Source organism: Leopardus geoffroyi, chromosome B1 (genome assembly GCF_018350155.1).
Source record: "Leopardus geoffroyi isolate Oge1 chromosome B1, O.geoffroyi_Oge1_pat1.0, whole genome shotgun sequence".
Classification (NCBI taxonomy): domain Eukaryota; kingdom Metazoa; phylum Chordata; class Mammalia; order Carnivora; family Felidae; genus Leopardus; species Leopardus geoffroyi.
In genome coordinates, this window is record NC_059327.1 from 164,825,915 (window position 1) to 165,085,608 (window position 259,694).

General features: G+C 41.0%; 3 protein-coding genes, 1 long non-coding RNA gene and 1 pseudogene across 6 annotated transcripts; 3 read left to right on the forward strand and 2 right to left on the reverse strand.

The window, feature by feature from the left end:
* Nucleotides 1–33,482: 33,482 nt before the first annotated feature.
* On the reverse strand, nt 33,483–53,867 carry LOC123596017. Of its 2 annotated transcripts, none has more exons than XR_006711488.1 (3): nt 53,744–53,867; nt 48,735–48,876; nt 33,483–33,532 (listed from the first exon to the last, which is right to left on the reverse strand). It is a non-coding gene; the product is annotated as an uncharacterized LOC123596017 (long non-coding RNA). The 2 variants fall into 2 exon arrangements; XR_006711487.1 differs by lacking the exon at nt 33,483–33,532 and adding an exon at nt 37,012–37,286.
* A 22-nt stretch (nt 53,868–53,889) lies between these two features.
* Nucleotides 53,890–178,892, forward strand: TEC (tec protein tyrosine kinase). 2 transcript variants are annotated; one of them, XM_045474142.1, is made up of 18 exons: nt 53,890–53,978; nt 88,566–88,751; nt 142,711–142,815; nt 144,690–144,771; nt 145,428–145,556; nt 147,673–147,713; nt 148,666–148,841; nt 152,753–152,818; nt 158,231–158,285; nt 161,173–161,252; nt 162,435–162,568; nt 165,545–165,619; nt 166,381–166,552; nt 166,661–166,877; nt 172,896–172,960; nt 176,505–176,623; nt 176,710–176,867; nt 178,256–178,892. In XM_045474142.1, the coding sequence occupies exons 2-18, from the start codon at nt 88,614–88,616 to the stop codon at nt 178,337–178,339; spliced, it is 1,896 nt and encodes a 631-aa protein (XP_045330098.1). In that variant the 5' UTR covers nt 53,890–53,978; nt 88,566–88,613; the 3' UTR covers nt 178,340–178,892. The 2 variants fall into 2 exon arrangements, with proteins under 2 accessions (XP_045330098.1, XP_045330097.1); XM_045474141.1 differs by lacking the exon at nt 53,890–53,978 and having other exon boundaries at nt 145,482–145,556.
* LOC123596020 (eukaryotic translation initiation factor 1-like) lies at nt 107,126–107,842 on the forward strand. Its single transcript, XM_045474145.1, has one exon. The coding sequence runs from the start codon at nt 107,343–107,345 to the stop codon at nt 107,706–107,708; it is 366 nt and encodes a 121-aa protein (XP_045330101.1). The 5' UTR covers nt 107,126–107,342; the 3' UTR covers nt 107,709–107,842.
* An 11,972-nt stretch (nt 178,893–190,864) lies between the features above and the next one.
* LOC123596470 lies at nt 190,865–192,095 on the reverse strand (annotated as a pseudogene).
* Nucleotides 192,096–199,463: 7,368 nt separating this feature from the next.
* On the forward strand, nt 199,464–245,467 carry TXK (TXK tyrosine kinase). Its single transcript, XM_045474143.1, has 14 exons — nt 199,464–200,563; nt 201,579–201,681; nt 202,479–202,684; nt 205,350–205,415; nt 211,758–211,812; nt 221,460–221,539; nt 222,714–222,841; nt 227,582–227,656; nt 230,551–230,722; nt 233,774–233,990; nt 236,552–236,616; nt 239,326–239,444; nt 240,946–241,103; nt 244,094–245,467. The coding sequence occupies exons 1-14, from the start codon at nt 200,493–200,495 to the stop codon at nt 244,160–244,162; spliced, it is 1,584 nt and encodes a 527-aa protein (XP_045330099.1). The 5' UTR covers nt 199,464–200,492; the 3' UTR covers nt 244,163–245,467.
* Nucleotides 245,468–259,694: the final 14,227 nt, after the last annotated feature.

Here is a 259,694-nt window from a genome sequence, read left to right on the forward strand (position 1 = left end):
CTAAAGTAGATATGATTTTCTCTTGCATTAGAAATGGAAGAGGCAAGGGGACGAAGGAGTTACCTTTCTTAAATCTCAGAGACAGAAAGAGAAAGTGTTCACACTGAATTAGAGGGAAGGCTGTTTCTAATCTTTCATAAAGATTTAAAAGCCTGATTGTGTAGTTGACTTGAGGACTATCTTAATTTAGTAAATGCGTATTTACATTTCATTGCTATGCTAAGTTATCTATACTGTGAGTTAAACTGATTTAAACCCAGTTTTTTATGGTTTCATCATCTAAGACAGATGTACCAACCAGTGTAAGTGAAGAACTAATAAAATCATAGTTATATACAAACTACCACTCTTCGATCATTGAACAGAGAGAAATCATAGAATAAGATTATTCTGGTAGCAGCAAGCCTTGACTATTGGTTCATTTCCCAAAGTTATATGACTTTCTTTACCCAAGAATTCTGGGTAACCAGAATTTTAAATTCATATACACATATAATTTAAAAGTATCTGAAATGGTTAGGGGGAATTAAATGGGAACACTTATCTCCCTTAGTATTGCCTTCGATTTATTTTAAAGATAGTTATAAATGTTTGAAGTTTTGCTTTTATTCATACAATATCAAAATAGGTCACATTCCCTTAAGCAGGAAAAACATGAAACAATACCCACCTTGACCCTTTGACACAATCTGCTCTTTAAATAACAAAACAGAAAATTAAAAAAAGAGAAACCATTTTTAAAGAATTATTTCAAATGCATCATTGCCAGGAGTTTAAATTGTTCTCCTCCATACCAATTGTTGTGAAAACACAATATTGTTTTCAAAATATTCACTGCCTGTTAGAAAAAGATACCAATGTTTTTTCTCAAGAAAAATAGATCTAATGATAGAGGTTTTGTAAGATATAAATTTGTAATATTCCCTAAATTCATTTGTAAAAAGTGTTACACTTATTCCCTTAACCATTCTAAAAGCTACCATATTCCAGAGATGTATATATTGAGGATTCCATCATTTTTTTCTGTCTACCTCATCCTATTCCTGTTCCCCCACCCACCTGATTGGTGGGAGACATTTCTCCATGGATCTCTTGCATTTCTTCATAACCTGTGAGTGAGGTACTGGCTGCCCTTGTTCTGGGATGATCTTTTCAAGAATGTTTACACAGCAAGCAGCCTTGGAATAGAGAGATAATGTGTCTCTCTGGAGCAAAGAGCAGGTTTGTTTACTATCCAACACGATAAAGATGTTGTCTCCCCAGAGCCAAGGTCAGGCATGCATACTGCCCATTATAAAAAATTTGGCTCCCCTAAGCCAGGGTTTTTCACCTGTTATACAACCTGCTGGGTATGTAAGCATCACTTGGCTCTCTTCATGTCCCACCCTGTAGGAATCAGAGCTTGGAACCAGTGCAAATGCTGATACTCTGGACAATATTGTTGGTATAAATGACACATTGTTCTTTCTCTCTAATGCAAGAACCTTGTGTCTTTTGCCAGAATCTATGAAACAGCGGCAGGCTAACTTGGTAATTTGCTAATAGGGGAAAATCTGTAGGTTTCCTACATTACCCCAGTGTCTGCTTTGAGTTCTTTCCTAAGACACATCGGTACCTTTGCCCTCCAGCTTCCCGCGAGAACCCTGTGTCTGCACAATAAATCTCCCTTTTATTTAGGCTTAAATGGGCTCCCATTCCTTATAATCAAAACAGTCCTGATCCAGCCAAGAAAATGTTTCTTTCTGAAACTGAACAATAGGAGGAAATATTCAAGTAGTTTTCTAAGTGGTTCCATTCAGCTAATCTTTGTTGAGTTGCTACAACATTCCACATAGTGTGCTGGATGCTGGGGCTACAATAGTAAGCAACGTATTGTTCATAGTTCCAATCCTCATAAGAGGCGCAGCCCAGATATAAGCAAGCTGACACAACATCATTACAAATTGTGAAAAGTGCTATAAAGAAAACAAAACGGGACAAAGGCAGAGAGTAAAAAGGGAGGCTAACTCACAGAGAGTCATTGGAGAAGGTGACTTTGAGAGAGCATTGGTAAGCTGAAATGTGGCAGATAAGAAGGCAGAAGATAGTACAAACTCAAGAAACAATAAGTGCCTTGAGATGGGAAAAGCTTAGGAAATGTGAAAATTGAGAGAAAAACAAATGCAAATAAGCACAACAAGTAAGAGGAGTATGCCGGTGGTACGGGGATGGTGGGGGGGGTGGGCAGCGGGATTTAGGCAGGAACCAGATTGTTCAGGGCCCAACCATCCAACAAAAGGAGCTTGGATTTATTCTGTGTACAATGGGAAACTATTGAAGAGTTTTAAGCCCCGGAGTGACAGGACCCACGTTAACATTACAAAAATGACTTTTACGGGGTGTCTGGCTGGCTCAGTCAGAAGAGCCTATGACTCTTGATCTCGGGGTCGTGGATTTGAGCTACACGTTGGGTGTAGAGATTATTTTTAAAAAAATAAGCTTTAAAAAAAAGAAAAGTGAGAGTTTTTGCTGTTGTGTGGAGGATAGTTGGAGGAAAGCGAAAATGGAAATGGAGAGGCCGGTTAAGAGGTGGGTACTTGGTTCAGGAGAGAAAAGATGGTGGCCAAGACCAGGTTGTGGCAGTGGAGATAGGGACAGTGGATCCTGTGTCCTGAAGAGGCTGTGACACTGGACGTGGGTGGGAGTGGCAACCTGGGAGGGTGGTGGGGTGGGGGGAGATGAGGGGCTCTAGAAATCAAAAGTGCCATTCAGGGCAATGTTTAGTTTGATATGTGTGTGAAGTACCTAAGGGTAGATATCAAGTTGGCTATTGAAGATGGGAGCCTTGAGTTAGATGTCAGATCCAAGTTATATTGGGGAACATCAATATGTACACACTATTTGGTTCCAGGGTCCTAAGCTTTGAGTTTATTCTCTTTTTCAGGCCGTGGTGCCCACCTTCCCCAATTCAGGGTACGCAGGAACTTCTGAATCTCTGGCAAACCAGAGAACATGGAGTATCGTCATCTCCAGATTTCTCTCTACTGAATGTGCTACCATTACTATTTTTTTTCTGCTAGGGCTGTTCCATGTTGGTAAGGGTCTTCCAACAAGGTGGCCTCTTTCCAGAGACTGTGACTGAAAGGAAGCTTTGCTTTCAGTCTCCACCTTTACCTACCTGGAAGGTTTCAACTGACATAGTTTAATGGGCTAGGTTTCAGGGTCCTTTTTCAGGTTTATATTCTACCACATTCATGTCTATAAACTGAAATTATATGCCCTCCCTCCTTCTTCAAGCATACCTGTTTCTTCCATAAAAGACTATTTTTTTAGGGGCACCTGGGTGGTGCAGTAGGTTAAGTGTCTGACTCTTGAGTTTGGCTGGGATTAAGATCTTACACTTGTGAGATGGAGTCCTGCATGGGGTTCTGCACAGAGTATACAGCTTGTTTGAGATTCTCTCTCTCTCTTTTTTTCCTCTGCCCCTCTCCCCTGCTCTCTGTCTTTAAAAAAAAAAAAAAAAACAAAAAAAAAAAAGGAAAAAAAAGAAAAGAGACTGTTGGGGTGCCTGGGTGGCTCAGTCAGTTACCTGACTCTTGATTTTGGCTCAGGTCATGATCTCATGGTTCATGAAATGAAGCCCTCCATAAGGCTCTCTGCTGACAGTGTGGACCTTGCTTGGGATTTTCTCTCTCTCCCTCTCTCTCTGTCCCCGCACCATTGCTCACTCTCTCTCTCTCTCTCTCTCAAAATAAATAAATAAACATTAAAAAAAATTTTTTTTGAGACAGAGAGAGACAGAGTGTGAGTCGGGGAGGGGCAGAGAGCGAGGGAGACACAGAATCTGAAGCAGGCTCCAGGCTCTGAGCTGTCAGCACAGAGCCTGATGCGGGGCTGGAACCCATGAACTGCAAGATCATGACCTGAGCCGAAATCGGACACTTAACTGACTGAGCCACCCAGGCATCCCCAAAAGTCTGTTTTTTTAAAACAGCTTTTTTGACATATAAATTACATACCATAACATTCACCCATTTGCCCGTGATGAATTTTAGTAAATATACAAAATTGTGCAACCATCACCACCATTAAATTGTAGAATATTTCCATCATCCTCTAAACAACGTTTGTGCTCATCTGCAGTCACCCCTTGTTCCCTCCCCTGCAAATCTAGGTAACCACTAATCTGTTCTTGGCACTTTTTTTTGGCTTTTTCTAGATATTTCATGTAAATGAAATTACACAACGTGTGATATTTTGTTTGTGTCTGGCTCTTTTTACTGAGCTTAAAGTTTTTGAACTGCATCCAAGTTGTATCATATACTATCATTTCATTCCTTTTTTATTGCTGAATTTCCTTCCATTGTATGGATACACCACATTTTGTTTATTCATTCTCTCATTGATATCCATCTGGGTTGATTTTGGCTATTACGAACGTTGCGGAAATAATAGTTGTATTCACCCAAATCACTCAGATGTTGAAAGAACTACTTAATATTTTAAATTGAAGGTTAAGATGGTATAATTTGATTTTCCCTCTATTTTCCAAACTGTCAGAAATTTGGGTACACCGTGTACACAGTTTTAAACGTAGATTTCATTCATTTGACTTAAATTGTATCATGAAATAGTTCAATCATACACAAAGGCATAAGAAGTATAGTAACAGATACTCATGTATTTGTTGTGTATCCTACTGTTAATCCATATCATATCCAACAATACTGCAAGTATATTCTTGTACAGGTCTCCTTGTACACAGATGTAAGAGTTTTCTCTACGGTATATATCCTACAGGAGGAATTTCTGGCTCACATGGTATATGTATCTTCACGTTAACTAGATATTCCCAACTATTCTCCAAAATGGTTACATCATTTTACTTTCAAGGAATCAGTTTGTAAAAAAAATTCTGGGGGCGCCTGGGTGGCGCAGTCGGTTAAGCGTCCTACTTCAGCCAGGTCACGATCTCGCGGTCCGTGAGTTCGAGCCCCGCGTGGGGCTCTGGGCTGATGGCTCAGAGCCTGGAGCCTGTTTCCGATTCTGTGTCTCCCTCTCTCTCTGCCCCTCCCCCATTCATGCTCTGTTTCTCTCTGTCCCCCCCAAAAAATAAATAAACGTTAAAAAAAAAAAATTCTGCTGTCCATGATTACAATATATGAAATAACCAAACGTTACGAGAGGCTAAAGTGACAAGAAACGGAAGTAACACAGAACAGTAAAGTAACCCAAATCCGCCATTTACAACTTCTCTCTTTTAAATATATTCAGCAAACATGAAACAGCATTTCTCTACTCCCAACTTACCTTTCTCCTTTCCTTCTAAGCTGTAGTCAACACTCAGAACTCCCCTGAAAAGCATGAATGTGATATGTTATTTATAAATATTAAAATGCCTGAATTCTACAAGGGTGAATCATGTTAAGGCGGAGTTCCTTAATAATCCAGTATTTCACTGACCCTCTCTTCCTTAAATGTGACCATAGGTTTCTCCTCTACCAGCCTGCACCTTACTATATTATTTTTACTCACAACCATGGGGTATAAAAGAGTTGAAACTCTGTTTCAAATATAAATACAGATATAATATAGAGCTACAGATGTCAGATAAGTTCTTTCAGTGAAGAGCTATGACAAAGTTGTAAGAAGACAATAAGCTTGGTATAAGGAATGTTGGTGCCACTTGTTTGATAATTTAGAGGCATCTAACTTTAACCAAACCTAACACTGCATATGTAAATTAGGATTAAAAGACATATGAGCAAACTTTGGAAAATAAGTATTCCTTTTGAAATATTTGATCTTATGATTCCTTTCAAAAACTTTCCATTCACCGTTACTCTGCATTTAACATGGAATCAAATGCAGTTTGCTACTAAATTATGAGCACTATATATCTTCCTCTGCAGCTTGGAGGAACATCAAGGATTATGCCTTTCAGGTATAGAGAAGGGGTTGGGGTTGGTAGGGGTGGAGGATGGGAGGAGAGAGAGCCTTCAAAATATAAGCTCATGAAAAGAGAGACGGAGGGAGGGAGGGAGAGAGAGAGAAAGAAAATAAGAAACAGACTCTTTTTTTAAATTTTTAAAAAATGTATTACTTATTTTTGAGAGAGAGAGAGAGAAACAGAAGACAGAGCACAAACGGGGGGAGGGGCAGAGAGGGACAGATAGACACAGAATTCAAAGCAGGCTCCAGGCTCTGAGCCGTCAGCACAGAGCCCGAAGAGGGGCTTGAACCCAAGAACTGCAAGATCATGACCTGGGCTGAAGTCAGATGCTTACCTGACTGAGTGCCCTGAAACAGACTCTTAATTATAGAGAACAAACTGATAGTTACCAGAGGAGTGTGATGGGGGAAGGGGGAAGATTGGTGAACTAGGAGATGAGGATTAAAGAGGGAGGACACTTACCATGATGAGCACTGTAGTACTGTATGGAACTGTTGAATCACTGTATTGTACACCTGAAACTAATATAAACACTGTATGTTAAGTATACTGGAATTAAAATTAGAAACTTAATTAAAAAAATGAAAACAAAACAAAACATAAGCTCATGGAAGGTTGTAAACATTATACTTATTTTGTTCTCACCAGCAAGCCACCTTAATCCGTTTGTCTTGCCTCCTGGCCCCCTGGTTCTCCCTGAAGCTGTCTTACTCTCTCTTGTGCATTATTTTTTTTTTTCCATCAGTCTTTTTTTTTTTTTTTTTTTAAACAGGACTGGATTTACAATATGCAAAATATTCCCTTCTTTTGTCTTTCCTTTCACTCTCAGCCCTCATCCCTAAAGAAAATACACTCTTTCATCACATAGATGCTTCCTGCCCTTCCTGGTGGACAATTATACAGCAGGGATAGCAAATTCAAATGCTTGTAGGATCCAGAAAGAGAATCTGAGTGGGGAAGACTGGGGAGGGGTCATGGAGAACTGGAGTGATATTCCGTAAAAGGGGGGGAGCTGCTACCGAATTTCAGTTGACTCTTACAGTGGAAAAATGAGATCGTAATGTTGCCAGGTCTTTTGATTTTTCAGAAGACCTGGAAATCCAGGGGTTTTTTTGTTGTTGTTGAAAATTCTCCCACTGTTAAATGTGGGCCACGAACTCGATAAAGACAACAGCAACGCACTTGAACAACTTGAGCAACACTCTGAAACTAAGTTGTTGGAGGGCTGGTTGTGGCTTGGGGGCTGCCATTTTGCCACCTCTACTTTAAGGAGAATTTTGTCTTGGCCAGTTTCACTCCCAGAGTTTTTGCAGAGTTGATGACGCAGAATTGAGAAAATGAGTAGAGAGGTAAAAGGTCTAGGAGGTGAAATAAAATACAAAAGGACCAAAACAGACTAGGTAAGATGATCTAGCTAATAAAGATCCAGGAGAGACAGATGGTGAGAGGAAAAGAGGTCCCAGAGTTGGGCAGTCCGGAGGTGGAGAGGCAGGTGGGTTGGGAGTTTGAGGCTCCAGAGAAGCTCTAAGAAGGAGAACCCTCTCAGGGTGGAGGTGGGTGAGGAAAGAGCAGGAATAAGTGTGGGTGAATACAAATCAGAAATGGCATTCCTCTTAACGTTCTTCAGAGAAATTAGATACATATTGGCACTTTTTTTTAAAGGTCTTTTTGGATACAGGATTGGCCTTTTAAAATGTGACTCCATGTGGAGACTAGGTCACTTCAAGCCCTGGGGATTAGTTGGATCTACTGTCTTGCAGACAAAAGGAAAACAGCTCTGAATAATTTGAGCAAATTGATTGATTGGAAGCATATTAGGTGCATCAAAGAATTGGTAGGAACACTGACAAAGCAGGCTCAGAAAGTGAGCAGAAACCAGGGAGACTAGGCAGCCTGGAATACAGCTGGGTCATACCACCGGAACAGTCTGCTTATCTCGTTGCTACTGGACATTCACTGTGACTCTGCATCCCCTTACCTCTGCTCTCAATGCTGTCGCTCCACTGGACAGCAGATGCTGCCACCAGCAACAGAATTAACACTGTGATATGCCATTCTTACTTCTTTGTATCAAGACACAAAGTCCTGACGAGGGAGTTTCCAAATGGCTGACCTTGGGTCACATGCCTATTCCCTAGCTGTGAGGAACCTGGGAGAGCAAGTATTGGTTCTTTTTGGCTTCCTTGGTGAGAGGCAGAAACTGCCTCCTGCTCACAGTCATGCAATGATGGTTCCCAAGTAAGCAGTCTATTTGCATCATGAGATATGCAGCCTTACACGTACTATAGGATCTCACTAGCCGCAGTACCTTGTGGGAAGGATGATTAGGAGATGTCCATTGGATCAGTCAAAATAGGATTCATCATGCTGCAGTGACAAGTGACTACAAAATCTCAGTGGCTCACAGCAGCAAAGGTTTATTCCTCCCTCATGTCCACTGAAGATTGTTCATACTATCTTCACTTTAGGTCCCAAGTCGATGGGACTTGGAACAGTGCTGCTCTTACTGTGGCAGAGGTCGGGTGGGGACAGGGAGGAGAGCATAGCAAGCCACACTCTGACTCTCTAAGTTTGCCCTTGGAGGTGAAAAACACAACCTCTGCTCACATGTTATGGCCAAAGTGAATCGTGGAGCCAAGCCTGACCCAAGCAATATGATCCCAAGGAGGGGAAATTACTATTTTTGAAAATAAGGCGTATCCCAGCCATTATCAGGGAGGGGGAAAAGGTATGTTAGGTAGTGGGAATGAGCAAAGTACAGGCAAGAAAGAGAATGATGTTTGGGCAGTGACTATAAATAGTATGCTATTAATGAAGTACAAGGCTCAAGGCAGGAGACAGTAAAAGATGAAGCAATAGTGATGGGGGAATAGTCAAGACCCTTGTCTTCAGGGAAAAGAGCTTGATCCTTATTCAGTAGTCAATTAGGCATCCTTGAGGGTATTTACACAGGAAGATGGGATGGCTAGATTTATGCTTTAGATTGCTAGATGTGAAGGATGATTTGGGAGAGATCTGTTAGGAGGCTATTGCATTTGTTCGGGTGAAGAATGATGACAGCCTGTACCAGAGAAGCTAATGGGGTGAAGATATGGAGACACAGAGGAGGCAGAGTGACTGGCGGTGTTGATTGATCAGATGTGAAAGGAGAGAGGGGATGCTCTAAAATGTCCAGCCTGGGCAATTCAATGTTTTTTTTTTTTTTACCTCCCTACCAAATGATAAAGCTGAACATCCAGCACCATCAAAACACCTTACAATTTAGAATCTACTCTTTCCCTTGATGTGTACATAGGACAAGGCTAACAGCTCCCAGGAAAATCAGAATGACTACATCTCACCATCAAATCCTAGTGTAAAAGGATAGAGGTCAGGTGTGAACGTTCTTCCTCAAGTGACTACTTGATCTCTCTTTTCCATTTATCTTCCTTTTTTATCATCCTATCTTACTTCTTCTATGCTTTATGGTGCAGTGGTGTTGGAGTGAGAAGAGCACTCACTTTCCCACATGGCTGATGAAAGTGTACGATCCAGCAAGCTTTTTGGGAAACAAACCAGCAGTATGTTCCAAGAACTTAGCTATGTTCATAGACTTTGGCCAGATAATTCTACATCTGGTAATCTAACATAAGAAAAGAATTATCGATGGACAAAATTATGTACAAAAATGCTTATTCCAGCAATCTTCATGACTGTAAAACAACTGGAAACAACCTCAATGTAAAAATTCATGTATTGTTAGGATGCATCTATTTTTTCACTAATAATATTTTCAAAGGGTTTTAAGTGACCATGGAAGAATACCGATAGAATGTTTAGGAAAAACAAGATACAAAAGTGAATACCTATTGTAATACCAAGTTGTTTTATAAGAGCACAGAAAAAACTGGAAGAGATTACATCAGATAGTTGTGTGATTATGGATGGCTCTTGTTTTCCTGATTTTCTTTTCATCTTCCCCAAATTTTTGGAAAGGAATGATTTCTTTCATAATCAGAAGAAAAGGCATTTTTCCCAACCCTACCCCCCCCCCCCCCACCACCTCTTAGATCAACTCTGGGCTGATAAGGCAAGGTCAGTGACAATGTGAGATAGTTAAAAGGCAGGTGAGTCTACTCTACTCCTGGAGCAAATTCACAGAAAAGAGGGTGTGTCTCAAGCTCAGCTGCCCTTACCTACCCATAGAGGCTCAACGATTAGTTAGTAGCTGATGAATGTTGCATTACATACCTGCCAGAATTACAGAGAAGAGCTGAGCTTTCGAATTTTGCCCTTTAGAGGTTAGGATTGGAAGCTAGAAGATACCAAGCCACCAGTGGGGCTGAACTAATAGAGATGGCCTCTCACCTTCTGCCACTTCCTTCATCCTTCAAGCAGAGCAGCTCTGCCATCTGAGCTTTCCACCTACTGGGCCAGGGCCAAGGCTAAACTCCTCCCACCCAATGCCTGGCTCTGAATAATTATCAGGAAGAGCGCAAGCATGGCCTGGGAACATGTTGCTCCTAATGGCTAATAAGGCTTTTTTTTTTTTTAATGTTTATTTATTTATGAGAGAGAGAGACAGAGACAGAGCATGAGCATGAGCAGGGAAGGGGCAGAGACAGACGGAGACACAGAATCCAAAACAGGCTCCAGGCTCTGAGCTATCAGCACAAAGCCCGATGCCGGGCTTGAACTCCCGAGCCATGAGATCATGACCTGAGCCGAAGTCAGACTCTTTAATTGACTGAGCCCCCAGGTGCCACCTAATGGCTAATAAGGCTCTTAATAATTGGTCAGCAGCCAAAAAACATTAGAGGGGGAGGGAGAGGGAGAAAGAATCTACTAGCTCCCTCAGTTACATCAATGATTTGCTAGGCAGTTGGTACAATTTTCCCAGCTATCCATGGAAAGAGTTGACAGAAGGAGACAGATTCTGGAAATATTTAGGAGGCAGGATAATCAGGGCTTTGGGGTTGATCTTGGGTGCACAGTGAAGGGGTGGGAGGAATCACAAATGATCGGGGACTGTTTGGGGTCACAGGGACTAAATAGTGTAACTGGAAGGTATGGCAAAGATGGGACTGAGAAGGTGGCCTGTGGGTTTGGTCTGGTGGCATCAACCAAGGAGATGGAGGAGATGGTTCCCTTGATCTGGATATTGGTTACTTACAGGGAAAATCAGTGTATTATTGATGATGGGAGACACTGTTCTCATCATCGGAGAAGGAGTACAATATAGAAAGGGGAGGACTGGAATAAACTCTGTGGGATTGGACTGGATGTATAAACAACTATGTGAACTCATAGTTGTTTTGATGTATAGGTAGATGTAAATGTTGGACAGGCATAGAGCATTTCCTGGCTCTTTTAGCCAAGAGGCCTGAAACCAATGGCACTCTTACAGCAAAGAGCAACTTAGCACCCAGATCTTTGTTTCTAAACACCTTACTTAAAGGAAAGAAGGTTCATAAGTTGCCAATTCCATGGCTGTTCCAAGGAAAGCACAAGATGAGTCTGAAACATCAATCTGCTCCAGAAAATAAGGAAGCTCTCAAAAAATATTGAGAACATGTTAAAGGACACAGGATTCAATCTGGAGGGGCTCTCACCGGCCAAATATGAAACTGAGCATCAAAATAAATAACTGAGCATCAAAATAAATAATATTAGTAATGGATTATAAACTACTGAATAAAATAGGAATCCATAAGTTTACACTGATACAAAGAAATGAATAGAGTTCTACCTTATGGTAGAATGCCAACTAACTAATGCAGAATGAATGATGTAATTAGAAAATCAGCACATGGGGGCGCCTGGGTGGCGCAGTCGGTTAAGCGTCCGACTTCAGCCAGGTCACGATCTCGCGGTCCGTGAGTTCGAGCCCCGCGTCGGGCTCTGGGCTGATGGCTCAGAGCCTGGAGCCTGTTTCCGATTCTGTGTCTCCCTCTCTCTCTGCCCCTCCCCCGTTCATGCTCTGTCTCTCTCTGTCCTAAAAAGAAATAAAAACGTTGAAAAAAAAATTAAAAAAAAAAAAAAGAAAATCAGCACATGGTAACACCCTAGTAATTATTGATTCAGACAAAATAGTGGGTGAAAGTTTGATGAGAAAAAGGATATTTACATAGTCCCAAAGTATCTCCCCGTAAAATACTTAGAAATTTTTTTAGATTAATAACTAATTAATTAGCTTTGCGGTGGAAAAACACAGTAAGAAGAGTCCATATTACCTGTTGCAAGACAAATTGACATTGTATATCTCCAGATACGATGCACTAAGAACATAGCATCACATTTGTGATACTCCTGCCCCCCCAAACTATAACCTGAATCTAATCATGAGGAAACAATAGAAAAGTATAAACTGAAGGTTATACAAAATGTCTGGCCTTCAGAAATGTCAAGATCTTAAAGACAAGAAAAGCCCGATTGACGAATACGCAAGACCACTTAATGCTGTGCATGATTCTGGGTTGGGCCCTAGAACAAAAGGGAAAGGGGGAAATAGGCAGGTTTTAAAAAAATTATTTGTTTTGTTTTTTCCTTGTTTTGTTTTATGTTTGCTATCATGGACAGTGTTGGGGTAACTGATGAAATATGGATGAGGTCTGTGGGTTAGATAGTACTATATCAATGCTAATTTCCTGATTTTTTTTTTTAATTTTTTTTTTCAGCGTTTATTTATTTTTGGGACAGAGAGAGACAGAGCATGAACGGGGGAGGGGCAGAGAGAGAGGGAGACACAGAATCGGAAACAGGCTCCAGGCTCTGAGCCATCAGCCCAGAGCCTGACTCGGGGCTCGAACTCACGGGCCGCGAGATCGTGACCTGGCTGAAGTCGGACGCTTAACCGACTGCGCCACCCAGGCGCCCCGCTAATTTCCTGATTTTGATAGGTATGCTGTAATTTTGTAGAATGTGTCCTTGTTTAGAAAGCCAATGGTGCATCATGTCTGCAAGTTACTCTTGAATGGTTTAGAAAATTAAATATGATTATAGTTTATATATTACTATATGAGAGATAATGAGAGGGTGGAGGCAGGGGGAAGGAAGGGAGAAAGGGACAGGGAGAGAATGGTAGAATATTAATAAGTAGGGAACGTGGGTCCCGGGTGAAGAGTATCCAGGATTTCTTTGTATCCTTTTCTGTAACTTTGAAATGCTCTTAACATAGGGACTGTAGCTATTCCTATTATGGTCTTATTGCAAATAATAAGAACATATTGAAAAGACATATTCTTCAGAAAAATACTCTCGACACGGTATTAAAGGTAGATACTGCTAAGAAACTGAATAAAATAAGTGTCTTGGGGAGACAGCAAGTCTCAGTGATATGTCTCCAGGGCCAACATTGTGCAACAGCCAGAAAGCAGATATGGCTGATCTGGCTGCCTGGATCTAGATTACAACTGCTTGGTGAGACTCTAGTCTTTTCCTCCAGAGATCCACCAGAAGTAATAAGAGAAATGAAGCAACGTAATAGAAGACAAGGCAATCAACTACTCAAAAGCCAATAAGCACCATCTAGTGGCAGGAAGGTGATTTTCCCCCATGAGTAAAAGATTGTCATACTCAAAGGGCTTGGGCCAAACTGCACTCCTCCTACCAGTAGGATGTGATAATTCCCTTGGTTGCACATCTTCATCAAGCTTGCTAAGATCAGACTTTTCAAGCTTTATCATTTTAATGAGTATAGAATTGTATGTCCTGTAAACAAAGTTAGATTAAGAGATTTACTTTAGACACAGGTTTATTTGTTGAGGCAAGGCTTCTTCCCACATGATGGCTATATACTATCTATTGTATCACATTAAGAGGCACATAATGTCTGATTGGCAATCAGTTCAAATGTGGCCCACCTCAGCCATCAATACATGTAATAATAAGGTCCCTCATCAGCCTTTCACCTCATGGTTTTAGCAACCATTAATAATCATTGCTTAGATCCATCATTTCATAAAAGATTCAAAAATGGTAATCCAACTTTATCATTCCTTCTGCATTTATTAACTGCAATTCTATAAAGAACTTTCCCTTATCAATGAGTAGGTCCCTTGAAGTCCAGCCCATAAAGGAAAAGAGGTATATGGTTGATAATTTCCATTTATCAGTTTTTTTTTTTTATTTTTTTTTCAATGTTTATTTATTTTTGGGACAGAGAGAGACAGAGCATGAACGGGGGAGGGGCAGAGAGAGGGAGACACAGAATCGGAAACAGGCTCCAGGCTCTGAGCCATCAGCCCAGAGCCTGACGCGGGGCTCGAACTCACGGACCGCGAGATCGTGACCTGGCTGAAATCGGACGCTTAACCGCCTGCGCCACCCAGGCGCCCCTCCATTTATCAGTTTTTAAATAATGAGCTGGTAACCTAGGAATTTGATGACCAAAACCGTTTTTTTTTTTTTTTTTAAGGATTATTAAGGACTCCTGGATTTTTATATATTTGGCTTTTATCCATTGCCATGGTTATTTCTATAAAAACACATTATCTTGGGGCGCGTGGGTGGCTCAGTCAGTTGAGTGGCTGACTTTGGCTCAGGTCATGATCTCGCGGTCCATGAGTTCGAGCCCGGCGTCGGGCTCTGTGCTGACAGCTCAGAGCCTGGAGTCTGTTTCAGATTCTGTGTCTCCCTCTCTCTGACCCTCCCCTGTTCATGCTCTGTGTCTCCCTGTCTCAAAAATAAATAAAAACGTTAAAAAAATTTAAAAAAAAACACAGTATCTTTGGAGTGCTTGGGTGGCTCAGTTGGTTAAGCCTCCAACTCTTGATTTTGGCTCAGGTCATGATCTCACAGTTCATGAGTTTGAGCACTGAGTCAGGCTCTATGCTGACAGCTGGGAGCTGCTTGGGATTCTCTCTCTCTCTCTCTCTTTCTCTCTCTCTCTGCCCCTCCCACACTCATGCATGCTCGCTCTCTCAAAATAAATAAACATTAAAAAATACATTGCCTTTCAAGTATAACTCATACCAACAAAATTCACCCATTTAAAAAATACAATTGAATGAGTTTTGAAAAATGTATACACCCATTAACCACCACTACAATCAGGGTACAAAACATTTCCATCATCAAAACAGTTCCTTTGTGCCCCTTTATGTAGTCAGTCAGTCCTACCCCATCCCTGGCCCTAAGCAACCACTGATCTGCTTTCTGTCACTATGGATTTGGGTTGATTTTTCTAGAAATTCCTAAAATGAAATCATTTCTCTGAATCCCTTTGCTCGATTAGACCATATGGTGGATGTCTTATTATTCTTTCCGATGCTCACATTGTTGCCAATTTTAGCCAGTGGAGCTTCTTCAGTTTGGCTCTTTGGTCATTTTAACATAGCCCCTGTAGTGTTTGATGGCTTCCTGCTTTTCAGGCCCCAGATTCACCAGGATGTTTCCTATTCTAGATCTGAAATGATCTGGTCTATCTTTTTCTTTCTTTCTTTCTTTCTTTCTTTCTTTCTTTCTTTCTTTCTTTCTTTCTTCCTTCCTTTCTTTTTTAACATTTATTCATTTTTGAGAAACAGAGAGAGACAGAGCACGAGCAGGGGAGGACCAGAGAGAGAGGGAGACACAGAATCTGAAGGAGGCTCCAGGCTCTGAGCTGTCAGCACAGAGCCCGATGCGGGGCTTGAACTCACTGACTGCAAGATCATGACCTGAGCAGAAGCCGGATGCTTAACCAGCTAGGCCACCCAGGCACCCCTGAAATAAGCTATTTCAATAAAGAATTTGCTTCCTTGGTATTTTGAGACAACAATCTGGGCACTAGAATTGCTTATTGCATCCCTACCAAGTTATTAACTTATGAATAAGTAAAGTTATTACTTCCAGAACTTTCCAGTTGGCAGAACAAGGAAATAACCATTTTTTTTTAGAAAGAGAAAAGTAAATAATGAGTTCATACTGATATTTTCAATTTAAAGATAGAAATTTCACCTAATTTTTATTTTTATATTTTATCTCTGTTCTCTTAAGCTAACAATTCTGGTTTTATAACATTAGCATAAATATTTGCTTTCCTGGAGGATCAAAATATATGATTAAAACATACATGGTAGGAAAAAGCAAATACACGGTTAATTAATGTTTACATTAAGATATATGTATATATGTTCTTTTTTTTTAAAAAAAAATTTTTTTTTCAACGTTTATTTATTTTTGGGACAGAGAGAGACAGAGCATGAACGGGGGAGGGGCAGAGAGAGAGAGGGAGACACAGAATCAGAAACAGGCTCCAGGCTCTGAGCCATCAGCCCAGAGCCCGACGAGGGGCTCAAACTCACGGACCGTGAGATCGTGACCTGGCTGAAGTCGGACACTTATGCGCCACCCAGGCGCCCCTATATGTTCTTTTTTAAATGTTTTATTTATTTTTGAGACAGAGAGAGAGAAAGCAGGGGAGGGCCAGGAAGAAAGGGAGACACAGAATCCGAAGCAGGATCCAGGCTCTGAGCTGTCAGCACAGAGCCCGACGCAGGGCTCGAACTCATGAACCACAATCATGACCTGAGCTGAAGCTGGACACTTAACCGACTGAGCCACCCAGGCACCCCTGTGCATATGTATTTTAAAATAACAGTTTCAAAGAGCAATCATAGTATTTTAATTAACAATAAAACAACTAAATACAGGTTAAGATTTCTTTGTCATTCTTTTAGTCCTTAGAATACATCCCACAAAAAAATGTAGTCGAAATATCGCTTTCACAGTCACCTAAAATAGCTCTTCTCTGGTCGTGCCATCAACTTGATGTAGAACTCAGTTCAATTGTTTCAATCTGATTTGGAGTTTTAGGCATTGCTTTGTTCCTTTATTTTTTTTTTTAAGTTAATGTTATGTTTTTAAGTCATTTTATAACCACATCTGCGTGGTTCCAGATCAAAACCATCCTGACAAATTTCATTCCGAAAGGTTTATTTCCATCTCTTATTTAATAGATTTTATCTTTTGAAGGCAATTTTAGGTTTACAGAAAAATGGACAGAAAGAACAGAGTTCCCATATACTCCCCACCCCCCCCCCACGCTTTTCCCTTTATTGATGTCTTTTTTTTTTTTAATGTGTTTAAGTTTATTTATTTATTTTGAGAGAGACAGAGACAGCATGAACAGGGGAGGGGCAGAGGGAAGGGAGAGAGAGAACCCCAAGCAGGCTCCACACTGTCAGCACAGAGCTGGACGGGGGCTCAAACACATGAAATCATGAGATCATGATCTGAGCCAAAAACAGAGTCAGACATTTAACTGACTGAACCACCCAGGTTCCCCTCTGCTTTATTAACATCTTGCATTAGTGTGGCATGTTTGTTACAATTGATGAGCCAAAATTGATACGTTATTATTAACTAAAGACTGTGTTTTATGTTAAGGTTCATTCTTTGTGTTGTACATTCTATAGGGTTTGATACACATATGATAATATGTATCCCCCATTACAATAGGATACCGAGTAGTTTCATAACCCTAAAAATCCCCTATGCTCCATTTATTCATCCCTCCCTTCTTTCATCCCTCCTCCCTCAGAACTCCTGGAGATCACTGGTCTCTCTACTGTCTCCATAGTGTTTTTTCCCCCCTTTTCCAGAATGTCATATAGTTGGAATCATACAGTATATAGCCTTTCCATATTTGCTTCTTTCACTTAGCAATATGCATTTAAGATTCCTCTGTGTCTTTTTGCCCTCTGATAGCTCACTTCTTTTTATGGAACTGAATAATACTCCACTGTCTGGATGGACCACAGCTGTTTATCCGTTCACCTACTGAAGGACATCTTGCTGCTTCAAAGTTTTAACAATTATGAATAAAGCTGCTATAAATGTCCATGTGCAGATACGTTTTCAACTCATGTGGGTAAGTACTAGGGGGTGTGATTCCTGGATCATATGGTAAAAAAAATACGTTTAGTTTTGTAAGAAACTGCCAAACCGTTTTCCAAAGTGGCTTGCACCATTTTGTATTTCTATGAGAAATGAAGGAGAGTTCTTGTTATACCACATCCTTGCCAATATTGGGTACTATCAGCGTTTTGGATTTTAGCCATTCTAATGTGTATGTAGTGGCAACCCATTGTTTTTAATTTGCAATTCCCTAATGACACATAATGTTGAGCACCTTTTCATAAGTTTATTTGACATCTGCTTTCTGTTTTTTTCCTTCTACTATCGGTAACCATTTTATATTGGCTTTTGGTTTATCCTTCTATTGTTACTTTAAAAAATAACACACACATATTCATAGTCCCTCTTTCTTTTTTTTTCTTTTTAAAAAAAAATTTTTTTTTTCAACGTTTATTTATTTTTGGGACAGAGAGAGACAGAGCATGAACGGGGGAGGGGCAGAGAGAGAGGGAGACACAGAATTGGAAACAGGCTCCAGGCTCTGAGCCATCAGCCCAGAGCCCGACGCGGGGCTCGAACTCATGGACCGCGAGATCGTGACCTGGCTGAAGTCGGACGCTTAACCGACTGTGCCACCCAGGCGCCCCATCATAGTCCCTCTTTCTTACACAGAGGCTAGCATACTGTACATATTCCATAGCATTTTATAGAGTTTTTTTTTTTTTTTTAACCTGGGTATAGGATCTCATTATATGGATGTACCATTATTTATTTATTTATTTATTTATTTATTTTTAATGTTTATTTCTGAAAGAGAGAGAGACAGAGAGCAAGCAGGGGAGGTGCAGAGAAAGAGGGAGACACAGAATCCGAAGCAGGCTCCAGGCTCTGAGCTGCCGGCACAGAGCCCGACATGGGGCTCAAACCCACAGACCGCGAGATCATGACCTGAACTGAAATCAGACGCTTAACCAACTGAGCCACAGGTGCCCCTGGATGTGCCATTATTTCTTAAACCAATCCCTTATTAATCGACATTAGATGGTTTAGAAACTTTGGCTATGGTAAAAATACTACTATAATGAATAACCTTATGCATACATCATTTCATATTTCCGCCTATATATCTTTGAGATACAGTTATAGTTATATGCTGTTTAATGTTAAATGCATATGTAATTTTGCTAGATATTGTTAAATTCTCATACCATTTCTGCACTCCCACCAGCAATGTATGAAAATGCCTATTTCCCTGCAGACTTGCCAATAAGATTTTATCAAACTTAAGGATTTTGCCAACAGGATAGATGAAAAACTGTCATGTTCTAAATTTTAGTTGGATGGTGGGTACATGGAATTTTGTTCTATTCTTAATTATACATTTCACGCATCTAACATACTTCATAAAATAAGCTACCACATAAATTTCTTTTAAAGAAAATATGTTTTTGGGGCACCTGGGTGGTTCAGTTGGTTAAGCATGTGACTTCGGCTCAGGTCATGATCTCATGGTTTGTGGATCTGAGCCGCCCCCCACCCCATCAGGCTCACAGTCCAGGAGTTCCAGCCCCGTGTTGGGCTCTGTGCTGACAGTTCAGAGCCTGGACCCTACTTCTGATTCTCTGTCTTCCTCTCTCTTTGCCCATCCCCTGATTGCACTCTGTTTCTCTCTCTCTCTCAAAAATAAATAAACATTAAAAAAAAATAAAGAAAATAGGTTTTCTATTTTGATCTTAGAAGAAATACACCACTTAAAAATTTTTTAATGTTTGTTTGTTTTTAAGAGAGAGAGAGAGACAAAGTGTGAGTGGGCAAGGGGTAAAGGGAAAGGGAGATACAGAATCTGAAGCAGACTCCAGGCTCTGAGCTGTCAGCACAGAGCCCAACATGGGGCTCGAACTCATGAACTGTGGGATCATGACCTGAGCCGAAGTTGGACACTTAACCAACTGAGCCACCCAGGCACCCCAGAAATATACCACTTTAACTAAAGAATTGGAATAATCCACAACCATAACTGGGAAGAATCTCAGAGGCAAGAAATTTCTGATCGGATCATTTAGCAAACGAAAGCTCTTAAGTCAAGTAATTAACTTCAAGTCACGTGATGGATGAAAAATCAGCTCACTTTTTTGTCGTTATTTATTTTTGAGAGACAGAGCCCAAGTGGGGGAGGGGCTGAGAGAGAGAGGGAGAGACAGAATCTGAAGCAGGCTCCAGGCTCTGAGCTGTCAGCACAGAACCCGACGTGGGGCTCCAACTCATGAACTGTGGGATCACGACCTGAACGGAGGTCGGATGCTTAATTCACTGAGCCACCCAGGTGCCCCTGCTTGATTTCTTTTTTTTTTTTTTTTTCAACTTAAATAGGCTCCATGCCCAATGTGGGGCTTGAACTCAGAAGGGTTTGAACTCACGACCCTGAGATCAAGAGTTGGCTCTCCCAACTGAGCCAGCCAGACACCCCTAAGCTCACTTTTAACTAAAGCTAAAAATCCACTTCATATATTACAATCAATATACAAAAACTATGAAGAACACTATCCAAGAAACTGGGATGCATAGCACACGTCTTCATAACAATTCCACCATGTTTAAATGATACAGGAAGTGGAAATCATTGCATCAAAGCCAAGGCACTGGACTGACTGCTGCTGTGTTTCTATGTGCAGCTGAAAGCAGCTGTGAAATCCAATGTCATTTGGTTCTGACAGCCTCATTCATTATCTTTCTCTGTTTTCAACTTCACAGAATAGATCAACTAGTGGGCTTCCTGCCAGTAGCCCCCAAATTTATGATTTGGAAACTGTAGATAAGCTCTATAAATATTAGAAATTTCTGTCAATCTTACTTTGACGGATTTGTTTGTAATTCTTTTTTTAGATGTTTATTTATTTCGAGAGAGAGGGAGAGCACATGTGCACATGCACACACACACACGCTCATATATATATATGTGTGTATATATACATATATATATATATATATATATATATATATATATATATGAGTGAGTGGGGGAGGGGAAGTGCGAGAGAAGAGAGAATCCCAAGCAGGATCCTCCTTGTCATCAAAGAGCCCAATATGGGTCTCGATCTCATGAACCTTGAGATCATGACCTGAGCCGAATTCAAGAGTCAGATGCTTAACTGACTGAGCCACCCAGGTGCCTGTTTGTAATTCTTGAGCACAGAGTATGGAGAACTACTTTAAAAAAAATTTTTTTTTAAATGTTTATTTATTTTTGAGAGACAGGGCATGAGTGGGGGAGGGGCAGAGAGAGAGGGAGACACAGAGTCAGAAGGGAGCTCCAGGCTCTGAGCTGTCAGCACAGAACCCGATGCGGGGCTCGAACTCACAAACCGTGAGATCATGACCTGAGCCAAAGTTGGATGCTCAACTGACTGAGCCACCCAGGAGCCCCTGGAGAACTATCCTTTTGAGTTGGATCATTCTTATGGAGTGGCAAGATGTGACTGCAATGGTTTTACAGTTCTATTCTTATTATATGGTGCAGATACTTAAAGTATTTTATATTAAATTTGCATCCTGAGGCTTCTTAACAAAAGCAACAAGATGGAACAAATTATTCAAAATCACCAACTCTCCAACAGTACATTCAGAGCAAAAGAAAAATAATTTTTTGGTCCAGGATCCTGTGCAATCTGGGATTTCATACTGCGTTAAGTTGCCACATTACTTGGTTTTTCTTTCATCTGAATAATTCCTCAGACTTGTGTGTGTGTGTGTGTGTGTGTGTGTGTGTGACTTTGACATTTTTGGAGCACCAGGCTGGTTGCTTCACAGAATGTCCCTCAATTTGTATTTGTCTGATGGTCCCTCATCCTTAGACTCAGGTCATGTGTTTGGAGCAGGAAAAAAATAGAAATGATGTTCTCAATGCATCCTGTCACATATGTTGATGTGTCCCAGCAGTCATTATGTTAACTGCAGCTCTTGTGTTGAGGAAATGTCTGCATGGTTTCTCCACTGTAAAGTTACTGTATTTTTTCTTCGTAATTAAAAAGTAATTTGTGGGGAGATATTTTGAGATCGTATCTTGTTTCTCATCAAACTTTCATTTACCCAGTCATCCATTGATGATTATTTTTTTTATAATTTTTTTTTGTTTTATTTACTTTTGAGAGAGAGACAGAATGCGAGTGTGGGAGGAGCAAAGAGAGAGGGAGACACAGAATCTGAAGCAGGCTCCAGGCTCTGAGCTGTCAGCACAGAGCCCGACGCGGGGCTTGAACTCATGGGCTGTGAGATCATGACCTGAGCCAAAGTCGGACGCTTAACCAACTGAGCCACCCAGGCGCCCCATCCATTCATGATTCTTGACTGAACCAATATCACTGTGATGGTTACAAAGATATTTTTTAGTTTGGATTTCTTTAAAATATATTTGTTTACATGTTTATAAAATGTATACAATGCCAGAGAAAATCACACAGCTCAAATCAGCAATCCAAAGAGGCTGTGAAGTGGCAAAGACAAATAAAAATTTGTACAAATAACAAACACTGATGAGAAGTAAGAATAAGCAAGTCTCGCATTGCCTAAACCTGTCTTTTGATCAGTAACCGTAAGGTGAAAGTACTTGAGAAACCCTTTAAATTTTGTCAGACATGTCTTGGGACATAATGAAAAGGGTCTCCCCACCCAATGTAAACTTGAAAAAGGATGTTTGTGGGCTTAACTGGAAATTACTGTCCCATCAAGAACTTATCACAGGGATGAAATTAACTCTACTTATGAATTCAAGCCTTAAAAGACTGCTTCCATATGGCTTGCTTTTGTATTTGTCCAAATAAATTTGAGTGTTTTCCTTATTGATAACTTAAGCAAAATTATTTAATTACTGAATATTTAAAACATACAGGAAATAATATTACAAACAACCATTTACTCATCACTCTCAATTTAAATATTTATATTTTGCCATCTTTGCTTAAGAATGCTTTTTCTTTAAATAAAAAAAGTCATATTATAATAAATATACATACCTAACATTGTTTTCTGCATGTTACATTATATGCAAGTTGTATCATATTTTTTTTTTAATTTTTTTTTTTCAATGTTTATTTTATTTTTGGGACAGAGAGAGACAGAGCATGAACCGGGGAGGGGCAGAGAGAGAGGGAGACACAGAATCGGAAACAGGCTCCAGGCTCTGAGCCATCAGCCCAGAGCCCGACGCGGGGCTCGAACTCACGGACCGCGAGATCGTGACCTGGCTGAAGTCGGACGCTTAACCGACTGCGCCACCCAGGCGCCCCAAGTTGTATCATATTAAATATATCCTATCACTATTTACTTTCATTTTTACTTAAAATAATATTTTTGAAATTTATCTACCTTAATACACGTAGATATGATTTACTTCTTTTAACTACTTATGGAAAGCTACTGTGTGAATAATAACATATTTTTTATTCATTTCCCAGCTGATAACTAGACTGTTTTTATTTTTTTTTTTTACTTCTTGCTGTTTCAAAAGGTGTAATAAATATCCTTATATGTTCTTTGTGTATACGTTGGGCAAGTTTCTCTGTAGTAAACAAACAAACAAACAAATAGCCCTGAGTCATGGTGCAACCACATCTTGAGTTTTACTAGATATTGCCAAATGGGTTTCCAAATGGCTGTACCAATTTAAACTCTTATCAGCAACTCACATCCTTTCCTACACTTGTGTTGTCAGATTTTATACTTTGTTTCCAACTGGAAGGATAAGAATGATCACTTTATAACTTAAATTTGCATTCCCTTGTTTAATTGAAGTATAGTTGACATACAATGTTTTATTAGTTTCAGGTCTACAACATAGTGATTTGACAATTCTATACATTATTCTAGCTCACTGTAAGTACAATTACCACCTGTCACCATACAATGTTATGACAATATTGATAACATTCTCTATGTTGTACTTTTCATCCCAGTGATTTATTTATTGTACCTCTTAATCTCTGCCATCTATTCCAGCCATCCTCCTAACCCCTTCCCCTCTGACAACCACCAATTTGTTCTCTGCATTTATGATTCTATGTTTTTTAATTGTTTGTTTTTTAGATTTCACATATAAGGGAAAGCATATGATATCCATCTTTCTTTGACTTATTTCACTTAGCATAATATCCTCTAGATCCACCCATTTTGTTGCAAATGTCAAGATCTTATTCTTTTCTATGGCTGAGTAACATTCCATCTTCTTTATCCATTCACCAGCCAGTGGACACTTGGGTTACTTCCATACCTTGGCTATTGTAAATAATGCTACAAAAAAACAGAGGTGCGTATATCTTTTCAAATTAATGTTTTCATTTTCCTTGGGTAAATACGTAGTATTGGAATTACTGGATCGTATAGTATTTCTATTTCCAATTTTTGGAAGGAACTCCATACTGTTTTCCACAGTGGTTGCACCATTTACATCTCTTAATTTGTGGTGGAAGAGCTTCTTTTTCATGTTTTTTGCTATTGGGTCTTCTTTCTCTGTAATATACCTGTTTATATCTTTGCTCGTTTTCGTTTGGGTTGTCATATTCTTTGTAAGAGTTCTTTATTTATTATGGAGTTTAATCTTTGTTCTATGCCTTGCAAACACTTTCTCCCTCCTTTAAAATTTGTCACTTTGGGGCGCCTGGGTGGCTCAGTCGGTTAAGCGTCCGACTTCAGCTCAGGTCACGATCTTGCGGTCCGTGAGTTCGAGCCCCGCGTCTGGCTCTGGGCTGATGGCTCAGAGCCTGGAGCCTGCTTCCGATTCTGTGTCTCCCTCTCTCTCTGCCCCTTTCCCATTCATGCTCTGTCTCTCTCTGTCTCAAAAATAAATAAACGTTAAAAAAAAAAATTAAAATTGGTCACTTTGTTTATAAGGTTCTAGATAAATAGAGATTTTAAGTTTAATGTGGCTACAATTATTAATCATATAATTTCTCTTGTTTTGTGTCTTAAAAACCAGACAATTGCCGGCGCGTGGGTGGCTCAGTCGGTTAAGCGTCCGACTTTGGCTCAGGTCATGATCTCGCAGTCCATGGGTTCGAGCCCTGCATCAGGCTCTGCACTGAGAGCTCAGAGCCTGGAGCCTGCTTCGGACTGTGTCTCCCTCTCTCTCTGCATCTCCCTCACTCACACTGTCTCTCTCTCTCAAAAATAAACAAACATTAAAGAAACAACAACAACAGACAATTAGCATAGTACTTACAGAATTTACCTGGATGAGACCTGTTTGTCTGTTTTATACATTCCCTGGTTCTATATCCCTTAAATGTTTATGGAAATAGAAGAAACTGAGAAAAATTCTTAGAATTTGAAGATAGTAATCTTTATTTTTTTTAATGTGTATTTATTTTTGAGAAAGCTCAAGTAGGGGAGGGGCAGAGAGAGGGGGACAGAGGATCCAAAGTGGGCTCTGCCCTGACAGCAGCTAGCCTAATGTGGGGCTTGAACTCACGAACCACGAGATCATGACCTTAGCTGAAGGTGGATGCTCAACCAACTAAACCACCTAGGTGCCCCAGAGCTAGTTGGTAATCTTAAGACTGGCCATGAGAAGCTGCACTTTAGGCAAATGTCTTCCCTGGGCTAAATGAAGTTGGTTCTCACCAACTCAGTTTTAGTACACATCGTAACTGAACTAATGAGAGTTTTCTCCTTGGTGAGTCACAGATAGAAACTAAACCAGGTGGAGATATCAAAGGAAATTTATTTGCAGCAAATTAAGGAGATCACGGGGAGTAACTTCCAAAGCTGTGACTCCCAAGCAAGGGTGAATGGGTTATTTTTATTTATGGTTAGGATAAATATTTAGAATGGAGAGTCTTGTCATTGCATGTAGAGGCGGGCATAAGGTTGCACATACGCCTTCAGGAAACATGCCTATACATACATTGTATGTTATGTAAATGAGGCCTGTGCTTCTCCTCGGGTGGAGATTTTAGTATTATAATGAGGTAAAGGTGGGGCACCTGGGTGGCTCAGCCGGTTAAGCATCTGATTTTGGTTCAGGTCATGATCTCGCAGTTTGCTGAGTTTGAGCCCTGCATTGGGCTCTGTGCTGACAGTGTGGAGCCTGGAGTCTGCTTTGAGTTCTGTGTCTCCCTTCCTCTCTGCCCCTCTCTCTATCTCTCTAAAAAATAGACAAACAGTTAAAAAAAAAATCTGTAAAAAATTATGAGGCAAAGGTACTGTTCGTCATTTCATGGGTAACTCCATGGTCCATCTGTGCAGGTGTGAGTCAGGAGTTAAGCTCAAACTGGTCTGGGTGGTCTGGGCTGCTGGAGCTCTTCATCTGGGCAGTTATTACTGTTTGAGGAGTATTTTTGGTTTCCATCATGGGAAAACCATCTATCTTACTCTTGCCTGAGTAAGAGATAAAGCTGGAAAAAAGAGCTTAAGGAAAAATGTGGGACAAAGGTCAGTGGGTTTAAGCAAGTGAGTAGTAACGGTCAGGTCTTGGGGTCTCCTTGGTAACAGTACCAGCTTTTGTTTTGTTTTGGGGAGGGCGGGAGCTGAACCAGATAGATGGGCTTTCGTTCTCTAACAATGATTATCATTCACATTATTCCTAAAAAAATATTTTTGATGCAAATGGGGAGTATTAATAATCTGGAATATGATACTCCTTATTTTCTTTATTAAAAAAAACTTTTTAAGTGTTTATTTATCGTTTGAGAGATAGATAGAGCATGAGCAGGGAAGAGGCAGAGAGAGAGACACAGAATTGAAGGCAGGCTCCAGGCTCCATGCTGTCAGCACAGAGCCTGAGGTGGGGCTCAGAACTCACGAACTGCAAGATCATGCCCTGAGTTGAAGTTGGATGCTTAACCCACTGAGCCACCCAGGCACCCTGGAATATGATACTCTTTAAAAAAGTAAAATTTAACAAAGAAATATGAGGTCGTTAGTCGCATTACTGCATGGGAGTTGCCAATATCTCTCTCATAGTGAGGTACTAGTTCTGTGGATGACAGTTGGGATTTTGTAACACCTGATGTCTAATGCTACACCATTTGTTAAGAAAATCTCTTTCCTGGAAGGATTAGATGAGTAGCTACTTTTCCTATCCATAATGAAACTCCACTCATCCCCAACTCTGTCTTGCTGAATGCTTGAATAGTAGGATGTATATACAAAGATGATACACTGCCTCTCTTTTTTCCACCAGGGAGAAAAACGTAGCATAGCTTCCTTTTTACTGACTGTGAGAACTAGAAAAGTTGCTTTCTCCCCAAGACTAGTTGTGTGAATCAAACCAAGTTTTAAAAGCTTCAGTGAATTTTCCTCATTATATAAACTGTTTTAAAGCAAAATTAAAGAACAACCTATTAATCATCACCAATACTAAAAATTATACCCTTACTTCACTGATTCTCCACAGATATTTAACTCCCAGAGAGGCGGGTCTGAGAGGATCACTACTTTACAATGCTTTCTTTCACGTTTATAAGTGATGCTTTCCTCATTTTTTACAATAATCTGTCTAGCCTGTACTAAGGACTGTTTTTATTCTTAAACGATTGAGGTTTTATTTTATTTTTTTGTAAAATCATTACTTTAAATTCAGTAAAAGAGTTAACAAGGATAGTTTTTAAAAAAATAACTTTGAAAAGCTGATCATAGAAAGGATACATACTAATCGTAGAACATGGAAAAAATACCAAAAAAAGAATATAAAAATCTACAAGCATAGCAGCCAGAGATAACAACTATTAATATTTTATATCATAATTTCAGTCTTTTTTCTATGCATATATCTGTACATTTTAACCAAAGATGAGATCATCAAGTCCATCTGTTTTATAGATTCATTTTTCCCTATTCTTTTTTGGTTTAACATTTTACTATATTACTAAATATTCTTCTAAAATATTATCATATTTAAAACATTCTTATATTTATATGCATATAAAATATGAAAAATATTCTATCATAGGGTTGGGTCATAATATATGTAAATATACCCAATCATTTATTTTTATGTTATGGGTTTTAAGAATGATGATGCAGCTCTTTTTTTTTTTTTAATTTTTTTTTCAACGTTTATTTATTTTTGGGACAGAGAGAGACAGAGCATGAACGGGGGAGAGGCAGAGAGAGAGGGAGACACAGAATCGGAAACAGGCTCCAGGCTCCGAGCCATCAGCCCAGAGCCCGACGCGGGGCTCGAACTCACGGACCGCGAGATCGTGACCTGGCTGAAGTCGGACGCTTAACCGACTGTGCCACCCAGGCGCCCCTCATTTTTTTTTTTTTTTTATAAAATTTTTTAACGTTTATTTATTATTGAGAGACAGAGAGACACAGAGTGTGAGCAGGGGAGGGGGCAGAGAGAGAGGGGGAGACACAGAATCCGAAGCAGGCTCCAGGCTCTGAGCTGTCAGCACAGAGTCCGACGCAGGGTTCGAACTCACAAACGGCAAGATCATGACCTGAGCCGAAGTCAGTCGCCTAACCAACTGAGCCACGCAGGTGCCCCTGATGCAGCTCATTTTTAATAACTGTTTTTAAAGTTTATTTACTTTGAGAAAGAGCTAGAGCATGTGTGAGTGGGGGAGGAGCAGAGAGAGAGGGAGAGAATCCCATGCGGGCTGATGGGGGAGCATAAGGCAAACTAATTAATACCCTGCAAACAGCGCACCCCCTCTCCCACACCCTTTCCCCCCCTCCCCTTTCCCCAGGTGGGATATGTATGATATTCCTCAGGCACTTCTAGCTGCCCAAGAACAAAGGAAAGGAAAGAAAATAAGTGGTTAACTGATAGAGATCACAGTTGTGCAGGACATGAGTCTCCATCAGTTTACATAGATCTTGGTAAATTACAAGAAAAAGGCAATCTTGTCAATAGCCAAATCTCGAGAAATGTATAGACTCAGTTTCCTGGAGCCCCAACATCACCTTCCCTGCATAGTGATGTGAAGGACAAAGGCAAGAAGGAAATGGCAGGTAAAATTAAATCTACAACCTGCAGCCCACTGATAAATACTTGAGGCAAATACAGAACATAACATTTCTCCAGGAACCCCATACTGTCATAATGTTAATGACTTACTTGAGGGAAAACACCTTTAGGGAGGCTTCTGACATCCTTTGAGTCTTCTTTAGCACATCAAAGTCCTTCTGGAGACCTCCCTTCTGCCTTTACCTCCCCCAACTCCATAGTATATAACCAGTCACTCCTCACAACCCCAGTGCAGCTCTTACTGCCCACAGGTCCTTTCCCTGTGCCTTAATAAAATCACCTTTTTTTGCACCAAAGATGGCTCAAGGATTCTTTCTTGGCCATCAGCTCCGAACCTGCATCACTACAAAACCCCATCACAGAGCCTGATGGAAGTCTTGAACCCATGAAACGTGAGATCATGACCTGAACCGAAATGAAGAGTTGGAGGCTTAACTGACTGAACCACCCAGGCGCCCCTCATTCTTAATAACTTTCAACGCAGGTCCATGAATATTTCTTTAAGTTAGCCCCACAATGGAATTGCTCAATCAAATGGTACACAAATTTTTAGGGCTTTTCATATTCACTCTAAAATTTCCCCTGTTAAAACTTACGTAATTTATGCATTTCGAAGTATTTTAACCCTTATTTTTTACTTTCTTACAGGTAAGTTTTTTTTTTTTTTTTTTTTAATGTTGGTTTATTTTTGAGAGAGAGAGAGAGAAACAGAGTGCGAGCAGGGGAGGAGCAGAAAGAGGGGGACTCAAAATCCAAAGCAGGTTCCAGGCCCTGAGCGGTCAGCACAGAGCCCGATGTGGGCTCGAACTCACAAACCACGAGATCATGACCTGAGCTGAAGTCAGATGCTTAACTGACTGAGCCCCCCAGGAGCCCCATAGGTATGTCTCTTTTTAAATGTTTATTTTGAGCGAGAGAGAGCGAGAGTGAGCGAGAGTGAGCACGAGGGAGCAAGCCTGCCTGTGGGGGAAGGGCAGAGAGAGGGAGAGACAGAAGAATCCCAAGCAGGCCCTGTGTTCTCAGTGCAGAGAGGGCCGCAACCCAGATCCACAAGGTCATGACCTGAGCTAAAATCAAGGGTTGGAGGCTTAACCGACTGGGCCACCCAGGCTCCCGGGGCATGTCTCTTTTTAGAATGCGTTAGGAAGGTTGACCCATCTACCTGCTGACCCTTCTACCTGGAATGCCTGCTTGCTCCAGGTGATACCACTGATGCTTCTCAGGGCCTTTTGCCTGGAAATATTTAAGTAAACATTTTCAAGGCCTGTGAAAATCTTGGGTCCAACAGGTTTGCCCCATCCCCTCCCTTAAACTCTCAAAATGAAACTCCTTCTCTTAAGTTTCTCATAAATTCCTCCGTGTCTGGGTGGAACTAGCAGAATTCCAGGCAGGATCTTTAAGTCTCCTTGTACGTTACTCTAGGTCTTAAATTTCCCTGGGAGGGAGCTCCATTGCCAATATTTGTTCCCTACATGCAACACACACAGGAGCTGGAATATGAGTGAGGGAGGTTGACCAACTTCTAAGCTCCATGGGCTCTCCTATACTTTTTCTGCACCCTCTCTAGGTTTGATGAGTGTTTCTATGCTGGATTTTGGTGATGGGGAAGGAACTGGCTTCTCTGAATGCATTTGCTTTCTAATTCACTTTTTGGGTGGGGTAGTGGGGAGCTCACATCTGGACATTCCTTTTAAACGTAGAAAGCTATAATTTAGCATCTTTATTCTCACATCCAGAACTGACCACTGCTTTGACACTTTCCAGAAGGTGGCTCTTGTCTTGCAGCCCTTGGAAGAGAGAGATCGTAGGTAATGGTGTGGGGAATAAAACACATAGACTAACACCTCACAGAATCATCCCACCACAGAGCTCATGAATATTACGTTTTGCAGGATGAAATGGTTATGTTGTAATAAGTGAAAATAATAGGAAAATGTATTTTCCCCATGACTAAAGCTATATGAAATTACAATGTCTGTATAGGAAATAAGACAAGATGAGGAATACTAAATTGCTAATCTTGGTTACCTCTAGAGCTCTGGGATTATGCATGAGATTTTATCTCTATATTGGCCAAAATGCTTGTAATCACTTTGATAAATAGGAAAAAATAAATTTACCAAAACAAATAGAGAAATGTCTTTCATTGCTTGCTGGTACATTTCCTTGAATGGACCTTGCATGATCAAGAAATAACCTACATTTATACATAAAGATCCCATCCTCCTGTGGTAAGCTACTGTAGTGTTTTAATAATCTTCTTGGTTAGAAGTCTTCCTTCTATCTGTCATTGAATGTCTTCTGCTACATTATTATAATTATTATTATAGTCTCTCTGGCTAAAATAAAGTTGGGAGTTTGTTGTTTAGCTAATGTTACCACCATGGTTAACCACAAAAGAAAAGTGTCTTTATGTATTATATATAACAATATGTTGGTTAAACTATTCGTTGTTTATTGAAAGCATTACAAACTGTGTAAACTTCTGTCATAATGTATCATAATATAGTGGAATAAATGTGAGCAGGAAAGAAATCACTTATCTGTGTGTTCGCAGCATCTACCAGACTTACAGCACGTAAGAGGGACTCCCAACAAAGGATTGTTAAATCAACGGATTAAATTAAAAAAAAATTAAATTATGATCATTTCCTCAGAATATAAATGATTGGGGGTGGGGGCACCTGGGTGGCTCAGTCGGTTAGGCGTCCGACTTCAGCTCAGGTCATAATCTCACAGTTGGTGGGTTCCAGCCCCGCCTCGGGCTCTGTGCTGACAGCTCAGAGCCTGGAGCCTGCTTCGGATTCTGTGTCTCCTCCTCTCTCTGCCCCTCCCATGTTCATGCTCTGTCTCTCTCTGTCTCTCAATAATAAATAAACATTAAAAATATATATATATAAATAATCAGAAATACCTTGATTTTTGAAAAATCTCTGGAAAAATCCAGATCAAGACTTTCATTAGATATTTTTGAAGAAAATTATCCTCAACTACAATAGAAGGGGTTTTGCCTGGACGGCCTCTAACTCTTTCACCGTCTATTAAAGTGTATAATTCTCCAATTTTATGACTCATTGGACTATAAATGCCAAAATATTCAAAACTAGTTATTTTTCATTTTTAAATATTGTTTCCTTTATTTTAAGAAAAACATAAAGAACTGGCATAGTTAGGCCAGACCTATATTTTCTTTTTTTTTTTTAATTTTTTTTTTTAACATTTATTTATTTTTGAGACAGAGAGAGACAGAGCATGAACGGGGGAGGGTCAGAGAGAGAGGGAGACACAGAATCTGAAACAGGCTCCAGGCTCTGAGCGGTCAGCACAGAGCCCGATGCGGGGCTCGAACTCACGGACCGCGAGATCATGACCTGAGCCAAAGTCGGACACTTAACCGACTGAGCCACCCAGGCGCCCCCAGACCTATATTTTCAATGGGAACAGAGCTGAGCAGATTCAGACAGCAGAGTTGTGTGACTAAACAATCCTCGCTCAACATGACAGAATGGAGTCTATTTTTACATGTAGAAAGGATAATTTTTTAAAAAACAGCTTTATGCTTTAAACAGTCTTTTCACACTCCATATTGACTGTGCACATGGCTTGAAATAAAATAGAATTAGAGTATGGTAGAAATACTACAGGGCAGCTCATTGACAATCAATAACTTTGAAATCTTGGATTGTAAAATCACAGAATTTACCTGGAGAAGGAGGAAAAAATAAAATCCATTATCAAGCAAAGTGCTTTTCAGCCTCTAGTCCAGAATTTTGTGTAGTTTCAAGCAATGGCCCAAAGAAGTAGCAATTCAGACCAAAGTGAACCCCACCAGGTCTGTTCCAATTTGAAGTCTCCGTTTTAAAGTGGGGGTAATCAACCCCTAGTCTGGAGTTCCTGAAATATCCCTGAGCAGGTTGTGGGTAGTTTTAGGGTCAACTACGGAATCTCATTCAGTCTAAGATGACTAAAGTTCCCTTAATATTATGAGCTCAGGTTGTGGAAAATTCAATGGCAGTATTTCCCAAAGTGTAATGGCTAGTGTATTTAAAGGAATGCCATTTTCCCTGCCCACTTCTCTGTGAATGTACTACCATGGTATGCTCTGGTCCCATGCTGTCCGATATGTGGCCATTAAGTACATATGGCTACTGATTACCTGTAACTGGCTAATCCAAACTGGATGTTCTGTAAGTGTAAAATAAACACCGAATTTTGAAAGCTTAGTACAAAAAATAATGTTCATGGAAACCAGTTTGACAATAAATTTCATATTTAAAAAAAAACAAAAAATTGTGTAAAATATCTCACTAATACTTTTTTGTATAATTATATGCATAAATGACCATATTTTGGATAAACTCAGTTAAATAAGACACACATACACACAGGAATGTTACTCAGCCATAAAAAAAGAATGAGATATTGTCCTTTGTGACAACATGGGTGGACCTGGTATTATGCGAAGTGAAGTAAGTCAGGCAGAGAAAGAAGACATCGCATGATTTCACTTATATGTGGAATCTAAAAAACAGAACAAATGAATAAAGTGAAAAACAGAAATCCCTTAGAAACAGAAATCAAACTGGTGCTTGTCAAAGAGGAGATGGGGGGATGGGGAAAATAGAAAAAGGGAATTAAGAGGTACAAATTTCCAGTTATAAAATAAATAAGTCCTCAGAGATGAAAAGTACAGCACAAGAAATATAATCAGTAATACTGTAATAATGTCACATGGTGACAGATGGTATCTACATTTATGGTGAGTGAGCACTGGGTAATGTATAGACATGTTGAATCATTATGTTGTACACCTGAAACTTATATAACATTGTATATTAATTATACTTCAGTGAAGAAATGAGATGTGTTATTAACCTCAACTTTGCCTATTTCTTTTCACCGTCTTTCGATGAGGCTATTAAAACATTTTCCTTTATGTGTGGTCTACATTTGTGGTGTACATTATATTTCCACCTGACCGTGCTGCTCTGGACAGACAGCACCTGCAAAAGCTCCTGTCCATCCCAACTTTCCACTCCCATAGCATGCTGGGAGTTGTACCTGGGACCACTAGAGAAGGCTCTGGCTCAGGTAGAATGAAGAGAATTTATCTGATGGCCAACAGCAGGGGAAAGCCCAGTGCTGGGTGCTCTGGTTGAGTCTGGGGCTGAGAGCAGATGAAACAGAAGGAGAAAATAACACATCTTTGCACCTTGTTTCCTTAAGTAGATTTATCTCAGTGAGTAAATTAAAAAAAAAAAAAACAGGTCAGTACAATTAGGTCTGTGGATGTGTGTATATGGCCACTGAAGTTTGTTTTTTACATCAAGGTGACTGTTTACTTAAGATTCTTTGAATAAAACCATTGCTATATATATATATATATCAATATATATATATTGATATATATATAATATATATATATTGATATATATTATATATATTTTATATGATATATAATGATATATATAATATATATATTATTATTTGCTGGTTTTTATTGTGAATTCTTAACTTTTCTATTTCATACAGCATGGGGTTCATTATCTCCATCACATCAGGAGAAGCTAGCTTTGGGCCATTCAAGGAAGGAGAGGAGCTAGTTAACTAGGCTGTCCCACACTGTTTTTCTCTAACATTATCTACACAGCAGTCACATTCTCCGGTTGCATTCCTTGGATTCGTAATCAAAGTGCCTGCACTTAGGACCTGTGTGAAGAGTTGGTAATATGTAGGCCAAGCTGTACTTTTCAATGTTTCTATCAGCTCCTGAGGACTGATAATGCAACCCAGTTGCATTATTATGAAAGGTGTTTAAGAACTTCCTGTAGGGTACAAGAGGGGCACCGGGGTGGCTCAGTCAGTTAAGCGCCCAACTTCGGCTCAGGTTATGATCTCACTGTTCATGGGTTCAAGTCTTGCATCAGGCTCTGTGCTGACAGCTCAGAGCCTGGAACCTGCTTTGGATTCTGTGTCTTCCTCTCTCTGCCCCTCCCCCACTCACACTGTCTCTCTCTCTCTCTCTCTCTCTCTCAAGAATAACAAAACATTTAAAAAAATTAAAAAGGGTACAAGAATTCTACTAAAGATTTTTTTTTTTTTCTGTTAAAGTTCACAATGCAGGAAATTATAAAGGGCAGAAAAACAGCCTCAGAATGAAGGCACTTTTGAAAACAGCTGAGTTCATTAACCATCTTTTTCCACCAAGAGAAGTTTTTTATTCACTTGCTTGGCCATTTGCACCCAGCTAGGTGCAAATTGAAGGTATACAGTAGGTGCTAATCTTGCAAGCAGTTAAGAAGAAACCTTGGTATAATGTTATATGTTCATTATAACTTAATAAATAAGAAGAGGAAACGGGACAGCTTCTAGTATGTATCTGAAAATTTCAAAATGAAGAACCTCAAAATTAGCAAAGAAGGAAAGAAATTTCTCTTAAAGGAGAAAGATGTTTGTTTGTTTTTACCTCTTAGAAAAGATCAAGATCAAGAGGTCTGCTATCAATTCGAGCAGACTCCCTAATAAGTAACAACAATGTGCCTGCCTGGCCAAATTTTCCTATGGGCTTTGTTCCCGCTATTGTTTAGAAGCCAAGAATTAAGTTGAACTGAAAAAGCCTAGCTTGTTTTCAGTCATCATGTTGTGTTATCAATGTTATGAAATAACACACAATGTTAGAAAAACAAGTACAGTAAAAGGGAGTTCTTTATAACTGCTTTATTTCTGTATTTAAACCAGTTCTTGGGGAAAAGGGAACAGATGAGGCAAAAACGTTTCTCCTATTTTATTAATACGTGTAGTACAAAATCCTTTTAGTGTGGAACTCATTTGGCTGAGCACCTCTGAGAGGAAACCTCTGGGAGATGGTGTAGGACATGCCTTGATCTCAGTTTCTTATATAACCAGTTGCAGCTATTAGGGACCCCATGACACCAGGGCATAAGACATCATAGTCCTTATTTTTCTAAACCAAATGTCATCAGCTTTGAGCTCTCATCCATGTACCTAGCAGGAAATCAAATCTCAGCTACTGTTCAAGCCCTTGTCCTCCCTTCCACAGAATCATACAAGAATCACAGGCTAACACTGCCCCACTTTGAGAGGAAGCCTATACTTCAGTCCTTGGATATTGACTTCATTCCCACTGTCCATTCAAAGGATTGGAGGTTGAAAAATTCATATAGACATCAGATATTGTCCCCCATTTGTTGAGAGTTGCTTTATTAGTCTACTTGGGCTGACAAAAAATACTACAGACTGGGTGGCTTAAACAACAGAAATATATCTTCTCACAGTTCTGCAGGCTCGACGTCTAACATCAAGGTGAGAGTTAGCATGGTTTCTCCTGAGGCCTCTCTCCTTGGTTTATCCACAAGCACCTTCTCGCTGTGTCTTCATCTGGTCTCCTCTCTGTGCACACATGCTCCTGGTTTCTTCCTCTTCTTACAAGGACACCAGTCCCACTGGATTAAGACTACATTTATGGGGCGCCTGGGTGGCTCCATCGGTTGAGCGTCCGACTTCAGCTCAGGTGATAATCTCGCCATCCTCGAGTTCAATCCCTGCGTCGGGCTCTGGGCTGACAGCTCAGAGCCTGGAGCCTGCTTCTGATTCTGTGTCTCCCACTCTCTCTGCCCCTCCCCCACTCACACTCTGTCTCTCTCAGTCTCAAAAGTGAATAAATGTTAAAAAAAAAAAAAAAAAAAAAAAGACATTTATGACCAAAACTTAATTACTTTCTTATAGGCCCTAATTCCAAATACAGTCACATTGGGGGTTAGGACTCCAACCTATGAATTTGGGGGAGGAGGAAAAGACACAATTTAGTCCATAACAGTTGCCCTTGAAGGAGTTAACTGGAGCCCCAGGGGTTAGTGTAAAGGGATTGGGAATTCAGACTTGGATGAATTCAGAGGTGAGGAGGAAAGGGTGTGAACTGAGATCTGAGAGGTTTCTGCTTTCACCTTCTTCCTTCTTAATTCAAAGCTGGATCATATCTCTCCATCTAAAGCCAGCCAGGTTAATCCCTTTCAACCAGCCAGAAACACAGCCAATCTTCACTTTTCTCCCGAGTGATTCCGTGTTTTCTGTGTTTTTAAAGACCTTTTCCTTTCCCTTCTTTTCCCTTCTCACCCCCTCCCCCCCTCCCTTCCTCCCTTCCTCCTATCTTCCTTCTTTCCTTCCTCCCTCCCTCCCTTCCTCCCTTCCTTCCTTCCTTCCTTCCTTCCTTCCTTCCTTCCTTCCTGGGATGGGTGTCGTAGGATAGGGTGGATATTCATCAGACTGAAGACAAAGATTTTAGTGCCAATGGTTTATCTGGGAGGGGATTCCAGAAAGCACTCATAAAGAAAGAGGCATGGAAGTTTGCATGACTAAAGAGTTATCAGTGAGCAGATTATCACTGAGGGTAACTGGGCCTCAATCCTGTTGGGATCCATGGCGAACATGACCCAGAGTTGTCCCATCCAAGGGCAGGGGAACTGGGGTACTTTTTCCTCCACTTCTCATTCATCACTGGCTGGTGGCAGCTCCCTGAGGATGTTAACTGACCTGGCATTTCTGGCCTGCTCCCTATAGAAGAGCCAAGAAAAAGCTCTTAGGCAGAAGGTGCCTAACAGTGACCTTGTTCTGCTAGAGGAAAGGTCAGGGGATATATGAGGGACACTGACAGCTACTACAGTGGGGTGAGGCAGGGAAAGTAGAGGGACAGCAGGTAGTTTGTAAGAGGGACGAACTAAGTAATTCAGCAGAACTGGCCCAGAGAAAGATTTTATTTTTTAAAAAATCAATAAATATGCTGCAATATTAGCAGTACCTATCTCTATTTGCTTTGTTATAGTTACTTTAAAAATATTCTACAATTCAGGGGCACCTGGGTGGCTCAGTGGGTTAAGCATCTAACTTTGGCTCAGGTCACGATTTCAGTTTTGAGTTCAAGCCCCACATCAGGCTCTCTGCTGTCAGCACAGAGCCTGCTTTGGATCCTTTCTCTGCACCTCCCCTGCTCGCGCACTCTCTCTTTCAAAAATAAATAAACATTAAAAAAAAAAAAGAAAACAATATTCTACAATTCAAACATCACGTTAATTCTAATCATTCTTCTTTGTTAGGTTTAAATCAATGTAATTTTACTATATTTTCTCTCTTTCCATGGCTTTTTCATTTTGCAGGCACAGAGTAATGCTGTATGCCAGCCTCTAAAACTTAAATGTCTACAGGACCTGGTGGTAACATCCATGGGTGAAGTGAGCTGAGAGTAATAAAATGGAGTCTATTGAAAAGAGAGTAGGGGGCATTGTGATAAATGCACAACAATGCTCTGCCTGAAGGGGGCAGCAGCTACTGATCCTCAGGCAACTGTTGCAGAGTAGGAATGAGGATGTGATTTCAAGGAAAGCTGAGAAGCCGGAATATGCCAAGTTGCCTGATTATTAGCGTGGTGGTTAAGATCATAGACTCTGAAGGTGAATCACAGTCCTACCAGTTATGTAACTTTGGGCAAGTTATTCAACTATTCTTGAACCCTCAGTTGTTTCATCTCTTAAATGGGACTAAAGATTAAACTAAAACCAGAAATAGACAAGATTGCTTAACTCATGCTCTAATTGAAACCCATTGTTCTAAATTCTCATCACACTTTCTTGAGGCATTGAAGAGGTTTGGCAATGATTGGATCTTTCCAACCTCCAGGCCAAAAAAGTCCTGACACCAACGGAATGCTTTAGAAGACCACGCCCCCTTCCCTGTCCATGATCACTGCTGAACACATACCACCTCCCACCCATGATCACCTGTCTCTGTGTGTTCTTTTGCACGTACCCCTTCAACTTCTCCCTATAAAACTCTAGGTGTCCATCTTGCAGGCAGAGAGGTCAGTTGCTAAGGCTTGAATCTGCCACCTCCCTTGGCTGCTGGCACCCTAAATAAATTTCTCCCTTTCTCTTTTCCAAACCCTCATCTTTTGATTTATCTCTTGTGATGAGTTTATCCAAGTTTGTTCGGCAATAGTGTTGGCAAATCTAGCCAGGAGCTGTTTTCACCTTGTCCGGCTCCCTAGGGATTTCAGCAGGAGGTGGCATCAGTGGTCAGCGTGTCACGGTTTACCTCTCTCTTGAGATCAGTAATGTTTACAACACAGGGTTGTTGGCAGGATTAAATGGATCGAGTGCTTAGAACCATACTTAGCATCAAATGCTCAATAATTGTTGGCTACTGTCATTATCAGCTGTTAATTAAGATTTTAATTCAACATTTAATTTTGAGTTAATTATAGATTCACAGGTAGTTATGGGACAAAACTATAAAGAAATTTCATATTTCCCAGTTTCCTCCATTGGTAACATCTTGCAAAACTATATAGTAAAATATCACAAGCAGGATTCTGATGTTGATACAATCAATACAGTATTTCCATCTCCATGAGGATCCCTAGTATTGTCCCTTTATAGCCATATCTATGGTGTTCTGCCCATCTCCCTTATTAATACCTAGTAACCACTAATCCGCTCTCCATTTCTACCATTTTGTTATTTCTAGAATGTTATATAAATGGAATTATATACTATGTAATCATTTTTATTGGCTCTTTTCACTCCGCATAATTTTCTGGAGATTTATCCAGATTTTTGGGTGTATCAGTTGAGTGTATCATTGGTTTCTTTTTGTTGCTGTTAGTATGACGAACTACAGTTTAACTATTTTTACCCGCTGAAGGACATAGGGTTTTCCCAGGTTTTGACTATTATAAAGAAAGCTACTATAAACTTTCAGTATAGGTTTTTGTGTGAACTTAAGTTCTCATTTCTCTAGGACAAACGCCTAAGAACAATTGTTGGGTCATAGGATGGTTGAAGGTTTGATTTTTAAAGAAGCTGCCAGACCATTTTCCTGAATAGCTCTAACATTTTACATTCCCAATCACAGTGTATGAGTGATCAAATTTCTCTCCATCGTTACTTGCATTTGATGTTGTCATTATGTTTTATTTCAGCCATTCTGATAGTTGTTTAGTGATATCTCATTGTAATTTTTATTTGCATTTACCAAGCATTGAATCATGTTGAAGATCTTTTCATGTGTTTATTTGCTATCTGTATATGCTGTTCAGTGAAATATCTCTTCATGTCTTTTGCCCATTTTTTCTTTTTTAAGGAGAGACAGAGTACGAGCAGGGGAGGGGATCAGAGAAAGGGAGACACAGAATCTGAAGCAGGCTCCAGACTCTGAGCTGTTAGCATAGAGCCTGATGCAGGGCTTGAACTCATGAGCCATGACATCATGACCTGAGTAGAAGTTGGACGCTGAACCCACTGTGCCACCCAGGCGCCCCTCCATTTTTCTAACTGGATTGTTTATTTTGTTCTGCTGTTGAGTTTTGAGAGCTCTTTATATAGCCTAGATACTAGATACTAGTCTTTATCAGATACATAGTTTGTACATAATTTCTCTCAGTCTGCAGCCTGTCTTTTTATCCTCTTAACAGGGACTTTCACAAAGCAGAAGTTTTATTTAATTGAGACATAATTCACATAACTTAAAATTCACCATTTTAGGGGCGCCTGGGTGGCTCAGTCGGTTGAGCATCCGACTTCGGCTCAGGTCATGATCTCGCGGTCCGTGAGTTCCAGCCCCGCGTCGGATTCTGTGCTGACAGCTCGGAGCCTGGAGCCTGCTTCAGATTCTGTGTCTCCCTCTCTCTCTGCCCCTTCCCCATTCATGCTGTCTTTCCCTGTCTCAAAAATAAACATTAAAAAAAAAGAAAAGAAAAGAAAATTCACCATTTTAAACTGTAGACTTCAGGGTTCTTTAAAATTGTATACACTATTGTTGTATAACCATTACGACCATCTAATTCCCCAACATTTCCATCACCCCGAAAAGAAACCCCATTCCTATTAGCAGTTAGCCCTAAATTCCCTCCCTCCCTCTATCCCCTGGCAAGCACTAATCTCTTTTCTGTCTCTATCGGTTTCCCTATGCTGGACATTTCATATAAATGAAATGAGTACAGCATGTGGCCTTCTGTGCCTGGCTTCTTTCATTTAGCATCACGTTTTCAAGGTTCATCCATGTTGTAGTGTATATCAGTTCTTCATTTCTTTTAATGGTAGAATAATAATACACTGTGTGTATATATATATATATATATATATATATATATATATATATATGATATTTTGTTTATCTGTTTATCAGCTGATGGACATTTTGGTGGTGTTCATTTTTTGGCTATTTGAATAATACTGCAATGAGCATTTGTAGACATGTATTTGTTTGAGTACTTGTTCTCAATTCTTTGGGGTATACACCTAGGAGTGGAACTGCTGGCTCATATCTCAATTATATGTTCAACTTTTTAACTTTAAAATGTTTTGCACAGTACAAAATTTTTGCCCTTGTTTTTCAAATACTGAAGCAGTCTTACAGTTCTGGAACAAACCCCACTTGGTCATAGTGTATAATTCTTTTTAACTGAGTTCTATTTAATATTATTTTGCTAAAAATTTTAATGTCAGGGGTACCTGGTGGCTCAGTTGGTTGAGCATCAACTCTTGGCTCAGGTCATGGTCTCATGGTTCATGGGTTCAAGCCCCATGATGGGCTCTGTGCTGCAGTGTAGAGCCTGCTTGGGATTCTCTCTCCCTCTCTCTCCCTCTCTCCCTGTGTCTCTCTCATTCTCAAAATAAATTAAAAAAAAAATAAAAAAAAATTTTATGTCTATATTCATGAAGAATATTGGTCTGCAGTTTTCCTTTCTGGTACTGTTGTTCTCTGGTTTTGGCATTAGGGTAATACTAGCTTTATAAAATGAATTGGGAAGGGTCCTTTCTTCTTCTGTTTTCTGGTGGACATTGTGAAGAATTAAATGTTAATTCTTTAAACATTTGTTAGAATTTTCCAGCAAAACCATTTGGTCCGAAGAGTTCATTTGGAGGAGTTTTATTTTTAATTAATTAATTAACTTATTTTTGAGAGAGAGAGAGAGAGAGAGAGAGAGAGAGAGAGAGAGGGCGCAGTAAGTGAGGGTGAAGAGAGAAAGGGAGAGAGAGAGAGAATTCCCTGAGGGAGAGAGAGAGAGAGGGAGAGAGGGAGAGGGAGAGAAAAGCGGGGCTCACCCAAAGTGGGCTGGTGCTCAGGAACCTGAGATCATGACCTCAGCCAAAGTCAGATGTTTAAATGACTGAGGCACCCAGGTGTTTAGGGAGTTCTAAAATTATATCTTCAGGAGCGCCTGGGTGGCTCAGTCGGTTAAGCGGCCGACTTCGGCCCAGGTCATGATCTCGCGGTCCGTGAGTTCGAGCCCCGCGTCGGACTCTGTGCTGACAGCTCAGAGCCTGGAGCCTGTTTCAGATTCTGTGTCTCCCTCTCTCTGACCCTCCCCCGTTCATGCTTTGTCTCTCTCTGTCTCAAAAATAAATAAACATTAAAAAAACTTTTTTTTTAAATTACGTCTTCAGTCCTTAACAGTTACAGGTTTTCCCACTTATTTCATATTGGGTGAGTTGTAGTCATTTGTACTTTTTAAGGATTAGTCTATTTCAAATAAATTGTCAAATTTATGTGCGTTGAAAAAAATTTGTAATTATGTAATGGTTATGGATGTTAATTAGACTTTTTGTGGTGATAATTTTACAATATATACAAATACTGAGTCATTCTGTTGTGTACCTGCAACGAATATTCAATTATTTTTCAACTAAAAATTATACGTATAGATTTGTTTGTAATGTTCATTTATCATCATTTTTTAATTTTTAATTTTTTTGAAAACTTTGTGTTGAGAGAGAGAGACAGGGGAGAGGGGCAGAAGGAGAAGGAGAGGGAGACACACACACACACACACACACACACAGAGAGAGAGAGAGAGAGAGAGAGAGAGAATCCCAAGCAGGCTCCACACAGCATGGTGCCTGGCGTGGGGTACCATCTTTTTGATGTTGGAATGCTGTGTAATGATTCTGCCCTGTTTCATTCCTGATACTGGTAACTTCCATCTTTTCTATTTATCTTTGAGTTTTCCTAGGTGTTTGTCAATTTTATTAATCTTTCTAAAGAACCAGCTCTTTCATTGATTTTCTCCATTGGTTTTTGGTTTTCAATTGCATTGATTTCTACTTTTGTTTTTATTATTTGCTTCTGTTTGCTTTGGATTTATATTGCTCTTCTTTTTCTAGGTTCTTAAAATGGGAGCTTAGATTATTGATTTGAGAATTTTCCTATTTTCTAATGGATGCATTTACTGCTATAAATTTCTCTGCACTGTTTAGCTGTGTCCCACAAATTTTGAAATGTTGTTCCACAAATTTTGAAATGTTGTTTATTTTTATTCCGCTTAGATCATTTTTTTGTTTTCCCTTACGATTTCCTCTTTGATACATGAATTATTCACAAATGCATTGTTTAGTTTCCTGTTTGTTTGGAGATTTGCCTGGTATCTTTCTGATACTGATTTCTGGTTTAATTTTATAGTGATCAGAACATATTCTGTATGAATTCAATTATTTTGAATTTGTTGTGGTTTGTTTTATGGCCCAGGATATGATCTACCTTGGTACATGTTCCATGGACACTTGAAAAGGATGTGTATTCCACTATAGGGTGGAGAATCCTGCCAAGTGTCAATTAGATTCTGTAGGTTGATGGTGTTGTTGGGAATTTTTCTATATCCTTGCTGGTTTTCTGTCTGCTTGTTCTATCAATTGTTGAGAAAGAGGTGTCTTTACAATTCCAATTTAAATATAGTAATTTTGAGGGGCACCTAGCTGGCTCAGGTGGAGGAGCGTGTAACTCTTGATCTTGGGGTTCTGAGTTTGAGCCCCATGTTGGGTAGAGAGACTACTTAAATAAATAAAACTTTAAAAAAACCACCTATCATAAAACATTTAAAAAAATATAGTAATTTTGAGTATAAATTTCTTTGTATAGCTTTTTTTTTTAGTGGATGCTCTAGGTTTTACATTATATATATACATATATACATATATACATATACACATATATAGATGTGTGTGTGTGTATATATATATATATATATATATATACACACACACACATACCAGCTTCTACTGGTATCATTATGTTATCAGTTTGAATAAAATATAGAAACTTTATTTCCCTGGGATGCTGACTGTTCAATTGGTTAAGCACCTGACTCTTTATTTTGGCTCAGGTCATGATCTCAGTTTGCGAGTTCGAGCCCCATACCAGGCTCCATGCTGACAGTGCAGAGCCTGCTTGGGATTCTCTCTCCCTCTCTCTCTTCCCTACCCCCTCTCTCACACACATTCTCTCTCAAAATAAACATAAAAAAATAAACTTTAGCTCCCTTTACGTACATTTACCCTCTTTTATTTAAAATTGTCCTAAATATTTCTTTCATATACTTTTAGAACCATTTGGACAATGTTACAATTTTTGCTTCAACTATCCATTGTAATTTAGAAAAAGGAAGAGGAGAGGGAAAATCTATTGTCTTTACCAATATTTTTACTTACTGTGTTCTCTCTTCATCACTGATATTCCAAGATGTCTTCTTTCTCTGATTCCTTTTTGTTTGGAGAACTTCCATTAGCCCTTCTTTTAGGGTAAGTTGGCTGATGACAAGTTATCTTAATTTTCCACTATCTGAGAATGACTTGATTCACTTTTTTTAAAGTTTGTTTATTTATTTTTTAGTAATCTCTACACCCAACATGGGTTTCGATCTCACAACCCTGAGATCAAGAGTTGTATGCTCTTCCAACTGAGCCAGCCAGGCACCCCTCTCTTTCATTTTTGAAGGATATTTTTGGTGGGTATAGGATTGTAGTCTGGCTGGCCATTATTTTACTTTAACACTGAAAACTGTTGTGCTACTTCCTTCTACATGGTTTCTGTTAAGAAATCAGCTGCCATTTGAATTGTTTTCCTTCCATAGGTAAGATGTTATGACTCTCTGGTTTTAAGATTTTTTTTTTTTTGTCTTTAGTTTTAAGAAGTTTGACTACGATGTGTCTTAGCATGGATTTCTTTGCCTTTATCCTGTGTGAAGTTTGCTTAACTTCTCGATCTGTAGGTTTACAGATTTTGTAAAATATGGAAAGCTTTCAGCTATTATTTTTTCAGTGCTTTTTCAGCCCTGCTCTCTTTCTCCTCTACTAATACTCTGAAGACACAAGTGGAAGATCTTTTGTTATGGTCCCAGAGGATTGTTCATGGATTTGCTTTGTTTTGTTTTTGTTTGTTCAGACTGAGTAACTTTTTTTTTTGTTTAATTTTTTTTAACGTTTATTTATTTTTGAGATAGAGAGAGACAGAGCATGAACCGGGGAGGGTCACAGAGAGAGGGAGACACAGAATCGGAAACAGGCTCCAGGCTCTGAGCAGTCAGCACAGAGCCTGACATGGGGCACGGACCCACCGACCATGAGATCATGACCTGAGCCGAAGTCGGACGCTTAACCGACCGAGCCACCCAGACGCCCCAGACTGAGTAACTTCTATTGCTCTCTCCAGTTCACTGAATTCCTATATTTCATGCATCCTGCTGAAGTCTATCCATGGAGTTTTAAAACTTTAGGTTTTGTATTTTCAGTTCTAAAATTTCCATTTGGTGAATTTTTAGGTCTTCTACTTCTTTGCTGAGATTTTCTATATAAAAAAAATATTTGTTTCATGTGTGTGTGTAACTGCTCATTGAATCAGTTTTATGATGGTTGCTTTAAAATCATGGGGCGCCTGGGTGGCTCAGTCGGTTAAGCGGCCGACTTCGGCTCAGGTCATGATCTCACAGTCCGTGAGTTCGAGCTCCGCGTCGGGCTCTGTGCTGACAGCTCAGAGCCTGGAGCCTGTTTCAGATTCTGTGTCTCCCTCTCTCTGACCCTCCCCTGTTCATGCTCTGTCTCTCCCTGTCTCAAAAATAAATAAAACGTTAAAAAAAAATCTTTTTCACAAAATTCTAACTTCTCTGTAATCTTGGTGTTGGTGTCTATTAATTACCTTTTTTTAAAATTCAGTTTGAGATCTTGTTTCTTGATATAGTAAGTTATTTCAATTGAAACCAGGACATTTGGGGAATTATGTTATGAGATTCTGGATTGTATTTAAGCCTTTGTTTTATCTGGCTTCTTCTGACACTACTTTGGCAGAGGAAGATGGAGAGGCACTGTCTCTACCAGCTACCAGTTGGATTTAGAAGTTCGGGTTTCCCACTCTTCCTCCGTTGACAATCAAGGGAGGTGCTTCCCATTACTGCTAGGTGGGGTTGGAAGTTCCACTTCTCTCCTGGTTTTCAGTGACACCTCCCTGGCTGAGAGGGATAGGAATTTCCTGTTACTGCTCCCCACGTGACTTCCAGTGACACTACAGTGTGGGGATATGTGTGGTCTCAACAATTGGTTTTGTATTCTTGTTTGAATTTATTGTGTAAATCCATTTTGGTTTTAAATATGTATAAAATACTATATACATGAATAATGTATAACAAGTTTTATATTTACATATAGTTAAGTAAATTAGGATGAAAATGTTTTGTTTATAGTGACAAAGTGGGCAAAGACATGAACAGACATGTTTCTTTTTCTTTTATAAATGTTTTTATTTATTTTTGAGACACAGAGAGACAGAGCATGAATGGGGGAGGGGCAGATAGAGAGAGAGACACAGAATCGGAAGCAGGCTCCAGGCTCTGAGCTGTCAGCACAGAGCCTGACATGGGGCTCAAACCCACGAACTGTGAGATCATGACCTGAGCTTTAACCAACTGAGCCACCCAGGTGCCCCAACAGACGCTTTTCCATAGAAGACATCCAGATGGCTAACATTAAAGACTCTCAACATGAACAGATGCTCCACATCACTCATCATCAGGGAAATACAAATCAAAACCAAAATGAGATGTCACCTCACACCAGTCAGAATGGCGAAAATTAACAGATCAGGAAACAATAATGTTGGCAAGGATATGCAGAAAGGGGAACACTTTTGAACTGCTGGTGGGAATGCAAACTGGCGTAGTCACTCTGGAAAACAGTATGGAGATTCCTCAAAAAATTAATCCCCCGTTCATGCTCTGTCTCTCTCTGTCCCTAAAATAAATAAACGTTGAAAAAAAAAATTAAAAAAAAAAAAAGGGGCGCCTGGGTGGCGCAGTTGGTTAAGCGTCCGACTTCAGCCAGGTCACTATCTCGCGGTCCGTGAGTTCGAGCCCCGCGTCAGGCTCTGGGCTGATGGCTCAGAGCCTGGAGCCTGTTTCTGATTCTGTGTCTCCCTCTCTCTCTGCCCCTCCCCCGTTCATGCTCTGTCTCTCTCTGTCCCAAAAATAAATAAACGTTGAAAAAGAAAATTAAAAAAAAAAAAAATTAAAAATAGAGGACCCTACAACCCAACGATTGCACTACTAGGTATTTATCCAAGGATGCAAAAATGCTGATTCGAAGTGGCCCAGGCACCCCAATGTTTATAGCAGCACTATCAACAATAGGCAAATTATGGACAGAGCCCAAATGTCCATCAACTGATGAATAGATAAAGAAGATGTGGTATATATATATATACCTGAGTAATAATGAAATATTACTCAGAGATGAAAAAGAATGAAATCTTGCCATTTGCAACAACATGGATGGAACTAGAGTATATTATGCTAAGCGAAATAAGTCAGTCAGAGAAAGATAAATACCACATAATTTCACTCATATGTGGAATTTAAGAAACAAAACAGATGAACATAGGGGAAGGGAAGGAAAAATATGATAAAAAAAAAACAGAGAGGGAGGCAACCATAAGAGACTTTTGAATGCAGAGAACAAACTGAGGGTTTTTGGAGGGGAGGTGGGTGGGAGATGGGCAAAATGGGTGATGGGTACTAAGGAGGGCACTTGTTGTGATGAGCACTGGATGTTATATGTAAGTGATGAGTCACTAAATTCTACTCACGAAACCATTATTACCCTATATGTTAACTAACTTGGATTTATTTATTTATTTATTTATTTATTAACGTTTATTCATTTTTGAGAGACAGAGTGTGAATGGTGGAGGGGGCAGACAGAGAGGGAGACACAGAATCCAAAGCAGGCTGCAGGCTCTGAGCTGTCTGCACAGAGTCTGATGTGGGGGCTTGAACTCACGAACTCTGAGATCATGACCCGACCCCAAATCAGACGCTTAACTGACTGAGCCACACAGGTGCCCCAACTAACTTGGCCTTAAATAAAGTTAAAAAAAAAAATGTTTTGTTTATAAGGGCTTTCTACTTTACTCCAGTTTGAGAAACACTGACGTGGGTGATAACATGGCCTGATGCCCAAATCAGGAGTCTCTGGAGATATTCCTATTTCTGCCCAGGTTGTTTCACCTACATGAAAAGACAGAAGGAGCTGGGGCCCTGACACTATGGACATCATGCCAGTGTGACACTGACTTTTTATAGACAAGGGAAAAGTAAACTCCTACTAAGGGCTCTATTAGTTTCCTACTGCTGCTGGAACATATCATCACAAACTTACCGCTTTACAACAACACAAATGTGTTCTCGTACAGCTCTAGAGGTCAGCAGTCCGAAAGCAGTTTCACTGGGCTAACATCAAGTTGTCAGCAGGGCCGGTTCCCTCTGGAGGCTCTAGGGCAGAATCTGTTTCCTTGCCTTTGTCAGCTTCTCGAAGCTGCCTGCAATCCTTGGCTTGCAGTCCCTTCATCTTCAAAGCAAGCCGTGTAGCATCTTCCAACCTCTCCCTTGCTCTCTGTCCTCTGTTTCTCTCATCACGTCCCCTTTTCTGACTCTGAAGCTCCTGCTTCCCTCTTGTAGGACTCTTGTGAGTCCTACACTGGGCTCATCTGGATAGTCCACAATAATCTACCTATTTTAAGATCCTTCACTTACTCACATCTACAATGTTCCTTTTATCATACAGGTTAACAGATTCCTGGGTTCTGGGGATTTAAGATGTGGACATCTCTGGGGGTCGTTATTCACCTACCAAGAGGGGATGCTGTTAATTTGCAGTTAAAATTTTAAAACTAAAATTTTAAATGACTGACCTTTTCACCAGAATGTAAGCTCCACCATAACAGGGAGTTTGTCAGGACGGTTCACCAATGGTTTCTCGGCTTTCTGCTAACGCAGTGATGGTCACAGTTTCCCGGCTGTCACTGTTGAGGAGGCAGCTAGGTAGAGAGCATTCTAGGCAGAAGAAACAGCAAGTGCAAGACATCAGGGCATAGTATACTTTTTATTCATACTTATAATAACATAACGATAATGATATGACATAGCTCATTTTATCTCAATTCTCATGAACTATCAAGTCGTGGATATAGTGTACCCATTTTTTAATTAAAAATTTTTAAAAATGTTTATTTATTTTGAATTATTTTATGTTTATTTTTGAGAGAGAGAGAGAGAGAGAGAGAGAGAGAGAGAGACAGAGTGAGCAGGGGAGGGGCAGAGAGAGAGGGAGACACAGAATCTGAAGCAGGCCCCAGGCTCTGCAGGCTCTGAGGTGTCAGCACAGAGCCCGACGCAGGGCTCAAACTCATGAACCGTGAACTGAAGTTGGAGGCTTAACTGACTGAGCCACCCAGGTGCTCCTATACTGTACCCATTTGAAACACTATTTAGATCCTAATCCAAAACACAAACTGGTCAAACCCTGAGGGTTTCACTCCATATGTTTCTCATCTTTACCTTTGATTCTGTTTCTTCTGAATGTAAACTGGTTTTACATCTGTGCCTTCTTTTCTGACTCTGCAATTTAAAAAGTTTTTGCTCACTATTAAATCAACATAAAAACATTATACAAGGAATTGTTTTTTGTTTTAAAAAAAAATTTTTTTTCAACGTTTATTTATTTTTGGGACAGAGAGAGACAGAGCATGAATGGGGGAGGGGCAGAGAGAGAGGGAGACACAGAATCGGAAACAGGCTCCAGGCTCTGAGCCATCAGCCCAGAGCCTGACGCGGGGCTCGAACTCCCGGACCGCGAGATCGTGACCTGGCTGAAGTCGGACGCTTAACCGACTGCGCCACCCAGGCGCCCCTGTTTTTTGTTTTTAAACCCATGATCCATGATTAAACCTTTATTTTCTCTGGCACACTTGCATGGTTTCAGCGTGCAAAATCCAGAGTCCTACTGCTTTATATTCACATCCTAGCTTTGCCACTCACTAGCTGTGTGACTTTGGGCAAATTACTTAGATCTTCTCTGCTTCAGTCTCCTCATCCGTAAAGCAGAAATAACAACTGTACCTACCTCACACAGTTGTTGTGAAAATTAGATGAATTACTCTAATGTACTGAAAACAGAGCCTGGCACACAGGAACCCCTCGAAAACTATTAGTCACTTTTCTTATTTTCAACCCAACAATTTTCTATGCACATAATTTTTATTTAATTGCAATAATAAAACATAAAACAATCATAGGATACATAAAGCACTGTATTCTACTTTTTTCATTTAATGTTCATAAGTTTTCCTCTACATTCCTATATTAACTTAGATACTTAAAAAATTTTTTTTTATCCATTTATTTATTTTGAGAGAGAAAGAGGCAGCACAAGTGAGGGAGGGGAAGAGAGGGAGGGCAAGAGAGAATCCCAAGCAGGCTCTGCACTACCAGCACAGAGTCCGATGCGGGGCTTGATCCCACGAAGCCATGAGATCATGACCTGAGCCGAAACCAAGAGTTGGACACTTAACAGAGTGAGCCACCCAGGTGCCCCTAACCTAGATACTATTTTTAGTGACAGCCTGACATTCCATACTGTCGATAGTTTTGGCTTAAACATTTCCTTGTTGTTGGGCATTTAGTTATTGTATTATTTTTAGTTACGATCTCAAAATCATGCTTTGTATACGATGCTTTTTCTTTCTTTTGAATGATTCATTTAGCAACTGTTCCTAGGAGTATAATTCTTGATTTTGTGTCCAACATTTAAAACTCCATGGGGCGCCTGAGTGGCTCAGTTGGTTAAGTGTTCAACTCTTGATTTCAGCTCAGGTCATGATCTCATGGTTCGGCAGATGGAACCCCATGTTGGGCTCTGCACTGACAGCATGGAGCCTGCTTGGGATTCTCTCTCTCTCTCTCTCTCTCTCTCTGCCCCTATACCCCTCCCCCCCCATTAATAAATAAACTTAAAACTCCTTCTTACAGGAGGTGCCTCAATGGCTCAGTAGCTAGAGCATGCAACTCTTGATCTCAGGGTTCTGAGTTCAAGCTCCATGTTGGGTGTGGAGCATACTTAAATACAAAATACAAACAAACACCCGACAAAACTCTTTCTTTCCTTCTACATCGTTCCAAAGAAGCAACTACTTTCAGGACATGATGGAAAGAGAAGCAGACATATCATATTACCACAGTGAAGTCATTTTCATGTAGGAACAGACTCCTGATAAAGAACTGATAAGGTCTATAGTATTGTCATCGTTGTTTTCATCATTCATTCATTCAACAAACATGTGTTATTCATGTAGGGTGGGTCAGGTCCCTTGTGGGTAGGAAGAAAGTTATAAAAGAAAGCCAGAGACTTAAAAAAAAGTGTGATGAGCTCCAAATACAAACATTTTATTTATAAACCTTCCAGTTCAGTGTCTTTTAATGCACAATGTGGAATCTGTGCAAGTTAAGAAGAGGTATTTTCTTCTCTCAAGGAACTAAAATTATGTCAACCTGATACTGGTCATCCAAACATACAAATTTTATAGAAGTCATGGGGATATCTTGTAAGAAGGAAGTCCCTGTATGTAAGAAGTCTACATAAATGCCTTTGTTTTTTCTGTACCTCAGCATTATTTTAAAATAAAGAAGACAGTAATGATGCGGTTGGAATCTTCTCTTTGGAAACAGAAGGAGGAAGTCTGAGTTATATAGGCTTCAACTTTGTTTTCTGTTTTCTATTAAAACTACTGAACTTTTCACATAAGAAATAATAGAGATTAAACTTTTTTTTTTTTTTTTTTTTTAGCCCACCACATCCTGAGTTCAGTTTTACACCTTTTCATCAGTATAGCTAAAGTTCTATAAAAGCCTCTCTTGCTGTCTTTATCTCTGTTTCTCTTTTTATCAACACTCCACTGAAAACAACTGCCAGTACTCTATACTACATGCTTTGGGTATGATATACCTGTGGCAGCCACCTACCTAAATTGAGAACGTAATGAGTGTCTTCTTTAGGCAACAGCAAAACATTATGGAAACTACCCCAACTATTACTGATAATGAATTCTGTTACTGGGATATTCTGTTCACAGATCAGTTCTCCCTGGTTTTGAGAATTAAGACGGGTAATATAGACATTTTACTGTCCTTTTTATTTTTAAACTTTATGAAGGGGTAAGAAGGGTCTGGGTTTGTTGCCCTTTCAGTCAGACTTCATCAACTTTGAAAATCTCATTTCCATTAAGTCAGAAATAGGAGCCACCAGAGTCACCTGGCGAGCACAGGCAAAGTGATTTGGAAATCAGTTTGTTTGGTCACCATGACATCAGTTAACCCCTTAAGACAGTGGCTCTCCTACCTTTGGGCGTCAGTCCATTTGATGGCAGTGTTAAGTGTGTGTGTGTGTGTGTGTGTGTGTGTGTGTATGAGTTTTTATTGGAGAAAACCAACCTTATTACTATAACAAATAATTATAACTCTCTTTCCACACACACACACACACACACACACACACACAATTTTTTTGTTCTGTTTTGTTTTGCATACAATTTCAGAAGGTTCCTTACGTCTGCTCCCTCAAAGAACACCTGCTCTGGAGGAAATTATGTTGACTAGTCAACAGTAGTTTCTGAATGGGTAAGAGGCAGGAGAGATGGGGGCTGGGACGAAACAGTGGATCACAAAAGAGAAATTTTACTAGTCTCATTCTGAGTGCAGGTCATTATGCTCAAGGCCCCCACAAGAGGGAGGGAGGATTTGGAACCAGAAGGCCTTGTGCTCTCTTCCCATCCCTCCCTTTTCCTAACTAATGACTTAGCCGAGTTATTAAACTTCTCAACCTTTAGGTTTTTTTGTATTTTTTTTTCCCCTGTAAAATGAAATCTTGTCAGACTTCTTAGGGTTTATTGTATGCTTGAAGGAGAGTCCCAGATAAGCATGAGCTTGTAACTATTAATGTACTTGCCTTCCCTTAGCTTCATCTTCAGGGTTGACTGCCTGTCCCCTTGTTCAGCGCCCAGCTCCACTGTCACCTTCCCAGAGGAGTCTCCAGGCCGACCAGGTGGAAAGTAGCCTCCCTCTCCCCATCACTCTCAATGCCACCACCCTGCTGTATGACTATAGTCAACACATCTCATATGTGCATTGGTTTCACTTTGAACTTGCTTCTTGTCTTTTCTCCCCCCAAACTAGAATACAAGCTCCTTTGAGGGCAGAGCCCTCCTCTTGTTTTCCCCGGGCCTGTAACAGTTCCCTGCACACGGTGCACACTCAGATTCTGGTGTCAGGATGGCAGTGGTTTAGAGGGCAGACTCCAGAGGAGGACGATCTGGATTTAGATCCCAGCTTTTCAGCTTACTATGCTGAGCGACATGAGGTTGGTTATGTAACTTCTCTGCGCCTCACTTTCACCACATGTAAAATGGGGGATTCTGATATAGCATATACTTTATAGAAATGTTAATACATGTAAAGTACCAAAACAGAGCCTGGCACACCGTAAGTCTCACATAGGTGCTGTTTTCTACTTTTCAGTGAGTGAGGCAAGTGTTAATACATTAACAGTCAATGCACGTGACCTTGTAAGTGTATCAGATGTGCTCCGATGCCTCAGGTTTGACAGAAAAAGACTTACTCTTTTCATAAAACTCTTGCTTCGCTCCACTGCACCGTGCCATCCACCTGGCCCGCCACCGCTTAGCGGAAGGGGAGGTGCGGTTCCTAGTTCCGACAGAGTCCCCAGTCACCCACAGGTGGCACTGCTCGGGGTTCTCCCGGGGCCGGGGATGTCCCAAACCTCGCGGGGCGTTTCTCCCGGGGTAGGAAGTCTGGGCCTAGGGAAGCCCAGCGCCGCGCTGGGGACACAAGGGACGCTCCTCCGACTCACCTGAAACTCCAGCTGGGTCTCAGGAGCCGGGACGCACGTCCAACCCACTCCCGCCTCCAGTCTCAAAACCTCCCCAGGGCTCGTGGGAACCGGTTGCTGCGGGCAGAAGCGAGCGGGGGCGGAGCGAGCGGGGCGGGGCGGGGGTGGGGCCTGCGGGCTCCGGGCTCCGAACTCCGCGGCGCCAGCGGGACTTCACACTGTCGGCGGCTCCGCGCACCCCGCGGGCTCCAGCCAGGTAAGGACGCCGCGCGCGCGTGTTGGCCGGGCCGGCCGCGGGACTGCGGGGATCCGGGCAGGAAAGGGTCGGGACCGGCGCGAGGCGAGAGGTGGCTTCCACGAGCCCAAAGACTGGCCTTCCTGGGATGAGGAAGATTTTATCCCTAACGCGGCGTGGTGAGCGCGGGCCCGCCACGCCAGGTGAGGGACCCGGTCCCCTTGGGTCCGGGAAGAAGGGACAGGTGCGCGCTCCCGCGGAGTCGCACCTTCCCGGCGGCCCGCGCCTCCCGGCCTCTCGAGTTCAGGCGCTGGCCTCTCCGGAGGAGCCCCCGCCCCCTTTCTTTTCGGGTCCCAGGGCTCAGGCCGCCCCGCGGCAAGTTCAGCGTTGGGTTCGCTTCCCAGCTGCGCAGCCAGGTTGGTTCGTCCTCTCTGGGTGGCAGCACAGCCTCCATTGAAAGTTGGCACCATCGACAGAGACATTCCACAGTTGTACGTGTCCGAGTGCCTCACCCCACCAAATTCACTTTTATTTATTTATTTATTTTTTTAAATTTGGGAAATTGTTTGAATCTTGAAAACAGGGGTTCGGTGACTACAAGTATTGGAAAAACTAGGATCTTAACCTGGGAGTGTGCGCTTTTCTTGGATCCTAAATTTCCTTTTGATCTGAAATTTTTTTTCAAGGAAGAATAATAATGTGTTTCTGTGTACCAGGTTCAGAAACACTCTCATCTGTTGCCATTCTTTGGAAACTGGAATATTTGATTAGAAGAGTTGACCTCAGTGTCAACTGGGAACAGGATGGGCTGGTGGCTAAGTGAGTTTGAAGGTTATCCGAAATAGTTGAGCGTTTTGAGCATATACCCTGTATTTTTCCAGTGAGTGCCCATTTTCCTTTTAGGAAATTCTGAGAATTTAATCTCTTTGAGATGAGTCTCCCCTAAAGAGCTGAGGAGGAAAAAACAACCTCAACAAACCAGTGGGTTTCCCAATTAAGTTTAGGATGTAACAGGTTGGTTTGTAACCCTGGTAGTTCCTTAGTCGGCAAGAATCACATGGGGGATGGAATATCATGATTTATAGGGAGAAAAGAAAGTATGTTGTAATTTTCTCATCATGTACGGGAAAGTATTTTTTAGTTCAGTTACATTTTCAGGGTTTAGGAAAGACCTATACTTTCCCCATGCCTCAATCTGATCGATATATCACTATTCTTGGCAACTCATGATGCTTACTGCAGTGTATTTATGTTAGTGAGTTTGATTCTTCCCATAAGGGTGTGTATGTTTGCTTTTTGGAACTGTCTAGGGCAAGTGTTGGAAACACATGCAAATCAGTGCTGTGCTCTAGTTGGCAAAACCTTTGCTCCACATAGGTCTTTGAACTAAAATTTTCACAACTCCCCAAATAGAAACGAATATAGAGTACTCATGTATGCTCTAGCACGTTTAACCTGTTTACTTATTCTGTACTAAGCCAGTCATCATGTTATTTCAGGGGATGGTTACTCAAGGGCAGGAGCTATGTTTTATCAAATCATGGTCAAGCTCAGAGAATGGTAACCTTTGCTCTGTAAAGTTGACCCTTGACAGGGTGGTTGGAAGGGTTATGCTTGGGGAAGAATTGTTGGTCTCCCTGCCTTGCTCTGCATATCCAGAGTGCTAGGAACTGAACCTTGGGTCTCTAAGCACACCTCTGCTTACAGGTTCCTCCAGGTTGGCTGGGTTGGTGCCTCCTCTCCCTGCCTGGCTCTTCCGGTTTTATGCTTCCACCCCACTCCACCCCTCCCTGGATTCCTACCCTTAGGGAGAATTGCCTTATTGTTCAGGGCAGAGAGACTAGGTCCACATAGTTTGCACAGGGGTGTTGACCCTCAGCCTAGCGCAGGGTCCCCCGAGGATGTTTAGTAAATATCTGTTGAGGACAAGGTCACTTATTTTAGAGTCCTTATGCTCTCTTGTTATTTAGTCTACAGAGGTGAAAAGGAGTGAGACTGAACGCAGATCAATCATTTTAGGGGCCAGTTGCCTTGGCCAGATTACTGTAGTAAAGGGCACATTGGAGTCTGTTAGTGAAATTAGCTCATGGTTGTTGGCAATTGTAAGATTATCCTGTACTCTGTGATTATGCCATGAGAATAGCTTTGTTGAAAAGAATCCCAGAAGAGGGGGGCTTATTAGTTACCTCCACCTGGACTTGCCTTTTTGTCTCTGCCCTAGATCAACCACTCCTTCCTTGGTTCGATTATAACTATTACCTTTCCCACCGCATTTGGTTGCTCAGAGCTCAGATGACCACAGCTATTGTGGCCTAGATGTAGAAAATTACATTTTCTATTGTTTGGGAAAAACAAGGATGGCATTTTGCCAAATTCCATGTATATATATGGAATATATATGGAATATATACATATGTGTATGTATATATGTATATATACATATACATACATATACATATATACATACACATATACACATATACATATACATACATATGTACACACACATATACGTATATATATGTATACATGTATGTATACATGTGTACATATGTATGTATATGTATATATATGTATATACATTTAAGCTTTTTAAAAATGTTTATTAGTTTTGAGAGAGAGAGACAGAGAGATCGAGCAAGCATGAGTGGGGGAGGGGCAGAGAGAATCCCAAGCAGGTGCTATGCTGTCAGTGCAGAGCCTGATGCAGACTCAAACCACGAAGTGAGATCATGAGCTGAGCTGAAATCAAGAGTTGGATGCTTAACCGGACTGAGCCACCCAGGCACCCCAGTTTTAAACTTTTAATCTAAATTAGATTTCTCTCTTTCTAGAAACAACCACATGTAATTCTTTGAGCTGGTTATTTTGGTATTTGTTGCTTATAGTTGCTACTTCTTGAGTTTTGCAGTTTGAGGCTTTATCTGTTGACTTCCCACTATGGAAGAGGATGACGTGGCTCCCTTTTTTCCTCTTACCCCCCACCCCCACCCAACCACAGCTTCCTTAATTTTCCATCCTTGCAGTGGTTAAACAGTAATTTTGGTTAGATCAATATACATAGCTAAGCAGAGCACAGCTTTTTGTTTTCTTTGGAGTTCATCATTGCTTTGTTTGTTCATTTACTTAGTTTCTTACATCTTCATCGTTAATTCTCTGGCCAAGAAATCTCTTGGCCAGATTTCTGAAATTTGCCTCAGATGCATCAGGTATTCTGCCAATTTCATTTTCCTGAAGTTGTCCCTGAGTCTCCTGGCTTGCCCTAATACGGACCAGTTCACCTCTACACATGGGACACAGTTGTCACCCTGAGGACTTCCTTTCGTCATCATCCTGGGGATCCCCATCATTTCTCTCCTCTTAACCTGTAGTGCATGTCCTCTCTGTCTCGGTAGAGTCCTTTGTTTTGATAGAGCACATTCTCAAGGAGCTTCTTGGAAAAGATGGATGGATATGTATTTTTTCCTTGATGGTGAATGCCTCTAAATAGCTGTTTTCTACTGACAATTGATAGTTTAGAATTTTAGGATGGAAAATTTGAAAGCATTGTTTCATTGCCTTCTAGGTTGTGGTGTTGCTATTGAGAAATTCGGAACTGTTCTGATTCCTTAATTTTTGCTGTAATTTGCTGTACAGTTTACAAACCTACTGAGTCCTTCATGGAAGTTCATAGAATTTTCTCTTGGCCTCCATAATCCTGAAATTTCATGATGCTCCTCCTTAGCGTGGGTCTGCTTTCATCCATTGTGCTGGGCTCTTTGAATCCTGAAACTTATACCCTTCAATTTGGGAAGTTTTCTTGAATTAACTCATTGATAATTTCCTCCTCTCCATTTTCTGTGATGTGTCTTTCAAAAACTCTTATTGTTTATGTATTAGATATTTTGGACTAGGCCTCTAATTTTCTTTCCTAATATGTGTCTTTTAATTTCTTGGTTCTGCTTTTGGGGTGATTTTTTTTTTTTTCAATTTTATCATCTCATCCTTCCACTGAGTTTTTAATAAGTATAATCATATTTTTAATATTTTAAATTTTTTTTTTCCAACGTTTATTTATTTTTGGGACAGAGAGAGACTGAGCATGAACGGGGGAGGGGCAGAGAGAGAGGGAGACACAGAATCGGAAACAGGCTCCAGGCTCCGAGCCATCAGCCCAGAGCCTGACGCGGGGCTCGAACTCACGGACCGTGAGATCGTGACCTGGCTGAAGTCGGACGCTTAACCGACTGCGCCACCCTGGCGCCCCCATATTTTTAATATTTTAAATTAAAAGCTCTTTGTTTTCTGAGGGTGTGTGTGTGTGTGGTACATTGAAAGGAAGGAAAAATTCTTCTCTACCCTCAAGATCTTCTAGTTGGACTAAGAATTAAATTTAAATCAGACAGATTAACAAGAGAAAAAAAAACAGTTTTATTCCGTATGCACAGAGGTCCAATTATGAAATTGAGACCTGAAGAAATGATGAGGCAGGCAGGCAAGCAGGCAGGTTTTTTATATTTTTTAGACATAGAGACAATAAATCTTTGAGGAATTGACAGGACAAAGAAAATTTGGGAACTCCAATTAGTAAAGAATTCTAAACAGAATTTGGGCTGTGGTAGTAAATGAGTAAAAAGTAACCAGAGTTGTTTATAGAACCTTCTGGGCTCTAAATTTCCCATCTCTGGAATTAAGGTAGTCTTTTTACCTCCTGATGCAGGGAGAGTACCTTTCACTTGGGAGATTTATTTCCCACTTTCAAGGGACAGAGGAGGGTCTGGTGTTCTTGCTGCATAGGCTGTCTCCTAAGTAACTTTTATTTAAAATAATCAACATGCCAAAGTGGCATATTTGGAGGTGGCCTGCCTTTGGCCCCTTCCATATCTATTTCTTGCTTTTATTTTATGGTTTCAGTGTCTTATCTGTCTTATCTCTCTGCGGAATTTAATTTTTTTGAAAGTTTTTTCCTTCCTTCACAGACTCAGTTTCCCCATGTTGCCTTTGTCTGTTGATTTAAGTCTCTGTCTTTCCTGTTAGAGACTTTCCTCATGTTCCTCATACCCTGAGTGTTGTCTGCTCACATTTGAGTGGGGGATTAGGAGCTGAAGTTGTGTGTGGGCTTGTTGACTGGGAATTTCACTGTCAGGTGATCTGGCTGGGGTTTTATTTGGCGAAACTGATGTCATTACCTCTTGGGCCACTGAGAGTCCTCAGAAAAGGCTCTTCTACTCTTTTCCTGGACAGTGATGGAGAGCTTGGCTGCCAGTGATCTGGGAACTAGGTGGAGAAGAAGGCTGGAAGTCTCAGCATCCACATGTTCATATAACCCCTCCTTGGTGTTTCCAGAACATCTGAGCCATGCCTGATGCACCCCATTCCAGAGACCCTCTCTTTTACCGTCTCTGGGAGAGGAGGTGGGGAAGACACTCCAGGTGTTTTTGCAAGGGTAGGCAGGCGGAGATCACCTAACTGCTCAGAAAGGCTGAAGGGATATGGGACATCCAACTGCTTTTTAAAGTTCAGTTGTCTTTATTTTAGCCCACCTCTCTCCCCGCAGAGGGTCTAACTGCCTTGCATCATGTAGCATTTTGAAGATTCTGTCGTACATTCGGGTTGTTTCTTGACTTCCCTTCACCCCACCAAAATGTTTTATTATTTTCTCTTCTGTTCCCTCCATCTTTGTGGGTTTATGCATTAAAGAAAAAAAAATCTTTTTTTTTTTTTTTTGGTCATTTTATTGAGTTTTCAGGAGGGAGAGAAGGTGGAAGGTCTTGTTCAATCTGCCATTGGTGCCTTCACCAACCTCCACTGAGAGACCAGTGTGGTTCAGCCATGACGTTATGCTGCTGTTTTCCTGCCTTTACCAACAGTAAACGTTCCTTGACCAGTCCAGTTATATTCTTTCACTGAACCTCGTTTAGACCTCAGATTTCTTCTTCTGCCACTCTAAGCATCCACCACCAACTAATCACAGTTGTCACGGGAGGCAAAATCTCCCTCTAGACCTAGCTTGGGTGATATATAGTGTACTGGTCATAAAGCCCTTGTTTCCATTTCTCCAATTCACTTTGTTGAGAACTCATTCTATCCCCTTGGCCTCTGATTACCTTTCAGTGAAACTCCTCTTCAGATGTTTTAATCTGAAAGGCAGGCCTGGTGTCATTAGTGGCCATGTGGCCTCGATGGAAGTTATCATCATTTCCTTCTGGAGGCCAGTTTATCACACAGTTGCCTTACTAGCAGAAGCATCCTCACTTCCTCTTTCAAAGCTCATGTCTTTCTTGGAATGTGCCCCCAGTTCCTGTTTCTGGCAGGGCTGATCAGAGATGACTGATCTGTCCAGTGCCTCATGGATGGTCACAACTTCCCTAACCCCCTTTTACCAACTGAGTCATTCCTTAGGCTTTAATTCAGTGTGCAGCCTTCTGTCCCAGTAGCTTGACAGCATCAGCATGACTTTATGCTTAACACAGAGGAACGATGACGAGTCAACTTCCACTAAAGGAGGAAGAGCATCGTTCCCAGATCATCTTATCTGTGCAGAAAAAGCAAAGCTCTGTACTCCCAAGATGGCGTCTCTGCACTGGGAATACAGAAAACACCAGTGCTTGCAATTGCTAATTGGAGTGGGTACAGGAGTGATTTGCTCTCTGGGGGATGACAGTAAAGGATAAGATGGTTAGAAAACACCATTCACCTGGAGCCCACCAGGTACCATTGTGAATGAAAACTTGGCCAGTGGGAATAGCTACAGTGCTCATTCTTCCATCTGTGCTTCCACAGCCATCCTTCCCTTTTCTTTTTTTTTTTAATTTTTTTTTTTCAACGTTTATTTATTTTTGGGACAGAGAGAGACAGAGCATGAACGGGGGAGGGGCAGAGAGAGAGGGAGACACAGAATCGGAAACAGGCTCCAGGCTCTGAGCCATCAGCCCAGAGCCCGACGCGGGGCTCGAACTCACGGACCGTGAGATCGTGACCTGGCTGAAGTCGGACGCTTAACCGACTGCGCCACCCAGGCGCCCCATCCTTCCCTTTTCTAAGTAGAACCTTGGAAGCCATTGTAACCTCTCTTCCCGCGCAGTAGAGTTTTTCTCTAATGTGTTAAGTGCTTCTCTGAACTTCTTTTCGTCTTCTTAGCTAGTTTGTAAACTCTCCTAGGGAAGAGTACAATGCCTAACAAATACTTGATGAATGTACCAAATGAATTTTTTTCCAGATAATTGTGGACACGTGGCAGTTAGGGGAGAAAAAAAGATGTTTGGTCATAATTATTCAAGTTGGACCCAATAGCCTAAATTCATTAACTTAAAAAACATTTTTTTTAATATTTATTTATTTTTGAGAGACAGAGCATGAGTAGGGGAGGGGCAGAGAGGGAGACACAGAATCCAAAGCAGAATCCAAGCTCTTAGCTGTCAGCATAGAGCCCAGTGTGGGGCTGGAACCCATGAACTGTGAGATCATGACCTGGGCTGAAGTCAGACACTTAACCGACTGAGCCACTCAGACGCCCCATTAAATTCTTGATTAGACTCTCACTTCACTCTGTCTGTCTAGACTGAAACATAGAGCATTCCATTTAAGTTTCCCCAAGTGTATTGTTTTTTGTATTATTTAGAAATATTTCTCATTGGAAACATTTTTTAAAAATTTAAATGTTTATTTAATTTTGAGAGACACGTAACTACATGGCATTTGTTTTTGAAAGTTAAAGCTTTTTTTTTTTTTTTAAGTTTATTTATTTGTTTTGAGGGGGAGAGCAAGGGAGGGACAGAGAGAGAGAAAGAGAGAGAGAGAATCCCAAGAAGGCTCCACACTTGTCAGTACAGAACCTGACATGGAGCTCGAACTCACAAACCATGAGACTATGATCTGAGCCAAAATCAAGAGTCAGATGCTTAACTAACCGAACCACCCAGGTGCCCCTTGAAGGTTAAAAGCTTTTGAAATGATTAGCTATAGATTATCAAAGTGACAGACTTTAAATTGTCTTCTACTGTATGAGATACTTCTAATGAACTGTCAAATATCCTACTCCCTTTATCTTTAATTTTTGTGAAACCCTAGCCTGATTGCATAGGAAAAGATTTTATCTTCTTCTCTTTATCCTGAATAGAGTTCCAACAATGTCTTCCTGTTACTATTTCCTTGGAAACTCTATGTCCTCATGTATCCCCCAATATTATGTTTCAACCACAACATGTGGAATCTTCACATGACTGCCCCCAAAATGAAATTGTGGCTTTTCTTTTCCCTACAAAGGAGTGATTTAAACGTTTATTTTTCTGCAGATATAATTTAAGTGTGCAGTAAAGTTAGTTTTGACCATTGGGGTTATTTTGGGTCTAAAGAAGGCAGTTGGCTTTCTTTTTATTTTCCTGCCTTGACTGAATAAAACGCCTGATCCTTTAACCATGCAGATAAACAGAAATACAATTTAACTGAGTTATGAATGTTGTTAGGCATATAAATTTAAGTATGAATGCTTTTTAATTTTTTTAAAGATTGTCAACTTATTTGTCACATATTTAGATCAGTTATAGGAGTCTTGCATTAAAGAATTCTTATTCATAGGGTCTGGGGTTGTAGCTGAAAGAGCTTTTTGAGCTCAGCTGGTAATGTGTCCTCCTGCCTCACGTAGACTAAGGATAAATCTCTGGATGCCACAGGGATTCTTCAACTCCCAGTATGCTCTTTGGATTCTCCCTGCCATCATTAAACATTTTTTTTTTAAATAGAGTTTCATATATTCATTGTTAAAAAACATAAACAATGCTGAAGCTTATAAAGAAATTAAGAATGACCCCAAACCATTCCAGACAGAATCTTGGTGAACACCCCTTTGTCATCTCTATCATCATTTGACTTTTTAAAGATCTTCAGCAACTTTCTAGGAAATAATTAACTTAAGGAGCATTGTGTGCAACTGTTTATGTAACTCTAAATTCTGTAATTTTTATATATGTGTGTGTATGTATATACATATATACATACACGTACATACATGTATATACACACACATGTATATACATACAGACACATACATACAATTATTTATGAGGTTATAATTAGTTCAGGCATAAAGTTCTTTGGGTAACATTATTTCATATAGGTATTTTTGTAGGAATAATTATCATTTTTAATAAGTAGGTGATAGTCTGTCCTATGAATATACAATGGTATTTTGAAGCACTTCCCAATTGTACAATTGGGGTTGTTTTCTTTTTTTTCTAAGTAGTGTTGCTATACTATCCCCTTTTGGGGATTATTTTCTTGGCGAGTATTTCTTGAAATTTCACTCTGGGATTGAGGATTTCTAGCTTCTGTTAATCATTGTCAGAAGGACACAAAATAATAATGTGAAAAAGTTCACTAGCTGTATCAAGTTATCTAATGTTTCCATTATCCTGTATTTTGAAGTTTTAGATCAACAGCATCTACTTTGTGTGAAGACACAAGGTTTAGCTGGAGTTATTGAGGCCATGTTATGTACTAGGTTGTAGGTCAGATAACAAAGCCAGAGTAACCCAACGGGTCCATTTGCAGAGGCTGTGTTCTGGGTGGTAATGTCTATGGCCTCCTTTGATCTTGTTGGATGTGGTAGGAACAGTGTCTAGGGATCAGTAACAAAAGGTGGAGAGGTTGTTATGGTATCTGTGAAACAACATTTGTCCTCAGTACCTGGTCTAGGGTTCATGAACCTTTCTGTAAGCAGGGGAAGGCATTACACACCTATAAGGAGCTCCAACCCTCCCACCCATTTCCCCATTCTTGGACTGCAAGAGGAAGTAGGAGGGGCAGGGCAATGAGCAACATTAGGGAATTTTGCATTAATATCTTTTCTGGGTAAAGAACTCGGGGTAGAGGACAATCCTATTCAGATTTTTCCCTTGACATCTTCCTGTCTAATGTCTAAAGCCTGGGCTAGAATTGTAAGTCAGCTATTAACTGGCGTTATGTTCCCAGGCCTCAGGTTTTCCACCTATTAAGCAAAGCATAATGACACATAATTAACAGTCTACTTCAGAAAGATTCATGGCCCAATGCTTATAAAGGACTTTGAGCTTTTCAGAGTGTTTTATACACATTCATGTATGATGACATGGCTTGCTCTGTGTAGCAAAGGGCATCTATATTATGCCTGTTTTAAAGATGAGAAAAGTGAGCCTCGTAGAGAATAATAGCTTGCTGAGAATCGGAGGGTAAATTTAATGTACCTTCTACAGAATTTTTCTTGGATTTTGTGGAACTAGTGGAGTCTAAAATAAATTCTACATGAGCATGTATGTGTTGGAAAGTGGGTATTACAATTTTTAAGCAAATACAACCTTTGTGGGGGTAGGCATAGGCTACTCCTTTGTAAGGGGGAATTGTGTTTGACATTCAGTGGAGTTCTTGAAGAGCATGAAATAATTATGGAAGCTAGGGATAAACTGTGATTTTCAAAGTAATGTGGAAAAGTCTCCACACACAGTCTGTTAAATAAATTGACTCAGGGGGAGTTTGGGAGAAATGCTTTGTCCCCAAAACAGGTGGGGTCGGTAAAGACAGAATAAAGGCTTGGCGTAGATGAACATTTCCTAGAACGCAAATGTGAGTAAACTAGTCTATTATTTTTTTTAAAAAATAAATGATGTAGAAGAGGGAGTACACAGTGTAAACTCCAAATTTACAGTCAACATGAACATATTGGGACATTACAAGGCCGAACTGCTGGTCTCGGGTCTATGCAGTGGTGATGAGTGTGATGAGTGCATTTAGGTAAAATGAGTCCATGTGTATATGCAGATGGACATTCCAGTTTTTTTACTCAAGAAAGATTCAGAACTCAGGACCCCTGAGATCAGGAGTTGCATGCTGTTCCGACAGAGCCAGCCAGGTGCCCCTGTAAACTCTTAACTGAAGAGATTCACTAAGTGTACAACTTGGAACAGAAAAGCTAACTAAATCTTAGGTGTTGTTACAGATAATTCAGAAATGTCATTTTACCCATTTTCATGTTTCAGCATCTAAGATAGTTTCATCAGCATACCTTAAAGACATAAGACCTAGAGAAAAGCAAATGTATCTATCGGTGGCACGGACTATTGAGTAAAATATCCCCATTGATTTCTTCGGTCGAGAAAGATAAAAGCTGAGGAGATGTATGGACAAGGGTATGCCCTCTTATAGCTCGGTGATACAGGGAGGCCATTCATTTGCACCTTCTTTATTCCCAAATAATACCCCACCTGCCCCCAATAGTTAATGTTTTTGATCACAGATGATGTGCCAGGCTCCATGTGGAGCTCTTTACATGTCTTAGCTCATTTAACCCAGCCTACAACCCGATGAGTGGGCAAGGTCATTCCCAACATTCTTCAGATGAAGAGCCTGGAGCTCAGAGGTTCAGGGAGATGTGGTTTTAGCGGTGGAACCAGACATGAGAACAATGCAGTCTGACTCCAGAGGGTACTTTTATAGCTCTACTGAGTATACGCGCTGAGCTACGCTCCTCTCCTCTTGTTACTTTCTGTCCTGGTAAAGAGAAATGGACAACCTAGAAGAAACCATGAAGGCCTGCTTCAGACGAAATGAAAGCAACCAGTTCTTCTGGGTATCACTCCAAGCCCCTGAATCCTGAATATCCTAAGATGTCTTTGTAGCAGCGCCGTTGGATGGAAATATTCTGTGAGCCAGATAATTTGAAAGTTCCTGTTGGCTACATTAAACAAGCGAAACACACTAGGTGAAATTTATTTTAATAGTATATTTTATGTGGCCCAATCTATAAGAAACATTATAATTTCACCATGTAATCACATAATGATTGTTAATTTTTAATAAGGTACCAGAAATAACTCAGGAGCTTGATTAAGAGCAATAACGTGCAGGACGCTGCAATGCAATACAGTATCTTTTTTTTTTTTTAATTTTTAAAAAAAATATTTATTTATTTTTGAGAGAGACGGAGACAGAATGCAAGTGGGTTAGGGGCAGAGAGAGAAGAAGATACAGAATCCAAAGCAGGCTCCGGGCTCCGAGCTGTCAGCACAGAGCCTGACGTGGGGCTCGAACTCCTGAACCTGCGAGATCATGACCTGAGCCGAAGTCGGATGCTTAGCTGACTGAACCACCCAGGTGCCCCTGGGTGGAAGTAAAGTTTTTAAAGGCAGAGACACTTTTTCTTTTCATGCAAAGGCATTTTTGGGGTGGTGATTATAGTTCTGTTCCTTCTTAGCATTCTAACAGCTGGGCCCAGGCGTTGTTCTCTTGTATGCTCAGCGCCTTCCCAGTGCCCACACCCTGTTGCTGAAAGTAATGAAGCGGCTTCAGTCAACCTCTCCAGCCCCCAAATAATGCCACAAAGCTATCGTCACTCTTCACGGTAGTTTACCTTGGAGCTATATGTGCCTCATTCATGATTGTATCTGCCGTGCCTCGCTGCATGCAGCAGGTGCCCAAGACATTTATTGATTTAAACTGTTTACTCAGTGTTCACTTAGGCCCCTGTGTTGTGTCCTGAGTTGCCCTTAATGAACCTTGACCCAGGGCTGCTTTATCCAAGTGCTGACATGGCTCTCTCTTTCACCGAGTCACAGCTCACCATTCATGTGGTCATGTTCTAAGTAATAATAATTGTCATCATTGTTATTATTACTAATAAGCTACCATTTATTGATCACTTTGTGTCAAGCTTTGTGTCTAGCCGTTTATGTGCCTTATTTCATTTACCCTTTCCACACATCTCTAGGAGGTGGGTACTATCATTATCTCCATTTTATAAGGAGGAACTGAGGCACTGAGAAGTTAAGTAATTTGCCTGAGGTCACACAGCTAGTAAGTGTCCAAGCTGAAATTTAAAACCAGTTCTGGGGGCGCCTGGGTGGCTCAGTCGGTTGAGCGCCGACTTCGGCTCAGGTCACAATCTCGCGGTCCGTGAGTTCGAGCCCCGCGTCGGGCCCCTGTGCTGACAGCTCAGAGCCCGGAGCCTGTTTCAGATTCTGTGTCTCCCTCTCTCTGACCCTCCCCTGTTCATGCTCTGTCTCTCTCTGTCTCAAAAATAAATAAACGTTAAAAAAAAAAAATTAAGAAAAAAAATAAAACCAGTTCTGTCTGACTTCAAAGCCCTTCTATGCTGTAAGCATAGGGCTTCTCTTGGTACCTGGGGCCTGACAAGTGGCTACATTATAGTGGACTTACTACTTATTTGCCCAAATTTCCTTCCTTTGGGGAAGGAGGCTCGTGTGGTTTGGGTGGGATGGACACTAACCCCAGGGACGGTCATGTGACTTAGCTTTGGCCAATCTGAGAAGTGTCTCCACCTGACCAAGTGATTGGTTCAGAGCTTAACGCAGTTTGCCCTGACAGGCTCCTTTTCTGCTCCAGTTAGGAAAGGAGGCATTCTTGTCCCCTGGGACTTGTTTTTTTTTTTGTTCTGTTTTGTTTTGTTTTTTCCTCTGCTAGTGTAATGTAACCCGGAACTCCTGATGACCATCTTTTCCTGCTATATGGAGGAAGCTGTTTGAAGTAGGAGAGAATGAACGAGGCCAGCATGCTGAGACATAGCACTGAGCGGTGGTGGGAGCGCAGACAGCCCCATTTAAACCCCAGGATTCAGATGTGCCTGAAGCAGCCCAAGACTGTTTGGTTTTATGAGCCAGTCCATTCCTTTCGTTGTTGTTGTCAGCTTAAATCAAGTTATTTGCAGTTGAAAGAGCCCTGCCTGATATCCAGACTTTCCAGAAAGTGAATATTTTTGTTTTGGATTCCTCATTACCATTCTGTATCTACCCTTTGGATGAGTCCCCTACTTCTTGGGCCTTGGTGCCTACTGTTACCTGCATCTTGCCTGGAAACCTTTGCTCCCTGGAGACTCTGTACATATTCAGCTTGCTTGTTCTCTTTTAGGTCTCTGAGCCCTGCCCTTAGGAAGGGAGATGCCACACCCAACCCCTCCTCACCACTCGCCCCATCTCTTCCCCCATGGCAGAGCCCACACACAGGGATAAGTATTATGCTATGAGTACAGAATTGGAGAAATCTGTTCTTCGTAGACATTACAAAATTACTCATCAACCTACTTTTGAATGCTGATCAAAGATTGTTGAATGCTTAACTCATCTGGCCTCTGACACTATCTGGGATCTCAGCCAGCTTAGGCTTAGGCTTTGCCTGTTATCCCCAGTTTCTTGGCTCCTAGCCTTTCTGATCAGCTCTCTCCTAAATACTCTCAACTCCCCTATGATTCTGAACTTCCATTCTTCTGCTGGCTTCCTTCCCAATCTTTCCGGCGGTCCTCTGAGGGCATTGTTCCATTGTGAATCAACACTCCCACACCCCAGCCTCCTCACATGATGAGAACATTCCCTTCTCTGTAGCTCTCTTGGCTGTAGCCTTCTGGCTTCCCTTTGCTGTTTCCTCCTCTGGAGGTAAAGCCCTCCATGCAAATACCCTGCTGTCCTCTCCTTTTGCCACCAACCTCTTGGTCATTCCCCCTGATAGATTCAGCTGGTTCACCGTCTTCTCTCCAGACTTGCCACGTCTGCATTCGTATACACAACTAACTTGCTACATCTGCGATGAGTTATCCAATTGACTTGGGCTGGTTAAAGGGAGTAGCTAATTGTGGCAGGAGTAGAAAATAAGGGAGGCTTCATGAAAGATATGACCTGTGATCGGGACCTTAAAAAAGTTAATAGCATTTCAACAGGTGCTCTTTTAGGCAGAGAGAACGACTCAAGCCAAGGCGTGGAGATATGAAAAGGTGTATTTACTTTCTTAAGCACTTGGAAATAAATGGTAGGAAGGGAAGGGGGAACCCAGATTGGATCTTACATGATTATATTTACTTGAGATTAGGGAATGGCTTTAAAGAGAGTCCAGTGTAGAGAGTGTAAGAGAAGGAACAGCCTTGATTATAAAAGGAAGAAGAAGTATTTTGAAAAGTTGCAGGAGTGGTATGATACTATGAATTACCAGGCTGAGATGTTGGGCTGGTTGGGGAAAGGGAAGAGGAGTAATTAAAGCAGTTGAAGAAAGTTCATGAGAAGACTAGGGATGTAGAGAGAAGAGATAGTAGAAGAAAAACTGGAAGGATTTGCAGAGCAGACTGGTTATGAGGAGACAGGGAGCAGGGCAGAGAAACCACGCAAGACGTGTGCTGCATGACAGGACAGCGGAGGCCCTGCCTGGTGGTGCGAGATTTGAAGGTGGAGGGAAACAGCTCAGACCAGATATGAATCAAATTAGTTGGCCTTTCATTACACTAATGTGTAGAGAGTAAGAGAACTTGTCTCTTTTATGATGGTGAAAATGACTGAAATTATCTAAGCTTAACATGTTTCGCAACCTGTTTTATAGACTCCTCCAACTCTGGGAGATGTTAAGGTTTAAGGGACATAGAGTGAGGTCTATGATCAAATAAGGCTGGGAAGGCCAGCGTTCTGTATGATTCACAGAGCCTGTTCGTGTAGAAAGGGCTCTGAAGAACGCACATAAGAAACCAGTTTGATATTGTGTAATACAGTCTTTCCCAAATATATTCGTTCGTTCATTCATTCATTCATTCATTCAACAAGCCTGTGGTAAGCACGTCTTAAGATAGTACGTTCTGTTTTGTTTTTGGTTTAAATACATGTATTTTTATGTTTTATTTAACTAAAGTGTAGGCGACACACAGTGTTACATTAGTTTCAGGGGTACAATGCAGTGATTTGACAACTCTACATGTTATGCTCTGCTCACTACAGGTATAGCTATCATCTGTCACCATATGACACTGTTACCATTGACTATGTCCCCTGTGCTGTACCTTTCATCCCCGTGACTGATTCGTTCCATACCTGGAAGCCTGTACCTCCCACTCCCCTTCACCCATTTTGCCCATTTTCCCACCCTGTCCTATCTGACAACCACTAGTTTGTTCTCTGTATTTATGGATCTGTTTCTTTTTTTTTTTTTTAATTTTTTAAAATGTTTTATTTATTTTTGAGAGAGAGACTTGACAGAGAAAGAGAGAGACACAGAATCTGAAGCAGACTCAGATGTGGGGTTTGAACCCACAAACTGTGAGATCATGACCTGAGCCAAAGTCAGATGCTTAACCGACTGAGCCACCCAGTGCCCTATCTTCTCCTGTGTAAAAACATGATCTCAGAAAGGATCTGATCATTCATTTTTTTCTGTAAGTCAGATAGCATTCATCACATATTTAATGAGTACCTACTATGTGAAGGAATTGTCTTAGATGCTGAGAGTCCAGTAGTGAATACACAGACTAGGTTCCTGCTTGTATGGAACTTATAATCAGTGGGGAGAGCACACAATTTTAAAAAATCAAGAAAAGAATGTCATGTGGTGGTGTTTTATTTATTTTTTCACTCAGTCGTTCATTTGAGCACAGTCGACATGGTAAGAATCATTGAAATCATTAAAATAGAGACCTGAGAGTGACTGGTTATCTACTTTAGATTGAGTGGTCAAGGGAAGGCCTTTCTGCAAAAAGTGACATACAGGCTGAAATTGGAGTTATAAGACGTCGTTGACTAGGGAGAGAGTAACAGAGAACAGGTGGAATGATTTTCTAGGTAGAGGGAACATCATGTGCAAAGACCCCACCACACCATGATTTTGCTGTGTTTGAGGAACAGGAACAAAGCTCGTGTGGTTGAATAATAGTGGGTCAGGGGGAAGTGGTACCAGTGCAGTTGGACAAGTAGGTGGTAAGCTAGGTTAAAGAGATGGGTTTTTCGTTTAAGGGTGGGGAAGCCATTGGAGCGTTTTAAGTAGGACTGAGGACATGAACTGATTTACGTCTTTATTTTTTAATTTAATTTTTTATTATTTTTTAAAAGTTCGTGTGGATTGGTAAATGGAGAAAGGATTATAAGAAGATATGGAAGGAAGTAGGAGGATATTGCAGCACCCTTGACAAGGGGTGGTGGTGGCTGTATCGGTTATTGCCACAGTAACGCCATGTAACAAACATCCCATACACTCAGTGGCATACAGGAATACGGTTTTATTTTTGCTCATGAGGTGATTTGGATAGCTGGGTAGTTCTGATGTGGGTCAGGCTCAGCCGATCTGTGATCAGCTGAGTCACCTAGGCAACTCTGCAGTGTGACCTTGGTTCTCTGATGTGTTTGGAAGGGCCAGCTGACTGTCGATGGTCTGGGATGGCCTCAGCAGAGATGGCTGGAACAACTCTGCTCTCCCCTGTGTTCATATTATGTCCCTCTAGTTGGCTCGCCTGGGCTTATTCTCAGGCTGGCCCTGTCATAATCTCATAGTGGTTGCAAAGAAACGGAAGGGAGTAGAAACAAGCAAGCAGATTTTTATGCTTTAGATTGTGCCAAGTTTGTTACTGTCCCACTGGTCAGGGCAACTTCCACGGGTACACCCACAGTTAGTCTGGGAGGACATTGCCAAAGGGCAGGGATACAGAGGGGCATGAAAAGGTACAGAGAGGTATGAAAAATAGGGGCCATTAGTACAATAGATTGCGCCAATGAGAGAAGGGTAAAGACTTGAATATTCAGATTTAGGATATTTTGGAGGTACAGTCCAAAGAACATGGTTCTGGATTAATTTTGACGTATGAGACAGAGGAATGAATCAAAGATAACTCTTAGATTTTTGACTGAGCATCTGGGGAGATGGTGAAGCCATTTTCTTAGATAGTAACAACTATCTTGCTCTATTACTATTTTAGGTGGTAAAGACTAGGTAAAGAGTAAGTTTTAGGGGAGTATCTAGAGTTCTGTTTTAGTTATGTTATGTTTGAGACACCCGTGAGATATTCAAATAAAGACGTCAGGTTTGCAGTTGGCTAAGTAAGTCTGAGGTCCCTGGGGATAGGCTTGAAGATGTAGATTCTGGAGTTAGCAACACGTAGACCATCTTTCAGGTACGCAGCTGGATGAGGCCACCTCTGTTGAGAACGTATGGAGGGAGAAGGGAAAGCAAGCTCTGGTATATACCAGTGTCTAGAAGTAAAATGGAAAAATAGAAGCCAGCAAAGGATACTGAGAAGGTATAGCCTCTAAGATTGAGGAAAAAAGTCCAGGAAGCTTTGGCGTTACAGAGAACCAAGAGAAACTAAGCATTTCAAGGAGAGAATGGTCAGCTGTGTTGCACACTGCTGGGAGGTCAGATAAGAAGTGAGACGTGACCACTGGGTGTGGTAGCAAGGAGGTCCTTGGTGATCTTGACAAATGCAGTCTTAGTGGAATGATGGAGACAGAAGCCCAACTACAGTGGTTTGAGGTAAGTGCACGATGTGAGAGCAATCCTAATACCATCTTTCAAGAACTTCTGCTGTAAAGGGACTTAGAAGTGATGTGGTGGTTGGAGGTGAATGTGGGTCTTGGGAATGGCTTATGTTTGGGAACATAAATGATGCCACAGGGCCGAAGGGGGTGATCCACAGAGGGGATCAGGTTCACTGCAGAGACGGGTAACTGCAGCCCAGAAATGTTGAAGATGGCAAGAGAGGATGCGATTAAGAATTATAATAAACTTTAGTCCATGTGTTAAGCTTCTTCAGGGGTATTTGGGTTCTATATTTTATTTCTGATTTGGAATGGAAAGGTATATCTACTATTGGAAAAGTTTCAGCTATCAGCCAGGGTAGGGAAGTATGAGTTTTGTTGTTACCCCGGGCGGATCAAATACTTCTGTATTAGACTCACTCAGCTACCATTGTAGACGAGAGACCTCTTTGGAGTTATTCTGTCTCTGTAGGTGGTGCTCAGTGTTTCTTATAATGATGGTGAAGCTGATCAATTCACTTCCTTAGATTTTGAGATGGGTAGCAAGTTAAGCAGGTCCTGGGCAGAGCTAAGAAGGGAATGTGACTTAATGTGTCACTTCCTTGTCCAGGTTCTTCTACCAGTATGACTTGATGTTCTGATCAATATAAAGAACCATTTACACCCAGCCATATAGGTCTTACCATTTATGCATAAACCAGCAGACTTTAGGGCGATTGGCTAATGCAGTTCAGTTGATCATAGACAAGGCATGCATCCTGGAACCTAGCTGAATGATAGAAATTTTGTTTTTTATGCTTTTTAAGCCAGTGTAGTTTCAACTTTAAAGTGTAATGTAAAGCAAATGTACTAAATAAATGGCAATTTGAAATGTATTTTGTGTAAGTTCAAGACTACGTTTGGTGGTATTTAAGCAACTATTTTCAGCAGCAACAGAGTATGTGTTCTGTGTGTAGAGGGTGGGGATGGTGGTGTGAAAGAGAGCACTGCTCTGTCTTAGAGTGCTTTAACAGCTTTGGGAGACTTTTGTTCAGTTGCTTGAAACCTGCTTTGCTATTTCACTCATTTAAAATATTAGTATCAACTTGTGAAATTCATATTGTGAACTGCAAACCACATCTGTTGCCTCTCTGCCTTTTAGAGCTTTCTGACTTGGCAGAAATAGTGAAAAGGACACCTGCCAGGGTCTTAATAATTCTTATATATAGCAATCTGAGGAATGTTAGCGTTCACAGAAATATCCTGGAATCAAGAAGGAGCGCTTAAATCAGATACAGTTGGAATCTCAAAATGTAAATGAGCCCAGTGTGAAGCTATGTCTTTGGGACTGTTGGTATTTTCTGTTATAGTGAGTCATTCGGGACGGTACATCGGAAAATACTTGGCCTATCAGCAAGATATATATTAATCTTAAAAACATTTTACAACAAATATATTGTTTCTCTTCTATTCTATTCTTTTTTTTTTTTTTTTTTTAATTTTTTTTTCAACGTTTATTTATTTTTGGGACAGAGAGAGACAGAGCATGAACGGGGGAGGGGCAGAGAGAGAGGGAGACACAGAATCAGAAACAGGCTCCAGGCTCTGAGCCATCAGCCCAGAGCCCGACGCGGGGCTCGAACTCACGGACCGCGAGATCGTGACCTGGCCGAAGTCGGACGCTTAACCGACTGCGCCACCCAGGCGCCCCTCTTCTATTCTATTCTTGACATAATACTTGAATTCCTATCAGATAATAGAGAATAGATTTTAAACTGAACTTCATTCAACTTTTGCTAAAAATGAGCTGAAGATAATATTTAACAGATACGGACCAAGGGTCATATTACTTATTTACCTGTTTCTATACTTTATTTTTATTTCTTTTTTTTTTTCAACGTTTATTTATTTTTGGGACAGAGAGAGACAGAGCATGAACGGGGGAGGGGCAGAGACAGAGGGAGACACAGAATCGGAAACAGGCTCCAGGCTCTGAGCTGTTAGCACAGAGCCCGATGTAGGGCTTGAACTCTTGAACTGTGAGATCATGACCTGAGCTGAAGTGGGACGCTTAACCCACTGAGCCACCCAGGCACCCCTTTTCCTGCTTTTTTGTTTCTGATTTCTCCTTTTACTTTTAATTCTTATCTGTATATCATTTGCATGTTGTACATGTGTTTCTTCTTAAATTTCTTTTGTTAAGAATAAAATTCACCACATAAACCAGTTTTAAAGAGTACAACACAGCGGTTTTTAGTATATTTACAATGTTGTGCAACCATCACCGCAAATTCCAGAAGATTTCTGTCACTCTTAAAAGAAACTCCATATACCCAGTTGTCCCCTCATCCCATCCAAACAGTTCTCTACTTTGTGTCTGTATGGATTTGCCTATTCTGCACATTTTAGGTATATGGAATTAACACTACATGTGGCCTTTTGTATCTGGCTTCTTTTACTTAGTATAAAGTTTTCGAAGTTCATCCACAGTGTAGCATGTACCAGTACCTCATTCCCTTTTGTGGTGGAATAACATTCCATTGTATGGATATATGTATCCATTCATCAGTTGGTGGACATCTTGGTTATTTTCACTTTTTGGCTATAATGAGTAATACCACTGTGAGCATTCATGTGTGAGTTTTTGTGTGACTATGTGTTTTCAGATGTCTTGGGTATATACTTAGGAGTGGAAATGCTGGGTCATATGTCAACTTTTGAGTACCTGCCAAACTATTCTTCACAGTGGCTATACCACTTTATTTTATTTCATTTTAATTTTTTTTTAACATTTACTCATTTTTGAAAGAGAGAGAGAGAGACAGAGCGTGAATGGGGGAGGGGCAGAGAGAGAGGGAGACACAGAATCTGAAGCACGCTCCAGGCTCCAAGCTATCAGCACAGAGCCCGAGGTGGGGCTTGAACTCACAGACCGCAAGATCATGACCCGAGCCGAAGTCGGCCACCCAACCAACTGAGCCACCCACGCGCCCCTGGCTATACCATTTTACATTCCCACCAGCAATATATGAGGGTTATCATTTCTCCACATTCTTGCCAATACTTATTTTCCCTTTAAAAAAAAAATTCTAGCCATTCTAATATGTGTGAAGTGGTATCTCATGTGGTTTTGATTTACATTTTCCTAATGACTAATGATATTAAGCGTCTTTTCATGTGTTTATCGGCCATTTGTACATCTTCTTTGGAGAAATGTCTGTTTAAGTTCTTTCCCATTTTTAAATTGGATTATTTTTTGTTGTTCAGTTGTAAATGTTCTTTATGTATTCTGGATATTAGACCCTTACAAATATATCATTTGCAAATATTTTCTCCCATTCTGTGGGTTATCTGTTCACTTCTTTGATAGTGTCCTTTAACATACAAAGGTTTTTAAGTTGATGGAGTCCAACTTATCTGTTTTCTTTTGTTGTTTATGCTCTTGATGCCATATGTAAGAAACCATTCTCTAATCTAAGGTCACGAAAATTTACAGCTATGTTTCCTTCTAAGGGTTTTGCAATTTTAGTTCTTACATTAGGTCTTTGATCCATTTTGAGATCATTTTTGTGTATGGTGTGAAGTAGGGGTCCAAAATCATTCGTATCCAATTGTCCCAGCACCATTTGTTAAAAGGCTATTCTTTCCTCATTGAATGGTCTTGGCACCATTATCAAAAATCAACTGAGCATAGACATATGGGTTTATTCCTGGACTCTCAATTCTGTATTCTTGATCTATACGTCCACCCTTATGCAGCATCATGTTGGACTTACTGTAATATTGTAGTAAGTTTTGAAATTGGGAGTGTGAGTCCTCCAATTTTGTTCTTTTTTTTTTTTTTCAAGATTGATTTGGCTATTTATCATTACTGTATGAATTTTGGGATCAGCTTGTCCATTTCTACAGAAAAAAGTCAGTTGGGATTTTGATAGAGATTGTGTTGAATCTGTAGATCCATTTGGAAAAGATTGACATTTTAGCAATGCTAAATCTTTCAATCCATGAACATGGATATCTTTCTATCTGTTTAGGTCTTTAATTTCTTTCAACAATGTTTTGTAGTTTTCAATGCACAAATCTTACACTTTCTTGGGTAAATTTTGTTCATGTATTTTTTTATTGTAATATGTTTCAGTTTCTCTTTGGATGTGTACAAAGTACAATTATATATTGATAAAAATAATTAAAAATTTTTTAATGTTTATTTATTTATTTTGAGAGAGAGAGAGAGAGAGCAAGCAGAGGAGGGGCAAAGAGAGGGAGAGAGAGAATCCCAAGCGGGGTCTGCACTGTCAGCATGAAGCCTGAGGCAGGGCTTGAACTTATGAACTGTGAGATCATAACCTGAGCTGAAATCAGGAGTCATATGCTTAACCAACTGAGATACCTAGGCACCCCCCAAAAATGTTTTTAATGTAATTCTTCAGGTATTTAATGTAGCCTTACTTTTATTCCAGAAGTCTGGGAGTAAGGATATTAGATTTCTAGTCTCAAATGTATTATTATTGTTATTTTGGTTACATTCTCTTTGCTTTATTTACTCATTTCTAAAATGGTACCCACCAAGGGACCATATGCTCCTTCACATTTTAATTCCTTAGTGATTATTAGAGACACTCTGGAAATTAAAATAATAAGGCTGATAGCAAATACTTACATGCACTTATGTACCAGGTACTGTTCTGTGTGTTTTATGTTTATTAACTCATTTAGTAAAATTAAATACTGAGTGGGGCATAGTTTTAAAAGTTAAAGGATTGTGCGATTGTGTGTGTATGTGAAATCTTACCTTTTGAGTGACATTTGGGAGAAAAAAACATAATTTTCTTTTCTTTTATTATTTTATTCATTTATTAAAAAATTTTTTAATGTTTATTTATTTTTGAGAGAGAGACAGAGTGTGAGCAGGGGAGGGGCAGAGAGAGAGGGAGACACAGAATCCGAAGCAGGTTCCAGGCTGTCAGCACAGAGCCCAATGTGGGGCTTGAACCCACAAACGATGAGATCATGACCTGAGCTGAAGTCGGGCACATAACCAACTGAGCCATCCAGGCACCACCCCCCCCCCCAAAAAAAAACCATAATTTTAACCTATAGTTCTCAAAAAATAGCTACAGTGAACAGTTAATTTTTTAAAAATAAGATATTGATAATAGTATTAATGAACAAAGAGAGGGAGGTAATATTTGTCAAGTCAGTTTTTTTGGGCTTTAATTTTTCCATCTCTCAACCAAGAGGTTTGGAGCCAGTGATCTCTAATTGCTAGAGTGCCCAGCCCTCATTTTCTGTAATCACATTACCCGGATTCGATACATTCCCCTGTCCTCTGTGTGGTGGTTGGGAAGAAGCATGTTGCAGGGGAAGGTTCTTCAAGGCATCAGATCGAAACCCCACTGGAATGTACGCGTCATGAAGGCAGAGCCTGTGTTTTCTGTTGCACTGTTGTATCTCTGTCACAGTGCCTGGTATCGAGTAGATTATAAATAAACGGCTGAAAAATGAAAGAATGAGTAAACACAAGGCTGGAACTGAAGAATTTTGGTGTCTTAATTCTTTTTAATAGTGAAAATAGCATTCTCTCTTTTCAGAGTATGTGTGTGGATTTGGGTGGGTGTGGGAAAGAGGATGGATTAATGAAGTCACATACACTTAAGTTAATAGAAGCTGTTTTTACTGTTTGTCCTCAAATTCACCTTGCATTTTGTGAATGAGCCATTGGTCTGTGATGTGCCCTTGCCCCGCCATCTTCCATGGGTGACAACTACCTCAGCCTTTTAGCCCAACTCAGACATCATCTTCTGATTACTTTTCCATCTTCCGTCTCCTGGCAGAGTTGAAGCTTTATCCATATACGGTATAGGATTTATCACATGGTAATGAAATTGTTAGCTTGTGTCATATCTGCCCCTTCTCCTAGACTGAGAGCACCTTACTGGCTGCGTCTTATGCTTTATTCTGTGTCCCAGAGCCTGATAGCATATCTAGCACTTAGCAGATTCTCAGTTAACAGTTCTTGAATGCGTAAATGTGTATCAGCTCAGAACAAAGGTAGGGAACAACCAACTGACCAGCTGTTTCCTGAGTGTTTTCCATGTGTAGGAAATTTTATGTGCATTTTCTGATTTATGCTTCATGATACTCCTTTAAGGTTGCTATTATTGTCTTTATTTTACAGATAAAGAAGTAGTCTCAGGGAGTTAAGCACTTTGCATAACATTAAACAGCTAATAAATGGCAAAGCTACAGTTTAGAGCCAGGCCAGTCAGACTGTAGGTTCAGGTTCCTTCTGTTAAATCATGCTGCTTAACCAGGAGTTCCAATGTTAAGTAATTGGTGAAATAAGATCGTGGAGGTTGACATAGGGAAAGAAATCTTCAGGTTAATGTTGAAAGAACCGTGATTTATGTCTTTTGCAGCTCCGTCAGGAGACTACAGTTTTCGTAGTTTAATATATCAAAAGGTATGGGCCTGCTTTTTAAATGGTTGAATTTTCTGTTTTTCAGACAGTAATATGGGGAACAAGTGGGTTTCTAGAATGTGAAGCTACTAGAATTTTAGGGTTACAGGTTACGTTACAGATAGCAGCTTCAGTGTATTAATCTTACAGACAACGTTGCAGGGCCCTCAGTGTGTGAGGTTGATCACAGTTCCGTTTTTGGTTAGGGCAGAGAAACTTCCTCTACGCTATGAGGCTCACTCGTGTATTTTAATGGGATTCAGGATAGGGATGGACAAAGACCTGTCACGTGAAAGAGACGAGAGCAGGAGAGCTTGCTGGAAACACTGTCACTTCACGCATGACAGATGGATGAGACTCTGGCCTGGGCCTCCATGGTGTGTGAGCTCTAAGCTGTCAGCCCCTGCAGAAAAAAAAAAAGGACCTCTTGCATTGGGACAGAATTAATCCTCACGAGCGTCTCAGAGCAAAAAAGGATCCTGTTGGTTGTATGATGATTTGTGATTCTAAGACCCTGCTGATTTAAAAGGCAGATGAATGTACTTTTGATATAAGAGGTGTTTCTTTCAAGTCTATCCAGTGACAGTAAGGGCGACTAAAAACAGTGAAGGTCTGAAGTAGATCCTTTCATTGCCTTTGAGGTTTGGCTTCTGAAGTCTATACCATTAAGGCTTAAATTAAGTGAAATCATTAAGTCCTCTAATACATGTTGAATACGATACAATATGTGGTTGCTAGATCTTGCCAAATATTGTATTTTCTTGTGCTTGATTTGTGTAAGAGTATTCAGAGGGGAAAAAAAACTTGGAAATAGGTTTTTGAGAAATTTCTGTTAAACAGAATGATACATACGTATATACACCTTGTATGTACATACTTACACCTGCATGTTAGCTAGTTGTGTTGTGGGGCGATCTAAATGTCTGTATTGCTTATTGAAGAAAACCAGATTTGCAGAGTTTCATATAGCACTGGAAAAAAATCAGGCATTGATTTTTTTTTTTTCTATATAGGTTTGATCTCCCAAGAAATGGAATTTCCAGGCTCACTGAAATATACGATCATCTGTTGACAAAACATGATATTGAGATTAATTGCTAAGTATCACTCCTAAAGAAGTATCTAGCTTGAAAAACGTTGTGTGGTTAGGGGATGTTTATGAGTGAGAAACATTTCTTTGTTCTGGAGAATGTGATGGACAGTGTAGGATCATAGTGAAGTGAAATTTCTATAAAATACTAAATTTCAGTTTAAACCTCTGAGAAATACTGGAGGTTCTCTGAAACCATTCCTCAGTTCTCTAACACTTAGCATGGCCTGGATTCCAACATCATTCACTCTTTTCTTTCCAAAGGTTTGTACCATGTGTACTGAATAAATATTTTTTTCCCCATGGAAATGCTCTTTAATTGAATACAAATAGAAAAATAATTCTAGTTAAACTTTATTTTAATCTTTAAGCCATATATTTGGAATGCATCTGGTCTGTGAAGTGAAGAATATGTGTAATTAAAAGAGTCATTCCCGGGGCGCCTGGGTGGCGCAGTCGGTTAAGCGTCCGACTTCAGCCAGGTCACGATCTCGCGGTCCGTGAGTTCGAGCCCCGCGTCAGGCTCTGGGCTGATGGCTCAGAGCCTGGAGCCTGTTTCCGATTCTGTGTCTCCCTCTCTCTCTGCCCCTCCCCCATTCATGCTCTGTCTCTCTCTGTCCCCAAAAAAATAAACGTTGAAAAAAAAATTAAAAAAAAAAAATAAATAAAAGAGTCATTCCTTATTCATCCATTAAAAAGGATGAGATCCTGCCATTTGAGTTAACATGGATGGGCCTAGACGGTATTATACTAAGTGAAATAAGTCTGGCTGAGAAAGACAAATACCCTATGATTTCACTCATAAGTGGAGCCTAAAACAAAACAAAACAAAACACCCCAAAAAACCAATGTGGTAGCCTGGCTGGCTCAGTTGGTGGAACATATGACTCTTGATCTCAGGTTTGTGAGTTTGAGCCCCACACTGGATATTGAAATTAGTTTAAAAAAATAAAGCAAAATCCCTAAAAAATCATGGAAAGAGCCTAAATGTCCATCTGTTGACGAATGGATAAAGAAATTGTGGTTTATATACACAATGGAATACTATGTGGCAATGAGAAAGAATGAAATATGGCCCTTTGTAGCAACGTGGATGGAACTGGAGAGTGTTATGCTAAGTGAAATAAGTCATACAGAGAAAGACAGATACCATATGTTTTCACTCTTATGTGGATCCTGAGACACTTAACAGAAGACCGTGGGGGAGGGGAAGGAAAAAAAAAAGTTGGAGAGAGCCAAAGCATAAGAGACTCTTAAAAACTGAGAACAAACTGAGGGTTGATGGGGGTTGGGAGGGAGTGGAGGTGGTGATGGGCATTGAGGAGGGCACCTGTTGGGATGAGCACTGGGTGTTGTGTGGAAACCAATTTGACAACAAATTTCATATTAAAAAAATAAAAAAATAAAAAGCAGTGATAAATGTAAAAAAAAAATCAAAATCCCTAAAAAATAAAAAAAATGAATAAACAAGCAAAAAACAAATCAGACTTGTAAATACAGAGAACAATCTGATGGTTCCCAGAAGGGAGAGAAGTAGGGGGTTGGGCATACTGGGTGAAAGGGGGTGGGAGATACAGGCTTCTACTTATGGAGTGAATTAGTCACAGGAATAAAAGGCTCAGTGTAAGGAATATAATCAGTGATATTGTCATAGTGATGTATGGTGACAGATGGTAGCTATACTTATGGTGAATTTAGCATAATGTAGAAACTTGTCAAATCACTATGTTGTATATGTTGTATACCTGAAACTAATGTAACATTGTGTTCCAATTATACCCAGAAAGAAAGTCATTCTTCCATAACTAAGGCTATTTTCTGGTCTAACTTCTTTTTTACACTAATGAAATACTGAAAATTAAAACTCATGGTGGAGAGCCACTATAAAACTTGAAAATGACATATTGAACACATGCCATTTTTAACTTTTATTTTCTGTTTACAATTCTGATTAAAACCAAACAACTTAAAAAAAATTTTTTTTGAAGTAATCTCTACACCCAATATGGGGCTTGAACCTACAATCCCAAGATCGAGTCACCATGCTTTACTGACCGAGCAAGCCAGGTGCCCTTAATGTCAAGCAACTTTTAAGAAAGAATTTTCATATGCTTTATATGTGGAAGTCATTATAAATTTTGTTTTAATTTTTTTTTAGTGCTTATTTTTTAGAAAGAGAGAGACAGAGCATGAGTGTGGGAGGGGCAGAGAGAGAGGGAGACACAGAATCCGAAGCAGGCTCCAGGCTCTGAGCTGTCAGCACAGAGCCCGACGCGGGGCTCGAACTCACGGACCGTGAGATCATGATCTGAGCCGAAGTCGGACACTTAACCGACTGAGCCACCCAGGCGCCCCTATGTGGAAGTCATTATAAAGGCCAGAACATTAATACCAACTTTTATAAATATGTTGGTATATCTCTAAGCCATCTGTCAAATTCCATTCATATGTCATTTCTTCACTGAAGTAGTCCACAACAACTTTGAAGAGAGGTAATTATTTCCTCTTTAGTGGTCACATATTAGCAGTTTCTAGAGGCTATTAGTGTTCCAAAACACTTTGCCCATACCACTTTTATAGCCTCTTGATAGATTATATTGTGGCTCTTTGTTTTTAAGTTACTTGTTCCCATGCCTCCCTAGAGCAAAGATCGTATCCTTTTCATCTTTGTGATACACAGTTCCTCATACATTATGGCTGTGTAATAAATGTCAGAGCGCATTGTTACATGAATGTCTGAAGCTGTTCCTGTGGGCAAGTTAGCTCATGAACTGAAAATGGTGAAAAGATGGATGAGTGCAGAAGAGGAAACATTGAAGGGAAGGAAAAAAGGTTGGCAGAGATTAGAGATGAATGAAATGAAAAAGGGGTGGTCAAGAATGATAAAGTATTTTATATGTTCCAGTTACTATTGGTATGTAACAAACCACCTTAAATGTACAGACATTGGGTCCTCCTTAATCTCTCTCTGTTTTTGTTCTTGAAGCTTTTTTTGAAGAAACTTTCTCAGTCTGTAAAAAAAAAACCAAAACGAATGCAATGATGAATTGGATTCTTTATTCCTCTTTTAAAACAATAAAAAAAGAATATGTGGACCTAGATGAAGGCTTCATATTAAAAACAATTTAGAATACTGTAGCCTAGGAACACATATTGGTATTTGATTATTTTGTACATAATTTCCAAATTACTTTTTAAAAAATTCTCATGTTTTCTCCTAGCAAAAGAGGAGAAATCATTTACCCACTTGAGAAGCTTGTTATTCACGTCTTGTTTTCACTCGTTATTATTTCCCTCCGAAGGAGCAAGAAGCAGAAAGGGAAATACTTAATGGATATCAGCACATCCCTCGTGGGAGGAGAATTACTGCCAGAATATTATCACTTAAAGTGAATCTACTTACATTTCATAGTGAGTAGTGAAAGGAAAAAAAAAAAAAAAACAAACAAACCTGATTCAGACATTTTCCTGAAAAATAAAGTGAAAACATGTTTATTCTATCTCATATATAGCACCATTTAGATTATAATTGCTAACTCTTAAAGTATGAACCAAATATTAGTTGTTTCCTTGAGATCAGTTTTCTGATGAAAATGCATGGCAAAAAAATTGACTGCCTTTACTCTATATTTGAATTTGTTAGCACAGTTCTAAAGAGGGTCCCCCCCCCCCCCCCGCAAAAGCATTAGAAAGCTTTTATCAGTTTCTACAAAGGTGTATCTGTTTGGTAGGATAAAGGCTAAACCACTACAACACAGAAACCATTATATGAAGTTTCTAAAATAAAACAGAAGTATATTCCTCTCTCATCAAGTAGGAGGAGAGTCTAGGTTGGTGGGGCAGCTCTGTTCCATGAAGTCTTTCAGGGGCCATGGTGATACCTTGAATGCATAAGGAAAGTTGAGTCTGTTATGTGTACTTCCCAGCTGGTAGTAAGGTGGAAAATGCCCCAAATCCAGGGAAAGTAGCTTGTCTTTAAATTGAAGATGGTCCACATATCACTTCTTCACACATCCCTTTGGCTTTAACTTAGATGGCTGCGCCTAACTACAGGGAAGGCTGGGAAATATCTCTAGCTCATATGTCCAGGAAGAAGGATAGCATGATGGGGCAGGTCAGGGGGCAGGGAGGAAGCAAAAAACAGTCAGCCACAGTGTATCTTAGCATCTTAGTTGTAAATCGTGTTTTGATACTTCTGTTGGGTTATTTTATTGTTTTTACAAACTGCAAGTTCCTCATTTACCAGTGGCACTGAGTATGACTGAAGCAATTCTCCAACATTACTCTCATTCCTGACTTCTTGATGACCCTCATCTCTTGAATGTTTCATATTATTGACTGTTGCATCGCCTCGTTCAGCAATAGGGAATGACCAGCAAAGAAGCAGAACCCAGTAATGTGGAAGGAATATTTGATTGAGGCCTATGTGATCAGTGATTAATGAATATTTTCATGTTCCAACAACTTTTGCTTCTCTCTAGAACCACTGAACTATGAATGTCCTTATGAATCTCCCGGATAGTAATTAAATTTGTCAGTGCTTAGAGGTATTGCATATGGTTGGTTGCTTTTCTCAAAACTTTTCTCCATTCATTTCTCTTTCTCTCTCTCTCTCTCTTTAACCAGTGGGGAGACCCCACCCTCAATCACAGCCAAAGACCGCAGGGGGTCCTACAGTGTGACACCGAAACCTGTCTTAAAGAGTACATGTTAAATCAATGCATATAACTGTGTTCCATGGACAAACAGAAACAAGTGTCCTTAGTGCAGCCCTGCTCAGTCTATTTCTAGGTTCCCTTGCCCCCAGTCCAGTGCCTTAATCATCCACCATATGGCAGTGGGTTCCGATAGGGCGTACATGACCAGGAGAGATGAGGCAAGTCAGCTGGCCTCTGTAATTTTTGCCCTTTGACCCAGGAAGTCTTCTCTTCTTCCTTTCCCTTCCCTTCCCTCCCCTCCCCTTCCCTTCCCTTCCCTTCCCTTCCCTTCCCTTCCCTTCCCTCCTCTCCCCTCCCCTCCCCTCCCCTCCCCTCCCCTCCCCTCCCCTCCCCTTCCCTTCTCTTCCGATATTATTAGTGGTAAGTGATTATGGCTTTACTAGGTATCTTGATGATTGGATTCCTCATTGGTCCAGCTTCAATAGGTCAGCAGGAAAGTACTCAAAACTTAGAGTACCATTAGTCTGGTACTCAGATTTGCAACACTGGACAGAGAATGTAGCTTCTTAGTGGTTTGGGTTTCTCATTTGTGAAACAGTGACAGTTTCCGTTACCTACTTCAGAATATTGGTGTTCAAAGACTAATGTGTTAAGTTTTCCAAACTTTATTTATTTATTTATTTATTTATTTATTTATTTATTTATTTAAGTTTTTTTATTTTGAGATAGAGAGAGAACACAAGTGGGAGAGAGGCAGAGAGAGCATCCCAAGCAGGCTCTGCACTGCCAGCGTGGAGCCCGATGTGTGGCTCGAACCCATGAACCGTGAGATCATTGAGTTACATTCTATCTTCAGCTGGAAGTCTACGTGAGGAGAATTTTCCTTCGTTTGTATCTCTGTGGAACTTTAGTAGTTTTCTTTGGCCAAGCTTTCCCATTAACCAACGAATTATTGAAACAACAGAGAACTTTTAATTGTATCGTGTGGAATGGTGGAGGGAGCCCTTCACTTGGAGTCAGGATACTTCTAGTCTTGGCTTGTGTGCCTTTGGGCAAGTCATTAAACTTTTCTGAACCTCAGCTTCTTAATTTGTAAAATGAGTGAGATAGATGATGGCTAGCATTTCTTTCTTTCTTTCTTTTCTTTCTTTCTTTCTTTCTTTCTTTCTTTCTTTTTATATGAAATGTCAAATTGGTTTCCATACAACACCCAGTGGTCATCCCAACAGGTGCCCTCCTCAATGCCCATCACCCACTTTCCCTTCCCTCCCACCCCCGGCTAGCATTTATTTCAACTCAAATGGTATGTTTCTGTGTAAGGCTATTAATACCTCCCATAAATCATATAAATCTATAAAACATCTCCCTTATAAATCCTATAAAATGCATTTAAATAGTATATTTTCTACTGCCCCCCATGTTGAGGCCTTTTGTGTCTAGAACTACAGGTGAGCCACACCCTATTCATCCTTCTGGGCCCTCCAAAAATCTACCTTCCAGTCGGTAACTATGTTATTACTCACTAGCCTGGGAACTATACGTTTGCATATGGCCTGTTTTCCAGGGCATCGCCTGCTTTTCCCTTACAATCCATTGTTTAAGTTGTCATTTTCTTTTCTTTTTTTCACGTTTATTTATTTATTTTGAGAGAGCGTACGCGCATGTACGCTCATGACTGGGGGAAGGGCAGAGAGAGAGAGAATCTCAAGCAGGGTTCATGCTGTCAGTGCAGAACCCAACTTGGGGCTCAGTCTCACAAACTGTGAGGTCATGACCAGAGCCGAAATCAAGAGTTGGACACTTAACTGACTGAACCACCCAGGCACCCCTAAGTTGTCATTTTTACCCTGCATTGAAAATGTGTTGCACAACGATGAAGAGATGATTTCTGAAGAAGTGCTATTGACGTGTCAACAGTTTCTAAGGGAAAAAAACAAGAGCACTAAAATTTTACTTTAGAAGAAGGAGGACCAACTGAGATGCAAAAGGAGCAAGAGCTTTTTCTTTGACTTCTTAACTTAGAATAACTAATGGGTTAGTTGGATCCATCACCCAGCTATTTATTGAGAGGCTGCCATAAACACCAAGAGTGCTGTAGTTAGTGTGAGAGCCCAATCTCTTCCTTTAGGATAGTGACTCTCAAATCTACCTGCATGTTAAATCATGATGCCCTGGGCCCTACCTCAGACCAACTGAATAAAAATATTTGGGTGTAGGGCCCGGACATTTAAAAACATCTTCCTAGGCATTAAAAAAAAAAAAATGTTTATTATTTATTTTGAGGAAGGAGGAGGGGCAGAGAGAGAGGGAAAGAGAGAATCCCAGGCAGGTTCCATGCTGTCAGCACAGAGCCTGACTCAGGGCTCGAGCCCACAAACCATGAGATCATGACCTAAGCCGAAATCAAGAGTGGGACGCTTAACCAAATGAGCCATCCAGGCACCACCACCCCCCCCCCCCCAGGTGATTTTAATGTGTGCTTAAGGTTGAGAACTATTTCCTTAGGAGCTTGAAATCCAGGCGAAAGTTAAAAACTATACATTAATTGCTATAGAACACGGAAGTCTATGATGAGTGATATAGAGATCATGGGTGCATGAATTGGAAGGCATTTAATTAACTGGAGTCATCAGGGAGGCATTGAAGAGCTGAGTTTTGAGCCAGTGGAGTTTTCATACCAATTACTTTGACAGGGTGTGGACTATTTGAAGAGCAGTGGGAAGGACAGATTGGATGTTAGGTTGTAGCCAGGTTGTGATTGTCCAGTGTCCATATGGGGATTTTGACTTTATCCTGCAGGTGGTAGGAAGGCTTTTGAGGAGTCACTGAGGACTTCTGGTGGATAAAAAAGGTATGAGAACTTGGTGTCTTTGAAGATGGATCCGATGGCAGTGAGGGGTATGTCATTTGAACAAAGTGAGACAAGAGCCCGTGGAAAGAAAGACCAGTTGGAAAGCTGCTATCATGGTCCAGATTATAATGCTCTGAGCTAGGAAAAAGGCAGTGGAATTTAAAAAATAATGATAGTAAACATTTGTATGGAGTTTTCATAATCAGCAAGTTTGTTCTCACGTCTCATTAAAATTCACAATAACCTTGGTGTATTTTGTAAATATTTTGTAAATGGAGGAACTGGTATACAGAGGTTAAACTGTGGTAAAGTAACCTTACTGAAATGTGGGTCCTAACTGGATGACGACAGAGAAGTAATAGGGGGTTGCAAGGGCTCTTCCGGGGCATCATGTTGGATGTGGACGTAGTAGAATTCCTAGTGGCTAACTCAGTGTCAAGGCTCTGGCTGTGCTCTCAGGTACCTCCTTATGTTCTTCACATTGACTTCCGTTGCCTCTGTGGTTTGATGTGCAATGACTTCTTATAAATGTGTAGTGAAGGGAAGGGAATAAAAAAAGGCTGTTGTCCATTCAACTTCTATCAAATAAGAATTTTAATGTATTTTCTGAGTATTTTTGGTTTTCAGATAGTTAAATTTTATTGAATTTTAGAAGGCTTAGTCTAGGTGTGGGGGATCCACATACAGGGCTGACCTTATCCAGATGTAGGTTAGCTGTGACCAGGTAGATTTCCTTTTCTCTTGTGGTTGAGACAGGAGCCATAGGGAAGAGAACTGTGGGTCCTGGTGTAAACATTGGAGAACATCCTCACGGCTGGGGTAACTAGGATGTTTAATCAGGATTACATCCTTATCAGAGCTGGAGATTGACTCCTATCCATCACTGTGGTAATTCATTTTGTTCGCAAATCCACCAGAGAGCTGTGTACTCATCTGTTTTGTACACCAGGATCCTGAGGCAACTTAAATACCAGCCTAAATCATCCGTGCATGTGATGAAATGTACTTTTTCGTCTGAGATATTTGTTTCTCTGCAATCAGATAGCAGAAGAATGTGCCAGAAACCTATGGGATGCTGGGGAGGTACAAAAGGAATGAATCATCATCATGGCAAATCTTGATTAGATTTTCTTATGAAATGCTGGGAGGAGGCGGGGGAAGAAGAGGAGGTTGAGCTTTTGTGCCCTGGGTAGTTTCAGTCCAGGTGCATAGACTAACGTTCACCGGCTGCAGCTATGGTGAGGGTAAGTGCTATTTTGGTAATTTGGAATGAGAACATCTTTGGAAAATTAAGATGTCCCCTTTTATTTCAACTGTTTATCTTCTCATTTTAGAATCCTGGGATCTTCAATGGCAGGAGACAGAGTGATCAGAAGCCCGAGATGAATTTTAACACTATTCTAGAAGAGATTCTTATTAAAAGATCACAGCAGAAAAAGAAGACATCGCCCTTAAACTACAAAGAGAGACTTTTTGTGCTAACGAAGTCCATGTTAACCTACTATGAGGGTCGAGCAGAGGTAGGAGACAATAAAAATTCATTCTGCTTTCTGCATTGATAATATTTTATAATATTATTTCCCCCCACCCCAAAATCGTATGGAATACATTTTAGGTTAGTGAAGTTTAAGTAATAATTTTTTTATCATTTGGATCTGAATATAAAGTTTAGAATATGGTGAGAAAGTCTCTTAATTATGGTTTTGTGTATATGGATATACTTTTCATATCAGCCTACTGTATTAATCCTTTCAAGAAAACATTTCTACAATGCTTTTATAAAAATATTTTTAAGTTTATTTATTTATTTTGAGACAGAGAGAGAATGCATGCAAGCACATGTGCAGGGGAAGGGCAGGGAGAGAGGAAGAGAGAGAATCCCAAGCAGGCTCTGTGCTGTCAGTGTGGAGCCTGATGCGGAGCTTGATCCCACGTACTGTGAGATTGTGACCTGGAAATCAAGAGTTGGACGCTCAACCCACTCAAGCCACTCAGGTGCCCCACCACATTATTCCTTATGAAATCCATTAAATATATTGTATTCATGGATCCGTCCCATAACCTACTGTATTGTGTATCAAAATCTGCTTTAGCTCGTATACACCGTGTCTTTGCCCCTTGCTTTATATGAATAGTTCTTCGTTATTAAGTGGAAATTATTTAAAACTCGTTAGTGATTTCGTGGGTCCAGCATATTGCTGAAGTTGACCTAAAGCAGAACTGCTCAACTTTTTTTTTTTTGTGATAAGCAGCTACTGCAAAGTGCCTTTTATGGGAGGAAGGAGAAGTGGCTTGCTAAAAACCTAGTCAGTGAGCATGTGGCATAGTGAGGTCTTATCAGTTGCTTTAGCCTCTGGGTTTACCACCAGATGAGGCATGTGAGTGTATAGTTGCCTCTGGCCGACCATTTTTCTCCTGGCATCTTGGGAATGCGTTATCTAGTACTGCCAGTCCAGCCATGCTCCTCCAGTAGAAGCACTCTTGGATTCCAGGAAATGGATGGAGACCGTATTGCCCTTGTTGACCACATCTGTTATCTAGTTGGTTATAGTAGTTTGCTGGTGATCTTGTTGTTTGGTTTTATTTTATTTAATTCTTCTTTTTCACCTAGAGTGCCTCTCTTAGATGGATTGATTTACTGTTTTTGGTTGTTTGTCTTGTGTGTTTTTGTTTGTTTGTTTGTTTGTTTACTCCCACTGATGTCTCTGTGTTTTTGTTCCCCTAATTCAGAGAGAACGGCATTGTTTCTTACTGGTTGTCCTTAACTCTGTTAATTTCTGTTGTGGCTTGTCATGGCGACTTGTGGAATTCTGCAGGTTCATGTAATATAGGACTAAAGTCCTTTATCCACCTTCTTAAATCCCTGAAATGCTCAAGACCCAAACTTGAAAAACTCTTTTAGTGGTAAAAACTTGGCGTGAGATGAAGTTATTTTTAGTCTTTGTTTGTCCTAGTTAGTCAGTGTGATTTTTTTTTTTTGCATGTGTGTGTGCAGAAATATTAATGTTTTTATTTTTGTATGGTATATGTGCTATATTTCATTTATTAAATCTGAAAAATTTACAATTCCAAAGGGTTTCAAGTAAGACCAGAAATAAGAATTTTTATTTTATTTTATTTTATTTTATTTTATTTTATTTTATTTTTATATTTAAAGCTTATTTATTTATCTTGAGACAAAGAAAGTATGCACACACGCCCAAGCACAAGTGGGAGAGGGGCAGAGAGAGAGGAAGGAAGAATCCCAAGCAGCCTCTGTGCTGTCAGAGCAGAGCCTGATGCAGGCTCAAACTCATGAACAGTGAGATCATGACCTGAGCTGAAATCAAGAATCAGTCACTTTAACTGAGCCACCCAGGTGCCCTGAAAAAAAAAAAAAATGTATATGTATATATGTATGTATATATATATATATATATATATATATATATGTATATATATATAAAGTCTACAATAGATTTTTTAAATATACCTTTTTTAAAAGTTTATTTATATTGAGAGAGAGAGTGAGCAGAGGAGGGGCAGAGAGAGAGGGAGAGAGAGAAATCTAAGCAGGCCCTGCACTCTCAGTGCAGAGCCTGACACGGGGCTGGAACCCATGAACTGTGAGATCATGACCTGAGGTGAAATAGAGAGTTCCACCGCTTAACCGACTGAGCCACCCAGGTGCCCCTAAAATAGATTTTAAGGGAAAACAACAAATTTTTGCTGTATAGTAATTACTTGTTATAATTTGAACGTAATGTAATAAGTCTACAAAAAGAACAGAAATAGAACTGTGAGAGTGGTAAAACATGGTAGTTTCTTAAACAAAAAAAAAGCCTCAGAACCAGTATTATCTGCTTAGAAATATGGGCTGATACAATTGAAACCTGTTGCAATTATTAAGTCACTTTGAAGATGATAAATATACAAGGTTAAGAGTGCCCTAATTATTTTAGATTAAGTGGAGTAAAGAGAAGAGTGGAACCTTTTTATTTCAGAACCTGGCCCATGTCTTGTCTGGGAGCAGCCTCAGCCACTGTGAGAACCAGAAAGGACAGAATGAGGAGGTTGTCACAACACTTAAATACTCAGCTTTGGGCATTCAACATCAGGGTCCACCTCCTTTCTGGCTGCTAACTGGTCCAGGGAGCCTAGTCCTGCTTTAACCTCCACTCTGATGAGCTGGGCATGTTAATCCCTCCTGGATTCTTTTTCTCAGGGACAGACGTTCACTAGCATATGTAGGACTTTCAGCTTGAAACATGGTTGCAGATTTGTTTGCCTCTCACAGTTAAAAATAAATCATTGTCCATATTAAAAAGCTGGGAATTTTAAGAGAAGAATCTGAAATTTTGTAAAAATAAAAGTCTGACAATACCGGGCTGAGTTTCTGCATGACAACTCTCTGCCTGGTTTCTAGGTAAGCCCGAGAGTGCCCCACTTTTGTGTTTCTTCCCTGTTTCGGTTAATGTGCTCAGTTCTCTGTTTTCTATGGATAAATATTCCAGTTTCCATCTCCCCAGTCCTAGAAGCACTGATCGAAAAATGTCTGTGACTTGGGTAACTCATAAGAATCAATTGGTATTTTATATATAAATATATATATATATATATATATATGTATATATATGCACATATATATGTATATATATATGTATATGTATATATATATGTATATATATATATATACATATATATACACACACACACACACATATATATATATATATGTATGTATAGTCAAAATCTAAGACTAGAGGTGAATTAGAAAAACCATAGGGACCATTCAGGGGTTAGGATAAATAGCCCTAGAGATATTTATTTTAGTGGTTCATAATTCTGTTTTTAAAAGAAAAACAGTGGGTAGGCTTTTGATTGACCTAGTCACTATGATTCCTAGTGTCTTCATGGCAGTTAAAGGCTATTAATGTTTTATTAAAATCCTCAGTTAATCATAATGTGACTCAGATGTCCATCTTCCCCTGGGTCTGTGAACCCCAGCTCCTCCAACATGAAGGCAACAAGCTTTTCTTCCTATTAAATACAGTTTATTGTGCTTTTTGAAGTATGCTAAGAAATTCTGTTCTAGAATGATGAGAAATTCAGTCCTGCTGTTTCTTCCAAGTCTAATATTGGCAGAGTGGGATTTCAGTTTCTGCTGTGGGGTATTCCTTGGTTTGTCCTCCCTTGTTCTCATTGCCCTCAGTTAGCTCGTGTTTCTGTGCATTCTAGTGAACTGAGAAGAGATCTTCTTAGCAATTTATATTCTTTGCTCTTATTCATAATGACATAAAACATAGGTCCTTGGGGTTTTCATAAGTGATCTTGTTCTCTGGTCACGGAACCAAATGACACATGGGTTAGACCCCCTGACATGCCAGGGGAGTCTTCATGTGGAATTGAGATGGGATTCAAGGAAGAGCAGGGCTGGAGCTTAAACAGGAAAAAGGTCTCTGGTGAGAAAAGGAGAGGAGAGATCTCTAGATGTTGAGATTTGGAATAACAAGAAAAATTCAAGTAGTGTCTAAATCTACAGTTATCATTAGCTAAGACATCAGGAACTTGTTACAATTGGACCTTGGTACCAGGGTACTAATTTGGCTGGTTTGTTGTCTGTAATACTATTCCAGTATGGAAACTGGCAAATCGTTTATAAAGTCAAAGAGTAGGGTCACTGGTTGTGTCAGGGATCCCCAAGGCTGTCCCCAGGTTTGGTGATTCACTAGGAGAACACACAGTACTTGGCACATAGTTGTCCTTATGGCTATGATTTAAAAAAAAATTTTTTTTAATGTATGTATTTGAGAGAGAGAGACAGGGTGTGAGTGGGGGAGGGGCAGAGAGAGACCTACACAGCACGTGGCTCAGGCTCCAGGCTCTGAGCTGTCAGCACAGAGCCCGAGGTGGGGCTCTAACTCATGAGCTGTGAGATCATGATCTGAGTCAAAGTTGACACTTAATTCGCTGAGCCACCCAGGCACCGCTTTATGGCTATGATTTTTGACCGTGGAAGGAGACAGAGCTAAATTATCAAAGGGAAAAGACACTTGGGGCAAATCTATAGGAAACCAGGCACAAGTTTGCAAGAGTCTTTTCTCAGTGGAGTCTTCAAAGTGTGTGCATAATTCTTCTAGCACTCACTTGTGGCAATAATGAAATGTTGTCTACCAGGGAAGCACATTGGAGACTTAGCACCTTTTCATTGGAAGCTGGTTACATAGGCACCCTTTGTCTAGCGTGTACCAAAATTCCAGACTCCGCAAGGAAAGTAGGTGCTCAGCATTAAACCATGTTGTTTGTTCAAACAGTTTAGGCACAATGAGCTATTTTTATCAGTGCTGGGAATGGTAGGACCCTCTCAGAGTCCAGGTTCCCAGATGCCAGCCAAGGGCCAACCTGGTAAAGAGGCCTTTCTCTAAGCCGCTAGGTCTCTAGGACAATTGTGTTAACTCTTTTCTGCACATTAGTAGTAATAGTGATACAAATTATTGAGTACCGCATACAGACGAGGCACGGTGCTGGGTGCTTCACATACATTATTTCCTTTATTCCTCAAAATAGATGTTTTATTAGTTCCCCCTACTTAAAAAATGAGTGAGGCTTAGAAAGCTTAAAAACTTGTATGAGGTCATACACTAATGAGTTGCAGGGCTGTTTCTTTAAAGCCTATTTTTGAAAGAACCTTGATAGTCTGGGGAAAATTAGAAAAAAAATCTATTAAATCTCTCTGTAACACAGATGAAATTTTATGTTAAAGCTTTTTGACACTATTTTTGTTTACTACTTTCAGTTATGATTTTTTTTTTTTTTAAATCGTCTTTTTGGTAGAAGAAAGTCAGCACTAGTCAGGGTTTTTGTCCTGGCTCTGCCACTATCCAATTGGACTTCATGAAACAATATTCTTCAACCCATGTATCTCTTTACGCTCTCAACTCCTCTTTTGTCATCTCTATTTCTTTTTTTTTTTTTTTTAAATTTTTTTTTTTTTTTTCAATGTTTATTTATTTTTGGGACAGAGAGAGAGACAGAGCATGAACGGGGGAGGGGCAGAGAGAGAGGGAGACACAGAATCGGAAACAGGCTCCAGGCTCTGAGCCATCAGCCCAGAGCCCGACGCGGGGCTCGAACTCACAGACCGCGAGATCGTGACCTGGCTGAAGTCGGACGCTTAACCGACTGCGCCACCCAGGCGCCCCTGTCATCTCTATTTCAACCCAACGTGCATTTGATCTTTTACCAAATGCTATGAATTCTCCTTGCCTTCATCACAACCTTATTGCAGTTCCCACCTCCATTCTCTTGGTGGATTTACTGCCCTATTTGATTCTATGCTTGGTCCTTAATCTTTTATTTATGCGGCCATCATAGGGATATTTAAAACCTGTAGCTTTGTATCTTCTTTAGGATCAAGTAAAAACTCCCGAGCTTGGAATGCAAGGTCCTTGATGCCATTTTTCCTTGTCTTCCCTCTTTCCTCCTTCCACCTCCTGCTGAGTCTTCTACCTGCTCTTTCACATTATGCCTTTCTTAATTTTTTTCAGTCTCCTTGGCGTGATACGTTCCTCTGTCAGCCTGTGAGGATCCATCTGTCCATCCCGTCTTCTATATTATCCGTCAAAAATGTGTTGAGTGCCTAGCAAATGCTCATCTTTTCTGACTCACCCCAATGCCTACCTTCTCTGAAGCCTTCCCTGTATCCCTCCCACCAAAGGTAGAATCCCCCCCACCCCACCCCAGCCCTCTGTGCTCTGTGCATGTCTTTGTTGGTGGCACCTTGGTTACCCAGTTAACGGCATAAATGTGTCCCCCAGTGGACTTTAAGCTCTTTGAGGGCAGGGCTCATAGCTTTTCCATCTTTGTATTTCCAAAAGTCTAGTGCAGAGTTGAAGATTCAGTAATGTTGGATGGCTGCGTGGATCAAAGGAGAGATGGGCAGACCTCAAACTTCAGAAGCAGGCAGGACAGGTTTATCTTAAACATACATCATAAACAACCAGAGAGGTTGTCACACTGCTCATATGTAGAAGAGCCAGGATTTGAGTCCCTCCTATAATGCCACAGGTGCTTTCCTTATTTTATTCCAACATTCTTTGTAATGAGATGCTTGATATTATAATCTTTTACCCAGGTTAATTGTCAGGATGGTGAAGCAATCAGTTCTTAAGTATAATGGCGCATGTTTCTTGAATACTCTGGGTAACCTCCCATATTTCTCTAGGGTCTTCTGGGTCTTATAGGGTTGTTCTCTTGACCACCCCTGGGAACCTGGAGACTCTTAGTGATATAGACATAAGAGCCTATTAAGGTTCTGAGATGATGTGATGTTTGTGTTTTAGTTGTATCTTTAGACTAGGTAGACCTCCCAGTGGGAAGCATAGGTTCACAAGGCCCTGCTAATCACTACCTGAACACGTATAATTTTCAGCACTTGTTAGGATTCTGGGGAATGGATGTGGACTGGAAAAAACTGTTGCTTTTACAAGTCAATTGGAAGCATTTACATCAGACTCTAGAGGTTACCGTGTAGTTCACCAGCTTGTAAAAAGTAAGATAGTGAGACAGCTCTAAATACTCCACAGACAGAACAGTGGTTAGTGTCCTAGGGGTTTTATTTGTTTATTTTGCTCTGAGAGGTCTCAACTATGTTAACCCATGAAAACTCATTTTCTAGTTGGCAGTTGAGTTTCCTTGTTTTGGAAATTAGATTGTATCAGCTTTATGTCTTATGTCTCAGTTTCCTTTCTTGTGTCTCTTCTCCCACTTTTCATTCATATCTGTTTTCTTATTCTACTGTCCTGGATCTGACTTTCCTCATCATTAGTCACTTTAAAGGGCTAAGATCCGGGTCTGAAGTCCTACAATCTGATTTATTCCCTTAATTTGCCAAGTTAATCTATTTTCATTTAATGCTATTCATTTTTTTTTTTTTTTTCTCTAGGAAGCAAAAACCTATTTAAGACAGAAAAGGGGGAGAATACCATTCCTAAAATTTAGGGGGTAACTTTTTATTTTGCTGTAGTTTCAACTCACAGAAAAGTTGGAAGAATAGTACAAGGGATTCTCAAGTAACCTTTATTCAGATTCACAAATTGTCTCTAGTTGCCCCATTTGCTCTATAATTCTCTTGGTCGCTGTCTTTCTCTTTATTTTTTAATTTTATTTTATTTTTAATGTTTATTTATTTTTAAGGGGGGGGGGGCAGAGAGAGAGGGAGACATAATATCCAAAACAGGCGCCAGGCTCTGAGCTGTCAGTAGCCCAACGAGAGGCTCGAACTCATGGACCATGAGATCGTGGCCTGAGCCAAAGTTTGACGTTTAACTGACTGAGCCACCTGGTGTCCCTCTGTCTTTCTCTTTAAATGCATGTTATTCTCTGAACCATTTGAGAGAAAGTTGTAGACATTGCCCCTTTTACCACTTAAAAGGTCTTTGTGTATTGTCTAGGAACTAGGTCCATTCTGTTTTATAACCACAGCATAATGATCAAAGTCCAGACATTTAACACTGATACAATACTATCATCAAATCCAGAGTCCGTGGTCAAATTCACTCATCATGCCACGGATGACTTCATTGCTACTTCTCCACTTCCTCCTCTTGCCAAGTCCTGGATAGAATCCTGGGTTACATGTTGCATTTTGTTGGTCAAGATGTAAAGTTTTTATTTTTTTATTTTATTTATTTATTTATTTTTTCAACGTTTATTTATTTTTGGGACAGAGAGAGACAGAGCATGAATTGGGGAGGGGCAGAGAGAGAGGGAGACACAGAATCGGAAACAGGCTCCAGGCTCTGAGCCATCAGCCCAGAGCCCGACGCGGAGCTCGAACTCACGGACCGCGAGATCGTGACCTGGCTGAAGTCGGATGCTTAACTGACTGTGCCACCCAGGCGCCCCAAGATGTAAAGTTTTTAAATGTCCATGGTGAGAGGAGGAGAAATGTATAGAAGAGATGCTGTTTTGTTTTTTTTTTTGTTACAGCCCATAACATGCCAGCTATCATATGAATACTCAGTGATTGTGTGTGAATGCCTATAAACGTGAAATCAGATTTAAAAACCTTTGCAGTCTATTCCCTTTCTCTCATTCTCATGGTCATCATTAGGAGTGGGGAGAGCCCCCTCCTCCCAAAGAAATTATTGTAGCCTGGTCCACTAGGATGAGTAAAAATCACTTATTCCAGGGGCGCCTGGGTGGCGCAGTCGGTTAAGCATCCGACTTCGGCTCAGGTCATGATCTTGTGGTCCGCGAGTTCGAGCCCCGCGTCAGGCGCTGTGCTGACAGCTCAGAGCCTGGAGCCTGTTTCAGATTCTGTGTCTCCCTCTCTCTCTGACCCTCCCCTGTTCATGCTGTCTCTCCCTGCCTCAAAAATAAACGTTAAAAAAAAATTAAAAAATAAAAAAATTAAAAAAAAAAAATCACTTATTCCAGTTTCCATGTCCTCCCACCTTCAGTTTTAACTTTTATTCTCCCATGTTAAACAGTTGCTAAGGATCTGGCTATGATAGCTGTGGTTCATTCCCTTGAGTATTTGTATTACAATGAGACAAGAAGTATAAGGAAAATCAATATTTTTGTTCAGAAATGGTTACCCAGTTTATCTTATTCATAAGACTTAGCTCTCGGCAATTTTTAGCGATATCAAAAAGTCAAATTTCCCTCAAAGTTTTATTTAACAGTTTTTCCACTGAATATATTCAAAAGACTGTACCATAGGCACTGAAAGCAATTATGAAAGGAACAATCCCCACAATGTTTGGAAATGGCATTATAGTTGAAATAAATATAGTGTTTCTCCCCACCTCTCTTTTCCCACCTGCCTATCTTGAAAGAAACTTCTCTTAATTGGAAATGTGTGTAACTTGTTGCAGTTTTTTTTTTTTTTTTTAAAAGAACTGTGTTTGACAATCATGATTTTTGTAACATGAGTTTTATTTTTCCCTGTTGCATCATGACCTACTGGGTTGGGGATTCTTAGAAATCTTTGAAGCTCCTTTTGTAATTAGTAGTTTCTAGTAAGTGTTTGTTGATGAAGATAGGTATGATAGCGCTTATCCTGAGGGACTGTTAAAGAAGAGATCAAATTACATGAGCAGAGGAAGGTTTGGTGGCAAAAGTATAGATTCTGTGGATTTTAGGGGGTGGTGGAGGTTGGAGGGGTTGGAGACATCCACTTGGCCAAGGGTTGGAGTAGGAGCAACGTGGGTCAGGGAGTGCCCCTTCCGTACAGAGGGGACAGCACGTGCAGATACCATGGGCATGGAAGGGGGTTTGCTATATTTGTGGAACCGTTCTGTTCTAGACCTATATAGGCTTTTTAAAAAAAAATTTTTTTTTTTTTTTAATTTTGAGATGGGGGAGGGGCAGAGAGAGAAGAAGAGAGAGAGAAACCCACTCTCAGAGTGAAGCCCAACTCAGGGCTTGATCTCATGACCCTGAGATCATGACCTGAACCAAAATCAAGAGTTGGATGCCTAACCAACTAGACCTGTATAGATTTATATAACTGATAATTACCGGTACACGTGGATAATTGATTTGTTAGTAAGAAAGAATAATTATACAATTTTAGAGCTGGGAGGCATTTTTAAAAGTTTTATTTATTTATTTATTTATTTATTTATTTATTTATTTATTTATTTATGAGAGCATGGGTGGGTGAGGGTGAGGTGGGCAGAGACAGAGAGGGAGAGAGAATCCCACCATGTGCAGAGAGGGAGAGGGAGAGAGAGTGCGGAGCCCAGAGTGGGGCTTGAGCTCATCTGAAGCAGGGCTGGAACTCATGAACCGTGAGATCATGACCTGAGCCAAAGGTGGACGCTCAGCTGACTGGGCCACCCATGTGCCCCTAGAGGTGTTTTAAAGAATGACCCCCCAAGTTTTCACTTGTGGGAACTGAGGGTAAGGAAATGATCTGCTTGAGTTCTCCTAGTAAGCTAGTTGCTAAGCCTGGACCAAAACTCAGACCTGAATGTTCCTGTGTTAGCCTCTGATTGTATAATCTTAGTTCTGGGAAGGATGTAGTATTTGGGGTGCTCAGGTAGGTTGCTTGAGAGTACTTACGAGCTTGTACACAGAATGGGCACTATCTAGTGACTCTTAGGATACCTTTGCTTAAAAATACTAATCACTTCTCTGCCTTTGAAATTTTGCTTTTTTTGCACCTAATAGTTCCTTTCCTTTATCTCTAGTCCTCCCCTGCCCTCAAAGGTTATAAATGCCTTGCCCTTTTAAAATTACTGTTATTATAATAATAATCAGTAGTAGTATTATAGCCTTTTCCCTCACAAACTACATAATAATCTCCTTGAGGGCAAAGAAGAAACCTATCACACAATGCCTCACACCCATTAGGATCTCAAAAAAGGTTTTGTTGACAATAATTACCATGGTGATAGTGTTTTGGGGGGAGCAGAAAGGTCTTTAGAGACATTGTGGTAATTATTTCTCTTGCAATTTTGTTTCATTTTATTTTTTTAGGAGATACATTATTTAAGTTTAGAAACAAAGCTGCATTTCTCCAAACTAAAATGTGGACGTTATTTTCAACTACAGGAGTCTGAACTGTCAGAAGTCATACAGCAGTTTGAGAAAGTGAAACTCCATTTTGAGTTGTTTCTAGGTTGTTTAGGACATGCTGCATCTTAGCATGGTTGAAACTGGTCAGGCACACACAGGGAATTATCTATAAAAGGGAGCTTAGAAACACCTGTGTTGTTCAGCAATTCATTCTGTGACTCTTAGAACTCCTGCCATTAATGGCCTTTGAATTTTGTGAATATACTGTACTTCTGAGATAAAATATTGAACTTTGACGATTACTACTTCAGATAATTGAAAACGGTGTAGTCTTATTACTAAAGCTCATTTACCTTTTTAAGTTTTGAAAAAAAATGTTTTATGTTTATTTATTTTGGAGAGAGAGAGAGAGAGAGAGAACCAGCGTGCGACCAAGGGAGGGACAGAGAAGGGGAGACACAGGATCTGAAGCAGGCTCCAGGCTCTGAGCTGTCAGCACAGAGTCCAAGGTGGGGCTCAAACCCACAAACCACGAGATCATGACCTGAGCCGAAGTCGGACGCTTAACGGACTGAGCCACCCAGGTGCCTTTAAAATTTTTAATCATGGAGAATTGTCCATAATACTTGCACCCTTCCACATTACTGAACACCTAAAATGAAAAATTGCACCCAAAGTAGTTGTTTGTTTAATAAAACTAAATGAATAAGAGACTTAAATGAAATCTCTCAGTGATTTTTAATAGATTTTGGGAAGGGAATTCCCCCTTCCCCCAATTATCCTAGTCGTATGAGAAAACTTTTTTTCCATTCTATCTTTATTCCACATAATCACATAGGTATAGCTGTTCTTTAATTTTATTTGCCACAGCAAAAAGGAACATGAAAGTTATAATTCCCTGCTCGTGAGATTGTAACATGTGAATTTTTTTTCATTTTAGAGGAACACATATATTATATATAATTGTTTATTTATAAATGGTATATATAAAATTATATATTTATAAGTTATAGAATGTATAAATCTTAAAGTATTATATATATTTACTAAATCTATATTAATATGTTAATTTTCTGGCAGAAGAGAGGCCATAAGCCCTTACACTTAAAAAAAATTTTTTTTAATGTTTATTTATTTTTGAGAGAGAGAGACAGAGCACAAGCAGGGGAGGGGCAGAGAGAGAGGGAAACACAGAATCTGAAGCAGGCTCCAGGCTCCCAGCTGTCAGCACAGAGCCCGACGCGGGGCTAGAACCCACGGACCTCGAGGTCATGACCTGAGCCGAAGTTGGACACTCAGCCGCCTGAGCCACCCAGGCGCCCCAGTCCATACACTTTTATTTGTTACACGGGCCTCACGTCATTTGTCTCACTCATTATTTGAAGGATTTCGAGTACATACAGTGTGCTAGGCATGGAGGAATTAAAGGGTGCAGGACTCTGGCTCCGTTAAGCTTACAGGCTGCTAAAGTTATAGTTCTGCTTTCGCGGGCTCGTAATGACAGACTTTATTCCACTGCATCCACCGGGCTATGAAGCTGGAGTTCCCATCCTCACACCCCACTGTTTGCCCTCGCCTGTGTATTTCTGGAGTATCTGGGACTCTTACACTTCACTTGCCCTTGGGTTTCCAGGGGTGATAGGGGGTGGTTGCACAGACAGGATTTCAAGGTTTCCTTCTGTTGTTAAATTTTAGTTGGCTTAGATTTCACAAAAGTGCAAGTGTTTTGCATACATATTGCGATACTGTGTACTCGCTAGCATCTCCGTGAAGCGTATCTGCAGATAACCAACAAATGTTTGCACTATTTACTTTGCAAGTGAAGAAACTAGGGGACAAAGCCAGGTCACCTTCTCTGAATTGACATCCCATCTGACTAGATGAACCAAGATGTCTTATCTTTCTGGCTAATGTGCTGTCTGTTAAACCACATTGTGCTAATGACCGCAAAGGGGGCCTGACTTCCTTAAACGTAACTTCACTGACCACCTGTATACATAGTTTCCTTCCTCCTTCCCTGCTTTGGCTCTGTGTATCAGACCTTCAAAAGGCAGTTCTTTTAACCTTGATGGTTTGTGTTTCTTTTTTTCCTCACTGCCCCCCTGTGAGGTGGGAGTCCCATGCATACAAGTAAATTAGAGTTTGTGGAAGAGAGACCTACAGAGAGAAAAGATTTCAGTGAATGGTTGTGTGAAAGAGGTTGAAAAGGGTTATGCTTAGATGGTAACCCTTAAGAACTTTAAGGTGGGTTTGGTTAAATAGTTCATTTCATAACTACTTGATTCTTCATAGAAAAAACTCACAAGTAACTCAATTAAATGTGAATTTAATCACTCATAGTCAATCCCAACAGGAGAGAACAGTGTCACAGCTGGAAAGGACCCCCTATAAATCTACCATAATATATTAAGTTTGTTTAACATTTTTTATGAGTTAAGCAAATGGAGTTTTAGGTCGATTCAGTCCCGACTAGGATTGATTACAGTACAACATCAAAATAAATGGTACAGATTTGAATTGTCGTGGAAAAAGGTGAGTAGCTTTATGCTAAAGATCAAATATGTAATTCAGAATTTTTCTTTTTTTAAAGAAAATGTTTATTTCTGAGAGAGAAAGGGTTCCAAGCAGGCACCACACTGTCAGCACAGAGCCCAATGCAGGGCTTGATCTCGTGAGCCGTATGATCATGATCTGAGCTGCAATCATGAGTCAGACACTTAACCGACTGAGCCACCCAGGCACCCCAGAATTTTATTTTTAAGTTTTATTTATTTAAGTAATCTCTACACCCAACATGGGGCTTGAACTCATGACCCGAGATCAAGAGACGCATGCTCTTCTGACTGAGCCAGCCAGGTGCCCCGTTTTATTTTTATTTATTTTTTTTACTGGGTCATTTCTTTATTTTCAGATGTCCCATTTGATCACTTTTTTTTAAATTTTTTTTTATTTTTAACGTTTTGTTTTGTTTTGTTTTGTTATTTTTGAGACAGAGAGAGAGCATGAACGGGGGAGGGGCAGAGAGAGAGGGAGACACAGAATCGGAAGCAGGCTCCAGGCTCTGAGCCATCAGCCCAGAGCCCGACACAGGGCTCGCTCGAACTCACGGACCGTGAGATCGCGACCTGAGCCGAAGTCGGACGCCCAACCGACTGAGCCACCCAGGCGCCCCATTATTTGATCACTTTTTAAGCACGGATGTGATGACTGAAACATCTGTAGGAAACAAAACCCAAATCCACTGGATGAGATCGTGTATTTCATGAGGTTCTCGAATCAATTTATCAGCAGTTGTCTGCTCTCCCTTAATCATAGGGAACTGCAGTTGTGGTCTAAGGCTCATTTCCAAATTAATAGGGTTTCTGTGCATTAGAGAGTGAGAGATTAACACTGTGGACTCTGGAGCCAGATTACCTGGGTTCAGATCCTAAATTTGTTACTTTTTGCTGTGTGACCTTGGACAAGTTACTTAATCTCTACACCTCATTTTTTCATCTTCAAACTGGGGAGAAAGCAGGACTACCCTTCTAGGTTCTGGTAAGGCGTAAATGGGTCGCTGTATGTGAAGAGACCAGGGCAGTTCCTGGCATAGAGCAGGTACCATATAAGTACTGGCAGTTTCTGTTCTAGCTCTACACATGAGATATGTTGCACTCTCACCCACTTTTGTCTTTGTTATATATGTATTTCAAGGTTTTTGCTCTTGAGTCTGGCCTTTCTCAGATCTAGACGTTTTTGCGCTAAGCATAACTGGGTCATTCTCCTAGGATCGCAGGGGATCCACTCTTTGAATTCATCTCTGTTGCTTGCAGTCAGCTGCATTTGGGGGTTCTGGTAACCGGTGGAAATGCATGCCTCAGAGTAAGGCTAGTTCACATCCCGGCATCTCTGAGCCTGTGTTGGTAGAGCTCTCACTGGGACTGTCTGCTCTGAATGTTTTCCTCTGGATGTTTGTGAGTGGAGAGCGTGATGGGATCCTGGCTGTGATAAATGTGCTGCTTCAGTGTGACATTTTCATACACCAGAGGTGGGTCTGCCCTGAAGTTAAAGAAAAGCAAGCATTAGAGACTTTTTATTCCAGAGCCCTTTCTAAGGTTCCGGGAGGCACCCTAGCAGTTTTGTATTCATAATTTTGCACTTAAAAAAAAAAGTCTTCTTCTTAAAGCGTATAAGCTTCAGGCCACTCAAAACCTTGATCTGTTTCTACAGAGCATAAAGACTTTATTTGTCCTAATACCTGACACTATCTATAAATTCTGCCAGTGAAATACTCCCAAGCACCTCCATTGTAAACCATCGCATCTATAATTGGTTTCTGTCCTTAGAAGTCTTCCTTTCAAGAACAAAGCGTTATATGTCTACTTTAATCTGTTAAATTTATCTTTAATGCTTTCAGAGTTGTTTTTTAAAGTACCATACATTCTTTTTAAGTTTATTTATTTTGAGAGAGAGAGAGAGAGAAAATGTGCTAGTAGGGGAGGGGCAGAGGGAGAGAGAGAATCCCAAGTAGGCTCCTTGCTGTCAGTACAGAGCCTGACACGGGGCTCAAACTCACGAACCGTGGGATCATCACCTGAGCCAAAATCAAGAGTCAGATGCTTAACTGACTGAGCCATCCAAGTGCCCCGAAGTACCATACTTTTCTTGTTAAATGAATTCCTGAGCGTGTTATGGTTATAGTTACTCTTGTGAATAAGTTATTTTTCATTGTATGTTTGTTGTAATTAGGTGCTGTTAATATATAATCAAGCTCTTGATCATTATAAATCTATTTTGTAACTTACCAGTATACCATGCTGTTTCTAAATATTACATAGAGGCACAATTTTCTATACCAACTTTGCTATAAAAAGGATTATTTTCTATTAAATTTAATCCAAATAATGGATAAATTTGCTAATTTTTTAAAAGTTAGCAAAAATAAAAGCATTTTCAGTTCTAAGTAGGAATACTCAAAAGGGTAGGATTAAATATTTCTTTGCTGAGCAAATTTTAAACTGTGTGCTGGAGGGAAGTATTGATGGTGGAGGAATGTACATAACTAATAACAGCAAACTTTCTGAATTGACTGAAATACAAAATTTAAAAGCAGAGAAGTCTGAGTTTGTAATTCATAATCACTACCAATTTGTGGAGTAAGAAGATTCAAATGTAGGCCATTTGACTTAGACGTTCCCCAGACATCTCTACCTTAATTTTCTAGCCAAATAAGCAAACAAACAAAAACAAAAACAAAAACAAAAACAAAAACAAAAACAAAAAAAACATGCCTCTTTTTACTTGAATCAATTAAAAAATTACTACAGTCAATTATTTTGTGGTGGATAATGTTTCAAGCTCTGAGGACACAAAAACATATACAGAGCAAATGTCCTGCTGTCATGGAACTTAACATTCTAGAGGAGAAAGGCAGCATACAGATAAACCAATAAATATCTCCCACCTTGAAAAAAAGCAATGCAGGATGGGAGGGGTGGGGACTTGCATGCTTGTGGGTTTTCTTTCTTTTCTTTTCTTTCTTTCTGTTCTTTCTTTCTTTCTTTGGTCAGTGGTCAGGGAATAGAGATCTTAAGAAAAGACAGGCAGGGGGGAGGGGAAGTCCTTGGGGAGGGGAGCCGGGACTGCAAGGCGTCAGGAAAGGCAGGTGGTGCTTCCGTGCTCAGGGAACAGCAGAGAGGCTAAGGGGCTGAAATGGAATGGAGTGGGGTGTAATGGTGGAGGAGGCCAGAGATCTGTGGGGGCCATGGAGAAGACTTTGGATTTTTTGTTTTTTAATGTGATGGGAGATTTTGGAGGGTTATGAGTGGGGAGTGACAAAATTTGGCCCTTCTGTTCGTGTACTTCAAGGCACAGTGGAACATGAATTGGCAGAGAGAATTGGCTGTGCCAGTCAGTTTGACCCTGGGGAGGTCATTTACCCAGTCAGTGCCCCAGTTTCTACTCTAAAATGAAGAAATTGGATTATGTGAGTAATTCACTAGAATCGTTTTCATGGCCAATTATGATTCTCAGATCTTAAAATAGTTATTAAACATCCACATGTATTGGCAGCAGTTGTTGACTATGGGGAAGAGGAGACCCTCCCCTTCCCACTTTCTGCTCAGACTTTGGAACTTCCTTGTCTCCGCCCTGAGCCTTTCCCCTGAGCCTCACCCCTGCCTCTGAGTAGGTGTGTGTATAGTGGTGTTTCACTGTTTTCTCAACCTGCATTTCTCGAGTTACTACAGTAGACGAGCAAGTCTGTGTATTTACATTGTCCATTGGCATTTACTCTCTGTTGAAGTGCCTGTTTGGATATTTTTCCTTCTTTTCTCATTTAGAAAAATTTCTTACTTATTTTTAAAAGATACGTATATTCTGAATCAAACTCATTGTCCCTATATGCTTTGCAGATACTTGTTTGTACTTGGTGGCTTGTCTGTTTGTTTTTTGTTTTTTTTTTAATTATGGTGGTAAAATACATAGAAAATTTACCATTGTAACCATTTTAAATTGTACACATCAGTGGCAGTAAGTACATTCGTCATGTTGTGCAACAATTACCACTGTCTGGTTCCAAAGCTTTTCATCACCCCTAACAGGAACCTTGAGAAAGTTCTGTGTGCACTTAAGAAGAATGTGTATCCTGGTGCTTTTGGATGGAATGTTCTGTAAATATCTGTTAAGTTTATTTGGTCTATTTAAGGCTGATGTTCTCTTATTGATTTTCTGTCTGGATGCAGGTAGGGTATTAAAGACCCCTATTATTATTGTATTTCTGTATATTTCTACCTTTAGGTCTGTTCATGTTTGCTTTATATATTTAGGTGCCTCTATGTTGGGTGCATGAATATTTACAAATGTTATATCCTTTTGTTGGAATGACCCCTTTATCATGATGTAATGCCCTTTTTTGATTCTTATTATAGTCTTTGTTTTAAACTCTGTTTTTTCTGGGGCACCTGGGTGGCTCCATCGATTGAACAACTGACTTTGGCTCAGGTCATGATCTCACAGTTTTCGATTTCAGGCCCCCACATCAGGCTTGCTGCTATCAACACAGAGCCTGCTTCGGATCCTCTGTCCCCATCTCTCTGCCCTGCCCTGCTTGCACTCTCTCTCTCAAAAATAAATAAACACTTTAAAAAAGTCTATTTTTTCTGATGTGTGTATAGCTACCCCAACATTCTTTTGGTTTCCATTTGCATGGAAGATCTTTCTCTATTCCTTCACTTTTAGTCTGTTTGTGCCTTTTACATCTAAAGGAGTCTCAGGGCACCTGGGTAGTTGAGCATCTGACTCTTGATTTCTGTTCAGGTCATGATCTCATGGTTTGTGGGATCGAGCCCTGCATTGGGCTCTGCACTGACAGCAAGGAGCCTGCTTGGGATTCTCTCTCTCCCTCTCTCTCTGCCCCTCCCCTGTTCTCTCTCTCTTTCTCTCAAAATAAATAAATAAACAACAAAAAAATGAATCTTTTGGCCCTAGTCACTGACCCACCTCTGAGGACTCAGCAGCACCACCCTTGAGCCCCCTTGCTTCCCAGTGCTCTGTCCCGCGTGCCAACCTTCTCTCACCCCCACCTTCCGTGGGCCGTTTCCACCAAGGAAAAGGGATTGTATCTTATGTCTGCTATCTGGAATCTCCACTCTTTTGGCCCCTTTGCTGATGCAAGTAAGGTTGATAATCTGTTGCCTGCTAAAGATTATATCCATAAGCATTCATCGGAGAATAGCAGCAGAAAAATCCAGGGGAGTGCTGATGCTTATGATAAAAAGAAACTAGTGAAGGTCTTTAAGAAGAAATTTGCCTGTAATAGTACTATAATTGAGCATCCAGAACATGGAGAAGTAATTCAGCTACAGGGTGACCAGCACAAGGACGTATGCCAATTCATAGAGATTGGACTGGCTGAGGACGACCAGCTGAAGGTTCATGGCTGTAAGTGCTTTTGGCTCACTGAAGCTTTAGTGAGGATTTCCTCACAATGAGTAGAATTTGCCTTCTGTCCCTTGTCACCAGTTTAAAAATCTCACAGCTTATGTAATGTAACCATTTCGGATCCACTTTTAACGTGGACTAGTGTTACTCCTTCATGCAATGAACTGAAAAGAGCCAAAAAGAAAAAAAAAAAAAAAAAAAAAAAAGACTGAATCTCTTATAAGCAGCATATAAATGGGTCTTTTTTTTTTTTTTTTTCCTTATCCATATAGCCACTCTGGGTCTTTTGATTGGAGAGTTTAGTTCATTTATACATAAAGTAATCATTGATAGATACATACTTATTGCCATTTTGTTAATTGTTTTCTGGCTGTTTTTGTAGTTCCTTTCTGTTCCTTTTTTCTTCTCTTGCTCTTTGTGATTTGATGACTTTAATGGCATATTTACATTCTTTTCTCTTTATCTTTTATGTATTTACTATAGGTTTTTGCATTGTGATTATCATGAGGCTTACATGTTACAGCTTATAACAGCCTGTTTGAAGTTGATAACAACTTAAGTTTGATCACATTCTAAAACTCTACATTTTTACTCTCCCCCCATGCTTTATGTTTTTGATGTCACATTTTACTCTTGATCTTGTATATCCTTTACTAATAATTGTAATCGTAGTCACTTTCACTACTCTTGTCTTTTAATCTATACACCACCTTTGTTAAGTGATAAACCCACTACCTTTACTATATATTTTCCTTTCCAGTGAGATTTATTCTTTCATATGTTTTCTTGTTCCTAATTAGTGTCCTTTCTTTTCAGCTTAAAGAAGATCCTTTAACATTTCTAGGGCCAGTTAGTGGTGGTGAAATCCTTTGGCTTTTGCTTATCTGGAAAACTCTCTCTCTCCTTTAATTGTAAATGATAACTTTGTTGGCTAGAATATTCTTGGTTGGAAATTTTTTTTTCTTTCAGCTCTTTGATTTTATTGTGCCACTTCCTTATGGCCTGTAAAGTTTCTGCTGAAACAAAAAAATTTTTTTGCTGCTTTTAAGATTCTTTCCCTGTCTTTAACTTTTGATATTTTAATTATAATATGTCTTGGTGTTAGTCTCTTTGGATTCATCTTATTAAACTCTGGTCTTCCTGGCTCTGGATTTCTGTTTCACTTCCCATATTAGGGAAGTTTTCAGTCGTTATTTCTTTAAATAAGATTTCTGCCCCTTTTTCCCTTTCTTTTCCTTCTGGGATTCCTATAATGTGAATGATAGTCCGTTTGATGTTGTCCCATAAGTCCCTTGAGCTATCTTCACTTTTTTAAGATTCTTTTTTCATTTAGCTGCTCTGATAGGGTGACTTCCACGTTTTTGTCTTTGAATTCACTGATCTTTTCTTCTGCTTCATCTAGTCTGCTGTTGAACCCCTCCAGTGTATTTCTCAGTTCAGTTAACTGTATTCTTCAACTCTGTGACTTCCAGTTTCTTATTTCTTTGTTGAGGTTCTCACTGGGTTCATCCATTCTGTTCCCAGTTCAGTGAGCATCTTTATGACCATTACTCTGAACTCTTTACCAGGTAAATTACTTATCTCCATTTCATTAAGGCTTTTTTATTAGGTTTTATCTTGTTCTTCAATTGGGAACAAATTCCTCTGTTTCTTCATTTTTTTTGGCGTCTCTGTTTTGGTTTCTATGCAGTAGGTGAACCCCTCGGCCCCCAATTCTGAAGGAGTGGCCTCACATAGGACATGAACCTTGTCATTCAACCCTGCCCCAAATCTTGTTTGTGCTTCTCCAAGCAGCCTATTATATTTTTCATAGCTCCCAGTAGTTGAGATTATGCCAAGACCTATTAGTATCTCAAAGGGGGAGAAGATCTTAGCACCTAGATTCAGGCTGATTGGAAGCCAGACCCATAGACAACAACTTTTAAAAGTATGCAAATATATACAGTTCTTTTGGACCACAAGCATAAACCCCACTGGCCACCAGAGCCAGGCTATCTGGAGGCTTCCTTTGGGCAGAAGTTGCAAAAACTGGGGCTCCAGATGAGTATATAAGCTATTTTCTTGGAGAAGTTTTCTTCTGGGATAGATCATATGGTAGAAACAAGTCTGAATAAATTTAAGAGAATTAAAATTGTATCAAGCACCTTTTCTGACCACAGTGGTATGAAAGTAGTAATCAGTTATGTGAAGAAAATGGGAAAATTCACAAATATAAGGAGATTAAACAGCATGCTACTGGACATCCAATGATCCAATGGGTCAAAAGAGAAATTAAAAAACACCTTTAGACAAGTGAAAATAAAAATACAACAAATTCCAAAATCTGTGGAATGCAGCAAAAACAGTTCTGAGAGGGAATACATAGTGATAAATGCATACTTCAAGAAACAAGAAAGGTCTGAAATAAACAACCTAACTTTATACCTCAAAGAGCTAGAAAAAGAAGAACAAATGAAGCCCAAAGTTAGAAGAAGGAAGGAAGTAGCAAAGATTAAACCAGAAGTAAAAGAAATGGAAACTAAAAAACAATAGAAAAGATCAATGAAGTTAAGAGCTGTTTCTTTGAAAACATAAATGAAATCAGCAAAGCTTTAACTAAACTCATTAAGAAAAAAGAAGACTCAAATAAAATCAGAAATAAAAGGGCTGTTAAAACTGAGATCACAGAAATACAGGGGGTCATAAGAAATTACTATGAACAATTATCCACTAACAAATTGAGCAACTTAGAAGAAATTAATAAATTCTTAGAAGCATACAACCTACTAGGACTGAATCATGATGAAATAAAAAATCTGAACAGACCAATTACTAGCAAGAAGATTGAATTGGAACCAAAAACCTGCCAACAGGGGTGCCTGGTGGCTCAGTCGGTTGAGTGTCCGACTTCAGCTCAGGTCACGGTCTCGCAGTTCATGAGTTTGAGCCCCACATCGAGCTCTGTGCTAACAAACAACTCAGAGCCTGGAGCCTGCTTCGGATTCTGTGTCTCCCCCCCCCCCCCCCCCCCGCCCCGCGCCACCCCATCCTCTGCTCATGCTCTGTCTCTCTCTGTCTCTCAAAAGTAAACAAATGTTAAAAAAAAAATTAAAAACAAAAACAAAACAAACAAACAAACAAACAAACAAAAAAACCCTGCCAACAAACAAAAACCCAGGACCAGATGCCTTTAATGGTGAATTCTACCAGATGCTCAAAGAAGAATTAATACCAATCCTTCTCAAACTCTTACAAATATAGAAGAGGAAGGAATTCTTCCAAACTCATTTTGTGAGACCAGCATTACCCCGATACCAAAACCAGACAACAATGTCACAAGAGAAGAAAATTACAGGGCAATATCCCTATGAAAATAGATGCAAAAATCCTAAACAAAATATCAGTACACTGCATTTAATAATACATTAAATTTTTATACACCATGATCAAGTGGAATGTATTCTAGGGATTCAAAGATGGTTCAACATTTGAGAAGCAGTTGATGTGATATACTACATTAGCAAAATGATGGATAAAAATCATATGGTCATCTCAATATATACAGAAAAAACATTTGAAAGAATTCAACATCCATTTATGATAAAAACTTCTCAACAAAGCAAATATATGGGGAATGTACCTAACATAATAAAAGCTATATATGACAAGCCCACAGCTAACATCATACTCAATAGTGAAAAGCTGAAAGCTTTCCATCTAAGATCAGGAACAAGGGAAGGATGTCCACTCTCACCACTATTACATAGTATTGGAATTCCTAGCCCGATCAGTTAAGCAAGAAAAAGAAATAAAAGGCATGCAAATTGGAAAGGAAGAAATAAAACTCACTATTTGCAGATAACATGACATTGGATGTTAAAAACTCTAAAGAGACCATGAAAAAACTGTTAGAACTAATAAATGAATTCAGTAAAATTGTAGGACACAAAATCACACACACACACACACACACACACACACACACACACACACACACAATCTGTTGTATTTCTACAGACCAATAGCAAACTGTCAGAGACATTAAGAAAACAATCTCATTTAAATTACATCAAAAAGAATAAAATTCCTAGGAATCAATGTCACCAAGGAGGTAAAGGATCTGTAAAAGGTAAAGACCTTTGCTAAAAACTACAAGACATTAATGAAAGAAATTGAGGAAGACACAAATGGAAAGATATCCCATGCTCATGAATTGGAGGAATTAATATTATTAAAATGTCTATTCTACCCAAAATGATCTACAGATTCAGTGCAATTCCTATCAAAATTCCGATGATATTCTTCACAGAAATGGAACAATCATAAAATTTGTGTGGAAACCCAAAAGACTCCAAATAGCCAAAGCAATCTTGAGAAAGAACAAAGTTGGAGACATCACACTCCCTGATTCCAAACTTATTACAAAGCTATAGTAATCAAAACAGTATGGTATTAGTATAAAAACAGACATATAGATTGATAGAGCAGAATAGGAGCCCCAAAATAAACCTATGCTTCTACGGCCAATTAATTTATGAAAAGGAACCAAGAATGCACAATGGGGAAAGGACAGTCTCTTTAATGGTGTTTGGAAAACTGGACAGCCACATGCAAAAGAATGAAATTGGACCACTATCTTACACCATACACAAAAATTAACTCAAAATGGATGAAAGACTTGAACATAAGACCTGAAACTATAAAAATCCTAGAAGAAAACGTAGGCAGCAATCTCCTTGATATAGGGTTGGTGATGATTTTTTGGATATGACACCACGAGTAAATGCAACAAAACCAAAAATAAAGGAGACTACATCAAACTAAAGAACTTTTGCTCATCAAAGGGAGCCATCAACAAAATGAAAAGGCAACCTACTGAATGGGAGAAAATATTTGCAAATCATATATTTAATGAGGGGTTAATATCCAAAAATATATAAATAATTCATACAAGTCAATAGCAAAAAAACAATCTGATTAAAAGGCAGGATACAAATTATGGAAAGAGTCCAAATGTCCACTGACTGGTGAATGGATAAAGAAGATGTCATATATATATACAATCGAATACTACTTGGTGATCAAAAAAGAATGGAATCTTGCCATTTACACCAATGTAGATGTAACTAGAGTGTATTATGCTAAGTGAAATAAGTCAGTCGGAGAAAGACAAATATATGATTTCACTCATATGTGGAATTTAAGAAACACAGCAGATGAACATAGGGGAAGGGAAGGAAAAAGAAGATAAAAACAGAGAGGGAGGCAAACCATAAGAGACTCTTAAATGCAGAGACCAAACTGCGGGTTGCTGGAAGGGAGTTGGTTAGGGGTTGGGCTAAATCGGTGATGGGCATTAAGATAGGCACTTGTTGGGATGAGCACTGGGTGTTATATGTAAGTGATGAATCACTGGGTTTTACTCCTGAAACCAATGTTACACTGTATGTTAACTAACTTGGATTTAAATAAGTAAATTTAAAAAAAAGGACAGAATATCTGAATAGATATTTTTCCAAAGAAGACATACAGATGGCCAACAGGTAAATGAAAAGATGCTCAACATCTCTAATATTCAGGGAGATGCAAACCAAAATCACAATGAGATACTACTTCACACCTGTTAGAATGGCTGTTATCAAAGAGACAAGAAGAACAGGCATTGCTGAGGATGTGGGGTGCTTTGTTGGTGGGAATGTCAATTGGTACAGACACTACGGAAAATAATATGGAGGTTCCTTACAACATTAAAAGTAGAACTACCATATGACCCAGCAATTCCAGGGTATTTATCTCAAGGAAACAAAAACACTAACTCAAAGAGGTATATGCGTCCCTATGTTTATGGCAGCATTACTAACAATAGTTAAGATAAGGAAACAACCTAAGTATTCATCAATGGATGAATGAATAAAGAGGATTGCATGTATGTACAGTGAAATATTATTGAGCCATAAAAAAAAAATGAAATCTTGCCATTTGTGACAGCATGGATGGACCTCAAGGGCATTATGCTAAGTGAAATAAATCAGTCACAGCAAGACAAATACTGCTTGAGCTCTCTTCTATGTGGAATGTAAAGAGCAAACAAAAACAACAGAAACAAAACAACCCCCCCTCCCCCAACAACAACAATACAAGAACACCAAGCTTATGGATATAGAGAACAGATTAGTGGTTGCCAAACTGGGGTGCCAGAATTGGAAGGGAGGCAGAGGCTAAAATATTTAAAATAGTTTAAAACTAAAGTAATCAGCAAAAAAAAAAAAAAAAAAAAAATCACAACAAAACTTAGACTTCATAGTTTCCCGTATTTTACATAAAAAACTCTTTAAAGCATCTTTTGAAAGTAAAAATGAGCTGCTTCCTATACATTCTGAGATAATCCATTGGTTCCTAAGTTGCAATCACATTTTCTCAGCATTAAGGTTCAAAACATTACATGCAAGTAAATGAAGCTTCCTTAGCATGTCAACATGTAGTTTTCATGGATACCTAAACATCGCTAGAAATATTTTTTGTTTTGTTTGTTTTTATTTAGAAAGGAGTTCAATTAGATTCTTTGTTAATAGTTTCTAGTCCATAAATTTAAATTACTAAACTCTACACGTTAACATTCTGCACTTCTGTCTTTAGCTTTTGATGGTCTCTATTGATGTGGGAAACAAAGGCAAAAGAAAAAATTAAATTTCCTTACAACTTAACAGCCCATAGATAAGTCCAGAGGGACCTTCCCCTAGGAGCTCGGCTGCCTGTGTGATGACGCTTTGCTAAGGGCAAAAGACAATCTTAGCCCAATCCCTCCAGGCTACCAAAAATTCCTTTGGAAACTTCCTTTATCACTACTCCCCCAAGATATATTGTTGGCAATCATACTCCAAGCATATGGCCCACTGATATACATCTGAAGGGTCTCATGACTGAGTCTTTACTAAACAGTAATAAATGACCTTTTCCTGACAGCAGCTAGCCCCCTCAAGGTCTTGCAAACCTTGCTTCCAAAATTCCTTAGAGACTTACATGGCTTTAAGCTATCCCTAACCCCCTCCCAATGTGAAGGTATTTTAATCAGTCACTTGTCACAACCTCAGTGCAGATTTTTCTGCCCTTAGGCCCTTTCCCAAGGTTTTAATAAAACCACCTTTTTGCACCAAAGATGTCACAGGAATTCTTTCTTGACTATTGGCTGTGAACCCCAACATTTTCTACACCATCTATGACTATCGAATGTAGGAATAAGGAGTCGGCAAACCTAGGGTCTAGTGCTGGTTTGGTCTTTGGGACCAGGAAGTCATGTAATTACTCTGAACCTTACTAATCTTGTGCCTAAAGGGCAGGGGCAGGGAGTGGGTGGGGGTGGGGAGTAGTATCTGCCTTACCTATTTCATACAGTTGTGAAAATCTTATTAAAAAATGGTAGTGAAAACATTCTGCATCTTAAAAAAAATAGTTATTGTTATTACTTAATGCTCATTTGATTGCCTTTATCTATCGATCATCTGAAAAGTCAGAAAGTATTAGATCATATAAATCCAGATGGCACTGAAGCACCTGGGTGGCTCAGTTGGTTCAGCATCTGGCTCTTGGTTTTGGCTCAGGTCATGATCTCACGGTTCTTGAGTTCAAGCCCTGCATCAGGTTCTGTGCCGACAGCTTGGAGCCTGCTTGGCATTCTATCTCCCTCTCTCTCTGCCCCTCCCCTGCTTGTTGTCTATCTCTCTCTCCAAATAAATAAAAACAAACTTAAAAAAAATAAATCCAGATGGCACAAAACTACATAATTAACGCTTGAAAAACTGTATATAGCTTTGATCATTCCTCAAAACAAAAAGAAGGGGGAAAAAAGCAGCTGGAAGGTATCAAAAGGGTCACTAAAATATTCAAAGGGAAGGGCTGTCAGTGTAAACAACTAGACTAAACATAGAACCCTAAAGACTGATACAAGGAAGGCCATGAGAGGAAAGCAATGGATCTTAAGAAAGAAAGAAAGAAAGAAAGAAAGAAAGAAAGAAAGAAAGATCATACCCATTAAGCAGTCAATCCCGATTCCTCCCTCCCAGCCCCACCTCCCCATCCCCACCCCCAGCCCCTGGCAACCAGTAACCTGCCTTCTGTCTCTATGGATTTACCTATTCTGGGTATTTCATATAAATAGAATCATATGTTACTTTTTGTGTCTGGCTTCTTTCACTTAGCATAATGTTTCCTAGGTTCATTCATATTGCAGCACGTATCAGTACCTCATTCGTTTTTATATCTAAATAATATTCTATTGTATGGATATACCACATTTTGTTTATTCATTCATCTGTTCATGGGTATTTAGGTTGTTTTCACCTTTTGGCTACTGTGAAGAGAGCTGCTCTGCATATTCACGTACAAGTTTTTGTGTAGGCCTACATTTTCATTTCTCTTGCTGGGTCATTGGGTAACTCTGTTTAACATTTTTAGGAACTGCTAGCCGATTTTCCAAGGGGGCTGCAATTTTTTTGTATCACCCCCCCCCCACACCCCAGGCATGTATGGGGGTTCTAATTTCTCTACATCCTCACTAAGCCACTTGTTATTATCTGTGTTGTTGATTCTAGCCATCCTACTTAGTGTGAAGAGGTAACTCATTGTGGTTTTGATTTGCATTTCCTTTATGGCTAGTAGTGTCGAACATCTTTTCATGTAGCCTATTTCTTTTTAAAATGCAGATGTGCTTGCTGTTTTGGGTTAGGCAGAAAAACCTGTTTGACAGGAACTCCATCTTTTTTTGTCTTTTTTTTTTTTTTTATGAAGTAGACACTGGGGTCCTAGTAAATGTTTAGCAATTGGGAAGCGAGGGAGAAGCCCTGCTTTTCAGCACTTGCCAGTTTCTGTCGTGTAAGTACTCCCACCAAGGCAGATTTCCAGCCAAGGTGACGATGAAAGTGGAGCAGGGAAACGGTGTGCACAGTAGGCTCTCATGAACTGCCATGGGCTGACTCTGTGGCATCAATGGAAGGAGAGAGTGGGCAAAGGGAGCCTCATTTAGGGCTGCCTGGCATCGTGCAACGTGGCTGCTGTACGGCTGGAGGGCTGCCGTTCACCTGTTAGCCTGAAGAGGAAAGAGTATAATGTTATTGAGGGTCTAGCACCTATCGAATGTTCACCACAGTCTTCTGAGGCAGGTATTACTATCTTATTTTCAGAGAAATCCAAGGTTTAGAGAACATAGGAAGGAACTCAGTGATTCACAGCTAATGAATGTCAAAGTGTGGACATTTGAGTACAAAGCATATTATTGTACTCATTACTATCATTTGTCACAGCAAAAGGGTACAAAGCAAAATCAGCAGAAGGAAAAGGCACAAGAGGAGGTCTCCAGAGGAGACCAGGCACAAGCTTGCAAGACCCCTTTTCTCAGTGGAGTCCCATAGGACCTGCTTAAAAACTCCCATCAGTGAGTGGTCTACCAGGAAGCTCATTAGAGACCCAGTGCCCAAGCTTTTTTTGTTTTTTTGTTTTTGTTTTTTTTTTATTGGGGACTGGTTGGGGATATAGGCACCCTCTGTCTAGCATGCACCACATTGCAGACTCCAGAAGGCAAAGCAGGTGCTCAGCATAAACCATATTGTTTGTACCAATAGTTTAGGCACAAAGAGCTATTCGTACCAGTGCTGGGAATGGTGGGATCTTCCCAAAGTCGAAGTTCCCAGAATCCAGCCAGTGGCCGACTGTAGAAAGGCAAGTAGACCTTTCTAAGAATAGCAGTCTCGAGGGGCGCCTGGGTGGCTCAGTCGGTTAGGGTCCGACCTCAGCTCAGGTCACGATCTCGCGGTCTGTGAGTTCGAGCCCCGCGTCAGGCTCTGGGCTGATGGCTCAGAGCCTGGAGCCTGCTTCCGATTCTGTGTCTCCCTCTCTCTCTGCCCCTCCCCCGTTCATGCTCTGTCTCTCTCTGTCTCAAAAATAAATAAACATTAAAAAAAAATTAAAAAAAAAAAAAAGAATAGCAGTCTCAAGCCTGCTCTGTTAACTCTTTTCTGCACACTAACTAAATGCAAAAATAGGAGAGAAAATTGAGAAAGTCCAGAGACTATGCCTGCTTGTATCTTATTATATCTGCCTTTGCCTCCTAGCGCTTGTATAGAATTGATATATGGTAGGTTTCTAATAATGGCTCACTGAGTTGTGCACATCCTCGTTTTGATACGTGGCTTCTGTGTGTGTGTGTGCGTGTGTGCTGTCTGTAAAGCCTCGGTGCTTAAAAGGTTCTGCGTTGACCTAAATCATGATTAATTATGACTGCTTAGCCCAGACATCTCACTGTAGCTCATCACCCTACTCTGAATTCTCGGTGGCTTTTCTCTCCTGAAAGACCTTCATTTGAAATACCGAGGTTTGCCATTCGTGTCTCGAGTGGAAATATTGTTTCTTTTGTTCCAGTGGCCCCAGACTTCAGACTCACTTTTACACCAGTGAACTTTGACTAAAAATGGAACAGTTTCCTCCACCTGATCTCCTCTGTGTCTGGGTCCTGTGTTGGGGTCACACCTTGCTTTGTTCTCACGAGCAAGGGCTGACTGAATTTTCTGCGTGCTATCCAGTTGTCTCAAGCACATTCAAAGGGGCTTTGCCGAAGAGGAACAGTTCTGGGAAAGAGCTGGGCAGGATACCATGAGCTGACTAAAACCCAGGTTCCTTTTTTTCTGGGTTACCAGACAGACCAGTTAAAGAAAAGAAAGCTTACCTTCTCTTTGGCCTGCTCTCTCAGTTTTCAAGTGAAGTAGAAATTATTTTCCTGCCCATGGTTTTGCATAATTGTTTTTCCACTAATTATGTTAATGTCATGACTGGAAATGTTCTTTATTTAGAGTTAAGAAAAGCAAATTTTCTGAATAAAACAAGAAGCATTGGTTATGATGTGAGACGGCTAGTGTCCAAATCCCAGATTCTGTTACTCACCAGTTTGTATGGTGCTAGATTAAAGTGAACCTAGCCACTTTGCACCTCAGTTTTGTCACCTGTAAAACGGGGATGATAGTAGTTACTACCTCATAGGCTTGTAGTGAGACTCAATTGAGATATGCATCTAAAACTTGCACTAAACGAATTTAAAGCAAAGTCTGCCATATAGTGAGCCTTGAAGAAAAGTTCGTAATATTGCCCTTACTGTTAAACCCTCAGTGTATGTAAAACTCTGTTCTCTCTTTTTGACTGTTTATGCTGCTTTGAGTAAATTAAATTCCTTACCCTCTACCCGTACTCCTTTACAACTTTATTTAATTAACAATGGAAATTTTAAGATAACTGTTTCAAACAAGTTCCAGTATGGAGAATAAAAGCCTGTTCACCATAAAACAAGCCTGGAATATGCTGGAATCAGATGGCCCAGGAATGCGCCTGTGACTCTGACTTTGAGAGCTGACCAACCACTGACTGGACTCTTGGTTTTTCTGGGGGGAAAGGAGACTACTTCTCTTCTTCCCTTGGAATGTAGCCCCGTCCAAGTCTCGAGTCTCACAGCCTCCTTCTGCCAGGCCGGACTCTGAGAACATTCTGGTTCCCCTGTTCCTTTCTCCTCTTTCCTTTTCCTTCTTGTGGCCTGCTTGTGTCTCTTAGATCCTGCTGACTTGTTCTTACATCACCAGCTAGAAGTGACCTCCCTGCCCCTGTGATAACCTCCAAGCCCTTCTTGTTCATGCAGTGAGTAATTGGCATTTATTTCCTCATGTGAACTTCCTTTCTGGCTGCTCGTTCTTGTCCCCTTCAAGAGTTGGTATTCCTTGAGGTTCTATTCTAGGGCCTTTTTTCCCATTTTGTACTTGCCCTAAAAGGCATTGTCCATTCCAGTGGCTTCGGTTAGCATCTGTGTGCTTCCTGATGACTTCTCCAATCTATATTTCCCAGCCTGATGGCTATCCTGTGATCTAAGAGTTTCCTCAGGCATCTCAACTCCAAAATGTATGAAAAGATGTTCAGGATGTCCCCATCACTCTAACTCAGTAATTGCACCATGGTCTACCCAGTTGCTGGTGCCAGAAACCTGGGAGTTGGTCTGAAGTTACCCCTCTCCCTCACCCTCTCTCATGTCTGGACTCCCAACAGGGTTTGCTAATTCTGCTTTCTAAATATATCTCAGTCTTGCCCTTTTCCCTCTCTATACCACCAGGATCCAAGCTGTCACTGCCTCTTCTTGGATAAATACAGTAGCCCTTCTATCAGTTAGAATTAACTTAGGCCATATATCACATAGGACACCTAAGTAATAGTAGCTTAAGCAAAACAGAACTTTTTTTTTCAATGTGGGGGTGGAAAAAGACCGGAAGCAAGCTGTCCTGAATGGGTGTGGTGGATCCAACCCAGGCACCTTGGATCCTGGCTTTCCCTTCCATTGTCTTAGCTTATATCTTTCATTTTGGCCCAAGATGACTGCTGGAGTTCCAGCCATCTTGACTGCATTGCAGGCTGGAAGAAGGCAGAAAGACAGAAAAGCAAGAAAGGACTTTTCCTATCTGAGTTAAGTCCCTTTAACAGTTTTCCCTTATGCTCCACATAGGATTTCCACCTAGATCTCATTGACTAGAATGTAGCCGCATGGCCATACCTGGCTGCAGAGGGTGCTGAGAAATAGTCTTTTAGACTCAGTATCAATGTACCCAAGTAAAAGTCAGGGTTCTGTTACTGATGAGAAATGGATACGATGGGCAGACAATCTCTGCCATGTTCTACTACACTCCTCTTTTCATGTTGTGCCCTCTCCAGTCTGTTGTACCTGAAGGCCATAGTGATCTTTAAAAACACAAATATAGCCATGTCCCTCTTCTGCTTCAAGCCCTTCAGGAGTTTCTTGTTTCCCCAATTCAAATCTTAAAAATCCTCAGTATGGCCTATGGTCCAGCAGCCTGCCTGCCTGTCTACAGTAATCTGCAATTCCTTCTGTTCCTCACTCTAGCGTTCCAGCTCACCCGTCTTTCTGTTCCTTGAAAGCACCCAGCTCCTTTCCACCTTTACAGCTTATACGTTTGCTGTGTCCTCTGTCTAGAATCCATATTTTCCCTCCCTTAACTGGCTAACATCTCCTTCAGCTTTCAGCTTAAATATCACTTACTCAGTACAAACTCTCTGATCCCCCAGGTTAGATTAATTTTCCCTGTATAATATCATCTTTCACTTTTACCTTTTTTAAAGTTTATTTATTTATTTTGAGTCAGAGAGAGAGAGAGAGAGAGAGAGAGAGGAAGAGGAGGGGCAGAGAGAGAGGGAGAGAGAATCCCAAGCAGGCCCACACTATTAGCACGAAGCCAGACTTGGGACTCGAACCCATGAACTTCAAGATCGTGACCTGAACCTTAGCCAAGAGTCAGATGCTTAACGGACTGAGCCACCCAAGTGCCCCTTTCACTTTTACTTTGTATCTCCTATCTCTATGTAATAAATTATTGGTGCAATTATTTTTTCAGTCTTTCTCTAATCTCTAAACTTCACAAGGCAGGTGAAGGCATTGCTTAGCGACCTGTGGCAAATAATAAATGATTAGTAAATGAGTGAATGGGATCCAGGTTCAAGGATGTATATGATGGATTTATTCCAAATCATGTTAAAGAGAGATATAAAAGAAAGACATAAAGACAGGTATCTCTCTATGTAGTCAGATACTCAGGATCAGGTGTGAGTAAGAAGTTAGGATTAGTAAGAAGTAAATCTGAAATCATCAGATCTAGTCCAGTTAGGACTGTTTATCTTCTAGGGAGGCGGCTTCCTAAGGGACCGTGTAGTGGGCTTTGAAGCCAGATAGATCTGCTCTGAATCCTGATCTGTCATTTACCAGCTGTGACATCAGGCAATTAATAAAACTCTGAGTCCCATTTTCTTTCTCTGGAAATGGAGGAAATACCTACCCTGCCAGGCTATTTGTTTATGAGTATCTGGCAAATGGAATATTACAAATTATTGTATCTGATGGGTCAAAAAACACCTTAAGAAGGAAGCTAATTTCTACTTTAAAAGCAGAGACAATGGAGAACATTCTTCCTGTCACTTCCAGGTCATTCTGGGTACACATCTTTTTGCATAATGAAAATAAAGATTGCTTTTTGGTCTCGGGAACAGAAGGGCTTTGGAACCTTTTGTAAGCCTTTTTTTTCCCCCCCGATTATTTATTTAAAATGTTTATTTTTGAGAGAGACAGAGCATGAGTGGGTGAGGGACAGAGAGGGGGACACAGAATCTGAAGCAGGCTCCAGGCTCCAAGCTGTCAGCACAGAGCTTGACGTGGGGCTTGACCCCACAAACCGCGTGATTAAGACCTGAGCTGAAGTAGGACGCTTAACTGACTGAACCACTCAGGTGCCCCCCGCTCCCTTTTTTAAATTTACTAAACTTCCATAGTGCTTACCTTATATTATGCAAGGTCTTACATGCTTCATAATCGTTAACTTTAATCCTCTTAACTTTGTAAGGAAGATACCGTGTTTTCATTCCCGTTTCACAGCTTCCTCAAGGTTACAGAGCCAGCCACGGCAAAGCCAGGATCCCAGCCCAGACTGTCTGATTCTCAAGCTCTGAACTATTACGCTGCACTGCTTCTGGGTAATTTTGTGAGACTTTCTGGCTGGCTAAATGGTGTGTTAACCTAAGGATCAGACCCGTATTTGATCTTTATATTAACCAGACCATGAATTAGCCTTTAAGAAAGCCTAACAAACTGGTAAAAGTGTGTCTTTGTAACATTACTCTTCTGCCCTGAAAGAAAAGAGACTTTGACCAAATTTTGGCCAAGTGTGCTCTCTGCTACTGTGTGTGAAGGCTGTGAGTTGCCAGAGATTAACTGTTTCTAACGTAAAAAGGAAGTGCTAATATAGTTGCTTGCTGATTCAGTATTGGTTTCATACTATAAGACAGAACTAAAATAACAGCCTCAAAGAATAAAAATAGTACAGTCACATGAAGCGTCAACCGTCCTTTTTTAAAAACAGGATTTAAAAACATGGGTTGTAAAACCCATGAAGTAAAGGTTAATCTCTTTTTTTCTGGTTGGAGAGAGTAGATATGGGTAGACACTCGTCTGTTCTATTGTGTCCCTCTGTAATTTTAGGGTATTGATGCTGTTAAGACCCAAGGAAGAATCTCATTCATGCCAGTTTATTTTATAAGTCAAATTTGGCATCATTCTCTGGAGTCTAGAAGGTAGGTAGGAGGGACTTTTCTTAAAAAGAGCTAGTGGCTTTTGGTTTTATTTTCCCTAAGGGGTAATATGGTTTTGAAAAAGAACATTAATAGCTAAACTTATTGAGCACTTACCACTTGTCAGTTTTATTCCAAGAGCTTCATATGACTTGACTTTTTTTTTTTTTTTTAACGTTTATTTATTATTGAGAGACAGAGAGAGACAGAGCATGGGCATTGGAGGGGCAGAGAGAGGGAGACACAGAATCCGAAGCAGGCTCCAGGCTCCAAGCTGTCAGCACAGAGCCCGACGTGGGGCTCGAACTCACGAACTGTGAGCCGAAGTTGGAGGCTTAACCGACCGAGCCACCCAGGCGCCCCAATATGACTTGACTTTTTAAGTTTACAGCAACTGTATGAAGTTGTTTGCTAGTACTCTTCCCCTTGTATAGCTAGAGAAACTGAAGCCCAGAGAAGTTAAGTGACTTGCTCAAGGGGATACAGCAAGTAAGTGGCAGAGCCGGGATCCAAACTGAGGCAGTCTGGCTGCAGCGTCTTTGCTCTTGAGCAATAAGAACTTTGTTGTGGAATCCTGCTGGCTCTTAGTTTAAGGAGATAAAGCAAAGGATAGTGGTTCATCCTTTTATTTGTCAAAAAGCTACTCACTTTTTCTTTCCCTGAAGAACAGTCCCACCCAGTGACAGAACCAGGCTCAGCTTTCTGTCTTCAGCGGCAGGGACCCTTGCATGTTAAAATATAATCCCTTGAGGCCACAGTTCCTCATTGCCTGGAAGATTAATGACGCAACTCCTCAGCACTCCATGCAGAGCCATTCATAACCTGATCCTGACTCACCTTCCCAATTTCGTCTCCTGCCTCTTCCACCCGTCCCTCCATTCGTTGGAAAATACTACACACAACCAGGCTTGCCCTGCCATGTTCTTTTGTAGTGACCGACCTTTGCTTGTGAGGTTTTCTATGTAAAATCATCTCTCCTTTCTTTGCTGGGAAAACTCTCATGCACGATTCAAGGCTCTGCTCGAAGAGGCAGCTCATCTGTGCGGCCTTCCCAGACTCTTTTTCTGGAAGAATTAACCTCTTCTTCCTTTATGTCCCACTGCATTTTGCTCAGTGAAGAACTTTCCGTATTGCCTTATGAGTAATCATTTCTTGCCACTCAGGTGGAAATTCCTGGGGAGGAGAGCAGACTCTGCAGAAATATTGACTAAAAGAGTGAAGGGCTGAGGTGGCGTGAGAGAGACGATAGAAAGGCGTGAAGATATTTCAGTTAATTCCTAGCCTTGTCTGTTATCTTGTCTATGGACTATGTAAGACTTTTTGATATGGGGACGTAAACTATTAAGTGTGACCTGCTTTCTTTCATAACCAGGAATGAAAAATTTCCAAATTGTGAAGTTCACAAGGAAACCTCTGTCAACAAGAAAACAGCTATCAAGTTAGCGATCAAAATAGTGTATGATTTAAAAGAGCTGCTATTATTCTAGATTAAGTGATTTTTTTTTTTTTTTGAGAGAGAGAGAGAGAGTGCAAGCAGGGGAGGGGCAAAGGGAGGTAGAGAGAGAATCCCACGCAGGCTCCATTCTTTGCATGGGGCTCGATCTCACGACTATGAGATCATGACCTGAGCTGAAATGAAGAGTCAGACACTTAACCGACTGAGCCACCCACGCGTCCCAACTGTCAGACTTTTAAAATCTGGTTAAGTTAAATCTAATACAAATTCCAACAGTTTCCTGGGTTGTCAATACCATTCGTTGACTGGGTTCTGACCATGCTGGGTGCTGTTGGTAATCACACCAGAGAATGGGCATCGTTCCCATTCTCATGCAATGTTCAGTCTGTTTCAGGCATCGGCTATGTAACAAGAGCCTCACAAGTCATAACTGTGGTTATAATTAAGCAGAAGTTAGGAAAAGTACAAATGGTTTGTATTTCAGATGAAGTGTGTGAGTAGAATGAAAGTGCACTAAATATACAAAATGTATTCAGTTGATCAGAAATCACCAATATTTTATCATTTTGGACTTACAATTTCTTATGGTTTGACATATTACCTTAGTGATTGATGAAAAAAGCCACCTCTCTTTCGGAATCCACTTTAAAGCCTGTGCCTGGTAATATGGAGGTTTCAGATGTACTCACTGTACTTACTACAATAACTCCTACATGTTCCTCGAAAGCCTTCCAAGGCTGGTGGCTGTCTAGGAGGAGTGAAGCATCACACCCTCCAGAAGGGAGGTGAGGGAATGAGGAAGAGAAAACCAAACAGACCTTGTCCCCATTGCAAGTGCTGGTGGGCTCACAGGGCGTGGCCTTGCTCTCTGGGCCATGGGGATTTTGTATTTGGCATTGGGGGCGTCTCTTAGAATGTATTCTGCAACACAGATTAACTTTTGCCAGAGTATTAAAAAGTTAATTGCATTAGTGATCGTAAACTAAGAGGGGATGAATAGTTTCACTATGGCCCTCAGCTGTGATAGCCAATAAAGAGCATAGCGGTACAGCCTGGACTTTTGTATCTTCGTTTGCCCTTGGTCAGTTGTTTGACCTCAGTGCTCCATTTACTCAATTATAAAATGCAGATGCTAAATAACTCATTACTTCAACAGGGTCAGCGGTTCTGTAATTAATTACTGAGCACTTTGAGATTGATGGATGCAAGAAGCTGTGTCAATGTGACCACTAAGAGCAGTTGTGTTAACATCTGGGATCGTTTCTTCTTCTGCATCTGGTGGAGACATTACCACAAGTATAGCCAAAGCTTTATTAGTGGCAATTAAATAAAGTGATCAAATCTACTTTTTTTCCAATTTGTAATGGACACTTCTTATATTCTCACAAAAATTTTTTTATAAGTAGATCCTATAACTTTGATCAAGATTTTGAAAAATGTGATGGAGAGGGGCACCTGGTTGGCTCATTCAGTTAAGCATCTGACTTCAGCTCAGATCATGATCTCATGGTTTGTGAGTTCGAGTTCTACATTGGGCTCTCTGCTGTCAGTGTGGAGCCTGCTTCAGATCCTCTGTCCCTGTCTCTCTCTGCCCCTCCCCCATAGTTTTCTCTCTCTCTCTCTCTCTCTTTTTCTCTCTCTCTCTCTCTCTCCCTCTCTCCCCCCACCCCTTCTCAAAAATATATAGACATTAGGGGCGCCTGGGTGGCTCAGTTGGTTGAGCATCCGTCTCTTGGTGTTGGCTCAGGTCATGATCTCAGGGTTTTGTGAGTTCGAGCCCCGTGTGGGGCTCTGCACTGGTAACGTGGAGCCTGCTTAGGACTTTCTCCCTCTGCCTCTTCCCCACTTGGCTGTGTCTGTCTCTCTCAAAATAAATAAATTAAAAAAAATAATAAACATTAAAAAAATGTGATGGAGAGAAGTATTTTTTAGCCTTTTATTACAGAAAGTTTCAAACATACTCAAGAATAGACAGGGTAGTCAGGTGACCTCCATGTACCCAGCACCCAGCTACCTAACCCTGACTCATGCTTCCCTCCACCTCCGTGGTCATGTAGCAAATCCCTCCCACTCCCATTACCCAGTAGAAGTCCCGTCCTTTCCTCTACAGTTGCTTTAGTGTCCATCTGCAGAAGATAGGGAGTATTCATCTTATGTAGAGCCTTAATGCTCTCATCCCTAAACATATCAAGAGAGCTTCCATGATGTCATCAAGCATCCAGTCAGTAGAAGAAATTGTTTTGTTTTGTTGTAATATTTATTTATTTATTTTGAGAGAGAGAGAGAGAGAAAGAACAAACAGGGGAGAGGCAGAGAGAGAGAGAGAGAAAGAGAGGGGGAGAGAGAATTCCAAGCAGGCTCCATGCTCTGCACAGAGCCTGATGCGGGGCTTGATCTCACAAACCATGAGATCATGACCTGAGCTGAAATCAAGAGTCAGAGGCTTAACTGACTGAGCCACCCAGGCACACTTGGAAGAAATTGTTTTGTTTTTTTAAAAATTAAAAAAATATGTTTATTTATTTTTGAGAGAGACAGAAAGAGAGGGAGACAGAATCTGAAGCAGGCTCCAGGCTCTGAGCTATCAGCACAGAGCCTGACGTGGGGCTGGAACCCATGAACCGTGAGATCGTGACCTGAGCCGAAGTCGGACCTTAACCAACTGAGCTACCCAGGTGCCCCAGAAGAAATTGTTTTTAAAATCATTTTATCTATAGAAGTTTCCCAGTTGACAGGTTTTATTACAAAAGTTTTCTGTTGATTATTTGCAACACAAAGTGGCTATTCCTATAGAAACCATAGTAAAGGAATGATTAGTAACCATCAGACCCACAGAAACCCATGGAACACATATGAGGCCATCTATGTGTTTTTCTTTGAATATCTTTCTGAGGGGAGAGTTCCTCTTCTGAAGGGTGATTCCTCTTCTCTTACTAGACATCTTGCGTTAAGACTCACATTTTGTCTTTCTTGCCAGTGTTCTCGCGGTGATTCCTTCTCCCTCCCCCTTCCCCATCTTCCTTGATCTCTTCACCCTCTCTCACTCCCTTTCCCACCCCCAGGCTTGAACAGAAGCAAAAGGAAGGCATTGTTCCCAGCACTGCTGGCTGATTGTCTTCACTGGGGAAGAAGAAAAAGGAGGGGATGTTGCTTCCTTAGAGGCAGCATGCTGGTCTGGAGAAGCTGCCATTATTTGCAGCTTAATATTTTGGAGGTATTGAGAAAACAGACTGCAGTGTGATCCTCTTAACACTAGAGAGAACTGGAGAAATATATAGGGGTCCTGCAGACAGTTATGTAAAGACCAAGTGAATGTTCCGCTTTTGCAGTATCCTAGCGAAGCTCCATTCATTTTTAGAAAATACAGATTTACAGTTTATACTTGCACGCATGCATCTTTGCCCTCCACTCACGTCACATAAGCAGAGAGAGGGGTTTTTCTTAGTGGAGGAACTGGTCAGGTGTGGGCAAGGTGGAGGTAAGGTTCTTGAGGGCCCGTGAGCCCCGCAACTTTTCGCCTGTCCAGAAACTCAGACCTGCCTCCAGGTCACAGGCTGGCCTCCTGGGGGAGCCTGTGGGGTGGTGGCCACAGGGGCTTCCCTCTCCCAGGGCTGCTGTTTTTCTGCAATACCACTTCATCAGTCCATTTGGCCATGGTGGCGTTCCTGGGGGTGGGGTGGGAATTGTACCCCCAGTGCTGAAGTTGTAGGTCCCTTGCGCATGCAAAAGCCACAGAGCAGGCCACTGTGTTGCTCACCGGGTGACACTGCCCCCCACCACCCATCCTGGAAATTGCACTTTCTGTCCTGCTCTGTTAGCTGTCTGTAACTCTCACCCACCCCGAAACTCACAAAGTTTATGTCTCCCAAGTTCCTCTTGTTTGTGTGATTCTAGGTATTTCGGCTTTCTTGAAGATAAAGTGGCACTAAAAAACCCCTGCACACATGACGTGTCCACTGGAGAGCCTCGGACATACATGCACACACACACACGTACACGTGGCTCTCAGAATCCCTGGTACCGTAGCAGAGCGCCACTAGTCGGTGTTAACCATAGAGATGCAAGAACTGAAACCTTGGTCAGAGGGCCTTCCTTCTCTTTGGCTGCTTAAAAAAACCAGAAGGTAAACAGATTTGCAGGGTCAGACCCAATGATTCCCATCTGTGGTTGAGGAGGGATCCCCTGGCAGTAGTTCAGAGTATCTCGGAGGCTCGTAACATGACCATTACTCTGTGAGTTGGGTGTTCACATGTGGCAGGACACTTCGGTTGAACAGGGGACCGAGGAAGCAGGGCCTCTTGGATCCTGAGAGTTCCTCTTGGATCCTGGCAGTTCTTGGCATGCCTGGACCCACCGTTGTGGCAGGTATCTGAGAGAGCAATGGCAAAAATGAAAGCAGCCAACTTCTTCTCTGAAATAGTCACATGGTGGCTCTGACTGGATAATGTGAAATTAAACCTAAGGAAGGCCTCCTGTCCACTTACCGAAGCCCCACCTATTCACGCATGTCCTCGTCCATTCATTGACTTACTCAACCAAGTCATTGAGCACCTGCCCTGTGCCAGGCTATGACATGCCAGCACTGTTGTAGGTGCTGGAGAGGCAGTACGTCTGTCCTCACTGAGCTTCCAGTAGGTGGCCTTCATCATGCTTGCCTTGAGAAAGGGAGTAATGAGACCGGAAGAAAGAAGAGGGTAGGAGCAGGTACCAACTTTAGGGGAAGGTGTAAAATTAATTTTATTTCTCTACCAGAAATTAATTTAATGCTGGATGAATTGGATGGATGGATGAGTTGTTTCTAAATTGGGACAAATACTAAGGTATAACCTTCACTGAAATGAGAGCTGATTGATTACCTACTTCCGGCCCTTTGTAAAGTGAAGTTGTTTTGCTTAATTTAAATATCTATCTATCTATCTATCTATCTATCTATCAGAGAGGGCATAAGAGTGCTATCTATCTATCTATCTATCTATCTATCTATCTATCTATCAGAGAGGGCATAAGAGTGCATGTGCATGCCAGCATGGGAAAGGGGCAGAGAGAGAGGGAGACAGAATCCCAAGGAGGCTCTGTGCTGTCAGCGCAGAGCCAGATGCAGGACTCAGACTCACAAACCGTGAGATCATGACCTGAGCCAAAATCAAGAGTCAGATGCTTAACCAACTGAACCACTCAGGTGCCATTTTGCTTAATCTTTACACCTACTTTTCTCTTTTGTTGGATTTGTTGGTTTTTCTTTTTTAAGTCTGTGATTTAGAACACAAAATTATTAGCAAAGAATTTCATAGTTTCCAAGCCTAATCAATTTCAAGTTCCATGAGGGCAGGGGCCATATTTTCTTTAGTTTTATTGAGGTATAATCAATACACAATAAACTGCATACATTTAAATTGTATTATTTGATGAGTTTTGATACATGTACACACCAGTGAAACCATCACTACGATAAAATGAACACATCCATCACCCCCAAAATCTTCCTCGTGCCCTTTTGTAATTCATACCTCCCTTTTCATTCCCACCATCCCTAGTTATCACTGATCTGATTTTTGACACTATAGATTAGTTTGCATGTTTACTAGTATTCTAGAATAAACTCATATAGCATGTATTTTTTTTTTAAACTAGCTTCTTTCACTTAGCGTATTATTTTTAAATACATCTATTTGGTTGTATCAATATTGTATTTTTTTATTACTGAGTAGTATTCCACTGTATGGATATATCACTATTTGTGTATCCATTCATCTGTTGATGGACGTTTGGGTTGTTTCCAGTTTTCAGCTATTAGAAAGAAGCTGCTATGAATATTCTTGTACATGTCTTTGTATGGTCAGATACCTTTCATTTATCTTGGGTAAATACAATGGCGTATTTTTAAATCTCCGTATCTCTTGTGCTTCGCACATTATCTAGCATGTAGTAAGTAAATGCTCAGCAAATATTATCCTAAGTAGTTGCTGGACTTTTTCTACATTTTTATAGTAATTTGATATGTAAGACTAACTTACTTTTTTTGAATAGTTACTTTTTAATTTTGAGAAAATGCAAGTGGAGGAGGGGCAGGGAGGGGGGATAGAGGATCTCAGCAGGCTCTGCACTGACAGGCTGACAGCAGTGAGCCCGACGTGGGGCTCGAACTCATGAACTGTGAGATCATGACCCGAGCTGAGAAGTCAAGACAGTCAACCTACTGAGCCACCCAGGTGCCCCCAAGACTAACTTACTTTTAAAATTACTTAAAATATGATTTTGCTTAAGGCAAAAAAGTATTTCTGCTATTATCCTCTTTTCCTAGTGTGCTTTGTGATATTGTATGCACTGTGGTCAAGCTTAATTGCATACTCCTCTATTTTTTGAGTTCTTGGAATATTTATGGATTCCTCAACAGAGAAAGTGAAGAAATACTGGTATGTTACCTAAAGAAATAATATAAAATATTCAAAAGATTTCTGTTAAGTCTTTTTTCTTATTGAATTCTATAACAAAATTAGAGACTATATTTGGGGGAGAAAAGTTTAAATGTTGAAAAATTGTAGAAATCTTATTCTTAATGGCAAAAATAATTATGCTGAAATAACATATTGGTGATGGCGATGGGGCAGATATTGTGCTGAGTGCTTTATGAGCATGTCAAAATTAATCCTCATGATAATCTAGGTTAGGTTATTTTAATATCCCCATTTTACAGATGAGGAAATGGAGACTAAAAGAGGTCAGTTAATTTGCACAGGACCACGGATCTGGCATTTAAACACAGGCCTGCCTGACACTGAAACTGTCTGTGCTCTCCACTGTTATGATGCATCGACTGTGCTATGTTAAAACATTAAAACAGGACTCAAAATATTGTGGCATGTTCAGTAAGTTAATAAAGAGATTCTAGCAATATTGTTAATTGTTGCACGCATAATTCACATAAATTTTTCTGGAAGTTGATCAACTTGCAAGTTTCTTCCCTAAAAATTTCTGACTTTATATTTAAAGTCACTTTAAAAAAGTGTTTATTTTTGAGAGAGAGAGAGACAGAGAGAGAGAGAGAGAGAGAACGCAAACGGGGGAGGGGCAGAGAGAAGGGGATTCAGAGGATCCGAAGTGGGCTCCTTGCCGACCACAGACAGCCCAATAAAGGGCTTGAACTCACAAACCACGAGATCATTACCTGACCTGAAGTCAGATGCTTAACCAGTTGAGCCACCCACGCACCCCTATATTTAAAGTCAGTTTTTAGCCTCTTCTCATCACTGTCATTGGTCAGTCTGTTTCTGATCTCACCTTCTTGTAGGCAGAGTTCTCAGGTAGACAGAAATATCCAGCCCTTTTCTCTAGCAGTGGATCCGCCACATTGTCTCTGGACTTGTGACTGCCTGGCACCCTGGAGACCCAGCAGACCCAAGATAATGCTTTCTCTGTGATTACTCTTCTATTTCTTGCCCCAAATTTAAAATAAGTATTGGCTGGGAACCCTTGTTAGTCCTGTTAGACAACAAAGGGTGTGTGCGTGCGTGCGTGTGTGTGTGTGTGTGTGTCTTATTTACTCCCTAGATTATAGGTCTCAGCAGGTAGGAAGTATAGCCCATATTTCTAAATTCTTGCTAAAGAGGCATCTGACATCACTCTAGCTGGAAATCCTGGAGTTACAGAGAAATCTGTCTCCCAGTAAGATTTCATGTGAACCTGGGAAGACTGTAGTAAACGTGTGAGGATTAAGACAGCTTTGTTAAACCTGAGATTGGGGTGCCTGAGTGGCTCAGTCAGTTGGGTGTCCAACTTCAGCTCAGGTCATGATCTTGCAGTTTGTGAGTTCAAGCCCCACATGGGGCCCTTGTGCTGATAGCTCAGAGCCTGGAGCCTGCTTTGGATTCTATGTCTCCCTCTCTCTCTGTCCCCCCGCCCCCCATGCTCTGTCTTTCTCTCTCAAATAAATAAATATAAAAAAAATATAAAAACCTGGGGTGATAAAGTTACAAAGTTAATCAGAATCTAGTGTAGAAGGTGATTCTGTGGGCTTCTGTCTCTTTCAAAGGAGGCTCCATGAAAGATGAATGTTTAGGTCTAGCAATTAATAGAATTAATTTATGTTTTAAGAACTCTATAATTCATGCTTATAATCTGATAAACACCTGTTGTTTTAGATGATAGGAACCAAGCTCCAGGTATCAACATACATACTCAAATTGTAATAGTCAAGAGAAATGAAGTATTTCCACGATATTGTGCTTATAAACATAAATATTAAGGAAGAATGATTGTGACCACCCAGAAACTGATGATATCTAACTCAGCATGCTGAGCATGTGGCATTACCTATACTACATCCTGGCCATGGGCTGTCCTCCCTGACAGATCTGCCACGTGAGGGCCCTTTCTGCCACTGAGACCCCGTTGCAGATTTTCCAGTGTTTTTGCTCTTGACATTTTTGGAGAGATGGAGTCATATAATGGTTATTAGGAGGCTTAAGTGAGTCAGTTTATGTAAACTCATGGGATAGTACCCGGCACATGGTGCTGTGTAAGGGTTAACCTATTATTGTGTTTATTATTCAAATATGGACTAAATCAGATGCTCTGATTTAGTATATTTAAATTCACCCAGGGAGTCTCATCATTTTGTACCTACGCCGCCAGATTCAGAGCCCAAATCCGAACACCAGGTTTCATATAACTTCTTATTTTTCAGTAAAACATTTACCTATACGGCGCCTTCGGCAGGAAATGTGTCCAAGTGGAAGTCTGGCCCAGAATTCAAATGTTGCTTTAAAAACCCATTCTCTATTTGTGCATCTTCTGTAGCTTATCAGTAAGGAATATTGAAACTTGGTGAACTAGGAACAAGTAGGCATTTGGGAATAGTGAATAGTGCAGGAATGCATGTCTCTGAGGAGAGAGGTAGCCGAGAATTATGATGTGTCACATTCATGGTGTTTTAGCCGAATGTACACCTGTGGATTGAATCTTGTCACACGCAAGTCAGTAACCCCAGTGTACTCTTAACTCATGGAATGGGAGGTATACCGGGCAGGCCAGGTATTGGAGGAATACAGTGACAAGTACAAAATAACAAAAATCGAGGAACGTTAACATTGGACGTGAAGAGGTCATTTAACCCAGTGTTGCCCAAACTTCAGCCATTGTGCCTGCTACTTACGTGATTTGGGCATATATATGTGCCATCTGTATAGTGCTGTTATTGACTTAATGTTTCCTCTAAATACTTCCGTGTTCTTTTTCCTTAAATACACTTAACTTTGAAAGGCAGCTGTATCACTCAGTAAACGGAAAACCATTAATAAATGGTAACCATGAAACTAAAAACAATAAAAACAAATGTTTGTCCAAGTTCCACCTAAAACCACCTCAGTTACCAACATACCATACTTTGGGAAACACTGACTTGGTTCTCTTGTTTCCTTTATGGATGCGGAATCTGAAGTATTAAGTAGCTGAGATGTGAGATCTTCTTATTCTAGAAAGTACCGTAAAAGGTAGCTAACTGCTATAACACGCAGTCCCCCAAAACCCAATGCCTAGGCACAACAGAAATTTTATTTCTTGCTTACATTATAACAACTACCCTCCACTTGGTGATTCAGGGATCCGTGTGTCTAACATGTAGTGACTCCATTGTGTCTTTTTTGTTCATTTTGGAGAACAGCGTTATTGAGATATAATCCACATACCATATGGTTCACCCACTTAAATTGTGTAATTCAGTGATTTTTTTTTTTTATTTATTTAAGGACAGAGAGAGACAGAGCATGAACGGGGGAGGGGCAGAGAAAGAGGGAGACACAGAATCGGAAACAGGCTCCAGGCTCTGAGCCATCAGCCCAGAGCCCGACGCGGGGCTCGAACTCACGGACCGCGAGATCGTGACCTGGCTGAAGTCGGACGCTTAACCGACTGCGCCACCCAGGCGCCCCATAATTCAGTGATTTTTAATATGTTCACAGAGTTGTGCAACTATCACTGCAATCAATTATAGAACATATTCATCACCCCACAAAAGAAACCTTATACCCATTAGACTCCATTGTCTTGTGGTCCTTAGAATCTTCCACTGGATTTTCTCATCTCACGGGGGCACAAAGGAGGAGATGGAACACGGAGGATGGTATAAAAGGTTTTAGAGGACAGGAAGTGGTCTTACATCACTGCCGCCTACACTGTCTTGGCCAGAGCTCAGTCCTATGCCCTCATCTAAATGCATGAAGATGAGACAATGCAGTTTAGTTGGGCACCCAGGAAGAAGAAGAAAATGTGGCAATCTGAGATCATTGGCATCTTCTCTGCTCCAGGGGATTTTCAACGTTTGGATTGAATTTATTAGGTTTGGAATTGCTTGAATTTGGAAGTCTGTTTACATGAAATTTATGAAGTAAAGGATCCGTATACATTTATCTCTACCTCACTCATTCTAATGTTTACCAATTTTAAGAATTAAACTAAGTAAATCACTTTTAGACTTATTTGAAAACACATGTTAGTAAGTTTTGCTTTCAACTATAATAAAAATACTTGGTCACAGTTTTTAGAAGTGCTCTTGGACCACAAAGAGGATTTGGGGAGAAAATTGCCAGAAGTATAGAAAAGTCCTAAGAGGGAATGACTACTCAAGAAAAAAACCTTTTTAAATACAGTGAAAAAGTACCTCTAGAAACCTTATAATTGCCTACATCAGCATTATCTTATATGAAGATTACTCTGTGTATTCAGAAATGGAACTTCCTGCCTTCAAATTCCTTATAATTAATTTATAGCAGTCTTTCACCATCCTGTTTTTATGCTGGATGTTATGTTGAAAACCATAATTAAACCATGCTTATGTATGTAATGACTGGCTGCTTTAGGTAAAAGTGCTGGGGTGTTGTTGTTGTTGTTGTTGTTGATGATGGCTCTTTTTGTGTGTAAAATCACTCTATAAAATGTAAAGCACCTACGTCAGTTATTACTATAAGTTGGTTAAAAGGGAGGAAAGAATGTTAAGATGCCAAGTTTTTGTTTTTACTTCCTTTCATTTTTCACTAGAATTCAGTCTGTGGTAAAGAGGGGACATTTTATCATGGGATTATAAAATGGGAAATGACTTTAAATTCTATTTGTTCTACTTCTGATGCCAGAATGGTCTACATCAATATTGCTCTCGGGATCCACACACACGCACAAAGTGGTTTTTCTTGTTTCTTGTGAATAACATAGCTTGCTGCACTTAGGCCCATTCTTTGAACTCTGTCCTGAGTGGAAAGGGGAAAGAACTATCCTCGTGAATAGAATAGGCCTTTTGACTCATTGGAGATTTTTAGTAGAATGCGTCATTTTCTTTCTTTCCTTTCTTCAAGAGTTGACTGCAACTCTTTAGCTGTGTAGTATTGACCCATCTGAACTTTCAATGTAAACAATTACTGTTCTTCTCCTTAACCTTAGCAAATGTCTGGTTGTAACCTGCTTAAGACTAAGAAATTTCGTACTTGCTTATCTCCATCATGGTGTTTCTTTGGTATCTGTGTCTTGCCGGTGGTAGGAGGAAGCTGGAGTCCATCTTTAATGACTGTGGCTGAATGAAGGAATCATCCTGATGGAATGCAGTGAATATGAACAGTAAATTTTGATGTGACCCGTCTGTCGAGGACTGTGTGTTCTAGGAATTTTAAATGTGTTCTTAATTCCATGGCAATATTTTATACAACTCTCCCAGCAATATAACATGTGTGCACATACATATATACGATATTACACGCATACATATATGTAGATAAAATATACTTTTTGTCTGTATGTTTTGGGTGGTTCCCTTGTCAATTGAACGTGCCTTGCCAGCAGCCCATCTTTGAGTTTATATCTATGATGATGTTTTAATTGTTGTGGCCTATTGAGAAATAACAGTGGCTGATCAAACACTAAGCAATTTAGTAGTGCCCAATGGAGGCCTAATGCTAGGATGGCAGCGAGCGTACATGCAGAGGTTCCCTGTAGTTGGAATTGAGAGAAAAGCTGGAACTGGTTGTCATAAGGCCCAAAGGAATGCAAGCCTGTGATGCTGAAAGAAGTGGCTTTGGGAGAGACATCCAACTCCAGTGAACATCCATCCATCACATTCAAGTAGTATTAATTTAAATTGTATTTTTGGTATGTTTTGTTTCTATTTAATTTGTGAACTAGCTTTGGTCTCAGAGGGGTTATGAGCTATAAGCATAAGAAATTTCCACTTATTTCATGTTTGGGCTTAGTCAAACGATATCAAGTTAGTCAGGTATGTGTAGCACTTAAGAAGTCAAGATTGGAATTAGACAAGGGTTCAAATCCTGGTTTATTGTGTGACGTGTGGCAATTAATTATACCCTCTAAGCCTTGATTTCTTCATCTGTTATATGGGATGACAACAGTTCTCATATAATGCTGTGAAGAGTCATTGAGTCATCCATGTGAAGAGGTTAACACGGTTCCTGATTCATAGTGAGTGCTCCACAGTTGTTCGATTTTGATAATTTTATTTTTTATAATAAGATTGTAAAAATATCCAGTTTGAGAGACCTGGAGTCAGGTAAACGCTTTAGTGTTTTTGAGAACTCTGGGTTCAATTGTGGCTCAGCCTCTTAGCCAATCTTGTAACCACTCAGATGCTCAGTTTCATAACAACTTCCCAGCATTGTTGTGAAAACTAATTGATGGGAAATGCTGTGTTTAGGGAGTGACTTTGTATGCCAGACCCTGTGCTAGGCCCCTATGTGCATTATCTTTATTCCTGCTAAAAGCCTATTCCTATACATAAGGGAACTGAGAGGGGGCAGACCTAACCCTAGGCCATACGACTTCTAAGTGGCAAAGCAGAGGGGTGACTCAGGGTCTCCCAGTCTCCACAGCTCATACCCTCTACCTGAGATCCTATTGCAATGCAAGGGTGATTCATCCAGCAAATTTCTTCTGCGGCATGCTGCTGGGAATAGCCACATTAGGAATAAAAGCTGTGATGGGGGGAAAAAGAAGGGATCATTTGTGATATTGGAGGAAAATTCTGCCAGATCTTTCACAGTGCTTAATGGGGACTCAGGATGCCTGGGAAGTAGGGTCAGAAGGAGGAGATAGTCTCCTGAAGATAAATGGCTGACTTTCCAAATTTACCTGTGGCCGGCCTGGATGCTTGTATACGTTAAAATTTTTTTTTATTTCGTTAATTTAGCATTGATATTGATATTTTTAAAATACTGAGTATTCTGGAAATTAAAGGAAAACAGGGTAGCTTGTAAGACTTGCTGGGGGACAGGATCTCTTGCGTCTACCTCCCAGTTCTGCCATTCAGTTGATGTGTGGTTTTAAGCAAGTATCATTCATGTCTAGGTCTAGTTTCCCCATTTATGCTGGTTTGAAAATGTGTAAAATGGCTTTTGCATAACTCATTTTCAAGTTCAGTAAAGTATATAGACGATGTGCAAGAGAAGAGATATATATATCCTGTGTATACATACACACACACACACACACACACACACACACACACACACACACACCCCGTGTCACGCATACTTCTTTGCAGACTGGCTCAGCACACTGTTTAATAAACATCTGCTAAGTGCCAGGCAGATTTTTCAGCTTGGATGATTCAAAATTGTCTCAGCTTTTTCGTGATTTTCAGTCTGGTGGGCAGGGTGAAGGCCATATAAATAAAAGGGCAGCTTCACATGAGAAATGGAATGACCTTGGATATTTCTTCTTGGGCCACAATAGTAACAATAATGGATAGCATACTTCAGTAGTCATGAAGTAATTTTTTTTATTGAAGAAATGATAAATAGTCTGAATGGAGAAAAAAACTGTATATGTGCCTTCTCTGTGTTGACTCTGTTCACCAGAGTGCAAAGACCAGGTGTTAAGAGGGCACATTGGCTCTTTCAGTAACTCTTAGGGATCCCTATAGCAAGTCTCTTAATCCTTCCAAACCTTTTCTTCCTCAACCTTGCCTAATCTCCTAGGGTTCCCTGAGGTGTGTTTAGAATAAGGTTCTACTATATATCCCATATACGTGTTGAGAAAAGCAGAATTCTCTTTACTATAAAGAAAGCGATAAGCATTCATGAGTACGAGCCTCATATTTTCTTTTTTTAAATGTTTATTTTTGAAAGAGAGAGAGAGAGAGAGAGGCAGAATGAGAGCAGGGGAGGGCAGAGAGAGGAAGACACAAAATCTGAAGCAGGCTCTAGGCTCCCAGCTGATGGCACAGAGCCCAACGCAGGGCTTGAACTCACAAACCGCGAGATCATGACCTGAGCCGAAGTCGGACGCTTAACCGACTGAGCCACTCAGGTGCTGCTGAGCCTCATATTTTCAATTCCCTCTAAACATTTCCAGTGGGTTGTCCAATAGTCAACTCAAACAACATTTCCCGACATTGCCTTTTCAACCCTGATTCTCCTGTGTTCTTTATGGCAGTTCATGGTACTGGAGTCTACTCGTCACTCAGACTCAAAACTGCTGAGGCTTCCTAACTCCTTCCTCTCTCTGAATCCCCACATCTAATTGATGCCAGCGTTACGTGGACTTTATCTTCTAATGCTCCAGTGTCCCTGCTTTCCTCACATGACGTACTGCCATTGACTGGTTCATGACCTTGCCATCCCTCACCTGAACTACCGTAACAGGCTCCTGGCTAGCCTCCCTGTGTCTATCCATTTGTCACCCTGCCATTAATAATCAGTATTTCAAAAACAAACCTCAACATAGCACTCTTCATCCCAAACTCTTAAGCCTGGCATATAGGCATCTTCCTAATTTGGTCCCAAATAACCTTTTTGATGTCATTTCCTGTACTTCCCCTGAACCACTCTGAGCCACAGTGAATTTCTTTCTGTTCCCTAAATGAGTCCTTTGCTGCTTCTGCTGCTTGGAACTTTTTTCTCTACTTTCTCTATAGGAAAACTCCTACTTATCCTTTAGAAACCAAATCAAACCCGTACTTCCTCCCTGAAACTTCCTCACTCCTCCTGGCCCAGTCACTGCCCCCTTCCATAACACACCATGCGTTCACTTGACTTCTTCATTATTTGATTATGAATCACCCTCCTCTTCTCCTTTCACCCAAGATAGTATTGTGAACTCCTCTCGGGGAGACCCTTACCCCCCTCCGTAACTTTGCAGCTGCAGCACACGATGTGTGCTTGGTGTCTGATCCGTGTTTTCTGGTGGGATAGATAAAATCATGCGTGAGCAACTTAAATTCGAACCTTTATCTGCAAACCCCAATATTAATACGGTATGTGAGTAGATTGTAGATCGCAAATATATATAATCTATATAATCTATATATTATTATGTATCACAGAGTATGAGTTGAGGGGGCACAAGTCAACCCAGTATACAAGCCATCCTAAATTTTCCTGCATAGATTGACCTGCATTTAACAGCTGTATTTAGTAGCAGGGGCAGGTGGTGGGTGGAGATGGGTGTCTTGGAAACAGACCATATATAGCCTATCGCTCAAGGGCTGAGAGAGCTGGCAGGTGATAAATGACCCCTGTGAGCAATGTCAGTGATTTTTCTGCAGCGTTGGGAGATTAAGGGTCATTTGACTCTCTCTGTGCTGTTAGCATTTACTACAGTTTCTACATTGAGCATGTGTGACTTATTAAAAGGAGGCTGGTACCGTGGCAATTTCTTCCTCCCATCGACTGGCCCAGGCCCCAGGAGGAGGATGGGTGGCCGTGTCTGACCAGACCTCTTGACACTTGTGCACTGGGTTCTATATACAAGCTGGCCCCCGCTCACCTTTCTGTCCTGTCTCACGCACCCTGTGCTTCTGCCGCACTGATCTTTTTTTGTGACTTATTTATTTTATGTAGCAGACACTTCCAGATATCATATCATAGGCCAGACACTATTCTAAGCACTTTGAAATACCTACTCCTTTGATTCTCACAGCCGTTATTATTCCCATTTCACATGTGAAACGACTGAGCCCATTCTGGATTATGTTTTTCTTTGTGGGTGCTGTTTACTCCTTCCCTATCATGTATCAGAATTTCTCTTCCAGAACTGTCATTGAATTTAAGCCTCAGCTCCTCTGTGTCCCTGAGCATCTTTTTTATTACAAAAGATAATCTTTTGTAATAATTATTACAGCATTGTATAATAAATACCGTGTCTGTCTCTCCTACAGGCAAACTCGGGCAAGTCACGTAATTTTAGTTTCCTCCCTCTGCAAAATGTGCCTAGTAAGATTTACCACACAGAGTAGCTGTGAGGATTAAATGGCACAGGGTTTGAGCTATCTGCTCAGGGAGTGAGCTTCGCTGATCTTGACTGTGTACTTCTTGACACAGTTGCTGACACAGGACAGGTGTTGTTTTGTAGGATGCTGAAGGGCAGGGAGAGAAGGAAAAACCAGGACGGCCCAAAGTCAAGGCTGCTCAGAGAGAAGAGAGTGTTGGCCCTTGCAAATGCCTTACAAAGGGCTGAGTGGATGGCAGTTGAGCACGGACTGTTGGGTTTGGTGATGTTTTTGAGACCGGCTGAGCAGGCTGTGGTGAGGTGGGAGGTAGACTGCAAGTGGCTAAGCAGGAGGAGTGGGTGGGAAGGAAATGGGGGCCGAGGGGGGAGTCATCATCTCTTTCAGGAAGGGAAAAGTGAGGTCAGTAGCAGGGGCCAGAAGAAGGGTTCTTGGTGTGGATGGGAGAGGTCCGAATGTGTCTATTGGTAGAAGTAAGACCCTCAGAAAAGCACGACCGGGGAGAATGTCCTCTCTCTACCCTGGCGAAAGCTGAGTCCATGCTCAGAATCCTTGTTGCCCACCCCCCCCCCCGGGGACTTGGCTTCATTAACGCTGTTACTTGTTTGCAACTGTGGGGTATCCCAGGGTCTAGTGGGCTTTGGGGTCTTTGGGTAATTGATATATTTAACTTCTCTGAGCTGTACTTTCCTCATCGTCTCCAAGAGACGGAAGAAAAGAGAAGAAAAAAAGGACAAATCTTAGAGTGCCTGATCTACAAAGGGAGGAAGTTGGAAGTATACTCATGGGATAGCTGCTGTCATCTCCATAAAGCAGTCTCCTAGGACCAAGGGAGTGGGAAGGGTTTGTAGTTCTGATAAGACCGGTGGTCGTCATGGAGCCCACCAGGTTCTTGCCATTAGAGACACACAGAGGAACGAAGGAGCAGCAGTGAAGGCCTGGGCAGGCATGGAGAGGAAAATTAGGATTATTGTTGACCTTCTGCAGCCAGGTAGAAAGGAATAGGGAGGGTGTGGATAGAACTGGGGGCTGATAAAAATGCCAAAGGATATATGGCGTGTGTGCAGGAGTTGGGGGAGAGAGGAAAGAGAGAAAGAGGCTACTATGATGAAATGACCTCCAGAAGAGTCTAGTCCTCTATCAGATGGGAGCTGGTGGTCTGGGACAGTGGGTAGGTCTTAAAAGTCTTATGGTGACAGTAAAAATGCAGAGCAGATTCCTTGGAGGAGGATAGAGGGCCCAAAGGTTGTGACCAGAGGGCAATTCCAGAATATTTAATGAAGCAGTTTAGAATGACCAGTGCCAGGGATGAGGTGAGGTCACCCCAAATATTACAGTGTTCTTCATTTCTCTACTTTTTCTTCTATTCCTCATCATACGAATATCTACCCTCCTCTTCCCAAAGGTAACTTTTAGTCTTTATACAGCTTTTTCTGTGGAGTATATCAATTATTAGTATCACTCAGGAAACATTTTTTTATTTCTACATTGAGTTTGTAGTGGTTTTTAATGGGTGTATTATATCAACTTATGTTCGCATACACTACTTTGTACTCTTTTTTTTTTCCCCCCCTTTGACAAATTCTCAGGTGTGAGGTTACTAAACATAAGGGCGGAGGGAGGTCTTGAAATGGCCTTACTTAATTGCTGCAGCCAGAATTGCAGTGAGCAGAGAGAGGGCAGTAGAGAAGCCAAATAGCCCATCCAACAATAGAATGAGAATGGAAGCTTTATGGGAACACCTTAAATCCACCTCCCACCCTCCTGGTTCTGTGTGCTGCAGGGGAAAATGGAACTGGCTGGAGTTTTGCATCTGTGATCAGCTCCCTGGAGTTTTGCTTGATTTGGTCTTTGATGCTACTCTGGCAGGGTGAGGGTGTGGGGGTGGAGTGCTGACCTCAAGATGCTGAAGAAATTGAAAAGATCTAAGTCTGAGAGGGGAGGGTGACAAAAAAAAAAAAAAAAGGCGGGGGGAGTCAATTTATGTGTTCTAGAGTGTTGGGGGCAAGGATAAGAAAACTTCATCTTTAGAAATAAATGGAAATAATTGCTTTTATTACAATTCTCACAGTGTTAGTAGTTTGAAATGTTTTGACAATAAATGGAAACCTGATTTAGGTAATTATTAAGGAAATAGTAACATTTTGAATCAGTGATTTCATTAACAGATATTACTATTAACCTCTTGTCTTGTGTCTTATAATTGTAATGGTTCTCCCTCCCCACCCTCCTTTTTATCTTTCAACAGAAAAAATACAGAAAGGGATTTATTGATGTTTCAAAAATCAAGTGTGTGGAAGTAGTGAAGAATGATGATGATGTCGTTCCCTGCCAAAACAAATATCCATTTCAGGTGAGTTGCCATGTGTTTACCAAAGTGTAATTCTGGGTTTTTAGTCATGCTTACTACTACAGTTTCCTGGCATTGCTGTGGTCGTTGATTAAAAAATTTTTTCAGCTTTTTTAAGGGACAATTGACACATAGGAGGTGTATATATTTAAGGGGTACAACTTGATGTTTTGGTGTCTGTGTACATTGTGAAATGATCACAGTCAAACTAATTAACATCCATCATTTGACATAGTTAGCATTTTCTTCCTTTCCTTTCCTTTCCTTTCCTTTCCTTTCCTTTCCTTTCCTTTCCTTTCCTTCCCTTTCCTTTCACTTCCCTCCCCTCCACTCCACTCCCCTCCCCTCCCCTCCCCTCCCCTCCCCTTCCCTTCTCTTCTCTCCCCTTTGTTCCCCCCTTCCCTTCCTTTCTTTACCTTCCCTTCTCTTCCCTTCCCTCTCTTTTCTCTTTTCTTTTTTCTTTTCTTTTGTATGTGAGCACTTAAGACCTGCCCTCTTAGCAAATTTCAAGTAAACCATCCAGTAGTGTTAACTGTAATTACCATGCTGTACATTAGATTTCCAGAACATTCATCTTGCTTAACTGAAACTTTGTACCCTTTGACCAACATCTCCCCATGTCCCCCTCCTCCCTGTCCCTGGCAACTACTCCTCTACTCTCTGCTTCTATGAATTTGACTGTTTTAGATTTTTGCATAGAGTGAGATCATGTGGCATATGTCTTTCTGTGTCGGAAGGGAGATTTCTAGCCTTGTATTTGCTTGTAGCCCATCAAGATGTTTTTGCCTTGTGACTGTGATCAAGGGTAAAGTGACAACAGACCAAAGAGAAAATTCTTGGGTTAGTTTCCCAGGCTGAATTTTATTACTATATTAAAAATATTAAGGGGGCGCCTGGGTGGCGCAGTCGGTTAAGCGTCTGACTTCAGCCAGGTCACGATCTCGCGGTCCGTGAGTTCGAGCCCCGCGTCGGGCTCTGGGCTGATGGCTCAGAGCCTGGAGCCTGTTTCCGATTCTGTGTCTCCCTCTCTCTCTGCCCCTCCCCCATTCATGCTCTGTCTCTCTCTGTCCCAAAAATAAATAAACGTTGAAAAAAAAATTTTTTTTTAAATATTAAGAATAAGACTTTTAATTGCTCACCAGGAGTTACCTGTAAAAGAGGCACTGTGGTTCAAGGTTTGGACTCTGAGGTCAGATCCTGATTTTCTGGATGATTAGCCAAATGGCAATGGGTAGGTTAAGGAGCACAGCACTGGGGGGACACCATGTGCAGCATGTTCTGTATGAATGGTGCTTCCTGGAGTTACATAGGAGTGGAGGGTCTGGAGATCAGCCCTTTAGTCTCCTCCTCTATAAAATGTAAATACTGATGGCTTGATGGTCGGATTCATTGAGTTAATGTCTGTAAAGCACATAGTATAGAGTTGGGGTAGTATTTAATAAAGTTAGCTACTGCTGTTATTCATAGTGGCAAAAGGAAGGTGTAGGAGTGAAACTGAGAGAGTAGTCCGTTCATGTAAAATATTATTCAGAAAAATACTAGATTAGAATAATCCCCGAGACACCAAATTTACTTCGGGATCTTCAGTTAATTAGATTGTGAGAAATAAGATTAGTGAAGCATCTTGGCCTCCGTATATTTTTTCTTCTATGAAAACACAGTCCTTTGCAAAATATGTGTCCCACTTGATGTCGACATGAAGAAATAGGTATGCTTTTGTAAGGAAGGAATGTGGGTTCTTTGGATCTGAAGTGATTGACTTTTATTTGATCATTTCAGAATCATTCATTGGCGCCTGTGGTACCAAAGGCTCTGTGCTAGGCAGAAGTGCTGTGCCTAAGTATTACTCACCTCATCCACATTTTGTTTTATTTTAGGTTGTTCATGATGCTAACACACTTTACATTTTTGCACCTAGTGCACAAAGCAGGGACCGGTGGGTGAAGAAGTTAAAAGAAGGTAAAACTCATGTCATATTAGCTCTAAATAATTTTAGGATGTTATCACTAAAAAAGAAATACAGCTAATGTATCTTGCATTTATAATCTTTTAAGCTACAGTAAGTGTTTCTCCAAGGACATTCTGTTACCGTGATTCATGCTGAAGAGAGCTTCCTTTTTTATAATCTGATTCCTTCTAGTGGTATATACATAGTGTGTGTATGTATATATACACACACTTTCATTTAATGCCTAATGCATTTAAAGATGATAAAGCATCTGGGCTTTTAGGATAACAGGATTTGATTTGCTAAGAAATTGCCTATTTAGTCAACATTTGGTATGGATGAATTGACTTGTGAATACAGTGTTTAAATGGGTGGTTTACACTGGACAGTCCTCATCCCTTCTTTTGGTTGTGGGCTGACTTTTGTGTTTATCCATCATGGTCTAGCAGAGGTCACTTCTGCTAACAAGGGTGCTTCACCAAAAAAAAAAAAAGGCGAAAGAGAACCATATGGATTTTCTGAATGCTGGGTTGTATGATGTTGTGAAGGTGTTTTTATAATAAACATAGTATTTGAGAAATAAAGAATGATCAACAGTGTTATTTACAAAACATTCTATCATCTCTGTTGTATTTCACTGATCATTTAATGTGTCTATGAATTACAGAAATCAAGAACAACAATAATATTATGATTAAATATCATCCTAAATTTTGGGCAGATGGAAGTTACCAGTGTTGTAGACAAACTGAAAAACTAGCACCCGGATGTGAAAAATACAATCTTTTTGAGAGTAGTAAGTATTTATTTTATTTTATAATTATATTGTATGTAGGATGTACATGCTATTGGGATAGTGAAACAGTGACTTGATTTTGATTTTTGATTTTGATTTTGGAAAGGCCATCTTGAATGGCCTTTACATTTTCTAGCACAGTGTATTTTGTAAGAATAATTATATTTAGTTAGCAGGGAGGCCATATCATGGAATCAAAAGGTCTATTTTTGAGAACTTTTATCATAATAAGGAAGCCTACTTAAAATGACTCTATTAAAAGCATAAGCCTAATGTAGCACCATCAGCAGCTTTTCTTTTTTTTTTTTTTTTTTTAAATGTTTATTTATTTTTGAGAGAGGGACAGAATGTGAGTGGGTTAGGGGCAGAGAGAGAGGGAGACACAGAATCCGAAGCAGGCTCCAGGCTTCGAGCTGTCAGCACAGAGCCCGATGTGGGGCTCAAACTCATGAGCTATGAGATCATGACTTGAGCCAAAGTTGGTTGCTCAACCGACTGAGCCACCCAGGCGCCCCTCTTGTTTCTTTTTTCTTTTCTTTTCTTTTCTTTTCTTTTCTTTTCTCTTGAGAGAGAAAGAGAACATGATCAGGGGAGAGGCAGAGGGAGAAGGAGAGAGAGAATCTTAAGCAGGCTCCACACCCAGCATGGAATTTGTCCAGGGGCTATGGTCTGAGCTGAAATCAAGGGTCAGAAGCTTAACTGACTGAACCACCCAGGTGCCCCAGGTTTTTTTCCTTCAACTTTATTGAGGTATAATTGGCAAATAAAATTGTAAGATATTTAAAGCATACAGTGTGATGATTTGATGTACTTCTGCATTATGAATAGATCCTTCCCATCGAGTTAATTAAGACATTTATTACCTTACATGTATACCTTTTTATGTGTATGTGTGAGAGTATTTAAGTTGCACATACTCTCTTAGTACATTTCAGTTCTACATTACGGTGTTATCAAGTGTAGTCCCCATGTTATATATTAGACACTCAGACCTTATTTATCTTCTAAGTGAAAATATGTGCCCTCTACCAATATCTCTATCTCCTTCCCCCCAACCCTCATCCCCTGGCAACCACTTTTTCTACTCTCTGTTACCATGAGTTTGACTTTTTAAAAAAAATTCTGCATATAAGTGATACCACATGATGTTTGTCTTTTTTTCCTGTCTGGACTTACTTCACTTAGTATAACGCCCTCCAGGTTCATCTATGTTGTCGCAAAAGGCAAGATTTCCTTCTTTGTAAAAGCTGAATAAGGTTCCATTGTGTATGTACATACATACACAGCACATTTTTTTTTTTAAATCCATTCATCTGTTGCTGGACATTTAGGTTGTTTTCATACCTTGGCTACTGTGAATAACACTGCTATGAATATGGGAATGCAGCTATCTCTTCAAGGTACTGATTTCCTTCCCTTTGTGTATGTACCCAGAAGTGGGATTGCTGGGTCATATGCTAGTTCTGTTTTTAATTTCTTGAGGAACCTCCATGCTGTTTTCCACAGTGGCTGTGCCAGTTTGCGTTCCCACCGACAGTGCACGAGGGTTTCCTTTTCTCTACACCCTCACCAGCATTTGTTCTCTCTTGTGTTTTTGATAATAGTCATTCTAACAGATGTGAGATGTACCTGTTGGCCTGTATGTCTTCTGTATGTCTTCTTTAGACAAATGTCTATTCAGGTCCTTTGTAGCATCTTTAATTGAATTTTTTCGCTATGGAGTTCTAGGAGCTCCTTGTATATTTTAGATATTAACCCTTTATCTGATACGTGGTTTGCAAACATTGTCTCCCCTTCTGTAGGCTGCCTTTCATTCTGTTGATGGTCTCCCTTGCTGAGCGGAAGCTTCTTAACTTGTCATATTCTTACTTGTTTACAAAGAATAAGTCATGGCCCCGATCCCTACGGCATGTCTGTAGTTTGTTCAGGAAGGCAAAAAAACAAACCTGCTTTGATAGCATTTTAAGGTCTTTTCGGAAATAGTGATACAAGCCGCATGCACCAGAGTGAGAGAGTCCAGGTAGATTTAGGGTCTCTGTTCATCTTCACTTTTTGTTAAAACTATCAATCGTTGGTAAATGGCATTTGGACCTATTTTTGTTGTTGTCATTTGCAGGTATAAAAAAAGCACTACCTCCAGCACCAGAAACAAGGAAGGTAGGTGGACTTTGCCTTTTGGAAGCATTTGCAGTTTGTTAAGTAAGTTTATATTCATTCACGTGATTCTGCCCCTTTGCCCCCCCTCCCCCGCCACCCAGTATCATGTCACAAACAGATATACTATGGATTTTTGAATTTTTTTGGTGTCAAATGACATTAATTTAATTATATCAGATATTATCATCGGGGACCCTTCCTCATGTGGCATTTTGCTTTTATTTTGGCCTCAAGATTTGTATAAGGGCTGTGGGACGTTAAAGGACTATTTCAGGCTTAAGACCACAGTACTATGCCGAGGAAGTGACTTCAGTGATTTAATGATAGGCTTTTGAAGAGTGGGTGAGGTGGAAAACACCATACGGGGTACTTTGGACCCAGACGGTACCTGATCCAATGTGAATCTGGTACGAGTGACTTTGGGTGGATTCCTTAAACCAAGTTTCCTCAGTTGTAGAATGGGAGTTTTATACTCTTATTTCATGGGATCAGTATTAAGAATAAAGGAGAAAAAGTGTGCTAGGTACTAAGTGCGTGCCTTGCACATAGTAGGGACGAAAAAGTGCAAATTCCTCTGACTGAGAGGATACCTGGTAAAAGACTCGCTCCCTAGTGTGCCTTTTCCCCATTGCAGGCCATTTGAATGGTGGGTCCACCGTTAGGCCTTTGGTTTCTACTCCCGTATTATCCTTAGCTCTCCCTGGAAGGCCAACCTTGACACCGAGCAGAGGCTGTGTGATGTTTAAAGAGGGGTTTTGCTCGTGTCCTATATTCTGAAACTCATGAGAGGTCCAGTAGCATCAATATCATTAAACTCACAGGAGTTTATGTATTATGTAGACTTGAGGTTTCTGCTTTATCCTCTGGTGCTGGGTGGATCACTTAGTGTTTGATTCCGTACCCAGTTTCAAGCAGAATGACTAAATTTTCAGATGTTGTCTCCTCTTCTTAGCGAAGGCCTCCCCCACCAATTCCGCCTGAGGAAGAAGATAATAGTGAAGAAATCGTTGTAGCCATGTATGATTTCCAAGCGACAGAAGCACATGATCTCAGATTAGAGAGAGGCCAAGAGTATATTATATTAGAAAAGAATGATGTTCATTGGTGGAGAGCAAGAGATAAATACGGGTAAGTGCTTCCTCTCTGTGTATGACACACAGAGCGGGGGGTCGGGGCGGGGGTGAAGTGCTGAGCAAGAAGAGAATCGTCTGTAACAATCATGTAATGAGACTGGTTCAGCCAGCAAGTAATGGAAGTACACATCGTTACTTTGCAGTAACAAAATGTAGTCTCAGTAATGACTCAATAAATGTAAATGGATCAACCACTTCTTTCCAGAAATTAGAATGCATCTCATTGGTCTCTTTCTCATTCATTAGATGTTTAATTAGATAACTTTTATCTTGGGGGAATGATATTTTAGGCTTTTCTCCCCTGAGGTAAGTAATCTGACATTTTTCTAAGAGGGAGAAGGTGTGTGTACGCTTGTGCATGCATGCATGTGTGTATGTATAAAATACATGTACACACATATATGCAAGAAATTTAAAAACAAGCATTATTTATACAAGATAATTTTGGATTTAAAGGAACCGTCCTTTCAACTTTATTATTGGTAAGTAATGAATAGATCTGGGTAAATGTAGAGGATGAGCATCCTTTAGGCTTCATTAAGGAAACTCTGTCCTTTGCTTGCCTCTGAAATATAATCCTGTTTATATTCTGAGTTCTTGTGGATAAAAAGAGGAGGACTTTTTGCCCTGGACAGAGCATACCCTCCCTCCAAATCTACTTTCTCCCCTCCTTGCCCCATTCTCAATTCCGGTTTTCTATTCCTCGCTTCACTTGTGGACTGATTTACCGATCTTCCCAGTTGTTTTTTTCTAGAGTATTTAAAAGTAAATTCAAATCATTTTGTCAGTTTCATCCCCAAGTCTAACTGCTAAAGATGTTTTTGAACAACTACCATGTCGTTATCATACTTCATGATAATTAAAAAAAAAATACCATCTGTAGACTTTCCCCTAGCATTTTCAGGACTGAAAGAAGAGTACAAATGAAAGCCCACATATCATGTATCTAAGTATTTTGAAGTTATAAGTCAAGCCGACAAACTGGTCAATAAAATGTCATTTATCCTCTAACCTGACAAACGTACCTTCAAAATGACAAGGAGGCAAGGTTTGAATTAAGAGTCCCATGCCAGAAGGTGACAGTGCATGGAGGGCTGACTCCCTGGGGTACCTTCCTTTCCGCTTCCCTTCTACCTCAGTTCTGTCTCACGTGTACCATATGGATCTCCCAGCCATACGTCTAAGCTCTGTCCAATAGTTTACAAGAGCCACTCCCCAACTTGGCCACCCTTGGACCTGGGCTGAAGGAGTTGCACATAACTAGCATAATTTACTTTTCAGAGTCTGCAAGGTGAAAGGTCTGTGTTGGTCTTAGCAATGGACAGAGAGTTTGGGGGTCCTAGTTACCCAGATGATGGTCTAGAGGAGGACTGAGGGAGCATGGACTTTAGCATGCTCTTAGAAGTGTGAGACCACGACAGGGACCTCTCTGATCAAGGTCTAAGGATAGTACCAATTATGTAATTCCATTTTTCCCTGAGTAGCTCTAATATGTATTTATACAGTTTAAGTAAGACTAAAACAAGCTCCACATACTGCATTTGGGCTGATAGGTCTCTCTTTTGTTCTACAACAGCCCCCATCCTTTTTTTTTTTGATTTATTGATGAAACCCGGTCATTTACCCTGTGAAATGAGCCACAATCTAGATTAAACTAAATGCTTTCACATGGCATCATCTAATATGTCTCTGTGTCCTGTATTTCCTGCAAATTGTAATCTAGAGGCTTGATCACATTAGAAGTTGATATCTGGTTGTCCCACTTCTAATGATGTGAAGATTACTCAGTGGTTCAGGTGATGAAAAAACTCATCAGGATTGCACCTAATGATTTTGGCATTCACTAGTGATTACTGCTTAGATCCATTATTTCATTAGGGATTGTAAAATGATAATTTCCTGACTCTGTCATTCCATCTACATTTATTAATTCTCTAAAGAAGAACTGCCTCATCAGCCAGTTCATTTAGTTTGTGCAGCAAAGGCAAGAGAAATGTTTGATTCTTTCCTTTTACCAATTTTAGTGCGTTGATAACTGAGCTTCCTCTAGTGATAACAATGGTACCCAATTATTTTTTTTAAGTATTATTATGGATGCATATTGCAACCATTGCAGTCATTATTCTTTTTGCTTGAATTGTCCCATCATAGGTGAGTGGTAGCTGTTTTTGGCTGGGATCACTTAAAAAATTTTTATGTTTTTTTTTATATTTGAGAGAGAGAGAGAGAGAGAGAGCAGGGGAGGGGCAGAGAGAGAGGGAGACACAGAATCCTAAGCAGGCTCCAGGCTCTGAGCTGTCAGCACAGAGCCCGACATGGGGCTCAAACTACTGAACTGTGAGATCATGACCTGAGCCGAAGTCGGATTCTCAACCGACTAAGCCACCCAGGTGCTCCTGGTTGGGATCACTTTAATCTTTCTTAGATTCCTTGCTTTCTGGGTAAAATAAAACAGCTCAAGTTCATCTTGTATTTTTCCTGGCCAAACCTGCAATTTGTCATTTTCCCGAGGAATGCTGCCTCTTAGGGAGTTAATCTTTGGACAATAATCAGAGTGCTAGGATTCTAATTACTACTTGATTGTCATTGTTTCTAGGCCTTTTCAGTGCAACAGAGCTACGTGTGTGTGTGTGTGTGTGTGTGTGTGTGTGTGTGTGTGTGTATTATGAGTTCTTACTAATAGTTCAAATTAAAAAAAAATTTTTTTTTTTAACGTTTATTTATTTTGAGACAGAGAGAACAGAGCATGAACACGGGAGGGGCATAGAGAGAGGGAGACATAGAATCTGAAACAGGCTCCGGGCTCTGAGCTGTCAGCACAGAGTCCGACTCAGGGCTCGAACTCATAGACCGTGAGATCATGACCTGAGCCGAAGTCGGACGCTTAACCGACCGAGCCACCCAGGCGCCCCCAAATTCAAATTTAAGATTACTAGGGTTTTACTCAATTTTTAAAATTGTATACATGTATGCCTTTTATCTTACACTGATAATCTGGGCTCCTACCAAGAGTGTACCTATTATGAGTGGCGTTTTTTTGGCTAAAAATTTTTTTAATTAAATTTTTTAAATTAAAAAAAATTTTCCCAGTTTTATTGAAGTATGATTGATAAGTGAAAATTACATATATTTAAGGTGTACAGCACAATGTTGTAATATATGTATGCATTGTGAAGTGATTTCCACAATCAAATTAGAAGACCCGTCATCTCACATAGTTACCTCTTCGTGAGCATTTGAGATTTTCTCTAACAGATTTCAGGTATGAGGTCTTCTTCAGCTGTAATGTGTAAGAGTTATGAGGGGTAAAACTGAAATTTCCTTGGCCTCACATAGGCCTTCTCACTCAGTTCCCTTGGGGTATGACCCAAGAATTTGCCTTTGTAACAAGTGGCCCAGGTGATGTTGATATAGAGGTCAGGGACTACTGTGAAACAATGCTCTCCACAGATGTTTGGGACTATTGATAAGACGGGTGTTTTTATCCAACATTTTCACTTTTCGCAAATAGAGATTTCTTTAAAACATCCCAAGAATTCAAGGGAAGCATCGTGAAATGTTAGGAAGAGCTCTGAACCTAGTCACAAGTTCAGATTTTAAGTTCTGACCCTGTTACTGACTAGCTTTGGGACCTGAAGAAAATCCCTTAATCTTTCTAAGCTTCATTTTCCCCACCAGGAAGTGGGTACCTGCCTACCTCACAATTTTAGGGAAGGCCAAACGAGGAAGTACTTTGTAAAGCATCAAATGCTATAGGTATTTTGAATTATTGGGGGTTAGCTAGTTTTTCTTGAAGCTGTAGGCAATATAATGCTTTAATGATTTCATAAAGGCAATAATCTTTCTTTTAATAACTTCTCAGTAAAATAATTTCAGTTTACTTAAAAGTATTTTCCTTCCTTCCAGGAGTGAAGGATACATCCCAAGTAATTATGTAACGGGAAAGAAATCGAACAACTTAGACCAATATGAGTAAGTAAATGGTTTTTTTGTGAATGTGGAGACCCAGAAAATGTTTTCATTTTCCTAGTTATGTAAGGCATTTTGGAGATGAATAGATATCTTTCCTGAAGTCAGTTGTACAGAGTGGGTGTTGTGAGAATTAGTTTCTCTAAATAGGCTTTACCTGAAGGTACTATGTATGAATGCAGTTACACGGGCAAATATAATTGAATTTATTTTAAACAAATCACAGCTTAGCTGACTTTGAAATACAGATCATTGTTCATTCATTCAGGAAATCAGAATACAGTTTCCAAGAGTGGCCTTAAAAAAAGAAAGTTTGTTTCTTTTCTCTTGCTATGATAGCAATATGATCATAGCAATATGATAGCAATATGTTTAAAATACGAAAAATGTTAATAAAAATTACTCATAAATCAACTAGAGTTGGCCCGTGTTAAGATTAGCATATTTCCGTTCAATTTTTTTTTTTTAACTATTATTTTAGGAGCAGAATCATGCTGTGTATGTTTTGTATCCTTTTTGTTCTACTTCACAGTATATTATGAATTGAATTTTCCTCATGCCATTAGGTATTCTTCAAAAACATTTTCATAACTGCATTATGTTTCATTCAGTCACAAATTCATCAGATATTTACTGAGATCCTAGCATGTATGAGGCACTGTGCTAGGCTTTAGCGCATACAACGAGGCACATGCCACATAGATGTGTGATATTTTATATAACCATTGCCTTATTTGTAAGGCACTGTGCTGTGTAGCATCTTTGCTCCGTAACGTTAACTGGGATAACCTCTTTTTGCTTATTGTCTTCAACGAGGTCTCTAAAAATTTACGTACTGGTCTAAAGGGTAGTGATGAACTTGTTAGGACTCCTAATGCATGCTGTCAAACTGCTTTCCAGAGAAGGCAATGGGCATACTATTTATAAGCCCACTAGCAGTGCGTGGCCAGGTTTTAATGAGAAGCTCATATATACCAGATACTCTTCTGTGGTCATTCTGAGGGGGTCATTCTGATGCTTCATTCACTTATTTAAAAACACCACCATCACCACCACCAACGAAAAGCTGTCTCCTCTGTCCGTATCACTGCCCGTAAGGTGGATGTACCTTAAAATCTAGAAAAGGATTAATAGCCCTCGGTGGTATGATCCCCCAAAGTTGTTTTGGAAGTAGATAAGGTATAAAAAATATGTAAAATAAATAGTGTTTCTGTTCTTAAATAAATTCTAGGAAAAAATACCAAAATCTTTAGAATTAGGGAAGGTACTAAACAGTGAAAACTTGGACCTTATTTTCTTTTTCTTTTTTTTTAAATTTATTTATTTATTTTGATAGAGAGAGAGAGAGAGAGAGAGAGAGAGCACGCACACAAGTGGGGGAGGGGCAGAGAGAGCGGGAGAACGAGAATCCCAAGCGGGCTCTGCGCTAACAGTGCAGAGCCCAATGCAGGACCTCATCCCACCATTCGTGAGATCGTGACTTGAGCCGAAATCAATAGTTGGCTGCTTAACCGACTGAGCCACCCAGGCGCCCTTGGACCCTACTGTAAAGTGATCTGACTGACAGCGAAAGACAGATACCGTATATTTTCCCCCATATGTGGAACTCGAGAAACTTAACAGAAGACCATGGGGGAAGGGAAAGGGAATAAATAGTTACAAGCAGAGAGGGAGGGAGGCAAACCAAAAGAGACTCTTAAATACAGAGAACAAACTGAGGGTTGATGGAGGGTGGGGGAGAGGGGAAAGTGGGTGATGGGCATTGAGGAGGGCACTGGGTATGATATGTAAGTGATGCACCGCAGGAATCTACCCCCGAAACCAAGAGCGCACTGTATATAGTTGACGATAAATTATATTTAGAAAAATGAATAAATAAAGTGATCTGACTGAGACATAACTGATGATTTGAAGAGGGTTATGCTTGGAAGCCAGATAGTCCTTGTCTAATTGTGAGAACTCCCCTGATTCTTGGGATTACAAATAAGGATTTTACGAAGGTTGTGATTCATTGCCATGAATTTTTTGGATTTATCTTAGTTTGGAAATGCCCTCTCTTCTAAGGGACTCTCCTCCTACTCTGTGTGACTAAATGAATTTGCCATGTACGGTCTCTGGTATGGGAATCCCCTCAGCCCTCTGCCCAGGGTCAAGGATTCCACATGGCATGTGCCATGCCTCGCTCAACAAGAACAAAACCTGTTTTCAGTGTAGACAGTCAGAGATCCCCTCTCTTCTCCCTCTGTTTTCTCATGCCAAGATTTGTGTTGTTCTCTGCTACAGCCCATGCTGTAACACATCTCAAATGTTCCCAGGGTTTAAAAAAGCCTTTTGCCAGCTATTGAATCAAGAGTTCTTCTGCTGTTTTGGGGGGCCCAGGAGTCCCAGGCAACAGACAGTCCATGGGGCTGGACTCAGGATTGCCAGGCCCGAAACTCCCAGGGCCAGCAGAACCTAGTTCTGACCTCCACATCCAGGTAACAGTTTGAAGAGGAGAGAGTCAAAGGAGCTGCTGCAGGAAAGAAAGTGGGTTCATGGTGATGGTCATGATAAGTTCTTGGTGGAAGGATGTTAAAGGAAGAAGGTGATAGAAATGAAAGGGCCCTTCGAATAGGGCAAAGTCTAGGATAAAAGGCTTTGAGTGGGTGGCTCAGGGGAAAAGGGTCAAATTACAGAACCAGCAAAGAATCATAGCTGGTTGTTTGGTTTGTTTCTGGTTTTCCATCATTTATGCTGGTTGTCTTTTTTCTTTTTGTTAAGTTTGTTTATTTACTTTTTGAGAGAGAGAGGGAGAGAGAGAAACCACAAGTGGGAGAGCAGCAGAGAGAGACGGAGAGAGAGAAGCCCGAGCAGGCTCCATGCTGACACGGGGCTCCATCTCACAAACCGTGAGATCTTGACCTGAGCTGAAATCGAGTGCTGGATGCTTAACCAGCTGAGCCAACCAGGCGCCTCCCTTTCACAGAGACATTTGTGTGACCGGCTAGGACAGATGTACGTGGGCCAGCATCTGCACCAGCACCTTTGCTCACCATGTGGGCTCCTTCACGTTTACCCGTGTGCAGAGTTCCTCTTGCCAGGATGAGTTCAGCAGAGCCATCAGTGGCCTTCCTGTCTCGCCTGGTGATAAGCATCATAGAAGAGAGAGAGAAGCTACAATGGGCCATTGGGAAATACCACTAATTGATTCATCAGTTTGTTCCTCACTCCTTCCTCCTTTCCTTCCTTCAACATATTCTTAAAGGTCTGAGTTTACATCCTAGGGAGGAGAAATGTCCTTTCTGGGGAATCTGCAAATGCCAGAAAAAGCGCTGCTTAGGGCAGGATTCCAAAAAGCCTGCCTGCCCTTTGTACCATGGATTCCTTTTCTTTCTTATTTCCTTTTTCCCTTCCCAGGAGTTGAATGTACTAGATGAAGAAAGGACTCTTTCTTTCTCTGTTTCCTCCTGAGAGCCACAAGTTAGCCTTAACTGTTTAATGCATCTGAACGTGAGACTAACTCTCCATTGCTTACTCGTGCTGTGAAGATGTGGGTTTGAATCTTTGTTATTTACAAAGGAAATTTTTTTTTCCAATCTTTCAGGTTCTGCTCGTTTATAATATATGCCATGAGAACTCCAGTTGCCTTTCCTTAATTAATTTTTGACTTTTTTGGCATTCTGATGAATGTTTCTTATATCAGTGGAAAAGCTCAGGGACAGAATCCATTATGCCCTCCTCATTTATTGTATCTCTCTATTGCTTTACGGAAGTTGATTGATTACAACTGCAATTTCGTTAAACTTGGTCTCAGTTCATAAAATGGGGTCCACGACAATGAGATCTTAATGCCCATAATTCTGGTTAATCACCCCAGGCTCCAAATAAAATAAGAGTCATCAGCTTGTACTGAGATTGTAGTTAGGCTGCTACGAGTGCATAAAAGCATCCAGACCAAAAAAAGGATCTTGTATTATATTTTGGTCTCTGTATTTTTCCCTTTATGTTCACTTGTCTCAGGGTACTTCCTGCGTCAAAAGCAGGTGCTGGTTCTTTTATAATCAAGCTGAACCAGTGGTAGAAAATCCAGATGTCCAGAGGGGCCTGTCTGGTTTCATAACATTAGAAGCCTCAGGAAATAAGACTGTGGTGGAGGGTTCTCTGCTCACTGAAGGGCATCTAAAACAAACAGATCAAAACAAACAACAGAAGTTTAAAAACGAACGCTAAAGGAAATGGTCTGAGTTCATGTTCTTTGGCCTCTCTCATGGAGAGATTGGGCTGGGGGAAGCAGGGAGAGGAGAGAGTATCTCAGAGGATGAGGTGGGAGATGGCAGTTTCCATCTTTCCTTGGGAAAGATTTCCCAGGGGTTCAGAAGGGGCACTGATCTGCAGGGGTTTGGGGTTGTTGCACAGAGTGGTGACAGAACCTGGTGGGAGGGCTGGCGTTGCTGCTTGGCAATAACAGTATTCCTACGGCAGAGACTCAGGTGACCGCCAGGGTGCGGGGCTGTGCTACGACTAGTAAGTCTAGAAAACTCAGGAGGCCTATTCTTCTGTTTTGCTGTCTTTCTTTTGACACTTGGGGCCTTTGTGAAATTCAGTGGGAGAGCCTCCATTATGACTTGCAATGAAATCTACTGCCTATTGGTGGGATAGGGGCTTGGGGTAACTTTTAATTTGAATTAAATACAGTAGTGAAAGTAGGATGATGTTTCCTGCATGTTTGAATCTGTGGAGTAAAATTCATTCTTGTTACTATTACAGAAAAATTGGAAATGATTTTTATGTTAAATAACGAAGAATAGTTTAAATAAATTACGGCATAGCCATACCACGGTGCCTAGAACTATATTGCTTTGCAAAGATGTCTGTCCATACACTACTATATAAAAAGTTCTGGTTATGATATAGCAAGTATAGCTTGATCCCACTTTAATAACAAAATATGAATGTTGGCATATGTACATATCGTCATAATAACATGAGTAGGGAAAGTCTGAAGGTATATATACCCAAATGTTTTTTGTTTTTTTTTTTTTTTTTAATTTTTTTTTTGTTCAACGTTTATTTATTTTTTGGGGGACAGAGAGAGACAGAGCATGAACGGGGGAGGGGCAGAGAGAGAGGGAGACACAGAATCGGAAACAGGCTCCAGGCTCTGAGCCATCAGCCCAGAGCCGGACGCGGGGCTCGAACTCACGGACCGCGAGATCATGACCTGGCTGAAGTCGGACGCTTAACCGACTGCGCCACCCAGGCGCCCCTCCAAATGTTATTAGTGATTGTCTATATCATTGAGATTATGAGTAATGTCTTGGTGTCACTTATTGTATTTATTATTGATGAGCAGTGTTACCTGGTTAATCCTAGAGAGAATAATCCTAGAGAATTGTAAAAACCTGAGGCCTTAAATGTACTTTCTTTTCTGTTCAGATGGTATTGCAGAAATACGAATAGAAGCAAAGCAGAGCAACTCCTTAGAAGTGAAGTAAGTTTTTGTACTTGTTTTGTGAGTTCGGTTTCAGCGCAAATTAATTGTAACAAATCTCTGAGAAGTGATTTCACGTATCTATTTCTAAAGGCTAAAAAATACTGTGATGTAAGTGGTCCTTTTTAATCATTTAAAATTGAGTATTTGTGTACTGTTAGTTTCTTGGGGCCACCAAAACGAGGTACCACAGACTGAGTGGTTTAAGCAACAGAAATGCATTGTTGCATGATTCTAGAGGTTAGATGGAAGTCTGGAATCCAGAGGCCAGCAGGGTTGGCTCCTTCTGAGGGCTGTGAGGGAGGGAGCCATTTCAGGCCTTCCACCTTTTTTTTCCCTCTGTTCCATCCTTCATGCATATCCGTCTCTGTGTTCAAATTTCCCTTTTTTTTTTTTTTTAATATTTATTTATTTTTGACAGAGAGAGAGAGAGTGAGTGGGAGAGAGGCAGAGAGAGAGAAAGACACAGAATTCGAAGCAGGCTCCAGGCTCTGAGCTGTCAGCACAGAGCCTGATGTGGGGCTCGAACTCATAAGCCATGAGATCATGACCTGAGCCAAAGTCAGACACGTAACCAACTAAGCCACCCAGGTGCCCCCCAGATTTCCCTTTCATATAAGGACTCCATCATATTGGATTAGGGCCCAGTCTGTTGATCTCATTTCAATTCAGTTCCCTCTGTAAATCTCTAAATATGGTTAGGACTCCAACGTATCTTTTTTGAGTGGGAGACAATTAAATCCATACCAATAGGTAGCAACTAGTACATGGGTAACATTTTCTTTACTTCCTTTCTCACTAATTTATTATTTGCTACCTTGATTTTAGTACTTAAATGTGTTTTTCCTTTTTGCTTGAAGTTATTTGTTTTAAAATAATTTATATCAGTATTACATGATATCTATTATAAATGAAGTTTTTATTTATTTATTTTTATTTTTTTTAATGTTTATTTTTGAGAGAGAGAGAGGTGGGGGGAGGGCAGAGAGAGAGGGAGACACAGAATCTGAAGTAGGCTCCAGGCTCTGAGCTGTCAGCCCAGAGCCCGATGCGGGGCTGGAACCCATGAACCGTGAGATCATGACCTGAGCTGAAGTCGGATGCTTAACTGACTGAGCCACCCAGGCACCCCATAAATGAAGTTTGATTAAGTATTTAGTTGCCTTTAGAAATAAATAAGCCAAATAATAGTAAGTAATAAGTGTGCTAAAATTCTTACACTTTAAAAAGCAATAAAACAAAAGGGTAAAATGTAGGATAGAGGGAACTGCAGTAGACCAAGTAAGGAGACCTGAGTCTAGCTGTAACTTCTCTAGTCTGTTTTGCACATCTGTAAGATAAGAAGGTTGGATTAGAAGACGATCTGTACAACTCTCCACATTTATGGTCTAGTTATTCTATTTTGTACTGGTTCTCCATTTTTTTAAAGTTTTATTTATTTTTGAAAGAAAGAGACAGCGTGTGTGCATGCGGGGGTAGGGGCAGAGAGAAAAGGAGAGAGAGAATCCCAAGCAGGCTCTGTGCTAATATCACAGAGCCTGCTGCGGGGTTCAAACTCACTGACCGTGAGATCATGACCTGAGTGGAGATGAAGAGTCAGAGACTTAACCAACTGAGCCACTCAGGAGCCGCAATAATTCTCAATTCTTTTAAACCCATGCTTTCTCGCTTTATCTCCTGTTTATTCCACCAGTAGGGTTTTTTTTGGACACTTGTTTCTGTAGTTTATATTAAAGAGCAATAGCCAGTGATTCTGCTTAATTCAAACGATATGTTACCGCACCTACCCCCCCCAAGAGGATTCTTACACGCCTCCCTGGTGACCCTGCAATGAGAGGCAGCTGTAGGGGAGTGGGTAGCTAGAAAGCCTATGGCCCAAATTTTGGCTCTGCTACTCACGAGCTGCGTGATCTGGGGCAATTTATCCATCCTGTCTGTGCCCCATTTCCTCGCCTGTGAAGTAAAGCAGGGTTAACAGGAGTACCTACCTCAAAGGACTGTTTTGAGAATTAAGCACATCCACATATTAGAACATATTAAAACAGAGTAAGTTTTCTCAATAACTATATGTTATTATAAACTTTTTACTGGTCAGTGAACTATTATGATCATTGATTGTCTTTCTTATGAGTAAGAATAAAATGTATTTTGTTTTTTGACTATTGAACACACTCTCATCTTAAAGCTAGAGACTGGGGGGTTATCGGTGGAGAGGTATTTGACATTCCTAGCTTCTGTTTCTTGCTGTTCCGCTGAAAACTTGAGAACTTATTTTTTAGTCATTCTGTATTGTTTTGCTTTTTGGTTTTCTCTGCCTGATTTACTTGTGCTTGCAGCTCTCCTTTTGTGAACAGTGATATTTAACAGCAATTTCCCGGGGAATTAGGGTTCTTAAAGAATGTTCTTATAAAGAGCACTGAGATATTTACAGGAAAAATGCTGTGTGGATAGAAGATGATATTGAGTCAGGATTCAAAGCTTCTAGCAAATATGAGAAGTGTATGCTATGAAACCCAATTATCGAGAAACACGTTTTTCAGTAACTGTTTCCCCACATGTCCAGCACTTCTAGGAATTGCAAAACCTTGTGTATCGGTTCTGAAAGGACACTTCGAGATATCTTGTGGAAATATCTCATGCTGTTGTGTGTGGTGATTTGTGATTGGGGGAATTGTGAGTGTACTTTCTTCAACTAATCTCATAGCCCAGTAATGTGAAGGGGAAAGTCATGTAGTTACACCCTGTTTTTTTAAGTTGTGCTTCTCCAAAGCAGATTTTCTAAGCAAAGGATAATAAACATGAAATTACAAGATTGGTTTCTTGAATCTTCTCTATGGCATTGATACTTGCTATTAGAGTGGAAACATTTTCTTAACTTGGATTTTAGGATAAAGAAGGTGGTTTTATGGTAAGAGATTCCAGTCAGCCAGGCATGTACACAGTCTCCCTTTATACAAAGTTCGGAGGGTAAGTAATCAATCAAGCTCTCTCTCTCTCTTTAAGAGTTTTTATATGAAGTTCCTGTGTAGTTTTTATGGATTCCTAATGTTCAAACAATATGCTGCATTTCAGCATGAAACAAGAAAATCTGCACTTGATTTCTAAAATCTATCCTATTTTTTGTGTTCATATTTCTTTATATCCATCTTTCCTGTACTTGGTAATTTTCCTTATGATTTTCCATATATATCCATTGAGAATGTCTATGGAAACGTTAGCAACATTCAAGAAATGAGTACCGTGCACTGCCCTAAGCACTAAGGATGGCATAGCGAACAAAGTAGACACAGACCCTGCCTTCCTATAGCTTAGTGGGGGATTCAGACAAGCAACCAGGCAGTTGTGGTAGCATGTGAGTAAGTATTATGCTCAGAGAGCAATGTGTGTATGTGTGGGGGGGTAGTACATGGCCCAGATACATCCAAGTTAGTCACCAGTGTTTTCTAGGGACATCTAGACAGACCTGATGGGTAATGCAGGCAGAAGGTGTGGGGAAGGGAAAGAGTGTTTCTGACTTAGGAAACTGGACCCAGAATTGAGGGAGGATATGGTGAGTTCCAGGAACTGACAAAAGAGTATTTTAGCCAGAATGGAAGGGGGCGGTGAAGGGAGGAAAGAGAACCCTAAGAGATAAAAGTAGAGGTCAGGTCACGTCAGTGTCAAGGAGCTTTATTTTAAGAGCAGAGGGAATTCTCTTGAAAGAATTTTTAGCAAGACATGACTCGAGAAGATCTGTGTTCTAGAAAGATATCTAAAATAGAATTTATACATTTTTTTAGAAGTAGGTTGGTTCACTTTTAGAAGTATAAGTCTTGTAGACATTTGCACATTTACATTAATAGCAGGGACAAAAAACAGTAGCCAGCTAAGAGGTATTTTAAGACTTTTACGTGTTGGTAAATGGAGTTGGTAAATTTTCTCTTTCACAATCTCATGCAAGGGCCAAGTACATTACCAGTGACCACTTTAAAAACTTCCACCTGTTAATGTGACAGGTGAAGCTAAGAAGAACGTGGGGAAAAAATATAAGTTGTGCAGAGACTAGAAGGGGCCATATGTAGGGACCTGTGGTTTCTTGGTGGAAAACATCTTAAGAGTGATGTTACGTTATTTCAATTTGATGCTAACACAGTTTGATTTTTGTTTCAGAGAAGGCTCATCGGGTTTCAGGCATTATCATATAAAGGAAACAACAACATCCCCAAAGAAGTATTATCTCGCAGAAAAACATGCATTTGGTTCAATTCCTGAGATTATTGAATATCATAAGCACAATGCAGCAGGTAAATGATCTGTTAAAACATTTTTCAAATATAGGGTAGGGATTACGATGGTCAGACATTGTAATGAATTCTTCCTTGAACAGTTTCAGTTTGTAGTTAATTGTAGAGTGTGATTGATTTAAAATTATTGCATATTAAGGATGTGATATATACAAAGAAAAACGGGAAATAATATTAAGTCTCGTAAAAGGCTGTCTTGGGGCGTCTGGGTGGCTCAGTCGGTTAAGTATCTGACTCGGTTCCGCTTCGGTCATGATCTCACAGTTCATGGGATCGAGCCCCATGTTGGGCTCTGCACTGAAAGCCTGGAGCCTGCTTGGGATTCTCTCTCTCCTTTCTCTGCCCCTCCCCTGCTCTCCCACTCTCTCTCTCTTAGAATAAATAAACCTTAAATTTTTTTTAAAAACAGCTGATTTGACCTCAGCTCATGAGTTACTCTTATTGTATATGATGAATGTTCACATTTCTGTCGCTTATACCCTTGGTATTAACAAAGACTCCTTGCTTGACTAAGCATTAGTCAGGCTCCTAAACCATCTTTTAGACCCATTTATTTATGCACTTTCTTGTAAGATCCAGTTTTAGCAAGAACCCTGCTAAGTCAGTTTCACCGGAACTCCCACCCTTGATATCCACTCGCACTCAGTATCTGATCAGGTTCCTTATTTCCCACTGGGTGATGTTCGGTCACCCTGGCTTATATTCAGCAAGATCCTGTTAGATTGGCATATCCCAACCCCCTCACTGCCTAGAGTTCCTCTTAGTAATTTTCCATCCACTGACTGCCCCCCTGCTCCTTGGCTGTAAATTCCCGCTTGTCCATGCTATATTTGGAGTTGAACCCAGTCTCTGTCGAACTCTAAAATCATATTGCGGTGGTTCCTATACCAATCACAATGGTCCTGAATAAAGTCTACCTTACCACGTTTAGAAGTGTCATTGGATAGTTTCTTTTTTTAACAGTATTAAACTAAAACCTAAGATATGTCTACGTCAGGGCTGTCACAGAAGCCGTCAGACAAGCCCAGGGTTTAGGGCTATGCTAGGGGCTTCTAAAGACTAGAGTAATTGTGTCCTGAATGAGTTTTCCATCTTGCTGAATCTCTGCTATACTTACCACCGGAGTGGGAACAAACCAAACACCAGAACCAGAAACTACATTGATGCCCGTTTTCTCAGATAATGATAGGAACAGTTATTGAGAGATAATTTAAATAGCATAAAATTCGCCCATTTAAGTATACAGGTGAGTGGTCATTAGTGTGTTTAGAGCGGTGCCGACTATCACCGTAATCTAACAACATTTCATCATCCTCAGAAGAAATACTGTGCCCATCACCTGTCTCTCCCCCCAATTCCCCTGCCCCCCTTTTACCAGTCCAGCCCTTGGCAACCACTAATCTACTTTCTGTCTCCACAGATTTGCCTATTCTGGACATTTCATATAAATGGAATCATACAATAGGTGGTCTGTTATGACTGGCTTCTTTGACTTAGCATAATGTTTGACATGTGTCCATGTTGTAGCCTGTATAAGTGTCCCGTTCCTTTTTATTGACAAATCATAATCCACTGTGTTAATTTGGTTTATCCATTTTGTTGTCATTCATCAGGGGTGGACATCTGGCTTGTTTCCACATTTTGGCTTTTACGAATAATGCTGCTGTGAACATTTGTATACAAGTTTTTGCACGGAAATAGGTTTCATTTCTCTTGGTTACTTACCTAGGAGTGAATTTGCTGGGTTATATGTTAAGTCTGTGTCTAACACGTGAGGAGCTATTTTCATTATCGATTTATCCCCCAAGAACTTTTTCTTATCTCTTATTCTGTTACTTTCTTTTTCAGGGATCACATTCCCTATTTCTTTCATCTCCTTGTATAACAACCGTTACCTCAATTCAGTCATTTAGCAAACATGTATTAAGTGTCTGTTACGTGCCAGGCATTGTGCCTGGTTCTAGGGAGTCTGTGGTGGACGAGAGATAGTCATTGACCCTGTGTCTCTCCGAACTTACTGTCTGGTGGGGGAGACAGAGAAGTATGTAACACTTTAAAGTTACTATGAGATACGCTGTAACTGAAGAAATACAGAGGAAAATGGGTGCTTATAGGAGAGATACCTGTGCCATTTCTTCTTATTTAGTGCTGGAAGCAACTTACGTTAAAGGGTTTACCCCACCTCACTGACTTCCAGTAGTTTCTCTTCCAGTTGTTGATATTTTAGAGCCTCTATTTATGCTAAGATTACTTGTATTGAGTTAGCAAGGTGAATCACTTTAATTTTTAATAGACTACCTTAAATCCCTTTCATAGTTCAGATCTCATTGGAAAACAACATGAAATAATAATCGATAGTAACTGTTAGAAACATTTTAACATTTTCAAAAATGTTTGAGAAGCGAATATGCTAGCAGAGAGCTTGATAAACCCTGTAATATTTATTTATTTATTTATTTATTTATTTATTTATTTATTTATTTATTTCTGAGAGAAAAGTAAGGCAGGGAGGGGCAGAGAGAGAGGAAGAGAGGTAGAATCCCAAGCAGGCTCCATACTGTCAGCACAGAGCCCGACCCGGCACTCGAACTCATGATCCGCGAGATCATGACCTGAGCCAAAATCAAGAGTTGGTTGGACACTTAACCAACTGAGCCACCCAGGTGCCCCAGAACACGGTAATATTTAAAAGGCAGTGTTTGTTGACTGAATAAAAGCATTTCTATCTTTAAAAGTTTTTTTATGTTCTGTAAAAATATGAAATGGTCAACTCAAAGTATAGGATTATCTTCTTCCTGCCTGCCTTCCTCTGGTTTTATTTTTCGCTAGCATATAGCAGAGTGCTGTCTGTACCCACAGAGGATGAGCACTTAGTGGAAAATGAATGGACTTTGCACGGGAGTTTCTAAGGTTTATGCTTTACCATGCGGAGTGATTAAGAATGAATTCAACTGCACTGCTCTCTCTGACCTCCAGGACTCGTCACAAGGCTGCGGTACCCAGTTAGCGCGAGGGAGAAGAACGCACCGACCACTGCAGGATTCAGCTATGGTAACTCATTTCATAGTTGCACTGGCTAACTTTCCTTGAAAAAAATCCATCACCCCAAGACCAGTTTAGATATTTAGGATTCCACATAGTAGAACTGTTTTTATAGTTTTATAGTATGGGTTTTTAGATGATTGTACTCATAGCTATGGTAACCCTCGATTTTCTGTTTTCATCATTATTCATAATTCAGAAAACTTCCTGTTGGTGAAAAATAAGCACTGCCATGTTATTTCTAAAATAAACCAAATCCTTTCCTGGTTCTCACTAGCCTTGTTGGTTACTCACAGGAAGTTAAGGATGGGGGTCATAAAGAAGGCATCCACGTGAGGTCTTTGTTGCTTCCAGCAAAAGCCTTTTAAACAGAAGATTAAATTCTTTCCAACCTGATGTAATTGGGGGAAAAAAACAAAAAACGAAACTGAGGGGGAAGAATGCTAAAGGAGGAAGCGTTTGATTTTTTTTTTTTTTCCTAAGCACCTTTAAGCTCTATTATTATTAGCATATTGTTCATCATCTTCTTGCTTTCTGCAGTTCACGTTGCTTGTATTGTGACGGCTCGGAAGGCAGTCCATCATCCCCCAGAGGGTGGAAAGCCACCTTTTGTAGTTTAGATGCACATTGCAAGTCTGCTGTATGTTTTACTGGCAGTTGTAGGAGCCTGTAACTTTGACATTGACCTTGGTTGTAGTTTCTTTGTTTCCCGCGGATTCATGCTGTGTTCTCCTTATTAAATGTTACCACTTTCTCCCTCTGTCTCACAGAAAAATGGGAGATCAACCCTTCAGAGCTGACCTTTATGAGGGAACTGGGGAGCGGACTGTTTGGAGTCGTGAGGCTTGGCAAGTGGAGAGCTCAATACAAAGTTGCAATCAAAGCTATTAGGGAAGGTGCCATGTGTGAGGAAGACTTTATAGAAGAAGCTAAAGTGATGATGTAAGTTACTCTGTTCTTTCCCATTGCTCTTTTAGCCTGGCTCCAGCTAATAGCCCTGCTGGTTTCTTTTCCTATAGTAACCATATGTATGCATGACTTCCCTCCCAGGAAGCTCACACACCCGAAGCTGGTACAGCTTTATGGCGTATGCACCCAGCAGAAACCAATTTACATTGTTACGGAGTTCATGGAAAGGGGCTGTCTTCTGAATTTCCTCCGGCAGAGACAAGGTCATTTTACTAGAGATATGCTGCTGAGCATGTGTCAAGATGTGTGTGAAGGGATGGAGTACCTGGAGAGAAACAGCTTCATCCACAGAGATCTGGTAATCAGAAACCACCTGTGTTCCCATTCGGTGGCCCAGTTCCTTTGTGACACTGGGGCAGCACATGAGCAATGATGTATTAATACCCACTTTCTGTTCTCAGCAGTGTCCCATCATTATCTTTAAACTTGGTCAGTTTGACTTGCCTCATAATTTTAACAGAAAGATCTTTACTAAATCTAATACATCTAATACATCATTACGTAGACAATTGTATAAATAATATGTAATTACATAGGTAATTATTTCTAAGCAACTTACCATGTATTAAGTACTTGAGCCCTGTAAGAATCTCAGGTGACAGCTAGTCTTTCTGATCGTCATTGATACGTAAGAAAATTAGCTTGAGAGACAGGAAATGACTTGCATAAGGTGATAACGTGGGGAAGTTAAGGGCTGACTGTCACTAAATCCCCAGCTCTTTCCCACCGCATACACTGTAAGCTAGAACAGAAGCTACAACAGAAATCCTTGGCTTATCTTCCTTATTTCTCAAATCACTGGGAAAAGATGGAGGCCCATGTTAACTCCTCAAAATACTAGAAAAAGGAATCTATTACTAGTTCTAAATTATTGTGATGGAGATACTTCTTAATTTCTCCTCTCTCTCTCTCTCTCTCCCTACCTCCTCCATTTTTTCTTTCGTTTTTTCTTGTCTGCCTATTCTTCTCAAATGTATCTATTTTCAGCTTGTTGATGGACCTATCAGTTCCTGTTAAACCTTAAAGGTGATTCTTTCATCAAAAAGAATGTGATTTTCCACCTGGGACTTTTTTCCATATTTTAGTTGTTGTTTTTTTTAAGTAGTGCAGGCTTCATGCCCAGCACAGAGCCCAATGTGGGATTTGAACTCAATACCCTGAGATCAGGGCTTGAACTGAGATCAGGAGTTGGAAACTTAACCAACTGAGCCACTCAAGGGCCCCTTCACATTTTAGTTTTAACTTTTTTGTCATAAAGCATAGATGCATTTCTTCCAGAGTAACAGTAAAGCGTTTACAAAAATTTAACAATCACCTTAAACAGGCATTGCTTTAATAGGTATTTAACACATGTTGACTCATTTAATCATTATAACAACTCTAAGAAGTAGGTACTATTATTATTCTCACTTTACAGATGAGGAAACTGAGGCGCAAATAGGATAAAATAACTTACCAATGATCAAGGAAACTGTGGAGTTGGGATTTGAACCCGGGGAGTTTGGCTCTGGAGTCCATACTGTGGCCACTGTGCAATGCCATCTGTAGTCTTAGGTTATAATAAAGAGCTGAAGATTTGTATATGGAAGACTTAGATTCTGTCTCTACATCTGTAAATTGTGGGTGGGTTAGAATACTGGTTTGCTCACAAGACTGCTTCCACCCCCAGCTTTACTGAAGTATAATTGACAAAATTGTATAAATTTAAAGTATAGAGCATAATGACTTGATATGTGTACACATTGTGAAATGATTATCACAGTCAAGTTAATTATATCCATATCTCACATGTGGTTAAGAATGCTTAATATTTATTCTTTTAGTAAATTGCAATTAAATAATACAGTGTTATTAATTATAGTTATCGTGCTATACATGAGATCCTCAGAACATAATGAGTTTCACATTTTTTCTTAAGATTCCTTATATAAATAATGTCATACAGTATTTGTCTTTCTGTCTGGCTCATTTCACTTCGGATAATGCCCTCTATGTTCATCTCTGTTGCCACAATAACAAGATCTTTTTTTATGGCATATTCCTCTGTGTGTGTGTGTGTGTATGTGTGTGCATACACCCCACATCAACTTTATTCACTCATCCATTGATGAACAGTTAGATTGTTTCATATCTTAGCTATTGTAATGCTTCTGTGCATATGGGGGTACAGACATCTCTTTGAAGTACTGATTTCATTTCCTTTTGTATATATTTAGAAATGGAATTCCTGGATCATATGGTAGTTCTACTTATAATTTTTTGAGTAGACTCCAATACTGTTTTCCATAATGGCCGTACCAATTTACATTCCCACGAATCATATACAGGGGTTCCACTTTCTCCTCTGTTTCCTCCTTGCCAACTTTTGTTATCTCTTGTGTTTTTGATACTAGCCATCCTGATAGATGTGGAATGATATCTTACTATGCTTTTGATTTGCATTTCCCTGATGATTGATGATGTTGAGTCCCCTTTCATATACCTGTTGGCCCTTTGTATGGGTTTGTTTGTTTTTTTTTTTTTTTGAAAAAAATGTGTATTCAGGTTCTTTGCCCCTTTAAAAAATTGGATTATTTCCTTTTATTTGGTACTGAGTTGTATGGTTTCTTTATATATTTTATATAAACCTCTATTGGTTATATGGTTTTGCAAATACTTTCTCCCAGTCTGTAGTTTTCCTTTTTATTTTGTTGACTATTTCCCTTGCTATGCAAAGGTTTTTAGTTTGATGTAGCCTAGTTATTTATTTCTGCTTTTGTTGCTTGTGCTTTTGGTGCCATATCCAAAAATTCATTGCCAAGATCATGTCAAGGGGCTTTCCTCTGTTTTCTTCTAGACCTGGATTCAGGACTTACATTTAAGTCTTTAATCCATTTCAGGTCAGTTTTTGTGTATGGTGTAAGATAGAGGTCCAATTTCATTATTTTGCATATAGATACCCAGTTTTGCCAGCACCATTCATTAAAGAGACTGTGTTTTCCCCACTGTGTGTTCTTGGCCCCTTTGCCAAAGATTAGTTGACCATATATGTATGGATTTATTTCTGGACTCTATATCCTTTTCCGTTGGTCTATATATTTGTTTTTGTGCTAGTATCATACTGTTTTGATTACTATAGCTTTGTAATATAGCTTTAAATCAGAACATGTGGTGCCTCTAGTTTTGTTCTTCTTTCTCAAGGTTGTTTTGGCTACTTTATGTCTTTTGTAGTTACATATGAATTTTAGGATTGTTTTTCTATTTCTGTGAATTGTACCAATGGAATTTTGAAAGGGATTACATCAAATATAGATTGCTTTGGGTGGTATGGACTTTTAAACGATATTAATTCTTGCAATCCATGGACAGGGGGTAGCATTCCATTTGTTTTTTTTTTTTTTTTTTTTTCATCAAAAGTTTATGAGTTTTTGGATTTTTGCCTTTTTGGTTAAATTTATTTATTTATTCCTAACTATGTTATTGTATTTGGTGTTATTATAAATGCATTTGTTTTCTTAATTTCTTTCAGATGTTTCATTGCTAGTGTATAGAAATGCAACTGATTTTTGTGTATTGATTTTGTATGATACAACTTTATTGAAATTATTTATTAGTGCTAATATGTTTTTGTTTTTTTTTAGAATTTTCTACACATAAGATCATGTCAACCGCAAACAAAGACAATTTTAATTTTGCTTTCCAATTTGAATGCCTTTTCTTTTTCTTGCTTAATTGCCCTGGCTAGGTCTTTTAGTACTATGTTGAATAGATGTGGTGAGTGGACATCATTGTCTGTTCCTGATCTTAGAGGAAAAGCTTTTAGCTTTTCATTGTTGAGTATGATATTAGCTGTGGGTTGGTCATATATGACCTTTATTATGTTGAGGTATATTCCTTTTATACTAACTTGTTGAGAGTTTTTATCATAAAACTCTTTATGATAAATGGATATTAACTTTTGACAAATGCTTTTTCTGCATCTGTTGAGATAGTCATATGATTTTTATCCTTCATTCTGATAATGTGATATATACATATACATATACCACATTTATTGATTTGCATATGTTGAACCATCCTTGCATCCTGGGGATGAATCCCTTTTGATCATGGTGTATGATCCTTTTAATGTACTGTTGAGTTCTGTTTGCTAATATTTTGTTGATGATCTTTTAAATATCTATGTTCATCAGGGATATTGACCTATAATTTTCTCTTCTTATAGTGTCCTTGTCTGGCTTTGGTGTCAGGGAAATGCTTACGTCATAAAATGAGTTTGGAAGTATTCTCTCCTCTTCAATATTTTGGAAGAGTTTGAGAAGGATATGTGTTAGTTTTTCTTCACATGTTTTATAAAATTCAGGGCGCCTGGGTGGCTCAGTCGGCTGAGCGTCCGACTTCAGCTCAGGTCATGATCTCGCGGTCTTTGAGTTCGAGCCCTGCGTCGGGCTCTGTGCTGACAGCTCAGAGACTGGAGCCTGCTTTGGATTCTGTGTCTCCCTCTCTCTCTCTGCCCCTCTCCCGCTCATGCTCTGTCTCTCTCTGTCTCTCAAAAAGAAATAAACATTAAAAAAAAAATGTTTTGTAAAATTCACCAGTGAAGCCTTCTGGTCCTGGGCTTTTCTTTTACAAGACTGTTTTCAAGATTACAACATATGATTGGGGCAAAGGACTCCGTAAAATAGAAGATGTGATATGTATATATAGCTATAGATATAGATGTTATATATATCTATATATGTAAAACATTCCTTGTTCTTATTATGCTTAGCAATGATAAAGAACTTCTCTTTGTCATATTGAAAGTTGTGAATTAAGCACCTTCCTCTTTTTTTGTACTTTCAAAACTGATGAAAATTGAATGCCTACAGGAGTATGGCAGACTACATCTGTCCACACAGACCATATCTTGGTGAAAGCAATTTTGATAATTTTGTGCTTATGATATTGACATCACTGTGGTAGTTTTGTGTCACCCCTGAAGGGAAGATTCTGATGCTCCTGTCTTTTGAGCAAAGAATGCTGTTGACCATGAAATGAAGGCATCTCCATAGGAAGATGGGGCAAATCTGGGGAACTTTAGAAGAGACTCTTAAAATGCATTCAGCAGGAATAATTTCATATAAGTGGCTGCCACATACAGAGAATAAAATGCTAGAAGTATCAGGAATAAAAATGCACCTGGGCACACCTGGGTGGCTCAATCAGTTAAGCATTGGACTTTGGCTCAGGTCATGATTTCATGGTTTGCTCACCATCAGGTGAGCTCAAGCCCCACATAGGTGAGCTTGAGCCCCGCGTCTCTCTCTCTCTCCCTCTCTCTGTCTCTGCTCTCATGGGATTCTGTCTCTCTCCCTCTCTCTCTGCCCCTCGCTCACTTGTCCCCTTTCTCTCAAAAAAGAAAATGCATCTTAGCCCACAGGTTATGGCATTAAAAATATTGTTACCATGTTTTCCTTCGGAGAAGTACTATCTTTTTACAAAACTGTTTTCTTGAAATTTAAAGAATGGGCAAGAGAATACAAATTAAATAATCCAAAATTGTTTTTGACCAATTTCATGTATCATGCTACAATATACTGGAAACATTATGAATGACAAGGCAAACTATGTTGCACATGGCTGGGGTTTTTTTTTTTTTTTGACTGGGAACAGGACAACCAGTCATTGAGCAAAACTATTGGGTAAAAGGTTAATTACCTATCAGTTACCTTTGTTGTTTGTCATTAAACTCACCTAGTGAGAACCTAGATTCAGGACTTCGAGAGATGTCATTATCAGGGCACCTGGGTGGCTCAGTCGGTTAGGTGTCTGACTCTTAGTTTCGGCTCAGGTCATGATCTCACAGTTCATGAGATGGAGCCCCGCCTCGGGTGCTGACAGTGCAGAGCCTGCTTGGGTTTCTCGCTCTCTGTCCCTCCCCCATTCATGTGCATGTGCACGCTTGCGCTCTCTCATTGTCTCTCTCTCTCTCTCAAAATAAATAAACTTAAAAAAAGAGAGATGTTATCAGTAAGAAAATCTCACAGTTTAATAAAAATAGGAATGGGAGGGGGGGAAGTAGGTTGATCTGGTTAGTCCTCATTTGGGTCTGACAAGTGGTGACGTCATGTAATAATGCCCTATTGCACATACGACCTGCTGACCTGTCTTTCTACCCATTTTTTCAAATATATGTTGGAGACAATTCCACGGGGATAAAAACAATTTATAAAGAGACATTTCCACCTTCTGTAAATGTTGACTGGGCTATATTAAGTTTAATATAAACAGAATTTATATTTTTTTACTTTGTAGAACTTTGTAACTATTATACCATTGAAATGTTATTTTCCAGGCTGCCAGAAATTGTCTAGTAAATGAGGCGGGAGTTGTGAAAGTATCTGATTTTGGAATGGCCAGGTAAGGCTGAGTCTATGTGAACGTTTTCTATCAGTTTTGGATTAAATTAATATGAGACGGTGACCTTTGAAGGTACAGAAAGCCTGGCTTTTTCTTTGCAGTTTGACTGTGTCAGCTTCTTTCTCTGAGGCCTATTTAAGAGCTGTTTTTAAGCCACATCTTTTGTTCTATTAGCAAAATATCTGTAGTACTCATCATTTTCATAGGCAGACTAATTGTTTTTTTCTGCTTTTTAGTGTGTTTTGATATAAGGAAATAAAATGAATTAGATTATCTGTATTTTGAAAAATTTCTTTGCTGAATGTATCCATTTTACTGCTACCTTGGGCTTTTTCTCAGGCCAACAAATTGTTGAGAAATTATGACTTCTTCATGCTTTATTATGTGGCTTCAGGTGATAGTCACATTAGCTTGTAGAATTAATAAGCATGGGAATAATCTGCACTGACGAAGGAGAAAGGAAATCTTGTTCACTGTTCTGTGATAAATGAATTCATTAAAAAAGTGTACATTGCAATGTTAATAATTCTCTCCACTAGGTGGTAGTATAGCATGTTAAATATGTTACTTTCATTTTTTCCTTGGTTTGGGTTAGATTTCTAGAATCTTTTGTTTTCACAGAAAATGTATTTAGGGGTAAAGTTCTTAGAATACCCAAATCTGTTGTGTTTTTATTCTCATAATTTTTGTAATTTTATGGTGTGTTAGAAAAGACCTTGAAAACATACTGTTTGTCCTTTTCCTCCTCTCTGTCCATTCACTCATCCGTACATCCATCCGTAAAGAAATTAGGTGCCTACTGTGTACCAGGGTGTTAGGCTGAACCAGAGCAGAGAATAAGGCATAGGGTCCTTGCCCGCATGCGGCTTATATTCAGGAGGAGAGAGAGACATAGACCTGAGACAATCATGAAGAAGGAAAAACACAGTGGTGTGACAGAGCAGGGATCAGCACACCATGGCCTCTGGCCCAGATGTGACCCAACACCTCTTTATTCAGCTTGTGAGCCAACAGTGGTTTTCCAAATTTTAAATGATTGGCAAAACTTAAAAGAAGTTCGTGACACGTGAAAATTATCTGTAATTCAAATGTCAGTGTGCGTAAATACTTATGTGTTGTCTGTGGCTGCTTTCACACTACAAAGGCAGAGTTGGATAGTGGTGGCAGAGGCTGTATCACCTGAAAAATCTGAAATATTTATCACGTGACCCATTACAGAAGAAGTTTGCTCATCCCTAAGATAGAGGTCACTTGGGGCTAGTCGGGGGAGTGATGGTGTGGGGCGGGGTCATAGTAGCTGTGGTGCTTTGGAAGACAGACCTCTTTGTGTTTTTTTCTTTTTGTTTTTTGTTTGTTTTCTTCTCACATTTGTATTCCCATTCTGGTTAACATACAGCACAATATTGGTTTCAGGAACAGAATTCAGTGATTCATCATTTACATACAATACCCAGCGCTCATCACAAGTGTCCTCCTTAATCCCCATCACCTATGTAGCCCATCTCCCACCCACCTCCCTCTATCAACCCTGTTTGTTCTCTGTCATTAAGAGTGTCTTATGGTTTGTTTCCCTGTCTCCACCTCCCCCATATGTTCATCTGTTTTGTTTCTTAAGCCGTATGAGTGAGATCATATGGTATTTGTCTTTTTCTGACCGACTTACTTTGCTTAGCATAATATACTCCAGCTCCATCCACATCATTGCAAATGGCAAGATTTCATTCTTTTTGATGCCCGAGTAATGTTCCATTGTATATATGTACCACGTCTTCTTTATCCATTTATCAGTCAATGGACACTTGGGCTGTCTCCTTAGTTGGGCTATTGTTGATAGTTTTGCTATGCTGGGGTGCACGTACCCCTTTGAATCTGTATTTTTGTATCCTTTAGGTAAATACCTAGTAGTGCGACTGCTGGATCATAGGGTAGTTCTGTTTTCAGTTTTTTGAGGAACCTCCACCCTGTTTCCCAGAGCAGCTACACCAGTTTGCATTCCCACCAACAGTGCAAGAGGGTTACCCTTTCTCTGCATCCTCGCCAACACCTGTTGTTTCTTGTGTTGTTGTTTCTTGTGTTGTTAATTTCAGCCATTCTGATGTGAGGTAGGAGGTGGTATCTCAGTGTGGTTTTGATTTGCATTTCCCTGATGATGAGCGACGTTGAGCATCTTTTCATGTGTCTGTTAGCCATCTGAATGTCTTCTTTGGAAAATGCCTACTCATGACGCAAGACCTCTTTGAGACCAGGATATTTGAACTGAGACCAAAAAGGCAGAAATAGCCAATTAGGTGGAAATCTGAGGCTAAAATATTCCAGGTGGAAGAAACAGCAAATATAAAAGCTTGAAATCTGGGACAAGCTTGGCCTGCTGAAGGAGTCCAAAGAGGGCCAGGGTGGTTAGCCCAGGGTCAGCACAAGGAGCAGGTATGAAGCCACAGAAGGAACAGGTCATACAGGCCATGTTTAGTTCCTAATGAGAACAGGACTGCTGCCTGCCAGGGCAGTACTTACCCCTGCTCTTTATATGCTTTTTATGAAGATTTTCTCTGAGGGGCAGTCCTCCAGTTTCACACGTTTGATTTTCACAGGTTTGGCTTTCAGAAAATGTGTGCTTTCGCATCAGCCCCTCTAAACACTCATTAAACACTGAATTCAGACTCCCCTGGTTGACAATTTGATCCAGCCCATGGTGGCATTGTTACCATCTTTGTCCATGCAGCAAAAGAATTTTGTGCAATTGTGTGAATGTTTTCTCATGGAGCTTTTAGAAATTAACTTGATATGTTCATGTGATACATAAATGCATTCCTTGTGTAAATACATACAGAACACGTAACAGAAAGGGCTGAAGTCCCCATATTCACCGCCCCGATCAAAGGTCCTTCCCCCAGGTAGCCAGAGTTACCAGTTTGTGTGTGTCTATCCAGAAGAACATAAGTAAGCTTGCATAGCAAAAATTACATAGTATTGTTTTGAGTGTGTAATTGTGTGTTTGTGGGGGACAGATGTCATGGCATATAAATATATACTCCACCATTTACATATGTCATTTTGCAATTTGCTGTTTTCATTTGCTGGAGGTTTAAATTGCACTCTGTGGAATTGTGGGGGCTAAAAGCACATGCGTCTCCAAATGCTCTGCACCACTTCCTTTAGAGCAGCTCTGCTTTAGATGTTTTACATGTGGGCCCTTCGGGTTAAATTTTGTTTAAAGAACAAAGTTGCTAACCCCCCGAAAAAGTTTGCTAACTCTTTTATTGTGTTCTGCCTCTATTATAAAAAACAAACACAACACAGAAACACAAAAGGGCAGGTACTCATGTTACAACGTGCCCATCTCAAGCACATAAATGAAGCTCAGAGGAAGATGGAAATCACCAGGCGTGGCCACTGAGGCAAACATTTAGCTTCAACCGGATGCTTGTTGGACTTCAGTCAACTGTGTTTTTGATTCTAAGAGGAAAGAAAAAAAAAAAATTGAAGAGCATGTACAAAATGTAGATCATAGCTCAGAGGCGTAAACCTATGGCGTGTCTTACTTTAGGTATGTTTTGGATGATCAGTACACAAGTTCTTCTGGTGCAAAATTTCCAGTGAAGTGGTGTCCACCGGAGGTGTTTAATTACAGCCGCTTTAGCAGCAAATCAGACGTCTGGTCATTTGGTAAGAACATGGTCTGTTTTTCCTCTGCTCTGCTCTGAAGAGGAAGTGGGCGCATCCGTGGGTGATCCTTCTCTTTCTCTTTCCAGGTGTTTTAATGTGGGAAATATTCACCGAAGGCAGAATGCCGTTTGAGAAAAACACCAACTATGAAGTGGTAACCATGGTTACCCGTGGCCACCGACTCTATAGGCCGAAGTTGGCATCCAAATACGTGTACGAGATGATGCTGAGGTGTTGGCAGGAGGTAACGATTTTTTGTGTGCTTTCTTCCTGAATCCTGAAAACATGTAGGGATCTGGGCTTGGTAGATTAGTAACTATACGTTACTCACAGCCTAGTGAGTCAGGGCACGTTTTGTATGATTCCAAACTCTAGGTGGAAAGCCAGCCCTCTCAAATCAGGTCTGAGTAATGGGAGGAAGAATGTGAAGACATGGAAGATGAAAATAAGATAATAAGTGCAGGCTGCCACCCCACTCCCAAGTAGAAATCCTGTCCCAGTTGCCTGACTTAGGGACTCAGGGAATAATCCTGGAGAAGTAGCTCTTCTTTCCACGGACTTCTTGTACTGTTGAACTATTACTCTTTCACGAGAGAGGGTTTCTTTCTCCAAACCTCGACTTCCCCAGATCTCTTTACTCATAGTCTTTGGAAGTGTTCCTTCCCCATGTATTAAAATGTCACCTCAGGGGCGCCTGGGTGGCGCAGTCGGTTAAGCGTCCGACTTCAGCCAGGTCACGATCTCGCGGTCCGTGAGTTCGAGCCCCGCGTCGGGCTCTGGGCTGATGGCTCAGAGCCTGGAGCCTGTTTCCGATTCTGTGTCTCCCTCTCTCTCTGCCCCTCCCCCGTTCATGCTCTGTCTCTCTCTGTCCCAAAAATAAATAAACGTTGAAAAAAAAAATTTAAAATGTCACCTCATAGAAGAGATTAGGCACTAAAATGACTTTTGAAAGATAATATTAACTCACATATATTGTGTGCTAGGCATGGTACCAAGTGTTTTAGATTTAGTTCTCAAAATAACCTTTTGAGGTACAGAGACTTTTACTGTGACCACTTTGTGGATGAGAAGACCAGGGCCCATGAAGTTGACACTTGTCCAAGGCCACTTTGCTACAGAGAGGCGGAGCCTATGCTCGTGGCCACTTACTATGATGCCTCCAAAGAGCATTGATTGGCATGGGAGTGGCCTGGGCAGGAAGGGCTGCTGGGGGTGGGAGAGGACATCATGAGCAAAGGTAAGGTGGTGGTAATGAGTGTGGTGTGTGTACCTGAGGATAGAGATTGGTCTGATAGAGTAGAAAGCCCATGTGAGAGTTTTTGTGGGAAATGAAACTGGGTAGCAAGAGGGTGGGGGAGGGGAAGGGTATAGAGGGCACTGCGAATTAGCAGGACTTGATTTTCCAGGCAATAAAGAGCTCTCTTAGCTTCTTGAGTGGAAACACAAAAGCAGTGTAGGAGAAAGGTTTGTCTAGAAATAGTATGTATAGAATAGAGTAGTCCCATTTGGAGATGCTTGCATGTTCTAGTACCAGATGATCAGTATCTTGCAGTTATGTGAGTTTGAGCAGTGAGAAATTAGTTTTGGAATGGATTCTGGAACCCACAGCTTCTCTTTGATTTTTCATTATAGAAACCGGAGGGAAGGCCTTCCTTTGAAGATTTGCTGCGCACGATAGATGAACTAGTCGAATGTGAAGAAACTTTTGGAAGATAAGTGATGGTGTGATCTGTGACTTCCAGATTCCAAAGCATGAGGAAGAAATGGCACTTTGTGGCTAACTTTTAATTTATTTAGCACTCGGATGTGTAGATTGTTTTACTTATAAAGTGGAAACACCTAAAGCATTTGCTTCTAGACCAGCCTGAGCTCTGGCACTGAACCTTTCAGATTATGGAAATGCTGCCTTAGAGATGGCGTTGGAAAGCACTCACTTTTATCCATTCCACAGGTATTTGAGTGCCTACCACGTGCTAGGTACCATGCCCAGACCCCAAGGTTTGCCCTTTTTAGGGGTGTACATGGGGCCATGTTAGCTGGTGCCAGTGAAGGTCAGGATATCTGGGAAGAGATAGGGAAATAGAGCCTTGTTCCAGCAACCCTTCTCTTTCCTTTGACGTCTGTGGAAATCTGGGCCTGAGGCATTGTCTGGAATGTGGGTTCTGGAAGAATCAGGAACCCATCTTGGATAAGTACCCTTCTTTTGTTTTGAAAACCTCTGTTTTCAAGACTGCGATTAGTATTACATTAAAAATATTTGTATGCTGTATATATTGTAAATATATAATATATAAAGATATATATTTATAAGAAACATGAGTTGCCTTTTAATTAGCACGTTCGATTCTGTGACACATGAGCTTTCCTTTTTAGGACTAGGGACTGTGCCTTGCAGCTGTCAATTTCTTTTCCCCCAGGGATCAAATATTCCTTGTCGAAGAGAAAAAAGTCTGGACCCTTCTGCCATTAATATTCCCTCTCCATTTAGGCAGACATGTTTGGGGGTACCTGTCTAATTTAAGCCCCTAACCAGGCCCATGTTTGGGCTGATTGACCCCGCCCATGGTATCTATCACTAAAAGGGGTTAGGTAAAAGTTGAACTAGGGGTAATCAATCACTTTTTATGGCTTAAGAATCTGCCCCAGGACATAGATGCTGTAAGTGGAGGTGCTGGGCTCTGGGGGAGAATGATGAGAATGTGATGTTCACAACAAAGCCTGCCCCCACTGCAAGCAAGACCCAGGAGCAAGTTCAGCTTCTGGCGGAGAAACCAGGAAAAATGGAGAGAATGGTGTATTGAGCCATCTCCCAGATGGTTTTCAGGAGACCTGGTTGGACTTGGATTCCTGGATCAGTGAGATTGTCTCAGTGAGACAGTTATCTCAGTGAGATAGCCTCATGGTAGACCCTGTGATCAAGTTTGTTTGAGTGGGTTTTTGACTGTTAACAATCTCTGACTAAGACACCAGCTGAGGTGGAAACTTCATTTTCGCTCATGAGCCCAGGGAAGAGAAACAGTTTCTTATCAGTAGCAGAGGCCATGTATTGCCCCATACATTTTTCTTGGTTTTATGGGGGTAGAAAGCTGAGAAACACCCAACACACAGGGCCTTTCTTTAAGGAGTTCTGATCACTCTGGGGACTGCCATGGCGTCTCCTGTGCCACAGGTGTTGTGTGAACGCAGAACTGTTGCTGGCTGTGTTGAGTATTGCCTCCCTAAGACCCTGGGGGGCCATCTCTTTCCCTTTGGGTCTGTCCATCCACTGAGAGCTGTCCTTCCGTACCCTCCTTATAATGGAAAAAAAATGATCTTAAGTCTTGTCACTGTCTGTTTGCCACCTTCCTCCTCATTTTCCTGTTTACCTGTACCCCCATCGCAAATACATACGTACCTTTTAACTGAATTGTAGCTCATTCAAGGAGTTGACCATATTCGTTATACTCGGGTTTGAGTATGGTTTTTCTGTCTTTCTCCTTCCTTTCTCCTTCACCTTGACCCCTCCCACCCCTCCCTGTCCCTTCCCACACTTACCTGTTCACCTGGAGGAGCTATGTTCAAAGTGTTGATGGTGTTGAAGAAAGTGAGGACAGAGTATAGTCCTTGTGCTAATCGTTACGTATACTGTTGATGTGGAAAACAAGATGGGAAACACCTGACAACATTTGGGAACCTTTTCTTCAACAATCTTCAAAATTTGCACCGGAACTTTAAAGAAGTTTTTGTATAAAAGCATAAGTAAAGCAAAAAGTGAAGTAAAAATAGAAGAATCCACCCAGAATGCTTAACGAGATCTTAATCTATAAAGCAGGAAATAGGAAAGGCAATGTGAATATGCTGTGTCTTCATTAGAATCGTTCCTTTTAGTTTTAATTCTTGGTTATATTTTCCAAGGGGATGAAGTATAATTCCTAAGTGCATTTCTTACTGACATCATTTTTATATTTCTCAGCCATGGCTCGGTCACCTTTTAGGTACCTTATTGAATTGGCTTTCCATCCCCACAAAAAAAATGAAGTTTCGTAATATGGTCCTTGAGGTGTCAGTACTGAGTGGGAGGACAGAACATTCTAGACTTTATACTTCGATACCTAGAATCTAATTCTCTTTCTACCACTGTGTCCCTTGTCCTATCTGTGCATCCATCTCCTCTGTGTCCAGAGAAGGCAGCTTGATTTGATGCTTTTTAAGGTCTCTTTTACAAAAATGTTGTTGACGTCTTGAAAATGTTGTTTTCTGGAATCGCCCACACAGTTGGGAATGAGGAACCCATTGCAGCTGCCCTCAGAGATCTGGATGCAGATTATTGAACTTTCGTATATAGGCCATTCGGTTGCCATTCACACACTTTTCTCTGAGGTTTTTAGAACAGGAAAATAGGTGGGGTTAACTTTGCTCGTGAGAAACATCTTGGGTGAGCTATGATTTCAGTTAAAAGATGTGTTTTTGTGACCGAACCACCGCTGAAGAACTGAATGCTGCTTTGTATACTCCCTGCAGAAGTACAACCATGATTCTTTCCACCTGTAAGTATGATGGCTTTGCAGTCATCAGCAGGGCTTGTACTGGGCGTGTTACTTATTCTCGAACTCTGGCAGACAGCATAAAGCTTGTAAAATTTGGAGGATCGTGTCCCCAGATGTTGTGATGGGGTTTTGTGCGTTATTTAAATAACCATCGTAGTGATGTAACGTCAGTAAAGGTTGCTCATTGAGACTGCAAAGGGAAGCCGACTACTGGCCTTAAATCTACATGTATGTATGGAAATGCAGTTTGAAAAGTGTTTTTTTTTTTCTTTAAGTTTTTTCAATGTTTATTTATTTTTGAGGCAGAGCGAGAGACAGAGAGCACGAGCAGGGGAAGGGCAAAGAGTAGAGAGGGAGACGCAGAATCTGAAGCAGGCTCCAGACTCCGAGCTGACAGCACAGCGCCCAAAGCAGGGCGCAAACCCACAAACCATGAGGTCGTGACCTGTGCCAAAGCCGGACGCTTAACTGATTGAGCCACCCAGGCGCCCCTGAAAAGCGTTTGCTTTTAGAGTGATGTGTCGTGTCAGGAACTCAGAGCTGAAGACCAGGAGACCATGTTGTAGCGTCCGGATTTGCTGCAGCTTTGCTGGGTCACCTTTGGCAACTTCTTAGGTTGGGTCCCTGTCTGTAAAATGGTACCCTCCTTCTGCCCACCTCGCCACAAGAGTTCATAAACAGCAGCTAAAAATAACAGGGCCTTCGTGATCTTAATTTTGGGGTTGCTTTGGAAGACTGTGGTGCATTTTGAAAATGCTTATGAATTTAGCTCCACAAGGGCCTTCTCATGCAAATAATTAAAAAGTAAGGAAGGCAAATACTAGCTTTGATTTTCATTCGGAATGACTATAGAACCTAGTCTTAACAAAGCTCAGTCCTATCAGAGGAAAGCAATCAAAGAGCAGCTAACGAAGTTTTTACATCTCTGATTCTTAAGTGGCACTGGGAAAAATTGATTGATTGCAGTTTTTACATGTCATCTGTTGCAACCAGATCACCTCACAGGACCCAACACCCGTGGGGAGAATTTGTAAAAAGCAAACGAGGCTATTCCAGTTGGGCTGACCCCAATATAACTTACCATCTTGATCCACTCCTAGACAAAACGGGGCTTGCTTGTTATCAGAAATGCACATGAACCGGAGCGAAGCAGAAAGAGCTGAGAGGCAACAATTTATGTCCCCGCCTCCCCCAACGGTAGGACAAAGATGAGCAGTGACTTAACCTTTTTATTAAAAGCTATGTGAGCATCTGTTGTTCATTTCTCCTGAGGTCAGAACTAGCGAAAAGGCTATAAATGATAACAGGAAAGATTTAGTGACATATAAAATAAATAATGCTGAGGGTTGAGACAGGATTAGGTGTTGGTGGTGCTATTTTGTGGATCATCCTGGCTGGCCTGGAAGGGCATGGATTTGGCGAACGTTCACCGTCTCTTCCAGCTTCTGGTGATTTGTTTGATGGTAAAAATCGCCTATTTATTTCTGCCACAAACCACGTGTAGACATGGCTCTATGTGCTTCTGGGTAAAACAATAAGCGTTTTCTGTTGATAAGAGGAAGCCAAGAGATGCCTCCAGGTGTGTTACTGCTAATCAAAAAATATGTGTATGTGTTTGCGAGGTCAGAGGCATTTGCCAAATACGTTTGTTGTCTTAAGAGCTGTCTTAGAAGTCTGGCCTGATAGGGCAGGAGGAAATAATTGTAGAAGGTGAGATATTGGTCATACTGAATGGTGGGGAGAGACTGAGTGGGGTATCAGGGCACTGCTGGAGTGCAACTCATTTGGTGAAACGTAACTGGGTATTGCTAAGGTTTCTACCCACAAGCAGTGGCTCCGAGGACAGACCCAGCCTAGTAAAGTCACTTAGAGGACAAAGCCCAGGGAGAAGAGCCAAGAAGGGGTTTGAAAAAGTCAACTCTTCCCTTCCCCTCCACCTCACTTTAACCTAATTTCTCTGCCTTTCTTTTCTTCCCAACTTAGACAGTAGAGGGGAAAAATATAATGACGTATAGGAGTGATTCTTCAGTCTTAGTGGGCCTAAAGCATGCACGGGATACTGTTAAAATATAGATTTCCAGACTTACCTCCATAGTTGGATCTGGGGGTGAGTTAAGGACACTTGATTACATTGCCTTTCTGGGGCTTCTATTTTTTTTTTTTTTTTTAATTTAAAAACCAGTTTATTTATTTTGAGAGAGAGAGAGAGGGAGAAAAAGTGTGAGTGGGGGAAGGGCAGAGAGAGGGAGAGAGAGAATCCCAAGCAGGTTCTATGCCGTCAACACAGAGCCCGACGCGGGGCTCCATCCCATGACCATGAGATCATGACGTGAGCCAAAACCAAGAGTAGGATGCTTAACCGACTGAGCCACCCAGGTGTAGGGCCTCTATTTTTAAAGCCCTCTCTCAAACCTTGTTGTATTCGATTTCCACACCAAACCCTATCAAGTTAATATCTTCTATCATTACTGTTATTATTAATATAAAGATAAAGTGGGTAGCTGCATAGCCACCTCTCAGATGGCCCCCAATGGCCTCCACCTCCTGGCATGCACACCCTTGTGCAATCTCTCTCCTTGAGCCTGAATGGGACCCAGTAACTCACTTCTCATGAGCAGAATATGATAAAAGCAGTAGTGTTATCTCTGAGATTAGGTTGTAAAAAGACTGGGGCTTCTCACTTGGGGCACTTGGGTTCTTTGTCTCTTGGATTACCGGCTGCGATGCCGTGAGCATTCTCAGGTGGCCCATGGAGAATCCCGATCATGAGGCACTAACGCACCAAGGCCTGCCGACAGCCGTGGAAGTGAACATGGAAGTGGATCAACGCAACCTGACGACATTTTCATGAGCTTCGCGAACTTGTTGACCTCTAGCTGCAGGCACCCAGCTGAGCTGTGCCTGGACTCCCGCCCCACAGAAGCTGTGAGATGCTAAAGTTTTTAAGCTTCCGGGCATGGAGATGATTTGTTTCCAACAACACATAATGAATTCAGTGGCAGAAGGCACTGGGAGAACCGTGGACCAAAATCAAACTTGGCCACTTCCGCCACTGGTTTGCCTCAGGCTGGAGTTGGTCCTCTTTATCAAAAATAGAGTATTTCTTAATATGGACACTAGGAGATGCGTCTTTGGCTTTTACGTCAGTTCACTTTGCTCCCCCTATGACTTCCCAGACTCTGTCACAATAATGATGACTGCAACCGCCATTTGTAGCGCTGCCCGGGAGGCTTGTTGTTCCTCAGTGAAGCCCACCTGGCCGGCACCACCTGTGCACTTCCTGCCCACCGAGGGTCAGTGGACGCGGCTTCCAGCACACCGTCAGCCCTGCCAGCAGGTCTTGTGGCCACACACTTCGTGTCACAGGCTGGCTCAATGTCTTGGGTGTGATCTTTGTGAGCTCGTCATGAATTTTGAGGTCACAGACCTCAGTCTTCTCGGAAACACTGCTCTGAGACCTGGTGGCAGAGAGGAATGGTGTGCAAGGTGACTGCCCTGTCCAACTCACCAAAGCTCATTACTGGGAAGAAATCAGCATTCCTGCGTAGAGCAAACAATGGCTTCAGGAATGTCTGGTGCCTGGGGGTGCGCCCTGGCCAGGGCTGTGATGGGCAGTCTTCAGGGAGCCTGTGTTCCCTCACAGCATCCTTTACTCCCCGATACTATCTCCCCTGGTGCCCAGTACCCCATCCAGCTCCTCAGGCTTCTAGAACCTCTTCACCCCTTCCCCACAGCTGGCATCCCTTCAGGCTCCAGCCAGGCCAAGTGCCATTTTTGTCCTCCACCAAATTTATCAGTTTCCTGTCACATGAGCTAGATACCTGTTAGTATCTATTAGTTAGATATCTGTTAGTGGCCAACGCATCCCCTAAAGTTGTTATTTCACTTAATTTAAGGTAAGACAAGATGATGTCAAAAAACCAGTTTGGGATTTATCACGGTTGTTTACGTCTTTTGTCAATCCATTCAAAAAGACTGACCTCTCTGGTGGCTACCATTTCTTAGATGCATGGACATTTTACCATCAAGAGGAAACACACACTGGAGTGTTCTCGTAGCATTCCTCTCAGAAGGAGTGTCTTTTTAATATCAAAAGAAGGCATATACACAAAACGATAAGTTAACACCTCAAATATATAAAGAGCATAAACTCAGGATAAAGGATAGCTTTCTAAATTGAATAAACATCTCTGTGAAAAATCAGTGCGTTACTTCTTCCCTCCCTCTCTGCCTCCCTTCCTCATTCGGGTCTGTCCCTCCCTCCCTCTTTCCCTCTGTACCCCCTTCCTTCTCCTTCTCTTACCCTCATTGGTGAGAGCCTTTTCTGATGCCTGATCAGAGGTCGAATTTCATGCTAAAGAAAAGCTAGCTATGTGTCGCACCTCCCAGATAACATCCGTTAAGTCAATTACAACGTGCCTGTCTTCAAAAGGCCCTTAAGAAATAGATCTAGTGGCAGGAATTTATGATAGTCATTTGGCCTTTCTGGGAATTTCTGAAAAAAAGTTAGGCATATCTTTTTTTTAAATTTTTTTTTTCAACATTTATTTATTTTTGGGACAGAGAGAGACAGAGCATGAACGGGGGAAGGGCAGAGAGAGAGGGAGACACAGAATCGGAAACAGGCTCCGAGCCATCAGCCCAGAGCCTGACGCGGGGCTCGAACTCACGGACCGCGAGATCGTGACCTGGCTGAAGTCGGACGCTTAACCGACTGCGCCACCCAGGCGCCCCAAGTTAGGCATATCTTATAGTGAATGCAGAGACTCACTAATCAATCCATCACCCAGGTGTTCAGGGTTTGCCTCCACACCCTTCAGCTGCACATGCAGCTGGCACCAGAGTTCCTTGCCTTAAAACCACAACCTGGAATGGGTGAGTTGGGAGATCAGCCTGGTCTTTGGTTCAAGGCAGCTCTTGAAACGAAGCCAGTTAGTCATGTTTTCAAGTACAAATCAGCAGCCCTCTGCCAGTTATTATGACCAAATTCAGGAGGCATGAATTTCACCTGAGGCTCTGATTCAAAATGAAACACTGATATCAGAAATGCCAGGGGATGGTTGCGAGGTTATGCTGATGTAAACCTCAAAACAGGAGAAAAGGAGGGAAGGGCACCAGCTTTGCTTCCCAGACAGCTGGGGCCACCGCTTTTCACCTGACAAGTGTTTGTGTGCAGGAAGGTGGCCTCGGAGGTGCTCCGAGAAGTGGTGCTTCTGACATTCACTCCCTTCCAGTGCGCCCTGGGGAAACCTGTTCCCCCCGCAGCCCTGCTGTGGCCACCCACACGCGTCTGGGGGCTCCAGGCGCCTTGCGCGGGTGACAGAAAGGGGAGAAGGCGTTCCCAGGGAAGAACATAAACACCAAATAAAAATGAGAGGTTCAACCTTCCCCCTGAGAGACGTGCCATGGCTAAAGGTCACGGAGATTACGCTGGGATACGGTGCCTTTTTCCTGATTTGCTGGTGCCTGATATATAATTAAAGATACTTGCTGGGGAATAAGAAGCAGGTGAAAAGATCAGCCTGGGAGAGGAAGCTCCTTCCTGAGATAATCCTTAACCCTACCAGCAGGCAAATAGTCATGGCCCATCTCTGGGGCATTTTAAGTCTCTCTGGCAAAGGCCTTTGATATGCATGAGGTTCTGCCTAAGCTGGGAATTTTCCAAAGGCACAGGAGAACTTTCTCTCTGCAGGTTAATCAGCGAATATATAGTTTCTATAATCACAGAATGCAAGTGGGAGCGACTCTCCATCTGTTCACTCGCTGGAAGACCTCTAATGCTGTAAACTGAAAATGACCACAAATCTCATCATCATTGATATCTGCTTTGGAGGGAATCAGTATTTCAATCCATAAGTAAAGATGCCTGGTGTCTGGGGAAGTCACGCCAAACAAGGGAACACCAGCGGACTGCTGCTCGGCGATCACAAGTTGTTTTTCATTTGCTCAACAATTATTTCTCAGGCAGCGGCACCAGGCAGAAGGGAAGGAACCATAAACAAGCCGGAAACGGGCCTGCCTGCCCGTGGCTTCTCTTCAGGGGAGAAGAAAAACTTTATTACACTTGAGGCAGTGGTGGCATAGGTCATACCTTTTTTTGAAGCTAATTGTCTTTGCTATTGACTCAGGAAAAATAACTATCTTTGAAAATACTTCCTCCTAAATCCCAGTCTGCGGGAGACATCAAAGGTAACCCAGGGGGTATTGTTGGGTTTATAATCCACTCTGCTGGCTTGTAGTCCTTCAAGTGAGTAGCAGAAGGCCTTTTCCTAGTGTCCAGATATCTTTCCCACCTGCTAACTGATACCGGAATTCCTCTGGAAAAGGTATTTAAATTTAAGGTATTATGATAGGTACTTTTATGGGTCAACTTGGCTGGGTCATGTTGCCCAGATGTTTGGTTAAATATTCTGGATATTTCTGTGAAGGTGTTTGGGGGATGAGGATTTAAATCAAGATTTAAATCGGTGGTCTTTGGGGTACCTGGATGGCTCAGTCGGTTAAGCCACCAACTGTGTCCTACTAAGTCTGACTTTGGCTCAGGTCATGATCTCGCAGTTCGTGAGTTCAAGCCCCATGTCAGGCTCTGTGCTGACAGCCCAGAGCACGGAACCTGCTTTGGAGATTCTGTGTCTCCCTCTCCCTCTGCACTTCCCCTGCTCATGCTCTCTCTCTCTCTCTCTCTCTCTCTCTCTCTCTCTCTCTCTCTCAAAAGGAAATAAATGTTTTTTGAAAAAAATTTAAACACAATAAATCAGTGATCTTTGAGTAAAACAGATGACTGTCCACAATGCAGGTGGGCTTTATCTAATCAGTTGAAGTCCATTCTGCCAGCAGACTGCCTTTGGACTTGAACACAGCTCTTCTCTGAGTTTCCAACCTGCCAGCCCACCCCATTAGATTTTGGACATGCCAGTCCCCACAGTCATGTGAACCAATTCCTTAAAAATTACTCTGTCTGCTCACCTTAATATAGGCGGAAGGCTTACAAATAAGGAAATGCCTTTGAAAGAAGCATTGCAAAAAAAAGAGGCGGGGGAGTGCCTGGGTGGCTCAGTTGGTTAAGTGTCTGACTTCAGCTCAGGTCATGATCCCACGAGCCCCACGTCGGGCTCTGTGCTGACAGCTCGGAGCCTGGAGCCTGCTTTGGATTCTGTATCTCCCTCTCCCTCTGCCCCTACCCCGCTCACACTCTGTCTCTCTCAAAAATAAATAAACATTAAAAAAAAAAAAGCACTGCAGTACTACATGTTTACTATTATATCTGTTTATTACATCATTTATACCAAAAATAAGTTTCAGAGCCTCTCCCGAGAGCTGTTTTGATAATAGGGAGATAACCCCTTAGAGTCCGGAATGGAGGGAACATTTGCCTTTGAGTCAGGAGTAGAGAATGGGCTCAGGACAAGGGACTTGGGGGACTGAAGATCAGATTTGCTTGCTTGGCTTTATTCCCCTGTTTTGTCTTCAGAGGGAGAATCACATCTGCTTACGTCTGTTCACCTTAGACATAGTCTGTGAGTACCTAGAAAATACTTGCTGAGTTAGTTCTAGGGAACTGGGTGAGGGAGAAAGTTGGGAATATAAATGAGTAATTGTTTTATGTTCTCGGTGCTTCACCTCTGCTATCGTATTTAATCTCATCCATAACGATAGTCTTGTTTTGCTCCTGGACTCTGAGCCAAACTCTCTAGGCTCAAATGCTGACTCAGTGGCTTTTTAACTCTGTGGCTTTGGACAAATGACTGAACCTCTCTGTTAGTGTTTTTACTCTGTAAAATGGGATACTAACAGGACCTATTTCAATGTTTAGGGAGTAAGTTAGTATAGTAAGATGTTAGTAGAGTGTCTGTTACCCGTAAGGGCTGTGTTAGTAGGAGGGGGGAACTGCCTTTCCTAGAAGATAGGTTTCATTTCTGTATTTTCCAGATAAGGCTGCTGAATGTCCAGAATCTCATTGTTGCCACAAGAAAATGGAGCCGTGGTTTGACTGCAGGCTGGTCTGACACTAAAACCTTCCCAACCCCCATATGCCGTCCTAATATGGATAAAACATTTGAACACCAGAGAGATTTTAACTATTTCATTTAGCATCTCATGCATTTGTGCTTGATTTTGGACACGTGACTTCTTTTTTTTTAATGCATCTGGAACAGAAGGTTAGACTTACGACCTACAAATACTAGCCGAAGGCCCGGAAGCTATTTTCTTCAACTTTGCTGTTCTACTTATTCAGAAGGTTGTGGTCAACCTAGCTTTCTGTGCAGCCAACATTGAGGTGTGAGATATCACGCAGTAGAACAAATTACAGAAAAGTAGAGCCCAGGTGTATTGTGAGGGTGTAGGTATGGGTGAGGCCCATTTATTGAGTTCTCGCTGTGTGCCAGGCACCGACACTGGGTGCTCTGAAGAAGACAACAAGGTGCAAAACACAGTCCCTGAAATTGAAGAGTTGACAACGTAGCTCAGTGGTTCTCGAAATCAAGTGATTTTGTGTCTCCCGGTGGCGGGCGGGTGGGCGGGGAGGGATATTTGACAACGCCTGGAAGGTTTTTGGTTTTCCTGACCCAGAAGGGGAGATGTGTGTGAAGGGGTGAGGGGTTTCTGCTGACACCTAGTGCACAGACGTGCTGCTAAAAATGCCCTGCAATGCACAGGACAGTGCCTCCATCCCCCCAAGAATCACCCGATCTAAAATGTCAATTGTGGTATGACAGAGAAACCCTTTGAGACATGGAGCCTACACAAAGATTGTCGTGCACTCGGCCATCTAACATGGTGCCCAGTTACGAGCCATGGGGCAGGACAGATCCCTTGTGCTCTGGGAGCCCGGAGGACCACCGGATGGGGGTGGATTGCAGTGGAAGTCCTTCTCAGGCTGGAGGCAGAAATGTTCAGGATGTTTGTGACATCAGAGCAAGTGGAGGAAGCTGGTGTAATACGAGTGGCGAACCTGGAGAGTTGGCATGGAGTTGGCCAAGTTATGGAAGGCAATGAACAGAGGGAGGGTATAATCTTGATGCCATCTGTGGCTGAGAGTCTTTTTAGGAGCTGAGGATGGAGAGCAGTTGGCTGAGATGGACTTTTAGGGAAATGAACTTTGAGGATGGATTGAAGGAGAGAACAGAGGCAGGGACGTGGGCCAGTTCATTCGATCACTGAGAGAACACGGTCCCCAGAGGTTGAGAGCAGAGACTCTGGAGTCGCTCTGCCTGCGTTCCAATCCTGGCTCTCAACTTAAAGGCCCTCTGACTCTCAGCAGGGAGGACCCCCTCTGTGGTTCAGATTCTTCACCTTTGAAGTAGCACCTACTTCATAGGGTGGTTGTGAGGAATACAGGAGTTATTGTAGGCATATAGGTGTGGGCTGATGAGGGCTTGGACTATATTGGTAGCAAGGGAAATAAGAAGTAAAAAGCTAAACAATTTGAACAGATTAATGGCAGATTGGATACAAAGGATAGGGCTCAGGAAGAATCCAAGATGTCTGTGGTGGAATCATACACAGACAAGGAAAAATAAGAGAGGAACCGATAGGATAGTTTTCTTTTCTTTTCTTTTCTTTTCTTTTCTTTTCTTTTCTTTTCTTTTCTTTTCTTTTCTTTTCTTCTTTCTTTCTTTCTTTCTTTCTTTCTTTCTTTCTTTCTCTCTCTCTCTCTCTTTCTTTCTTTCTTTCTTTCTTTCTTTCTTTCTTTCTTTCTTTCTTTCTTTCTTTCTTTCTTATTAATACAGTATTTATTTGTCTTCCTTCTGTCAAACCCTGAGCCAACCACTTTCCTCAGGCTGCCTGGGGAGGTATGGGAAAAAGAACATACGGGACAGGCGAGACATGGGAGAAAGACCCGTGGGACGTCGAGACGGTTCTGTCACCTGGTGAAGAGGATGAGAAAGGCTGCCATCAGGCAAAAGAGCCCCATGGCCTCCAAGAGGGCAAAGGCCAGAATGGCACAGGCGAAGAGCTGTTGCTTCGTTGGCCTAGCCAATGTTGAGGCTCCCAGACACAGTCCCAATTCCAGCCCCAGGGCCAGCCACCCCTACCATGGCAGTCCCAGCCCCACAGTGACCTTGGCTGCTGCGTTGGATGTCCTTTGAAATGGCACCAGTTTGGAAGCTGCAGCTAAAAATAAGCGAGGTCAGGGGACATGGGGCTGCCCAGCTGCTGAGGCTCTCATCTGTCAGTGTCTCCAGTGGTTTTAGTGACACTGCAGACCGTGATCTGCTCAACAGCTGAGCGGTGCTCCTGACCAGGAAGGGGGTGGAGATGAGCTTTGCACAGGCATAAATTTTCAGGGGGTGAGGGCCTGTGGCAGTGCAGAGAAGACAGGTTGGGGCTCGTGAGGAAGATGAAAATTCTGGTTAGGCAAAAGGGAAGTCAGTGGCTGAATCAGAGAAATAAAAAGCCTTTTGCAACTCTCACTAAAAATCAGGTACATGTAAAAAGTTGTCAGTCCGAGAATAGGCACTTAACTAGCTAACCACAGGCCTACCTGATTTTCTGGGGGTTTCCTTTTTTTTAATCTATAAATTCTAGTTTTAATGTGTTTCCAGCATTTGGAAAAATATAGAGAATAATATAACATGCTAGTGATCATTCAAGGAGTAAAGAGACCATTATAGACACTTCTTGGCCTCGACAATATTAAATGGTTTTAGTTTATATTAAAACATGAGGCCGGGGGTGCCTGGGTGGCTCAGTAGGTTAAGCGTCCGACTTCAGCTCAGGTCATGATCTCGCGGTCCGTGAGTTCGAGCCCTGCGTCGGGCTCTGTGCTGACAGCTCAGAGCCTGGAGCCTGTTTCAGATTCTGTGTCTCCCTCTCTCTCTGACCCTCCCCCATTCATGCTCTGTCTCTCTCTGTCTCAAAAATAAATAAACGTTAAAATAAAAATTAAAAAAAACAAACAAACATGAGGCCATAGATGGTCATTGCTCACCTTGCTGGACCATCTTACGAAGGTTTGTAGACTAAGTACAGAGTTTGCTCTGGCCTGTGACCAAATTGTTCTCATCTTCGGTATCTAATAAGACCTCCTACTACATAGACACTCAAGGTCTTATCTTCCTTTATTTCAAGGACTTTCATAATCTATTCCTATGTCACCACTCTCATTGTTCACTGCTTCCTATTGTACCTGCTTATTCTGTCCTCAAATACAGCTTTTGTTTTCCCATTAGGACTGAATAAAGACAGGTGGGTGTTCTGGAAAGGCTATAATGTGATGCTCCTTCAAACTAATTTATTCATGTACCATCCACTCAACAAATATTTACTGAGTGGATATTTTATGTCAACAACTGTTCTAGCCTCTTGAGATATAACTGAACAGAAAAGACAAAGATCCCTGTTTACATTCAAGTAGAGGAGACAGACATTAAAAAAAAATAATAAAATCAGTCAATCACATAGTATGTTAGAAGGTGAGACATGCCATAAAAAAAAAAAAAAAAAAAAAGAAAGAAAGAAAGAAAGAAAAGAAAAGAAAAGAAAAAAATAAAGTAAGAAATACCCAAGTCAGGGAGTGCAGGTGGCAGCAATAATTAGTCAAGCTACTCTTCATTGGGAGGGTTAAGGTTTTGAACAAAGACTTTAAGGATTGGGGACAGTTAAGAAGGTCGGATGTTAATTTCATTTTTTAAATTTTTTGAGAAGCCTCCATACTGTTTTCCACAACAGCTGCACGAATTCACATCCCCACCAACAGAGCACAAGCGGTCCCTTTTCTCAACATCCTCGCCAACACTTGTTATTTCTTGTCTTTTTTGATATTAACCATTCTGACAGGTGTGATATGATGTGTCATTGTAGTTTTGATTTGCATTTCCATGGTGATTAGTGATGCTGAGCAACTTTCCATGTGTCTTTGGAAAAATGCCTATCCATGTTCTCGGCCAATTTTTAAATTGGATTGTGTGGGGGGTTTTTTTGATATTGAGTATATGAATTCTTAATATATTTTGGATATTAACCCCTTATCCAATATATTATTAACAAATAATCTTCTCTCAAAAGGTAGATCGCCTTTTCATTTTGTTAATGGTTTCCTTTGCTGTGAAAAAACTTTTTAGTTTGATACAGTTCCAGTGATCTACTTTTTTTTTCTTTTTTTGGTCATTTCCTTAGACCATATGACCCAGTAATTCCACTTCTGGGTACTTACCTGATAGAAAACAAAACCACAGATTTGAAAAGATATATGCACCCCTATGTTTACTGCAGCATTAATTACAGTAGCCAAGATATGGAAGCAACCTAAGTGTCCATTGATAGGTGACTGGATAAAGAAGATGTGGTGTGTGTGTGTGTGTGTGTGTGTGTGTGTGTGTGTGTATTATATATATTATATATAATATATTTTTATATTTTATATATATATATATACATATACACACACAAAATGGAATATTGCTCAGCCACGAGAAAGAATGAAATCTTTGTGTTCACAATAATATGGGTGACCTAGAAGGTGGACCTAAGTGATATAAGTCAGACAGAAAAGACAAATACCATATGATTTCACTTACAGGTAGAATCTAAAAAACAAATGAACAAACAAAAACAGAAACAGACTCATAAATACAGAGAGCAAACTACTAGTTGCCAGAAGAGAGGGAGATTGGGGGGGGGGGATGGGCAAAGCAGGTGAACGGGATTAAGAAGTATAAACTTCCAGTTATAAAAGAAATAAGTCACAGGGATGAAAAGTACACCATAGGGAATATAGTCAATAATATTGTAATAACTTTGTATGGTGGCGGATGGTAACTACACTTATTGTGGTGAACATTACATAATGTGTGTCATTGTTGAATCACTATGTTGTATACCCAAAACTAATATAATATTTTATGTCAACTATACTTCAATTTTAAAATTATTTGAAAAAAGAATGTTGACACCTGGAGGGGAGAGTGAAACAAAAGCATAGAAGCTACGGAGAGAGCAGGCCTGGTGCGCTTCAGAAACAGTGAGGAGGGCAATGTGGCTGGGTGACATGAGTCAAAGCATATTGGACAGAAGTGAGAGGCAATAAGGAGGCCAGATCTTGGAGGGTTTTATAGGCTAGTGTGAGAAATTTGGCTATCGCTGTTGGTGAAATGGCGAGCCATTGTGGGGTTTGGAGACAAGGAGCAAAATGATCCAACTCAGGTTTTATTTTATATATTAAAAATGTTTTTGGGGCACCTGGGTGGCTCAGTCGGACAAGTGTCCAACTTCAGCTCAGGTCATGATCTCACGGTTTGTGAGTTCGAGCCCCGTGTCATGCTCTGTGCTGACAGCCCAGGGCCTGGAGCCTGCTTCGGATTCTGTGTCTCCCTCTCTCTCTGCCCCTCCCCTGCTCATGCTCTGTGTATCTCTGTCTGTCAAAAATGAATAAACATTAAAAAAAAATTTTTTTTTAAATTTTTTAATGTTTACTTATTTTTGAGAGAGAGGGAGAGACAGCATGCAAGTGGGGAAGGGGCAAAGAAAGAGGGAGACACAGAATCTGAAGCAGGCTCCAGGCTCTGGGCTGTCAACACAGAGCCTGATGTGGGGCTCAAACTCACAAACTGTGAGATCATGACTTGAGTTGAAGTTGGATGCTTAACTGACTGAGCCACCCAAGTGCCCCCAACTCAGGTTTTAAATTAATTACTCTGGCTGCTATGCTGAGAAGAAACTATAGGGAGTTTAGGGTAGAGACAGGAAGAAGTCAGAAGGCTGTTGATATAATCCAGATGAATGCTGGTGGTTTAGTCCATGGTAGGAACAGAAGGGTTGGGGAAAGCAATAAGTTTGTGTGTGTGTGTGTGTGTGTGTGTGTGTGTGTGTGTGAGTTTGTCTGAGTGAGTTTTTAACCATCATGAAATATACATAAGATAAAATTTACGAGTTTAACTGTAAGTGTACAGTCCAGTGGCATTAAGTGCATTTGAATTCTCGTACAACCATCCCTCCCCACTGTCCATCTCCAGCACATTTTCATCATCCCAAACTGAAACTCTTGGATATATGTTTAAGGCAGAGTCAGAATGCTTTCTGACAAATTGGACTGGGATGTGAGAGAAAGAGAAGAACCAAAGACAACTCCAAGATCATTGACCTGAGCAACTGGAAAAATGGAATTGCTATTGGCAAGATGGAGAGGATGAGTGTAGCACGTCTGGGGAGGAAGGAAGAGAAGGAGGTCAGATTTCCTCATGTGAATTGGAAGTGTCCACTAGGCATCCAAATGGAGAATTTGAGAATGCATTTGGGTATGCAAGTCTGGAATTCTCACTGGAACTGGGTGGAGGTATACATTTGGATGTCATCAGCAGATAGATGGTTTTTAAGACACAGAAAGGAATGAGACAATCAATCAAATGATTGGATAAGACCGAGAAAAGAAGAGATCAAATGCTTTGGGGTAGGCTATCCTTGACCCCAGTCTAAGAGGTTGGAGAGGGAGAGAAGAAAACTGTGAAATAGAGAAGAAAGAAAAGCCAGAGAAGAGTATTGAATGCTGCGGAGAGGCCAAGTAAGAGGATATAGAATTAACCATGGGATACAGGGGTGTGCACCTGTATCCCATGACCCTAACAAGAGAAGGTTTGGGGAGGTGGTGGGGACAAAAGCTTGGTTGGAATGGTTAAGAGAAAATGAGAGGCGAAGAATTGAAAGCAATAAGTAAAGACTACTCATGTCTAGATTATACTGTAAATGGGGAGCAAAGCTGGTCAAGGAAAGAGGATCAAGGGTAATTTCTTTTGTTTTTAATGGGGAAAATAATGGTATATTTGTATGCTAATGGCAGTGATCCAGTGGAGAGGGGAAACAGGTGATGCAGGTGAGGGAAGGAGCATTTAAAAAATTTTGAAAACGAATACCTCTACGTGGGACCACAGTTTTTGCCACTTTCTAAACCATACTCTGACCTATTCACTCATTTGTATAACCTACATTTGACTTTTCATTTCTTGGCCTGGATAGATATAGACCTACGTGGGGCTCTAAAACAACACTGGAATCAATTGGCAAGGATGTAAATTAGACCTAGTCCTGCTAGCAGACAGACAGATAGCCCCCACGTGCTAAAGTACCTTCTTTCTCAGGAGTGTTTTTGGCCATTTGTTCATGCAGACACTGCCAGAAAATTGACAGTCAGAAGCAGTTGAAATGCGAAATCCTATTAATACACAATACAATGCAGATTTGGGGGACTCACTAATTTATTTTATTGTAGTGTCTAGAAGTGAACGTTGGAATGGTCCTTGGAAAATGGATGGTTTCTGGATACAGGCAAAGGAAGAGAGAAAGTTATTAAGTTGGGAGTGAGTGATAAAATAGCAGTGGGAGCAAAGATGAATTTTTGCCTGGGCTTGGACTGGAACTATGTCACCATGGTGAAATGAAATGGTTACCACTGGACCACAAAGTGTCAGGAGCCCAAAGACTGAGTAATGGTAATGTCCAAATCAGAGAAAGGCAAACAACTAATGCATGAATCTAGGTTTGGAAGGTCAAATTCTGTGAAAGGAAAGGGGCTAATATATACCTATTACTGTACTGAATATCCTTATTTTTATCCACCTTATTACCCTGGAAGGATGATCTCTAGGGATTAAATATGGTGGCCAGCCTTTATGATGGCTCAGGGAGCCCAACTTCTTGGTATTCATTCTTCACCTTGCACTTTATCCTGGAAACGTATTCTGTAGAGGTTGGATCAATATGCTTCCAAGCCCCAGTTTCGGGTTGGATTACACTAATGAGGAGCCCTGGAAGGAAGTTGTGGTTAGGTTGCTTTGAGCTGGATATGTCCCTCAACAGCAGATCATTGCCCCAAAGAGGTCTCTGTTGTACTTAAATCTCTCTCACTTTTCCTGGTCCTTTTGCACCTAGGGTTGGTGACAGTTCCAGTACTGTTGGACCCAGTTTCCTGTACATCCTTTATAGTTCCTTACTCCCATCCACACCTTTGTAATTAGTGACTTTGTGAATGAACACTTCTAAAATTATTCTAATTTAAATATGTCATGTTTCATATTGGAACCCTGACTAATACAGTAATAGATATGAGAAGTGGCTCCAGGAAAGAGTCAAAATTGGATCTGAGATTTATTTGGTCATATATTTAGAGGTCCAAGGATAGCCTTATAGCTGGGGGAAATAACTCAATTATCAGTTACTTGAATTATCGTTGGCAGTAGCATGGAATGCAGTGCAAAATGCTAGCGATATGGAGCTTCTGTAAAGCCTCAGGATGAAAATCAGCAATCCCCCAGGGGTTTGGAGCAATGCCTTGACACTGTGCTGATTTTTAATTTGAAAATAGCTGCTGACTAGGGGCGCCTGGGTGGCTCAGTCGGTTAAGCTTCTGGCTTCAGCTCTGGTCATGATCTCGCGGTCTGTGGGTTCAAGCCCCATGTCGGGCTCTGTGCTGACAGCTCAAAGCCTGGAGCCTGCTTCAGATTCTGTGTCTCCCTCTTTCTCTGCACCTCCCCCCTTGCACTCTGTCTCTCTTTCTCTCAAAAATAAACATAAAAAATTTTTTTAAAAAAGAAAGAAAATAGCTGCTGGCTTGCTCCTGGTGAAGGCTGAACAGTCAACCATGGATCATGAGATATTTAGGTGATTCAAACTGCCTATCATGAGCTTAGTGTTATCTGATTCATTGAACCATAAAGTTAGGCATGAATAGCCTAACATTCCATCATAATATGGAAGTGATATATTGCAAGTGGGCCCCAGTAGATCCAGAAGGCTCAAGATAGCTTCATGAGCAGATGACTTATATTTACATAGTACCTGTTCTTTCTGCTTCTCCTTCAATCACATGAGAGGCCCCTAGAGGAGGTAGTCATCAAGACTTACTTCTACATAGATTTGCATCCTAAGCATATATGAAAGGGGAAATAAACAGCCGTTGTGCTATAGCCACGTTCAGAGGACTCCTGAAAGATAGTGCTGAAATAAAATCCTCCCAGCACTTCAAAAAGTACATCCATTTGTTTACTTCATTAGGAAGAGATCGTATGAGACACTGATCTGCAATAACTAATGGGCAATGGCAGAAAACTAGTCAGGAACATGGAAAGAACAAGGTCAGGAGATTTGTGACAAGATCTGGGGGAGAGGATTATGGCTGAAACTCTTGGAATGAGGACAGAATGGAAAGATAAAATCAGAGGTCCAGAAAATGATCCATGTCTAACATACTCTGCTGCCTTTTGTCAGTTTTGTTTGCGTTTGTTCAGTGGTGCTCTGCATACTCTTAAGCGTCATGTCCCATGATTCAGAAGCAGCTGGCTTATGGGACAGAGGAATGGCCTACTAAAGGGCCAGTTACTCTGACATCTGGAAGATAACATCTTACAATGTTGGAGTGGTATCCTATAGGGTGCAATAAATGTCTTAAATCACAACAAATGTGTAGCCAGGATGCATGAGTCAGGGAAGTAAGGAGGGGGGTATGAGTGGCCCTTTTCACCATTTTACCTAATAACCCACTGGAATATTGTTCTCTTTATCTGTGGTCTTGAGTTGGTGGGTTTGGAGATTTCAGTGCCCAAGAGAAGCACCTTTTTCTTAGGGAACCCTGAAAGTTGAGACTGCCCTCTGGCACTTTTGGATTCCTTGTGTCACGGCACTGATAGGCACAGAAAGGGGTCAATGTAGTTGAGATGAATATCCTGACTGCCAGGAAGAAATTGGGTTGGTGCTTCACAGAGAAGACAAAGAAGACTTCAAAACTCAAGGAATTTACTAGTGTCATTTCCCAATATTCATAATATTCCTGGTCATTGGAGAATTATAACAGCCCATAAAGACAAGACCAACTAAGGACCCAAGTCCCACAGGAATGAACATTTGGGTTATTCCATCAGATAAAGTACCTATTTCAGCCAAAGTGTTGACTGAGGCAAAGGGAAATGGATGGTGATAGGGGGTATCTACGATCAACTTAGGACAGCACAACTATAGATGTGGGAATTGTAGCAGCTGTGTTTTATGTTACTCTTCTTCTCTCCTTATTTTGTTCCCTACCTCACTTAAAGAGTCCTAATGGTTGAGGCACCTGGGTAGCTCAGTTGGTCAAGTGTCCAACTTTAGCTCAGGTCATGATCTCATGGTTTATGGGTTTGAGCCCCCTGTCGGGCTGTGTGCTGACAGCTCGGAGCTTGGAGCCTTCTTCAGATACTGTGTCTCCCTCTCTCTGCCCCTCCCCCACCCATGTTCTCTGTCTCTCTCTCAAAAATAAACATTAAAAAAAAAAAAAAAGAATCCTAATGGTTAGTGTGCTAAGTTTCGGGTGGAAATACGACCGCGCTGACATCACCTGGTGATAACATGATGACTTATGGGACCCCATTGCATCCCCTGTTCTGGAGGCACAGAGCAGATGCTGGGGGGGGGTAGACTATACTGGGTGTCTTCTGTTTGTACCCCTTGTCTATTTTCCCAGATTGATGGCTACTTTAATCTTCTCAACAACCCTATAGTAATAATAGATCTTCTCGATTACCCTCTTCCTATATACCTGGCATTGTTCCAGGTGCTTTCCATGAATTGATTCAATTCAATCAATTCAATTAATGGATTCAATTAATCCTCACAGTAGGTTTTTCATGCTGAGTATCCTATTACTCCCATCTTGCAGATGAGGAAACTTAAGCAAAGAACGGTTCAGTAACTTCCCCAAACCCACAGTTAGAGATTAACCTCTGCCTTGTAAGCTTTCTCAAAGGGGTTAGGTATGATTATCTTGCTTTTGCAGACAGGAAAGCAAAGACTTAGAAGAGTAAACAAAGGGACTCATCCAGATATAATCAGCCCCACAGTGAGGGTTCAAACCCAGGTCTGTCTAACCTCAAAACTCATGTCTAACATATTGTGCTCTTTAATACTTCATTTTAAGGTGTCGATATGAGAAGGATATGACTGGGAAATTTAGGTTCCATGGACATAAGATATTAAATAATAAACTATTAAAAACTATTTTTAAAAGAAACGTGATGGATCTGATTGAAAAATCCCTGCTAATATTTTCTAGGAGAACACTGCTTTTTGAATCATTCTTTTTTACACTTATTAGCTGTCATTAGCCTGATCAAGTAGAATACAGTGGTCACTTATCATTCACAGACTGAGGAAATGCATAAACCAGAACGGGGAGAAGAGCCTGAGAAGGGAAACCGCACTGGCCAGGGTGCCAGTAACTTCTTTTTTGCTTTAGTGACAGTTTCTCACCCTTCCACTAGTAAAGGAGGCATAGTCAAGACTTAGCACATGCTTTATAAGAATTCATATCCCTCCTGCCCTTGGGAATTTCCTCCACCTGACTCCTCTATTCAATATCATGGACTAAGGGCTCTCTCACAATGATCTGCTTTTCAGATAATACCATCCAGTCGATTTTCTGTTGCTGTTGCTGCTGTTCCGTGCAGAAGCGGTAAGTCTACTTCTGGGAGCAACTTCTTGGAAATTAACTCATTCTGTTTCTTTATTGTCTATTAAGTCTCCTTGTCTCTTTGTATCTGCTGTTCCCTTTGCCTGGGAAACCCCTCTCCCATTTTCTCCCCGTTGAGTGCCCGCTGATTTAAAGGCACAACTCCAATTTTGGGTCTTCCATGATCCGTCCTGGATCCCTTTGACTTTAGTGGCTCCTTCCCTTGCATTCCCACAGCATGCCTTGGTTCCATACTGAATATTTATTTCGTGTATGCTGTTTACATACCTGTGTTCCACTCTGTAATTTTTACACATTAAGGACAAGAATCTTGTCTTATTTATTTGACTATCTCCCCAAAATGATCAGGGTGTCTTACGCTTTGATGCCCAGCAAATGATTGTATAGAATAAACCTAAGGTAGCTTAATAATAGTAATAGCTAGCATTTAACAGGAGGTCCTCTATGTGAGACTGTGCTAAGAGGTTTGCATTTATTAGCTCAAGTAACTCTCCAAAACACCTATAGTTTTTACAATCTCCGTTTCACAGATGAGGGAGTTGAGGCTTAGAGAGATTCTGTTGCTTCCCCAAGGCCACACTATGAAATGGTAAAGCTGGGATCCAAACTCCTGTTCTTAATCATAGCACCGTGTCCATTTAGAACAATGCATACCATCAAATGAGGTAATGCGTGTAAAATGATAAACACTGTGCCTGATGCGGAGTAAGTTTTTCATTATCACGATTATCTTCTTATGTCCTTAATATGCACCAGACTCTGCTTTCTTCAGTTTTATTCTATAGCAACTCTTTTTGCTTTTAGCGTCTCTAGCTCAATAAGGAAAATGCGGTTCTGAGAGGTAGTCACTCGCCCATGGAAATGGAGCTGGGAAGTCTTCTAAGTAAGAAAAAAGTTGCAAAAAGACCTGGAGTTTCCTACTAATTTTGAGAAAAATCTAGTGAATATCACCTGAATGCAAACAATCATTTGTAACTTGGTTGTTTTTCAATCTCAGACAAGTAAGAACACAAATAAGCCTAAGCAAAGATGAAGAATTTTCAGAAAGATACACTCCACGTCGCAGGCTGTGGTTCAGCGAATTGCCGAGTAAGAAGCGAGTGAGTATGATCTTGCTGAGGGAGAAAGAAGAGAGGAAGCTTGCGTTTCGGGGTCCATGGTCCTCCAGACACTGTTTGCTGCCATGCCCAGAATCTAGTATAGTGCTCAGCACATAACAAGTGCTTCATGAGTGAATGTCTTAGAAGAAAGCCAAAGGAAAAAAGACCAGTTAAAATAGCCTACGCAGCTATGTTTTGGCAGAGCTTGAAACTGGACGGTGAATGGGGAAAAATGTGTTCTGGCTATTGCCGTTTGTGAACCCAGCATTAATTTCTCATTCAGTGTTAGGGGAAATAGTGTTCTTAAGCAGTGTGATAAATCCAAACACAAGGTTATAGCATGTGAAAGGGAAGGGCTGTTTTTCTTTTTTTCAAGAGAGAAAAACCCATAAACAAAGTGGAACTATTGGGGTGGAATTCAAATTTTAAGAATTGTGGCTTAAAAAATGTCCAGGGGTGCCTGGCTGGTTCAGTCCACAGGGCACACGACTCTTGATTTCAGGGTCGTGAATTCGAGCCCCATGTTGAGCATAGAGCTAATTTTTTAAAAAAGAAAAATATCCAATGCAATTCTGGCAAGAGAACTTATGATCTTGAAAATTTACAAAAGGGTGAGTGTGTTGCCGGATTTAAAGGTTGTCTTATAATCATTTCCTATGTTTACCCCACCCTGGTTTTTGCTTTGATGCAACCGGATGGGAGAATTGGGGCAGCACACAAAAGTATTATAGCCCTATTCTTTTTTAGTACACATGACTAAAACAAGAGTACAACAAATCACTCCTTGGTTTTTGCAGGCCAACAGAGGCCACATGCAACCATCAAAACGCAAGCCACTGCCTCCCCTCCCACCCTCTGAGGTTACTGAAGAGAAGATCCAAGTAAAAGCCCTGTATGATTTTGTGCCCAGAGAGCCGTGTGATTTAGCCTTAAAGAGAGCAGAGGAGTACGTGATATTGGAGAAGTATAATCCTCACTGGTGGAAGGCAAGAGACCGTTTGGGGTAAGACTGATGCCATGGTCCTTACCAAATTCTTCTTTTATCCTCTGAAGACTCCTGGAACATAAAAACTGTTTTGTGGCTCATTTTCTTTAGGTTTATTTCCTTCTGCATGAAGTAGAGCATGTCCCCACACCTCTTATCTGTATGAGAGAGCATTACAGCACTGGGATTTCAGGCAGAGTCACAGCACTGGGATTTCAGGCAGAGTCACAGCACTTCATACGCCTGGCTTCACATCCCGACGCTGTCACTTACTATTGTGTGTCCTTTGGCAATCACTTACCCTTTCTGAGTTTCCCTCTCTGAGTTTACCTTCCTTCCTTCCTTCCTTCCTTCCTTCCTTCCTTCCTTCCTTCCTTCTTTCCTTTTTTTTTTTTTTAAATTAAGGTATCACTGACATATAACATTATATTGGTTTCAGGTATACAGCATAATAATTCAACATTTATTTGTGGAATGATCACAATATGTGTAGTTAACATCTGTCACCATGCATAGTTACAAATTTTTTTTTCTGGTAATGAGAACTTTTAAGATTTACTCTCTTAGCGACTTTCAAATATGCAATATAGTATTATTAAGTATAGTCACTATGTGGTTTAATACATCCCTATGGCTTATTTATCTTATAACTGAAACTTTGTATCTTTTGACCCCCTTCACCTACTTCACCCACCTGCCTCTGGCAACCACCAATCTGTTCTCTGTATCTATGAGGTTTTTTTTTAAACTAACTTTTTTTTTTTTTTAGATTCCACATATAAGTGAGACTATACAGTATTTGCCTTTTTCCATCTGATTTATTCTACTTAGCATAATGCTCTTGAGGTCCATCATGTTGTTGCAAATAGCAAGATTTTCTCCTATTTTATGACTGAATAATATTTTCTTTTATCCATTCATCCGTCATTGGACACTTAGGTTGTTTCCATATCTTGACTATGATACATAATGCTGCAATGAACATGGGGGGGTTCATAGATTGTTCATGCCTGACTGGAGCCTGAGGTACACAATTCTGAGGGGTATCTGGGCTGCCTGGGAGAGAGTGCTGGCTTTGAATTCTATTCTTTGTCATGATTTGGAGACCATAAGTATATAAGTATTAGAAATATCTATATTATATACCTCTGCTCTAATTGTATTTTCCTGATGATTTGGCTCTTACCAGTTTTTAGTTTAGACTCAACATGTGATGGAGACTTTTCAGTGGGAAAAAAGGTATGAGTAGGTTCAGGACAGTGTAATTAGCCCTCCAGTAGGTGGACATTGGCATGACTCACTCATATGTGGATCTTGAGAAACTTAACAGAAGACCATGGGGGAGGGGAGGGGAGAAAAAGTTACAGAGAGGGAGGGAGGCAAACCATAAGAGACTCTTAAGGACTGAAAACAAACTAAGGGTAGATGGGGGTGGGGGAGAGGGGACAGTGGGTGATGGGCAGGGAGGAGGGCACTTGTTGGGATGAGCACTGGGTATTGTATGGAAACCAATGTGACAATGAATTACATTAAATAAATAAATAAAAATAAAAATGAACTAATTAATTTCAAACTTAATAAGTGAATATTGTTTTTTATGATATGCATCCATGATAAATAATGGCAAATTCCTGCTTTGCCACACCTCCAAACCCAAGCACCATTATTAACTCAGTGAGTGCCCTTCCAGATGATTTCAGTGCACTTTCATGCACATATTGAAACATATGTTATTGTTTGCAGACTTAGTTTACCTAATTCCTTACCCTGCTTTATTCGTTGTTCTACGCATTGCTTGTGTTTCTCAATAATGTCACGGAGATCGTTTTGTAATTTTATAATTTCAAATTTTTTTGATGAAGGTATAGAAAAAGAGAAACCCGTGCCCTCCTGATGGGTGTGTAAATTGGTATATTTTCTTTCAACAGCAGTTTGCTGTATCTACTGGGAGATGCACGTACTTGGTGACTCAGCAGTTTCCCTGCTTGGTATCTGTCTTAGACAAATACTTTTACGGGTGCACAAGAAGTCATGTGTATACGTTTCTGTACAGCATTGTTGTGATACAGACATGGCTAAACTGGAATATCCATTCTATCTATTCTGCAGCAATTAAAAAGAATTAAGTTGATATCTTTGTAATTGCTGTGTTTTATTTATTTATTTCAATTTTTTTTTTTAACATTTATTTATTTTTGAGACAGAGAATGAACAGGGGAGGGGCAGAGAGAGAGGGAGACACAGAATCTGAAACAGGCTCCAGGCTCTGAGCTGTCAGCACAGAGCCCGACGCCGGGCTCGAACTCACGGACCGTGAGATCATGACCTGAGCTGAAGTCAGACGCTTAACCAACCAAGCCACCCAGGCGCCCCTGTAATTGCTGTGTTTTAAATCGAGTCATATGACATCCCAGTGGTCGCATAAGTGCCGCTTTTCCTCTTTGCAGAATTTCTGTGTCATAAAACACCTGACTACTTACATTGTAAGTCAGAATCCTAGTATTTATCATACAGAGATTTTGGTTGAATGCGGAAATGAAAACCCCTTTTTTTTTCTGTTAGCAATTTAATCAGTAAAACAAGTTTGATTTCCCCCATGTCCTTGAGGTTTCGAAAGGATTGTCGTCACATAATGCCACACACGTGCCAAGCATTTTGATGGTTGCCTTGTCTTTTGTTGTAGGAATGAAGGCTTAATCCCAAGCAACTATGTGACTGAAAACAAACCAACCAATTTAGAAATATATGAGTAAGTCTCCTCCAAAATGTGCGCTATGGTTAATCTACGAAATCAGGTACATTTGGGCAGTTTACGAGTATCGATGCTGATTTTGGTCTACAAAAGTTAAAGAACACATCTGGCTGCTTTTAGCTTGAGAGATCTTTGATGCTTTTTTTTTTTTTTTTTTTTTTTAGTTTTTTTTCATGTTTATTCATTTTTTGAGAGAGACAGAGTGTGAGTGGGGGGAGGGGCAGAGAGACTGAGACACAGAATCCAAAGCAGGCTCCAAGCTCTGAGCGGTCAGCACAGAGCCGGATGCAACTGCGAGATCATGACCTGAGCTGAAGTCCGTCACTTAACGGATTGAGCCACCCAGTTGCCCGATGTTCGATCCTTTTAATGGGTGATTCAGAAACTTATTTTGCCTAAATTTCTTTTTCAGTTTTGTTTTGTATGACCACTTTTTTTGGTTTGTTTTAACAGTGACAGCATGGAAAGCAAGCACTCATCTTGTTCTTATTATATGTCCTAAATGGAAAAATAATGATCTCAAAAATGACATTAATTGTTTAATGAGTGGTGAATTGAACCTAACTTAGAGACACATAACTACATTTTGGCTCATGTTGGGAAACATTTTAGAAATAGCTGAAGACAAGAAGTAGGCTAATGCTGTAGTTTGGGGGGAAGCTTTTGGCGTGTTCGCTAGGGTTCTGCTTAGAAATCTATTTTTGTTGCAATGACAGATTTGGAAGATGGAGATCTTAGGAATCACTTTTCTAGTGCCTCATTCTGCAGATCAGAAACTGAGGGTGCAAAAGTAATTTACAGGTAGAGAGTGGTGGGCTTAGGAGTAGTGTTGGTCTTTTATAAATTCAGGTTTGCATTTTACCCTTGACTGCCCTCCCCACAACCAAGATACTCGCTTTATAATTAGCACATGCTTCCAGCAGGTGGCGGTAGGGGATGTGAGTTGAGACATTGAGGCTGGTGCTTCTCCAAGAATGGGGCAGCAAATATAAATTGAAGACAGCCCCTGCCCCAGCTCCTAGGGTGTCTGCCTTGCTACTAATTTAAACCCACCTGGAAGCCAGACCCAGCATCTCTCTCTCCCCTAAAGCAAATCCAACTCTAAAAACATTGGTGAATAACGTAGACTTCATTAGAGGGAGAAAGGGATGACTACAGGACACATGACTCATCCACGTGACTTGACCAGGCCTCTCTATTAGCTACTTCTATTCTCTCTCGCAAGTCAGCCTCCTTACTGCCATCACAGATCTCTCTTCTCCGTCCTTCACTCAGCTTGTCACGCCCCCTCTCTTGACCTGAGTCATGTAGCTCTGCGCGGAAATTCTAGTCTCCACTCGGTAGGACAGAGCCCTCAGGTGGCTGAACACCTGTCCTAGGAAAACAGTTCCACAGCTATCTACTGTCGGTCCAGCCTACCCCTCAGGGGGCAGCGTCCCAACACATTAGGTCTCTTGAAAGGCCAGGTCAGGGGAAGTTCTGTTTGTAAATCTCCTGTCAAGAAAAATTAGAAAAATAAGATTCTCTTTCCCTATTGTAAACTCAGTTCAGACCTTCCAGGAGATTAAAGGAGTTATGTGTGGAGGTACTTAACACAGTAACGGATAGTTAGTGAATGGACACTCGGTAACCAACAATGTGACTTTCCTTCCTTTTATGATTAACTAATGTGCTTGCTGCTTCCTTAGTTTACACAAGGCTTGGAGTCTGCAGCTTGTTTATGCTATAGATATTGGGTAATTTGAATTAAACCACTCTGAATTTAGAATAGTCATCTCATTTTCTTGGCTTTGATTCATGTGTCTTTAAAAGTCTTGTTCTCTAACTCCAATTGTGAGAAAATTAATTTTATTTGTTTCTTTTTAAAAAATTTTTTTTAATGTTTATTTATTTTTGAGACAGAGAGAGACAGAGCATGAACAGGGGAGGGGCAGAGAGAGAGGGAGACACAGAATCTGAAACAGGTTCCAGGCTCTGAGCTGTCAGCACAGAGCCTGATGCGGGGCTCGAACTCACGGACCGCGAGATCATGACCTGAGCCAAAGTCGGACGCTTAACCAACTGAGCCACCCAGGCGCCCCTATTTGTTTCTTTTTAAAGGAGTTTATTAAAATGTAGATATAATAATTATCAATATAAGTCATTAAAATATATCAACTACTTACTAAGGGCCAAGCACTCTTCTAATAAGTATGTAGACATTACTGCTTTAGTTTGAAATAATGTAGTGTGGGTTTAGACATTGGAGAAATCTATGGGGCACCTGGGTGGCTCAGTCTGTTGAGTGTCCAACTTCAGCTCAGGTCATGATCTCACGGTTCGTGGGTTTGAGCCTGGTGTCGGGCTGGGCTCTGTGCAGACAGCTCAGAGCCTGGAGCCTGCTTCAGAGTCTGTGTCTCCCTCTCTCTCTGCCCCTCCCCTGCTTGCTTGCAAAAATGAATAAATGTTAAAAGAAATTAAATTGGGGAAATTCCGGCTCAAATACTGACATCACCACTGACTAGTGCTTGGCCTCTGGGCAAAGTTACTGAACATCTATAAACCTCTACATGATATGAAAACTGGGGACCATAATGCCTATCTCATACAGGAATAGTAAATATTTGAAACATTCTAGAACTGTGAAGCCAACAGGAAGTGAATTTTCAGGTTGCCGGCTATCACAGATGTACTACATTTCGTAGTTACTTTAGGCCCTGAATCACTTCACCCTATTCAATCTTTCCTGATTGTGCCCTTCTGATGTCCCAGATGTTAGCTGTTCTAGGCCCAGGGAAGACGGAGAAGCAGTCCATGTGTCCACAGAACTTACAGCTCTATGGGGGAAATAGACATTAACCAATCTCAGATTCACAAATAAGTATAAAATTTTAAATTGTGGTCTTAGTAAGGAACAGTATGGACACTGGGAGAAATCAGTGGTAAAGGGGATATAATTTAGATGAGAGTGTGGGATTGGGAAAACCTTATAAGGAAGTGACTTGAGGTCCAAAGGTAGTAGGAGGTCCTTAGGGGTGGAGGGGAGAAGGAATGCTCGTGTTAGTGTGGGTTGTTGACATCTCAGGAATCTTTATACTTTGAAATATTTATGGCTGCTTTGGTTTTAACTTAATATCCAAATTATCAACATTACAATGTGAAAACCTGGTTTTCAGTAAGCCCTCAAATTTAACTTGCAGGTCTTGATATACTGTTTACAGATCTAAAAGAATAAGAACAATCACTTTAATTCAAACTCAACACACAGTGTCCTTAAACAATCAGCCCTTTTATAAGTTCAGTTAATGAAATTTCCCAAAACATTTCACTTGCATTAATAGACTAAATAAATTCAATTTTCTGATTAAATATTTTACATGCCAGACAGGGCAAATTTGCAATTTTTAATAGCCCTTTGTAAGTCCATATGCGACCCTGGAAATCTAATAAATTAAACTTAAATGTGGTAAGCCAAGTTCTCTTAACCATACAAACATCATTTAAAAAGTCAAATTCCCATAAATTTCAAATTGGAAGTTTAAAATTAATTATGCTTTTAAAACTAGAGGCAAAAACCTAATAATGTCAGATTCTCTTAAAATTATAGATACTTTAAATTTTTTTAATGTTTATTTATTTATTTTGAGAGAGAGGCAGAGTCGTGTGTGTGTGTGTGTGTGTGTGTGTGTGTGTATGTGCGAGTGGGGGAGGTGCAGACAGACGGAGAGAGAGAATTCCAAGCAGGCTTTGGGCTATCACTGTGGAGCCCGACAAAGTGGGGCTCGAACTCATGAACTGTGAGATCATGACCTGGGCTGAAATCAAGTGTTGGATGCTTAACCAACTGAGCCACCCTAGGTACCCCTTAAAATTATAGGTACTTTAAATATCAAACATATTGCTTATCCTGAATTTTACAGAAGTATGAGTCTGATTTATCTCATTATCTCTAACCTGAATGCTTACTCTCCTCAGGGTTAAAAAATCGCTAAAGAGAAGCAGGTTTCCCTTCTTAGGTCTAATAGGGTTTCTAGGTTGAAAACTCAAGACTACAACACTGTTACTTGATTCAGAGATTGGAATGGGGTACACGGGGCTTACATGTATACAAGATGTTTGTAATCAGCAACAGTTGGACATGCTGGATGGCTTTTATTTTTTTTATTTTTGGATGGTTTTTGTATGTTGGTAGAAGCCCCACCCCAAGCTCTCTGTCCACATAATTCAGTATGAGTTTTACAATCAGTGTTGTCTTGGTATATGAGTTGCAAACTTACCTATTAAAAACACTCCACAAAACTCTTGTTTCACTGTCTCATTTAACCAGATGAAATTCTGAAATACCATGCCCCTGCTTCTCCTACGTCACATCCATCTAATCTCTTTTCTGACAGATAAAATTCGGCATTATTTTAAAGGATCTTAAATTCATCATATACTTCTATCTGGCTCTTCTATTACTGCTTCGAAGTCATTCTTTTTTTTTTTAATTAAAATTTAATGTTTTATTTTATTATTGAGAGAGAGAGAGAGAGACAGACAGAGCATGAGTAGGGGAGGGACAGAGAGAGAGGGAGACACAGAATCTGAAGCAGGCTCCAGGCTCTGAGCTGTCAGCGCAGAGCCTGATGCAGGGCTTTAACTCATGAACCACAAGATCATGACCTGAGCTGAAGTCAGATGCTTAACCAACTGAGCCACCCATGTGCCCCTCTTTGAAGTCATTCTTTTTTTTTTTTAATTTTTATTGGGTTTATTTATTTTTGATAGACAGAGACAGAGCACAAGTGGGGGAGGGGTAGAGATAGAAGGAACATAGAATCTGAAGCAGGCTCCAGGCTCCGAGCTGTCAGCACAGAGCCCGACGCAGGGCTGGAACTCACAAACCACAAGATCATGACCTGAGCTGAAGTTGTACGCTCAATCGACTGAGCCACCCAGGCACCCTGAAGTCATTCTAATGACATCCACACATGGATGGATTTTTAATTTATATTTAAGCAAAATTAATATATTTGCTTATATTTCTCACTATAATAAATAAATATGAAACAACAAAATTAACACCAATGTGATAGCAGGTGAGAAACATTTAGAAAAAAATAATTTCTATAAAATTTTCCCTTTTGGAGTGTCATTACACAGTCTTGGCTTTTCACAGCCTCAATGTATTTTAGTGAGCGATAATCATTATTTTCCGTTTACCACCCAAATTTCATGAATTAGCAAATGGGAGCACCTTTAAACTAGTCCCCTGTGTCTTTAACTCTGTCTCATTTAGTTTGAGAGAATTTCTTCTTTCTACAAAAAGAGGGCTGAGACTCATCCTGAAATTCCCTCCCCTAATGTGAATATTCATTGAAAAGTACTGAATGATATTCACAGTTTAACATCACAATTACCTTTTGTTCCCACTGGTGATAAGTAGCCCAATTACTTTGTCTAGAATCACCTGTAATCATCCTCTATTCTCTATGCTTCATCTTTTTTAAAGTTCATTTTCAACTTAAGGCTGTTAGTATTTTTAATGCCTGACCATTCTAATTTAGTGGCAGCTTTTTATTACTGCAGGTTAGGGGAAGTCCCACGATATGGTAGGTTCCATCCTCAAAGTCAGATATAGGAGTTTCATGTGGCCACCATTTGGCCTACCCACTGTGACTCAATGTATACTCTTACTTAATTATGTTCCTGTGAGTGGTTCTTATATATTTAGTGGTAGTGTTTCATACAGAGGAAACAGCAAGACAGGAGGCAGAAAGGGGCTTGGTGAGGAAGGCAAGAATCCCAGTGTGGCCGAATCTTTGTATGAGAGGGGAACAAGAGGGTGTGTGAAATAGGGCAACATACTAGTTGTTCTGTTTACGTTATTAAACCACTAACTTCACTACGAGTTAACGTACAGTTAACATAACAACTGGGTCAGAGTTAGTTTTAATTTGGGAAAGGGAACACAGCACATATAAAAGCGTGCAAATAGGAAGTTCCTGAGAACAAAGAAAGAAATGGGTATTTTTTAGTTTGTCTATCAAAGCTCAGTAAATGTTTATTGAAGATGATGCCTTCTTAATCACATACCTTTCATGGAAATTTTCAGGAGATTAAATCACTCAAAACCATATACCCCTCAGAAAGTGGAATTAAGATGTGATAGAAGAAATTAGATTTTGGCTTACAATTAGTAGAACTATATTACCTTAAATCAATGACACATAACAGTACATTGTTGTTTATTGGAATTAACTCTCTAAAATCAGTTCTGGAGTAAAGTTCTTAGTAATGAAGGAAATGAAGGGATTTTTTTTTCGGTAAAAAAAAATGGAATATAAAAATTTTAAAGTATTTTTATTGCTTTTACAGGTGGTACCATAGAAACATCACCAGAAATCAGGCAGAACGTATTTTGAGACAAGAGGTAACTCAATTTATTAACAAATAACTTGTGAATATTTTCAGAATTTCTGAGAGATGGGCATTATGAAGACGTGACCCAACTAGAAAGTTTTTTCTTCCTGTTCTTTATAGCTCTAAAATATTATTACAACTTTATGTCTACTGCACATTTTCTGATAAGTTGTAAAGCAGATGTATTTGTATCAGATCATGTTTTTCATGCACTTTCACTGTCATTTGAGAAATGTTTTTTTTCCTGAAATGATTTCAATTCCACCATACTGAAACTGCTCATTCACTTCGAAGTGCATTCTGCCAGAAGAGTCTATATTTGAATTGCCTATATGCCTCTGCATATCAGGCAGTAAAATATACACTGTCTTTATGAGCTTAGCTAAGGCTTCTTAAAAACACAAATATAGAAAAATACACAGTGCTGCACTTTCTTTGTTCTTTGGGAACAAAAGGAAGAGTGGGGGAACCAAAATATCAAACTCAGATCAAAACTGCTCTTTTAGGTCAAAACAAAACAGAACTGCATGCAGTTTCCAACGGACGGTAAGTGTGAACTGTGGGTAAAAGTAGTCAAACCTAGAAACTAGGGAAGATGTGTGTGTCATTTTATACTGCTGTCGGATGTTGAGGAAATCTAGAAATGTGAGTGAGAAAGAATCAGTTCTGTAACTAAAAAGTCAATGCCAGGAATGGCTCAGGACACAGAGAAGGTCCAATTACTAGCAGGGGGATAGACAGAGTTTGAGGGACACAGACCCAGTCTCAGCTGGTGATGGGGACAGAGGTTGGAGGTCAGGCCTGGCTTCTCTAGCTAGGAGGAAGTGGGGTGTGGCAGCAAATGTAGTATTCATCCGGCATGGTGACAGCAGGCGGACTTCTGTAAAGAGATGTTAGTAGATCTGGAATAGACAAGTAGGCAGACCTGGAGCAGGCAAGGTCTCAAACAGGCCCATGGCAAGCAAGTTAGTCACAGGCGATATGGCCACAAGATCACATGGGCTGTGCAGGGTCAGCCTGAGAGGTTCTGCAGCTGAGAGGAAGTCACAACAGAGCCAGGGGCTCACCGCCCTACAAAGACTAGAAGAGCGAATTGCACAAACCCCCATGTACCTAAAACCCAGATATCACAAATAGCAACATTTGGCGGGAACATTCTTTAACAAAATAAAACACAGCAGATACAATTGAAACCTATCCCTTCTCTCATCTGTTTCATGCCGCCCAGTCTCCAGAGGCAATCACAATAGAAGGGTGTGATCCCATTGTGTTCATGTGCTTGTATTTTTATCATATATATGTGCATTTTATGTGTTTTAACATTTCACATAAGGAGATCATATGTATGTTGATTAAAAAAAATTTTTTTAACGTTTATTTATTTGTTTTTTTTTTTTTTAATTTTTTTTTTCAATGTTTATTTATTTTTGGGACAGAGAGAGACAGAGCATGAACGGGGGAGGGGCAGAGAGAGAGGGAGACACAGAATCGGAAACGGGCTCCAGGCTCTGAGCCATCAGCCCAGAGCCTGACGCGGGGCTCGAACTCATGGACCGCGAGATCGTGACCTGGCTGAAGTCGGACGCTTAACCGACTGTGCCACCCAGGCGCCCCTATTTATTTGTTTTTTTGAGAGACAGAGACAGAGCATGAGCGGGGGAGGGGCAGAGAGAGAGGAGACAGAATCTGAAGCAGGCTCCAGGCTCTGAGCTGTCAGCACAGTGCCTGATGTGGGGCTTGAACTCACAAACTGAGGTCATGACCTGAGCTGAAGTCAGATGCTTAACCCACTGAGCCATCCAGGAGCCCCAATTTTTAATGAAACATTGTATTTCAGTTTTATTCACATGGGTACATAAAGATCAAGCACATTCCTTTAACTGCTGTATACTATTTCATTATGAGTGTACCAAAATGTATTGATAAACATTCAAATTGTTTCTAACTTCTTAGTATTACCAACAACCTGCCAAGAACTTTCTTGTACAGGTCATCTTGTACCCAAGGGCAAGGATTTTTCTTGTTATGCCCAGAAATGACCTGATCAGAGTCTACGTGTGGGTTTAACATTAAAGATATTTTGGAATCATGATTCAAAGTGCTTGTCCTAAGTTACGCTCTCACAACGAATGAGAAAACTGGCCCCTTACATTCTTGCCAACAGTTGGTAACTTCATACTTTTTTTCAATTCACTGAGAAATTGTATATATGTTTTATTTCCTAATACAATTTTTTAAAATGTCTGTTTATTTTTGAGAGAGAGAGAGAGACAGAGAGACAGAGAGACAGAGAGACAGAGTGCAAATGGGAGAGGGGCAGAGAGAGAGGGGGAGACACAGAATCTGAAGCAGGCTCCAGCTGTGCTGACAGCTCAGAGCCAGACGTGGGGCTCGAACTCACGAGCTGTGCACGATCATGACCCGAGCTGAAGTTGGACGCTTAACCGACTGAGCCACCCAGGCACCCCTGTGCATATGTATTTTGAGAGACAGAGAGAGACAGAGAACGAGCAGGGGAGGGACAGAGAGAGAGGGGGATACAGAATCTGAAGCAGGCTCCAGGCTCTAAGCTGTCAGCACCGAGCCCCGTGAGATCATGACCTCAGCAAAAGTCAGTTGCCTAACCAACTGAGCCACCCAGGCGCCCCTTTATTTTCTGTTTTTTTAAAGTACCTGAATTAAAACCTAATGGTCATGAGGCATTTAAATTTTTTTATGTTTATTTATTTATTTTGAGAGAGACAGAGCCAGGGTGAGCAGGGGAGGGGCAGAGATAGAGGCAGAGAGAGAGAGAGAGAGAGAGAATCCCAAGTAGGCTTTGCACCATCAGCACGCGGCCTAACATGGAGTTCAAAGTCACGAAGCTGAGAGACGGATGCTTGATTGAGCCACCGAGGTGCTCCGGTCACGAGGCATTTAAAAAATATATATGTGGCAGGATTCTCACACAGAGAGTCGTGACACTGAGGCTTTTCTTTCCTGGAAACAACTTTATTCCTGCCGGCACCGCTCCGTTGGGTTTGTACCCGAAGAACTGAGCCCCGAGCACCACGTGGTGTAGTTTTTTTAATGCATTTTTAAAAATTCTTTGTCTCCTATGTATGGCAACATACAAACATGCAGTCTGATCAAGCGGCCTCATGTTACAAGGTCGTGAGGGATGTTGACATGTATGCATATAGCCAGGTTGAGGTTTTTTTCCCTTTCCTTAGGAAGGGGACCTTACCACATTTATATTTCTGGTTTGGGTTTCCTAATACTTTATTTAGCATTTGTCCTGTTATGTTCACAAGGGAGCCTGGCTTCCAATTTCCCACTCTCTTTGCCTAGTTTCAGTATAAAGGCTATGCTAGCATCATAAAATGAAGTAGGACATGAGGTTTTGTCTCTTTTTCCAGTCTTGAAAATAGTGTATATTGAATGCAGGTTATTTGTTCTTGAAGTTGCATATATCTCTCATGAAATAGTTTGGACATGCTGCTTTTTCAGATATTCGACTACTGATTTAATTTCCTTTTCTTTTTTGAGATGTTTGATAATTTATAGTTATGTGGAGAATTGCCTATTTTATATTTATTTTCAGATTTATTGCATACATTTTTATAGAGGTATCTTATAATTTTATTTATGTCATATTTCAATAGTCGGTATGTTCATATGGTTTAAAAATCAAAAGACTCTAAAGTTTTCTTCCATCCTTGTCCCCAGGCCACCAATTCCCTTCTCCATAGACAAACTTCTATTATTAGTTTATTCTGTGCTTTTTCAGAAATATTTAATACATACACAAATAGAAACATGTTTTCTTATAGTGTTATTTTTACACAAATAGTAATATATATACCTTTGTGTACATTACTTGTTTCATTTAACAATATATATTGGGAAGGAATCTTTTCACATCAGCACACAAAAAGTGTCCTCATTCATTCTACACATGCATAGTATTTCTTACTTTGGATGTATCACAAGTTATTTAAAATTTTTAACGGAAATCTAAGTACTATACTACTTTTATGAGTATATCTGTAGGATAAATCACCCAAGATAGAAATTCTGGGTCAAAGGGAATGTACATTTCTAATTTTGGTAGACATTAAGTTACCCTCTATAGTTGTACAATTAATATTTCTACTAGAAATGTAAGAGAGTGCTTATTTTCCCCACAACCTTCCCAGCAAGTGTTTAATGAAACCCATGGAGCTTTGCTCTCTGACATCTCATATCAGTGTAGGTTTCAGCTACATTTCTCTTTTTAAAAACTTATTTTTGGGGCGCCTGGGTGGCGCAGTCGGTTAAGCGTCCGACTTCAGCCAGGTCACGATCTCGCGGTCCGTGAGTTCGAGCCCCGCGTCGGGCTCTGGGCTGATGGCTCAGAGCCTGGAGCCTGTTTCCGATTCTGTGTCTCCCTCTCTCTCTGCCCCTCCCCCGTTCATGCTCTGTCTCTCTCTGTCCCAAAAATAAATAAACGTTGAAAAAAAAAATTAAAAAAAAAACTTATTTTTATTAAAAAACTTTTTTAAACATCTATTTATTTTTGAGAGAGAGACAGAGCATGAGCAGGGGAAGGGCAGAGAGAGAGAGAGGGAGACACAGAATTGGAAGCGGGCTCTAGGCCCTGAGCTGTCAGCACAGAGCCGGACGACATGGGGCTCAAACCCGTCAACCATGGGATCATGACCTGAGTGAAAGTCAGACGCTTGACTGACTGAGCCATTCAGGCGCCCCTCAGCTACATTTCTCTCATCCTGGGAATGTTAAGCATCTCCGTATATATGAAATTTTATATATTTGTCTCTCCTTTTCTGGAAGCTGTCTGTTCATATCCTTTGCAAAATTTTCAGTTGGTTTTTTTAAAAAATGCTTTCCTCACAATTTGTAGGACCTCTGCAGCTATATTAAGGAAATTAGCTCTTGTGATATGTGGCAATACTCTTCCCAATTTTTCAGTTCTAATACTACCTTTTTCCATGAATGGTACTTGAATTTTTTGTGTTTGAATTTATCAATTTTTTGTGAAGCTTTAGTGTCGTTAGAATTGTCTTATAAAAAATGTTGTTAAAATATTGTAAAAATTTTTCCCATGTTTCTTGATTGCCTTAGTGGTCTTTTTTTTTAATGTATGCATGCTCGAATAATTTGTAGTTATTCCTGACACAGAGTGAGGTATGGATCCGATTTTATTGTTTTTCTAGATGGTTACCAAGTGTCTATCTTTTCTCCATTGATTTGAGATGCCACTTTCCTTAGAAACACAACTCCCATGTTGCACTACATCTGGACTTACTATTTGCTTTCGTTGATCCTCTTGTCTATTTATGTGATGCCTTTATCTGTTTTAAATACTGAGGCTTTCTTTAGTGTGGCTCGCCTCCCTCATTATTCTTTTTCAGAAATATTCTGAAGATACATTTTATACGTATGAACTTCACAATTACTTTGCCCAGTTTATAAAAGCTTCCTACTGGTGCACTAAATTTACAGAGTAACTTAGGGAAAAGTATTTGGGCATTACAAATCAGTGCAGTTTGGGGACCAATTTGTTCTGGGACCCACATATTAATTATTCATATACAAAAAAATTAAAACTAGGTCCCTACTTCAAGCAAAAATAAATCTTGGATGGATTGAAAACCTAATGAGAGGAGGAAACATCTTTGTATTCTTTAGGAGCACTTAAAATTTTTCTTCATTGGGGTGCCTGGGTGGCTCAGTGGGTTGGGCATCCGACTTCAGCGCAGGTCATGATCTCACAGTCTGTGGGTTCGAGCGCAGGTCATGATCTCACAGTCTGTGGGTTCGAGCCCCGCGTCAGACTCCGTGCTGATAGCTCAGAGCCTGGAGCCTGCTTAGGATTCTGCGTCTCCCTCTCTCTCTGCCCCTCCCCTGCTCATGCTCTGTCTCAAAAATAAATAAAAATATTTAAAAAATAAAATAAAATAAAAATTTTTTTCATTTAGCTCTTGCAAATTTTTAAGTTTATTTTAAGGTATTTGTTGTTGTTGTTGTTGCTACTGTAAATGGGTGTATCTTTTTTTTTTTTTTTTAACCTGTGAAAAAACTTGAGTTTTGTGTTAATTTTGTTAACTGATGACTTTGGTGAATTCAAAAAAATATTTGTAGTAGTTTTTTAGTTGATTCTCCCAGGTTTCAGGTAGAGAATCTTATTAACAGCAAGCAGTGATAATTTCAAACCCTCTTGTACAATTTACTTTAATTAAAACAATTTTTTTTTTTTTTTTTTTTTTTGAGAGAGAGAAAGCGTATGTGAGCGAGCAGGGGAGGGGAAGAAGGAGAGAGAGAGGATCTTAAGCAGGCTACACACTCGGGTCCGAGCCTGACACAAGGCTTGATCCCATGATTTCTGGGATTACGACCTGAGCTGAAATCAAGAGGCGGACGCTCAACCAAATGAGCCACCTATGTGCCCTTCCTCTTTTACAATTTAATCCAGTATATCTTGTCTGGTTTTTTTTTTTTTTTTTTTTTTGGTCTCTGATTTAATCACATTAGCTGGTATCTCAGAGCAACATTAAACACCAGTGCTGACAGTGGGGTGTTTCTTTTTCCTGATTTTAGTTGGAATGATTTGCACAGAAAGCTTAATGCTGGACTTGGGACTAATGTAAATAAGGGCTATGGTAAGGAAGTACATATATATTACTATTTTACTGAGAATTTAAAGACAGCTGAGGGGCGCCTGGGTGTCTCAGTCAGTTGGGCGGCCGACTTCAGCTCAGGTCATGATCTCGCGGTCCGTGAGTTCGAGTCCCGTGTCGGGCTCTGTGCTGACAGCTCGGAGCCCGGACCCTGTTTCGGATTCTGTGTCTCCCTCTCTCTGACCCTTCCCCATTCATGCTCTGTCTCTCTCTATCTCAAAAATAAATAAACGTTAAAAAAAATTTTAAAATAAAATAAAGACTGCTGATACTAGAAATGGAAATTTTTCAAATGCCCTTTCAACATCTACGGTGATGTTTATGGGATTTTTATCCTCAGATCTATTAATAGGCTGAATTATATGAATAAAATCCCTGATATTCAAGTACTCTTGTATTCCTGTATGCAATCCCTCTTGGTCATGGTATGTTATTCTTTCCCCGTGTGATTGGACTCAGTTCGTTAGTATTCGGCTAGGATTTTTGTGTGGACACGAGTGAGACTTGTTAGTAATCTTCCCTTTTTGTGCACAGTCTTTGCTGTGTTGTTGGTGTTGATAGTAAACCCACTTTATATAAAAATTTAGAAGTCTTTCTTTCCACGTGTTCTGGGATCGTGTAATATTACAATGTGTCACTGTGATGTTTTTAGTATTGCAGCTCTTTTAAAACCTCATCTGTTTTCCCGTTCAGTAGGTCTATTAACATTTCTAGATTGTCTGAAATCAATTTTGATAAATTTTATGTTTTGCTACTTAATTTTTTTTTTAATTTTTTTTCAACGTTTTATTTATTTTTGGGACAGAGAGAGAGACAGAGCATGAACGGGGGAGGGGCAGAGAGAGAGGGAGACACAGAATCGGAAACAGGCTCCAGGCTCTGAGCCATCAGCCCAGAGCCTGACGCGGGGCTCGAACTCATGGACCGCGAGATCGTGACCTGGCTGAAGTCGGACGCTTAACCGACTGCGCCACCCAGGCGCCCCTGTTTTGCTACTTAATTACTCATTTCGTTCAAGTTCAAATGTGTGGAGTCAAGATGATTCTTTTATTTTACTTTTTTTTTCTGGATCCTTGTGGCTTAGTTTTTGATAGATTTTCCCCATTATTTATTGGTTGGGTTGGTTAACAATTTATGTATTTCATTGTTTTTCCCTATATAACCAGATTTTGTATTTAATTACTATCTTAATTACACTGTTGCCTTTATAATTTGTTCCTTTCTGCTCTTGCCTTTATTCACTTTCTTCTTTTACTTTACTTGGTTCTTATCCTAAATTCTTAAGGTGGATAAATTTATTTTTGTATTTCCTTCATTTATTGATATAAATAATTAGACTGAGTACTGTTTGAATAGCAGAGGTTCCGATATGTGGCGTTCCCTTATTACTTTTCCCTTATCTATTTTCTAGATGTTTTCATTTTTATTTGGATTTCGTTGAGTTATATCAAAGAGAACTTTACCTAGTAGTAGCTTTCTCCTTTGGAGCTTGTTATGAATTCCTACTTTTATTGCTTTGTTGCCATGGTTGCTGTTTGTTCTCTTTCCACTTTGAAGAAGAGGTCACTACATATACAACTTTATTATATGCGTGTTATATATGTATATATATGCTGTACATACAACTTTGCTTTTTACCTCTTAGTCTTTTCCATTTGTGTCCCCTATGGTATGGAACACAATCCTTGGACATGGTAGGAATTCAATAAAAGCTAGATTTTTATTATTTAAAAAGTTTTTAAATGTTTATTTATTTTTGAGAGAGAGAGAGAGAGAGAGAGAGAGAGAGAGAGAGAGACAGAGCATGAGTGCCCAGAGAGAGAAGGAGACACAGAATCTGAAGCAGGCTCCAGGCTCTGAGCTGTCAGCCCAGAGCCCTACGCGGGCCTCAAACTCACAAACCATAAGATCATGACTTGAGCTGAAGTCGGACACTTAACTGACTGAGCCACCCAGGCGCCCCTAGATTTTGATTATTTTAAATGGTTATGAGAGTTTTTGGTTTGAAACTTTTGGCCAGAAAATGAGGCTTGTTCCTTGGTAAGCATCTGGAAGGAAGAGGAGACTCTGTTTGATGTATTGTGTTCACCTTGGGGGTCACACCATAGTGTTTGGTTTGGGCAGGTCTCAAGCAACTTATTGACACTTCATAAGTGTAAACTTTCACAGGTTTGGCAAGCTTCTGAGATATTTCCCCCTCCACAAGGGTAACACTCGGTAAAGGTGAAAACTCTTTACGATATCAAACAAACAGCCCAAACCAAACAGTGCAACATTCAAAGTCATTGAAAACCAATTTACAGCTGTATTGGAGTTTCCCAGAGGATGTCTGTCAGGTGGAATCCAATTCATAACCTAACATCAACCTTACGATATTCTTCTCTCCTGCAGATTCTCTTCTCATTTCTCCCAGGAGAGTTGCTTCTCTCTGGCAGCAGCTAAAATGGCTCCCCGGCCCTTCTTTCCAGATTCCCTCAAAGTTTATTCTCTTTCCATCCCTATCATGAATTCTGCTCACTTTGCCCATTCCCTGCCTTTCCAGATGTATTTCTCCCTGCTTCCCTCACCCCATCAGCCATGTTGTTTTTTTTCTTCCAAAATAACACCTGTCAATCTGTCTTTGAGTGCTTCCTATTCATCAGCTATTTTTATCTATTATCTTGACCAATATAACAAAAAATAACTAAATGGTGGGGTACAAGGTTGTCAAATGCAGAATTTTTCTCAGAGAAATCAGGAGCAAACTTGTAAAAACACTCATACTTTACAAATTCTTGTCCCAATTATATAGGGGTGATGTATGTATTTGTATACAATATAAATTATTTTATAGGTGTGACTTCTTCACATATAAGGGAGATAAGATTGCATATATTTGTGAAAACAATCTCATCCACTTATAGTAAGTTGGTACAGTTTGGATTTTGTTCCTGAGATGTACGTTTGTCTTTCTTCTTAATGAGGAATAAATTTGTACACACAATGTCTTGTTTTGCAGTCTAAAGAAGGTGCATTTATTGTCAGAGATTCGAGACATTTGGGATCCTACACGATTTCTGTGTTTATAAGAGACAGAAGGTAAGCAATTTTTGTTTGATGTTGAATTATTTATTTTGAGAGAGAGGGGGGAGAGTGCATACACATGCATGTGTGCGGGGGATGGGGCAGAGAGAGAGGGAGAGAGAGAATGCCAAGAAGGTTCCGTGCTATCAATACAGAGCCTGATGTGGGGCTCAAACTTACGAACTTTGATATCATGATCTGAGCCAAAATCAAGAGTCAGACGCTTAACCAACTGAGCCACCCAGGCGCCCTAGAGCTGGAAGGGAAGCAAGTGTGCTTTTGTTCACTTTAGAGATAACAGTCCTTGGGACACTCTGTCTTACAGAGACACTGTCACATGGAGAAAGTGAAATCGTGGTATAGAAGCTTACTGGCTTGGAAGTTAGTACAATCAATCTATTTAAGTTGCGTCCCTAACCAGCTCTGTGTATGACATTGGATAAGTTATGTGACTTCTCCCATCTCTTTTTCTCAACCGTGAGGGAGTTGGCTTAGTTGTAGCAGACACTGGTGATGCTTTCCTCATATCCGCTGGTTTACCTTGCGTTTACCTGTAGAGGGTTCTGCACTCAGCACGCCTCCCATGCCTTTCTGCCTGAAGATGTTCTCTGGCTGTGGGAACTCGTGGTCCCCATGGGTAGACGGGAAGTGCCTGAGAGTTAGCATCCTAGGAGTGCCCCTCTATCAATGAGAAATGGAAGATTAGCTCCTCAGCTGCTTTGCACTTTAGTGGGGCAACTCTCAGATGTGTTCCACAGTCTCTCATAGCTTTCCAGAGCCCTAGGAGCTCATCGTAAACTTGCTCACCAATACACCCTCTATCGGCTTTCCCCCTTTCTTTGTTTCCTATATCCTTGCATCCCTCACAGTGCGTTCGTTCATTTATTGAACTGATACTTGATATTCAGCAAATGCGTATAAGTGTCCCTAGTGGGCTCTACTTTTTCGGACATGGGAGTTGTCAATCAGACAACTTTGGCTGAAGTTATGTTCGAATCTAAGGCCCCAATAAGATAGCTAAGGCATTTACCCAGGGGTAGTGAGGCATCTGTTGAATCCAACCCACTCGGCAGTGCATAGTGTTCGTAGGATAAAAGTTTTACAGGCGGAGTCCCTGTTGCTTAATGAACTGACTTCGCTCCAAACGGATCTTTTGCTTATTTACTAATTCACATTTTATTGATTGTAGAAATATGGAGGCTACCATCAAACATTATCAGATTAAAAAGAACGACTCAGGACAGTGGTACGTGGCTGAAAGACACTTCTTTCAGTCAATCCCCGAGTTGATCTGGTATCACCAACACAATGCGGCAGGTAAGTCAGGGGCAACAGGCTGGGAGAGTCAGCGAGCCAGGCCCCAGACAGGCAATGCATCTGTGGTCTCAGACACTTAACAGGAGCAAATGCCCCTGCAGAAATATGTGAGAGCCTGAAATACAACCGGTATTCTGAACAATTCTCCTTATTGATGCTTCTTTGTTTTTATAGTCAGGCGACAAGAGGTAAGTTGATTCTTTACATTTCTGCCGGTTAGAAAAATGATAGATGGCAGAGAAGCAAAAGGCAATTTAATTATCAGTGCATTTGTTTCTGAAATTTACACACGGCTAAATGTAATAGAATTTCAAATATCCTAAATAATCATGCTTCATTGTCTTTGCCCCCATAACTTTGCTCTCTACTTCAGTTGTATAGACAATTACCCTTAAATATCTCATTCTCTGTTCTTTCTTATTTGGAGAACAGAAAAAATTATATAGGATGCAGCCTTTAAGTTACAACGTGGCTTAAATAGGCAGAAGCATCATGGAACCCCCGTCCCCAGGTGTTCTTTGCAGTAGTTGCTATTTTTGCAAATGTATCATCAGTGGAAAGATACAGGATTCCAGTAAGTTCCACCACAATTTCAATCACAGCTCTGGCCTTCAGCCCTCACCCAACCTGTATTGGACCACTTTGAACTCATAGGGGAATCATCTTACCTCAACGTTACGGAATTTGGAACCCACTGTAACTTTTCATGTTGTTTTGACTTCTGGCCATACGATACTTTTTAAGATTTCTCTCATGAAAAGTTGTGTTGACCAAAAAAGAAAAAAATCCCTTTTGGAAAGTGGCCACTTTTCCTTGACACTAGTTCTAAATATCAAGAATAAGTCCAAGGAAATTTTTATCCACTTATGGGATGAGTCTGCATGGATATTCCAGATGGTCATTGGGGGTTTGGTTAGAGAGGAAGTAGCAGTGAGTCTGAGTGGGGCGAGGGAGGACATATTTGTGTCTAGAGCTGGAAACCCTTAGAATAAGGAGATCAGTTCTGAGTTTTTTTCTTCATACTCCTCTTTCCCTTCCCTTCAAAGACAAAATTTGAGAAACAGAGTGGTTATGGTGGTGAGGTTAAAAGAAAGATACTAAGGTAGCTCAGGATGTGCTGACATGAGAAGATGTTAGTGATAAGTTGTTTAGTAAAGAGAAAAAAAAGTGCAAAGCAGTATATGAGAATATAGTGCCGCTTTTGTAACAGAAGATTTAAAAATATGTATGCATAGAAAAAGTCTGTTAAATTTTATGTAATAATTTTCAAACTAACAAGGTTATAACAGACTACAAACTTAATGCTTACCTCTGGGGAATGACACCGGGGGTAAGGGAAGCTTTGATTGTTCTGCCGTATAGATTGCTTTAAGGTTTGGTATTTTCGTTTGAATGGACATAAATTCTTCTTATAATGTATCAAATACCACACAGATCATCTTTAAAAGATCAAGCGACACATCAAGAAAAGCAAAACTTACAACTATGGCTGCTGCTTATTAGAGAGAAAAGAAAGCAAAAAAGATATAAGAAAACAAGAAAAGAAGGATGATAAGAGGAAAGCCCTGGGAACGCAGAAATAGCTGGCATTTACTGAAGACTTAATTTGGACCCGACCCTGTTCTGAGTGCTTTCATGTGTATTTATTTATTTAATCTTCAGAACAAGCCTATGAAGTAGGTTCTGTCAGTATCTCGATCTTACAGATGAGGAAACGGAGGGATGAGTTGTACTCAAGATTGCAGAGTTAATACTTGTGCTGAGATTTGAACTCAAAACAAAAATCTTTGAAACAGTTGGAACCATCGAACCCCCTGGCTCCACAGTCTGCACTAAATGACTGCTGTATCCTCCAGAAAGAGACGAACCATACCATTGGAGGGTACTTTGGAGGGCCAGTTTCAGAAAAGGCTGTGAATCAGAGCCCATGACTATCCTGTCTACTGGTTGACTTCTGGTCAATTTGGTTCGTGACAATCCGTCTCTTTGCCAGAAGCAGGGACAATGCCACGAGAGTGACAGACTTCTTTCTGTCAAAGAGAGAGACTATCATTAAACCACTGGTAGTAAATCACAGAATAAAAATGTTTAGCAAATAAGAATCTTGAAATTAGAGGGAAGTGTTAGGATCGCAAAGAAATTCCTCGTTATGTTCCTTATTTGGACAATGTGTTATAGAGGCCCAGCTTGATGAGGGCTCTAACCTCAATTAGGTCTTCAAAGTCACTGGTTAATATCCTTTCCAGCTTTCTCTTCAAACTTCTACCGTTCTCCTCTAGACTCCTTCTCCAATATTATCCACTGCCCTGTCAGCAAATCCCTAGCTGTCCACTTCGTTAAGAAAACTGAAGCCAGCAGACAGGAGCTCCCTCAGGCTTACCCTCCTCCCCTCCCTCCCTCCAGGAGTGGTCGGGACAAGCCTGTGGCCCTGTTCCCTCCATTCCTCTCCTGCTGGGACCAACCACTGTCTCCCCTTCCTTTCTCTCCTGTATCTCTTACATTTCCTCTGAACTTCTCCCTTTAGACTGGAAACGTGCTTAAGGCTTTATTATTCAAAAAGCAAAAAACCCAAAGCCCTCCCTTGGTCCTTTCTTCTTCTTTTAGACATTACTCTTCTAAGTCATGTTTTTTGGAAAAATATGTCCACATCTACCGTCTCCACTTGCTCATTTCCATTTCCTTTTTTTTTTTTTTTTTTTGAGAGAGAGAGATTGAGACAGAGAGAGTGCAAGAGTGTGAGCAGGGGAGGGGCCGAAGGCAGAGGGAAAGAGAGAATGTGAAGCGGGCTCCGCACCCAGGGTGGAGTCCCACGTGGGGCTCAATCTCATGACCAGAGATCATGACCTGAACCGAAATCAAGAGTTGGACGCTCAACAGACTGAGCCACCCAGGTGCCCCTCCATTTGCTTTTTAAACACGTGCAATGTAGCTTCTGCTTCCATTGCCCTATGTTTTACCAGTGATCCCCATATTGACCTATAGGGTGATGCTTTTTAGTTCTTGTATTTTCAAGCCCTCTCTGCTATATTTGGCAGTGTCACCCCTTGAAACTCCCTACTTCCCAGATACTTTGACCCTGCGCTTTCTTGTTCTTGAACTCAGATATTCCTTATAGGTCCTCCCAATGAGTCTTAATTCTACTCTTCTTTAAACATTGGTGTCTGCAGGGATCTGTCCCCAATCACTTCTCTTCTCACCCTAGACATCTCCCTTGGCAGAATTCTTCTGCCTGGTAGTCCCAGGTACTTGCAATCCCACAGGCCCTGAACTTCAGTGATGAGATGGAACTCGTCATCTTAATCACTGCTTTCCCTCCAAACCTGCTCCCTTTCCTGTTGTCTGTCTCAGATGATGCTGTCATCAATCTGTCCGTTACAGGGGCTGGAAACATAGGAGTCTCAAGAGATGCTTGCATTCTCCTTGATAGATAGCTCTTTCTCCTCCTCCTCCTCCTCCCCTTCCTCCTCCTTCTCCTCCTTCTCTTTCTTCTCAGTCATTAGAAAGCTTGTTTTATCGAAGTGTGGTTGCCATACAATAGTATATTCGATTATGTAACGTAGTGATTGAACATTTGTATAAATAACAAAGTGATCACCACAATAAATCTAGCTACCGTCTGTCTTTGAGATCGACCTAGAAGAGTGTCTTGCACACAGTAGGCACTGAGTGATGCTTCTTTCTGTTCTTATACTGGCCAAGTTTGTTTCTTTTAGCTTTTGCACGTGCTGTTCCATCTGCCTGGAATGTTTTTCCTCCTAATCTTTGTAAGATGGTTCCTTGTCAATAAATGTCAGCATAGCTGCCATCTTGTCGGAACGGCCTTCCCTGAGCACCCATTCGATAGAAGCTCTGTTGCAGGTACTCTGCGTGTACTCATCTTCTGCTTTCTCTTGTGCGTGCATGCATTTGCTTATTTTCTCTTCCCCCACTACAATGTAGGCTCTGTGGGAGCAAAGAACATCACTGTCTTAGTCACTGCTGTCTCCTACCAGTTCGTTAATGGTTGGTGCAAAGCAGGCCCCAAAGAAATATTAGTTAAAGAAATAAATAATTAATGCTTGTTGAACTAAATGAAATTTGATGATACAGAATACTACATACGGACCCAATCAAAAGAAGTCTCATTTACTCTACCATTTTTTTTTTTTTTTTTTAGAAAAAAACAATTCTTGAAAAGTAGGGTTGGGAAATGGGTCCACTTCAATACTACTGGTGGTTGAATGAATTAGTGCGTTTTTTTTTTATATACATGCTTTGATCAAGAAGTCACATTTTCAGGAATTTATTCTAAGACGATAATTTGAAGGTACATAAAAATTTATGTTCAAAACGTACAGCGTCTTTTACAATAGTGAAATTTTAGAAATAACTTTAAGCTCTGTTTATAGTTATTAATATAGATCAATGACATATTGAGTGTAAAAATCTTATAGCAAAACATTCACTTTTCTGTGAAACATTGGGTGCATATATGCTTTCAAATACAAATTTGGAGGTTTTTGCAAAGGTGTTCACCAGAATGATAATGATGTAGCTCTGGTATATCATGTATAATGTGTGTCCAAATATTATTTTGTGAAAATGGGGAAAATAAACAAATAGATCGATGTAAATACTGTTTTTTTTTTAATTTTGGCCTAATTTATTTGAAGAATGGCACTGTCTTCTACTATATTTGCTTTCTTTTTTTCTTTTATATTAGTAACTAGACTTGAAATACTGATTCCTCTTCCTCCCCAGGTCTCATGACCCGTCTCCGCTACCCGGTTGGACTGATGGGCAGCTGTTTGCCAGCCACAGCGGGTTTCAGCTATGGTAACGTATGCACGTGGACTCAAGTGCAGCCTCAAATCTGGGAAAGAATCTCCCCCAAGTTCCCTCGGCGTTCTTTAAATTCTTAGCTTTTCTGAGATACCTAGATAGGTTTCTTCTCAAAGTTGGAATCTTCCTTCTGAGATAGTGAAGTATATGCATCTCCTAAGAGCAACTTGAACTTTGGCAAGAACCATTTCGATTTTACTTCAAATTTCACTGTACATTAGCAGGCGCTCTTTTGGTACATTAGAATTCTTTTTATTTGGGTGTTCGGGTTCTTGCTCTCTGGGTACAAGCGTGGCTGGGAAATGACTGCTCCCCAAGAGAACCTGCTAAAAAGACCTGCTAAATGTCTCCTCTTCCCCTTTTAAAAATAGAACTTGTAGAAAGTTTGATTCGAACCATTTTCTAGCAAATGAGTATTTGCAAATCTGTTGAGAATAAATAAGAGCCAAAGAATTCTGTTTTGTAACTTGGTGACCCTTTGTTCCCTTACATTCCTCTCATTAGTGTGAATCAGAATGTACTGAGAAGCCGGTAAGATAATTATGTCACGTAACGGGTAACCAGGACCCAGGATCTCTATTTTAATTGGGATGGGAGAGTGATTTCAGGGTATTAGGGATGCCTAGGTTATTCTCTGTCCCTAAATGCAATGTACATAATAAAAGTTCTGTGCCATTAGCAATTTATTTAAGTTAAGCCTTAAGTTTTAATTTTTAAAAAATAAACTTCTCAAATTTTTTTTAACATATAGAACAGTGCACATAACTCTATAGCTCACTTAGCTTTGCCTGGTTTTGATTACTTTATCTAAATGGAATAAGACACCATACACAATAATATACAGTACCGTGTATTGCGTCTGGCTTCTTCCTCTTCACCCATGGTGTTGGGTGTGGTTGGCTCATCCCCGTGGTGGTGTGGTATGACATTGCGTGACTATACCACAGTGGATTTACCCATCCTTCTTTAGATGACCATTTGGCTTGTAACCAATTTTTACCACATATATAATATCATTATGAACATTCTTGCATGTCTTTTGATGAGGTTCAGTAGTCATGTAAGCTCCACCAATGTTGGATATATACTTAAGAGTGGAATTACTGGGTCATAGAGCGTGTACCCATTCAGATTTAGTTAGTTTTCCAAACAGCTTATACCAAACTATAGTTCAATCAATAGCGTATGGGAGTTCCAGGTTCTCCACACCTTTGCCCTTGCTAATGTTTAGTCATTCCTGTGGATTCTTTTCTTTGGTTTTCACGTTAGCCAATCTGGCATGTGTAGTAATCATATCTCATTGTGATTTAAATTTGCATTTCCCTGATGACTAATTATTTTGATCAATTTAGTGGCCATTTCGGTATAGTCTTTTGTGAGAGCATACTCTATTCAAGTTTTTTAACTCTTAGAAATATAATTATCTGCCTTTTTCTGATTTTTTTTTTTCATATTCTGAATACGAATTCCTTACTGGTTACGCATTCTAGAAATATCTTCTCCCAATATGTGGCTTTCCTTTTCACTCTCTTTTAAAAAAAATTTTTAAATACTTATTTATTTTTAAGAGAGAGAGGGGCAGGGGCTGAGGCAGAGAGAGAGAGGGAGACACAGAATCTGAAGTCGGCTCCAGGCTCTGAGCTGTCAGCACAGAGCCAATGAGGGGCTTGAGCTCAGGAACTGAGAGATCATGACCTGAGCTGAAGTTGGATGCTCAACTGACTCAGCCACCCAGGTGCCCCATTCCTTTTCACTCTCTTAATGGGGTGTATTTGATAGAATTTTTATGAAGTGTAATTTGTCAATATTTTCCTTTATGGTTATATTATGTTGAATAAATTCTTGCCAATATCAAGGTCATAAATATATTCTCCCATGTTGCTTTTATTTATTTATTAAAAAATTTTTTTTTTTCTCATGTTGCTTTTAAAACACCTGCTATCCGGAGGGAGAGCACTTTGCAAAGTTGGCCTTTACAACTCTTTAAACTGCATTATTCTAAAGTTCCAGCAGATGGCGGTGTTGCAATATAAAAGGAGATACTAAAACGGATTGTCAAGAGGGTTATTTTATTTTTATTTTTTGTTAATGGATAACGAAATTTGTGTGTGTGTGTGTGTGTTTTCTTCACTTTATTTTTTTATTTTTTGAGATTATTTTTATTTATTTTTTAAAATATAATTTATTGTCAAATTGGCTTACATACAGCACCCAGTGCTCATCCCAAGTGCCCTCCTCAATGCCCATCACCCATAAGAGGGTTAATTTAAAAACAGTTCTTTTTTCTTCATTTACTTCTATGGAAGTCAAATATACCATACCACAAATTTCACTTCAAACACAGATACATGTGAGTTAGAATCCTAAACATTGGACTTATTTATTAGATGAATGTTAGACTTTTTCCTAAGGAGAAAACACCAAGGCAGAAAAGCCCTTTGGGGGTGGGAGTGGGCAGAGGAACAACAGAATGAGGTGAAATGGGGGGGACTGGGGGGGACCAAATGTTATGTGCCTCACAAGTTTACTCAGCAGGACACAACCAGATGGGGACATACATATTTTAGGGCCCAGGTGTAGTTTTGGTAGGTTTGTTTTAGAAAGGCAAAGTGTTGCATTTCATCCTGTGTCCCTCTGGAAAGAGAACGTATGTTTTGATGTCCATAATTCCTCTCTAAGTAAGTCAAGTTTATATCTTTAAGCTTGAATTCTGGAATTACACATGAAAACCACAGTGAGGGTATTAAAAATGGTTACTGTTCTGTTCCACTCATTTATAACATTTTTAACCTCTTTGTAAAAGAATAGAATAGGTCTAGATAATTCCTAAATCTTTTCCAGCTCTAAAAATTTCCCCTACTTGTAACATGGATGTTTTACTTTTCTAGAAAAGTGGGAGATAGATCCCGCTGAGTTGGCGTTTGTGAAGGAGATTGGAAGCGGTCAGTTTGGGGTGGTCCATTTAGGGCAATGGCGAGCACACATCCAGGTAGCTATCAAGGCCATCAGCGAAGGCTCCATGTCTGAAGAAGACTTCATTGAAGAGGCTAAAGTGATGACGTAAGTACAAGCAACACCCAGATCAATTTCATGCAACATTCTGGTGTTATGGAAAGAACATGGAGTTTGGAGCAGTTATACCTGGATTTGTGTCACAACTCTGCCCAAGCTAGTTGTGTGACCTGAGCAAATTATTTGATCTCTGTGTGACCTGAGTGAGTTATTTCACCTTTCCGAGCCTCAGTTTTTTCACCTGTAAAATGGGGATAACAATACCTTCGTTACTGCATCAACATGTGAATTAAGTGAGATAATCCATGAAAGTGACAAGTCTTTACAGGACTTTCTTTTTTGCTTTTCCTGGAAGCAAAAATGTTGATTTTGTCTAAATGGTAATATAAGGGTAAAGTATTTGCTTTCAGAGAATTTAAGAATCCTGAGCTCTAACAGAAGTGACTCTTTGTGGCCCACTGGATACTGTTCCTGACTTCTGTGATTTCTCAGATCAGCATTTTGACTTAGTTGAATATGTGTCTTATGTCTGTAATCTGGGTTGGATCAGGACAAGCCAATAATTTGGTATAAAGAAAGTATTTGTTCAACAATGGGGAGTAGCACGGTGGTGAAAAATGAAAACCCCAGATGGTGTCACCTCGATTCTGTTCTCCAAAGCAATTATGTTCTGATCTAAACTTGCAGACCTCAATGGAAAACAAACAAAGAAACCAGAATCGATAACTGGACCCATTCTCCTTTAAAGACAGAGCAATGCTGCCTCTTGGAGCTCTCAACCCATACCCCAAGTGTCCTATCGAAATATTCTTCCCATTCACTTATAGTAAAATTAATTTCAGGAGAAGTTATATTAAACACATTTTCCAGTCATAGAAGCTTCCCAAAGATGATTTCGTGCCCCTAGATTACCCCAGGCAGCTATCTGTCTGGAATGTGTTCCCTGATACCATTGGCATCAGACCCTAGTTTTCCTGTATCTAAAGGAGAGACAAAACATTATATTCCTCTGTGTTGATTAGATAGGTGTGATAAGAAAAGAAAGACTGGGAGACATGTGGTTCAGGGGAAGTCGAAGCCTATACTGGAATTCCTAGGAAATGTAAGAATTAGAGATGTCCAATGTCACGTTGAGAGGATTCTTGAAAGGTTCAAGCCCTACTGGGCATTTGGGGTTAAGGTTGTTGGGGAAGATGTTTTGAAGACAGTGGAAGATCCATGGAGTGGGGGAAATAACGATAGCTCCAGGAAGTTTACAGAGGCAGGAATGAAGCTAAGGGCTTATTTTTAAGTCAGTTCAGGTGAACATAATGTACTGTTGGGTTTGAACAGTCTGTTTTTTCCTGATGTTTTGAAAGTGAGGCAGAAAAAGTTCCTTCTAACATCCTGTTGCAAATACAGCCATCTTTTAAAAAGTACATATTGGCACACATTGAGGTCTATCTGTGAAACATACACATCTTGGTAATATAGTATTACCTCCTTTTTGTAAGTGTGTAGTTTAAATGTCACCTCCTCCAGGATGTCTCCCCTGCCATGTTTGATTGGCTTTCTACTATATCACCTGTGTTAGTTCATCAATGTATTTGTCACTGCTCCAGTGATCTTGCTAAACAAACATAGTGTAATGTTTCAATTCTCAGATGTTTGTATGTGGGTATCTGTGTGGTGGTTTTCTTATGGCAAGTTAATGTTCCATTTTAAGAATGACTTTCCCGCCATTATTCTGCATACATGTAAATTGCATCCCTTAACTGAAAGTACACTTTATGAATTAGAAAGATAAATCAGACAAAATATACGTATTTAAGATACATATCTACAGGGGCGCCTGGGTGGCGCAGTCGGTTAAGCGTCCGACTTCAGCCAGGTCACGATCTCGCGGTCCGTGAGTTCGAGCCCCGCGTCAGGCTCTGGGCTGATGGCTCGGAGCCTGGAGCCTGTTTCTGATTCTGTGTCTCCCTCTCTCTCTGCCCCTCCCCCGTTCGTGCTCTGTCTCTCTCTGTCCCAAAAATAAATAAACGTTGAGAAAAAAAAAATTAAAAAAAAAAAAAAAGATACATATCTACAGATGAAAATCATGTATAGATTCTCTGAATGTCTTTTTTCTACTGACTGGAAGTGTTTTTGCATGCTACTTATATGGTAAGATGTCAATCACTCACATACATTATTTTAAGGTAAATAATCCTCCCGAGTCATTGATTTTATTTTACCTCTATAAATGAAAAGAGGTAACATTTCAAGTTATTTCTGAGTGACAGAGAAATTGGCTTGTTCTAAAATTATAAACATTAACTTGAACATTATTTTCCATGATTGAATGCTACATATTCCAGAAGAAACAGTAAACTTTTGAAGTTTAGATAACTAAAGAATTCTGTATTTTATTTTATTTTTCCTGTATGTATTTTAATAGGCAACTTTCAAGGGTGTGTGTGTGTGTGTGTGTGGTGATTGGATTGCTGAATACAGAGAAGGGTTTCATGTTGTAGGTATTTTTCAGTCTCCAACTTCGTCTGAAATTTTTTTTTTAAATGCCTTTATTCTTTATCATTTAATTTTCTCTTTCTTTCTTTCTTTCCCTTCTTTCTTTTCTTTCTTTCCTTCCTTCCTTCCTTCCTTCTTTCCTTCTTTCCTCCTCCCTCCCTCTTCCTTCCTTTCTTTCTTTCTTTCTTTCTTTCTTTCTTTCTTTCGCATCAATCACTGTTTCCTCCCTTCTGTCTGTATGGAAATTTTGCCTGAGCAGCCGCAGTTAGAAAAGTTGAAACCTCAGGAACAGGAACTCTTGCGAAGACCTGAGCAAGGAAAAGTAGCAACGCGGAGGCAAGGGACTTACAGGATGGAAAGCAGAAAAAAAAAACGATATGGGAGCACGTAATATTCTGTAGGGACTTGGGAAGTACCGCTTGAACTCTTGACCCCACTCTTGACCACGCACGGTGGAAAGGAAACTTCCACATTCTCTGGGGCTGGGTTTTTTGCGTATCTCGTTGTTGACAATAATGCAGAGTTGGTACATTTCACTAACGGAGTCTAAGCGCTTCGAATCGCCGACACGAATCCGCTCACGGGCGCGTGTGTGCTCTTCCTCATCAGGAAATTATCGCACTCAAGGCTGGTCCAGCTGTACGGAGTGTGCGTTCAGCAGAAGCCCCTCTACATCGTGACGGAGTTCATGGAGAACGGCTGCCTGCTGAGCTATCTCCGAGAGAGGAGGGGAGCGCTGCGGAAGGAAATGCTGCTGAGCATGTGCCAGGATGTCTGTGAGGGAATGGAGTATCTGGAGAGGAGCCGCTTTATCCATCGGGATTTAGTAAGTACCCCGCAAACTCGCTGATGTTTTTACGTGTTGCCTTTCGGAAAATCAGGACACTTGAGGACTTTCAATATTTAATTTTACTTATTTATCTTTAAATATGTATTTATTTATTTTGAGAGAGAGAGAGAGAGAGAACATTAGTGGGGGGGGGGCAGAGAGAGAGAGGGAGAGAGAGAATCCCAAGTAGCCCCCGCACTGTCAGCACAAAGAGCCCTGCAGGGCTTGAACCCATGAACCCTGAGATCATGACCGGAGCCGGAAATCAAAAGTGGGATGCTTAATCAACTGAGCCACCCAGGCTCCCCAAGGACTTTGAATATTTTCAATAAAATACCTTTGGCTTCATTTCTAAACGCTTTCCTATTGATGTAATTCTCTGGGACATGTGGCTTTCTTTTTAATTACTCATTAATGCTGCAGCCAAGTAAGGTGTTACTCTATGCCTGGAACTGATGAACTACCACACTGACCAACCAACCAAAGCGAATTTACTTTTCTTTCCTGTCGCCTTCCCTGTCTTCTTCCATTGCTTCCACTTTTCTTCCTCTCAACCAATGATCAAATATGGATTGAATGGCAGTATATGCCAGGCCCGCGGTCGGGCACTGGAGAATAGCCAGGGATGAAACTGCCCCCACGTGGAGGCACAGTATCACAGTGGCATTGCCGGCACGACTGAGGAGGACGAGAAATGCCAAATCATTCTGTTCTGTGATACTCGGAACATTATGTCCTAAAAAAACAAACAAACAAAAAATTAAAGCTTGTCTTGCCCCAAATGCTAATGGCTCTGCTTTCCTGCCTTGCTACCTTGCCTGGAAAAGCATTTTGTATCCACTCCATATTTATTCATGATGTTCACACTATTCCTCCTCTGCCTTTCCGTGTCTCATTTCTAAGTCCAAAAATTAACCCCAACGAGAACTTGAGAGTCTGTGAGATGTCACTGGTATCATCACCGAGGGGGTCCTCCTGTACTTCCTCCCGTGACCAGGGGGACTTTATTATCTATCATTCAGGCTAGAGCATTCTGGGGAGAGAAAGGAGGCATAACTTCATTGGCCTTAGCGCACTTAGTGCTGGACTTACAGGTGACGAAGCATTCTCATGGCATTTAATATTTACCACTTCCTATAATAGTTAATTGTTCGCATTGTTTATACAACTATTAGACTCTCAATTCCCTGATATCAATGCGTAGACTTCCGAGCTGTGTGATGAGAACACAGATTACAGAGCAGTTTTCTCAGATTTAGCTGTGCCTTAGAATCACCTGGGAACTTCTAAAACATCACGATACCCAGGCCATGCCCCAGACCAATTAAATCAGACTCTCTGGGGGTAGAATCTAGCCATAAATATTTTTTGAAAATTTCCCTGGTGAGCTCAGTGCGTAGCCAAGATTCACAACCAGTGCTCTAGAGCTAGACTGCCTGGGTTAATATCTCACCTTTGTTTCTTACTAGCTGTGTGAGGTTGGGCAAACTCGTTAACTAGTACAGTGGTATTAATTATAGCAGCTTCCTCCTATGGGCTTGTTGGGGGAATTACATGCATTAATATGTGTAGGCCCTTTCACCTGCTCCTGGCATAGCGCGAGCTCAGCAATGCTAACTATTGCTATTCCAGAGCTACATTATCATTCTGTATCCCTCATGGCGCATTTCCCCATCTTCAGTACGTAGTAGCTATCGAGCAAATTTTGGAATGGATGGATATGGCATGAATTCCACCTAGCTTACTTTCCTAGTCTCTGCAGGTTGGTCTTTTCTGACAGGGAGTAGAATTCAAAACTCAGTCACTCTGTTTGTTCCAAAGTGGCTTCTCTCAGGTCCTCCTATCCTTGGTTTCTTCCTTGATTGCTTTCTTTTGTGTTCTATTCCACTTACCTTCATGCCAGTTAAAATGTATCAGTTAACCAGGAGTCTTTTCCCTGTCAAGGGCTTGCCTTGTGGTTTGGCTTTGAGATCCTTGCTGGTATTTGTGAAACTCTTCCAAATTGACTCCTCCTAGCTTGCCATTTTTAGTTCCTTGCCTTTGTTTTTGGACTAGCTGACCCACATACGAGCTTAGAAGAGAACAAAAAATGATCAAACAGTTACTGACTTACATGAGGCTAAATACCAAATCAGTGATTTTCTTTGACTAAGCTCTCTGAAAATGGATTATTTTGGCATCAAATACATTGTCTCTGCATTATTTAAAAATACACATTAATTTTAATGCCAGGATTCATAGTTTAACATCTCTTTGATTTAGTCTTCCCATTTATCAAAGACACTTCTTGAGAATAATTAAAAACTTTTAGAAGAAAAAGTATTAAAATTTCTTTTTCTTTTTCTTTTTGTTATTTCTTTGAAGCATCATTAAAATCCATCACGTAAGGGCAGATATATTGAGTCATATGTGGCATTGACAGGTGTCACCATAAAAATAAAATGGCTGCTCATACAGGAAAGTAGTGTGGGGGTCCAAATAAACTAAGAAAAAGGAGAGTAGAAACTCTTGAAAGAAAAAACTATCTTCAAACTTGGATTCCTTTCTTCTTTTTATAGGCAGCAAGGAATTGTTTGGTCAGTGCTGCAAGTATTGTAAAAATATCAGACTTTGGAATGACGAGGTACGTGATATATATATATATATATATATATATATATATATATATATATATATATTTTTGTTTTTGTTTGTTTGTTTGTTTACTCATAAGAGGGAATCTTATATCTGTCTACTGACAAACTGAAAATGTTAATAGCATTCTTTTTTTTCCTGTGAGGAAAGTATTGATGTGGTTGTTAGGCCTGTTGCCCTGCTTTGAATTTTAGGACATAAACCAATTTTAGCTGTGAGTTAAATGGATATTTTGGACTATTTTGATATTTTTTCAGGTCATTTTCAGGCATATCTTAAAATTTATAATATTTCTCAATCTACTCATCATCATAAAAAGGTTAAAAAAAAGCTTTTCTGGGGCGCCTGGGTGGGTCAGTCACGATCTCGCGGTCCGTGGGTTCGAGCCCCGCATCGGGCTCTGGGCTGATGGCTCAGAGCCTGGAGCCTGCTTCCGATTCTGTGTCTCCCTCTCTCTCTGCCCCTGCCCCATTCATGCTCTGTCTCTCTCTGTCTCAAAAATAAATAAAACGTTAAAAAAAATTAAAAAAAAAAGTTTTTCTGATATATGTATATTTCTGAAAGAAAAAAAGAATAAATTTGTTTAGCTCTGATTTTTCTGTGTCATCATCATGCATTTCTTTTTGTTGTTGTTAGTTTATTTATTTTTCCAGAGAGACAGCAGGGGAAGGACAGAGAGAGAGAGGAAGAGAGAGAGAGACAGAGGGAGAGAGAGAATCCCAAGCAGGCTCTGCACTGTCAGCACAGAGCCTGATGTGGGGCTTGAACTCATGAACTCTGAGATCATGACCTACGCTGAAATCAAGAGCCAGGCGCTTAACCCATTGAGCCACCCAGGCACCCCCATCATGTATTTCTATTATCCAATGTAGTAGCTGACTTTAAGACTGCGACTCAAGTGTAGAAAATCTAACCTTATTTTCTACAACTCAATGCAATTTATATTTTGAGCCCCCTTTCCTTCAGGTTGCTAAAAACTTGATTCCTGTGAATTCAGGATTTCTCTCTGATTCCAAGGTCAAATTCAAATTCTGTATGTTTCATGGGGCCACATATTGGAGAGGACATGTCTGCTCCTTGTTATCCATTGGCAATGGCGTCCTTGCAGCCACTGTCCTCCTGCTTTGTCCTTGGCTGAACATCTGCACAGGTGGCTGTCGATTCATCCCAAATTTCTGTCTGCAAGATGCTGTCATACTGGAATTCGCCATGATTAGAAAACCCCCTGGAGCTATCTATCCAAGGCCCTATTTACCTAAGCACATCCACAGCTCTTTATTTTCTGGAATCTTTTTGCTTTTCCTGGGGCTTGACCTGGGGAAGAGGCCCAGGCTCTGTTTTGCTCTTGAATCCCACCAACCTATTGTGGGAAGTGGGGCCTTTTTCTCATGCAGTGTGATCCGGGAAGCCCTTGTAGGGTGCAGGGTACAGGACCCTGTCTCTGCCGCCCCCTAATGTCTAATACGCCTTCCCTTTCCCTTTATTCTCTCCCACCTCCCAGCTGTAGGTGTCTTTTTCTGGAGGGATGGGTGGTGGTGGTGAGATATCACTCTTATTTATGGGCCATTCTGCCAAATATTTTGTTAACAACTCAGTCCTTCTCCTTCTCCAGAATGCTTAGAACTTTGAAACTCCAAAGCTATGAAAAATGGCTCTTTCCCTTTTGTTTTCTATTACCCACTCTTTCCCTTAGTGGAATGACCTCTGGCTCAAGAAAGCACTTAAAGGTGGGCTGAAGTAAGGTATGTGGGGAAAAAAAAGAGAGTGCGAGGACGCAGTAATAAATAATTCAAAAATACTATGCTGTCCACTCCAGGGGCTACACAGCACGACTTAGTTATCATCTCTTCTCTCCACGTTCCCATACTTGGATGCTCCTGCCTACAATTCTCAAAAAAGAGAGAAGTTTAATATTTTTGTAGTTTTTAAAAGGAGGTGGTAGTTATTATTGATTTCATATAGGGCCATTTTAACGCACTGGCAATTTTTTACAACAAATGTATTATATTCAATATTTTTATTTTCCCCCTCCTCTGCCTCACAAAACATCTATACATGAGGAAAGAAAATAAGGCACCTAACCTTGAATTTGTTCTTTGCCATATATATATATTTATTTATTATTTTTTTAATGTTTATTTGCTTTTTGAGAGAGAGAGAGCGTGAGCAGAGGAGGGGCAGAGAGAGAGAGGGAGACACAGAATCTGAAGCAGGCTTCAGGCTCTGAGCTGTCAGCACAGAGCCGGATGCGGGGCTCAAACCCAGAAACCATGAGATCATGACCTGAGCTGAAGTCGGACACTTAGCCAACTGAGTCACCCAGGCGCCCCTATTTGTTACTTTTCATTTTATAACTTTGGTTATTAGAGCATCAGCATGCTCCTTTGCAGAGTTAAGAGTTTGTCGTAACTAAGGTAGTCAGTGGGTTACCAACTGCAATCGATTTTGAAGAATTGCTCTGGTTTTCTGAAACCCAAATAAAATAAACAGAATTGAGGCTTGGTTTGGGGAGGAATCACTGTATAGGATACTTTCCCACTTTGGTAAACAAGAGAAGGTATGCGGAACATTTCTGGGGTAAAATGCTTTCTCTTTTAGAACTTGAAGTAGACTAAGGGGGGGTTGAACTAAACTGAACTTGGAGGTATTTAGCACAAGGTGTTTTGGATCTAATAACCTTTGGATCTAATAACCTTAGGTACGTTTTGGATGATGAGTATATCAGTTCTTCTGGGGCCAAGTTCCCCATCAAGTGGTCCCCTCCTGAAGTTTTCCACTTCAACAAGTACAGCAGCAAATCTGACGTCTGGTCGTTTGGTGAGTAAATTTGATATTCATTTGATGGTGGCTGATTTAATACGAGGCCAGTCTTTTTTAAGGTTTGATTTTTTAATATGATGTGGCATTTGAAAAAGGACTTTTTGCAACTGTGCTTCTATCTTAGGTGTTCTAAACACATCCAGGCAACTTGTGTCATGCACCTTCTTACAGAAGTCTACTTTTGGATCTTTTCCTTTCCCATTGAGCACTTGCTGTAAAACTATAACAAAGAGTCTACTGATCTAGAAAACAAACTCAGCCAACTTTTCTACACCACAGAGACTTGCAAGGAAGAGAAATCTTAAGGTGTCACTGAATTTTGAGTGTAATTGATACACTTCATTGTCTGACTACGAAGCAACTCCACCTCATTTATTCCATTACCTTCAAACTTGGTGGAATTTAGATGTTGGCCTCCTTGGGAACTGTCAACTGGAGTTTATATTGTGTAACGTTCTTCACTGAGGAGGAGACACTGTAGACCGTGTCCAGTAGAGTTTGTGCTTCAAGTTGGTTTTCAAGAAGTGGCAATAAATGTGCAATAAGCTATTCTCTTTAGCCCAGACCTCTCCCGATAGCTTCTTGGGTTTGGAAAGACATCTGAACCCTCAGAAGGGTGTGAATTTTATTGTCCACATAAGGTTAAGCTTGTATCATTGATCTCTTTAGCTGTCGACTGACTTGTGGTCGTCTTGGCAGATGACCTTTTAAGCTCTACGGGAGAGCAGTTAAGTTGTGAGATTCATGGATAGAAACACAAGGACCTCATCAAGTGGCTGCAGAACAGTTAGAATTTCTGAGCTTTACCTGACCACTTGTCTCTACTTCCCACTGGACAGTGAGCTTCTTGAGCACATGGACTGGTCTCGTTCTTAGAATCTTATGGCTCTAGCAGACTCCTGGCCCCTAATCAATGCATAATACATATTCTTAGAATAAGTGAATAATTAAATGAAGTCCAGATGAGAGCATTGAAGGAGTTTCACTGATCAATCAATCAATCAATCGGTGATTATAGAATATCTGTTTAGGTACCAAGCCCCTGCTAGATATTCCGCCCTACCCAGCAGCCTCATCTTTTAGTGGGAAGAGGGGAACATGCGCCATCTACTGGTCGGGAAACTCTTGGCCTTAGCAGGCAGCAGAGGCTCCCACAATTCTGTCATTTTCCATGGAATGGCAGAGGGAATGGCAGAATGTTGATTTCAGGGTGTGAAGACATGAGCATACTTAGAAACAAAAGTGCTGGCAGCACTTGCTTTCACTAGGGAGGCAAGTCAAGACCAATGGGAAAGAAAGGCATTGTTTTTACTTGGAATGTTTTCAGATGATAGGCCTGTTCGAAAACTCCAGTACACATAGTCTGATTCCTAGACAGAACCGTTCTCATTCTGGATGATTATAATTCAGAGGCTGGAAGAGGAAAAGGAGGCCTTGTGGTTGGAAACAGTTCTTGCCGTTTCAAGTAACCTCTTGTTTACGTGCATTTTATGTGTAGGAGTTTTGATGTGGGAAGTTTTTACAGAAGGAAAAATGCCTTTTGAAAATAAGTCAAATTTGCAAGTTGTGGAAGCCATTTCTAAAGGCTTCAGGCTGTACCGTCCTCAACTGGCACCAATGTCCGTATATGAAGTCATGTACAGCTGCTGGCATGAGGTGAGTGTCCCCTGCTTTCCTACGAAGTTGGCATTCCCAGCATCTGAGAACAGACCTGAGTGTCACAAGCGTTACCTGAGGACGCCAGCATGGCAGGAAGAGGGGTTGTTTCCTGATAATGATCCCTAAGAGCCAGAAGTACTATTTCTTTTTTTTTTAATTAAAAAAATTTTTAACGTTTCTGTACTTTTTGAGAGAGAGTAATAGAGAGCACACGAGCAGGAGAGGGGCAGAGAGACAGAGGGAGACACAGAATCCGAACTGTCAGCACAGAGCCCGATGCGGGGCCATGAGATCATGACCTGGGCTGAAGTCGGACGCTTAACTGACTGAGCCACCCAGGCGTCCCCAGGAGTACAATTTCTATGTGAAACTGACACCATAAGGTCGTTAGTCCATTTTGTTATTTATTATTATTATTATTTTTTATTATTTTTAATGTTTATTTTTGAGAGAGAGAGACAGAGCATGAGTGAGGGAAGGGCAGAGAGAGGGAGAAACAGAACTTGAAGCAGGCTCCAGGCTCTGAGCTGTCAGTACAGAGCCCGACACAGGGCTCGAACCCACGAACTGCAAGATCATGACCTGAGCTGAAGTCAGACGCTTAACCAACTAAGCCACCCCGGGGGCCCCAAGTCCATTTTGTTTTTAGCAACAGCCTTTCCTCTGGAGAATTCAGTGCATTTTTCAAGTCTTATTTTTCTCAGATTGGCTCCTGCAGAAACTCTCGGTGCTACTAGAACTTAAGCGATGAGGTGTTTTACTCCTTTAAGAACTGGTGGGTGGAAACTGAGAGTAGAATCAGGTTTGGTAAATTTCCACATTGAAAGAGAAGGAGGGTGTTTTTATTTACTTCAGTCTCCTGCAATTTGTCTTGTTTTCCCCAGGCTAATGGGTTTCAGCTCTTTTTTGGGCACTCAAGACTCATGATAGATTAAGCCAGAATAGGAATCAAGACAGAAAGTGTGTCAGAGACTTGGAGTCAGGAAATTCTCTCTGGGGGCGTGGGGGTCCAGGTTTTCTTTCTCTTGAAATGCTGAGCTTAAAAATAAAGCCAGGCATATTCTATCTTTTCTGGGCACAGACTCAACACACCTCTCTCCTTCATATCAGACTCCTCTGTGATTTTTGACAGCTTTCTGTCTCCAGCTGACAGTGTTAGTCAAGAAAAACCGCAGCTAAACGAGGAGTTTTCTCCTGGCTGAGAAACCATGATGACTGAAAAACTCAGTATTTCAAGAGTGATGTTGTTCACATTCCAGAGATGTATTAATTTTATAAAGATCCTTGATGTATGAAAATATTATGCATATGATGAGCTGGTCTGCAAGGAATCTTGAAAAACATCGGAAAATGTTAAATGAGCTATTAGTAGCCAATGGCTGTCTTAAGAGCTTCTCTGCAATAACAATGTAAATAGCTCAGAAACCTATATCGTATGTGGAACAATATACAGGTACATGGCATAAAATATAACTCTTATTGAGATTTTATTTATCGGTGGAGAGGAAAAAGGAGAGTAAATCCGAGGCTGGCAGGAGGACCCCGTAAGTGATGTCAGTTTCAAATTGTAGTCAGAACATTGATTAAAACAACGTTTTTAGTTATGCTGATTTACTTGTTTGCAAAAGGTGATTTACACACAACTCTTTAAGGTGGTCTAAATACGACCTTAGGTCCCTTTAAATTCAAATTTAAGTGCTTAGGTCCTAAGTGCTTAGGTCCCTTTAAATTCAAATATGAGGGGCGCCTGGGTGGCGCAGTCGGTTAAGCGTCCGACTTCAGCCAGGTCACGATCTTGCGGTCCGTGAGTTCAAGCCCCGCGTCGGGCTCTGGGCTGATGGCTCAGAGCCTGGAGCCTGTTTCCGATTCTGTGTCTCCCTCTCTCTCTGCCCCTCCCCCGTTCATGCTCTGTCTCTCTCTGTCCCCCCAAAAAATAAATAAACGTTGAAAAAACAATTTTAATTCAAATATGATTATGTTAGTACTGATACACACACACTGACACACACATAACTGTTTCATAGGCTCTACTACCTGCAGAACGTCAGCCTCCTCAAAAAACTCCACAAATTATTCCTGGAATCTCCAGGAGGACTTGAACGTGTGCTTACGTATCCTTCTGCTTGATCCTTTTTATCGATGCCATGTGTTTATAAACCACTAAGAGTGGGGGCTCCCCATGAACCCAGTTGCCAGCGATCTTTGTGAGAATGTGGCTACCGTGAGTAGTTCTGTTTCCCATGGATTTCAAAGATGCCAACAGTGTCATCTTTTCTACCCTCGTGGAGCCAAAGCCAAACCACATCCCCTGGTGAAATAGGAAAAATGTTCCAGACCTTGTCTCCCTGACCGTGGATTTTGTTGACTGAGCCTTAAGACTGCACAGTCTATGCCCCAGGACCTGCAAAGTCCTTTATGAAAACATGGCTTGTGCTTTCTGACTGAAATCTTTCCTTCTACAGGGGACCAAATGTAGTAAATAACTGGGGCAGAGTGTGATAGCCTGGTACTCTGGATGCCCATTCTCTCCCAGCCCTTTTTTTTTTTTTTACCCCGTGCACATCATGTCACCCGAAAAGATCTCTAGGGCAGTGCTGTCCAGTGGGACTTTCTGTGATGGTAGAAATGTGTTATGTCTGCCCTCTCCAATATGGTACCCACGCCTGGCTCTTGAAAAACTGGAAAGTGGCTAGTGTGACTGAGAATTGAATTCCAAAATATATTTAATTTTAATTAATTTAAATTTAAATAGCCACCTGTGGCTGGTATTTGCAGCTCAGGCTATTTTATTTTTGCAGCCCTCTACTCTTATATTTTCACACTCATGCTTCATTCAACTACCAGTCTTGTCCTTTGCGTCAGCCAAGGTGTCGTTCTCTTCCATTCGTGGAGAACCAGCCTAGATCCAGGTCCCTGCCAGCCCGTTCCAGAGCCGGTATCTGAGTGAACTCTAGGCTGAGCTGACCATCTTTATTTCCCTTTTCCAGAAACCCAAAGGCCGCCCGACGTTCACTGAGTTGCTGCAGGTTCTCACAGAGATTGCGGAGACCTGGTGACATGAATGGGAGGCCAACCCAGAGGATCATCTTGCAAATTTATCACAAAAGGAAATCCTGTTCGGGGTCACTGATGATGAACACCTTCCTTTAGAGTTGCTGACTCTTGGAAACAGTGCAAAGATCACAGGGTTTTCAAACTTTAAAATTTAAAAATACTCTGACAGTCATATTTTCTACAGGGATGTCTTTGAAAGGGACTTTCCGACTCTCATTTTTCTGTGTTGTTCTCCGTGTCCCATACGTGAAGAGGGGGAAAATGCTCCATAGCGGTCTTCATAGTGGCTGCTCTTCCTGAGAAGAGCCCTGGGAGCCCCTGAGAGTGAAAAACTCTGCCAACTCAGGGAATAAAGAAGCCTCCCCTGCAGAATTCAACCCTTTTGAGCTGGACGGACCTTTGTGGAAGATGCACCTTTACAAGACACATGAATGTGAACATTCTTAAACTGTTTTTTCTAATCTCCCCTATGTTATTTAAGGACTTGGTTTTGCACATACCTGATTATTTTGGAGACAGTTTCTTGTATTCCAGTTTTAAACACTGTGAAGGCAAAGTTCTTTGAACAGGTCCCGGTGACATTTCTGTTTCCAGTAATATCCATTGTCAGGGTCAGTTGAGAACTTGAATTTGAATTCTGCAGTTTCACGCTTTGTCCATGTGAAATTGGACGACTTAAGAAGCCTCCTTTTAAAACGGGTAATGGATCTATTTTCTTTTCTTTTCCCTACAGTGTCAAAGAATGCTTATTGCACAGTTGGGTAAAGAAAAGTGACACATTTTGAAGATTTCATATCTTTTCTGAGTTAAATTCTCAAACAATTTTTTTTTGTGTATAGTTAACATTATATTCGTTTCAGGTAGACAGCATAGTGATTCAATGTCTCTGTATGTTATGCTGTGCTCACCACAAGTGCGGCTGCCATCTGTCCCCATACGTTGTTATTACTATATCACTGACAATATTTCATATGCTCCGCCTTTTATTCCTGTGACTTCTTGATTCTACAGCTGGAAGCCTGTGTCTCCCACCCCCACCCCCTCTCTCCAGCAACCATCCGTTTGTTCTCTGTATTTATAGGGCTTCTGTAAGAAGCCTCATTTTGTCATAGGAAATTCCTCCAGTACCTCTCTAGAAGACGGCTTGCTTTTCTCATAAGAACAAGAGGAGGCAAACACAAGAGAGCCAAACGTCACCTCCAACTCCATTATTTCTGAAGCCCGGGGTTTTGGATTCAAGATAAAAATAACCGCGGTCATAATTAAATCTTAATTCCTCGGGCGCTGTTCGTAGGAATGATTGGAAATGTGTCTTGATCATTGCGAGCGTTTCAGAATTAGTGTAGGAAGAAGGGTGTGGCAGAAGGCACACGTGTTGTCATCGTGAGGTTTCGCGCTGGGAGTCTGTCGTCTGGTACCACCCTACCCTGCGTCGTGGTTCTGCGTTAGGATTCCCAGTAGATTCTAAGTTGCCGTGTGGCAGCAGCTGTGACTTTTAAGTCCTAGTTCCCTGTTCCAAGAATGATGTATTTGAGTATCAGTGGTACTTGGTCAGTGCACTGAAATGATGAGCATCTGACGCGAGAATGGCCAACTTTGACAATTCAAGTGGTGGTCTCGGAAATACTTGTGTGAGATCCCGTGGTGTTTCTGAGACTATCAGACCCTTTTCCCTCATGATCTGGGAGGCGAGACAAGGCTCCCACTACTGAGATCTTAGGTCAAATAAGATACGCAGAAGTTATGTGCAAGAGGGCGCGAGACTATCAAACCAGCAAAAGCCAAGGCCGGTGGGGGGAAGGTTAATGTTATGGCAACAGAACAGGACATCCCAATGCTGAAGAGTTAGGATTGACCACAGGGCATCCTGCCCTCACGATCATTGCGATGCAGGGAGACAGAGTTCAGAGCGGGAGTGAGTCCAGAGAGGAGTCCTTCCTGGAGGTGTGATGGCAGCCGCCAGCTCTCCTATGAGCAATCATTGGGTGGTGGTAGGCAAGCTCTATTCCTTTTAACACATCAGAGCGTGAGATACTAAGAAACAGAAGTAACTGGAGATAATATGTATGTAACTGAGGTGCCAGATAATGGGTGAATTTGGAATGTCTTTTTGTTTTTAATGTTTATTCACTTTTGAGAAAGAGACAGTGGGTGAGCAGGGGAGGGGTAGGCAGAGAGGGAGACACAGAATCCGAAGCAGGCTCCAGGCTCCGAGCTGGCAGCACAGAGCCCGATGTGGGCCTGGAACTCACCAGCCATGAGATCATGACCTGAGCCAAAGTTGGAGGCTTAACCAACTGAGCCACCCAGCTGCCCTGAATTTGGCATGTTTTTAGACAGAGATTCATCGTTCTTTGTCTAGCAAAAGAAAAAATTTCTTAAAAAAAAAAAAAGAAAGAAAAAATTTCTTTAAAGAAGTCACAGAACTTCTCTTAGAAGGGAACCCCATTTTGTAAACAATGCTAGTATTTGTTCTTGTGAGGAGTTCTCTGTGGATAGCTTAAATAGTTTGGGGTGAGACAGCGCAATAAACTCTGCATAACAAATGAACAGGCAGGTTAGGGCTTGGTTGCCGATGAGAGCCCAAAACAAGAAAAGACAAGAGCTCAAAGGAGCGAGGGAAGCTCTGAAACAGACGGAATCTGCAGGCCAAGCGCAAAATACGTTCAGTGTAAATACTCATTGGGCAAGAGTAGCCAAAGGGCTTTTTTTTTTTTCTTTAGTAAACTTTTTACTGAAGTACAATACATGGTTGTACTATTGTGTGGGTAACATGCTCCACCCACAATCAAATCACACAACCCGATAGCGTTTCATTCAGCACTATGTTTGCTCAGTTTTTAAGATGGATTAAGGGCAGGGAAGAGCATGCACAGCCCTTCTGTTTCTTTTGTTCTTTTTTTAAGCTTATTTATTTTTGAAAGAGAGAGAGAGAGAGAGAGACATGCGGAGCATGAGCAGGGGAGGGGCAGAGAGAGAGGGAGACACAGAATCCGAAGCAGGCTCCAGGCTCTGAGCTGTCAGCACAGAGCCCGACGTGGGGCTTGAACTCCTGAACAGTGAGATCATGACGCTTAACCGACTGAGCCACCCAGGTGCCCCACAGCCCTTCTGTTTCAAGGGGGGGCCTATCAACTGCCTGTGTGCATAGATGCTTGGGTCCCTCCTCACCCACCTAGAGAGTGTGTACGATTGCTGGTGATAAGGCCATGGTGTGTGGAGTTTGTCCTTAGGCAAAGAAGGTTCTATCTCGGTTTCCCATCTGACATGTAGGCCTACAATTCTCAGGTTTCCCAGCCCACATGCTTTCTCACAGAGCAGAGATTTTCGCAGCATACAAAACACATGTCTGGCCCTGGGACCCAACATTCCAAATGTCTCTTGGGACATATTGAAGGCACTGTGCCATTCATTTGCCATCCAAGTGCTAGGAGAAGGCAAACCTAAAATCCAGACAGATCTAGGTCCGGGATAAAAAGAGTACAAGTCTGCTGTTAACACCTTGTTCACGTACGTAAGGTACACAAGTCATGTGTACATAGCTTAGTTTTCATAAAGTGAATATATCCGTGTAACTAGCACTCAGATGAAGAAATGGTACATTCCAGAATTTCAGAATCCATTCTCATTCCCTATTCGAGTCATTCATCCAACAGTAATCAATATCCTGATTTCCAACACCGTGGATTGGTATGGGCTTTTCGGAATTTTATGTAAATGGAATCCTATGATATGTACTCTCTTATACCTGGCTTCTTCCACTCAATATGTTCATTTGGCCCATCCATGTTGTGTGTAGTTGTGTTTCATCAATTCGTATTTCTGTATAGTCTCCCACTGTATAATTATACTGCTGATTATTTGTTCTACTCTTGATGGACTTTTGGGTTGTTTCCAGTTTGGCTCTTAGGGTCGGTGCTGCTATGAACATTATCCTACATGTCTTACAGTGAAAATATGTATGTGTATCTGTTCTGTGGATGCCTAAGGGTGGAGTTGCAGGACCAACAAGTATGTGTACGTTCAGCTTTTAGAAATAGTGCCAAGCAGCGTTCTAAATGCACATTACCAAGGACACAACCAGCCGCTGTGTATGAACGTTCTAGTCGCTTCACACCCTCAATGGTATTTGGAGTTGTCTTTCTCATTACAACGGCCAAAGGATTTGTATGGGCAAGGATGTCTCGTCTTAACTTTTGTTTGTTGAGCTGCAGTAATCTGAGCCCCCTACTCTTTGTGGTCAGCATAGCAGGATGCCCTGTGCACAGCCAAAAGTAAATAGTATTTGAGAGGCTGGAAGTGATTTGGGGTGATACAAAAGGATAATATTAGAGATGAAATGCAGAGAAGGGGAATTTGATAGAAGCAAGAACTTGTATCTGGAGATATTTTGAAAGATCTGGGTGTCTCACCATGTGTGGGATGAATACGCACGCACACACACACACACACACACACACACACACACATATTTCTTTCCAGGGAGTGGGGGTCTTATTAAATGGAAGTCCATGATTTGGTGAGAACTTTGATAGGTTTGTCTAAATAAGTTTGGGTGTAGGCATCAGAGCCAGATGCATTGCTTGACCTAGAGAGAAACTGGAGAAAGGAAGGGGAGGAGAGAAGCAGACCAAAGAGCTAGAGGGAGGAGGACATTGCCTGATGGCAGTAAGAGACTTGGGGGAGCAGGAACATTTGTTTTCTTATGTTTGTCCCACCCCTATCCCTATAACCCCAGCTATTCCTTAAAGTCAATTGGCCTCATGAAAGCTGTTTGGATTTTAGTGTGTGTGTGTGTGTGTGTGTGTGTGTGTGTGTGTGTATTTCACATGGTGCAGGGCAGGGACCATATGGAACATGCCTGAGAAGAAGAAACTGGGAGGCAGAAGAAACTCTAAGCATATAAGCCTGCAGAGAATTTGTCTAAATCTTGGGAAAGACTTTGGTTGTGTACAGTTGTACAACAGCTACACTGAGGATTTAACTTGGTTTTGAGGATAAAAAGAACCTCCCCTAACATCTGGGCTACAGACATGTGACTTCATAGCAATCTGGATAACTGGCAGAATCAAGGAGTTCTTCTCTGGTTGATAGCTGCGTTAGCGGAAAAATCCAATATAAATGGTATGGGAAACAGAAGGGAATGTGTAACAGAAGAGTATCAGCCAGTGACATGATGGAAGAAGGAAAGTATGGACCAGGGTAGAGCCATGTCCCTGAGCCACGCCCAGAGAAGAATTGGATGTTAAACAGAGGACCTCATAACACACACACATGTTCGCACATAGCCACTGTAAATACTCTGCCAAACACTCAGTGTAAGAAGCATAACATTATTTTTCTGAATCAAATTAAGCCTGATTTGGGGTCTCTCCCTTGCTGTGGTTGGTGAGAAATGTCTTATGTGAGAAGACACTGTGCCTGACTCCTCAAGGCAGTATGGGAACCGTGGAAGCTTAAGTACTACATGGAAAATAGAGATGAGGGGTGGGCATGGAGGGAGGGCTGTCCTGAGCCCTACGTGTTCAGTGGTTCCTCTTTCAGGTTGTAGCTGTCCCTGGTCCTCTGCTTCTGTCAGGCATACAGATTCCCCTTGTAGGAGTCCTCCCTGCTCACATGGGCTCGGCCACAGAGAACCTCAGCCCCGCTGTCTACGGGGGGCCATTTTCATTAGTGCTCAGCTCCCTCCGTATCATGTGGCCACTCCCCCATTCTCAGCACTGCAGAGCTTGGGCCTTGACTATTAGAGAAAAAATATTTTAACATGTGTCAAAACAGTAAGGAAGACTTTATTCAGGACTATTGTGATAGGGAAGAGAGATGGAATTCAACTCCAAATACAGCAAAGACAGTTGGGATGTACAGTCAGAGTGAGGGACTCAGTAGATGGACAGTTACCAAATGGAGATATCAGGGGTAGGGGGATTCTTGCTAAACTGGCTTGACAGGATTCTTACTAAGGGTAGACCATGGATGGGCCCGATGATGAGGCCTAGACAAGAAGAGGGCTCAGAGGAGCTGGACTGAAGTTTGGTCAAGGAGGAACTCTGTTGCCACCTATCACATTAGCCCCAGTGTTGGGAATTCAGCCTCTCAGTCCCAGAACAGCCCATTTCCATACCTCATCTCTAGGGGCCAGCTTCTCCTTCCTCTCCTTTTGTTCCATCTGGCGTAATGGCCCTCATTGGATCTAAGCCTCAAATGCTATTTACTTTCATCCCAGGAAATCTGGGTGTCCTATGGAGCACATGCCTTTAGAATCACAATCCTGTCTCTTTCTCCTGGGATGAGAGTCGGGGAGCAAGGACTTTCCTATAGGAAACCAATCAAAACAAAATCAGAGCATGAATGCCTTACACCAGTCAGTTGCCTTTCCCACCTTGCTCCCTTGCCCATATTGTCCTGCTCTTTCTTTGTGTCTGCCCTGAATTGTGTTTCCTGGGAAGCTGCTTCTTTTTTTTTTTAAACTTTTTTTTTTTTTTTAACGTTTATTTATTTTTGAGACAGAGAGAGACAGAGCATGAACGGGGGAGGGTCAGAGAGAGAGGGAGACACAGAATCCGAAACAGGCTCCAGGCTCTGAGCAGTCAGCACAGAGCCCGACGCGGGGCTCGAACTCACGGACCGCGAGATCGTGACCTGAGCCGAAGTCGGACGCTCAACCGACTGAGCCACCCAGGCTCCCCATGGGAAGCTTCTTCTAAACACGACAGAACTTAGGATAAAGTTGGGGGATGGTATACTTTCCAGGCTTCCTAAGGACTATGTGGTTTGGGCAAGGGGCAGACTTCCCAGCTGCATCTGCAAAGTCTTCTTCATCCTGACCATAGTTTTTCTAGGCCTAGTATTCTTCCACTAGTTTAGCATTTCTCAGTCTCAGTGCTCCTGACATGTTGGGCTGGATAATTCTTTTTTTTTTTTAAGTTTATTTATTGAGGGGCAGGAAGGGCAGAGAGAGAAGGGGACAGAGAACCCCAAGCAGGGCTCAAACCCACAAATTATGAGATCATGACCTGAGCCGAAATCAAGAGTCAGACACTTAACTGCCTGAGCCACTCAGGTGCCCCAGGGCTGGATAACTGTTTATTGTAGAAAGATGTGTTGGGGCGCCTGGGTGGCTCAGTCGGTTAAGTGTCCGACTTCACCCGGGTCACGATCTCGCGGTCGGTGAGTTCGAGCCCTGCGTCGGGCTCTGGGCTGATGGCTCAGAGCCTGGAGCCTGCTTCCGATTCTGTGTCTCCCTCTTTCCCTGCCCTTCCCCTGTTCATGCTCTGTCTCTCTCTGTCTCAAAAATAAATAAACGTTAAAAAAAAATTAAAAAAAAAAAAAAAGAAAGATGTGTTGTGTCTTGGTAGGGTGTTCAGTGGCATCCTTGCCCTCTACTCACTAAGCCAGCAGCACACCCCAGCCCTAATGGTATGACAACAAAAAAAGGTCTCAGGAACTTTGCCAAATGACCCCTGGGGGGCAGAATAGCCCTTGGTTGAGAACCACGGATCTAGTTACAAAAGCTTCTTGACCTAGATTAAAGAGATCCATAAACTTGAGTGACAACAACAACAACAAATCACATATCTATTTTTATAGATCTTTAACTGAAATTCAGTATATTCTGTAATTCCAAATACAGGTAAAACAAAACAACAATAGAATCCAGTATTTTATATTAGCAGTTTCTGTGACTTTGTTGCATTGTGAAAAACTGTTATTTTCATATCATGTGACAGTTGTTTCAGCTTTTTGGGGGAGAAAAATCTACATTTATCACTACTTCAAAGACATGAAACTTTTAGAACTGCCACTAGATCTTTTCATTTTACTAAATAAAAAAAAAAAAAGACGTATTACTTAAGGCACACGTGTCTTTAAAATATTTTGATAAACTTTTTCAAGATGATTGCTTACCTTATGCTGTATATTTTGTTTTATGCATTTAAGGGCCTTATTCTGAGAAGGGGTATATAAAGGCTTCACCAGATTTCCAAAGTGATCTGTAGCATGAAAAAAATTAAGAACCTCCATGTTGAAAAAAACTTCTGAATCTGGAAAGGTCTTTGTTGGACTACACCAATGAATAGCTGCTTATTGTGGTATTAACAGAAACCCCTCGAGGATTTAGTGTGGCCAATACTGCAGGCAGATTCTCCAGTGGAAGATCCATCCAGGCCCTTTCCATCCTCAGAGCCATCTCTGTGGCTGGTCCCCATTGCCGGGGATGGTCCTCAGTTCTGGTTTGCACGGCCTCTCTCTCACCCACCTTCTGCCCCCATGGTGAGTGTGATGCGGATGCAATGAGTCTGACCCCACGTTTGGCAGCAGAGAGGGAGGCTGGATGATAATCAGACCCTCCAACCTGCATGGAGTCCAACCCCAGATGGGTATTCCTGGCTCTCTTCTCCTCCAGAGCTCCCACACCTAGCTAGCTGGAGGGAGAGAAGGAGATGAGTCAAGTCTCTCGGGATGCCAGGGTGGCTCCATTCCACTTCCAAAACAAGAAGGCAGAAAAAAAAAAAAAAGCCAAATTCAGATAAACATTTTTGACCATCACCCCGGTAGGGAGGTGCTACTGGTATCTAGTGACTAGGGACCAATGATGTTGGTAAACATCCTATAATACACAGCACATTCCCTCACAAGGGAAGAATTATCCAGCCCCAGGTCAATAGTGCTGAGGTTGAATCAGGTATTATTGGACGATATGACTGTTAAGTCGAGGGGTGCAGAAATTCACCCTGTGATTATAGTTCCAGCTCCTTTTCTTGGTCCTTAGGCTGCCTCCTCTTCCTCCCCACTTCATCCTCAGATGAAAAGTGGCTGCTGTAGCCACATACCTCACCTTGACACTTCATATCATCCAAAGGGAGAAGACATCTTTGTCCCAGCATTCATACCAGAGTCCTGATATTCTCTTACTGGATCAGAGCCACATACTTCCTTGAACAAATCTCGGCAGGCTCGGGTATGGAATGCTTTGATTGGCTTAGCCTTGGTCACATGTTCTCACAGGAGCCAGGGATGGAACCCATTTACCCACAACCACTTGGAAATAGAAATGGTGAGCTCTAGAGAAGCAGGGAAGGGAGGGTAGTAACAGATGCTGGAATGATAATCAACAAATATGCACTGCTCTACTCTTCCTAATTCCTCTTGCTTTCTGGCCCTTTAGCATGTGATCTGCTATCTTTTCTAGTAACCAGTTGGAGGCGTTCAGCTATGATCCATGCTTCTTTAATGCAGATTAGCTCAAACATAATTAGTAAATTGGGGAATTTTTCTGTATTAAGTGACAGTTGGCTAGGTCCAGTTTTCTCCAGCACCTGAACGTTTTGGAAGTGATCTGGAGTAAGCTTTCTCACAATTAAAGAGAGAGCTTTAGCAGTATATGAGGCTCTTAAGTAGAAGCTGAGGGGAACCTGGGTGGCTCAGTCAGTTAAGCATCAGACTCTTAATTTTGGCTCAGGTCATGATCTCACGGTTCACGAGATTGAGCCCCATATGGGGCTCTGCGTTGGGCTGGAGCCTGCTTAAGATTCTCATTTTCTCTCTCAAAAGAAGAAGAAGGAGAAGGAGGAAGAGGGGGAAGGGAGGCAAGGGGGAAGAGGAGGGGGAAAGGGGGAGAGGGGAAGTAGAAAGGGGAAGGGGGGGAGGGAGAGTGTGCACATAATCAAGAAATGTCACAGACCACTGTACTCCCTTAACTGATTAAACCCCTTTAAACATTTCTGGGCCAGGCAGAAACCTTGGAGTTGGCTTTTGGACAAGACTCCACCTCCTCCCCAGGTGGCCAGCCTCCTGAGTAAAGCTCATTATTCCTTTCTAATCAAAAACCTGTCTCTTGAGTATTGCCCTTTCCAGCTGTGGGCCTCTGAACCTGGGTTTCAGTAACATTTCCACACAATGGTGGATTGTTTTTCTTCTGGTTGTATTGTCTAACCTCAGGTAGTTACCAGTTCTTTTTGGTAGAGATCTCACCTTTTCCAGAAAAATTTGACGTACACATGATTTTCTATATCTCCCTTTCCCTACTTACGTAGAGAAAAATACATCACGTTAAAGACTGACACCATATTAATAGAAAAAAAGATGCCTGAATAAGTCCGTAGAAAAATATAAATTCACATAGATAAATGTTTAATAGAGGAAGTAGAGTATCCTTGCGTCTATAGCAAGGATGGAAATTTCGCCATTCTACTGCCAGATGCAGGCAACCTGTAGCTAATTTACTTCATCTGTAACTATCCTATTTTCCTCATGTTTTCCCACTTGCCAATGCTGGGAAAATCCAATTTAGCTTAATCTCGTAACTTCTGCCCAGGACAAAAAAATGAAAACATTCTTCATAAGTAAATAGGGTAGTCATTCAGATTTTGCCTTTCCATCCCTCTGTTTCTGCCAAGGTAGTATCTGGGTATAGAAGGGAGAGGGGTGACTTTATCCAGGGGTGATATTCAAAATATTTAACAACTGATTTGGCACAGGCACAGACCAATCAGAAGCTGACTGGCAGTAATCAGTCCAGCCCTTCCAATGCAGACTGTGACCATCAGCCCCCGCAAGGTGACCTTGAAGTGGTGACGTGACTGGGAGGGCTGCTTGGATTGGAACAGGGTCCCCTGGCACCTCTGGTCTCAACAATATTTCTTATCAACCTACTTGGCTGGCTCACCCTGCTGGCATTTGCAGACCAAGTTGGTGGCTGTGTGGGTTGGTCTCTCCTGACTTGATCAGGGCACAGAAGCCCTTCCTGGCTGACTCGACCTCATCCCAGCGCTTGCTGGCACTGTAGGCTCCACCATAGCTTCCACTTGCCCTTGGGCTGGGCTGCTGGTGCAGCTGGTCATCCAGCTTCTCATATGGCGGGCGCCATGACAGCATTTCCGGTGCTTGATTCAGCTTCTTCCTGCTCCCAACTTGAGCACGTATGGAAACTTCTGAGTCTCAGCCATATCATAAGGAGACTGAGCATAGCTCAGAAAATGTTCTTCACTTCTTCAGTGTTCTTCTATCTCCGCTCTTCTCAAACTTTAACGTACATACAATCGCCTGCAGACTTTGTTAAAATGCAGATTCTGATTCAGTAGGTCCTAAGTGGGACCTTACATTCTGCATTTTTAAAGCTCCCAGCTGATGTCAAAGGTGCAGGTCCTTGGAGATGTCCTTCCTCCCAGGTGACTTTTGCATCCCCATACCCAGCAGGCTAACAGGATTCAGAGAGAAGGAAATGGACTTGCGGGTAAGTACAGGTATTTTGAAAATATCCCCATTACATGTGGCAACAGACAACTTCATAGTTGATGCTGTGGGTTAATCTTCCAAAAGGCAGCTACAATCCTTTGTTCTTCTTTTTATGCAAAGTTGAAATACTCAGCTTTCAAGGCTCGCTTGCAGCAAGCGTGCGCGTACCCAGCAAATTCCACATAATGACATGCAGCCAGAAGCACCTGAGGGGAGCTTCCCTTCCCAAATAAAAAGCTGAGACTCACCGGAAAGAGAACTCTTTTGCCTCTTCCCTGTTGGAGCATGGCTTTGAGACCTGAGGGAAACAGACACGAAGAGGAGGGCCCATAGATAGGGTTGCTGGATAAAATATAGGCTGTCCGGTTAAGTTTAAATTTCCGATAAACAACAAATAAGTTTTTAGAGTTAAGTGCTGTGGTCACCGCTCCTGTGGTGGTCAGCCCCAGAAGTGGGTGGAGACCCATCCCAAATTTGGCTCAGAGGTTGAGACTGTTGACACCAAATACATAGCAAGAAGGTATGAGAGGTTTATGACTCACAAAATGAGGGTTTCTGCAGACATCTGCTGGGCATATCCCCAGGGGATCCAGATGGGGCGACTGCCTTGAAGTTTCGCGGTGATGAGGGGGTAGGGCTGAGATGAGGGGGCTGCGGGTGCGGAGTTTGAACTCCCAGCTGGTACCAGGGAGGGGGCAGACAGCCTTTCTTATCAGCTTGCTCAGGTGTGGGGCAGAAAGGACCTTGAAAGTTGTTGGCAAGCATCAAACTTGGAGTTAGATTGTTGCAGTGAGTATTTCCAAGTATTGCATGCGACGGACTTCTACTAAATGTATTTGTTAGAAATTCAAATTTAACTGCCTGTCTTGTATTTTTGTTGTTGCTGTTAAACCTGGCGGGCCTCTCCGAGGGGCAGAAAGAATGGCCTGGGTCCCTCCTAAGATTGTGGGGCTACTGCTCCAACTCGGAACGGCCCACTTCCAGACTGCTTGTTATATGACACGAATGAGCCCCCATTTATTTAAGCCACTATTAGCTGTTCAATGACTTGAAGCCGAGCCCAGTCCTAAATGATGCTGACTTTTCTGTTGGCAGCTATTGAACTATGTACTTCTCCTTAGGTACGGATTATGTAACTTATTGCAAAGATTGTTGAAACCTGTCTAAGGAATTGAAAACAACCATAGAATATGCAGATGTTATATTTCAGCACTCAAAAAAAAAAAAACAAAAAACAAAACAACTGTGAAATTGGGATGTGACTTCTAATAGGTGGGGCCTTAGATTTAGATCTAGGTGGTGCTCAGCCCTGGCTGCATATTAAAGTCATCTGGGGAGCTTTTAACAAACGCTGCTGCCTCTATCCACCCTGAGAAGTTTTATTTAATTGGTCTGGGGCTGCGCCCAGGCATGATAATTTTAAAAAGCTCCCTCAGTGAATGTAACGTGCAACCAGGGCCAAAAATGATTGCACCGGATAAAATACTTCATGTATGTATAGACATGTTCAGTCTGCATCAAGACTTCTTATGAAGTTTTTTAAAAGTTGGAACAAAGAAAGATGTCCCCTCAATGCCTGATGACTAAGCTGTCCCCTTGCTAACTTGACAAATGCTTTAGCTAACCTGCCCGCCAGCCATCAGAATAGCTATGCTATTCATAGCTAAGGAGTGTGGAGGAAATACAGTGCCTTTTTACAAGGAGCCAGAAACCCAAGGCAGGGAGCTTGGTAGCATCTCCTCACTTGATTTCAACCCTAGCGGGTCGCTGGAGAAGAATTTAAAGGTGCCAGAAACGGGTGGGATTCTCCTCTGTATATCTCACTGAAGGGGGCCACCCTACATGCTGAATTCCATGAAACCCCAGGAAAGAGCCAGAGGTTCGAATGTTTTAAAAAGGAGTTTGTTGTTTGTTGTGGAGCCTGCTCCTTAAATGGCGGAGATGAAAGTCAGCTGAGCTTACCTCTGACTTTGAAGCAAGCCTCGCTTTCTTGTCTGCTTGGTAACAAAATTGAACGTGTTTCTGCGTGGCTACAGATGTTAGATCTCATCCTTGATGTCTCATTCACCATTCTGGAGTTATGGCCTTTCAGAGACATTGGACTCCAGTTAATCTCATTCTGCTGGACTGTAAATCGTCCCGATGTTATGAAAATAGATCCTGTGCTCATATTGTGGGTACCTGCTTCAGCCAGCCCCAGCTACTCCGCACTGTGCGGGCAAAACAAGCGTAACACTTGATCCTGTTTGACCAGTTCCTCCAAGCTTTTTATTTTTCCTTTTGCTTCGGGCTAATCTTCAATCAGCAGGCACCTCCCTGTAAGGGGACCTGCGCTGTGTGACTTAAATTGCATTGAATTCCTTAAGTCTGTCTGATTCTAAACCAGTTTGGTTCTCACAGTAAGACAACATCATGGTGCTGTTGATGTTGACTCTCCTTTCTGCCTGTGTAAACTTAATCCGGCAGCTTCCCTTTGCTGAGTCTGTCTCAGCTTTCTGGAAAGATTGAATCGCCGCATTACAAAGTCTACACACTATGATCCTGAAAGCAGTCTCTCCAAACTGGTGGACAGACTTGCCCTTTTTTTCTGTGCATGCAAGACTACTCAGAAGGAATTAAGTTCAAGTAAGGTGACAGGGGTAAATAAAACCCAATTCTACCAATAGGAATTTTTCTGTCCCTCTAAGGCTTACCCATTATAACCCAGCTTTATAGTTTCATGAGTTAAGGAGAAGAGTAATCTCTTTCATTCCAATGTCTTTTATTTAAAACTCTTGCAGTGATACAATGAGATGTTAGTGGTAAAAACAAAGGCAAAAGTTAATTGATAGAGGGAGAGACTTTCTGAGTCAGAGGGCTATTTTGCCCATTCCTGGTCTAGGAAACAATCTGTTTTATTGAGCTTAGACTGTGGATGTCTTTGAGTGTACTATCCGGACGTTTGTTAAGTACACTTAACTCTAGGAGGAGCCGCATGTCATTGCCCCGAATCTATTCTAGGGGAGATCCAGAGGCTTTCTCCATTGGGACGAATTTGCTTTCTATGGTCCGTGAGTCCCTGGAGAAGGCATTTGCAAAGCAGTCCACGAGCTTTTGGGCCGGGATGAGTTGATGGCTGTTTAGTGGCAGCCAGGAATTACGGACTGGATCACGGAAGGCAGAAAATGGAAGGGGATTCTGGGAACAGGGTATTCAGAGCATGGCTCCTTTATCTACACTACCAACTCTGTCTGCTTCCTCGCCCCCTCCCCCAAGTAGTTCCTAGGGCTTATTCAGGACTGAGTGGGAGGGAGGTCCACATGGTCTTATGAGTGTCCCAGTACAGGAAACTGGTGTCAGGACTCGTCTTCTGAGGGCCAGAAAAGCTCTTGAGGCTGGTAGAGCTCGGCCTGCAAAAATTCTACTCTCTTCTCAGCCACAGGGGAGGTTCTACATAAAAAGAAGCTAGAATGCCTTCCAACTCAAAGATTTTCTCCTGTACCGATGGCATTTACAGAGATTCAGTTTTCCCTCCAGAAGAAGGGTTTGTCATGATTTGTAACTGAAGGGGTGAAAGGGTGGCTCGTGCAGTCAGCTCCCTCAAAAGGCTTTTTTGGTGTTTTTTTTTTTTTTTTTGCAACCAATCAAAGCTTTCAGTTGGGAAAAATATGTTGCTCATTGTTATAAATGAAATTTAATCCTCTTTGTAACCTATGCTTACCTCTTAGAGTCTTCCTACATACCGCAGCCAGGATGCTGAAATGTTTTTTTTTTTTTTTTTTAATTTTTTTTTTAACGTTTATTTATTTTTGAGACAGAGAGAGACAGAGCATGAACAGGGGAGGGGCAGAGAGAGAGGGAGACACAGAATCGGAAGCAGGCTCCAGGCTCTGAGCCATCAGCCCAGAGCCCGACGCGGGGCTCGAACTCACGGAGTGCGAGATCGTGACCTGAGCCGAAGTCGGACGCTTAACCGACTGAGCCACCCAGGCGCCCCAAGGATGCTGAAATGTTTAAGCACAGACACAGCTTGCTGTGAAAAACGTGTTCTAAGTGCTTCTATACATGGCATACTCCACCAAGCCCTCCTTAGGATCTCTTACAGTCAGTGGATTGAGTACTTTGAGGTGTTGGTAACCATGTGATTTAAGGAATTGCGTATTGTTTCTTTGTTTATACAATGGCGGGGAAGGGGGGGGGGGCAGGGGATACTGTAAAAAGAGGCCTTTTGTATCCTAGACAATTCATTTCCATAGAAACAACTGAGGGAGTTGTCCTCAAACATGAGTTCAAATCCAAACAGGGCAAATTGATAAAGTC

What these genes read in the sequence shown, in the direction of transcription:
- TEC (XM_045474142.1), top strand. Translation starts at nt 88,614, where the DNA reads ATGAATTTTAACACTATTCTAGAAGAGATTCTTATTAAAAGATCACAG. An exon ending in AAAACAAATATCCATTTCAG is followed by an intron (nt 142,816 to 144,689) that starts GTGAGTTGCCAT and finishes GTTTTATTTTAG; the next exon opens with GTTGTTCATGATGCTAACAC. An exon ending in AGCAACTCCTTAGAAGTGAA is followed by an intron (nt 158,286 to 161,172) that starts GTAAGTTTTTGT and finishes CTTGGATTTTAG; the next exon opens with GATAAAGAAGGTGGTTTTAT.
- LOC123596020 (XM_045474145.1), top strand. Translation starts at nt 107,343, where the DNA reads ATGTCTGCTATCTGGAATCTCCACTCTTTTGGCCCCTTTGCTGATGCA.
- TXK (XM_045474143.1), top strand. Translation starts at nt 200,493, where the DNA reads ATGATCTGCTTTTCAGATAATACCATCCAGTCGATTTTCTGTTGCTGT. An exon ending in GAAGAGGCTAAAGTGATGAC is followed by an intron (nt 230,723 to 233,773) that starts GTAAGTACAAGC and finishes CTTCCTCATCAG; the next exon opens with GAAATTATCGCACTCAAGGC. An exon ending in TGTACAGCTGCTGGCATGAG is followed by an intron (nt 241,104 to 244,093) that starts GTGAGTGTCCCC and finishes TCCCTTTTCCAG; the next exon opens with AAACCCAAAGGCCGCCCGAC.